We start from the raw sequence: 240,113 nt of genomic DNA, 5'->3' as shown, positions 1-240,113 counted from the left end.
TGAATCGCCGGAAGACCCGAATCCAGCGCAGAGAACGCGCCGCTGGACCGCGAATGGACCGGGTAAGTAAATCTGCCCCGATGTGTATCAGGGGTTCCTGATTATTCCTGTACATTCCAATTGTGTATTTTGTTACAAATGACAGGCCAGGGTCCCAGGACGACCGGAGGTGAGGTCCTTGGGTAAAAAAAGGCCTGACACCCTGCTTTATAGAAGTAATATGTGATGCTTTGTTGTATCAGTGCAAATATAAGGAAAATAATGACATGAGTATTTCTGTTGACTAGACAATATAAACTGTGCTTCGAAAATGTTGACCTGATAGGTTCATTAACTGTTATTGCGGAATGACATCTAGTAGATTTATTCAATAGAAAACAACTGCCCTGGCCCAAGAAGACCTATTGGGGCTGCTATACATAAATAGTGCCAAGAGAGAAAAAAAATTCCATATACCGACATAGGAGATCAAATAATAGGAAACAGAGAGGTCCATGGGTACCTGTAAACATGTAGCTGTAGTGCCTTTGCTCCAAACAGTACTTCAATGCTCTAATACTAGTAGGTAGCGTGCCTGCAGTTATCCACACAGTGCGACACGTTCTTTCACACAAGAATTGTAGAGTTTTTATCAGAGTCTGATCAGAGTTTGATCAAGGTTAAGTCATTGAAAAAGTTAAATTACAGTTTGTTCAGTTTGTCAGTTTTTTATGTGCGTTTGTTCAGTTTTCACAGTGTTTTATATGGGCATACAACGCGCCTGAAGAAGACTGATGAGTGTGGTCTATCTTTTCCGCTTTGCACTTGCATGTGCCTCGGAGTGAAATATGTTTTGCTGCATTTTTTACTTGTATTTGGCATTTTTCCTAAAAGTAGAGTATGCAGAATTTGCAATAAGCAAAATGCATGTCAAAAACCACTGAATACAATGGAGCTCATTTACTAAGGGTCAGTGGACAGCACTATCGTCAGAGTATCCGACGATTTCCGATGTGGGGCGCATTTAGAAGGGTTTTTTGTCGCACGTGATCGGATTCGTGCGCATCGGCGCCGGCTTTGACGTGACACAAATCAGGGGGCGGGCCGTCGGACGATCCAACAGATTCGGACAACGTGCGGGATTTAACATTCAAAATTGTGTCGCAAGCCATGCACTTACATGCACCGGGAACAAGAAGGTCCTCAGCGGGTCCGCAGCTTCGAATCCTCGTCGGACAATGCACCTCGGGGATCGCAACGGAAGATAGATATCGAGATCACTGTGAATAATAATTCCTCTATTCATATAGCACACACAGACTCTGTAGTGCTGCACAGAGTTTGCCAAATCAGTCCCTGTCCCCATGGGGCTCACCATCAAATCAACCTACCAGTATGTTTTTGAGAGTGGGAGGAAACTGGAATTTTTGCAGAGTCTTTGCACTAGAACCCAGGACCCCAGCACTGCAAGGCTGTAGTGCTAACCACTGCTAACCATCGTGCTGCCCAATAAATGACAGATAAAAAAACTTCAAATTTATACAGGTATAAATTAAATATAGAGATATGTAAAAGATGTAGAAAAAATATATATTGGATGCATAAAATCAATCAATATATACAACAAAATGGATTAGTTGGAGATGGAGTATAGTTTGTTTATGAAAACGCAAAAAATTCCAACCACCCTTCCTGTCCCTGCAGCTGAAAAACACCCCCATAGAATGATGCTACCACCACCATGTGTCACTGTAGGGATTGTATTTGGCAGGTGATGAGCAGCGCCTGGTTTTCTCCACACATACCACTTAGCATTAACACCAAAAAGTTCAATCTTCGTCTCATCAGACCAGAGAATTTTATTCTCATAGTCTGCGAGTCATTCATTTGTGTTTTGCGCACTTTCATATGTCTTGAACTGAGGCGAGGATCCATTGGCACACTCTGCCATAAACCCCCGACTGGTGGAGGGCTGCAGTTGACTTTGTGGAACTTTCTCACATCTCCCTACTTCATCTTTGGAGCTAAGCCACAGTGATCTTGTAGTTCTTCTTTACCTCTCTCATCAAGGCTCTTCTCCCACGATTGCTTTGGCCAGACGGTCAGGCCGAAGAAGAGTTGTGGTCAGCCCAAACTTTTTCCATTCAAGGATTATGGTGCACACTGTGTTTTTAGGAACCTTGAGTGCTGCAGAAATATGTAACCTTGGCCAGATCTGCGCCTTGCCGCAATTCTGTCTCTGAGCTCCTTGTGCAGTTCCTGAGACCTCATGATTCTCATGTGCTCTGACATGCACTTTGAGCTGTGAGGTCTTATATAGACAGGTGTGTGCCTTCAATCATACACCTACAGGTGTGTCCAATCAGTTTAAACACATCTGGACTCCAAAGAAAGAGTTGAACAACTCACGGAGGATCAGAAGGAAATAGACAGCATGTGATTTAATTATGAATGTCACAGCAAAGGGTCTGAATACTTATGACCATGTGAAATTTCAGTTTGTCATGTTTAATAAATTTGCAAAAATATCTACATTTTTGTTTCTATTAATGAGCAAAAAAAGAATTTCTTTGATTTCACCAATTGGCTAGAATGCAACAAAGAGTGAAGAATTTAAAGGAGTCTGAATGCTTTCTGTACAAACTGTTTATTCACATAGGACTACACAATGACTATGACACCTTAGTACAGTGGTGGCGAACCTATGACACTGGTGCCAGAGGTGGCACTCAGAGCCCTTTCTGTGGGCACCCAGGCCATCACCAGAGAGGACTCCACGTATCTTCCAGACATCCCAGGACTTGCTGTGCACAGCGCTATTTTAAAGTGACAGTGCTACCTGTGCCTACTGGAGGAGTGGGAAGGTGTGGACAGATCTGGATTATCATTGTAGCTCCTGCTCCGGCCCTGACAATTCTTCCTGTTTACGAGACCCGAAGGGACGCTACAATGATCATCCAAATTTCTTCTATTTACTGCTTTATTGGTGTCCTCAAGTTGCCGGTATCAATGAAAGCTGTGACAGAGAAGCAAGTATAAATCACAAATTAAATGTCTGTATTGACACTTTGCAATAAATAAGTCGATCTAGGTGGTAATTTGGACACTAGGTCTCTAAAAGGTTCGCCATTACTGCCTTAGTAAATTGTGTGGTGTTCTCTAATTTTGCTCTCCAGTGTATGTGTGTACTGCTCACTGTTCTCTCCTCCATTCACCGCTGTGTAGAAGTATGTACTGCCCCTTCTACACAATACACCGCTGTGTAGATGTATATTGCCCGGTGCCCGCACTCCTGTGTAGATGTATATTGCCCGGTGCCCGCACTCCTGTGTAGATGTATATTGCCCGGTGCCCGCACTCCTGTGTAGATGTATATTGTCTGGTGCCCGCACTCCTGTGTAGATGTATGATGCCTGGTGGCCGCACTCCTGTGTAGATGTATATTGCCTGATGCCCGCACTCCTGTGTAGATGTATATTGCCTGGTGCCCGCACTCCTGTGTAGATGTATATTGCCTGGTGCCCGCACTCCTGTGTAGATGTATATTGCCTGGTGCCCGCACTCCAGTGTAGATGTATACTGCCCGGTGCCCGCACTCCTGTGTAGATGTATATATTCTGGTGCCCGCACTCCAGTGTAGATGTATACTGCCCGGTGCCCGCACTCCTGTGTAGATGTATATATTCTGGTGCCCGCACTCCTGTGTAGATGTATATTGCCCGGTGCCCGCACTCCTGTGTAGATGTATATATTCTGGTGCCCGCACTCCAGTGTAGATGTATACTGCCCGGTGCCCGCAATCCAGTGTAGATGTATATTGTCTGGTGCCCGCACTCCTGTGTAGATGTATATTGCCTGGTGCCCGCAATCCAGTGTAGATGTATATTGCCTGGTGCCCGCACTCCTGTGTAGATGTATACTGTCTGATGCCCGCACTCCAGTGTAGATGTATATTGCCCGGTGCCCGCACTCCTGTGTAGATGTATATTGCCTGGTGCCCGCACTCCTGTGTAGATGTATACTGTCTGATGCCCGCACTCCTGTGTAGATGTATATTGCCTGGTGCTCGCACTCCTGTGTAGATGTATATTGCCCGATGCCCGCACTCCAGTGTAGATGTATATTGCCTGGTGCCCGCAATCCTATGTAGATGTATATATTCTGGTGCCCGCACTCCTGTGTAGATGTATATTGCCCGATGCCCGCACTCCAGTGTAGATGTATATTGCCTGGTGCCCGCAATCCTATGTAGATGTATATATTCTGGTGCCCGCACTCCTGTGTAGATGTATATTGCCCGGTGCCCGCACTCCAGTGTAGATGTATATTGTCTGGTGCCCGCACTCCTGTGTAGATGTATATATTCTGGTGCCCGCACTCCAGTGTAGATGTATATTGTCTGGTGCCCGCACTCCTGTGTAGATGTATGATGCCTGGTGGCCGCACTCCTGTGTAGATGTATATTGTCTGGTGCCCGCACTCCTGTGTAGATGTATGATGCCTGGTGGCCGCACTCCTGTGTAGATGTATATTGCCTGATGCCCGCACTCCTGTGTAGATGTATATTGCCTGGTGCCCGCACTCCTGTGTAGATGTATATTGTCTGGTGCCCGCACTCCTGTGTAAATGTATATATTCTGGTGCCCGCACTCCTGTGTAGATGTATATTGCCTGATGCCCGCACTCCTGTGTAGATGTATATATTCTGGTGCCCGCACTCCTGTGTAGATGTATATTGCCCGGTGTCCGCACTCCTGTGTAGATGTATATTGTCTGGTGCCCGCACTCCTGTGTAGATGTATATTGCCCGGTGCCCGCACTCCTGTGTAGATGTATGCGCTGCTCCTCGTCTCCCCGCCAGTGAGTGAGCTGTGGGCAGAGCTGTGGGCAGAGCTGAGGTCGGGGCGGGCCCGGGGTGGAGGCGGTGTCTCAGGAGAGGGGGAGGCGGGGGCCGCTGTTATTGTTGCCGCGCTGAGAGTCGCTGCCGCTGGCTGCCTGGTGTTGGCGGAGGCCGGGAGACAAGAAGAACCGGTCCTTGGACAGTGCTGGTGGCTGGGGCGGGAAGAGAAGGGTCACCGGGGCGGAGAACCCGAGGAGACACTACCGGCGGGGGGAGGGGAGCTCTCCATCAACTTCCTGCCTTGCAAGGATTTGCTTTCCCGGACCTCGCGCTGCCGCCCGCCGTGCAGAGCCCCGGGGAGGTGCAGGAGCCCGCAGCGGCCGCAGGTAACACCCGGCGGGGGGCGGGAGGGCTCCAGGTGTAGCGCCGGCGGCCGCCTCCGTGCAGTGGCGCTAAGTTTGTCCTCTGCAGACACTTGTCTACACGTTACACTGCGTTATGTGAACTCACAAGTGTGACCCGAGTGTATGCAGCCTGGCTGCACAGTCATGGGGCGAGCAGTCACCCGGGGCTTCTAACATCCACATTGACTCATTGGATTTAATGAAGGACTTGATAACCTCAGGGGAGTCTAAGAACCGGCTGTAGTGTGCCATGCTGGGAGTTGTAGTTCCATAACTGCTGGAGTCCTGTCTGCCCTGGGACAAATCAGAAATATCTGAATTCTTCATCTTTATAGCAACGATAATTGTGTCTGATGACATGTGACCCTTAAATCTGCAGATTTGGTTTCTGTACATTTGCGTTTGCGTTCCTGATTTTTGGCTTATTTATTTTTTAACATGAAACCACACCAGATGATGTATGGGAATTGCATTCTTGTTCTTTGTATAGGGCACGATGGGTGTTGGAATATGGTATCATTGGGATGTCCATTGACTTTACTCATCATTCACTTCCCAAATGTTCTTTGGAGGCCTCAAGGCTAATTCTTCTGACTATAGAAACTGGAGACTTGTGACCTCCATCCATTAGTGGGAAGATGTGTGTGTTTTTTTTTTTTTTTTTTTTTTTGGGTTTTGCTCCTGAGTTTGCATCCTTTATGTAACACGTACAGACTGTTTACAGCGCATTGTGCCTGGTGACATGTTTGTACATGATATGACATAGAAGCAGATGCTGTTGTGCATAAATATGGTTCAGCTGTCACCACTAGATTATTCTATGGGGTGATGGATAAACCTGATGATTATGGAAGATGGATGTTTTTTTTTGTAGGGAGATGATCAGGTGTTGTCACTAGTTGCGGTGAACTATGTGCGTAGTAGGAGACTGACATCTGTCCGCTGGTGAGTTGTCACCGCTGTCACTTTACTGTTGTGTTGTGAAGTTGCCTTTGTCCTGCGGAATCACTGCCAACCTGTTTTGGGTGGATCCCAAGCCTTGCAGGCGGCTGGGGTGCTAGTAAATGTTGTTAGTAAGCAGGACGTGGTATATAAACGCACAGCTTGTGGTGTTACATTGTATCAGGCTAACAATCCTGGCAGCTCCATGTGTGATTCATAGAAATACACAGCACTGGAGGGCTCTATTGTTTGCTGCATCCTCCTTCTGTGGGTGTTAGGTATTTGGGGGTTCTTGGGTCCCGAGATTAATAATAAGCAGTGGAGGAAACCTCATGGTGTACAGACAGGGTTCATTTATCTGACGCTATGAAATGCTACAAGGGTCGTATTGGAAATGTCAAGTGTAGACAGAAAGGAATTATTTTTCATCTGAGAATATCAGGGCCATTGCCTTCTTTTAGTTTCTCTGATCGTAATACTTGAGAGAGTCTGAAGGAGATCAGTCATTTGTTCTTCATTGTGAAAAGGAACACTATGTCTGTTTTGCCCTCTTGGAAAGACTTGGAAAATCCGGACTCATGGTTACACAGAGAATAGGGATCAACTGCATGAAAGTGATTGTGAACTGTCCATAAATACAAGATTGAAGCATCTTATCAGTGATACATGACATGGACCACCCCACATCTAATAGTTACCGTTATTTCCATGTTATTGTTTTGCATCAATAAAATGGCATTAACAGTCCAATGGATCCGTTAAAGAAAATCCACTGTGACTATGATAATCTTGTTATATTTGTTATCCCCCTTCCTTCTAAAATCAACCTTTAAAATTATGCTAATGAACCAGAAGGTCATGTTACCAGAGCCCCTCTGTGCTGCAACTTCACAGGCTGTTACACTGTGCAGGAGCACCTCTGCTCTTCCAATGTGTGCTGATATTTCCTGTGCTGCAGTGAGATTACATCAGGTAGAGGAAGGGGGGAACAGAGGAGTAGGGGGAGACGGAATGCTACGGAATGTAGGGGCTCTGGTAATTCTCCCCGGAGCCCTTCTGGATCATTAGCACAATTTTTAGAAGGAAGGAAGCCATGGTTAACAAAGAAGGGTGCCTGGATCTATAAGCAAGTCCCCCTGTTTTATCATACCTGATTTTTGAGGGTTATTGTTTTTCTGTTGCTTAGAAATTAATAGAGGTTTAAGCAGATCAATTAGATTTCTGTTATTATAGTTATAGTGACAGAAGATCAAAACAGAAGTCCAAATACTAGTGTGAAGTGGCTGATCATCTCATGCTCTTAAAGCCAACCCCGACTGAGATCAGATACTAGGGAGAGTCTAGAAATGTGTTTATTGATGATCTGCCACTGGAGCATGATGATGTGTATAATCCATTGTTACTCTATGCAGGGCGGGGAAAAGGCGGACACGGATCATCAAGTTGATTTTGGTGCAAAAACTGATGCATCAGTTACCCATTTTTTTTGTAGTGGTTTTAGTTGCTCTTATACCTCAACACATGATGTTTATGACTTTACTTTGGATTTATTATTCCAGGTTAAGACATTGCATGGATGTAAACGCGTCCTCCGATGACATATGGTAAAATGACCGCATGCAGTTATAGTACTGTTACTCCTATGTCATTGCCCTGGATTTGGATTGTGTTTACTCCGCAGACTGGATCAATTATAACGTTACATATGGCCGTGGCTGACATTTATTAGGGAATTGGATTGCGTATCGACGCGGCTTTCTATTTTAGATGTTCAGATCTCTGATCCATTATAAATACACAATTCTTGACATGTTGCCTGTTGGACCATATTGAATGCAACTTTTCAGGTGTATTTTGTGGACAATAGAGCTTGTTACTTGGGGCTCTTTCACAGTGGCAGTGATTTTCATGGATCCTTTGTTTTCTATGGGTGTTTTTCACTTTTCTGTTGTTTTTTTTTTTGTCCAGCAAATTAATTTGGAAACCTGTCCTGTATTTTTTTCCGTTTCACGGATGTAGATCACTGACAGCGCCTGGTCACCCACATTGTTCCTGTCTGTTTACAAGGGGACAGCACCTCAGCTCTGGCAACTTCCACCCGCCTGGCATGCCCACCCATCCCCTGTCCCAGCGCTTATACAGCCCCCAGCGCACCTATAGATTTTTATTGAATTCCCACAAGAATTTAATGCAATTACTTTGAGGTCTGCTAAGCGAATGTTATATCCAGACAGTCCCCGAGTTACATACAAGAGGGGTTCAGTAGTTTTTTTTTTTTTTCTTAAAATTGTATGTAAGTTGGTACTGTATATTTTATAATTGTAACCCCAGACAGATTGTCTCTGTGACAATTGATTTTTTTAAATGTTGGGTTGTCATTAGAACCAGAATTAACAATAAAGCTTATTTGCAGACACCTTTTATAATTCCTACAGTTTATTATAGCCTAGGGCTAAGTACAGTAAATTACCAACATCCAGAGGACCATTTGTAACTAGGGGTCAGGTGTTCTTAAGTAGGGGACCGCCTGTATAGGCAGATGCCCTGTTTTCAGTCCTCTGTGCATTTACTCTGGGGTGAAATAGAATTGACAAGTAAGAAATATCCTAAACATTGTTAAAAGCCAAATATGCCCGTTATTGGGCTTCATAGGAGAAGTGCCAGCTGATAACTTCCTCCGGGCAGTTGTACAATATCTGTGGGTGTCCCTGCTTCTAGTTTATTCTCTCCCACAGGGGTAGTGGTCAGGGATGCACTTGGTGTTTATACTGGCTATTTATTGGCTTTGTTTCTCAGACCTTTTATTCATTCGCTTTAGCAATCTTGCTACATTGAGTAACCCGTGTGGCTGCTAAAAGTGAGCTCTTCGGAAATTCTTCCCAGACGTCGTAGATTTGATAATTTCTTGTGTGTTGGGGTCGGCTGTAGCACACATTCTCATAAGTCCTGTCTCTTACACATATGAGAATTGAGCCAGGAAAGATAACCAAATGGTTAATGAAATGGGGTAAGTGGCTTTGGTGACATGGAGACATTTTGCTTGTTTGTTAGTTAGGACTTGTGCCGGTGGTATTCATCCAAGTCCATAATGGATTGAATGCTGATATGTTAAATTAAGGGGCATAAATTCAAGTCATGGGATCTGTGAGAAATATAAAATGGGGTCTACTAGTGTGTTGATGGCTTTTAGAAAATACACAAAAAACATTGACTGATATTAAAGGGGTTTTCCCACAAACGGAGATTAATGTAGCAGAACGGTCATGCGCGGCAGTCTGCTCCATTACTCTGAGGGAGCAACGTGGGGTCCAACGGAGGTATGTGGGATCCCAACGGACCCCTTGTTTTCATGATCTGTGGCGGTCTCATCACTGAGACCCCCATTGTTCAGCAACTTAGGCCCTATCCTGTGATTAGGACCTAACTTGTGTTGGTGGGAAAACCCTTTTAAGAAGAGATGAAAACATAATACATTTCAACTAAAAATGTTACAATAAATGATTCAAAACTGATGGAGAATGCTCACTTTTTCCAGCTGAATACAGACTTGGTTTACTGTTATCTGTCGGAATGCAGCCGTATTCCCCTTACAGGTCGCTGACCTTTTCCTTTTTGTTTGAATTGTGAATTTTAGTGAAGTTGGACTCTGGGATGTTTATCCTGTGTTGGGGTTATGCACAAGGTCATTGAAAAATGTGCTACACATCCGTGATTAGACTCCATCATATCCTTGTGCCTCCAAACTAAATATATTCTTATCAACCTGGAAAACCAAACCTTCTATGAGAAAAGTTTGTTTTATTTTGTTTTATAGGGACCTTCCTTAGATATTGTTTTTCTTGAAGATCCATTAAGAAAAGATCCATTAAGAAATGTTTAGGCCAGCAGAACACATGGCGTTTTGAACCCGTTTTTGGGCCGTTTTTAAGCAGTCCGTTAAAGAAACACATGCGTTTTGAAAACGCAAACTTTTTTTTTTTTTAAAGTCTCATCAGTTTTTTCCGCTTTTGTCCGTTTTTAACCAATTGTCATAATTGGGGAAAAAACTGATGCGTTTTCAAAACGTGTGCATTTTTTAACGGGCTGCTAAAAAAACGGCCAAAAACAGGCTCAAAACGCCACGTGTGCCGCACCGGCCTAAGTCAAGTCACAGGTTTCTTTTGTCTGAAGTGGTTTTAAACGCATCTTACCCTGAATACCTGAATGTACCCGAACTATTCTATGTGACGACTACAGTATCTCTCATAGTTTCAGCTGCATTCAGCTACTGCTGTGTGTAAATGTGGCCTTTGGCTCTGTCTGTTCCCAGGCTGCTCCTCCGTTTTGTGATCAGTTTGAGTTGTATGTCTGCAAAATCGATCAGTGTGTCGTCCAGTTTTGCAGATTCATTAGCAATAATAATAATTCCTTTATTTATATAGCCCACACAGATTACGCAGCGCTGCACAGAGTCCCTGTCCCCAATGGGGCTCACAATCTAATCCACCTACCAGTATGTTTTGGAGTGTGGGAGGAACCCGGTGGAAACCCACACAAACACGGAGAGAACATACAAACTTTTTGCAGATGTTGACCCTGGGACAGCAAAGCTGGCAAATGATGCCACTCGCTTGTCCAAACCCCACGTGATTGTGTTAAGTAGCTTATCATCCGCAGATACGACCACACATGGATATTACTTGTGCGGAATCTGTAGTTTATATGGGAAGACCCAAGCTTAGGGCCTTATCCAAGTTCTCTTCTGCCTTCACATGTATCCGTGGAAAACCTTTTCATGTATGTGGAGCCAAAGAAATTAATGTTGGAAAAATACAAAAACAGAGTAAAGCTCGGTTTAAAGCTCGGTTCATGCTCTATGCTGTGCCTTCTAAAGCAGATCGTGTAGTAAGTGCTATTAATGTGGCAGAGTTTCAATTGCCCACTTTACCCTCCATGGCCGTGCTAATAACACGTCTATAAGGCCTTTCTCATCCCATAATAACTTTGTTGATACTATAAAATGCAGCAGAGACTAAAATGGAGGGGAACAAAAATGTCATATTCTCCCTGAAACGTAAATCTATTGTCATCCGTGCCAGTTTTGAGATCTGTGCCCCGGCACGTTCCTTTACATATTACAGATACTTTATTACCGAGCCAGGAACCACTAATAGTTGTGCTGTACGAGGCATTGGACTAATATAAGAAATGGCTGCATTGTGTATTGTTCTCGTGACCCTTGCGGGCCTGTGCGGAGTGTGACGCTCACAATGTAGTTAGTTATCTCTCTTAGGTTTCTCGGCGTGTGGATTCCAGTCATAAATCTAATATGTGCTGCGGTATTAGCGTTATAGATGTGCTGCTGCGCAGGGTTAGCAGGACTTTTGTAAGGAAATGAAGTCGCTTACCTGTCTCTTGGTGACCCGGTGAGTCTGCAGGGACAATCTCTGTGTAATGGAATTGTGTGGCTGAGCAGGAGGGAGGATGCCGCACGGCCTGTAATGAGCTGTCAGGCAGTCTCTTCTGGCATCGGCCTATGAATAATACATCACTGATTTCTGGTGGCTCCTGGGCGCTGCTGTGTACATTTTACTGCTCACATACTCTTTAAACGTTTGTTTACTTGGAGTCCGTCCGCAAAATAATGTTCCACCTTGTTATCTGGAAAGGTCTTGTCAGAAACAACCTCCATAATGATGGCATGCATAAGGGTCGGACCTTTACAGGACCCAGCAGCAGATTTACAATCCACCTGTTGCATCTGGTCAAGCAATATTTTGTTAACTATAAGGCTCCATTCACATTTTTGGGGGTTGGTCATTTATAGGAAACTTTATAGGACCCTAATAACATGGCCCCAGGGGCGTAACTTGAGGGGGTGCAGTGGTTGCGGTTGCACCAGGGCCTAAGAGGGCCCTTATGGTGTCACTTTCCCATAAGACAAGACCATTACTATAAACCATACATTATAGTTGGGTCGCCCGGCACAGACTTTGTACTGGAACCCATCAGTTTCTAGTTACGACACTGCATGGCCCATATTATACTTCACCTGAGTAGAATTTCCTGTACACCTCCAGTGCGGGTCATAAGACCACTGGGCAATAAAACATCATAGGAAATGTGACCCTCCTAACAGTAAGCGGAAAAATGTATCTGGGTGGATATAATATGGGCGACCCGGTTAGGGTCTTCTACTTACCCTGTTAGTTTACTGTGGCCTACCCGTTTAAAACTACTTCTTTAGATCATCTGTATATAGTATCGGCACCCTACCATTCTGACATAAGCCGATGAAGTGCATTAAAACTTTATCATTGACGCCTACAGTTTATAAGTTGCTGGCAACATACAGTTTTCTTCCATCAGACCTGCTATTCTATATGCTGGTCACCTAATATATGCATATTTGTGGGAAGAGTGGGCCCCTTTAACTATGGCCTCCAATTGCTTCCCATTCTAGCCCACAGAGGTAGAGTAAATGGCCGTGACGCAATCCCCACTGAGCTAAGAAGACTGGTTGTGTCCAAGCAACCCACAACAATGCCCGGCTCTCTTGTCACTTGGGTTTTATTTCAGAACTTTGCAGTGGTCCTGGAGAGTCCAGACACTTGAGCATTGTAGCTTGTGTACCAGTAGATGTGAATAGATGTGATTTATTGTATAGGTATAATTGTGTGATATTACTAATAAAAAGACAAAAACGACAACAGAGAGGACGGCGCCTCGTGTGTGATACCGTAGGGTAATGCGTTAGTGTCCAGGTAAGTTTTCGAAGGTGCTCACCTGGTAACCACTTTTAGATAAGCAGCAAGAAAGTCAGAGGGTGAATGCCTTTGTACCTCGTGGATAGCTTCTGGACTGGCCACGTCAGCAGCTCACAACCACTCTAAACATTGGTAACCGAAGGAACCGTTAGCCGAGAAATATGAAAAACGGTAAAAGTGGGGCTTTAACAGGTGCGTTAAAAGATAAAAAGATCTAAAGTCCAGTGGTAACGCGTTTCGGTATTAACCCTTCATCAGACCATAGCTAAAGATAGATGATAATAATAATAATAGAAAGTACATTTGCGTAAATATAATAGAAATAAAATTAAATGAAAGTGTAGACTATAAAAATGTATAAATATACACAGTTGCATAGTAATAACCAAGAGTACAAGGAAATACAAACAAAATATGTATAAGGAGAGATGTGGGAAAACTGATCCAAGTTATATGAGGGATACTGGCAGATGATCAATAAGTACAAACTGATAAAATCTGATCCTTGATTATTCGTACATGGGCAAATAAGAATATAAATGTGTTAAACACAAATGATCAGTAGATGTCATTATTGGGATGTTTCAAGCTAAAATATAAATATGAAAGGTCTATGAAGTTCTGTTATAGTTTTTGATTGGTGGTTAGAAGCTTGTACAGACGTATGGCATGGAATATACTCCTGGAAATTGGTAGAATACCAGTCGGCACTATAACGGGTATAAAGGCATCTCAGGATGAAAAGTCATAGTTTTGTATTAATAACTTAATATCTTGCTATCTTTCCATGTCTGTCTTTGGGCTCTGGCACGCTGCTGCACACCTAGAAGCGACCATTAAATAATCTTTATTCTCAACTTGTTTTTGAGAGACAATGTAAACAGTCTCTCCGCAAAGCCTGATTAACTGTGTCCACATGGCCTTAGAGGGGATTAGCCAACCCTGCTGCTCTGCAAGCCAGATAAATGGCCTGGTATCCGAGCTGCCAGCACTCCTGCACTTCTCACATCTTCCTTTTCAGATGTATGTCTGTGATCTGCCTGGCTTTACCCACAGAGATTCCTGGCATGGTGAGAGTTAAAGCCTCGGTAGATGGAGATCACCGTAAACTTCCATGGCCCTAAAAAGTTGATTGTACTGTTGACTATTCTGGACATCCAAAAAAAGACTTTCTTAGTGGCTTGTCCCAAGATTCTATGATTTCTGCTATCCAGAGGGGTCCTATTAACTCAAATGAATTGACCCATGTTGCTCCATACACAAACAACCTCTGGCTACTGTATGGCAGGGGAGCATGCTTGACTGGATCCCCCTCCCTTACCGGTGGAATGGGACTCCATTCTCCATCCTAGCAGTTTGGATAGGCATATGATTCATCTCCATTAGCTCCAGAGGGGAATATCAATTGGTGCGAGAGTCTCTCAGTCCTCTCTGGTAAGTTATGTGTAAATTGACTCTGGAGTAGCCAGATTTGATGTAGACAGCTAGCTCATTTCTTTCACTGCCTCTGATCTTATTAATAGATTATGTGTAAGAAGTTGATTGCAATGGACATAAGCACTTTATGACCATCTCTTCTGCATAACACAACAAGCAGATTAAGGCCTCATGCACAAAACGGTGTGCAGACCCGGACCAGAACCTGGGCATAGCACATGGCGGGTGGAGAAGAGACCCTGTCCTTAAATAAGGTAAGACTCAGCCCTCCCCTCCCCTCTCCATAGAAAGCTGAGTGGACTCCTAACTTGGTCACGGCGCGGTGAGACACTGTGTGCTCTGTGGCTGCGAGTTGCGTGGCCAGATGACAGGCCACCATACGCCCGTGTGCATGGGGACATGGTCATTTGTAGCTCGTACGTGGGTTACTGTGCTCTGTGATTTGAACCTCGTATTCTGAAAGTTTTGGAAACAACATCGGAATAATGCTGGGCACTGTGGTGTAGTGATCACTCCCTTTTTAAGAGTTACTCTGTCCTATAATCCTTCCTTGATGTGGGGAATTTTGAGTTTCTTGCTAATGGACTACAGTGTATGCAAAGCTGGACATAAGTGTGTGCATTTTACAGAGAAGTAGTCTCCTCTCATGACACGTCACATAAGTTGAACTGCATATACCCATGGGTAGCAATGGCGTAACTCGGAGAGACAGGGCCCCCTAGCAGGCTACTGCATGGGGACCCCATTCCCACTTAAAAAATATACATATTAGTATACTCGCACATGCCAGTTACAATCACATATAAATACACTCACATGCACACACAGCATATACATACAGTGCCATATGCAACATACTCACATACAGTGTATACAGATACTGTATATATACATCACAATATACGTTATATACATATTATGCTGGACAATGTGCAGTACGATATAGAAATAAAGGTGCACATCCTCCATTATTGTGTCAGGTCGGATGACGGGGGGCCCCCTAACACTGCTGGCCCCATAGCGGCTGCTAGAGTTGTAGTTACGCCCCTGGCGGCTAGTTGGATGCTGGTATCTGGCCTGACCCGATTACTGACAAGAGGCTCTTAGTTTCTTAGCTTCCTTTACCTAAGGCCTCATGGACATTGATTTTGGACATGCGCTAGCTGTAGTCTCATTCACACAGCCATCCCCGTTTTTATTTTCTATGGCCTTTTTTGCATAGCTGTGTTTTCCACGGCCCTGTGTATGATCCAGCTGTGGGGGTCCTATTCCTGCTGAGTATTTGTCTTTCCCTGTCCTTTTCTATGGTCACCAGCAAGACCTGCTGTTTGCAGATAATGCACATGTTCAATCAATATTGCTTCATATGATATTTGGGCTGAGCATGCTGTTACTATTGACACCGGTAACTAAAAATACAAGCTGTGACTTGCCATATAATTCACAGGCGATCCACGGAGGACCAGGAAGTGTGGAAATGGAAAATGGTGGAGGAAGCAATATGTTTTATATATTCTTTTAATTGGCATCAACATTTTAAAGAGTTTTTGAATTTTTATTGACCAGATGACTTTACACCTCCCAATGATATGGCCTAAAATATAGTACGGGGGAACACGTGTATTTCTCTGTATCTGCACCTTTTGACGGTTGTCTTCACATTAAACTGCATCTATTTTTTTTCTGCATATACCCAAGTAATATTGATGGTTGCTGGCGGTAAGGGGTCCTTGACCTGCAGTGTGAACTCTTCAAATGTTTTTTTTTTTACAATACATTTTTTTTCTATCCAATAATTATTTCAATCTAATTATAGTGTATGTACAGAAGGAGGTGTAGTTTGTATTATGGGAATTTATGTGCTGTAAAAGAGTTTGTTATGGAGCCTTGGTCCATTGTGTTTTTTTTTTTTTGTTTGTGGTGGTGGGGGGGGATACATAGGCTCAACCTCCAAAGGGTCAGATTTATCACTTTTTTTGGTGTGTATGTTGGTTTGTATTTGGGCACATTTTGGATTTTGCATGTTTATTTGTGTATTTTTTTTTATATATACAAGGTAGTCCCCGGGTTACGTACAAGATGGGTTCCATAGGTTTGTTCTGAAGTTGAATTTGTATGCAAGTCGAAACTGTATATTTTATAATTGTAGATCCAGACAAAAAGATTTTTTGCCCCAGTGACAATTGGTTTTTCAAAATGTTTTGCTGTAATGAGACCAAGGATTATCAATAAAGCTTCATCCAGAGAGTTTCGCCAAAGGTCACAGTGGGCAGAGGGGTCAGTCTTTAACTAGGGGTCGTCTGTAAGTCCGGTGTACTTAAGTAAAATTAGCCACTTATGCCTAGTCTAAGTTTAATTCATGTAGGTGTTGATTTGGTGTAACATTGTGTTATATATTTATTAGATGTGATTTCGCATTTTTACGCAAAGCCATTCCAGCTGCTGGCATAGAAATAAATGTTACATTTTTTTTTAATTGCGATGATGTTCAGAAAAAAAAAACACACAATCCAGCTAAGACAATACCATAAGCATGACCTTAACGTTTAACAAAGAAAAGATAACGATAGTGAAATGGCTGAGGACGGACTAAGAAAAAAAAGACAACTTGAAACCATAGAACATTCCATCATGATACATCATGAAGAGTCTTATTGCATGTCTTAGGTCCCTGATAGAGTTGAGTTTGGGATTTGCTGGACAGAAGCGGAAACCTAGGAATGCCTCTGAATCTGGGATGGTGACATGTATGGCACTGAAATATACATTGTGCAGCTGAGTAGACGAGACTTGGTAAGGCAAGCGTATAGAAAAGAGCAATAGTTTATCATGTACATAATTAAAAATGACTGATGGGTGTAAGCAACAATCCGCAACTGAACTGTTATGTATATTAGAGAAGTGACGGGATATACCGGTAGTCTGTTGCTAAAGTGGATGTGATGAGCTGATGACATTGTGTTAAAATGAATCCAAGAGATTTTATATTCTCACAATCCAAACATACGTTGATCATATCTATCCTATACTATAGAAAAGAGTCAGTCATAACCCTAGAAGATAGTTGGTGGAGGTGAATAACGGCACATTTTTTGGCACGTTGACCCCTTGTCTTACTGCAAATAACTGTACATATGTGTATGACTGTTATACATTATTATACAATATATTATTCACCTGAGGTCTCTTACTAAACACGACTATTGTCTAAGTTTAGACTATTGTCTTTTATGGCAGTAGTAGATGTGTTGCTATTGTGCCTGGATATTATGTGAAGAAGCTCATTTGCTTTTATAGAAGTCAACAGACTAATTTCCATGTAAAAGCTGTGCAAAGTTGCTAATAAAAAATGTAATGTCGCTTACGTTATTTCACACGTTGCAAAGTGTCTTGTCCTTAATAGTCCTTCTGTGTGTTTTTTTTTTTTTTTTTTTTCCCTGATAAAATAATCTTTCCACTTCCTTACTAATTTATACTGAAATGCTCCTGATAATGTGCCTTGAATCATTTACGGAGCGAGAGTTCTGCGGCCTGTAAAATATGCAGCGTCGGACCAATTAAATTAAAGGCAACCTGTTTTATTTGTGCATTGAAATGGATGTCTTGCACTTCCAGCCCGGAATATGCTAACCAGGCTTTTGTTATCCTCGAGACCAATTTGGTGCTCCCTCTACCATCGTTTATAGCGGAGACTAAAGGAATTTTCCAGTTTTGTATCATTAAAGTTTTATTGAAATGAGCATATTACATGCTCAGTTTTTTAGTAAAAGCCCTTCTACAGGGCTTCTCCCTAAACAGAATTGGTTGCATAAAGCAATTTCATGCAACAAGTGCATGAAAATAATCTGACAGCACTGGGATGCCACATCCGTTTTTCCTGCACCAGTCGGTGCAGACGGTGTGACGGGAGTCATTAACTATGCTTTGGAGCCGGAGTCTGTGGTGCTCTGTTAACACCCCCAAAGCTCTTCAGGTTGGTTTGCATTTTATTTTCTTTTTTGTCTGCAGCTAAACGAACATAAACATTGATAAAATAGGCATTCCTGGATTAGTAAATTTCTGACCTATCAAGAGGTAGTCGTAATTTTAATTTGGTGGGCGGTGATTTTGTGATTTTTTTTTTTTTTTTTTTTTAAGTGACATGTTACTTATTTTATTGCACAATTTTTTTTTTCTCCCTGTTGATCCCATGCACAATGTTAAGATATGAAAAAAGAAAATCTGCAGCGCGATATCAGAAGGAAAACTGATGAATAAAAGAAACAACAAACAAAACAAATGTAAGCTTAAAGCGACATAGTAGTAGACATAGTAGTTTGTGCAAGTTTAATTCACATTACCTCTGCCAGCAGCATGTTGTGAGTCTCCGTGTGTGCCTGTGTCAGTCTCCTCTCCGGCACCCTTTCTGTCATATGCACTGAGCAGGCAGGGGAGGGAGGGGGATGGTGTGGAGGAGAGGAGTAATGTATGAGGAGACACAGGCACATACAGGCTGTAGCTGCCCATCCCCTGGGACTCGCCACATGCTGCTGACAGGGAGCCAGGTAATGTGAATTAAACTTGGTTTTGAAATGATTCAGAATGGTGGAAAAAGGTATTTTTAAAATCGGCATAGCATAGACTATTGGAACCTGTCACCGGCTAAAAATGACATTTGTGAAAAATCTCCTCACTGCTGTCTTCACACATTGCCCATAAACAATCATGATGATAGTACAGCAATGTTGTCTGAAAGCTTTGCATTGGTTCCCTGCTGCAAACTAGGATGCTTGGAGTCCCGTTCCCAGCACAGTGTTTGGTCTGTGAAATCCGGCTACTACCAAGTCCAGGATTCATGGCAGTTGCACATCTTATGTTTTTTAAGCCTGTTGCCCATGAGCGAGTTTGTACCTGGATGAACTGTTTACGTTCTGTAGGTATATCGCTACGGTATTATAATACACCTGTTTAACCCCTTAACGCTCTGCGCCGTAGCTCTACGGCGCAGAGGTATAAGGGATGTATGAAGAGGGCTCACGGGCTGAGTCCTCTTCATACAAAGGTGGGGGTTTTTGCATAATGCACAAAACCCCCACCGCTAATAACCGCGGTCGGTGCTTGCACCGATCGCGGCTATTAACCCCTTCAACGCCGCCGGCAAAGTCGCCGGCGGCGTTTAAAAGACGGCGGCGCGCGGGCGCCGCCATCTTTTTTCCGATCGCCACGCCCCCGAACGTCATCGGGGTGCGGCGACCGGTTGCCATGGTAGCCTCGTGTCTTCTTTTGACACGAGGCTATCTGGCAGCTGCAGATTCGTTACAATGAGCCAGTGGCTCATTGTAATGAATGTGCTGCAAAAATGCCATATATTGCAATACAGAAGTATTGCAGTATATGGTAGGAGCGATCTGACTATCTAGGGTTAATGTACCCTAGAGGGTCTAAAAGATAGTGAAAAAAAAAAATAAAAAAAAAAGTTTAAAAAATAAAAAAAATTAATAAAATATTAAAAGTTCAAATCACCCCCCTTTCCCTAGAACGGATATAAAACATAATAAACAGTAAAAATCACAAACATATTAGGTATCTCCGCGTCCCAAAATGTCCGATCTATCAAAATATTAAAACGGTTACAGGCGGCGGTGACCTCCGAGGCGGGAAATGGCGCCCAAATGTCCGAAATGCGACTTTTACACCTTTTTACATAACATAAAAAATGAAATAAAAAATGATCAAAATGTCGCACAGACCTCAAAATGGTAGCAATGAAAACGTCGCCTCATTTCGCAAAAAATGACCCTTCACACATCTCTGTCCGCCAAAGTATGAAAAAGTTATTAGCGTCAGAAGATGGCAAAATTTTTTTTTCTTTTTTGTACACATTCGTTTAATTTTTGAAAATGTATTAAAACACAATAAAACCTATATAAATTTGGTATCACCGCGATCGCACCGAACCAAAGAATAAAGTAGGCGTATTATTTGGAGCGAAGAGTGAAAGTCGTAAAAACTGAGCCCACAAGAACGTGACGCACGTGCGTTTTTTTTTCAATTTTTCCACATTTGGAATTTTTTTTCAGCTTCGCAGTACACGGCATGTTAAAATAAATAACATTACGGGAAAGTAAAATTTGTTACGCACAAAATAAGCCCTCACACAGGTCTGTACACGGAAAAATGAAAAAGTTATGGATTTTTGAAGTTGGAGAGCGAGAAAAGAGCCGGAAAACCCTCCGTCCTTAAGGGGTTAAAGGGATACATTTTCTGTGCCCATCATGCATTGACGACAATTTGTATTGTGTGGGTGTTGAAGAGGAGCCCATAAAGTAAATCTAGTCGCTTCACATTTACTACTATGAACTTGTGCTACTTCTGACAAAATATTAGTTTTTATAGATTGTTGTATTCGGAAGAGGCATGGCACGTATCTGCCACATTGTTGCACCTTGTTCTATCACATTTCTCCTCTGTGCACGTACAATCACACAACTTCATCATATTATTTATCTGTCTCTCTACTTTACATCTCTCTATTCAATACAATGGATTGCATCAGATAAATAAACCTTGAGGCAAGGGAGAAATTACCCAGCATCACTGGAGGCTGCTCCTTCCCCCACCATGCAGTGGATTGATTCCTTCTATTGCTGAGATCCTGTATTTGGATAATTTGCTGGACTCAATGAAAAACCACAGCAATTACTACTTGCTTTGTTAACCTTTGTAGGCATGAAGTGCTAAAGGAAAGCAGTACCGGTACTTTGTACACGCGGTCCGGGCAGGAGAAGCCGAGCTGATTGTACATAGTGTCTTATATGAAAGCAGCATGTTATAGAGCAGGGGGTGATGAGTAGACTGTACATAGTGTACTATATGCAGTAGTGATGGGTCGTTCACAAAGAGCCTGCTCATTTGCGTAAACAATGGGAGTCGGTTCACTGCAGGGAGCCGATAGCTCACTTGACCATGTCCCCTTTTAACCCAATAAAATCTAGTTAGGAGTAGAGAGGGTGACTGGCTGGACTGAGTCTCCCTATTATGCATTTAATAGGGAGCCGTTCAGGAGGTAAAGAGAGTCGGCTCTTCTTAGTAAGTGTAGCCTAATGATCCAGCTCATTAAGAAGAGCCGGACTTCCTATCACTAGTATGCAAATAGAAGGTTAATAGAGGAGGAGCTGAGCAATTTTATCATAGTGTCCTATATGTAAGTAGCCTGTTATAGAGCAGAAGGAGCCTAGTAGATTGCAGTAGTGTCCTGTCTGCATGCAGCATGTTATATAGTGCGGAAGATTCTGAGCCTATTGTATACAGGTGTGCTCAGCATCTCCTGCTCTATAGCATGCTGTCTACATGTAGGTTGCTACCTGAAGGATGCATCTTTTGGATAGAGGCCGGTGGTTAGTTAGATTATGGACATGTACATAATTGAAGTGAGATCTGGACGCTGTTAAGTTGCTCGATAAGATATTGATAACTTATTATTAGGTCAATTTCTGCTGACAAGTTCCTGTTAATGTATTTTTCTTTCTTATGGTTGACATGCTTGTGGTGTTCTTCTTCATTGAGGATTCTTTTTAATTAGCGATAACCAGACTGTTTCTTTTTAAGAACTAATGTATTTGTTGTTACGTTGCTGGTCCTGCGGTTTCGTATGTGGTTACAGTTAAGTGGAACAATTGGGTTTATGGGCAGGTCATTGCAGTGCGATGCATAGTGGTTTGCTTATCCTCTAGGGACCTTCATAACAGAAAGAAAGAACTGTCCCAAACAGAATTTAAAGCGAACCTGTCACCAGGAATGTCATTTTTAGCTGGTGACGGGTTCCAATATCCTGTGCTATGCTGATTATAATTATGCCTTTGTCAGCATTCTGAATTATTTCAGTACCGGTAGTTTATAATTTATTTTGCATTACATGGCTCCCTGCCAGCAGTGTGTGCTGGGTCCCATGGGAGGGGCAGCTTCAGCCTGTGTGTGCTTGTGTTAGTCTCCTCTCCACCACACTCTTGCAGCTCCCTCTCCTTTTCCTGTCATGTGCATTGAGCAGGCGAGGAAGCGAGCAAGCATCAATAAGGAGACGCAGGCTGCTGTTGCCCCCCAGGACTCGCCAGAGACTGCTGGCAGTTAATGTGAAATAAACAATTATAAAGTATTGAAATGATCCGGAATGCTGACAGATATTTTAAGATCATCCCAGCATAAACTATTGAAACCTGTCATCAGCTAAAAATGACATTTCTGCAGACAGGTTTGCTTTAAGTTAATGCACTTAGTTGTAGGTCGTATATATTTAGTAATATAATATTTGTTTTCTATTTTGTATTCTGATATTTAACAGAATTCCATCAATATTTGATATTGAACTTAAAGGGGGTTTTCCCCACAAAGAAAAGTTTGCCCTCGGTCTATCCAGCGGATAGAGCCTAATCTTAGTTTGTGGGAAAACCCCTTTAAAGGAACAGGCAGATGAGAAAAGGCGTAAAGTGTTGATTAGTGCAGAGCTTGGGGCACTCAATTCAAACATGATGAGACGGCTAGAGTGGCATGGTACATGTTTTCCTATTTGGTGAGTTAAGTAGGGATTTTGGCCATCAGATCTCCCTACTGATCAGACCTTTTGTGAATAAGTGATGAGTTTCAATGTTGGTACAACCCCAAAATCTCTCCTTTGGAAACTGTCTGGATGGATATATAATGTCCTCATGCTGGGATCGTTGTTCCCCATGGGAACATTTCATTGCATTTTTTTTTTTTTTCCTAAATGGAAACTGTTCCTTGAAGGGATATTTGGTTGCATTTTTGTGCTCCACCACCCCCTCCCTTGTCTGCGAGATTCCTGCAGTGATATATACACTGTGCTGTAGTGTTCCATTTGGAACAAAGGAAAGGCATGTGCTTCAGGGGAGCTCATTTCATCTTTTGTTCCACCTATGCACATTTGGATTCAAAGCCTATCGCTCTCCTGCTTTTTTCCATGGCTCACTCGCTCTCTGTGGCTTGGAAAAAAAAAACAGGCAGGCAAAAACAGAGGTCACCTTTTTTGTTTTTCTGGTCATGTGTCCAAAATAGGGGACGTTCGGGTGGCGTATTTTGTCTGATTTAGGAGAGACCGTGTATTTTTGCTCTTCTTTTGCATTAACCCTCCTTTCGTCTTTGCCTTACATATAGTATGCTGTGTTTGCAAAGTGCTTTTTCTTTCAGCTAGCGAAGTGCATAATGCACATTATCTATATTGCTCTGCTATATTGGCTCATTACAGTGATAGAGCAGATCCCAGGCTGTTGCATCATGCCGTTCAGAATATTTCCACGCAGAATCCATTCCCCATAATGTCCGCAGTGCTGTTAGAGTCACATTTGACATCTCAAGAGCTTAGAAAAAGCATGGCATTATCCTGAAATGCATCTCCCTGGGACGAGTACTTAATCTCCTGGTAATGGCATTGATTTCATTGGTTTGTCTGCATAATGCTGGTTGCTTTTTGCTATTTTGTGTTCATATACTTTGTGTGGCTATGGGTAATCACGGATGAAATTATAATCTACTTCTCCTCTGGTGTAGAGTTTTGTATCCATCAAGTGAAGGTTAATAGGTGTTTGGAATACCAGAAAATTCTGCGATTTTGCTCCATTCCCTGTGATATTCACGAAGACGTGTCGTAACATATCTTGACTGGACTGAGTTGTTTTGCTGAAAGAACGATTAAAATTATGGTAATGAGGCTCTGGAGCTACTGTGGCTGCCCTGGTGCTCTCCTCACCCGAATTATGCACTGCTGCAGCCTTGTCTCACCCAGCTTAAGCCAAGAATAAGTCATAAATGTGTTGTCCCTGACAGGCAGAAGAAATCAATTGCTGCAACATCCTCAAGCTGCTATGTATGAGTCATCCAGCTCAGGTTGATTAGTCCTGTCTGGACAGTTGTGCCAGCTCCTTTATACACGGCACCCAGCTTTCCCAAGGTCCTGAATTTTATTGTTTTTTTTTTAGCTAAACCACTTAGTGCAGGGATTGAACAAGATATTTTTCAGTATCAGTGTAGTTAAACCATTCTCAAGATATGGTTGGTTCATAATGCATCAAATCAAATTGTAGATTTCCTTTAAGTGATTACAGCCCATTACATGACGGTGACAGTATGGCTTATACAAAGTTCTACTTTGAAAGAAGTCGCTGATCAACTGAGTGCCGTGGCCCCTGCATACAATTAATCCACAAAGTTGAATGGAGTTGAATCTCCTCATATTTAATATTATAATGGCCTGTCCTTAATAGTGATGAATATTGCAATTACAGTGAATCCCTCTAAGGTGCGCATAAACTTGAGTTGAATCCTGATCAAGCTAAAAATTTTGGTTCGATTGGCCAACAATGTTTACAGTGGAGACTCTAATTTCCCTTAGGCTAGATGTCATGGAAGCATAAAGTATTTTTTTCAAGGGGACTGAGCGGATGCTAATTATTATTAAACTTTAATTTGTTCTTTGGTAATACACATAGTTTATCAGTTTTTAGAAAAAGTCCAACCTATAAGAATTAAACAAATGTGTCCCCCCCCCATAACCTGTGATATTTGTTTCCAAGAATGGCATCCAAGTGTAGAGAATGCCCCCTGTCTATGGTGATGGTAGAACCTCCTCTCCTCTAGGTGTGGAGGATGCCCTCTGTCTATGGTGATGGTAGAACCTCCTCTCCTCTGGGTGTGGAGGATGCCCTCTGTCTATGGTGATGGTAAAACCACCTCTCCTCTAGGTGTGGAGGATGCCCCCTGTCTATGGCGATGGTAGAACCTCCTCTCTTCTAGGTGTAGAGGATGCCCCCTTTCTATGGTGATGGAAGAACTGCCTCTCCTCTAGGTGTAGAGGATGCCCCCTGTCTATGGTGATGGAAGAACTGCCTCTCCTCTGGGTGTAGAGGATGCCCCCTGTCTATAGTGATGGTAGAACCATTTCTCCTCTAGGTGTAGAGGATGCCCCCTGTCTATGGTGATGGTAGAACTTCCTCTCCTCTAGGTGTAGAGGATGCCCCTGTCTATGGTGATGGTAGAACCTCCTCTCCTCTAGGTGTAGAGGATGCCCCGTGTCTATGGTGATGGTAGAATCACCTCTCCTCTAGGTGTAGGGGATGCCCCCTGTCTATGGTGATGGTAGAACTTCCTCTCCTCTAGGTGTAGAGGATGCCCCTGTCTATGGTGATGGTAGAACCTCCTCTCCTCTAGGTGTAGAGGATGCCCCGTGTCTATGGTGATGGTAGAATCACCTCTCCTCTAGGTGTAGGGGATGCCCCCTGTCTATGGTGATGGTAGAACCTCCTCTCCTCTAGGTGTAGAGGATGCCCCATGTCTATGGTGATGGTAGAGCCTCCTCTCCTCTAGGTGTAGAGGATGCCCCATGTCTATGGTGATGGTAGAACCTCCTCTCCTCTAGGTGTAGGGGATGCCCCCTGTCTATGGTGATGGTAGAACCTCCTCTCCTCTAGGTGTAGGGGATGCCCCCTGTCTATGGTGATGGTAGAACCTCCTCTCCTCTAGGTGTAGAGGATGCCCCATGTCTATGGTGATGGTAGAACCTCCTCTCCTCTAGGTGTAGAGGATGCCCCCTGTCTATGGTAATGGTAGAACCGCCTCTCCTCTAGGTGGATGCCCTCTGACTGTTGAAGTCACTGAAGCTGCATTGAAGTTTTTTGTATTTGCGTTTCAATAAAGGAAACTGTTGATGTCACCTAAATCTTGGCCCATTTATTGAGCCAGCGGTGAAACCTAAAGATCTTGAGATGGTCTTTAGGGCACTTTTGTGTCTCTTGAAATCAGAATGCTATAAACTGCTAAAAAAAAAAATAAATGTCCTAATGGATATCTGCTCTACATTTTTGCAATCCTGTTCTTTCTCCCATATAAATCCATATATGTGTAATCTTTCTAAGTGCATGTACAGAATTTTATAGTATAGTATCTTTATATATAGTATTTTGAGCTCAGAATAATACATACAGATTTTTGCCCCACCTTGTGTCGACGCCACGGCTGCTTAAATCGGACCAGTTTCATAAACTGTGAAATCCCATTGAAGCTTCAGCCCTAAATGTTGATTGCATTCCTTTCCCACTTCCCCCTCCCCTCCTCTCCTCTCCCTGTCTGCTGGAGCTACAAAGTGAGTTTTTCAATGGATTGTTGACTGCATTCCCCATGTGTTGAAAATGTGCAAGACATTGAGGATTATTAACCGTTTTTCCTCCTTCCTTGCCGTTACTTTCTTGGTTGACAAAGTATTGTCTGTTTTTTTTAATATATGTGTTAATTTTTTTTTTTTTTTTTGGATTCAAAAAGTTAGGACAAATATCTCCTAAAAAATATTTACTCTAAAGAAATTTTTAAAAATGGAGCAATACTGTATGTGACTATCCTGGGTTTTATTTGCGTGGGATTCTCCATGAAAAGCTTGTCAGACACCAGTCCTGAGTACAGCTAATTAGTGGGTCTGGAGACCCCTTCATCTGTTCTCCTTGTGCAACTAGTAATGCAAATGAGAACGCACAAAAGAAATCAACAAGAGGAAAAATAACCTCTGAATTTAATTGCTAGCGTGATCATTAATTGGATCCATCTAGATCCTCTACAGCGAGATAAAAGAACAATGTACAAACAAGGAATGGGGGCTGCGTGCCTCCCATACGTGATGAACCGTTCAGCTGGCTACGGATGGTCACAAGTGACTTGGTGTGCTTGGGTCCTTCATAATTAAAGTTTTTTTTTAGCATATTCTGTTGTAAGTCCATGTAAACTGTTGTACACTCTGGATTTGATTGTTATTCCCAATTCCAGCCAGACCTGTAGTGGGCAAAAGTTGGATAATATTGCCATCATAAGCTCAGCCAGAGAAGACAACTGCATCAAAGTAGTAGATTCGTAGATACGACTCCGCTCCTGTCACCCCTTTACTTTTTTCAAGACCGCTTTTCATGACGGCTGAGGGGTCACTCAGACAAATAAAAGGCCTGTAGGACTATAATACAAAAGAAACAATCTCCCGACACTGATCACCCCCAACAATCCCCATGTCCGGGTACATAAGATCTATATTTCAGACTATCACTTGGAAGGTCTCACCATTGCAACCAGTTTTTGGCTTGGCAGCATTCGCTATTTGTTAAGGAGTGCCAAAGAATCTCTGAAGGAGACTGAGGTCCCTTAAAGAATGATGATTCCCTAATTGGTCTTTTCAGTGTTGAACAGTTTGCTCCCGAAACATGTGGAATATCCGTCCGCAAACGAGGGAACCCCAGTTTGTAGAGCCCCATTATGTGCCCTTAGTAATTTAAAAAATGCTAATTTTATAGCAAGTCTTGTTTCTACCTGTGGATGTGACATACTCGCACATGGCACCGTTGAAAGCATGGCCATGTGTATAAGCCCATTGAAATACACGATAGCTGTTGAAACAGCAGCTAACAGGCGGCCCAAAGTTGATATACATAAGCGACTATTACTTGTTTTTGGTTTTTTTAATCGTTCAACCCATTTTAATTTCGGCAGAAGACCATGAATGCCATTACTCGAATATTCATCATTGATTCCCTATTTGTAGACATACTCCTCTAAGGCCAGTGTCTTATCGGAGCAGGACTTGGTCATTGTAAAGACACACATGTACAGAGTTAAAACGTCCATCCCCAAGGCACTATCATTTTGGATTCTATATGCTCGCTGCTCGCATTACTGTTAATGCATATGGGCAAAGTGGAGATTGCTGACATTGATTCATTGCTTTCTATTAAAACAGTCAAACACATTTGTCAAGGTTGACGGGTAATGGGAAGCATAGACAATGAAGAAGGCCAAGCTTTGGATAGAGAGAGACACCACAGACTTGGACAGTTCTTTTATAGTGCCCAGGCGCTCGTTTCTTTTGAGCCTTTTGCTTTTATGTTGTATCTAAAAAGAGATGTGTCTAGACTGTAGGTTCCCACAATGTATATTTGTGTATAGAACAGAAGATCACTAGGCTGGATTGGTGATCGGTAAAGTAAGTACAGGCAGTCCCCGGGTTACGTACAAGATAGGGACCGGAGTTTTGTTCTTAAGTTGAATTTGTATGTAAGTCGTAACTGTATATTTTATAATTTTAGATACAGACCAAAAAAATTTTTGGCCCAGTGACAATTTTTTTTCTGTAATGGGACCAAGGATTATCAATAAAGCTTCATTACAGACACCTTACAGCTGATTATTGCAGCCTGGGACTTTAGTAACATCCAGAGAGCTTCAACAGAGGTCAGAGGGGTCTGTCTGTAAGTATGGGTTGTCTGTAAGTCAGGTGTCCTTAAGTAGGGGACCGCCTGTACTGGCATAAGACGGTTGTAGGTAGCACAAAAATTCTATACCTTCCACAATTCATTCCAAAATATTCCAGTCATTTTAGTTTTGCCTAAAATCATAGAATGGTGTAAATGAAATGCTCACTTTGCTAATTCCCCTCCCCCAATGGTGTGGTATAATGAGTATTCCTTATAGGAACCCCTTTGCACTGTGTGATTATTAATGCATAAATGTCTGATGCCTATAGAAAATGATAGCGGGAGACTGCAACATCTTTATGGTCCAACAAACCTCGACTGAAGCATTTGGTGGTCCAGCTGTTCCTCAAACCTCTGTAGGTGCCATATAATGGGCATGTAAAAGCCGTAATATATAAATGTGCCCTTATAGAAGAATCTGCAAGTCTTGTAGTTAGATATGTATGTAGGGGTTCATGGAGGTTCACTGCTATAAGCATGGACAGTTTTCCACAAAGTCACTTCATTGGGGAACAATGTATTAATTCTGGAGCCTGGGACTAGTTAATCCGAGCCATGATACACTATAAACAGGTTTTTTTAGTTTCCTGCCTGTAATGTGGTATGAAACTGAAACTTGTTAGATCCAAATATGCTGATAAATAAAAACCACAATGTAATGTATGTGCAACATAAATAATAGGTTCTGCAAAAAACGCCAGCCCTGTATTTATTGGCCATGTCATAGAGAGAGATGGAGAGGCATTCAATAAGTTACTGCGATGAACTGTTCATTACTAAAGTGAAAAGAATAGCACAAGCCTGGATACATAATGCAGGTGCAGATTTGGATGAATTTCGTGTGCAGAAATAAAAAATATGCTGCAGTTTTGAGACTTTGGGTTTTTGGAAGTTACTAGTTTTCCCCCACCAAAAATGCTTATATCTTGCCGCATGCATTATAAACTATTACCTCTACTGTAATTTGGGGAGGAGCTGTGCCATCTTGAGCTTTATGGGCTTTGCAATTGATCTAAGCTACAATCTATGGCCAAACACATTATACATAAACATAGGCTGATGCCACAGATTTTGGTTCTACTGCTGAACCTCCAATGTCTTTTGGATTTGTTGTTCTGGAAAATGATTGAGCACTTGGTTTCCAACATGCCCAATCCTTAGTTCTAATTACCAGCATTATTTTATGACTGACCGGATCCTTGGTGCCATATAATTGGGCAGAAATCCTCTCCACAGATGTTGAATTGCGTTCGTAAACCTAATGTGTGACCGCACCTAAAGACTTCAGTCTCCCACCATTGTATTTTGGTGAAGCTGAATGTTATATTTAGGTGATTTGCAGAGTTAATTATTTTATGCGAACTTTGCGCATGGCGTAGGCATCAGCTTCCATGGGAATGTATACGTAGGGAAGTCCTCCTGCCAAGTTCTTGGGTTTGATGGTTCAGGGTTTTTAGAGTTTGAGCACAAATTGATTTTCACACCAGGTAATGCTAACTATTGGAGATGAGGTGAAGGTTCGGCGTCCTCCATTAGCCGGACATGCCACTTGATGGGATGCCAATTGGGGCAGACTTGCACCCCAAGCAACAAGGCATGGCTATGAAAGCCTTTAAAATGTAACTTTTATTGTCCTTGCTTTTACTAGAAGTGGCTTACAGTGTTTGTTTGGGCTTTGCAAAAACTATATAACCATCTTGGGGGAGGGGAGGGGCGCGAGTGCTATAGAAAACCAAAAATGAAAAAAATGTATCCTTACCGCCTTAATAAATCCCAATGTTCTGCAGTGCTGCCCATCAAGTCAGTGACCCCGTTGACGGAGACGGGCGCTGCCGTCCAACTACTTTTGCTCTCTGACACAGCATTAGATTTGATGTTGTACCGGGCGTGTGGCAATGGGTGTATGGGCTAGGCTGCCCCTGTGAATAAACAGTGGCATGGCACCGACGGGAGATTGGCAGCGGACAATGGGAGCAATGCTGCTAATATCGCCCCCCCCCCGGATGGTTATATGTTTTTTCCAAAACCTGGATAACCCCTTTAAGATATTTATTATGTGTCTCAGGATAGATAATTTGTGTTGGATCGGTGGACCTCCACCAGCAGTTCATGGCAGCTGGCGCTAGCACCGACACTGACCAGGGGCCATGCACTATGAAAAGGCAGCTGTCCTAGTATGACACTTCTTGCCCTCGCTATGTCTGGCACGGATAGTCTGATCGCTTCTATCGGGAAATGCCGAGCCTTCTGTTCTTAGCTTTACACAAAGTGTGAGACGTGGATAGATAAAATCCTTGAGTAAAGGTAATGAGACTATACATCACAGTTCAATGTTTAGTTGACTGTATAGCTAAAGCATATCCTTTGTCATCCCCTATTGTTTTATAAAAGAAACCTGTGTGTCAGAATGTTTGCATGTTTGTATAACAATGTGTATCCTTGTACACCTGACACTTACCAGTTACAACACAGAATACTCTCTAATAATCATTAACTACATTGTGTAAAGTGAGTGTTACAGCCTAGCGCCTTCCTTTTCTTCTGTCTCATGTCCTGCCAATCTGCTGCACAGTTTTTGGAGACGTTTGATGTTGCTCCCTGCAGAATGCAGACTCTGGCCAGTTGGCCGGATCATACGTTACATTTTTTTTTTCTTGGACTTCTGTAGTTTGCCATTACTTTGTAAAATGTGTGAGACGTACGGAGATCTTCTGAGGGACATCCAAGAGCCAAGTAACTACCAGCCTTGCAGGTTTTATTTTCTGCAGTTGTCTATGCTGTCAATGAAAAAATGTTCATCTTTATTTAGGGCATTTTACTTATAAGTTATGTGTGTATTCCTGGCTGGACATATTGCACTTCTTGGCTCCCACAATCTGTTTTGGTTACTGATATGTCATTTTTGGATTCTATATTAATGCCTTTTGAGGATTTCTTAGTATATGTTTGAAAAAGGAAATGCTATATATACTCGAGTATAAGCCTAGTTTTTCAGCACAAAAAAATCAGCTGAAACCCCAAACTCGGCTTATACTGGAGTAAAAAAAATATCAAAACTCACCTTTCCGGTTTCCCCCGCTGCTGGCTATATACTGGGGGATATGGGCTGGCAGGTTATGTACTGGGGGATATGGGCTGGCAGGTTATGTACTGGGGGATATGGGCTGGCAGGTTATGTACTGGGGGATATGGGCTGGCAGGTTATGTACTGGGGGATATGGGCTGGCAGGTTATGTACTGGGGGATATGGGCTGGCAGGTTATGTACTGGGGGATATGGGCTGGCAGGCTATGTACTGGGGGATATGGGCTGGCAGGCTATGTACTGGGGGATATGGGCTGGCAGGCTATGTACTGGGGGATATGGGCTGGCAGGCTATATACTGGGGGCAGGTGCTGGCTTTATACTATAGGGCAGGGTCCTGCAGGCTATATACTGGGGAGTCTGTGAGGCCGGGTCAATAGGTTTTCCCAGGTTTTTGTGGTAAAATTAGGTATATATACGGTAGTTCCTGCCCGTCACCAGAAATCCATTGTATGTTCATCCCGGTGTGTATTCACAGATAAATGTGTTTATGTATTTTCAGCTTCCGGGAACTTGTTGGACGTATGCTGTGATCTATACGTCTAAAAAATTTACAAAAAAAGATGCATTTTGTTTAATGATTTTATGTCTGATCTGTCGCATACGTTGCCATCTGTTACACTTCTCTTCTTCAAACTAAAAACATACTTTTTTTTTTCATATATGGGCATAAAAACCGCTCTGAGGGATTGATGCATAGGCTGTAACACTTTATGCATACGTCGTCCATAGACGTGATGTTAAAAGTGTGTGTGTTTCAAAAGGACATGGCACAGGATAACAAACACATACTGTTTTGTGCATCAGTAGTGTCCATGGACATGGATGGATATGCTGCTATTCAGGGAACAATGCCCATCAGCAGTATGCAAAAAAACAAGATTTAAACCCAGCCCTAGATGTGTAATCTGCATGAATAGTGGAGCAGAATATAGGCTGGGTCCTATCACCAGACACCATGTCTGGACTGAGCAGATTGTACATAGTGTCCTATCTGCAGGCAGCATGTTACAGAGCTGGAGGAGCTGAGCAAATAGGTCACTATGTACAATCTGCAGGTAGCATTTTATACAGCAGGAGGAGCTGAGTAGATTGCATATTGTCCTATCTACAGGCAGCATGTTACAGAGCAGGGGCAGCAGGTAGGACACTATGTACAATCTGCTCCCCCTGCTCTGTAACATGCTGCCTGCAGATAGGACAATATGCAGGCAGCATGTTATAGAGCAGGCGGACCATAATATCTACTGTTATAAGGCTAAATAAAATTGGAGATGGATATGTATGCCCAGCCTCTACTGCTTAAAATAACATTTTTATGTTCCTGTAAATGATCTCCTTTATGCCTTTGAAGGGTTAAAAGATGAATATGCTATGACAATACACAGGGGACTTACTTTTAATAACATTTTGCTACCTCCCTCTAGTTGGCTTTATTTCAGAATGCCCTGAAGTGCACAAGTTCCTACATGAAGAGAATGTATTAGAGACCTGATGGAAGAGGAATGTCTTCATTAATTAGCAGATGTGCCCGCTCCTCTTTGCCCTTTTTTAGATCAGTTTGCAGACAAGCTAAAGCTGTGTACAAATGCTAGGACTAAAAGGGCAGGCCAAGCGAGTTCAGATATTGGGTGAGCGGTATAATCCCTGTCAGGCCTTGCTATGTAAACACTGTCTCCTGAAATGTTTGCGCTTCTGCAGCTATTCACTGCGAAAAATGGGAATGTTCTGTGCCTGGGTATTCTCACATTTGCCGAAAATGTGTGGCGAGTTGAAAATATAGTTTATATTAGATAATTAAGAGAATATTACCATTGTTTATTTTCTGCATGATGGAGTTTTCCTTTTTGGTTTTAGTGTTTTTGTTTTTTTCCCTTCTAATGTCTAAAAATGATGCAAAGTGGATTTCTTCTATAAGCGTTCCTGTGCCGGAGCATGACTGTGTTCCACATGGAAATCACACTGTCTGTTTGTATGTGGACTAAGGAACCATTCATCCCTCTAATGTGCGTGAGTCTTTAACACGTGGAGTTATGATTCACACACACACAAATGTGACTCTCTTGTGCGCTTACTGTAGATTGATAAAACATTAAAATGAGCCTGTGATGGAAGCAAAGTAGACGGGGCCTCTGTTTTGGAAAGTTTTTTTTTTTTTGTGTCTTCATTCATATTTTATTGAGTTTCGAGAACTGTGGTTGTGAAGCCTGATGTAATGTAGTCTGCTTAGAATAGTTTAAAGCGACGTTTTGGCTAGCCTGAAGAAGGTGTCTCCTCCGAAACATTGCGGCTCGCACCTGTACGTTCAGTGAAGCCCTAAGAACTGTTGGACGCTTTACTTGAAACACAATACTACAAACTATGGACGATGAATGAAATATGTTCGGTTATGTATTATAGTAAGTTGGCATGCAAAACCTCTTCTGATGTAGTTGTGATGAAGACTACGAGAGCCGCCTTTTGTGCATACCCTAATTGTGTTTTGCATTCCGAAAAGCATCCCATTTTATGTTTGACATTTAAAGAATTTGGGGTGTTGAGCTGAACCTGGACTTCTGGCTGAAGGTTGTGTTCGAGGACCCAAACCTGAAATGTTTGGAACCGAGCCAAAAGGCTGTTTCTCTCCAGGGACAGACCTCAAGGATTACATTTTGTTTCCCTGCACTGTGGCTGTAAAACTGGCTGCAGAGGGAGATGACTGTGGGTGATCCTTGAAGAAACACCATAATCTATTTCTCAGGGCAGCAGATGATCATGAGATGTTAATAGTTTGTACCGGCATCTACATACAAGATAGGTTCTTTAGGTTTGTTCTTAATTTGAATTTGTATGGAAGTCGGAACAGGTATGTTTTATAGTATTTAGTGTCTGAGAGATAGAAAAAGAGAGATGAGACAGATCAGAGATGAGATCCATATAAAGACCTTATCTTACCTGTAGCTTATAGTATAAACTCTGCACGCATCTTGGCGGCAGGAAGTGTCTGTGGCTGAGCTGGTCTTGTAGTGGTGGGGCAGGGACCGGATGCAGTGTTCACTGTAGTGTGCAGATAGGAGAAGCTATTCATAAGAATCTGCCCTGCCCGACCAAAGTCGGAAGATTTATGTTCGGAATCGGGGACAACCAAAATACACCAGGACTGGTAGAGACTGGTTGAAACTATATCTGTGAAATGCTGTATATTTGTTTATAACAGTGAATTAGATAACGTGTTCTTTTGTTATGCTGAGTATATTTAAGAATCTATCCTTTGTGGCAATAGCCCTTTGTCAGGGACTGCCTGTATTTAGCTTATTTACTCCTTTATTTACTTCCTTTTGGGAAGACCTTGATTTGGCATTTTCTATCTTCATTTCCTGTTTTTGATTTTTGTGCTGCTGGAACACCATGTCCCCCAGTCTTATCTGTGTAATTCAGAAGAAGATGAGTGTGTTCATCTTGTGGCAGGCTGTGACCTTTTCTATTAACGTCCTACTTTTTGGCCCTTTTATTTTTTTTTACATTATGTCATAAAAGTAGAAACTCCATACAGTCTAAGGTTATAACCAAATCCCTCCTAAGTCTCTTGACTTGTCATGATGAATGTGTCCTTATGCAAAACCAATGTACTCCTCAAAAGTTTGGGATTTTTCACACGACCTGGCAGATTAGTAACACACTTCCATCTTTTTCTTGTCCTTCAGGCAAATTGAGTTAATTTTTTTTAACTGTTTATTGGCATATAGCAGCATATGAACCTCTCTCTGAAAATCAAGTACACCTAGACTACCAAAGTAAAACCCGGTAGATGTGTCTGGGGTGACCGTACCATGAGGGGTTGTCTCATTACCGTAACTTTTTTGTCTTCACCGCAGGATAGGTAGTAAGTTACATATTACTGGGGGACTGAAAGCCTTCCTGTGAAGGTATTGCGCTTCCAGCGGAGGGCGTCACGTGTAGGTGTAGTCTAGGGACTCGTAAGTTTTCTATGTTAAACAGTTAGTTAATGAGCAGCGATGTGCGTTCTCTCCTTGTTCCTACAGTGGCGTTGCTGGGTATTTTGATGATAAAGATGGCGCAGAGTAATTAATAAATATCTGGCCTGTTTCCCCTTGCAGAAGGTTGCCATGGCAATTCCAGCAAATGAATTACGGGCCTTTTGATTTTCTCCATTTTAATTGCTCAGAAGTGACTCCACACGGGTGACAGTCATCAGCCGCCTTTAATTTTAGCTTAGCTCAATCAGAAAGGAACAGAAACACATTTCAACTGTTTAAATGCAGCTCGACTGACTTCTCCGCAGTAGGACAAGATTTTACAGAATTACAAAAAACATGTTGCATATTTTCTTATCCGAGTTTGGTTTAGTGTATTTGTATTGTGTGTGCGGGGGGGGGGGGTGTCCGGATATTATATATTATCAGAGGGCAAAACTGTTCTAGTTGCTTACGGAAACCACTCAGAGCTCTGCTTTCATTTTATATGCTGCTGTGGAAAAGTTAAAGCTGAGCTCTGATTGGTTGCCATGTGCAACTAGAACCATTTTGTTCTCGCACTTCTAATAAATCTGCCCTTATATCTATCTGTTATATATACCGTGTATTTGCCAACCTGAGTATAAGCCGAGGAAACTGGGAAAACCTATTGATTCAAGTATGAACCTACGGTTGGAAATACATTGGTCACAGCCTCAGCCGGTATAAAGCTGACCAGCCCATATCCCCTAGTATAGAGCCTGCCAGTCCCTGCAGTATATAGCCAGCCCATCCCTTGCCCCGAGTATGACAAGCCTTTAATAAAAAAAATAAAATAAATAATAATAATAACACTGTACTCGCCACTCGCCTCCCCACGACGCCCCCCGCAGGTCCTGTTCGGCTCCTTTTTGGGTCATTCGGGTCCCCTTGCACTGCCGCCGCACGCAATGACGTCTGCTGCTTGCCAATGTCATTGTTTGTGAGCCGCCTGCATTGCAAGGGGACCCAAAGACCTGTGTGTGAGGGGGACGACAGGGGGTTGGATGCGCGTCAGAAAGGTGAGTATAGTGTTAATTTTTTTTATATATAGATATAGATATAGATATAGATATAGATATAGATATAGATATAGATATATATATATATATATATATAGATATATATATATATATATATATCTCAATTATAAGCTGACTTTGGTTTTTTTCAGCACAATTTTTGTGCAGAAAATTCGGCTTGTTTGTGTATATTTATTCTGAAGTTATTAGGATACTGCTACAAATGATGTAGATGTTCAGGATTTTCCTTGGAAAAGCCCTACCCTCACACATGGACATGCCAGTCTCAGATTAGTGAGGGTCAGGCAGTCATTTCTTCGAATGGGCAGTGCCAATATTACATTTACCAAGTAGTGCGATTACTGCAGCCTTGTCCATTCAAGTGAATGAAGCTGCAGTATACTTAGATATGTGGAAAACCCATGGGGGGGTTGTTATCATACGCTAGTGCTTGTGCGGTGGAGTATAGTAAAGGACACAATGGTACTGATATGTATGTATGTATGATATTCTCCCCTTACACAGGGCAGCATTATAGGTCACCAGGTCACATTTAAATGTGATGCAATTTGCTGTAAATGCATCAAAATGAGTTTTTCTACATAATTTATTTGGCTGCTTATGACATACCAGATGCATTCGCACGTAAAAAAAAATAAAGAATATGCCGTAGATGTTTTATATGTAGGGTTATTTTGTGCTTTCTCCAAGGTTGCGATGTCTTTGGTAGACTGAACCGAATAGAACCTGGTTAAAAAAAAAAGATAAAGCTGCAACGTTCCAGAGCTCAATGGTGTCTGTCCTTGTGCGAGTCGCGCTGTGGTGCTTTGATGGTCTCCATGTGACTCGGCTTCCTGATGTGTACTTTTCCTTGACTTGCTGTGGTTTTGTCATAATTTATGGTTTCATGACCACAAGGGCAGGTAAGTGTTGATGACATGGCTATTGCTTCCTGTCACTATTCTCTAGCTACTCATTTCAGCTCCTCTACAGACACCAAGCCTCAAGCTGGCAGCCACAGCACTCTTTTGTGTGTGTGTTTTTTTTTTTTTTTTTTTTTTTTTCTGACTTCCTCAAGAAAGCAGAATGAAAAAAAAAAGCACAAAAAAAAAAATAGCCTGAAAGTCTACAAAACGCTTGAGGCGTTGTGTTTAAAGTCTTCGTGTTCAGGCAGCTTCTCTTGTTGTTGGGACAAATGCTGGAGCACACAGAAGGTTTCTGACTTGCTTTACTGGATGAGAACGCCTAAGGCAATGGTTCTTTCACCCTAATGCTGATATTTTGAGCTACGGAGATCTTTCAGTGTGACCCGCACTCATTTAACCTCTCTCTTAACGAATGATGAAAAAAAATTACCCGTCATGCCCAGGAGGCGAATAAAATAAATATCTGTTTGTTTCATTATGGTGAGATCTGTTTGGTGATTTTTATGTTTTCATCTAGGGGGCACTGTGATAAAGTAGATGTAGCAGAGGACGTGCTTCTCCCAGCGTTAATAGAAATTCCAGATAGCACTTTCATTCCCATTTGCCTTAGAGGACCTGTTACCCATAAATTCGGCACTAGGAGCTGCTTACTAAAGTAAGCAGCTCCTAGTGCTAAAGCAAACGCAGCGGTGTTACAATGATAGCGTTAATCGGAAACCTCCAATAATATAATCTAACACCGCCGCGGAGTACAATGGAAATGCCGGACAGCTTGGTATCATGAGGATGTGGAATTGTGGGCGGTCACTGCTGCATGACGCGCGGCAGTCACCGCTGAGCTATGGAAAGCGGTCCGGCGTATTCATGAGGGGGCAGTCCAAGGCGCTGCCTCTTCCCCGGACCACCCTGCCCTCTCCATAGCTCGGCGGTGACTGCCGCGCGTCACTGTATTCCGGTATCGGTGGGTTTTAGGCTGATCATTCAGAAACTCTCTGCAGCATGTGAAATATTCTGCAAAATCTGTTACTTGTCCCCATTTAATAAAGTATGTTTGGGTACATCTTCCTCTTTACCTTAGCCATACCTCTGTTGCAGTTAGGTCATACGGAGCATAGGGTAGGCATGGACTTTACCATTTTTATCGCATATGGGGGACCACCAGGGCCTCATACTGTATTTGAGTACTGACATTTTGACACTTCTTTGTTGACCCCAGTGCCATCACTCACCTCCGACCTATTGCCTTCAGGAACACATCTTCTGGAACTCCAGGAAACCTATATAATCCTCAGTTGACGTTGGCATTAGGGGTTTGCTTCACTTTTTGTTTTGTGCAGGGTAATGTCTTCAACCTGGTTTTGGCTTATTGGCAACCGCTTTAGTATCGTTGTTGTGGCTGTTGTTGTGGTTTTTTTTTTTCTTTTTCTTCAGTTCATATATGCACAGCTCCTGGAACTTTGTTGGCCAAGAAGTATCTGAAGTCTCCCACATTAAGGGAGGGTACACTGACATCTTGTGGAATTGTGTGTGTGTGTGGGAGGGGGGAATAAAGATGAACTAGTGGTGCCTGCGCATTACTGCAAGTTGTAATAATCACATGGAAAGGATTCTGTTCTGAGAATATGGACATGGCCTTCATAAGACTTCATACAAGAGCATCACAATGTGTAATTCCAATGTCTACTATTTCATACATTTTTGTGAGACTTCTACTTGCCATGCGTTGGACAAGAGTCTATTTAGTAAAGCTTAATTGAGAACTTCTTCCGGTCTTGGTCAACGGCTGGACTTTTCCTACAGACTAGCCTTGAACTACTTCATGCATCGATCATGTTCAGTAGGTGCCATGACACGTCTTTAAAAAATGTTTTCTATATCTAAATAAAGCCTCCGGTTGTAAGTAGGCAGATACCTGGGTTGGCTGCTCTACCGTGTAGGAACTATACCGTAAGAAGCCCTTCCTTAATGTTCACAGTTTGGCTCCAGTAGGTCCATCCTGAAGAAAGATGTTCTCAGAGCAGCCAGCGAGCAGCCGACATAATGTGTACCCGCTGTCTGTGCACCACCAGCTGGCATCTGTGTGGTTTTTTTGTATCCTCTTTCCTTTCCCCCTTTTGGCTGTGAAGCCTTGTTGCCTAGATCCAAGCTGACAGATCCTCAAGCTGCAACCTGATATAGCTTCTCTGCCTGGTCCACCTCCCTCTGCTTTTTTTTCTCCTTTTTTTTTCTCCTTTTTTTTCTCTCCGCTTTCTTCCTTCACAAATTTTGCCATGTAACAGAACTGGGCTTGTTTGGAAGCATTGGAGGAGCAGTGAATGGAACCATTGTTGTGAAAACAGTGCCCCGATTCAAAGAACTTTAGCTCCCTAGCTGCTTCTGCCATGTTTTCCCCGCCCTGCCTCTTATCTGGGCCCTGCAGGTGCAGGAATAAGTTTTTCGCCATCTTAACAGCTTATGTTCTGGAGAGGACTATTGAAAAATGTATTTTGCTGTGATCGTGCAGCACTGAGAAATATTTGTGTTCTTACTTTAATTGGGTAGCGTGTTGTATTGGTCCATGCATCCCGGTGTAGATACACTAAGGCTGCGTTCACACGAACGTATGGCCGCCGTATATACGGCCGATATACGTCCCCCATACACTCCTATGGGCGCACGGCACCCTACGGGAGCGGTACGGTGCCGCACACGTGCGGCACCGTACCGTTCCGTCCCCGGGAGAAAGATAGGACCTGTCCTATCTTTCCCCGTAATACGGCGCCGTGCGCCATAGGTTGCTATGGAGAGGGGCGGGCGTGAGCTGCGCTCACCTCCTCCTCCTCTCCCCGTACACTGCCGTTGCCCGCTTCGGTACGGTACGGGCGGGCAACGGCAGTGTGAATATAGCCTAAGGCTGCGTTCACACGAACGTGTCAAAATGGCCGTACACATACTTGACTATTATTGTACAGGAAACATATATAGCCGTTTAAGGGTGTATTCATATGCACGTATTCACACGTCAGACATGCTGGAGAGGTGAGATGAGCTCTGCTCTCCTATCTTCATAGAAAATAAAGCCGCACGACTGTTCTTATGACTGAAGATAGAGCATGCTCTATCTCTTTTGCGGACACAGCACGGTACAGTGAGCACATGTTGTGCTCACAGTACCGAGCCCTGACGCCATAGCCATCTAATGGGGGACATGTATCTGGCCAGCTGGATATATGTCCCCTCGTGTCATTCCACCCTAATACTGTATATTATATGTTGGTCTTCTGCTTTTAATACATTGAGGCCTTTCAAATAGCACAACACTTCTTAAAGGGGTTGGCCACTTGAGAAAACCTTAACAGACGGTAATGACTGCAAGGCCTCCAGAATCCAGCAGGGCATGGGACTTCACGAGAAGTCCTAAATCTTGCTTCCCGGGGATTATGTGACCTTTGGCTTCTAGCAGTTAACGACAAACTTTAACAGGCTAAGGATAATAATAGGTGACTTTATTATAGTCTTATAGCACACTTTAGCAAGTGTAAGCATAGATGGCCAACTCTATAGATGGTGGGTAATGTGAAGAGGATGAGAGTGATTCTCCAGTGACCAACATGTTACCCTCCTATCCTCCGGATAGGAGCTTAAATTGCTGATCAGTGGATCTCAATGATGCAACTTTCCCCTTCCATGCTTTCTTCATCTCTGGGTTTGACGGGGGTACAACGGACCCCAGTTCTCGTGATCAGTGGGGGTTCCCACCGATCAGCACGTTGGCTCCTATCCTGTGGATAGGGGGTTAACTTGTTTGTTCCTGGAGAAACACCTTTAAAGGGGTTATCCGGGTTTAAAAAAATGTTTATGGCCGGGCTGGGGTGGGCTATTTAAACATAATAAACATGTACTTACCTCCTCCGGTGCTGCCGATGTCCCGCGCCGCAGCCCGTCTTCTCAGTGCGCCGGTTTCAGTACAAAGGCGCACAGGGAGCTTCCAGCCGGCCAGATGCTCCCATGCGCACCATCTCCCAGCGCTTACAACGCTGAGAGATAGGGACGGATGGGAGGAGCCGTCCACAACGCGGACCGGAAGCTCCCTGTGCGCGGCTTCAGTGCTCCTGTTTGTTTACAGGGGCACGGATTGAAGTGACCGCGGCAGCAACGGAGGAGGTAAGTACATGTTTATTATGTTTAAATAGCCCTCCCCAGCCCGGACATAAAATTTTTTTTAAACCCGGATAACCCCTTTAACTGAGCACTCAGACTATCCTGCTTCATACGCTTGTAAAATTTACTGTAGCAAACCTAAAATGGCATTAGCAACGGGCTTTTATATGGTCTATCTATGGGGGTGTCAAGCGTATATTTTACCCCAGAGGGTTCACAAAACTGTATTCCACCATAGAAAATAAAATAAGGTCACTTCTTCCATCTCTTTATGGTTTCTTTTAAATTTCTCAGATTTGCTTTGCACTATAGTTAAATGGCCACTGAAACTTGACAACTATATCGAATCCCTGTTTCCTCCGTCTAAACAGAATGTGATCCTTGCTTTTCCAATTTAATGCAACAGTTGTCAAATTGATATATCAGCTTGTGCAAATCTTCCTCCTGTCTGCGAGTCTTTAGGGATCTGGTCGTCCAGTTGTGCCCTAGCAACATGCATTCCATTACATCCCCTTCCAGCGCCTGTGTCCTCCTCGTGACACATTGCAGTAAGACCACGATTGATCTGTAGTTGTGTAAGAAGACTGCCAAGTCCTGGGGCTATTAAATTTGGTTTGTTGGGGGTGATTTTTCATTGCAATATTGCTGCTTAATTTGGGCAGAAGTACGGTAGAACAAAACATGATCCGGTTAAATTCTGTATCTAAAGACCTTACATCTTCTTTTTTTTTTTTTTTTTTTTTTTTCTCCCCACATTTTTGAGCAAATTGTCTGATCATCACAGAGGCTCCGCAGGATAGAGGTGGCAAAACTAATATAAAAAAATATTCCTGATAAATCTGTCTGTGTTTTCTATCCAGTTGTTCCTTCTATAATCTGATAGTGTGAAGCCAGGAAGGATAAATGTGTGATTTATGTGTTACATGGTGGTTTGTATTAGGCAAACAAAGTACACAGTGTATTTCTGTATAGTCCTAAGTTCTTGTAAAGCTTGTCTTGACTTGCACATTGTTACAAGACTTGCATCTCGTCCAGGTTCTTGTTTACTTATTCTGGTAGCATTTTTTTTTTTTTTCATTTAAACTTTCGAAATATCTACTTGTGATATTTGTCTATTTAACATACTTTAACACTTTGCATCGAAATGGCAGCACCTTTTGTAGGATTTTACACCCCAACATTTACTTCATTTTTTTTTTAAATTATTATTTATTTATTTTTTTAAAAGTGAGTGTCCAAAACGAATAGATAAGCTCTTTTAGCTGGAGACCTGACTATCTGCAATCCTCTGACTACAGTATTTGGCTATTTGTATTGTGGCCATTACATAAAAATCTTCTATAAAAATGTATACAAGTCTTCTTGACCACCCCAATATTGTCAGGCTTCAGTAAGCTCCCTCTTTATGGAAAAGTGAGTGTAAGCAAGGGTCTGGTGGTCCCAAATACAAGATTGATAGTGTGGTCTGACTATCCTATTGTTAAATTTCATCACATGCAATCCTTATACCACAAGCAGAGTTTTGCGGCGCCCCTCCCTTCTCTTTTGCGGCGCCCCTCCCTTCTCTTTTGCGGCGCCCCTCCCTTCTCTTTTGCGGCGCCCCTCCCTTCTCTTTTGCGGCGCCCCTCCCTTCTCTTTTGCGGCGCCCCTCCCTTCTCTTTTGCGGCGCCCCTCCCTTCTCTTTTGCGGCGCCCCTCCCTTCTCTTTTGCGGCGCCCCTCCCTTCTCTTTTGCGGCGCCCCTCCCTTCTCTTTTGCGGCGCCCCTCCCTTCTCTTTTGCGGCGCCCCTCCCTTCTCTTTTGCGGCGCCCCTCCCTTCTCTTTTGCGCCGCCCCTCCCTTCTCTTTTGCGCCGCCCCTCCCTTCTCTTTTGCGCCGCCCCCCCCTTCTCTTTTGCGCCGCCCCCCCCTTCTCTTTTGCGCCGCCCCCCCCTTCTCTTTTGCGCCGCCCCCCCTTCTCTTCTGCGGCGCCCCTCCCCCCATAACTGGGAATAGCCTTAGTGGCCATATATTTGTGCATTCACAGATACAGTAGAGGTTGCAGCAGTCGTCTGAGAATTTTCTGGCGTTTCTAATGAATGTAACCTATAAATTGGTTAGGCAGCATCCATATATATATATGTAGAGAGAGGCAGAATGCAAACCATTTTATTATTATTTTTTTTTTTATTTTTATTTTTTTAAGCAAAATCGGAATATATTTCTAGTAGAAGGTGTAAGCCGAGCATTTTCCTGATGTTCTTTTGCTGGCGGGCCGAGCTCTTTGCAAGAAGCTTTTAAATCCTTAGATTGTAAACAGGCGATGGGAGCTCAGCGGGTCGCACAAAGCACCTTGCTAATTTCATTTGAAGTGTAGGCAGCACGACTGCTTTTACCCAGAAAACATCACTAACAAAAGCGGCTATTTAAGCATTAATGCTTCGTTACAGCTTCAATATGATAATGTCTAGATTTACGTGAGACTTAGAGGGGACGTTTGCCGGTAAGTGCCTGCGCCCAGTATAGGCCTGTCTTATAGGATTATGTCTACCATCCTCTACTTGTCTTCTATGAGTTCTGCCTACCTTAGGACTGGCTTCCCATGTCAAGAACTTCTTATTCTGACATATGGATATTTGAAATGCAGGAGTAGTGCACAAAGTCACTTTCCAGACCAAAAGCTAAATCCTACACCACCAACCTGTACCTCTTGGTAAATTTACCCTCTACAGAGTTACCAAATTTCTTGTTCTAGAGCAGTGAGGGCGAACCTATGGTACGGATGCCAGAGGTGGCTCTATGATCACTCTGTGGGCACCACATCCTTCGCTACCGGGGGCTACAGGAGCAGGGAGGTACAAAAAAGGCAGCATTATTATTATTGGAGCTTCTTCTCTGGGCCCCGCAGTTCATCCTGTTCAGGGGACCCTGGAATGGAAGCTACAATGACAATCTGTATTTCTCTTCTTTCAACTGTATTGGTGTCCTCAGGACACAGATACAAACTGTGACGAAACAGGTAGCAACATGTCACTGCTTAAATTGCCATGTTGGCACCTTGCGTTTAAATAAGTGGGTTTGGTTGTAATTTGGGCACTCGGTCTCTAAAAGGTTCGCCATCACTGTCCTAGAGGATCTGCATACACAGAAATATTGCAATGCTTAATTTCTTCCAGTGGGGGTGCTACTGAGGGTTAAACACACTTTTTTTTTTTTTTTTTTTTTTTTTTTTTTTTTTTTTACTTGGCCATCGCGTTTGATTACCACCAATTCTGCACATGTTGTGGATTACATGCCAAGTTTCTATGCAGTTTTTGTCAGATCCCGTCACAATTTTTTTTTTCCCATGGAAGTCTATGAGCTTGTGAAAATCTGCATCCCATCGACATCCACATCATGAAGCAGATTTTTACTGAAATTGTTTCAGATCTGGTTGAGAAGAGGAAAAAAATGCATGTAATTCCAAGAAGCACTACACATAGTACATTTTCTGCATGACAATCCACAATGTGTGCACACGTCCTCGAAGCGCTTGTTCAGGGCACAAAAAATACATATACTTGCCTATTTTACATTCTCCTCTGGTGCTGCCCATAATTGCAGACCTTGTATACAAACTGGTGCCATCCTGGGCTCTGCTGCTGCCTGATACCATGCTGTAGTGGGCGCACAGCAGGGATCGGAATGGCAGTGAAAGCAGTGGTCAGGTTGGCACCGCTGGCCTCTGTGTGCAAATAGAGATCTTGGTGTTGCTGGTAGAGGCGTCGGAGAATGCGAACATCAAAGTAGGTGAGTATATAAGGAGAGAGGTTTATTTAAAATATATTATATAATTATTTATTTTGTTTTTTTTAAACTCTGTACAAAAGCCTCAGGGCTTGGCTACAGGTCAACAAAATTTTTTTTTTTTTTTTTTAGATCAAAATGGTTTGTCCATAGTGTGTACTATTCCATTTAAAGATGAACATCATTCCTCCTTATATGACGGGCTACACATGAACGTGTGCAGGCAGTGTGTACTTGCCATATGGTGGCACAATCCCACGGGCTGTGCACAGTGCAGGGACGTTCCCTTAGCTGTGCCGCAACTGTGATAGTTTATACTGTTCCAGCACGGGCGTGCGACCGTCCTCCACCGGATCATGCCACCACACTGCACGTATACACAGGCTGCACGTGTTCGTGTGAAACGGCTATATATCAGTTTAAGGTTTCTAGTTTTGAAGAATCTTTTCCAATACTCTGTATTGTGCTGTCTCTGGTTACTGAACTGTGTTGCCAGTCCCTGTCAGACACTATCAGCAGCACTTATTGGACTGGTCCCAAAATTGTCACTTTGATATCTGCATTATACGGTTACTCTATTAGTATCGCTAGCATTTTTGAGCCCATATATTCAGTGTAGAGACTAAGACGGAAGACGTATGGCTGTGGTCAGTCCATGAATTACAGAACATGCACTGGCCGATTTTTATAGACCAAACACCGTGCGGAAAGCATCTGTCCGTGCATTATAGTGGTGGTGATTACAGGCCGGTGCTGCTGTTTTGCATGGATTCTTTGGATCATAGATCGCTGATTCCTGGAGAACCATCCTCGGCATAGTGTCGTTTATAAAATCCGCTGGCAATATGGGTCGTTATTGATTGATGACGACAACCCCTTTTATCATGCATGGAAATAACACGGCCAATTCCTGCAAGTGCATTAGCTTATTTATAAACCTCATCATGCAGCAACTTGTTGGATTTCTCATTTGGAGCACACTCTGGGTTTGGTACCACCATCCACACTTGAAAACTGGTTTATGCAAAACAGGAAAAAAAAAAATAATTCCACTGTTTGCTTAGTAGCCGTAAGAGCCAAAATAACTAGGCTCTTTGGCCATTTCACTTCTGGTGAGAGAACATCATGGAAAATAAGTGCATCTTCAATGTTGGCCCACTATGGGATTAACTTGTAAATGTTAGAAACATTTTATGGCTAATAAGGTTGCATGATGAGACCTTCGGAGGTGCCACAAACTGGTTTTTGCATAGTAAACGGTTGTAAAGCAGAGCCGATCCCTTAGATTTGCCAGTCATGATGGCATTGTGCCCGGACATTTACCATGATGGTTTTGTGCAGCTATAAATCTGTTTTAACAGTTCGCGTCTGAAATGCATTAGCTCAGCTTGAGACGACTTTTGTGGCTGATATTTTTCAGGTGCGCTGCCTGTACTCTGCGTGGGCGACGCACGTTTTAATTGTAACCTGCCAAGACGAGCTTCTGAAAGCGTTTTAATTATAAAAAGTGACTCCTACTTTTCGACGCCGGGATTTTTTTTTTCCAGCACTGTAAACATAGATTAGCAAAAACAATTGATCCAGGTTTTTTTGCAAAGACTCTGAACTGTTTACAAAAGGGGAAATAAACACTTTCCGTCATATATTTTGTTTGCCTCTTAGATTTGCATACTGCCCCCACATGCTTGGAATAAAGGGTTTTTTTTTCCGCTTTCATTTTCTGCTGTTAGTTGCCAAACAAGTGATTGCTACTTTTTAAGTGGATTTGACAACACAGATTTTCCCACCAAAGACCTATCCAGAATTTAGACATTGCCCAGTGATCCCCTAAAGTGCTTATTAGGCATGAAAAGCTGGTGTGCATGGTCTACCTGTACTCCATTCACTTGTATGGGGCTGTTGGACCCCCTGTGATCGGACACCTTTCCACTACCCTGTGTACACAGAAAGTGTCCATCAACCTTCTAGGACTTTAAGTTTGTATTCATATACTGTCATAATGTCCTGGAAGGGGAATTGGTCTTGGATGTTTAGGCACACAAGACCCTCAAACTTCCACCATTCTATTGACCGTTGATGAGGCAGAAGACATTTCTGAACCAGGGGGCTTCACTTTAAATTTCAAGAGTGTGGTGCAGAACTACACTAAAGTGCCTAATATCCTAAAGTAAAGTGGCTAAACTTTTTTAATAGTATCTTGAAATACATGGACACACAGTCATGTTACTCAGACACTATAAGGATTTTACCAAATTGTCATATTTGATTTCCCCCTTTTTAAAACAGACCGATCCAAAATTTGTCAAAAATACTTTGTCAAAAATCTTCAACAGCCGTGTAGTGGGAGGAGACAAACCTCTTCCTGCATCTTCCTTGCAGCTGATTCTAATTTAGTCTGCCCTCACTACCTAGGATACCTTGTGCTCTCATTCAGTAATTTAACTGCAAATCCACTGAGATTCCTGTTCTGTGTGGGCACTAAAATCTTCTTGCTGTGCAGAAAATGTCTGGAGAGCAGAAGGTAGGGGAAGGGTTGCAGAATGAGGTGCAAATAGACAAAGTCCTACAGAATTAGACTGGGATAGAGGGACATGGGAGATCTTTTACCTCACTATTCTGTTTAGGAGACTTCTGCTTCCATAGCCCTGAACACACTCATCCCCGTTACACTTCTCTGAGCTACACATGACCTCCCCCTTGTGTGTGCAGGGAGTAGCTGCCTCTCCCTTCTATCAGTCATATCTCTAAACACCCCAGTACTGACCTCACTTTCCCCCCAAGCAGTTTGGGAATTTCACTCAGACAATACTGCTGAGCACATATTTCCCTAGGCTGCTGGAAGTCAGAACATATTGGCTGCAGAATAGAACTTGTTTTTCTATTCAATACTTTCCATTGTGAGCAGCTTTCAGACAGATGTTGAGTACTTTCTTTGCTATGATTCGGCTGCCACATGTTTTTTTCTTTTCTTGTTTATTTCTGGAAATATTTTGAGTATGTTTTCAAGATGAAGAGTACCCTTATAAATACAGGTGCCCTGTGTATGTTGTAGGGATATTTATTGCTTTTGGTAATCCGGGTCATTATATCTAGAGAGATGGTTACACATTTGCTCTTCTTTTGGGTGTTTGTGGACTCCTTTTTTTGGCTGGTCTCGCAAGGGTCTGAATTAAGATGATCTACGGAAATGTGAGGTGGCACTTACATGGACTCGATTTATAAGGCTGTGAAGGCTGAATGATCATTTATGATTCCTTCAATTGGTTACCTACTTCTTTCTAATGTGTTTTCCACCTTTAAAGTTTGGTAAAGAGTCCCCATTGTGTGACACTCAAGACTATGGAACATGTTGGAGGAACATTAATAGGGGCGTAAAGTATACAGTACAATGCATATTGTTTGTGTATAAAGTTTAATTTTATATATAAGACTAGTTGGGATAAATGCTAATTTTCCACCATTTGACAAGGTTTTACTTGTATGACCGTTATAGACCAGAAAGCCAAGATTATTTTTAAGCAATATAAATGCATTAATATTTCAAGGTTACTCCAAGCTTTGTAGCCAGTTAGGAGTGACCTGCTGACCAATAATTCAGTAAAGATCCATGAAAATGCATGCCAGGAGTTAATAGAAGTGTTCTCGTTTTCCAGTAAAACCGCCTTTTGACAATGTTTTTGTTTTTTCCCAATTCCAGGACACAGCCTGACGGCGAAGATTAAACGTTTGGATTAGATTCTGGGAGGGGAGTCTTTCTTCCGAAGCAGCTCCGTGCCAGCACAAGAGGAAGGAGAGATGTGAGAAAGCGATTGGGATGTAATCTTGTGGTGGAAATCTGTTAAGTGGTCCGGATCGGAGTGCGGAGAAGCAATGGGAATTGGAGGCCATGGTAACCTGACATAAATGGCAGGCTGGAGGCGATCTCACCTCTTTGCATCGTATTTTAACTGCCTTCTACTGTGCTGTCACTGCTGCTCCCCTGAGGAACACCGCATCTTGTCGTTGTGCAGTCATAGGCCAATCATCAAGCAGTTTAGGTGAATGCTGCAGGCGGGTGGGGTTCTTTGCCTCACCATGATTCATCCATGGAGACTGGTTCGGCACATGAGACAGCTGGAACTCCACCGATTGATCTTACTATTGATTGCTTTCAGCTTGGCTTCCATGTGTTTCTTGGCTTACTATGTGACCAATAGCCCCAAAATCAAGGAGCCACCCCCTCCTCCTTTTAGTGACTGCAGCAGTCAGCAAAGGATTGTGGTTCAACCCCAAGCTAGCTGGCGGATAGCCAAATCTGTGGATACTTCCCGCACTGAGCCAGTCGTGCTGGTGTTCGTAGAGAGCATATACTCTCAGCTTGGACAAGAGATTGTGGCCATTTTAGAATCTGGCCGATTTAGGTACAGGACAGAAATCGCCCCTGGGAAGGGTGATATGCCAACTCTGACAGACAAAGACCGGGGTCGTTATGCTCTGATAATTTATGAGAACATCTTGAAATATGTTAATCTCGATGCTTGGAACAGGGAACTGCTGGACAAATACTGTGTGGAATATGGGGTAGGGATCATTGGTTTCTTCAAAGCCAATGAAAACAGCTTATTAAGTGCTCAACTAAAAGGTTTCCCACTCTTTCTACATTCCAATCTGGGATTGAGAGACTACCATATTAATCCTAATGCTCCGCTGCTTTATGTGACCCGAGCTAATGAAGTGGAGCAGGGTCCACTTCCTGGAGATGACTGGACAGTATTTCAGTCTAACCACAGCACCTATGAACCAGTACTGTTGGCTAGCACCAAGTCTTCTGAATCCATTCCCCATCTTGCGACGCACAAAGCACTTCATGCCACTGTGGTGCAGGACCTGGGTCTTCATGATGGTATCCAAAGGGTACTGTTTGGAAATAATCTTAACTTTTGGCTGCACAAACTCATTTTTGTTGACGCAATTGCCTACTTGACTGGCAAAAGGCTCTGCTTAACACTTGACCGATACATTCTGGTTGACATTGACGATATATTTGTGGGCAAAGAAGGAACGCGGATGAAAGTTTCAGATGTTGAGGTAAGTCTTTGATTACGGAATTCTTATATTGATTTAAATAATTAAGCTTTGGGGTTCTTTATAACGGTGAAGTATGTTCTCTCAAAATATCCACTTTCAAAAAGCATAAACTATTAACCAAGAACAGGATCCGGGCATGTAAGAAGGGCCAATGGCTTCTCACAGAACCAAACTCTCCCCCTTCCACAACCATTTCCGCACTACTAGTACACTATTATTTCCCAGGTTACTCCTTCTTATTGGAGGTTTGGTGACGAGCAAAAGGGACTAATAGTAACTAGGTTTTGGATATGTTACTTTGTACCATTGATGTCCCACATGTAAAAAATTACAAAGACCCAGTGTCTAGAGGCACAGGTTAGAAACCTATTTGTGTTTTTCTGTAGTATTTGTTGATCATTGCAACATAAGCTTTATTATTGCATTTCGTTTGATGAGATCTCTGGACATCTTGTTCTAAGCAGCTTTTTTGAAGTGTATGAAATTGAATTTGTGACTTTAATAGGAACCATAACTGTGCCTAAGTATTTAGTGTTCATCTGCTTCCGCACCAGAATCCTGATGTACTCTGAATAAATTCTGAGGTTTACCAGCTAATAAGGTCATACAGATGTGACCCACACACACCTTTAGAACAGTAGGGAATACCATTATAACCTGTTGGGCCACCATAAGAGCTCAGCTGTGATTGGACGAGGCTGGCTGGCTGTGAGCTTAGCACTGGTGCACTATTTTTGCATAAATGTTTTTTTTTTAAAAAGTCTTCATCCCATTTAGAAATTTTGCTTGATGAACAAAAATATAAAAAATAATGAAAATGGCGGCAGGATGTGAGAGATTGCACATGACATACAACACCGCTACTTCTATATCTGTATGTGGTCAGCGAAAAATGCTAATCTCCTGGGTGCATAACAGAAATGGACCCATCTTCATCCGAGACATCATGTGACCACAATCCTATTATTATAATCTGTTTATTTGGCATTATCCTGTTAGTGTTATAGGTGTTCTGTTTGGTAGGTGGTGGGTGGAAGCTTTGTTCAATTTAAAGGGGGGGGGGGGTTTAATGGTTGCTTTTATTTTGCTATTAAAAGTGCTAGATTTTTTTTTTTTTTCTTTTGCCATCACTAGTGAGTTGTAATAATACATCAAACATTAAAGTTGGTTCACATTTTAAGATTGGGGTCAGTGATGCGCCAGTAATCCAACCATCTCACATACTGGCTAATTTTGATAATCTAGCACTGGGGTCGTAGGGTTATTGTGAAAATCATAAGGTCAGAGACCGGTCACTGACATGATATAACAAATGACAAGCCAGATGTCATAAAAAGGCTTATAGATACTGTACTACGGAGCCTCGGTGCTCACAATCTGCTGCATGGCTCTTCCACTATTGCAGCCTTTGGAGATGAGTTGTAAGGAGAGCAGCTCACTAATACATTGTAAGGAATTTTTTTTCTGTCCAATTTCAAGAACCTGTTGGAAAGGTACAGTAAAGTCCCGCTGCAGTCTGTTATGTATCGAGCTGAAATTCCAAAAGTAAGATGGGCTACTGGTATATTTGTCAGCCTAAAGAGTGTGTTTTCCTATAAAACATGGAAGGAACTGCACCACAATCTGCACAGTGTGGACAAAGGCTGTTAGGTGATACCACCAATAATCCTAAGGCACAGGTAAGACTCTGTTCACACTACCGTTCCAATTTGCGTTTCTAGATTCAACAGAAAAAAAAAAGAGAAACTGAAATTGAACGGAACTGTTTAAAATCCCATTGAGGTCAATGCAATTTTTAATGTCATCCGTTGTCTGTTACAGTCATCCAGTTTTCTTCCTTTCTTTGGACAGGAAAAAATGACGGAGTTTGAGCTGACTATAACGAATGACATTAAGTTCTCTTTTACATTGAAGTTAATGGGGGCAGATAGTAAGTGTTAGTTTTTAGATTTTTTTTTTTTTTTTTAGTCTGTATTGATGCGTGTATATATGTATGTATAATATTTATATTTATATATTTATATTTTAATATATATTTATAATATATATGAGAGAGATAAATAGATGATGGCTAGAATATATATATAAATGTGAGGTATAGAGAGAAAGATGGATGACATCCCCTTTCCTATCTTACTTTCTCGATCTGATAGGTAGAAATGAGATGTCAATAGATCACAGCCTTATGAGGGATAGAGAGACCGATATATATCTTTAGTTGTTTTACCGATAATTTACCATCCATTATCTTTTTGTAACGGAGGTAAACAGAAATCCTGATGGTAGTGTGAACTTAGCCTAACTCTAAATTCAAGATACTTTTGTAAGTTTCCTCGCTATGGGCCAATAATTTGAGGTTCTGTTTCTTCCGTGTTTGGGAAGTGTACTTTGACTGTGTGTTTATTTCTGGAGCAGCTGAGCAATAAAGACCCATGTTAAATGGGGAAACGTTGCATTTCGATTGTTTTTTTGAAACCCCATTCAAACACAACTCGGAGAGACTTATCCCATTTGCAGATGTCTTGTCTTGTCTTGCAACTTTCCTGTAACAATTCAGAAGTATTTATGCCACCTGTGTACAACATTTAAAGTGGATTTTCCACAGTGCTTGCCAAAGAAAGGAAAGATTCTATAACCAATATAAATCTGTGACCCTAAATAGGCAGAAACACAAAATTGTGAAAGAGTTAATGCATAAAGGATGAGGGGTACAGCCAGCACAAGGCTAAATGGATTTGGTTTCAGACCCTACTGGATTTGCACATAAGAAGGATTTTAATTTTCCTCAGGCGTGAAGCTGCGGCTCCCTGAGACGACTGCTCCTTTCATGTCTTTTCAAGGACATTTTTGGTTTTCCTCCCAATACCCCTCTTTATGGTCTCACAGAGCCGGCAGGAAGCAGGGGATCTATCCACAGGAGGGATCCGTATCTGTGTTCTATGTACAAGCTTAGAGGCGAGGTGCAGCTTCTGCTTTTCTCTGCACTGTCTGGCTGGAGGATTGAAGGCTGAGGGTGGAGGAGTTGGGTTTGTCAGCGGGGTGTCTGTATGACAGCTTGTCAGGCGGCTTGATGTGTCCATGCTTCCCTGTGTGCACTGCGTCTCTGGCTCGCCTGCTGAGATTTGCTTTCGGCTTTGCACCTTCTTGTTATCTGCTTGGGTTTACTCCTGGCAAGAAAAGGAAGATCCCAGGGAGATTTTCTCCTCCAAACCACTTAAAATGCACGGTTGGCACTTGGGTAGGAAAATAATGATGTTCAGTTCGGACAACTCTGTTTTATTTCTGTTATTTCAGGTGTCCATATAATGACTGATATCCCATCCATTTCTTTATGTAATATTTTTTATTAGTAGATCGCTCACAATTACCAGAACCGTTTAAAATAGTTTTTGTTGGCGATTCTGAAGAATTTGTCATCATAACCTTTATCAGTGGGACCTGCTATGTGTATTGTGTTTTGGGGCTAAACGAAGATCGGGCATTTTGGATTTGATTGTCCATTTTGTATTCTAAGGAAGGGAAGCTGCTACCATATGTGCCAAGCTAATCCCCTCTACAGATTGAGAACCCGGATCCCTCGTACCCTCAAATGACACATGGCCTGCTTCCTTTTTGCTTCTGTATGGAACTTTGTAGATGATCCTTCCAATGACCAAGTTATCCCCTAACCACAGGATAGCGAGTAACTTGTTTTGGCTGCAGTCCGTTAGTGCAGTACCACTAACGGACATAAACAATTAAAGAAGTTTTAAAGGGAACCTGCAACCATGCAGGTTCAGAGACCTACGTCCACAGCGGCAATAGTAAGCCCTATACAAAACAGTTTTGCTAGGCAGTTAGGCACGTATGCAACCCGCTATGGAGTTTTCGTACCGCCAGGCACCCCCTTGTGTAAAGCGGGGCATACACAGATATATGATATGTCTGGAAGAAGATGCTGACTTGTACAGGCACGAAAAGAGGAGCCTTGGGCGGGAGCAGTCTTGGGTCGGCAGACGGGTGGCAAGAGTGGGGGGGGCACGAACCTCAATGGACACGCCCAGCTGACACTCCACACACCAGAAGAGGACACAAGGTAAACTTTGATATAAGTTTATCTAATAGCTAAAAAAAAAAATAGTTTTAAAGGAAACCTACCACTTGAAGTGGCAGGTTTCCGATGGCAATACCGAGCACCAGCTCAGGGTGAGCTGGTGCCGGAGCTTATTTTAGTTAGTGTTTTAAACCGCGGTATCGCGGTTTAAAACACTTTTTAAACTTTATAGCCGGCGCATGGAGGTACGCGCTCGGTGCTTACCATGCGCGCGGCTCTCATTCACTTCCTATGTAGCCGCGCGCACGGTAAGCGCCGAGCGCGTACCTGCCTGCGCCGGCTATAACGTTTAAATAGCTAAAACAAGCTCCGGCACCAGCTCACCCTGAGCTGGTGCTCGGTATTGCCATCGGAAACCTGCCACTACAAGTGGTAGGTTTCCTTTAAATAGGGCATACTATTGCCTCTGTGGACATAGGTTTTTGAAAAAGGGGGGGTCCTGGTGACAGGTCCCTTTTAAAGTGTAACTTCATCTACATTGTGCTGATTTTAATTTTAAGTTAAATTCACGTTGCCTGGATAACTGTCAGCATGTGTCCCAGGGGAAGGGAAGCTGCAGCCTGTGTGTGCTGCTGTCAGTCTCCTCTCTCTCTCTCCCTCCCCCTCTCCATTTCCTGTCATGTGCATTGAGCAGGCAGGGGAGGGAGGGGGATGGTGGAGGAGAGGAGGAATGTATGAGGAGACACAGGCACATACAGGCTGCAGCTGCCCCTCACCAGGACTCTCCACACGCTATGAACCAGGTAATATAAATTAAAGTTATATACATTATTGAAATGATTCACAATGATGACAAAGGTATTTTTAAAGTCGGCATAGCATAGGCTATGGAAACCTGTCACCAGCTAAAAATGACATTACTGGTGACCGGTTCACTTTTTAAAGGTGGTTTAAATTCCGTAGTCTCAGAATAGGTTCTGATGCCATCAAGATCCCTGTCCTCATCCCATCATTAGTAACCTACCACATTCAGTAATAGGGATCCTGAAAGCATAGGGACTGCAGCAGCATAGAATCGGCATCACACATTTGGGAAAAATCCAGCATTTAGGTTTCTCCTAATCGCAATCACAGTTTAACTTTAAAACTAGATAATGTGAAGGAGCCACTCCTATGTATAAACTTGAAAAAGCCCACTATATTCATCCATGACAAAGCCAACGAAACCTTGTGCCCCCTGGGCACCGCTTGTAGCCGGCAGCAGGTTTCTGTGAAGTGGGCGCTCTGTAACCTCATTTTTCATGCTTTCGCCCATCTATGCCTTGTCTCCTCGCTCATCTCTAGTGTTAGATTACTCAGCCTTATGCTCTTGTTTTGGGCCTTATCTTCTGACAGATGTGCTGTCATGGTAACGCAAGGCAATCTTTAAATCTCCATTGGTGCACAAACGGCTAAACCTCCTTATAGCCTCCCGTCCACCCACTCCTCATTCTGTCTGTCATCTTCAGCCTTTAAACTGGTGGCAAGAAACGCAAGCCTCTCCTCACTAGGTGCAGGGATTGCTGCAAATCTGGGAGCTCAGCCTCCGGCCGTATTCTATGTGTAGCTTTCCATGTTATTTACTATAGCTACATTTTCTAAAATAAAGGAAGAGCAGGAACATAGGGGCTAATAGAGTAGTAGGTTGTGCGAAAAAACATCTATATTGTGAGTAAAGGTAGAAAAAAACCTCACCAGATCGAGTTGTTCTATTAAGAGGCACAACTCTAATCATGGGCCTTTCTGTGAACCGAGATGCTGCCTGCCTGGGGGTCTTCAGATCTCAGTAGCCACACTGGGTTGAATTGTGATAGGAGGACCGTGGATTGGCGCACACACACACACACACACACGTGGTAAGGTCTGGATCTCATCAACAGTGTGGTGATTCGTACGTTATTTTATTGGTTTGGAACGTCTCAAAGGCACAACGCCTTTCGGGGTCACCAAGTACCTTTTTATCACGTGAACAAGTCTGATGCTGGGGGCCGTAGTTTTAGGATGCTATAAGCTACATGAAACATAGACTCCACACCACAGTGCAAGTACGGACCTAAAAAATGGTAACCCAAGCTTGTATATAGCTCACCGGAGGGTATTATTGATCGGGTTTGCCCATTATATGCACTCCAGCCTTTATCAACAGGGCAAGTGTCTGCTTACTGAGGCAATGAACCAGGGCTTTAAGCTTATCCATATGGAGCATCCATGGCTATAAGACTCCACACACCTACACGGCGGCCTTAATTGGCCTTAATTTTGGTGACTTTCGGGGAACTTCCAGAATGTCTATCTACCACAATACCATAAATGGGAATAGATAATGGCTGAGCATATGAACCATTTTTTTTTTTTCGGTGACCGTTTTGTATTTGGAACTCTGATCATCGGATACTAATCCTTAAAGGGGTATTCTCGTCTGGGCATTCACATTCAGTTTCATTAATCTGCCATTTATAAACATTTCTTCAATTATATGTTATTAAAAAAATGGACCTGTGTGAAGATAATTTCTCATAAATGTAGTCATATGGTCTCTTAGAAGCAAGACTATGTCCTAGGATACGACCACCTCTGCTGGAGTGATGGCACAAAGAAACTAAAGGTTTTGGTACATGAAATGTCCGGGAGTTACAGCAGGTCCCGCAGCCGCCCTGTGGTAATGATCCCTGAATCCAGGTGGTCAGGCAGGGCTCAGTAGCGCATGTCTGGCCACCGCTGCCAAAAAGTGAGGTGGTTGTATCCAAGGAAGCTATCTGGTTTCTAAGATAAGAAATTATCTGCACAGGGAAACATTTTTTTTAAATAACTTCCAATTGAAGAAATGTTTACACATGGCAAATGAATTACATTAAATATAAATGCCCAGATGGGAAAACCCCTTTAATCCACAGGAAAGTATGCTTAGCTGGAAGAAGAAAATGCCTTCTTTTTTTTTATATAGCCTTTGTTTTTTTGTTTTTTTTTGTGAATGTTGATTTACTTCTTGTAGTGCTCCGTATATTTTTTTATGATACATTTACTTGTATACACTGTAGTCGGTTCAACTTGCATTGTATTTAAAGTTACTTTTTAAATGTTTGCAAACTTTGTCCACTGTATTATCTTTGGCATATCTCTTCCTCCTGCCTATGAGGGGTGGATTAAGACCGCCAAGGGCCCTGGGCTGTATGAATGTTATAGCCCCTACAAGTCACTTTATAGAAACGCTACTAAAATCAAGCTTTTGTAGAATTGAGGATGTTTCCCTTCTGCCTGCTTTCAAGCTGCGGTTTCGGAACCCTTTGGAGGACCTTCAAAAGTCCTGAAATGGCTCTTGTGTTCATGTGTATTGAGAAAAGGAACAGATGTATAATGATTTTACAGGTGAAGGTCCTTCTCAGTATAAAATTTGGAGAGTGGTGTGGGTGGCCATGGGCCCATCTATAAGGGGCTACTCCCCCACCAGCCTACAGTATACTCCACTACTGGCTTCCTATAAAGGGTCTCTAGTAATGTTGTTTCCTGCCTTCTGCTTTTAAGAGCTGGCATGTAGAAACCTTTTTGTCAGCTCTTAAAAGCAGAAGTATCACTGGTCTCTTAGGGCGGAAAATATCTCTTCAGCACAATTGGAGGGGCATGAAGAAGAATAAGAAATGGGGATAAGCCTAAACTGCCCACAGAGGTATTTGGCAAATGCTGGTGTAAGGCTATGGCCAATATACGTCCCCCATACATCGCAATGGGCGCATGGCGCCCAACGGGAGCGGTATGGTGCAGCACCGTAACGCTTTTTTTTTCCCCCCGTAGAAAGATGGGACATGTCCTATTTTTCTCCGAAATACGGTGCCGTGTGCCATATATTCCTATGGAGAGGAGCGTGGATGAGCGGGGCTACCCCCCCGGCACGGCCATGTGCGCGCAGTTCTACGGTACAGCGGGCAACAGCACTGTGCATGTAGCCTAAGGCTGTACTTCTAGACGCTGGAGAGTAGGCCATGGACTAGAAGTAAAGCTGTAACACAAATCATAGATGTCCATAATGAAAGGATCAAACTGTGTGCAGATGAAACTGATACTAGATAAAACAATTACGTAGCAGGAATATAGATGAGTTGGTATTATACAGAGATTATACACAATGTCCCGGAGTTCTATTTTAAAGTCCATCTGTCAATTTTAATAAAATCATTTACAAGATTGCAGTAAAGATGCTGCAGGGGGTATTGCTTCTGCTCCCTAGTAGTGATACATTTCCTTTTCAACTTGATACATACATGGTTCAATAAAAACTGGCTTGAACGATGGACATTTTTATCTGCACGTGTGAATCATTGCAGCGCTTTACCCTACTTGTCACATTCGTCTCCTGTACGCTTCCAGACATGATTTTGTTTATTGATATTAGGCTTGTGCCTACATGTCCAGGCCTTATGAATCACTCTAGGTTTAATCATGGAGACAATTTGTGCTGATTTATCTACATGGAGGATCGTTGGCATTATAAGTAGTGGGCGCTGAATGCAAAAAAATCTCCAGCTCAGGATTCTCTAACAAAAACAAATGTTAAATGGGTCTTTGGATTTTGTTGATTGTGATTAGGAGAGTGGGCTACATGCAGTCTGGGCACTAGCAGTTGTTGGGTATCATATGTGATGCACTACTGTGTGTCTTCTTGGATATTTTTTGTGCTCCTCAGAACTTAATATTGGGTAGAAGTTGGTTATCCCAATGATAATTGTTGCCATCTTTCCCTAAGACAAATTAAGATTTGTTTCTATTCTCTTTCCAGTTCCATAGAAGTGAATGGAGTACTGTATGCCCTTTTCTCTCGAGATCACTGGTGGTCTCGGTAGTTACCGTATTTTTCGGATTATAAGGCGCAATTAATCCTTTGATTTTCTCAGAAATGAAAGGTGCGCCTTATATATGAACCACACTTACAGACAACAGCTGCCTTGTACTGTGCACAGGTCTGCCACCTGCTGGTCATTCATCCTTATAATCAGGTGCACCTCATACTCCGGTGCGCCTTGTATATGAACCTAGACGTTTTAGCAGGCATTTATTGATGGTGCACCTTATACTCCGGTGCACCTTTTATAGTCCGAAAAATACTGTAGAACGCCCCATCACTTAGATGCTTATCCGATGGAAGTAATTGCCAAAGTTACTTTCATCGAGTTATGTGTCACATTTTTCAGGATTGCCTCTTGGATTGGGTATCCCATCAACATCAATCTTGGAGAAAGTAACTGGACAGCAGAAATTTTACCAATAAGCCACTTCAGTGTATGGTATAAAAGGAAATCTGCAATCGAAATACAGCATGATACTCCAGGTGCACTTAATCATAGATCCAGGCACTGCTAATTTTATTATACTAGCCATCCATGGGCTACTTCCTTCTAATATCAACTTTAAAATTATGCTAATGAGGCCGATAGGTTCTGAGGGTGAGCAGAGCCCCCTCGTGCTGGACCTTCACCAGCTTACACTGCCTCGCCCTCGCCCTACTTGACGTAATCTTGCTATAGCAGAGGACACGGCACACAGTGCAAAGGGGAAATGCTTCTTGCACAGTGTGACAGCCGGTGAAGCTACCACCCTGAGGGGCCCTGGCAACGCCCCTTGGTGCCTTACAGACTTCTCTATATGATTGTAAAGGTTTATTATAGAGTTGTAGAGATTATAGAGTTGTTGATGATGATGGATTTTGATGGGATATCACTTTTTCAGATCCTGTTTCTTTTGTTACATATTGTGGCAATATCCAAAAAAATCTAATTTAAAGTGAGATGTGTAGAGTTAAGCACTTTAAGGAAATTTACCAACAAGATCAAGGACTGTAAACCAAGCGCACTACCATGCTAGCTTACTCTGGCAGGATCTGCTAGTCTTTTATTTTCTTATACTCTTGTTTTTACATAAAAAGGCTTTAACAATTATGCAAATAAGCCTGTGGGGCTCCAGACTCCTTAGTGGCTGATGGGGACTCATTTGCATAATTTTTAAAGCCTTTTTTTGTAAGAACAAGGGCATAAGAAACTAAAAGAAGAGCAGATCCTGCCAGAGGGAACACACCAGCATTTTAAGTGTGCTTGGTTTACAGTCCTTAATCCTGGTGTTGAATGTCCACAGAACATCTCCTCTGCTGTGAGTGAAGACATTCACCTGACTTCTTGAGAGCTGGTTGGTGATCAGTTACAGCGACATGGATATTCAGAAACCAAAGGTGCATGATTTCATTTCTAAACTCTGACTTTATCCAAACCAATTTACATTTCTCTTCAAAGTCGATTTTCCAGATGACGCTGGGAAAGAACGTGATCTGGAAGGTGTTAACCTATTTGATTACATGGAAGCGATATTATTAGGTGATTGTCTGCTGACGGGTTCCCTTTAAGTAAAGTTTGTAAGGATTGCGTGACTATAGTAGTCATTTTAGTCATCGATGGCCAAGGTGGTGCCGGCCGCCTTTCAGCATTAGTCACTCTCTGTTCGGCAGAGAGTTGATGGAAGTGAAAGCTTAAATGAGTTAGTTATTAGGGCAGTTTTTACCCTTTTGATCTGTAACTGCAGTACGTGAGTGACTGTTATTTTATTTTTTTTTATACATTTTCCTGGGGAAAGTAGCCTGTATGCAGTGGGCGGAGTGGACACAGCGAGCGCTATCCTTTCCTTGTTCAGTTATTTTCCATGCCAGTCTATCTGAAAAACACTTGAATTGCCCTGCTGCTTTGTCTCCACATGCCACATTTTACTCTCTACTGGAAAGTTTTTTTTTTTCGCAGCCCGTTTTATACACTCGAGCTTCTGGATCAATGATGCCCATTGAGAAATCTTTGATTTTTTTCACCTCTTTTGCTTCTGAAAATAATAAAAAGCAGTGTGTTGGCTTTCTTCGTGCTTGTGGCAAATTCAAAGGTGCCTCTTGTCTTTACGCACTTCAGCTTCTCTTTGCTTAAATATACTTAGCAGAATCGAGCTTTATGGTGTAAAATCAGCCATTATAGCCTCTATAATGCTGTAATGTACTGTGCTGGAACATAAAAGTATGTTCCTTTTTAATAAACTGTAGAGCACGGTTTCTTTTTTATTACTAAGCACTAAGAAACGCATAACAATGTTGCCCATATTTTGTTAGAAACTTGGAGAAAAGGGGCAGGATTGATGGAACATAAAAGAACTGAGCATGAAGAATACCTACAAAAGTATATCATTTTTTTTTTTTTTTTTCTGTTTTTTATTTTCAACTATTGTTCTAGAGCAGCAATGGCGAAGCTTTGAGAGACTTGGTGCCCACACTACAACCAAAACCCATTTATTTGTTGCTGAGGACCAACACAGCAATTTAAGCAATACAGGCGGTCCCCTACTTAAGGACACCCAACTTACAGACAGCCCATAGTTACAGACAGACCCCTCTGACCTCTGGTGAAGCTCTCTGGATGTTACTATAGCCCCAGGCTGCAATGATCAGCTGTCAGGTGACTGTATTGAAGCTTTATTGTTAATCCTTGGTCCAATTACAGCAAAAAATGTTTAAACTCCAATTGTCAGTGGGGTAAAAATTTTTTTTTTTGTCTGGATCTACAATTATAAAATATACGGTTTTGACTTGCATACAAATTCAACTTAAGAGCAAACCTCCAGACCCTATCTTGTACGTAACCCGGGGACTGCCTTTAACTTATTTCTCCCTGCTCCTCCATAACTTTCTATCGTATCAGCTTCCTGAGGACACCATTGTGGTTGAAACAGAGAGGGCACGTTCTCATCTTTGCAGCTTCTATTCAGGGTCCCTCTTTATAGGAAGAATTGTGGGGCTAACAGGAAGATCTCCAAAGATAATCCGTCCCTGTCCACACCTTCCTGCAGTCCCAAGCAACCAAGGATGTGTCACTATAAATTGGCATTGAGAGTAAAATCTCTCAAGTTGCCTGGTACTGCAAGATGATTATCCGAGTCCTGGCTGGGGCTCTGAATGCCACCTATGGCACCCATTATCCTAGGGCAGTGATGGCGAACCTATGGCACGAGTGCCAGAAGTGGCACTTAGAGCCCTCTCAGTGGGCACCCAGGCTATTGCCCCAAGTAGCCCAAAACGTGAAGCATCTTGGTCTACCGGAGACTGCAGGAAGAGAAGGTGAGGACATGGTCCGATTATCACAGGAGCCATTGAAGCTCCTGCTCTTGGCCCCACAATTCTTCATGTTCAGGGAAGCCCCAATGGCTGTAAAAGATATTGGTGTCCTCAGGACCCTTGAAAGCTGTGGTATAGCACGGAGCAAGAAGATTTTAATAATTTAATGCTAGAATTGCTGTGCTGCCACTTTGCAATAAATAAGTGGGTCTGGTTTGCATTTTGGGCACTCGGTCTCTAAAAGGTTCGCCATCACTGTCCTAGGGGATCAGCCGTGTGCCTATTCCTTATCTGACTTTTGTCTAGGAATAAGGCCAATCCTATTGTTTCTTTGTTTTATGTTTATTGTTTCTTGTGGTATGCATAATTTGCAATTAAGTCCCAGAAATATTTATAAATGTTTAGTTTGAACTTGCAAAAATATTTTATAAATGAATCGTGCAGATGATAAACTTTGTAGTATACTTTATTATAGAAATGTAATGACTTAACTCTTCAGATTGCAGGCAGTCCCTGAATAATCTAAATTATCAAGGGAAACGTTCTCTAGGAATGGAAAGCGTTCATAATTGGACTCCTTTTCATTCTGAAGCGAATGGAGCTCTGAAAGCTTTGACATAAACTGCCCACTGCTGGAGAAAGAAGCAGAAAAATTCTATTCTAAAAGACTATTCTATTCCAAAATAACATAAAATACCGCAAAGGGTTATTTACTGATTTTAAAAGCAAATCCCACAACATCTATTTATTACATATGTTATAAGACATTTTTTTGTAATTGCCTGAGAAAGTTACTACATTTTTTTAAGTAGCTCTATGATGGCTAAAATAAGGACTAGGGAAGAAGGGTCATCTGAAAGACTTGTGTTGAGGGTCTATAAATTTAACATAAATTGGTGTGCTGATTTCTCACTCCCCCCTCCTGTGTGTGACACACTAAGGCAGGCGATGCTTGTGATATCATAGCGGCTGATGCTGTAGGTATTGGCACGGGGATGTTTCTTTTGGCTGAGGACATGAAGGGAAGGAGAATTTATGTTTCTCTCTGGCTAGAGAATAGCAAACAGCATTGCTATGGTGACTTGTAACTAAAAAAAAGGTTTAGCTACCTCATAAGACATGACCTTCGCCTAAGCGTTTCCTGAAAGATGTGTCTGATGTATGAAATCCTCTAATTGGGTTTGAAGCAATATTAAAAGTCTGACTCATTCCAGAGGCATGTACTTGTATATGTTGGGTAACCTTTTCATAGGGCGTCCCCACTACTCCTACTCCTGTTTTATTTAATATGCACATATTTTGCCTTTTTTTTTTCTTTTTCTTTTTTCTTTTTTTTCCTTTGCCACACTGTGAAAATGGTGATTTTCATGTTTTGTGTTTAAAGGGGTTTGCCCTTGAGAGTGATGTTTACACAATAAAAATCATTTTTTTTATCATGTTAATTTTAACCCCTACGGGACACAGCATCTTTTGGCCTAAAGGACGCGGCCCCATTTTTCAAATCTGGCCTGTGTCTCTATAAGTGGTTATAGCTTTGGAACGCTGTGAGATATCCAGGGGATTTTGAGATTGTTTTCTCGTGACACATTGTACTTCAAATTAGTTTAAAAATTTGGATGAAATCTTTTGCGTTTAGTTATGAAAAAAAACAAAATTTGGCAAAAATTTTGAAAAATTCTTTATTTTCAACGTTCTAAATTCTCTACTTTTGATTCAGAAAGTCATAGCACCCAAATAAATTCATAACTTACATTTCCCAAATGTCTGCTTTATGTTGGCATGGTTTTTTCAGATTCCACATATTTTACTAGAATGTTATGAAGCTCAGAATTTGGGTGCCATTTTTCACATTTTTTGTAAAATCGCCAAAACCTGTATTTAGATGGACCTGCTCAACTTCTAATTGACACTGAGAGGCCTAAATAATAGCGAGACTCGTAAATTACCCCATTGTGGAAACTACACCCCTCAACGTATGAAAAACCACTTTTAAGAAGTTTGTTAACCCTTTAAGTGTTTTATAGGGGTTAAAACAAAATGGAGGTGGAGTCTGCAAATTGTAATATTTTTTCACAATACACTCATTTTGGGTGGAAAATTAAACATTTGTAATGGATAAAATGAAAAAAGGCTCCACAAAGTTTGATACGCAATTTCTCCCGAGTACACCGATACCCTACATGTGGTGGTAACCTGCTGTATGGGCGCACGGCCGGGCATAGAAGGGAAGGAGGCGCCATTCAAATCAGATTTGCTATGTCACATTGTACAGGCTATAATTTTTTTCTTTTTTTTATTGTGCACCTATAGGGGCTTATTTCTTTTGCCACATGAGATGCACTTTTCTAATACATAATTTTGGGGCATCTATAGCTTATTGGTGAGATTTAATTAACTCTTTGTTGGTGGAGGAAATGAAAATCATCAATTTTTAGGAAAATTTTTATGTGTTTTTTTTTTTGGCCGTTAACCATACCATGAAAATAGTATATTATTTTTATTCTTTGGGTCGCCACGTTTATGAAAATACTTCATTTATATATATTTTTTTATTTTTTCCCATTTTTACTGAATAAAAAGTAATTTGGCAAAATTGTTGTTAATTTTAGCATCACCGTCTTTCATATGCATAACTTTTTTATTTTTCACCTCAAAAATCTGTGTAAGGGCTTATTTTTTGCAAGAATGATAGCTCTTTTTAGTGGTCTTATTTTAGATTGCGTAACTTTTTAAAATCACTTTTTTAGAGCATTTTTAAAGGGCATTAATAAAAAATCATCTTTATCAGAGAGAGTTTTTTTAGGTTGTTTTTTACGGGGTTCACTTTGCGGATCTAATAACGATTCTGTTTTATTATACAGATTGTTACGGACGCAGGGATACCAAATATGTGGGGGTTTTGTGTATTTTATTCAATTGTACTGAATAAAAACTAATTTGGAGAAAATCTTATTCATTTTAGCATCACCATCTTTTTATATGCATAACTTTTTTATTTTTTGGCAGATAAATCTTGTTAGGGGCTTATTTTTTGCGAGAACAGTTGTTCTTTTTAGTGGGCTTATTTTGGAGTGCATAACATTTTTTAAATCACTTTTTAGAGCATTTTTTATAGGGTATTAATTAAAAATTATCTTTTTTCGGAATGTTTTTTGCGTTTTTTTCCTCCGGCGTTTACCGTGCGGGTCCAGTAACAATTCTGTTTTATTATACAGATTGTTACGGACGCGGCAATACCAAATATGCGGGGTTTTTTTGTGTTTTTATGTTTTTTATACTTTATTAAGTGTTTTTATGGGAAAGTGACATTTTAGGGGCTTATATTTTTATGTATTAATTTTTTATTTATTATAATGTGTAGTGTTAACTGTTTTTGCATATTTTTACTTATACATACTTGAACTTAAACCAGTGATGCTCTGATCACTGGTTTAAGTTCAATACACTGCTCTACAATACTATTTTATTGTAGAGCAGTGTAAACTGTCTGAGCAAGCTTGCGCATGCTCAGACAGTTTACAGCCAGACCCGGAAGGGGTCTGGCTGCCATGGAGACCGGGCAGCTCCGGGGCACATGCCAGTCCTCGGAGCTGCCCGGCAGAGGATCGGATCCCCCGGTAAGCGGCACGGGGGATCCGATCCACAGCGCTTACACCCTTACACGCCGCGGTCATGTTTGACCGCGGCGTGTAAGGGGTTAACACCCGCGATCGGAGCCGGCTCCGATCGCGGGTGTTAGCGCAGGCTGTCAGCTGTACTAGACAGCTGACAGCCGCTGCTTCTGGTACCGGCTCCGTTCGTGAGCCGGTGCCAGAAGCAGGACGTTATAGAACGTCCCCGTGCGCTAAGCATCTAGCCCCGGGGACGTACTATAACGTCCTGGTGCGCCTAGGGGTTAAAACTGTACTGTTTTATTGCTGTTTAATCTCCTATAACTCAGTGATGGTCAGGCTAAAATTCCAGTGTGTGGGCGGGGACTATCTAATCAGACAATACATGATTCATCTGTGCTATGAGATGCTGTGTGCTGACAATGTGCTTAGATTATCAGGGTACAGGGTTTATCTACACTTTTATTTATCTTCTGAACATTTTACTAGTATCTGACAGATAAAAGATGAGACGGGTCATAGATGAGATCCATGAGATGGATATAACACAGAATGGCACTCTAACTCGCCTATAAAACACACTGACAGCTATGTTTTAACATTGTCAGCTATGCTTTCTTACTCTGCTATAAAGACCCTATCTGTCTGTAGCTTGTAGAATAAGGCTTGCCGGGAATTGCCTGCGTCTGAACTGCTATTGTAATCTTGGGGGGGAACTGCAGGAGGCAGAGAGCACTGCAGTGTGCATACAAGAGAAGCTATTCATGAGTAGAATCTGTCCTGCACGACAATAGAAGATAAAAGATTTACGGTTGGATCCTGGGACAACCAAAATTGTAAACACCAGGACTGATAGAGACAGGTTGGAATTGTATCTGTGAAATGCTGTATTTTTGTTAACAGTGAATTAGAGAATGTGTTATTTTGTTATATTGAGTATATTTAAGAATCTTATATGAAATATACCAGTTCTGACTTGCATACAAATTCAACTTAAGAACAAACCTAAAGAAGCTATCTTGTTGTTTGAGGGCGTGTCCAGCAGAGTCGGACGCCGGATGACACGCCCAAACAGTTTTAAATTCGGGAAGAATAACTGAAGAAATTGGGCACAACACTGTTGGATACGTTCACATGGCTACAGTATCTCCCCAGATTCCACGTGGATTATAAATTGGGACACTAATGGGAATAAAAAGACCATACGGCCTTATGTTCAATTAATTGGGTGAATTTTGGAAAATTGTGTAAAGATCCTTGACAAAGTCCTTTTGTGTGAATCCCAGCCGATCCACAATTGACCATTCAAGTTGTTTTATTAAAAATGTGGCTAATCATGATTGTCTTGACTGGAGCAAAGGGGATCTCACATTTTCCTCTTTTGCTGCCTATATTTCCTTCCACTATAGATGCACGAACCACAAGCCTGATGTAACCTAAAAGATGAGATTATTATCTTTTAATATCATCAGACCAAATTCATGTTTCTATTGAACTGTATACGGGGTCGTCTTAGGTCAGTGATGGCGAACCTATGGCCCTGGTGCCAGAGGTGGCACTCAGAGCCCTTTCTGTGGGCACTCAGGCCATCAACCTAGGACAGAGTTCACCAAACAGGACCAAATCCATTAAATCTTCCTCCAGTCCTAGGCAACTTATGAGATGCTGCCCTCAGCACTATTTTACAGCGACACTTCATTGTTTGGAACTGCTTCAAAAGTGAGAAGGTGTTAAAAGAAGTGCAATATCTATGGAGGTCATCCTCCTGGACCCACCATTCTTCCTAAAAAGAGAGACCCTGGAGAGAAGCTACAATGATAGTCTGAATTTGCCCACCTTCTTTCAACTGTATTGGTGGCCTCAGGTGGCCGATACAATTAAAGAAGTGGAAGAACAGATAGCAATAAGTTACTGCTTAAAATGGCACATTGGCACATCAGGGTAAATAAGTGGATTTTGGTTGTAGTTTGGGCACTCGGTCTCTAAAAGGTTCGCCATCACTGTCCTAAGTGATCCTCTGCTGCAGCCTCTAGACCTGCATATGATTTTGGTGTAGAATATTTACAGGTAAAGCGGTGTGTGATTTTGCATAAAAGAGGAAATTCTAGAAAGGCCGTTTCATACCATTTCGGAGAAGGTGGTAGTTTAGTGGGTGATCTTGCCCATTCAATGCCACACAACCTCTGTCCACTGTGTAAGACAGTGGGGACTTGGAAATCCTGAGGGCTATAGCCGAATTACTTGATGCAAGGGAACCCACAACAATTGTGTGCATCACAATGACCTGAATAAGCATTTCCCTGATAAACTCTGAGTTTTTGCTTCTCGGCAACAAATATTTTCAATTATAACCAGATGTAAAACCTGCATGTTCATTTTCATTACAAAAACTACTGTAGCCTTGTCACAAGTGGCCGTGTAAGATCTAATTTCTTGTGCTTCCCGTTCCTGGAGAACTGCATTATCATTTTATTAACCTTGTTCTGTCAGAAAAGCATTTAAACCGCTGCAGTTTTATGGGCTCATTTGCACTTTGTTAGATTCAATTTAACTTGGTAAAGTTTGTTGCGTACACCTCCATCTGTTGTCTGGCGTTCTCTGAAAATCAAATGGTGTTTTCTTGTAGCTTTTGTTTTGTGCTATTGTTCATTCCATTATTCCACTAGGAGCTTGTTTTATAGATGTATCTATAGCTTTGTGAGAAATTATTTGGTATAGCCTAAAGGTTGAAATATTTTTTTTTTTTCCAAGTCTTTTATGCATAACTATACATCTTTCTGCCCGGCTACATGCTGCTGGCAGCTCGTCATGTAAAGTTCTGTTAAAGGAAACCTGTCATCAGGTTTGCCATTTCAACCCAATGAAAGTTTCCAGTAGCATTTTTAACAATGACACCCAGCTTTTATTCTAGCCATTGTTGGTTTCTTTAAAAGTATCCCTGACTCCATGCCAGAAAAGCCCTTCAAGTTATGTGGCCAATGTGCGAATCCTCTGAACAATCAAGTGCTTCAGTGAGCCCCTTTCCCCCCTCCCTTCTGCCTACATCAATTGACCGCTACAATCAAATCTCACGCTTACGCAGTCAGCTTCTGCTATCTGTGTAGAAAAGAGTAGTTGCACTGTCTTGATTCTCACGGTGCACTCCACTAGGAGCCAATGGTATATACACAAACACTGTATTGAGTTGAGTTGCGTACCCGCTCACTGCATACGTCGACTGATGGAATCGTCGCATGTGGACTGAGAATGAAGTCCATGTGTCTCCTGGTCACTGTGCAAGTCAAATTAGCAGCAGCTGACCGTGCAAGTTTTGCTTGTAGTAGTCTGTTGGCGTAGGCAGAAGGGAGGGGTTAGGAAGGAGAGCTGTGAGGTGCATCCTAAGGGACTCAATGGGGCACCGTTCACTGCGGTGGATTCAGGTCTTCCTGCGATTCACTAAGGCAGTTCCTCCGACGTCCACCAGGTGTTGCTGCTGCGCTGAAGTCTGTCGAGGCCCGCCGGAGTTCACGATCCTATACTTGAAGGTAAGTGCGTGTCCCACAACACCCTTTTTTGCATTTTTTTTTTTAATGCGGCGGTTTCTCCGAATCCGTCGGGTTTTCGTTCGGCCACGCCCCCCCCCATTTCCGCCGCGTGCATGCCGGCGCCGATGCGCCACAATCCGATCGCATGCGCCAAAAACCCGGGGCAATACAGGGAAAAATCGCCGCAAATCGGAAATGACATGTCGGGGAAACGCAAATCGGGCCCTTAGTAAATGAGCCCCCATTGAGTTGGAGGATTCGCATTGATGTCCACACTACTCTGTGGCTTTGGTGGCAGAATCCAGACGTGGATTTAATCTACTTTATTATTAGTAAAAGTTGGGTGTCATTGTTAGAAATGCTATTCGTTAGGTTGAAATGTCAATACATTTCAGTAGACCTCTATTTATGGCAATTTTGGTTATCCATCCCAGAGAAGTTTTGCTATGAAATGCATGCAGATTAGAGAACAATGCAGAATATCTCATCTGTGTCACAAAGAACTACCTATGATTCTAGCCCTCCTTCCCTTAGTCTACCGGTCTCAGGTTAAAACTTTTGAATAGTCTTCCAATTGTGAAACCAATTTTGTTGGTCTTGATTTAAGTGCAATAAATCCCATCTGGCCGATGTCCTGGCTTCTCTCGTTTATGCTGACTTGTATTTCTCTTCATTTCAGGCTTTGCTGAGCACTCAGAGCAAGCTCAGAACTCTAGTACCGAATTTCACCTTCAATTTGGGTTTCTCTGGGAAGTTCTACCACACAGGTATAGTGATTTTCTTATTATAGCTTTTATTAAAGTGGTTTTTATTGAAATGGGTTAAAAAAAAAAACGCTTCTATTCATCTTACCATTTTACCAACTCTCCCAGAGCCCCCACAGTGTCTCCCCACTGAAGCCAGTGGATGGCACAGAGGAGTTTCTTTAGATTTGGGAGGGATGGTAGAGCAGAGACCTGTCGAGGATGGCATAAGATTTGGAATGGTAATGGCAGGGATATCCTTAAGGAGCATAATTCTGCTCTTTTATTTTTCTTTGCTTTGTGCTTTGTAGAAAATAAGGATTTGCCCTTCTGAAGACTCCTTTAAATTTCTCACCTTTTTATAATTTTACTGGATTATTTTATAACCGAGTGAAGTCATAAAGCCAGTTTTATAGAATCCGGGCTTTGGTCAGGGTGAATCTGTGGGAACATTTTTATAAACTTGAGCACTTTTAAGTGGAGCACAGAGGCAGAGATCCAAAGCTCTGCCTCTGCCTAAATTTGTTAAGAAGATGTCAATGTACGGTAAATGGACTGGTACTTATCTTTTGCCTGGTGGATGTAAGAGAACTTCGTCCAAAGTTGACCATATAAAAAAAAAAACTAATACAAACATGACAATGAGTCTAGTTTTGGCATGTTAAGAATTTTTTTTTTTTTTTTGCTCAAAGAATAAATAAGATTTTGCTATGATCTTTCAGATCTCTGCCAGAGATCATCTAAATGCTGGAAATGTATAACTTACGACATCTGTATAGACCATTCCAAAGTGTGTTCTTGAATTAAAACTAAATTGACCCTTTGGAAGGATAGATCTTTATATTGTTTGATCTTGTGTCCTCCATGTTTTTGCTTACAATACCCCTATGAGACTCTTTAACCAAGGGTTGCCTCTATTAGTCAAAAGGGAGGAGTTAATGTTGAGATCCTACAAAATGTTTTTCAGCTTGTCTAAGGTTTATTACAGAATTTGTTAACCCAAAATTGTAGCATATTTTTTTACACTCTTCTATGCTATGGTGAGATACAGTAACAGCTACAACAACACCCGAAGAATGTAACATTATTGAATAATTTTATCATTTTTTTTTTTTTTTGGCAACCCAATTCCAAGTGCTGCTCTAGAGCCCGTGGTTGTAAGTTATGTCTCTGCTGGTATCCATTATCGCAGTGGTCCTCAACCACTCACTTCCGACGCTCTTTTTCTGCTGCGGCTCCAGGTTCTTCTTCCCCCATGGCTTCCCGGCAGATGGCAAGTGGCACTTCTATGTGCACTGTGAGTGTATGACGTGATCGGCAGCGTCATAGTTTGTGCAATAGAATTGCCTCTTGCTGTCTACCGGGAAGCTGTGGGGGAGAATAAAGTATATTATATTTAAGGGGGCATACAGTACTATGGGGGCTGGGCAGGAGACCACACTAGGCTCATACTTGAGTCAATAAGTTTCCTGGTTTCTTTTGTGGTAAAAATTAGGTGCCTGGTCTTATACTCTGGTCAGTCAACTTATAGGAAAAGGAGCACTATTAGGAGGGTGCTACAGAAAAGGGGAGAAGCCTACAAAACACCATAGAGGGGCCTACAGTAACGGGAAGGGGTTACATAAGAGAACACTATAAAGGGGGGGCTACAGAAAAAGGGGCATTTTGGATCGCAGCTGCAGGGAATGATACATTATATAGGTTGGGGTTGGATATGGGTTATCTGCTGGGCATGCCATTTTTTTTTTTTTGGGTTCTGCCGGTCCCCGAATAGAAAAGGGTTGGGGACCACCGCTTTATAGGGTTACTTTCACACAGAATTTCATGCTTTTTCCACAAAAAATTTAATGAAAATGACACCAAAACTTGTCCTCATGTGAATCCACTACTCTGGGAATGACACATCACTGGCATTTATCCAAGGGTCGGCCTCAGATTACAGCGGTGGAAAATATTCTGCTATGTGAACAAACCCTTCAGGCTGCGAAATGTAGCATTACCGTTTAGTGATTCCACTCTCCTGTCTCTCCAGGCACCGATGAGGAAGACGAGGGGGACGACATGCTTCTCATGCACAGGAAGGAATTCTGGTGGTTCCCTCACATGTGGAGCCACATGCAGCCTCACTTGTTCCATAACGTCACCGTCCTCGCAGAGCAGATGAAACTCAACAAGCAGTTTGCCCTGGTAATGACCCGATGGCTCTTCCTGCTTTATAACCTAATGAAAGCTTTTACGACGTGCAGGTTTTAGAGCAGATCTGTATTATGTGAAGCAGAACATAGCGATACTGCATGGTCAGGAACTGCTGTGCCGAATCCTGGATCAGATAAGGGATAGCAAAGACGAACATCCAAGGAAAGCTATATTTAAACCCTTTTTTATGTATTCCTATCTCACTATATCTCCAGACTCTGCACCGGAGAAGTCGAGCAGCGTCACGACCAGCAATGGCTTTCATCTTTCCGGCTTTGGCTTTCGAACTTTGCTTATGCAGAGAAGGCTAGACTGTGATCTTGGGCTTCCTTGAAAATGTTCACATTCTCTCTGATGTGACAACCCTTAAAGCAGAAAAAACTCTTGTGCTTAAGTTTTTAAAGCTCTGGTCGGATTGATCTTACATGCGAGCCGTGTCTGTCTCTGCGTTACAGAAGCTTGTGGTTGTATAGGCACATTCCAGTGGCGGAGCTGAGTAAATCATGTAGTTTACGAACATGCGATGGGTAAGGCCACATGTTGTGGCCGCTATCATGTGGTTAAGAATCTGATGGCTGTTGAAGCTGACGTTGGTTTCTAGTAGATTGTCAAAAATGGGTTTAGTTTGGGCACTTGGTCTCTAAAAAGTTAGCATGACCACTGAGAAAAACAAAAACATTGTATCTACCATATTTCTTTAACTCCATCTGTAAATTGGGAGGGCTTGCATGGGCAAATTGTTTCTGGTCACACTGTTTGTAGCTACTATTTGGGGCAACCGCATTTTGGATATTCTCACTTTTATGCCTTGTTTGTAGCTTTCACCCTAGTCTTTCCACCAGTGTGCGTTGTAATTCCTGTATGTGTTGTATATTCTGTGTGATTTAGCAAGCCATGCTAATATCAGAGTCTTAATGAAAATGCACAAATGACTATTCTCGCACACAAGCCGCCTCTCCTACCCCCCTACGCGATAACAAGTTACTACGCAGTCTTGAGGGGGCTTTCCACTTCCAGAAGCAATCTGATTTAAATGAGGATTATGGAGTTCATCCATCAAACACTTTAGGAAAATTAAAAGTATATTCATTAGTCTAGTCATGCTAATTCTTCGGGTTGCTATGGGAAACCATGTATCCCATCTGGCACGTTTCCTCAGGTTCTCGGAAATTCATTCCAAATGCGGTTAAAACGAAGGCAAGATCAACAGATTAAGAAACTGCATGCAGGCGAAGCATGTAATGAAATACATCTCTCCTTGTCGGCGGCAATATAGATCAGACGATGACCTCAAACACTTATTTTAACAATGGCGTATCATGCGTGGGTTATGTAAACTCGTTGGTGACCCCCAGAAAAATCAAAGCATCCCTTTTAGATAGTTATTGATTTAAGGAGTTTGTGGGCTGAAAGATCCCCTCAACGGCCAGGACAGTGGTGAAGATTATGAAATAAGAAATTCTCGTCCTTTCCTTTATGTTACCGTTATTGGTCAAGTGACCTGCTAATGACCTGCTAACTGCTGAGGAGTTTTTTAATTTTTTTTTTTTTTTTTTTACCTCAGCCACTTTCTTATAATAAGCAGTTGTTAGCTAGAGAGCAGACATGCAAACACATGCATACTCTTATACACAGTTGCATTGCCTATATGTACAATAGAAGCGCTCGACAACGCTATAAGCGGTCCGGCGTATTCATGAGGTAACGGGATTAGGGACGGTGACTGGCGCTTGAAGCCTGGCAGTCACTGCTGGCCTATGCTGTGAGAGGGGCAGTCTGGGGGACAAGCAGCGCCTTGGACTGCCCCCCACCCCCTCGTGAATACGCCGGACCGCTTACAGCGTGGTCAGGCATTTATATTGTACAGCGTTTCTTCTAGCATTATTGGAGGTTTCTGATAACGCTAGCAGTGTAACACTGCTGTGTCTGTTGTAGCACTTACTAAAGTAAGCAGCACCTAGTGCCGTTTTTACACATGACCGTTCCTCTTTAATTCCATACAGTCCTCCCCTATGGAATATAAGCACTGCACTTCCACTGCACAGCCAATTTCAAGTAGGAATAGGAGGTTTTTTTATAAGTTGACAAGTAGGGCATATTTGTTATGTGCCATGGGGACTTCATCAGAAATGACTGCTTTTTATGAGACACATTAATGTCCTCATTTATAGAGGCTGCAAAGAGTCCTTTTAATAAAACTCAAGTAACTCGTAGAAAAATCGCTGCCAACCAACTGTAGAAGAACATTAAGGTGACTCCTGTAAGAATTACAGTTTAATAAAAGTAATAACCAATGGAGATCATGGAGATAGTAAAATGATCACATTAGTTGAGAATCCATCAAAACACATTCGCTTCAGTATTATTAGTAGCCTTACCATTGCCATATGAGGCTGGGATAACACCTCTGCTATGGAAGAGAATAATGGAAAGTTAAAGAGGACCTGTCACCGAGGAATTCGGCACTAGGAGCTGCTTACTAAAGTAAGGCAAACTATGTGTGTAAATTGACTAATTATGATGTATATTACACATATACACACATTACATTGAAGATATATTAACTTAAGGCAGTGACGGCAAACCTTTTAGACACAGAGTGCCCAAACTACAACCAAAACCTTTTTTTTTTTTTCGCAAAGTGCCGATGTGACAATTTAAGCAGTAACTTATTGCTCCCTACTCTGTCACAGGTTTAAATTGTATAGGCACCTGAGGATACCAATACGATAGAAAGAAGGAGAACAAGTTTGGATTATCATTGTAGCTTCCTTCTAGGGTCCTGGGCTGTCTGGGACTGCAAGAGGCCTTGAGTCCTGTTTGGCAAACTCTACCCTGGGGTGATGGAAAGGGTGCCCATAGAGAGGGCTCTGAGTGCCACCTCTGGCACCCGTGCCATAGGTTCGCCACCACTGACTTAAGGGGTTAGGCCATCTTGTAAGGAAAAACGCCTTGAAACGGTCTCGCTCCCCCTCCCTATAATCCTCACAAGACCACCAGGCTCCCTCCCCTACCACCCTCTCCTGCCCATCCGACCCATCTGTCCCCTCTCCTACTCTTCTGGAAATGTTTATAAAGACTCATTCAAAATGGAAAAAGACTTAAAGGGGTTCTCAGGAGGTGGAAAAACATGGCTGCAGTCTTCCAAAAAAAGCACCACACCTGACCATGGTTACTGCCAGTACTGCAGCTCAGCTGTATAGAAATGAATGGAGCTTAGTTGCAATACCACACACTACCCATGGTCAGGTGAGGTGCTGTTTTTGGAAGAAAGCAGCCATGTTTTTCCACCTCCAGAGAACCCCTTTAATAAAGGGGTTATCGCAGGTTACCATGTTATTTCCTGGGGTTTGGAGCCGTTCCTCTTGAGAATGGGAGCTCCAATGGAGGGAGAAGTTGAAAGGAGCACTGCTCGATTTACTGTCCGTATTGTGTTTTGATGGAGGGTCCTTGAACATGTACTTGCCTGTGAGCTAAGGCTACTTTAATGCCAATTGGTTGCCCAATGGGTGATGTAGGTCATGCAAGACCTGCAGAATTGGTGATAAAACAAAGGAACATAGTTGTGTGGGCAATTAATTCTGACGATTGAGAAGGTAGGTTTTGTGCCACTGGCTTTAGTAGGTATTCCCTGCCTACTGATGTAGAACGTTAATAAAGACAGACCTGGCCCAGGTGAACCGTGACCACACGCATGTGAAATGTCATGTCTTACTGATATTAGTCACTGCGGGGCTGACAGGAGTACAGTTGCAGAAAGAAATCTATTTTTCTTGTGAATACAAACCTCTTTATGATAATATAGGTCTGTCTCGGAGCAGCGATGAGGCAGCCCTGGCAGCTTTTGTTTATTAGTTTGCACATTGGCTGCACTTGTATTTGTAAAACGCTGTTGACCTTGAATGACTTCTTCCGTGTAGTTGTTCCTTTCTTTGTCTCATTATAATGGTGAGCGTTACCTTAAAAATCTGTTAAGTAGGTTCTGGTCGTGTCTGACTACAATGCTGAGAGGAGGAGCGGATGCTGTAAGGTCATGCATCCTTTACCTAGACAAGAAACACGATGGAGACTCTGCCTTTACTATCTTTTATATGATGTGATTTGCTTCTAATATTGGACTGTGAAACAATGACCCTTGCTCGCCTTTTGTTTCTGTCTCCATAGATTGATCTGGTTTACTTCCTCTGAGAATATAATTTTGCTGTTTCTTGATCTGTTTTAGAAGTTCCTTCCATGCTACTATTAATGAAGGCATTTGGAATTGTAACCATAGAATTCTTGTAACTAGGTTTAGAAATCGATAGGAGTTTGTGGCATCCAATCAACCCCCATCCCCCCAAACCCCACCCCAATGTAATACTCCACCAACTTTGTAAGTGTTCTCAAAAGGAATCGGGGAATAACCGAAAACTCTCTTAAAAGGAACCTGTATCTATAACCCATACTAACTAAACATATCTTTGAAAACTACTATTATACTGCAATACAACTATCCCAATATTGTTCTTCGCCATGCCTGAAAAGTTTCATAGTTCGTTTGTAAAGTTGAGTCCAATCATCGTTTTTTCTCTGAACTTTGTCTGGCATATTGATTTCTTTCCTGCTCTGCTGCACCCTCAGTTTCCCTTGCTAAAGAGAATTCATGAGGGAGGGGTGAGATGATTTCTCTTTGGCCAATCACATACTAAAAGTGTCTCTCTCGTCCCCTTCTCCCTCAGGAATTCTCTTCAGCGAGTCACACAGCCAGAACGTTGAGAAGAGCCCAGTTGCCTCAGCTGAAGAGAAAAGGAGACCACTTGTCAATCAGAAAGCGGGAGGCGTGGATAAGCTATAAGAACCTTAATATGTATAGATGGTCAACTTTACTGTGTAACTTTTCTGGCATGTGGAAGAGCAATATCGGGATAGTTATACTGCTATATAATAGCAGTTTTCAAAGATATGTTTAGTTAGTGTGGGTTAGTTTAACTGACATTCAAGTATAATATCTACCGTATTTACTCTTGTCTAAGCTGAGATCTTCAACACAAAAAATATGTTGAAAAACCTCACCTCGGCTTATACATGAGTCAATTTAAATAAAAAATAAACTTAATATTCACCCTCCGGCTCCAGGATCCTTGGCGTGTCTCCCGGAACCTTGGCACGGATCCTTTTCTCTAGCTAGCAGAGGGGCGTCCATGCGATCTCCCGGGGGGCAAACACTATGAGGTGGCGGTGTCGCCGATGATGGCGTCATCATCATAATGTGCGCCCGCCAGGAGATCGCATGGACGCCACTCTGCCGGTTAGAGAAAAGGAGCCAACGGGATCTGCAACAAGGTTCGGAAACCGCACTGAGTATTGCCAGAGGTTGAGTAGTTTTTTATGTGCTTGGCATACGGGGGGGTTGGCTGGCTGTCTACTACACCCTCGGCTTATACTCGAGTCAATAGGTTTTCCCAGTTTTTGGTGGTAAAATTAGGGGTCTCGGCTTGTACTCCGGTCGGCTTATACTCAAGTAACTTTAGTATTGTTTTTCAGGCTTTTTTTTTTTGTTTTTACATGCTTCTACATTTTTAGGAACATGGTATCCCCATAGATCTGGGATATGCAGTGGCACCTCATCATTCCGGAGTTTACCCTATACATAGTCAACTTTATGATGCTTGGAAATCTGTATGGAACATCCAAGTCACCAGCACAGAAGAATACCCTCACTTGAGGCCCGCTCGCTATAGGAGGGGATTCGTCCACAACAACATCATGGTGAGAAGCTGGAAATTAAGGTTTTATAAGAACAACTTAAATAAAATGATTAATCCAAACTAAACTGTGATGCAGTTACCAGATCCTTGCTCTTGCGGTGTCTAGTTACGTATATTATATTTGTTTCTTTACTTTGTTTTTTACAATAAATGTGACTAATAATCCTCTGCGATGTATTTTGCCACCAGGTCTTACCCCGACAGACGTGTGGACTTTTCACTCACACCATCTTCTACAATGAGTATCCTGGCGGCTCAAAAGAGCTTGACAAGTCCATCCGTGGTGGTGAACTATTCCTGACTGTCCTACTGAACCCGGTGAGAACCAGCTTACATGGTGGCAGCCTGACTTACAGAAGTGTTGTACTATGCCGCTGGAAATAGAGTTTATGAGGATGTCACTGAAATGTGTGATAACACGGAGCTATAAAGCTCACTTCATTGTCTGATGGCTGTAAATCTCCCCAAATAATCAGTCTTGTTGTTGGGTTTTGTCACCGATACTTAAGCCCTAGATAGATATATGGTTACTTGTGTGCAGAGTTTACTGGCAGCTCTGGCCTTACCCAGATTTCTTCATAAATCTCTCCACAATCTCAACAGTTTTCATGAGCTTCAAAGTTATCCGTTTTATTGCACTTCTCAACATGTAAGAATTGCCTTAGTGCATTTTAGAGGCCTTCATCTTTTGTTTTTAGTGTTTGGTTATGCCTTGTTTTCCTTGGTAGCCCTTTGCCCTGTAGATGTTGTGTCCTATCGTAAAGTGAGGCTCATGTAAGTCTTTCGCTCTCGCTCGTTTTTCAGTTTCAGGAGAGAGGGTTTTTTTTTTTCTTTTTTTCCTTCAGTCAAAGCTGCAAACAAGTTTTCGGGTGGTTGTCTTCTCTGGTGCAATGTGCTGCAGGGGTTTTGTGAAATATGACCTGTCCGGATCATGGACTTGGACAGTCCAGTGTGATGCTCCATTCATGAACCTGACAGCTAACCACCCTCTAAAACCTAAGCTGCCATCACTAGTCCTAGAATTTGCCCAAATACAATATAACACTCTCTAAATAGACATATACATACAGTGCAGAAATAATGTGTTGAGTTCTGTTTTTATCCAATTTTGCCAGGCTGTTTATGTGACATTAGAATCTGGTGCCTGAGGGAGCAGAAATTTAAAAAAATCTATCCGTTAGGGATCCCCAAAGACTGACTAATGAAACATTCCAAAATCTACCTTGCCCCCTGTCTGTGATGGGAAGAAAATAACACCTTCTCTAATTCACTGTTAACAAAAATGCAGCAACTCGCAGTCCAACCTGTTTCTATCAGTCCTGCTGTACACAAATTCAGTTTCCCCCTAGATCCAACCCTGTAACTTCTGACTTTAGGGTCGGGCGCCATCTTGGATTGTGTGGCAGTGTGTTAGTGTGTGGCAGAGGAAAGTGTATATACACCTGTATCCTGATAATATAACCCCACAGAACTAGATGGATAATACAGTAATTTGTCTGTTTAGAGAGTCCCCGCCTACACCCTTTGCACTGAGCAGCCTAGGGAGTGAAGCTAAAACAGCAAGAACACTGAGTAAAATTGTAAAGGGGTTAAAATGATCTTCATTGTGTTAACATCTCTAGGGGTTTGAAATGTGAGAATTTTCTTTAGTGGGAAAACCCCTTGAATGTTGTTTTACGACCTTGTGTTTTATGACACCTCTTATACCTCAAAATCTTTTATTGATGATCTATTGCCCTGCAGTTTTTCTTCCATCTTTTCTCTATAACTGTAAGAATAATTTGGAAATTATTTTATTGTCCCCTGTTGCTGAGGGGCCATTTATGTGTCTTTGATACAGTAAGAGCAGATACCTGGATGGTGTTATTAGGGAAATGTATTAATTCTTCCTCCTATTTCTTTGTGAATATCATGATGGTTCTTGATGTGACCTCCATTATACGGGACATCACCTTTTGCTGACCTCTATAATATGTGTAGGTAAAAATGCTCCTCCCCTCTCTGCGTTCCGAGGGGTGAAGGGACTCCTTGCATCATATACTACTATGATACTCGGATTCCCGTTCTTGGTGCTGTGGTTGGTTCTTGAAACCAGACACTACACAGGCCAACTACAGCCATGTTTTTTTTGCCCTGATAGCCCTAACTTGTATCTGATGACCTTCATACGTATTAAGTGATAACTGTTACATTTTCTTTCCTAAAGTTTCCATGGAGATAATAAATATGAATTCTAGATCCACATCTGATTAATAGTCATTAATAGGTAATTTGCTTTAGATTTTAACCCCTTAACGCTCTGCGCCGTAGCTCTACGGCGCAGAGGTATAAGGGATGTGTGAAGAGGGCTCACGGGCTGAGTCCTCTTCATACAGAGGTGGGGGTTGTTGCATATTGCAGCAAACCCCCACCGCTAATAACTGCGGTTGGTGCTTGCACCGATCGCGGCTATTAACCCTTTCAACGCCACAGCAAAGTCGCCGGCGGCGTTTAAAAGACGGCGGCGTGCGGGGGCGCGGCGATCGGTTGCCATGGTAGCCTCGGGTCTTCGTTTGACCCGAGACTATCTGGTATCTGCAGATTCGTTACAATGAGCCAGTGGCTCATTGTAATGAATGTGCTGCAAAAATACCATATATTGCAATACAGAAGTATTGCAGTATATGGTAGGAGCGATCTGACTATCTAGGGTTAATGTACCCTAGACAATCTAAAAAATAGTGAAAAAAAAAATTAAAAAAAAGTTTAAAAAATAAAAAAAAATTAATAAAATATTAAAAGTTCAAATAACCCCCCTTTCCCTAGAACGGATATAAAACATAATAAACAGTAAAAATCACAAACATATTGGGTATCGCCATGTCCCAAAATTCCCGATCTATCAAAATATAAAAACTGTTACGGGCGACGGTGACCTCCGAGGCGGGAAATGGCGCCCAAATGTTCGAAATGCGACTTTTACACCTCTTTACATAACATAAAAAATGAAATTAAAAATGATCAAAATGTCGCACAGACCTCGAAATGGTAGCAATGAAAACGTCGCCTCATTTCGCAAAAAATTTCCCCTCACACATCTCCGTGCGCCAAAGTATGAAAAAGTTATTAGCGTCAGAAGATGGCAAAAAAATGTTTTTCTTTTTTGTACACATTTGTTTAATTTTTGAAAATGTATTAAAACACAATAAAACCTATATAAATTTGGTATCACCGCGATCGCACCGAACCAAAGAATAAAGTAGGCATGTTATTTGGAGCGAAGAGTGAAAGTCGTAAAAACTAAGCCCACAAGAACGTGCGTTTTTTTTTTCAATTTTTCCACATTTGGAATTTTTTTTCAGCTTCGCAGTACACAGCATGTTAAAATAAATAACATTACAGGAAAGTAAAATTTGTTACGCACAAAATAAGCCCTCACACAGGTCTGTACACGTAAAAATGAAAAAGTTATGGATTTTTGAAGTTGGAGAGCGAGAAATGAGCCGAAAAACCCTGCGTCCTTAAGGGGTTAACAAGTATTGTCTGCTTTGTAATGCTTAGAGCTTCACAATCTAAAAATATACTTTGTATCTGCCCCACCTGACAACGATATGGCGCCCCCAATGGGAAGATGGAATAGGTGCAAATAATGCAGCTGTTACTATAGTCTTCTCCGGATTTCTACTTCCTGATTTCCATTAGTTCCTATATAGAGACGTGGTGTGTTTTCCAATATGGCATGAAGATGCAGCTGGAATAAAAGGACCACAATTATAAGCTACGGACTACAGACTGTGACCCTCCATCCCAACCTGATTACTTTTATTGTATGTAAATTAGACACTGCTGACTTGTTTATACACGTTCATACTGTGTATCCTCCCAGCAGTCACCTGTCTATACGAGTAGAGGAAATATCGTCTCCTGTGGATTCTTATTAGAACGCTCCAGTCAGGCAGAACCTGCTCACCATATACCAGGCACTGCCTCTGGTTGGTTTAAATTAGTTAAGGTTTTCCTATTCTGGCTTTAATGCTAAGGCTGATACTACCTGAACTTTACACAGTATTTAGATTCTTCCCTGTTATGAATGTGTATATTATTTCACCCTCAAGTATAGATATACATGTGCCTATCGCTGACAATCCCCAAAAACCATATGTCTATACTATGTTGTCATAGGAGATCTTGTTTATCTAGTGTGTAGTATCATAGGACAATCCCCTCCACACACACACTACACACACCCCCTACACACACACACACACACACCCACACACCCACACACCACTCCATCCACTTTAAATGAAAAGCTGCCAGTGTCTATCAGACACCAAGTGTGTCTGTATCCTCGGGCACTCTGGCCACATGTGCACATCTGTATTACCAGGAATCCTGACTAGGTGTACATGTATCCGCAAGTGAGGAGCCGGCAAGTACAGGGAAAGGATGTAAATGTCTAGACGCATCTTCGTTTTTTGGAGAAGAGAAACTGCCTGTACAAGCGTCTACAACACTTTTACCAGCGTTTAGTGCGACGTCTACATGTATGTATGGTCTGGATTCTTCCTGAGATGAGACTTAATTTTCTGATAACTAAATTTAAACCAGTGAGACATTAATGAATTTATAAGCTCATTTCCCTGTGATGTGTGGCCACTCCACAGCTTGTCACATGTATATATCTTGCATATTCTGTGGTCACTGCAGATCGTTTTGTTGCTGTAACCCCTCTCATGTGAGTTCATGACGCAGATTATCGTGTGAATGGTTGTCCTGATGAAGCTTTTTCTCAATCACAACCCCACGTATATATGGCTGTAATCTGTCAACAAACCACTAGATTCTTGTCTGTGAGCTGACTTTTACAGGGGAGAACATAAGTGTTAGCAGCTTGTGACCCTATGTAAGTCTGGGGAAAAAAAATGTTACTGGGGGACCAGGGATAAACCTATCAACAAAGCCAGTATGGAGCCTTCCCGAGTCTTCTTAAAGCCGTTTTCTCTCTGTTTCTGGGGTGAAAACTTTTTAGCATATAAATAAAGTTTATTACAGAAATTAGTTGTAATTACCCCCCCCCCCCCAAAAAAAAAAAAATAAATCGTAAAATTATATCATCAATATCATTACACTAAAGGTTTTCATTACTTTGGCATGTTTTGTGCCGTCCATTACAGACAATAAAGAGGTAACACTGCAGGGCATGGACATAGTGCAGAATAATTCATATACCCTAGAATGTAGCCCAAAGAAATATAGGATCCGGTCTGCACTTCAATTGCAGCTACCGACGTGAGTGAAGACCCCATAGAGCGATTTGAGGAGTATTTTCTGCTACAGGCGAGGAGAACTGCAGGGGAATGGGAAACTGAAGCCTGTAATCAAATCGAGAAGAGGAAAGTAATGGTTGTTTGTGTGCACAATGTCCCTTCACACCTTCGTTGTACTGTTTCCACTATTACTGGAGAAAACCTTTCACGGCGTATACAGCCGCAAGGAAACGTATTGTTAAGTAAACATATGATGTACACTATATACACATTCAATGGCACTAATGGAAACCCCTGTCAGATCCAGCTCTCAGCAGCAGCGTTCTGTACTATTAACCAATGATGGGAGATCATGATACGAATAGTACTCTTATAGTGTGTATATATGTATGGAGACATTCTGGGATTTTGCTTATTAGGGAAAATTTAAATGTGTTAACTACAAACCATGCAAAGGGTTATGAGGTTACCGCAACCTCGGCAAATAGTGTCACTAGGTACGGCAAAATAAAACGTGTATTACAAGAAAAAGGAATTGCATTTTGGTTGCCTGGTTTTATCCAAACACAATCTGACAAAAATTGGTGACCTCGTATGCCTAATCATACTATATCAGCACAGGCGCCTCATATCGCCCATCAAGTAGGATGATGTAGAGATGATGATGTCAGCTTGATTTTAAGCCACATGACACGGGTGTCTTGTAATTCACATGTGAGACTGTATAAATATTAGGAGAAATTTTGATGATACTACAGGTCAGTAGTCCCAAGCACACCAAAAAAATTGTGTCATTAAAAAAAATTGGAAGGGGAATACAAGACCTTATTTGGTTATAATCTGCTATTACTAGAAGAAAAATCTAAAGTCTTTAAAGGAAATCTACCATTTGATTCTTTGCGTTATGAACCAAACATACCTTGAGAAAGCTGTAGCTACACCGATGCAGTAACATATCTTGTTTAATCCCTGAACTGAGTGATTTTCCTAAAATAAACTATTATAATATTATGATAATGTAGCTCAGGTGCTCCTGTGGCTGGCTTGGCACTTCTCTTCTTATCCTTTATTGTGCACTGTTTCAGAAAACGCCATATTCACTGTTAGGTCCCTGACAGACAGAAATAATCAATTGCTGCACCATCCCCCAGCTGCTTTGTATGGAGTCATCCAACTTAGGTTGATTAGTCCTGTCTGGACAATTCAGGAAGCTCTGTGTAATGGGCTTCGGTCTAGAGCCAGCTTTCTAAAGGTCCTGAATTTTATAATTATTTTTTGAGCAGATCCACTCAAGGGTTCAGGGATTAACCAAGATATGTTTCTGCATCAGTGTAGCTTCAGTATTCTCAAGGTATGTTTGCTTCAATAATGCATAAAAGCAAATGGGAGATTTTGCACTTCATTGTGACCAAACAAAAACTTGAACAGATTGACCCGGGACTATAATCCATCACTATGTTTAATCCACTGCTGCGTTATCTGTAGAGACAATATAAGAAGGAATTGTGAGATGCAATATGGCTGCCGCAAAACTTACATTTTATCGCTGAAACTAAACATTTGTGTTTGCTTTGGGAAGAACTGCAGAGTAATTTGGGTGCTGGAATGGGTTGCAGTGTTTCCCATCACAGGCGATGCAGAGCTCCTTTGGGAGGTGACTTGGTGACGGATGCACAAGTAGAACAAAACGCAGCCGTCCTCTCTCTCCACTGAAATATTCAGCAGCGCACCATGGCGGGGCCATAAAATATTCACTACTTCTCGCTCTGTAATGTCATGTTAATGTCAAAAAAAGGAATGCTCTACATCAAGTGGATGTGAATTGTAACCAGAAAATTGGTCCAAGGTCTCAAATCCCTCGGCACCTTCTGCACCTCGCCCTATATACTGTCTTTTTTATCTTTCTGCAAGATGCATTAATATTAGATGAGTGTTTATACAGCCAAGTGCTCTACTTAGGAGAGTTAACCTAGATGGCATTCCCTGTGTGTGTCTGTTACAGATCAGCATCTTCATGACACATCTCTCGAACTATGGCAACGACCGCCTGGGGCTTTACACATTTGAAAGCCTAGTGAAGTTTGTGCAGTGCTGGACCAACCTGAGACTACAGACTCTACCACCCATCCAGCTTGCAAGGAAATATTTTGAGATCTTCCCCCAAGAGAAGAATCCTCTATGGCAGGTAAATGCATCCAGTGGTTATAGAAGACTCAAGACTTGTCATGATAATTACATAGCAATTTGTATCCGCTTCCTTCCAAAGGTCACGTCTATTGCGCACCTTTCAGAGGAAATCCGAAACATGTTCTCTCTTCTATGTGTAAAACCGTGATTTAGAAGTTTATACTGTGCCAGGTGCATTTTGCCGCGCCAAACTCGCTTTTGTTACTACCATCGAGACCTGTGCTATAATATAATAAAGGAAGATCAGTTAAATGTTCATTGATGGACCGTCAATGGTTTCCATTATTGTCGGTTTACTCTAATTTCCTCAATTTTCATCCTTATGGAAGTGGTGCAAACTGACACAAACAGAAGCTACTAAAAGTCCATTGAAATTAAAGCATAACTGTTATAGCTGCAATAGCTAAAAACTAACATTTGACCAATATGCATTAATTACGTTATTTCAGCAGTTTCTCTATCATCCTGTCTCAGCCCTCTCCTGTCATCCTGGTATTCTGGTTGCTAAGAACAATCCTTAGAGTGACAGAGGAGGTAACAGGAGATGCAGTCTATGAATTAAAGGGTCACAGAAGGGTGAGCAAGGGTGGCTATGCACTGCTCTCTGCTCAGTAATTCTAAGAAGCAGCTCCATCTTGTCTGCTCTGTCTACACTCTGCTCTTATGCTCCCCTACACAGCACACCTTCTCCTGTAGCTTCTCAATCACTGCATACCATCATCTTCTCTCTAGGCTTTGACCAGGTTATAGTTAGGTTATTGAATGGGAAAGGAGCAGCACAGCAGTCTGATCCATAGAATGAAGGGCTCTGTCTTCTCCGTTCTCTGTACTACTCAGCCCCCACTGTCCTAGTACAAGGGGAGAGTGGTGTCATCTGCTGAAAAGCCTGGCTGACACCTCCATAATAGCAGGTAGTGTGTATATTAGATTATCGGTCTATCTGTGTAGCAGCAGTGTAAATTCTGTGTGCTAGAGCTGCCAGTGGTATAGAGGAGATCTTAACCTTATGGAAAGTGAGGGAAGCAGCTCTGGCCTCGGCGATATCACAAGCAGGAAGTTGCTGCCCACTTCAGGAGAAGCTATAAGATAATATTATAAATGGGGCTGATGGACATACCAGGCTCTATTTCAGGCTAGGAAGATGCCAGCTGTATAATATAGGCATTATTGGAATTGGCAAAGGCTCTCTCCAGCTGTGCTCAAAGTATTTTTGACCAGGTAACTTCAGAATTGCGATTTAACACTACAAATGGATATATTTTTCTGTTGTCGCAAAACTTGACCTTAAATATCCAGTGCACTTTTTCTCTTTTCCTAGAACCCATGTGATGACAAGAGGCATAAAGATATTTGGTCAAAGGAGAAAACCTGTGACAGGTTGCCCAAGTTTCTTGTCGTTGGCCCACAAAAGACGGGTAAGCGTTTGGCGACTTGCATGTAGTAAATCCGTTGTTTAATGGTTAATTGTGTTATTGTAATTGTCCTTGTTCCATCACAGGTACAACTGCCCTGTACTCCTTCCTCAACATGCACCCCGCTGTCACCAGCAACTTCCAGAGCCCGGTCACCTTTGAGGAAATACAGTTTTTCAATGGTGTGAATTATCACAAAGGCATCGACTGGTAATTGCATACAATCCAATGTACAGAAATGTCGTCTTTGAAAACTATGAACCAGTCATCTCTGTTTTCCCAATTTCTAGGTATATGGATTTCTTCCCTATTCCCTCCAATGCCAGCACAGACTTCATGTTTGAGAAAAGCGCAAACTACTTTGATGCAGAAATGGTACCAAAACGTGCTGCAGCCCTCCTGCCCAGAGCCAAGGTTATCGCCATCTTGATTAATCCTGCCGATCGGGCGTATTCTTGGTATCAGGTAAGTTAGTCAATGAAACCGTTCACTAATATTTGTGGAATTAATAACTTTATTTATTCCTTGTGCATTAGTTTAATAGAATTACTCTCTCTGGTACAATTTTATGCATTAGTAGTAACGCTATGGGCCCAATGAATACACAATACTCCTGTGTAGCAGGTCGTTTATCCATAGATCCATCAGATCTATAGAATTTTCCCTTAAAAAAAAAAGTTGTTGAAAACATTTTAAGTTATTCTCTATCCACAGGATTGCAGTTAGAAAGCTGAATGGTGAGGGTCTGACTGCTGGGACACCCACAATCCCAAGAACCCCCAGCAATACGGAAAACGGTAGTTTCCTAACTCTCACTGATTGATATAGTGTCCAAGCGCAGTGCTCCACCCATTAGTGAGAACAGGAGCCCCATTCTCTGCATCGCTGGGGGTCCCAGCAATTGGACCCGCACACAATCACGTTGTTCTGGAAGTGGATAGGGGATAACTTGAAATGTAAGGCCCCTTCATCTGACTGGAGGGTAACAGTGGTAAATATGCAGGCGCCATAACTACGATTATAGGGGCACTGAGCTTGTGAGAGTGTGCGTCATTATTAGCCTCATTGACCAGTGTTTTGTGGATGTAGAGAAAGCTCATTATACTAAATCTACAACAAGCAGAACCAAGGATTGTCTGCAGGGGCTTCAGCTAATCTCCCTTATTGATTTAACTATTCCCGGTCATCTTCTGTAGACGCGCACAAAGTTAATTGCTTTTCCTGGCCCTCCACGAGTGCAGTGTGACTGGCGGCTACTGCAGCACCAGGGAAGTCCTTGCTCTCGATATGCTTCTTATCTGTGGACAGCTGTGACACTTATGAAGCCCATTCAAGTCCTGCTCTAACTTCTAATAACCGGCCCGCTCTTCACCCCAAGAATAATTAAAACGTAGCAGTTACAAATACTCGTACAGACGCGTGCCATCAGTGCCCGCTCCTCGAGAGAGTAAACGTGAGGACGGTATAACTTCCCCTGATCATCTCATGAAACCATTTTACTTATTAATGAACAATTGTGTATGTGTCCATGTGACGGCTGTACGATGTAGAAAACGTTGTGCTTTTCTTGGTCAGCACCAGCGGGCGCACAGTGATCCAGTGGCAAAGAACTACACCTTCACTCAAGTGATAACAGCCAGTATACACGCTCCACAAGAACTAAGGAACCTCCAGAGCCGCTGCCTGGTACCGGGTTGGTACGCTACTCACCTGGAGAGATGGCTGACCTACTACCCAGCAAGTCAGGTCAGTGTAGTAAGAAAGTTGGGCTCCCTGCACCATTTTCTTCTATTGTTAACCAAACATACATGACAGTGGGTGCCTTCAATGAATATTTTTTTCCGATGGGTAGGCTGCTGTCGCCTGGGACTTTAGTTTTAGTGGCTTATCCTTTGGTCACCCCTGGCACCTCCACCAATGATTGCAGTATAGCAGGCACCAAGCCATGAGTGGTCCACAGTACAGTTGCAGCTTTCCTGGCCTGGTCCAGTTTATGGAGTTGTGTTAGTGCTGGTGCACCCCCACACACAGCTCCGGGTATGACAACTACTAATCTGATTTTGATGACCTATTCGAAGTCTAATCCTACATTACTAAAGACTGGAGAGACAGTAGATGATCTTTCCTGTGTTGTGGCTGCACAGCACACATTTAGTCATACCTGCCAGCTACACAACACTGAGGCTAGACGTGTTCAATAACCATCGATGTGATGGAGGCTGCAGACATCGAATCCTAGAAGACTGTTCCATTGTAGGCATGTCTCGGTTTCTGTGACCTCATTACAGTGGGTTAATAAGCAATGTAGACCTATTTCTCAGTGAGCTCTAGTGATGCCCAAGGCTTACCCTGTCCTGTCCTACCACCGCTCTGCATTGGTTGTGAAGCGCTCTGTTGTTAATTTCATTTTTCCCTCTCCCCCAGCTTCATATAGTGGATGGCCAGGAATTGCGGAGTAACCCGTCTGCGGCCATGGATGGTGTCCAGAAATTCTTGGGAGTGACGCCACATTTCAATTACACTCAAGCCCTCAAGTAAGTAGAGACCAGGTGATACATCCATGGATTTGCTCTTGTATGTCAGGGCCATGCGTATTAGTGTAATATTGTGTGATTCCTGTGGATGTGTCAGTATAGTGTTTCCAGCATCACTGGTTTCAGGTGAAGTGTCGACGCTGGGCTTCTTACATAAGCACATTAGTCCGATCACTCTCCATAATGCACCTCTTTCATCCACTCTCTACGCTTCTCCGCTCCACAAGGAAGCTTTTGTTCTTTCTGAAAGTACTTTCCAGAGGAGAATGTGTGTCCTGTGCAGAAAATATGACCCATACATGTGTGACCTACAACACGCTGATCCCATATTCATCCTCGTTAGAAGATTTATAATGATTTGTTCTATAACTCACACGACCCTGCGTATACCTACCATTTCATATGAAATCCTAGTATTGCACTAACCCAGGGGTCAGGAACCTTTTTGGCTGAGAGCCATGAACACCACATGTTTTAAAATGTTATTCCGTAAGAGCCCTACAATATGCACACGCCTCCCAGTACGTAGGTAGCCCCAGCACACGCCTCCCAGTACGTAGGTAGCCCCAGCACACGCCTCCCAGTACGTAGGTAGCCCCAGCACACGCCTCCCAGTACGTAGGTAGCCCCAGCACACGCCTCCCAGTACGTAGGTAGCCCCAGCACACGCCTCCCAGTACGTAGGTAGCCCCAGCACACGCCTCCCAGTACGTAGGTAGCCCCAGCACACGCCTCCCAGTACGTAGGTAGCCCCAGCACACGCCTCCCAGTACGTAGGTAGCCCCAGCACACGCCTCCCAGTACGTAGGTAGCCCCAGCACACGCCTCCCAGTACGTAGGTAGCCCCAGCACACGCCTCCCAGTACGTAGGTAGCCCCAGCACACGCCTCCCAGTACGTAGGTAGCCCCAGCACACGCCTCCCAGTACGTAGGTAGCCCCAGCACACGCCTCCCAGTACGTAGGTAGCCCCAGCACACGCCTCCCAGTACGTAGGTAGCCCCAGCACACGCCTCCCAGTACGTAGGTAGCCCCAGCACACGCCTCCCAGTACGTAGGTAGCCCCAGCACACGCCTCCCAGTACGTAGGTAGCCCCAGCACACGCCTCCCAGTACGTAGGTAGCCCCAGCACGCGCCTCCCAGTACGTAGGTAGCCCCAGCACGCGCCTCCCAGTACGTAGGTAGCCCCAGCACGCGCCTCCCAGTACGTAGGTAGCCCCAGCACGCGCCTCCCAGTACGTAGGTAGCCCCAGCACGCGCCTCCCAGTACGTAGGTAGCCCCAGCACGCGCCTCCCAGTACGTAGGTAGCCCCAGCACGCGCCTCCCAGTACGTAGGTAGCCCCAGCACGCGCCTCCCAGTACGTAGGTAGCCCCAGCACGCGCCTCCCAGTACGTAGGTAGCCCCAGCACGCGCCCCCCAGTACGTAGGTAGCCCCAGCACGCGCCCCCCAGTACGTAGGTAGCCCCAGCACGCGCCCCCCAGTACGTAGGTAGCCCCAGCACGCGCCCCCCGCCCCCCCAGTACATGGGTAGCCCCTGCACGCGCCCCCCCCCCCCCCCCAGTACATGGGTAGCCCCAGCACACGCGCCCCCCCCCCCCCCAGTACATGGGTAGCCCCAGCACACGCGCCCCCCTTTGACCCAGGCTTAGACAATGGCGGTGATGGCACCTGGGTCGCACAAAGGATGTAGACAGCGGTAACATCGCTGCCTGTGTCCAGTCATCAGTGTAAGACACACAGCAGCCATCACTATTTATTAAAGATCTGTCTGAGAGCCAAATGCAGACAACAAAAGAGCCACATCTGGCTCCCGAGCCATAGGTTCCCTACCCCTGCACTAACCAATAGATTATTTTTTATTATCACTTAGGTTTGATGAAGCAAAGGGATTTTGGTGTCAGGTGATAGACAATGGGAAAACCAAATGCCTTGGAAAGAGCAAAGGTCGCAGATACCCAGATATGGAGCCATCGGTGAGTTATATTCCAGGTCATTCACCATCAAAAGGTCTACAAACAGTACAAATGTGTCTGCTAATAGGATAGTGTGTTACCTTTATTGTATTGGTGAAATGTCACGGGTAGGTCCATATGAAAGTAAGTTCTTTGGTGCAGTTTGGTGTGAGGCTGGAGCACACATTTGTACCTACTTGAGGTTACCAACCCTTCTGATCCACAGCGGCGTATGGAGCTTGGGCTATGCAGGTGTACACAGCTCTCCATTTACTTGGTATCTTTGGGGGCCCTGTTCTCATGATTCTTGAAGTTTTTAGTTTTCCCAGATCCACTCCAGGACTTTGGATTCCTGTTTCAGTTTGAATAATAATGTTTGCAGGACAACTACATTTCAGGGATTGTCCAGGAGTCATTATTTTTTTTATATAAGGCTGGGGGGGGGGGGGAGTCTTAAAAAGGTTAGTTCTTTATCTCTTAACTGTTCTGGTGAAGCCACAATGTTGGCCATCACTGCCAGTCTCCAGCAGTGCCATCTCGATCACAGCCACACGTCTTCTACTGCTACAGCGTTAGTTTCCGGCTGTAGGAAGCCCAAGGCTGTGGATGAGACTGCTCCGCCAGCCAACGCTGCGACTGAATAAGAGAGAGGAGAAGAGTAAGTGTATGTTCTTTTTTTTTAAGCCTTATAGAAAAAAAATGGAACTCCTGGTCAACCCCTTTTAATATTCACATTAGTAAACTGTTGAAAGTATGACATCTGCTTATATTGTATAGTGTCCAAAATACGCATGCAGCCTTATGTATCTGCACCCAATGATCAGAGTTCTGGTGGACCTGCATGTTCAGTTGCCATCCCCATAACCACATCTTGACCTGATGATCCGGTTCACTTCAGAGCAGGTGATAGAAATCCTGCAGTGCAGTATAACCGTGATGACTTCTTATGCAGCAAAATGAATAAGGAGCCTATGGCCTGCTTATATAGGATCCTCATGCGGCCTTTAAGACTCTGTATGCCTGAGATATATCCCCGGCCTCTCGTGTAGCCAAAGCAGTACCTGACCCTGCACTGATGAGCAATAAGGCTTCTGAAAAGGGACTGTGTGCATGTGGATAGAAGAGTTTAAAGGGGTTGATCGGCATGTGGTAGTGATAATACATTTTAGAAGAGTCTCTCTATGCGTTGGTGGAGTAAATATTCCAGACATGTCTCTGGGAAAGCTGTAAATCTTTATACATTTCCTTCTCTTTTTAGTCCCGGAGTTACCTCGCGGACCTTTATCGGGAAAACAATATTGAACTATCCAAATTGCTGAACAGACTGGGGCAACCTCTACCAACCTGGCTCCGAGAGGAACTTCAGAATTCCAACAGAAGCTGAGTGTGTGCTCCGCTAGGGGCCACCAGCAACGACCATTTCCATGTGATCATCAGCACTACAGCTGTTCAGCGTTCCCTGTGGGAGTTCTCATCGGTGGGGAATGTGGACCTCTTGTACTGCAATGATCTGACCAGGTCTAAGCCTCCTGGACCTGAACAATCAGTCCCGCAGCTCATGCATGGAAGTGTTAACCATGTATAACAAACCCTGGGGCATCGATGGATCTGCAAAGGTTCTGGATTACGTGATTTGACCCCCCCTCCGATGATGACCATCCCTTGGAAGTAGGATGACTTGCACTCATAGCAGGTCCTCTTGTTTCTTCAAGCTGTGGAAAAGAGCATTCAAGTCCATTTTATCTCTTGTGTGAACAAGGCCGAGAGCCATGATGGATTTCTACAGATCATTACCTTATGGAAGGGCCACAACTCCTACTTGTCTTGCTGCTCTTTCCAGAGGAAGTCTACAATCGGGTCTCCTGGTACACAATGGTTTCCCCTTCTTGCTTACAGGCTATGAACATGATTAGTTTTTTGGCACGCCGTGTTACAACATGGACTCAAACGTTTCCATTTTCTCTTGAACAGGAAGCTCAGGAGATGACTCGGTCCTTCTCCCCCTATAGAGGAGCAGAACGGTAATTTCCTGTAAATCGGATTACGGTGTTTTATTTTTCTGTATAAATATTTTTTCTCTGGGCTGTGCATTTCTGAGAACAGCTGATCCGTATTTGTCAGGGGAGGGAGGGGGATGCTACAGATTTCAGTATTAACTCCATACATCACGTGTAAATAGATGCACATGGCTTCCAGTTATGTGCGACACCAAGACATATTGGGATATGATTGAGAAGACTACCACTCCCAGCATGCCCTTCCTCATTGGACTTCATTTGGCTGCTAGGAATGCCATCCAGCCATTGTAGCTGGTGAACGCTGGAGGGCAATGTGACTTACCCCCTGACCTTTAACCCTGTTCATTTTTTTAGGTTACATTGACCACGTCTGATCCTGCTTGAAGGTTTTGCACAATAAACATTCCATGTAATGTTAAACAATTCCTTGAATGAGAGCGGCAATCCGCTGCAGACCGTGCTCTCTTCACTTTTTACTTCCCCGTATTTTTTTTTTTTCTTCTCACATGAGTTTTTAATCGTCCGTCATTCCACAGCGATTCCCTGTGTCCTACGGTTCAGCTGTACACAATATTGTGTTGTCTTACCAGAATGTGAGGGGAGGGAGAGCAGATGGATAAGGGGCATTCCTACACAAGCTTCTTACGTTAATCTGTAGGTATTGTGTATTTTGTAAAATGGTCCATTTACTCTTGTATGTTGAGCTGTAAATAGTATACGATATAGTATTTTATGCCATGTACCTTTTTTTTTTCCCCCCAGTGGGTTAGAGAAACCGTACGACCAAAATGTCTAAAAACGAAGGGGGAAAAAAAAAGCTACATGTGGTATATTGTCACCAAGCTCCCTGTCCCCCTACTGCACTGGACCCTCATGTATTGTGTCATTCACATTGAATGATGATAATGGAGAAATTTTTGGCTCTCGTAGCTGAACACATTGAAATAAAAGCTAGAAGTAGCATTCGTGGATTCACTATATGTCGGCTTTGTCATCATTTCTCTACTTTTATTGTATATCAGACTTCTGGTAGTTTGCGTCGCACACTTACTGTCGGGTGTTTGGGTGCTCTGCACGGCTCAGGAGTTAAACAGTAAAGTTAAGAATCCTATAAAACCCCCACATGGAAAAACAATAAATCCATGACGTGTACTTACCCCTTTAAGGTTGTTGCTTTCTGGGGCTCTACAAGTGCTTTACCACTCTTGAGGAGAGGCTGAGCGCTGTCCCAGTGACAATGCGGGAGGGTCATCAAGCTATTTGTGCCATTTATTTCATTTAGAGGTTTTTGGCACAAAGTACAACTTGTTAGTTTATGGATATATTCACATCTCAGGTGGATTCCTGGTGTACAGGCATCAACAATGCCAAAGATTTAAAGAGAACCTGACACCAGGTTTTACCCCACTAAACTGTCTGGCAAATATGACTCCTCTTACCCCTATCTTTTGGTTCTAGTACCTTGTTCTAAATCATTAAAGATATGTGATCTAAAGAGGAGATCCTTAAGGCTTATGGCTTTGTGATCAGGTACAGGCAGCTAAAGACAGAGTTGGCAATGCAAGCTGCAGATAACGATTCCTGCAGAAGAGGAGATTGTTCTCTTTAATATGGCACAAAAAGCTGCTATGTCCTATAGGACAGGAGTCAATGAATTCTGAAGTGACACTCTCCCTGCAACCACTAAACTTGACTCATCTCATTTTCACATGAGATGAGTCGAGTCATTTGCCTGACTTTGGAGGAGACTTTTTTTTTTTTTTTCTTTTACAGGTAAACAAGTGAGATTTCACATAAGAGGGAATTGTAGAGCGGACTAGTCATTTAGGTGATAGGTTCCCTTTAAGTATTTTGTGTTGTAAGGATACATCCTGAATCGGCCTGAGGTGATCCTACAGTGGTTTTCTCGTGAAGGTCTCTTGGTTAACAACTTACCTTGTGTGTGTGTGTTTCGCTAGGATATTAGGTAATTTACCAATATACATCTATTAATAGTACTGCCCCACTATCTTGATATGTAAAGTGAAGCCTCCTGTCTTTTACCTCATCAGCCAGACATTACTGTCCATAAAATGGCTGCAGATGGAGGGTCATGTGATCTGACTGGCAATTATTCCCGGACAGATAGAGATCCCTGAAGCCATTTTATGGACAGGAATGTCTGGCTGATGATGAGTATAGCGGAGAAGGATTAATAGATGGATATTGGTCAGTTACCCAATATCCTGCCTCCCACACGTTTGTGTAATGTGTGTGGGAGGATATTGGGTAATTTACTAATATACATCTCTTAGTATTTCAGCACCTCTTTACTCCTCATCAGCCAGATATTCCTGTCCATAAAATGGCTTCAGGGATCTCGATCTGTTCATGAACATTCACCAGTTAGAGATCACGTGACCCTCCATCTGCTGCCATTTTAGGAGGCTTCATGTTACAGAAAAGCAGAGCAGAGCTATTAATGGCTGTATATTGGTAAATTACCTAATATCTTGCAACCCCACACACACACACACACACATTACAAAAAATATGGGGTAAAGCAGCCAACCCGTTTAAGCTCAATGTTATCAAACTGATCCAATCTCAATTTTTTTAGACTCTTCTTTCTAAAAGGAGAACAAGCCAGTGGGCACCAAGTGAGGATAAACTGCGGGCTGTAGAAGACACAGTAATGGGGGCATAATCCAATCTGCAATGTGTTTGGGACTTTTTGTGCCAAAAGAAAGTTAAAACTTTTCATGAATGCTGTGTTTTTCAGGGTAAACTAATAAGACCTTGTGCACATTATTGTATTTCGGTGGCTGTAAGCTTGTGTTCGCCATTGACTTCTATTACGCACTGAGGCCACTGTGTCACTACCCCAGGACTGAGCCTGGGGGTCACAACTCAAACCTATTCCTAATACCCCTCACATCTCCACCCGGGCTGGAAAGGCCCATTGTCTATATGAGGCCTGAAACCAGATTTATCACCCAGCCAATAAATCTGGTACAGCTGAAGACTAACATTCAATTTTTATTTTTCTAAATCTACCCCGATGTGTGTAGTAGTAGGATTTGCATGACTGGATAGAATAAGGTATTAAACTGTAATAAAATGTAGTTGCTTCTCAGCACTGACTGATCCTTACAGTCACAAAACTTTACCAGGGTTTGTAAAAGACCCTAATAGGTCATCCATATAGGACTTGCACTGGTAAAGCTTCTGGGGCACATGAGATTGGGATCGCCGTCAGCGGGTCATGTGTCCTTTCGTCCTGCTGGCTTTACAGCAGGAATTAAAGGGGTTGTCCAAAAACGCTACCAGTAAATAGTATGCTGTGGGTTGAGCTGAACACGTAACTGTATTTACTGGTAATAGTTTATATAAAGCAGGGGTGTTAAAGGGGCCACTGTCACAGTGTCAGGCTTGTCCTCTATGGTATCTGAGTATTTCCTGTCATGAGAAGTCAAAACCCCTGATAGACAATCAAAAATGAAATCTACCATCAAAATCCATCATGATAAACCAGGAGAACTCCCGCATAGATCCAGGCACCGTGACTGTGGTAATCTTCATATATTTGTTATCCATGGCCTCTCTCCTTCAATGAACCTTTAAAGTTATGCTAATGAGTCTGGGGGGCATTTCCAGAGCCCCTCGGCGATGTCTTTTCATTTGTTGTTACAATGAGCAGAACATGTTTAACGGTCACCTGATCCAGCAGGGGGGAAGGAACCGTCTTCTGCTCATGCAAACAAGTGAAAAAGACATCACGGAGGGGCTCTGGACACACCCCCAGGATCTTTAGCATAATTTTAAATGTTGATTTTAGAAGGAAGGAGGCCATGGACAAGAAGATTACTGCAGTCAAGGTGCCTGGTTTATCATGTTGACCAATTTTCTACACAGTCATAAAATGAAATGTTTTAGAAACTGAGCACAGAAACTCCACAGTAAATACATTAGTGGTTAGTTTTGGGCACAGGGGAAAAAAAATAAATACATAAGGCAAAGTTGATGTAAAGAATATTTTCCTTTTAATTAGGAAACAAAAATAAGACAACAACGCATGAAACTACCAGGAAAAAGAGAATGAAAATATTAATATTCTGCTGTCAGGTGAGGCAGAACACACAGACTGAAATGTCCTTGTTGGCAAATAACATTCCCCTTTTGTGCCCCCATTAAAACACATACTGAGCCCTTCCACATAGCCAGGAACAGGGTCTTACATTTCCTTTCGAGGCTCCTGAGCTGTGACTATTGGCTGGGAAAAAGGTAAATACTATAGAAGGAGGAGGAAGAAAAAGCCAAAATAAATATTTAGCATATCCAAACAACAGAATGAAGACAAACATACACTATGCAAAAAGAAAACGTCCTATGTAACAACGATAAGCAGACCTGAACAAAGTCCCAACCAATAACGTCAAAGCCAGGTGAAAGGGGGCGGGGTCACGTCATACCAGGAAACGTTAAACGTGATCTGTAATGTGTTAACTAAAATAGTGTATATATTTTTATATATATATATATATTAAAAAAAAATTCCAACCTTGTACAAATAGTTCTGGTGTTCAGACCAATGTGTTTCACTGCTGCTCCTAGATCCACAACATATCATATAGAGCTGGTTCACAAATGTCACGGTACCATCTAGTCCTATTGCTTGGCTAGAAGAAGGGGGGGGCCACAAGTCCTGCAGGTGGAAGCCATGGTGTGTGCGCTACTCACTTGTAAGGTGAAAGAAATGTCTTTTTTCTTACTGAGGGTCAAGGTGAGTATGTGGCCATTTCCAGGGACACCCTCTGCCACAGCTCCTTGGTCTGCTTCCCTCTCTTCAGGTTCTGGAGAATGTCATTGAACTGCATGGCTCCTAGGGGGGTGAGGCAGAACGCACTCCTGGCGCTGCGGATGGCGTTTACAAAGTCGTCGTAGTCCGCCGGGGTAAGATGTATCAACCGATGGTGGATGTACTGCAGAAGAACAGAAGGTACAAGGTCAGCAGCCGGACAACTATATAGCTGCAAGGTATAAGCATTTACCGTGGCCAAACTACTGGAAGGGAAGGCCGAGGTTTTGATCAACATTTTTATATCATAACAAAACATAATGCACCTTTTGGAAACTTTTTAGCAGTGTGTTTTTTTTTTGTCTAGTACCTTCTCCAAATATCTTCCATATCTGATACCCAACACATCCTCCAATTGTTATCAATGGAGCTTGAAATCATGGAGACTGCTGGTGGATTGTAGCTGCCGGTTACAGGTGTAGACGTTGGGGCTTTTAGTATTTGGGGAGGGGGGGAGATTTTTTTTTTTTTGTAAGTTCTGCAGAACTATAGTTAAGTGTATTGGTGATCATAAATTCTTCGTCCCCCTTTGACTTCAGTGGAAGTCTAGGATGATATACCATATACCTTTCTGAAGATACATACACCAAATACCTTTCTGAAGATACCCATCACATTGTCATAATTTCACTCTGCAGTTTGTAGCTGCATTTTGACTTTAGTATTGGACAAAAATAATACTTTAAATTCATAAATGAATTTTGGGGGGTTAAAATGTGACCCAAACAGAGAATAATATGCACCACATCTCTCCTAAATGTAAAAGCTCAACCTGTGTAGATTGCATCCATATAATCGCTACAGGTATATGCTCGTAGGATCTACAGGAATCTGTAAAACTGTAAGGGCCCAACTTAAACGTTTAGTACACCTTCATGTATCAGCTGAGGCATTGAGGCAGTTTCTCAGAATAAACTTGCTCCGCATGCAAATGTCCTAACAATAACATCCAAGCCAAAGCCTACACACAACAATAACGTATACGCTAAAGCTACAGACAAACAAAATCTTTGTGCTTTTATGTATAATAGTGAATTGTATTTAACAAAAATTAGCACTGAACACACAGGCGCCTTCATGCAACTTTGAGGCAAACTGGTCACAAAAATCTTATGGAAATTGGTGATAGATACGTTTCAGTGGCAAATTTCAGAGGGAGATAAATGCATCAATACTACTGATAAAGTTACTCTTTTATATCATATCAAAACTGAAACGAGCTCTAGTCCCCACTGATCTTGTCCATAGGTATCAGATAATAGTTTGGGAATGCTGGGGCATGTGGTCCGCTTCCCCTTGCTATCAGCTACTGGTGCAAGGAGTATACTTATAGTCTGAACACTGATGGCTCCACATACTGTCAAGAAGATGTGACATCAGTCATACCATAAGATCTACAGAACATAAAACCACAGTATGAATAGGAGTTGAACTCTACGAAGCTCCTATCCGTTCTATACAATGATAATTATAGAAATACAGGTCTCCCTAGCTGTCGTTTTAAAGACCAGGAAAAAAAAAATAGGTATATATATATATATATATATACCTAAAATATATAGTTTCGACTTGCATACAAATTCAACTTTAGAACAAACCTGCAGCCCCCATCTTGTATGTAACCCAAGGACTGCCTGTATATACCATCTACCACCAATCTAATACACAACATAAGGAGAAGTTACCTGCATGTAGGACTGCTGACAGCGCTGTACCAGCTGGTGAAATGCAGGGGTACGCAGATGGTTATGGATGTGCGCAGGGTTAAGCCGCTGAAGTGCCTCCATAATAATCTCCTGTAGTACAAAGGGGCTCAGCACACCCTTGGCTGCTCCAACGCAGAACTGATGCACATAATTGACACCTTTTAGAAAGGAACAATAATAAATCAGAACTTTATATACAGGTGCCCAACTCATCGTATTGTGAAAGACAACGGCATTGTCAATGTCTTTTCCCGCCGGTCACTGCGGGCCAGATACCTGCCACATGCCTCCTCTGAGAAGGTCACAGCGCTGGATGCATAAACATCTCATTAATGGAGATGGGAAGAAAAGCTTCAGCAATCAAAGGCAATTGATATTCGCAGTGCACAGTATAGTGGCTACTGATCCATTATCAGAACCGATGCTTACCTAACTTGGCAGCTAAACTCAGGAGCCATTTCACGTCCTCGGTGTAAGGAGGGCTTCTGGAGAAGTTGTAGGGGTGGTCATTGTGGGCTCTGCGACCCAACATCTCTAATGCCAGCATTCCTGGGGGGAAATAGATCCCGTTATTCTCTGAAACTGCAGTTTTTCTTAATAAGTTATAAGACACACTTTAGCAAGAAAAGAAATCTTTCCAAAATGGTGCCTATGTCTAGTAGTCTGAAGGTCAGGAGAATCCAGCACCACCAGACCCTCCGAGCTGCTGTCCTAGAGATCAGGTGCAGCGCTAACAAAGCATTTCACCCGGTCTCAGGGAGAGCACAACCTCAGCGCTGCTCCCTCCCTCCCTCTTTTAGAGTCCTGACAGTAAGGTAAAAGGACCTTTCCTGACATCATCAGGTCATGTGACTGTCTAAAGTCACATGACCAGGCAAGTCACATGTTATGAGCTGCCTGTTCTCTGCAGAAGAGACATTTATATACCCGAAACATGAATTTCTTCACTCATAAACACATTTAAACACTCTGGGACACAAATAAGAGTATATATAGACGTACATCCTATATACAGACCATACACCATATACAGACAGCATATATTCATCACATATATGTTATACAAGTACAATGTGCAGAATAATATGTATTTAAAGAGGACCTGTCACCCCAGTTATATAGCCCGACCAAAATGTTCCCCCTAATCCTGTCCCCAGCCCCTTTATAGTTATTCAATTCTTATTAAAATTTGTGTGTGCAAACTTAGTTTTAATCGATCCAACTTCTCGATTAAAACTAAGTTTGCACACACAAATAAAAATTAAATAAATATAAAAGTGGCTGGGGACAGGATTAGGGGGAACATATTTGTTTGGGGTATTTTTCAGGGGTGAAAGGTCCTCTTTAATGGTGCACATCCTCCAATCTTTACAGTCAGGTTGGGTGACGGGGCTCCCTGACACTTTGGGCCCCATAGCGGCTGTTACCACTGTAGTTACGCCCCTGGAGGGCAATGTTTCAGAGGGGATAAAGAGCAGATGTGGGCGAATGGCGTTACTAACTATAGTGGGGTGAGAGCTGAAGTTATGTAGGGGGTTTAGTAATTGGAAGCGGTTGAGAGCCAGAGCCGCGCGTAGTAGAGCCGCGCGTAGTAGAGCCGCGCGTAGTAGAGCCGCGCGTAGTAGAGCCGCGCGTAGTAGAGCCGCGCGTAGTAGAGCCGCGCGTAGTAGAGCCGCGCGTAGTAGAGCCGCGCGTAGTAGAGCCGCGCGTAGTAGAGCCGCGCGTAGTAGAGCCGCGCGTAGTAGAGCCGTGTGTTTGTGCTCAGGTGTAACAGGGCCGTGTGTAGGAGATATTGCCAAGATCTTTGTATGACAACCAAGCAAATTTTAATTTCTCTTTTTTTATTATGTCAAAATCTGTTGTGTGTCTTATAGTTTGGATCGCACATTGCTGGTGGAATTACTATATTTTCAGTGATGGTGGTGATAACAGAGAGCAGTTTCTCCACATCACAGGCCTTATTGCTGTGGTGTATGACTGCACTTATAGGAATGTTATTAATGTCACTCTCTATCGCTGCCATTTATACTACAACAAGTGACTGCTATTCAGCTACATTGTCCAGGAGGAGCACACACTATCTAACAAGTAATGCTCTTTCCATTGACTGGTACTTGCAATTGTTGCTTGGCATCCATTGACTTGAGGCAGCTCGCTAGCAAACAGAAGAACACTGGATAATAGACATTACACACTCTATAGCAGTAACACGTCAGCGGTTACACATTGCACTTAAACTGAATTTGTAAAATGAGATGACTTTCCAGTTATAAGTTAAAGGAGATTTACCACCAGGATGAAGGATTGTAAACCAAGCACACTGACATTCTGGTCTGTGCCCCCTCTGACAGGATCTGTTCTTCATTATGCTTCTTATGCATTTGTTTTTTACAAAAAAAGGCTTAAAATATGCAAATGAGCCTAAGGGGCACCAGTTTTTATGAAAACCTATGGAGCCCCTCAGGATTATTTGAACAATTTCTAAAGCCTTGTTTTTGTAAAAACAAGGGTAAAGTAAATTGAAAGAAGAACAGATCCTACCAGAGGGGGCGCACACCCGTATGTTAGTGTGCTTGGTTTACTATCCTTTATCCTGGTGGTAGATTTCCTTTTATGATGACAATTTTTAAGAAAAAAAAAATGGAACAAATAGGGAAACCCTGCATTGACAAGGGGGACACACATGATATTAAATTCCTGCTTATGTTGGCTCAGTGTTACACTTTCATGCTTTCCTGTCGATTACTCCATACATTTCCAGGAAGAAGAATGGGGGAAAAAAAGCACCACACATGTAAAACATGACACAAGGACTCCATGCCTGCCAGACGAACAATTACTAACGCTGTTGGAGCTGCTGTTCAGCTGGCAGACGGGGACTCCTTGCATCATATGTCCATTACTCTGTGCGCAGTCCAGGGAATCTGACCAGCACAGGGGTCCGTTCCCATGATCCGAGCATGTCCTGCAGGGGGCTCAACATAGAGATATAAAATCATCCTAGAAGTGAAACATATTTACACTTACCAACACGATAAGCAGAGTGGAGGTAGTGCAAGCCCTGTGGACTGACTGGTTGACTGTGCTGCTCATCCTCCACAGGGAAGCTCCCTGTAACCAGCTGTGTAGGTTGAGTGGTAAGTGTTGTCAGGCTAGTGCCGGGGATTGCTGGAAATGCAGTTCCTGTGTGAACACTCCCTACTGGAATCAGGAAAGTGACAGATTATCAATTAACTATTTTCCTATTCTCTCAGGCCAGGTTATGCACATGTGCACTAGAGAACAGTCACAGCTGGGCCTTCCTTATATGATAGTGGAGTCCAGGAATCTGATCCAATTCCAAAAGTTATACATTTGTCTGCCTAGCAAACATTAAACTACAACTAAGTCTTCTGAATGACAAGATTAATTACATTGTAAATTACAAGATAAATATTTACATATTGGATAAAGTTATGTCCTGATAACGCAAATGATGCTTGGCCTGAATATCCTCGGTACACATCTACATCTCAAGTCAATGTGAATTGTGGTTACAGTAATCTCTCCATTACTGCCTCCACAGTGCGGGACACTAGCAGCACCTACTGGTAGAAGTATGGCACTACAATGCTATCACCCGCCAGGGTTTTTCTTACTTACTTGCTACATTGGATGTCAGCGACAGTCCTGCTTCTGTATGATAAGGATGGACAGCGATCTGTGTCACTGAAGGGACAGGAGCCCCTGGAAAGGACACAGCTGTAGCTGCTATAGAAGGAGTTGTCACTGTGTACGGATACTGGGCTCCGATAAACGCTGGATGAACGCCCTGCAAGAGGAAAATGACAGTCATTAGCCTGGGCAGAGTGTTACGTATGCCTGAGTACAATACACGTGCCATGCTCACTAACTAAAATTATACTCAATCACTGATCTGCGTAATCTGCCACATATGCAGCGGGTTTGTTGGAACCTACTTAAGGTTGTATTCACACGTGGCATTAAGTAATATAACGCTACCGCATTGGAGGGGCCTCAGCCTGATCACATATGTGTATTTAGTGAAACCCATGCGAACAGTAACCAGCACCCAGTGTTTAGCATTTAAACAATACAAGGTGCTGGTGACCGATCACATGTGTTTCACTGGAATCTCATATGGGATCAGACTGAGGCCCGCCCCTCGTAGTGTTGCATTAGTATACGTAAAACCCGCGCCATGTGTGACTGCACCCTAAGAGTTACAGCTGTAAGGATATTAATCCGACTATTAGTAACTCCCCTCTGTTATTTACCTGTGTGTACAATGCTCCTGGAACTGGGAAGACTGCAGGCTGCGGGATCTGCTGGCGAGGGATTCCAATGTACTGAGGATTACACACAGTGGGTATGTGTGTCTGTAGTGTGGTGTAAGGGTGTAGTCCTTGGCTGTGGGCATGGGCCATGGCAGTATGCTGCTGGTAGATTGTAGACCCCACGGATATCACTGGGACCACAGTTGCAGCAGTCACTGCAGCTGCCACGGTCACGGTGGAGGTATCCGGTATGATCCTGTTGTCTGTAAGTCCATGCACCGCCTCGGGCACTGAGCGGGCACCTCTGGTACTGCAGCCAGTAGCTCCTTCCCTCTGTGCCGGAGTGCCACCAACCATTTGCTCATACAACCAATACCACTGGTGAGCCACTTCAAACAAGACTTCTGGGTAAACGCCTCCTCCTTTGGCGGCATCTTCCACTGCCATGCAAGCCTTCTCTAGCATTAGGTTATCCTAGGAAAGTAAACAAGGTTCACAGCTGTCATCTAACGGTATATAGATAAAAGATTGCTATTATTCTTGGGGTCATCTCCCGGCTGTACCTACCTGCTCTTTGCACTGTACCAGAGCTCTCTGGATCTCGTTGGGGTTCAGGGCATGTGCATGGGGGAGGCAGCTCAGAGCAAGTTCTGCGGCAGCTCGAACCATATTGGAATCTCTAGCCCTGGATGCCCGATCTGCCAAGGAGGCAACCTCCGGTGGGGTGAGGTGGCCATCCCAGCACTCCACGAGGATGTTTAGCGCTGCACTTCCAATCTCCATCGCCTGCCCTGGAATTCATAATTTGGTTGACACAATAAATTTCTGATTCTTACGAATATGTGATACTAAAGTACAGAATCCAGTAAGAGCTCTACAATGGGTCACGGTCAGTCTGATCTCTCAATCAGTTTCACACCAACCGAGCAGTAGATGTATAACCTTCACGATACAATTCTGCCAATGAGAACAGTGAAACTGGCCGGCTGTAGCCACCAACACAGACAAGTCAGTCGCTTCTATCACTTTCAGCACAAACATTTTTAGAAGAAATTAAAAAAATTACATTTCATTTACATAAATGTCAGGTTCTAGTATCCAATAAGGCCTTCCTGAAGAACCGCTACTTGCTCCACACATAAAACATGGTGCTCATATGAAAAATATCACCCTTTGGTCAATAGATATTCTGACCCACTTTTGTCCAATGCTTTTCGTCGTTCCAGTCGAACAGCTCCTCGGGGGTCTCAACGTTGGAGAAGTAGGACCAATCAGTGTCCTCACAATAAGATACTGGCTATACAGAGTAACTTCATATGAAGGTTAAAACATATAGATGCAATCTACCATCCAGGTTCACATACCGCTACCTTATTTAAGCCTTACCCATTAGGCCAAAACCAAAAGAAAATATATACAGTAAAGTGCAAACTCCAAGCGTTATAGTAAGCACACAACAAAGTAGTGTTCAATGCGTGTATATTTGGCTAGGGTATGCGGCAGGGGAATAGCACCATCCTCAGATATCGGGTGGATAGGGACAGCCCAATGTTTTAACACACATATATTATGTGTTACATATAATACACTTATATAAAATAGAGATAATGAAAAGAACACCGCTCGACTGGAGCAGCGAAACACGAAGGGCAAAAGTGGGCCAGAATATCTATTGACCAAAGGGTCATATTTTTCATATGAGCTCCATGTTTTATGTGTGGAGTAAGTCACGGTTCTTCAGGAAGTCCTAATTGGATACTAGAACCGTAGATCTATGTAATTTCGTAGTTTCTATACAAAGTTAAAAAAAAAGAAAAATGAAAGGGTATTTTTTAGGTGTTTCTATGATTTCAGTGATTAATGACTACAAGTTGGAAACATCATTATTTTGCCTTTCTGACAGGCATAGAGTCAAGCGATGTGATTTAACTAAACAATAAGTAAAATCAGTCAATAGTAAATGTGTGCATAAACCAGGGTTACATTGGCAATGTTCCTGGTATAAAATCTGCTTCATTAACATGGTAGTAATAGACAAACTGGTATATTTGCTGCTGGCAAACAGATGATGTGCATAGAAGCTGCAGAGAGAAGGGACATTAGCATTTATGAGCTCTGGTATGATGGAGGAATAACATGCTCCTTATATTCTGTCCGCTAACAGCTATGCTGTATAATGCTTCCTTCTCTATACCACAATCCTTCCATCCGCCATGAATATACACTAACGAAAGACTTTGTACATCACCGTTTGGATATTGCTGCACCTGATTCTTAGCGCTCACCAGTTATCCAGGAGACGTGTGAAGAGTAGGTTCTGGACAGCCAATTTGGAGACACAAAGTTGTGTAGACCCAGGGCATAGAGACCGATCTCAAAGGCACAGAGGTGCAGGTTGCGATGGGGCCCTTGGTGTCCACCGCTGGAGGATGGATGTGTAAAAATGGAAGTGCTGCTGTTCCCACCAGCTTTTATGAGGACAGTCTTGGCCAGCTCAAAATAGAAGTGGGCGGCTGCTTCAGAGGGTTGGTTAGGGACATGCGGAGCGTGGCTCTCCAAACGACGCCCTTTGTATCTGGACCAGAGAAACAATCATGTTACTTCCAACATGAAGAAATACTGCTGCGTGTACTATTAAATAAACCAGATGCATGGGCTTACCTTCCAACTTCTACCGTCTTGGCCCTGGCTCCACCACTTGCCCTTCTGCTCCCACTAGAAGATGATGATCCAAGCGAGTCACTAGATGAGCTGCTGATACTGTCACTGTCCTGGCCCCGGCCCCAGGGAGTAGCACCCCAACCTCCACGCAGTGGTCTGCGGCTCAGCGTTGGGGAGCTGTCAGATGTCGTTTCTGGTGCACTGCTGTCAATGCTGGCCATTCCTTTTGTTAAAAACGGATATAAATTGTATAATAAAAAATATTGATACATTAAAGAAAACAATCTTTTGTTACTAAAACTAAAGGGGTTTCTTAACGAAAATGAAAGCATAAGAATAGGAAAGAATAAACCTAATACGCCAGACAGACAGGGAGCCCCCAGTGCTGGAATATTACGATTTTAGAGCCAATGAAATGACACCTAAGATCTAAGGGGACATTACTTTCTCTTGATCATCGTCGAGATGTTACTACACCTTGAATAGAGTCAATCTCTAGTAGATTCTTTGGATTGGATAGGATTTGGAAAGATATACTCCTGTCTAGATAAGGTCTCACTTGTGACAATATATATTAGGGAAAATATAGGAGCAAAGAACTGCCTGTAGAGCTCAGAGTCAGGATACGGCGGAGAATCAGAGATGATAACACTACAACTACGAGTAAAGTAGCCTCCATAATTCTTGAATGGAAGAAGTTTACAACAACCGGATCTTGGTGCCAGAGGTGATTAAGAATGCAATGGACCAGGAGGATTAGACAGCTTATTGCCTTCAATTATATGAATCAATGATACAACAAATACAATGCCACAGATACCGTATTACTGCCATAAAAATTACCTGTGTGCTTTTTTTTCTGACGCACTGGTGAACCCCAGCACCTGCCATTATATCCTCCGCGGTTTCCCAATGCAAGGCGGCTTGGAACTTTTCCTTCTTGCTTGTACACTTGTGCTTCCGCCGGTTCATTGCTAGATTTCTGGGAACCATCTGTAACATGGTACACAATGAAGCTAGTACAGACCATAGATCCAACCCAGATAATTCAGTAGTGACATGAGGTAATGTAGATCAGTGACCCCACAGCGCTGACACAATGACACAACTGGGGAGGCATTCTTTCAGCTACAGATACACTACTCAAAAAGGGTTATTTGGATTATGGGTGAAAGGCATTATATGGCCACATACAAATGAATGTGCGTCCTGTCTGTTATTACTGTGTGAGCGCTGTTCCCCTGCCGATGACAGTACAAAATCAGCCTGGGCCCCAAACTTTAGCAGGAATAGGACCTGCGCCATAATTTGTCACCCAGGCAGTCTGTTCATGCATGGGACTGTGGAACCATTTGAGATACATGGGGACGTGTGTAAGCCGCAAAGAATGTACACAGTTTTAACATATTTTGGTACATTCAGGTTTATTCAACTCAGTGCTTATTAAAAACAAGCTTTAATGGAAAAAAAAATGTTTAAAATGTTTTAGTTATTTGTGTACTAAACAAAAGAAAAAACATATCATTAATATAACTATCACAAACTAGCAGAACAGAACTGCAAAATTTGACCTGGAGATTCGGGTAACAATGAACCTCGGTAATGAAGGGGTTAAAACTAATATTTAACACCTTACTTTACAATTTTCCTCAGTCTTATTCCTATGAGATGCTGTGCTCACAATGTGGTTACATTATCAGGACACAGGGTCTAGCTACACTTTTATTTAGCTTCTGAATATTCTACTAGTATTTGACACGTAGGAAAAGAGAAACGAGACAGATCAGGGATATGAGATGGATATAACACACCATGACACACTGTCACCTCTGCTACATCTCAGCTATAACACACACACACACACACAGAGTGCCCTCCTCCTTTGGATAAAGACATTGGGGGTCATTTACTAAGGGCCTGATTCGCGTTTTCCCGACGTGTTACCCGAATATTTCCGATTTGCACCGATTTTCCCTGTATTGCCCCGGGTTTTTGGCGCATCAGCGCCGGCATGCACGCGGTGGAAATCGGGGGGCTTGGCCGAACGATAACCCGATGGATTCTGAAAAACCGCAGCATTTAAAAAAATTTTAAAAAAGTGTCACGGTACACGGGCTTACCTTCACCAGGTATAGGATGGTGCATTCCGGCGGACCTCGGGGAACTTCAGCGCAGCAGCGACATCTGGTGGACGTCGGAGGACCTGTCTTAGTGAATCGCCGGAAGACCCGAATCCACCGCACAGAACGCACCGCTGGATCGCAAATGGACCGGGTAAGTAAATCTGCCCCACTATCTTTTCTGTAGCTTGTAGAGTAAACTCTGGAGGTTGCTTGCCGGCAGAAGGTGACCGTGTCTGGACTGGTCTTGCAATGGAGGGGGAGGCAGAGAGTACTGCATCGTGCAGACAGAAGAAGCTATTCATGATAAGAAGCTGCCCTGCCCAGCTATAGTCAGAAAATTTATGGTTGGATCCCAGGGCAACCAAAATTGTATACACCAGGACTGAAATTATGTATGTTTTTTAAACTAAATTGAATTAAAGAATGTGTTATTTTATTATCCTGAGTATATTTAAGAATCTTGTCTTCGTGTGAATCTCCCTTTAATGTGAAATTATTTTGCCCTAGAACAGGTCAAAACGGTAGAAAATTAAGTGTTATTGGGCAAGTCTAAGATTTTGCAGCATACACATGTTCATAGATGAGAGAACTCTAACACAATCACATTGAGCATGACAATATGCAAGGATAAACAATAAGTAAGGTTACCTTGTGTGTTCTTCTCAGAGAAGTTCTCAGAAATCCCTCCATGGACTGTGGTGGTAACACCGGGCTGCTGGTGAGTGGCTGGGCTACCTGATATTAGAATGGCTGTCGTAGACTGTGACGCATGTTTAGAGGGAGACTTTTGACTGGCTGTTGTTGGCTTACTGGAAGAGTAGAAGGAACTCAAAGTTTGAGGTTTGTGGGTTTGACTTTCACGATCCAACAGCTTGTCCAGAATCTGGATTTAGATATAGAAAGAGAGAATTAAGCATCTGAGCAACAAAAGCGACTAGAATTACAAGCTACAAAGAGCTTTACTTATGTTGTATGTTGGCTGCATTGGAACCATACTCATAATCATAATCTTAACAAAAGTCCAAGGAGTCCTTTTGTATATTTCAACAGGTACCCCCTATTTATGAAACCTTGTAGGGATATTGTCCGGTATAGACGACAATACATTAGAGGACAGTAGTCCCTTGAGAGGGCAGTGTCTCATATAGCCTATAGCCTCACTATGTTGCCTTGAAGGAAATCTACCACCAGGATGAAGGATTGTAAACCAAGAACACTGACATACTGGTGTGCCTCACATCTAGCATGAACCACTCTTCTTTTGGCTTCTTAAGCACGGTATTAAAAAAAAAAAAATTTAAATTATATCCTTTGGATCCTGGAGCCCCTCATTTGCATGTATTTAAAAACTTTTTTTCCTTAAAGGACATCTAGCACCAGAAGCCTGTATGCAAATAAACACCTATGGAGCTTGGAGCCCCTCAGGCTCATTTGCAAACAGTCCTTCATCCTGTTGGTAGATGCCCTTTAATAACAAGAGCAAAGGAAGCTTAGAGAAGAGTAGATCCTGCCAGAGGGGGCACACACCAGTATGTCAGTGTGCTTGGTTTACAATCCTTAATCCTGTTGGTAGATTTCCTTTAAGTCCATAAGGTCACACACAGATTGTTGTATGCTTAGGCACAACCCACCTCAAGCATTCGGAGACTATTTCCAGTTGACAGTGTACAATCTCATAAATAAGCTATAGTGAAGCTTTCCATTTACACTTCTGCTTTACCAAGCTGAACAAAAGGCACCGAGATTGTGATGTATTGGATACATGTTGTTGTCTGAATACCTTTTTCAGCTTGGATTGATCATCCTTGTAGGTAATCATTAGAGCTAGTGCCAGATCTCCTTTCTCTCTTCTTGTTCCCTCGCAAAGCAAAGGATGCTCTGCTTCACTGACTGTCGTCTTCATGCCTGTGCAAATGAGTCAGAAAAAAAGCAATTAAAGGCAATTTGTTTCAGACTTTACACTGATATTCAAGAGATGGAGAATAAATGGGACAAAGTGATCTTTAGAGCAGCTGATATCCCATGATATGCAGCATCGCATCATGACACAACATAACAAGAAAAACTTTACTGTGATGGGTCTCGGCAACAAGAGTGAGGCAAAGAAAAGACTGTCCTTTGACAGGACCACTTCCCCAGTATTGCCGGTTTCTACTATAAGGATCAAGTTTCAGAGACATATCCCCTCCACTGTCAAAATGGGGGGCAGAGTGTATTATTGAGCAAAAAAAAAATATTTTTTTTTATTTTATCAATTGGCTGAAATGAAACAAAGTGAAAAATTAAAAGGGGTCTGAATATTTTCTGTACCCACCGTATCATCCCATGTAGTATCATGTATGTGCAGATAAGTTAAAAACATTTTAATTGAAGCGTCGTCTTCCTAGTTCAGCAAACACTGCAAAAGAGTTTACTATTGCCAACCAATAATTATTATTAAAGCGTGTCCAATGAACGCTGCAGTCATTAGCTGGAGCCAATCATTTCAGCTCCACAGACATAACAATTATAGTTAATGATTGTCGTTATACCGCGGCTCATTAACAATAACGGTTACATCTGTGGCCGTCTATCATTACGCCGCTGGGTTTATATGCAGAGACAAATCTATTATGTACATGTGTAAGGTGCTTTAAATACATATTTGTTTTATAGTGGCGACACAAACCTGCTGCCGCGCTGCATAACGCACAATAGAGAGGCACAATGCCGGAGAAGGAACGGCTCAATTAAACGACAAAACAAACAATTAGAGAGAAATCTGTGAGGCCGCTTCATACGTAAATGACTTACCTAACGCAGCAACAGCTGCCTCAAAACCCAGCTCTTCATCCCCAGGCATCTCGTTGTTACGGTTGCGACTTGGAGGACGAGAACCTGTTGGGGATACCACTGCAAGACAAATAGTCAGAGTCATGCGGATGTAATCTCATACATTTTATTCTAAATATTGCATTTAAAATGGATTTTGACCCCTTTTTTTGGACACTTCTATGTAATAATATAAATATTGCTAACAATTAAACCTTTCAGGACCTCGCCCTTTTTTGTTTTTTTAATTTTCATTTTTCACTCCACATGATCAAAAATCCATAACAGTGAAAAACCGTTATTTTTTGATAGATCAGGCTTTTCCGGACACCTAATGTGTTTATGATTTTCACTGTTTATTTATATGTATATCAGTTCTAGGGCGGCGATCAGCGGGAAAACACCCGCGATCGGTGCTGGCAATATGCAGCAAAGACTTACCGGCTACGGAGAGGGCTCAGCGCGTGAGCCATCTTCATGCAGCCGCGGCCGACCCGTGACGTGCTATTACGTCACGGGTCGTGAACGGGTTAACCAGAATTATACATTACACCCATCAGTGTGCACACTGGGCATGTACTATACCAGTGTGGAAATACTGTAAAATTCCCTCCACTGAACAAAGGGTGCTGACCAAGAAGCTTGAGTTGTGACTTAATTTTCTTTAGTTCAATCAAAATGCAACATAAGGCTGGGTTCACACCACATTTTATGCATACGCTAAATGTATATGTCGAGAAAGCAAGCTATGTCTTTTCATCCTGCAGCCTTCCGGCTGAGCGACGTGTGTTTCAGTGGGGATAATGTACTGCTATGGGGAGCGGATGCAGCAAATTGCATCCCTCTTCCAGGCTTGATGAGCGTCACTTGGCAGGATGGGTGACACCACTGAGGGAACAGCCGTTCATGTACACTTACACACAGCCTAAGTCGCATTTCAAGACCCTACGTGGCTCTTTCTCAGTTTTCAGCAAAAACAAAGGAAGAGCCCGTCAAAGGTTTGAAATGTGCCTTATATATCATGTAACGGGTTTCCAAATATATCGGTTGAGCAGCAGGCTTCAATTACAATGATTTTCAGCCCAGTAAAGAAAATTATTCTCCAGTGTATCCATGGATTCAAGAATACAGAAGTTAGACTTGTGTCAGGAAATCCTAAACCATCTTCTAACCTTTGTTATAAAAAGAAGGGGCACCAACACCCCCTCTATAGGCAGATCATCTAAACAAAGATTTGAACAAACCACCTTACCAGTGGCCTGAATGAATTTGTTGAAGGTGAAGGATAAGCAAATGCTCATTTGTTGGTTGATCACATGTTTTCCAAGGGAATAATTTATTTGTTGCATACATTGTATATGGTATAAAGTGCAATGGCTGCATGTAAATAACAGTGAATGAGCACAGATTTGTCTGATCATTGATAATGGCTCATTGTGTGCAAAAATAATCCTGCCCTATAAATCTAGAAGCATCTAATCCACTTAAGCATAAATCAGTTATGTAGTCGGCAATGCCCTCTTGTGGACACAGTGGGTTAAATCTAACACTATGAATGGTCTCTTGCTTTAAAACATCTGAATCTAAGGATTGTACATCATCAACACAACCATGAACACAAGTTGATGGTAGTTGTCAAGTCGGGTTACTGCAAGTTTAGGCCTTATGCCACTGAATGAGAGTGGAGATGCAGTATTCAGGCACAAACACTTCACTGTAAATAGAGCCAGATATCTATATCCAGGAAAGCCTGTAAACAATGCTGATCATATGGTAGTCAATCTAGATAAAAAGACATACCTGGGGTACAAAGGACGTCAAAAATAAAACTGGCCAACATAAGAGGAAGCACAGGCCGATAGTCGCACAGTGTGCCATCTCGCAGGTCTTTAGCGCGTCCACGAATAGTGTTCATTTCGTTGGCGTCTAAAGGAATCTTCTTGAGAAGAGAGACGATCTCAGATTCTTGGTATGCCAACTTTACCTACAATGAAATACAGAAGTGTGGAATTGTAAAACAGGGGTAGCAAAATAATGAGCAACTAATGTGGATCACTAGTTAATTGTAACTGCATTTTGTTCAATTTTATATTGGGCTATGCAAGACCAATCCTGAGAAATTTCAGTTTTCATTTTAATTTCCCACACATTCATGTCCCCCATTATTGTGACAGGATGTGACAATATAATCTAGGGGTTTAGCAACTATTTACTTTATCCCATATCCACATGACAATAGGGGATAACAAGCTGATAAGTGGGGGATCTACTGCTAGCACCCCCACCATGTCCCATTCTGGAGGTCCCCATATGGAGAATCAGGATCAAATTCTTACAAATGGGCAAGTTGAGCATGCACCCTGCTACTCCATTCGATTGTTTTGAAGTATTGGAAATTGCAGAACACAACACTCAGCTATCTCTGGCACCATCATAGACAGTGAATAGGAGTTTCAGAGAAAGCCAAGTGCTGTGCTCAGCAATTTCCAACAGTGGAATACTCGTCCTGCCCCCAGCCCATTAGTGATAACGGGACCTCCACTCTGCAGAAGTTATAAACCCATTTCCTCCTTTCTATTCCTTACTCCGCTGAACACATTGATTACCTCTAATGCTTTGGTGGAAGCCGGGGGTCTCTGAAGCTCCAGGGCAAACATTCCAATACAGAAGGCCAGGTTGTGGTACTCCTGCCGCTCGCTGAGCACGGTTAAGAGGAAAGCTGCTTTGGACAAGGTGTTTGTTGCAATCCAAGTCTGTTTGCTTGTTGACACTTTGTTCTTTTTACCCTGTATCATAAAGAAACATAATTATCTTCTTTTACTTTGTAACCACCAAAGATTACAGCTTAGGCATAACTTTTGTATTATAATTATATGATGGTTTCATCAACCCCTTTATTGCATTATAAATTTTGCACCGATTGACTTCTTAGTGAGCAGCCTACTTTACATCTTAACCTTTTCCCCACCAAGGAAACAGCTCATACATCCTCACAGATTGGCACCTATGGCCAAGGGCGTGTGAAATATCTCCACCATTGTAGGAGCCATAACTTAGGAACCCTGGCACCAGAGGTCACGCTAACATTTTCCAGAATGGTAATAATTCTCCTCCCAATTTTGAGGAGGAGTATAAAGTTTTTTATTAATGCAAATAACTCCAAGGCATAAATAGTGTTAAAGGAAAGCATAAAACACATGGTAGATTTCCTTTAATAGATAGATTTATACAATGATTACAGACATTGTTTTCTGTGCTTAAATAGCCCATTGGGACAATTATACTAACCTTACATCATGCATTAGACTGCGTTCACATGAACAGCGGGTGCCGTTACCAATCGCATGCATTTCTATGGAAACACATATGGGTTTAGGCCGAAACACCTCCAACGGGGATTTGCCATGCTCTATGCTACTCCCAGTATCCAAACAAGGAAACACATGGCCGACTGAATGTAGCCCATGGCTGTGGCTTTTATCGGTTTATTGGTTCCATCACCTTCTACACATGACTGTTTGATCTTTTTATTTAGCTTTTTTGGAATTGAGAAAAATTGCAAATCTTGAACTGTTTTTTTAGAACGTTTTTTTACACCATTTACCACTTATTTTTTTTTATTATAAAAAGTATATGTAAACTAGATTTTTTTTTTTAATTTTGGGATTAATTTTTTTGCTACATTTCTCAGTCCCATTATGGGGCTTTCACATGTCAGTTGTTGCTTGTATAATAAACTGCAATACGTCTGCATTGCAGTGTATCATTTACTGGACTTATATGATTGCGGAGCCTATATAGACTTACACGGCAGACCCTGATGCCATAAATACTATCGGACCCTCACGATATGTGAGATAGATGGATGACAAAGGGAATCCTCTCCCTCACTAAGCATTTCGATACTTTGGTTGTGTGAGGGGCGTTTTACATTTTTAGTGGTTGCATTTGGGTTTTATGTGATTTTCTGATCGCTTTTTATGAGGATTTTTTGGGTGGTTCTCTTTTACAATATTTAATGCAGTGGTTAAGAATTTTTATTGAACTATTTTTTAGTTAAAAATTATGTAAACTTTGGTTCTTTTGTTTGTGTGGGCCTTTGAAACTTTTAGTATTATATCTAAGATTTTAAAACGGTCTTTTACATTTTATTTAAAGACAATTTACACCTATTACCGGTAGAATGCGCTGCAATACTCTGTACTCTGTATATTCCCACCTGTCAGTCACTTCTGTTTTTTGCTGTTCCTCCGTTATTGCTCTTAGAAATGTATACATAAATTGACAATTGGCTGTTACCAATTGAGAAAGAGTTCAAGAAAAGAAGATGTCATACTGATAAGAAGAACTTCATTCTGTGTATTTGTTGGAGGTCTTAGCAGTCAAACTCAAACACTTGAGGAAGTAAGGGCATGTCCTAGGTCCAATCCTTGCCTTTGTTTATTAGATACTGATCTGTTAATGATTCTCACCTTAGTTGGGGGCTGCTCAACCTTGAGGTCAGGTGGATTAGCCAACAGATCCTGTGCTAGTTCCACGGTAAGACGACAAGCTTCACTGCTGTACCCATGAGCGTACAGAGCCTCAGCACATGCAAACAATACCTGGAATAACAAACAGACGTTACATACGAGTTGCGCAATCTTAAAGCGGTGCGCCTCTTGCCGCTGATATTTAGGAAATCTTAAATCAAGTAAAATGTCAGGGAAGGACATAACTGTAGGTAGTAAATATTAAAAATAATTGCTGAGGAGTATATATGAATACCAGGTTCAACATGTTATTACCTCCATTCGGTTTTCCTGGTCCAGCGGCTTTATTCCTGCAAATATATCCTGTTCTTCTTCTGTTCCTTCCTCCGCTTTCTCTTCTTCATTTTTAGCTGCCTCTTGTGGGTTTAAGTAATAAGCTTGATAGTCATCTTCTTCCTCACCCTTTTCACGGCTCCGACCTTCCTCTGCTACTTTGTTGCCCCCATCACCCCCACCCACTGCTCCGTCCACAGCCACCACCTCCTTCTTCAGGATTTTTCCCTCCTCATTATCAGCAACAACTGAATCCCCTTCTCCACTAACTGCAGGAGGTTCCACAACTGTATCAGTCTCAGGTTTAGGCATAGCCGTACCAACGATGACAGAGGAGTCTAGGCCTTCTGAGAAGTAAACGCCTCCCTCATCCTCAAAGTTGTCCCGGTATCTTCTACTCAGTGGCGATTCGATAAAGCTGAAGGTATTACTGGCTTCAGCTCCGAGAGCCATACTACTATCATCAAGACTCATTTCTGCCATGTCTGGCTCTAGAGAGCTGTCCTCACTACTCATGCGACGCTTGCCGCTGTGCTTGTTGGTCAGACATTTGCTTGCTGGTATCTTTGTTTTATTGACTGTAGATTTATATATGGCCTTCTCTCCTCCCTCTGTAGAAAGTCTCCGCAGAACTCTTTGAGGCACTTCAGATGCCACTTTCCTTTTGCCTACAAGCTCTTTAGGACGTACGGACATTTCTTGTGAAGAAGGACGTGATCTATCACCTAAGAGCAGACAGCCCTCGTGTCCTTGTGCGCGACCACCTTCACACACAGCCTCTGAACACTGCAGCCGGCAGGTTCTTTGCTGAAAAGCTTTGACCCAACAGAAAGAGTTTTTCTTGTCAGTGCTGCAATAAGTGATTCCTGAAATGGGGTACGCCTCTTCCCAATTGAAATAGCACGCCTCGACTGCTGGTTTAAAGCCTTGGAAAAGTTTATCCAAAGACTTTTTATGCTGGCCCCTCTTGACGTTCTCAATGACTTTTAGCTGCCACTGGCGTAGCTGAGCGCACAGGTCTCGTCGTCTGTTAGACAAGACATAAAAATAAAAGCAAGGAATGAATTCATCATGTACGCACAGTGTGAGAAAGTGAAGACTGATCATGTCTCAGAGCAGAACTGTTCCAGTTGCCCATGCCAACCAATCAGAGCTCAGCTTTCATTTTCCCACAGCTGTTAATAAAATGGAAGTTAAGTTCTGATTGGTTTTCATGGGCAACTAGAACAGTTTTACCTTAGACAAATCTCCCCCATAGTATGTATATATGTGCTATTTACCTTTGTGGGCTGATAGTTGGATCTAGAACCGCCAATCTCCATAGTACCACCATCTCATCGCACATACTAGCGCAGGCATGAGCAGCGACTTCTGACTGTCCATTACTACGACCTGTATGTCCACTGGCACTGCTATGAGATGCTGACGTCCGCACGTTGTACCACCAACCTGTTATCTGTAGACACGAACCAGAGTAAATTAAAAATGCTATACAGCAAGCTTTCTTACAAGGCTGAATTGATCATGAATACCACTTGAACAGGATTCAGTAGCACTTTTAGCCAAACAAAGCTGCAAACAGTGTTCAGCCCCGTGTACCCATACCTTTGTCTGTGTTTTGTTAGTAGCAGCAGGACTGTGAAAACTGTATTTATTTTCCAGGATTGTGTTTCTAGGTACCACAGAACCGGAGATATCCACAATTACAGTTATGATTAAAAAAAAATTATTTTTATATACACCTCTCCATTCCTGGCTTAACACTAGATATCTCAGGTTCTGTGAAACCTACATACACAAACCATATATCAAGTGTCACGATTCAGAAAATTCTGAAAGCAGAATAGAGAAGGCGCTGCAGGGAGACCGGTGACAGTTTACAGAAGTACATGCACCCTCTACATATGTAGCTGAACCTGAGGAAGGGGGGAGGAAATCTACCATAAAAATGTTGTTATCTGATGTTTGGAGGAATACATATACTCAGCTGGACTATGCTATTAATCTAAATATATAAATAAATATAAATTTGCAGTCCCTTGGTTGGCTGGTGAGGCATATGCATGTATTACTGGAAACATCAATTCTAGAATTACATTTATTTATTCTTGTGTAGTTAATAATATGAATTATTAATAAAACTGAATATTTTAAAGAACTATAAACACAGATTTTTCTTGGATTTGGTTTACTAAAAATAATGTAGCGCCATATTAGTTGAGATTTTCATGGAGACCCGTGGATACACATGGTTGATCCATGATTCACACACCTGCAATTATTATGATGATATATGTTAATAGGAGTCCGTGCTGAACTAGAATGATGCTTCTGTTCTGTGGGGAAGCTAGGATTCCTTGCATCATATTATAACAAAACTGAGATGCAAAGAGTCCATTTTCTGGAACTGTGGATGATCAGTGAATACCGCCCATTGGAGGTTCAGGATTCATAGACCAACGCTCGACCGTTTTAGCCCTCAGTGTAAAGTAAAAAATGGAAGCCATAAGAAAATTGTGTATATCAACATGACCCGAGTGCTAGAGCAAAACAGCAACTTGACTGTGGTCCTAGAAACAGCAGGCATGAGCAGGACTAGTGCCAGGCAATTTAAATCTCTACAGAAAAAGACATTTTATTTTATTCTAGATTTTTTTTACATATGCCCTAACACCTCTAGGTTTCTTCCCTTATATTTATGCTGCTAACTTCTATATGCTGTGTCTTCTTATCTTTATATGGCTCTACTGCTGCATTATGGGAGCTAGCTTCAAGATGGTCTCGGGGAGGGGGGGTCTCCTGTATTATGGGGGCTACTCCGGGGGGTGACCTGCATTATAATTCTGCATTGAGATCTCCGGTATTATACGTCAGGAGGGGTCTCCTGAATAATTATTATCTGGTGTGTGTGCACTGTATTTTTTTAAATCTGCTCTAGGGTATGTATTAGTTCTGTATTTATCTGTTTTTTGGGGTGGTATTTTGTGCTGTACTTTGGTTTTTGTTGCATCTACGGTTCTGGTTACTAATGCAGCCCCTTGAATTTGAGCAGTCTGACAATGAGACCCTTGAACAGTTGAGATTATGCCCACCTCACCTCTAAACAATACAACCAGCTTCCAGGAACCAGAGGGATAAGAGTTAGTTTCATGTCGGGGACAAAACCAACATCTGTATCCCAATTCAGCTGGAGGGTATGGGATGAGGGACATTATTTCTATCCCTGTTATGGCGTTGACAACAATTTCGAAATTGTAAAAAAAAAAAAAAAATCGGAAATGTGCTCCTACGAACGGGCAAATCAATCAAACGATGAATATCCCAGGCCAAGGTAAGTCTATGTTCTGTTGTTCAGAAAATTGCTAGCACACCTGCACAGGCCTTAAGTCGTGAAGTGACATTAACTCTGAAATCACTTTTCCTAAGGTGTCATAACATATACCTGCTCATAGGTCAGACACTGTTCAGTGAGGATTTCCAGTAGGGGGGCTGCATTTGTATCCCGTCTCTTGAACATCTCACGAACAATGGACAAAAGATTCCATATACCTTCTGGTTCCCTTCCTCTTAGAGGACGCAGGAGACAGGCCCATTCTGCTGCGGCAGGAGGCTCAGTAGATGACAGATACATAGAATTTACATCACTGTTTAGATAGACAAGAGAAGTAAAAATAAACAAACTTGGGCTCCTAGATGCATTTATCATTCAGTTATCTTTTTTTCTTTTGTGACTTCTGGTATCTCTGTGTACCCTTTGTAGATGCCATCAATATCGATGGGTTGTGTGTTAAATATTGGAGTTTTTTTCCTGGCCAAAATTACTGATAACATAACCAGCCCCATAAATCACACTCTTAAGCAACTAATAACCATAGAATAAAACAGAGGGACCTGTAATTCTTGTGGAGGTCAGATCAAGGTATTGCAGATCAGCTCCCATTCATATAAAAAGAAGCTGAGCAGCAGTGGCTCAGTTCAGTCACTGCACAGATATCAAAACCGTCTGTTTCCTGCTTTATTGTTCTGATTATGTCAATATTTTTGGCCCTGAAAACCCCTATAACTGGTAAACCAAACACAAACATATATATGTTTCATACTAGCATTGGCAATTTAACTACACAATACAAACTTACCTGAATACAACAGGTGAGGGGCCACAAAACTTATGAAGCGTCTTCTTAATGTTATCACTCAGTGTGGATTCATCCAGGTACCAAGTGCTCTGGTCAGATGCAGAGGGTCCTGCTGTGGGATCTGTATAAAAAAACCTTCAATAAGCTTACCAATATAAAGATAAGACAGTCCAAATCAGAGCATCAAAGGGGCATTGTCATCTTATTCCCAGTCCCGAGATCCCCCACCCATCTTGAGAATGGAGACCCCCTTTCCTCTGCCAGTCCTCTATTAAAGTCTACAGGAGCAACAAAATAATTTTCTGTGCTCCCATAGACATGAATGGAGAACCAAGCACGGAAAACTCTCTGTTTGTGCCCAAGTGTGAATACAAGAAAGAATACAATTTCTGGTTGTTTTAAGACTTTATATTCTATATGAATTACAAGTTAACAAGACGTGTCATCAGCAGCCAGTACCTGGGGCTCCGCACACGGTGTTAATGGCAGTCGACTGTGAAGATAGTAACTCATCCAGTAGACGCTGGGCGGTGGGCAGTATCTGGGTAAAGAAGGTTAACGTCAACTCAGAGCAAGTAAAAACCATCTGCCACATGTGACACTTAGTGATATATAGACCAAACACAAATCACCCACCTGTTGTGGTAACTCACTGATGAGATACTGGGCAAACTTCTGCAGCTGATCCCGCTGGAGCCTAGATAAGGATTCAGAAACGGGAGCGCGCAAACAGACTGCTGATGCCTATGGGGGAAAATACATTTCTTTATAAACAGGACATGGCACCCAAATAACAATCCTATCATAAGAAAACAAAGCAGTGTGCATTTTATGGTAAAAAGTTAAATAGATTTTTTTTTTCGCCATAAAATGCCAATAGCTTCACACCACCATCAGAGCTTCTGTGCATTTTTCATTATAAAAGGATTGTGTTTTTTTTTTCTTTTTACCAAATTTTCTACAGATAATGAAAGATCCACAGAATATTTGTAAAAAGGATTGGGCAGGACAGTATATATACACCATACTTTAATAATAATTCTTTATTTATATAGCGCCTACAGATTATGCAGCGCTGCACAAAGCATGTCAAACTGGTCCCTGTCCCCAATGGGGCTCACAATCTAATGAACCTAACAGTATGTTTTTGGAGTGTGGGAGGAAACCGGAGTACCCGGAGGAATCCCACGCAACTTTTCACACTTAAGTAAAAATCTTGGTAAAAAGTGCCTGTGTCTTATAGTCTGAATGTCCAGAGGATCCAGCACTGCCAGACCCTCCTGACTGCTGTAATGGAGATCGAATAAAGTGTCCAAAAAAGAAAATTCACCCAATCTCCAGAGATCATTGATTTCTGAGCTCTCCCTCTTCATCCCAACAAGGACCTTTTGTGATTTCAGAAGCATGTGACTGATCACATGCTTCCTGCATCACTACAAGGTGTTTAACCCCTCTCATGTTGCCAGCGGATGGGGCCAGAGAAGCTGCTGGGTAAGATGAAGAGATATATATGTGTGTGTGTGTGTGTGTGTGTATAGCAGCGCTGAGTTTGTTTGTTTGTATATATATATATATATATATATATATATATATATATATATATATATATATATATATACACACACACACACACACAAGCTGTAACTATAAGCTATTAAGTATAAGCTTTATGGGGAAGACACTATCATGCCAAAGACTTTTGACTTGTGTTTGCTCCTCCTGACTGCTTGGCAGAACCATCTGTATCTGTACTTTTTGGAGCTAAAAAGGCTTCTTTGGGATTAATCAAAGAACATCAGGAGGAACCTTAGATGCTGCACAGGTAACTCCCAGATGTGATTACAGAAGCTCTGCCTGGCAGATTTACTAGAATAAAACTGATGAGATGTCATTCTCAGCAATGCAACGTGGTTACAAAATGAAGCTGGGCGTTTATTGTGATGGACGGTTTTCTCAGTTTTTCACTTGATCATACTGATATTATTATCCCAATGGCACAAATATAACATGAAATGGACATGGAGCGGAGGGGCAGACATATTCATCCAAGTCACTAACATTGTGTATCCTAAAGAGACAGAGGGCCACGACATGCGAGCACCACTTTGCTCCTGCTCCGCAGGTACAGCTGCACGATGTGATCCGGCATCGGTCAAACATCACGGCCACATTGTAGGCACCTTTCGGGGACAGCATTTGGGGGGGTACCACAGTGGCACTCAGATGGAAACCTGAAGAGATAAAAATGAGACTTGCTGAATAAATCAATACACACGACGATCCAAACAGGTTTGTCTATGGATACACCAGTTATTCTACCTTTTTTACGTATTTGTAGGCGATCCACTAAAATAAACAGATAAAAGGGAACTGATCATCTGGATTGGGGATTTAAACCTTTTTTTCCACAGCAGTGGTCAGTCTTAGGATCACTTGGGTACCTTTCTAGATTCTGGGAGATTAAAGGGGTGTTCCTATTTCACCAAATATATATTGTTGTTTTTATGATGAAAAGTAACACAATTTTCCAATATACTTTCTGGATAAATTCCGCATGGTTTTCTAGATCTCTGCTTGCTGTCCTGTTATAGCTTCTGTGTTTACTTTCTGTGGATAGAAATCAGTCCCTGGTCATGTGATGTCACACAAGTGCACTGCTCGTTATTTCACAGACAGTAATGAGAGTTGTGTGACATCACATCACACGGACAGATTTCTATCCACTGGAAGTAAACATAGAAGCTTCTAAACCTGGACAGCAAGCAGAGATCTAGAAAACCATGAGGAATTGATACAGAAAGTATATTGGAAAATTGTTTCAACATACAAACAACAATATTTATTTGAATGTTCGCAGGTTTTTCTTAACAAAACTTATGCCAGGCTCTAAGTCTAAGCCTCCTGATGTATCCCCCACAGCAGGGTGTGTGTGGCTTCCATCGTATGATAAGTTCCCCCCATGTACTAATTAGGTAACATTTTAAGCTAATTGGACACAATGATTATTTAGGGCACAGTCAAGTTTTTAAATATTTTAAGAATAATTACACACAAATATACAGTATTCCCTTTAAGGTCCACAATTAGACTAAGGCTAATGGAAAATTATCATTAAATGGCCTCTATGTACTGAAACAGCATATGACCCATCAGGCATGGAGGTATCACAGCATACATCACAAAGGAGACTGGGAAGCCCCAATTCTGGGCTGTGACATATACCTCCATTATGGCAAAGTGCTGCTCATTTCCAGGTAAGTAATGTACAATAAGACATTGCCCCTGAACAGTACTGAAATGAAAACTGCAAATAATCATATTTCTATATAACCGTAACAAAACAAAATAAGACACAACATGTAGTCACAAATTCTAGTTTAATGTGCAAACTCTAGTTTCTAGACCAATTTGTGCAAACTGCAATGTGTGATTACACCATGACTAGGACACCTTCCTACTTCCTACCTATCTGTAGAGGGTCCTTCACGGCTCTCACACGAAACAGCTGTTCTCCCCTTTGGAATTCATCAGCACTACCATTGGCTAAGCAGGAGTACAACCTGGTGAGGGAGAAGATTGGAAGTTTTACAGATTTTATGGATTTAGAAAATGTAAAAAAAACAAATGGTAAAATAAGTAAACTAAATTTAATTTACCTCTAAAAAGAAAAAGAAAATAACAATGACCAACTGCACACAGTATTAAGCGCACCCTGCTTCAAGTTTCTGGCCCAAAAAAAAATAAAAAACAAAAAGAACAAAAGCCAACCCATAAAATTTTTGCAATTTCAAAACTTCTTGTGTCACCCCCTCATCCTCATAGACTGTAAGCTCTTGTGTCACCCCCTCATCCTCATAGACTGTAAGCTCTTGTGTCACCCCCTCATAGACTGTAAGCTCTTGTGTCACCCCCTCATCCTCATAGACTGTAAGCTCTTGTGTCACCCCCTCATAGACTGTAAGCTCTTGTGTCACCCCCTCATCCTCATAGACTGTAAGCTCTTGTGTCCCCCCTCTCCCTCATAGACTGTAAGCCCTTGTGTTACCCCCTCATCCTCATAGAATGTAAGCTCTTGTGTCACCCCCTCATCCTCATAGACTGCAAGCTCTTGTGTCCCCCCTCTCCCTCATAGACTGTAAGCTCTTGTGTCACCCCCTCCTCCTCATAGACTGTAAGCTCTTGTGTCACCCCCTCATCCTCATAGACTGTAAGCTCTTGTGTCCCCCCTCTCCTTCATAGACTGTAAGCTCTTGTGTCCCCCCTCTCCCTCATAGACTGTAAGCCCTTGTGTTACCCCCTAATCCTCATAGAATGTAAGCTCTTGTGTTACCCCCTCATCCTCATAGACTGCAAGCTCTTGTGTCCCCCCTCTCCCTCATAGACTGTAAGCTCTTGTGTCACCCCCTCCTCCTCATAGACTGTAAGCTCTTGTGTCACCCCCTCATCCTCATAGACTGTAAGCTCTTGAGTCCCCCCTCTCCCTCATAGACTGTAAGCTCTTGTGTCACCCCCTCATCCTCATAGACTGTAAGCTCCTGTGTCACCCCCTCATCCTCATAGAATGTAAGCTCTTGTGTCCCCCCTCATCCTCATAGAATGTAAGCTCCTGTGTTACCCCCTCATCCTCATAGAATGCCCTATCCCTTTTTTCTGTATACAAAGCTGTATGAGGGCTTGTTTTCTGTGTAACAAATTCTACTTCCTAGTGACTGTATTTAATATTTCGCACGTGTACTGGGAAGCTGGAAAGAAATTCAAATGTGACGAAATTGTATAAAAAGGGCAGTTGTGCCATTTTCTTGTGGGCTCTGTTTTCACAGCTTTCACTGTGCGCTACAAATGACACCTTTCATGTATTCTTTGGGTTGGTAAGACCACAGGGATACCAAATTTATACAGGTTTTATCATCTTTAATAGAGTTTTTTTGTTAATAGAGCTACAAAAATCACAAAATTATGGATCTTTCTAGAAGTGACACACCCCCCGAGTTATGCCCTGTTTTTTCAAGGAATTTTGACACACAGAGTCTAAAGGTTGGCAGTCACTATAGTATGAGAACTGGCGTGAACACAATAGTGATGGAGGATTGTGTGCACAAAGAGACAACTCTTTTCAGTGAATGATGGGAGCTGAGCCAGGCAGCACAACAGGGAATGTGACTTTTATTAGGGTCTCTACTCTTCCTTCACCCAACCTTTCCCTCTCCTTATTTCTAATAAAATAACCCCGCAGTAGCCTGCTCCAGGCAGCGAGCCAACGGCCGCCACTGAATAGAGACTCCCTATACGAGTCAGGGAGCCAGAAGAGCCGTCTCTTTTCAGTGAGCAGAACCTAATGATCCAGCTCACTAAAAAGAGCCGGACTGCCCATCACTACTGCACAAGGATGTTGGAAACCTATACCATACATGCAGTGAGAAACACAAAGCAATTGTAACCCACCTTATATCCTCCTCATTCTCCGGGAAGCTCCAGAATGCGATTCTCAGTTGTAGCTGCTCTGGAACTGGGGGGTAAACCTTCTCGACCACTTCGAATGGAATGTGAAATGCGACCTGCTTCGCGGACAGTTCCACAAGTGGACTCACAAATCCATCTATAATAAAATGAAATATGACCAGTTACAAAATTTAGGATATCAGATGACTGTGGAAATGTCACGGCATCAAGTGGAATCATTAAGTACATTACATTAATTTCAAAAAGAAAAAATTTAGGCTCGGTTCACACGTCATTCTTAGTATGCGCTCAGCGACGCATCCGCTGAAAAAGACAGGATGGAAAGATGTAGTCAGCTATGGCCTTCCATCCAGCTCCCTCCTGCTGAGCAACATAATACACTCACCGGAAGCAATAGAAGAGTGGATGGAGCATCCACAAGCCTCTGCTGAGCGGATACCTTGCTCAGCCGGAGGGAGGACCCCCCATGATGTCACTGTACATATAAGGCTGCTGCCATTGTGCATTCAGGGAGGAATCACCGGGCCACATATAAGCATACAATGGGATACATGTGTTAATAAGAATATAATAATTCCTTTATTTATGTAGCACCAACTTTTTCCGCAGCGCTGCAATCAGTCCCTGTCCCCATGGGGCTCACAATCTAATCAACCTTCCAGTATGTTTTTGGAGTGTGGGAGGAAACCGGAAGACCTGGAGGAAACCCACGCAAACATGGAGAGAACATACAAACTCTTTGCAGATGTTGACCTGGATGAGACTTGAACCCAGAACCCCTGCTCTGCAAGACTGTAGTGCTAACCACAGAGCCACCATGCTGCCCGTTGCTTACATGAGGACACATTGAGAATCCATTAGACATGTCCTCACAGCGTATGGAAAAAAAACAACATAAGCCCATAATACTATTAATATTTTGTCATAGAATGTGAAACATCATAACACGATACACAAAAGTCATCCCTATACAATAACTCTTCACAGCCATACAACTAGGCATGTCAGGGAGTGATGAATGTAACCTCAGAACAATGGGGTTTGTTGTTTCTGGCAGACCCTATTACTTGTATTTTTAGAATGGGTGTGGACTATTTGTTTGACTTACTCTCTGGTTTTACTTTAGTTATGTGCCGAAACTAAATAATTTATCGTTCCCACAATTAGGACAGAATAAATGGTTCACGTTTACCTACCTACATATGTGCATCGGTCTAAAAACAGATACATGCCATAAATGTCCAAAACCAGAATTCAGAGCTGTATGAGGCCTCATTTAAAGTAAAAGGTTTTATTATGTTTTAGTAGATTTAAAAAAAAAACAAAAAAAAAGTTACCATTTCACCGAATTGTGACACCATTAACGTTTCATACTTTGGTTGTACTGACGTGTAAGAAGTCATTTTTTGCAGGAAGAGCGGATGTTTTCATTACCATAATTTCGGGTCTTTACAACCCATTGATTCTTACTAAATTTGTTGTACAAAATGGCGACACGGTGGTAATTCAGACTTTTGGGTATTACCGTATATACTCGAGTATAAGCCGACCCGAGTATAAGCCGAGACCCCTAATTTCAACACAAAAAAACTGGGAAAACCTATTGACTCGAGTATAAGCCGAGGGTGGGAAATGCATTGGTTACAGCCTCCCAGTATATAGTCTGCCAGCCCCTGTAGTGTATAGCCTGCCAGCCCCCTGTAGCATACAGCCTGCCCAGCCCCTGTAGCATACAGCCTGCCCAACCCTTGTAGTAGGAAAAAAAATAACGTCCCCCATAGGTCCTCTTCTGTCTCAGACTGTCTCAGACAGAAGAGGACCTATGGGTGAAGTCAGAAAGGTGAGTTTTGTCTTTATGTTTTTAGTTGACTCGAGTATAAGCCGAGTTAGGGTTTTTGAGCACAAATTTTGTGCTGAAAAACTAGGCTTATACTCGAGTATATAAGGTATTTTACATTAGGTGGTTTACTGCCGGGCTTAGATTTTTATTTTTTTTACTGTTGTTTCAAGTCTCCTGGTTTGGCCTTGACCACAGCACTTAACAGGTTAACTGCCGCAATCGTGTCATCATCAATTAGGGCAATTAAAGGTGGGCGTCAGCACCCGCTACCGCACCAAAACTTACTATTACCTACTGCTCTTTCTACTGTACTGAGCAATATATCTGAAAGCCGAAGATGAGTCTACAGGCGGTCCCCTACTTAAGAACACCCGACTTACAGATGATCCCTAGTTACAAACGGACCTCTGGTAATTGGTAACTTACAGTACTTTAGTCCTAGGCTACAATAATTAGCTGTAACAGTTAGAAAATGTGTCTGCAATGAAGCTTTAGTGTTAGTCCTATTATTAATTCATTATTATTGGGCCTTATGACGACCCAACATTTTTAAAATCCAATTGTCACAGAGACCAGAAAAAAATGTGGCTGGGGTTACAATGATAAAGTATACAGTTCTGACTTACATACAAATTCAACTTAAGAACCTATACGTAACCCGGGGACTGCCTGTACTTCCTGCCTGTACTTCAGACAAATAAGGGGATCAATGATTAACTCTTTCCATACCTAGAGAATAGACTATACAGTGATGGTAAAGAGTTAAGTTATTAGACACTGCAATATGCAGCAAACAGCCAGCTCAGCTAGTGAGCCCTGTCCATGCTCCCGCAGCCGACGTGCGATGTACTAATACGTCACTCGTCTGTAAGGGGTTAATATATAAAGCAGAGTGTGCATCCGTCTCATTTACAATCAGGAAGTTTGGCCTATATGCCTCTGTGACTTGGGAAACAGCATAGACAATGTTTTGAGTAGAAATTTCCTACTCCAATCATTTACCACAAAATATGGCTGGAGAGAGATGTTGGCTGTGTGTGACTAGCTGAAGAGAATTCCTTAGGGATGGGGAATGAGACGTGAGAGAGATGTTGGCTGTGTGTGACTAGCTGAAGAGAATTCCTTAGGGATGGGGAACGAGACGTGAGAGAGATGTTGGCTGTGTGTGACTAGCTGAAGAGAATTCCTTAGGGATGGGGAATGAGACGTGAGAGAGATGTTGGCTGTGTGTGACTAGCTGAAGAGAATTCCTTAGGGATGGGGAACGAGACGTGAGAGAGATGTTGGCTGTGTGTGACTAGCTGAAGAGAATTCCTTAGGGATGGGGAACGAGACGTGAGAGAGATGTTGGCTGTGTGTGACTAGCTGAAGAGAATTCCTTAGGGATGGGGAATGAGACGTGAGAGAGAGGTTGGCTGTGTGTGACTAGCTGAAGAGAATTCCTTAGGGATGGGGAATGAGACGTGAGAGAGATGTTGGCTGTGTGTGACTAGCTGAAGAGAATTCCTTAGGGATGGGGAATGAGACGTGAGAGAGATGTTGGCTGTGTGTGACTAGCTGAAGAGAATTCCTTAGGGATGGGGAATGAGACGTGAGAGAGATGTTGGCTGTGTGTGACTAGCTGAAGAGAATTCCTTAGGGATGGGGAATGAGACGTGAGAGAGATGTTGGCTATGTGTGACTAGCTGAAGAGAATTCCTTAGGGATGGGGAATGAGACGTGAGAGAGATGTTGGCTGTGTGTGACTAGCTGAAGAGAATTCCTGAGAGAGAGGGGAATGAGGGACACATTGGTTGTGTGTGACTGAAGTTAACGCCTGAGGGACGGGGGAACGAAGGGGTTAAGAGAGACGTTGGCTGTGTGTGGCTGGCTGAAGAGAAATCAGCTCCCTCATCTTTCCCCCCCTTCCTCATCTCATGCTGTTGGTGTGGCTGTGGAAGAGACTTCCCATAGGGTGATTTGCATACATGGTGAGATAACTCTGGGAACAGAATGTGAAAGTTTATAGCTATGAGGAAGAACAATTTGGGGATGATTGCATTACTTTCTAATAGCAGTTTTTCCAAATATGTTTATGTAGGGGGGGGCATTATGTTACTGATAGTATGCACTGAAAGGGAACCTAATGCTGTGGGTTTTTATATACTGACAATTAAAAACAATAATGCACCATTGTAATTTGTTATAGCTAAGAGCAGTTATCTACTTCCCTGGACAATGCTGGCTGCTACACATAGTATTATATGAATATACATATTACTCTAGTCTACTGGTAATATAAGAGTAACCACAGCATAAATGTGCCTTCTAAAAACAACATTATAATAAGTGTATTTATAGAAAAGAAAACATCCTCTCTAGAATCATTCCTAAACCACAAAGGCAAAATAACAGCTTGGCTCTAGCAGAGAGGTAAAACACTTTGGAGCCTTTGTCTCGGGTTGTGTTGGAACATTACAAGTGATATCATCAATGAAATGTTGGTTAGTATAAATGCTAATCATTAAATGTATCTACCAACAGGATGAAGGATTGTAAACCAAGTGCACTTACGTGCTGGCGTGTGTCCCATCTGGCAGGATCCGCTCTTCTATTAGCATCTTAGGCCTTTGTTTTCATGAAAAACAGTTTAATGATGCAAATGAGCCTCAGTGGCACCAGGCTACTCCAGAGCCCTTCAGGTTCATTTGCATAATTTTAAAAACTTTTAAAAAAGGGCTTAAGAAACGAATAGAAGAGTAGATACTTCTCAATGGGACACACACCAGTATGTAAGTGTGCTTGGTTTACAATCCTTCATCCAGATGGTAGATGTCCTTTAAAGGGAACCTATCAGCACATGTGCACATATATACAGCCAGTGACAGGTTCTTATAGAGCCTTATTCACTGACTGACACCCCTCTATTAGCTAAAAATTGTTTTGCTTACATCCACATAAATCACCTTTTATCTTATATTACCTGGCATCAGAGGGGGCCGACCCCTCCCATCTAGTACTCCCAATATCTTATGCCTCTTTACAGGTCACAGTTCATATAATGTGACCAGAAGGACATCATCTTAGGTCCTTTAGCTTAATAATAGCAAACTGTACCCCATGCATGTATCTGACCACATGAAGTCACAGCAGCCCCCATGGACTTCTCTCCATCCTCCATGGAGGCTGCTGTGATCTCATGTAATCACATACATGGTGTAAAGTTTGCTATTCATAGAAGTCTGAAGGACCTGCGAGGATGTCACTGGTCACATGTCATGAATGTAACACAAGGTGCCGGGTAAAAAGATTGACACAATATTTCCCATCTGTACATAAAGCTTGTTATGTCAGTAGTTGAATATTAGCAGACGGTCCCCAAGTACAAGGAGGCAAAGAAGGGGATTGAAGAGACACAGAGCTGTCAGTCACAATAATGGGGCGTGGCTCACTGGTATCTCTGACTCCTCTAGCAGGAAAGGGAGAAAAAGTAATTTGCATATCAGAAAAATGTCTGTAATTAAGGTACAGAGTCCTACTAGCAGCTAATTTTAGGTGATATCGGGAGGACTTGTAACCCTTTATTAGCAGGTATGGTTAGTCGTGGGGGGGGGGGGGCAAAATCTGGTGACAGGTCCTCTTTAAATCAATGAAGGATGTGAATAAAATTAACAAGTGGCTTGGATACCAAGACCTCCGTTTACCAGTCCTGGTTTTGGCTGCACCCAGCTAGACATGAATATTGCTGTAAAAATGGCCGCCTGTCAAATGGAAATATCATTTACAAAAAGTGAGCTGCTCTTTCCCAGAGCTGGAGGATGCGGGAGTCAGAGCGGATGCCTGAGAGTGTGACACTGGGAGAGGGTTACTGCAGTCACAGGTTTGGAGTGGAGTGCTTGATTAAAAACATCAGTCATGAGTCAACTAAACAACGTATTCATGGAAGAACCTCTTATTTATTCCTTACTGAAGACTATGTAATTTATGCCTCATTATGTACATCAAGGCTGTAACATCTCACGAGGCAAAGCTTAAGAATAAAAGTGCATGTTCTAATAATAATACAGAAAAAACAAAAAGCATGAGACCTTGGCTTTAGGGAAAATTTGCCATATGGCCCGTATGTCAGGGAGATTACTTGGCATTGTAGGGATGCAGCAGGATCGGCATGAATGAGCCAACCAGGAATATTCTCTAAGACGCTCTGCGGAGGAGAACAGATATACAGATGGGCAGTGAGCATCTTCTGAGGAATGTGTGTCTTCATCATTTCCTTATCGCACTTGGACAGGCGTCTTACTGCTGGGCCGAGCCGCTTTCACAGTAATAACATACATGATGAGATCATGGAAATACAACGAATGCTAAAACAAGTCAGCACAAGGTGCTATCAGTATGTAACAAAACTGATCAATCAACAATTACCTTGAGAATATCATATAGAACCCCCAAAACACAGAATTTTATCGAGAATTTTTACATTTACAAAAACAAGCAGAACACTAGAGCAAATATTATCGAATAATCATACGGAAACATAGGAGCATTCATTAGCACCAGAAAAGTAAAGGTGCACAATATAAACGTGATCTCACTCACAACACAACCTACAAACTAAGAAGGGACACTTCATGATCCGGTTAAAGGGCTTGTCCAGGATAAGAAAAAGCTTTTTCTTCCTGAAACAGGGCCACACCTGTCCATAGGTTTTGTGAGGTCTCGGAGCCAACTTTTTTTTAATAGAGGTGATCATTAATACCATAACCAGCACTGAAGTGTGAACACATGTTTGTAAAAAAGCAGCCATGTTTTTGGAATTTTATCAAGCCCTAGGGGACCCCACGGTAAAGCAGATGACCCCACATCCACAGTCTTTATGTGAACTGACCTCACCCATGTGTAAACTACTATGAACTACTATGTGGTGTCGGCAGGTTGGGAGACTCACTTCAACCAGTCTGTGGATTATGGGATGTCAATTGTGATATCGGAGGAGGCCACAGATTGGCTGAAGGGTCCCTTGACCCCCAGGTACTATAGCTGGGCACAGGAGTGAGAGATCAAAAGTGACACCCCTGTCCTAACCTGCAAGTAGTTTTCCAGAAATTCAGTAAAACACCTTTGAGTAAGATTAGTTGTGTCTCACAAAGGCTGTACACAAATTGGATGGGAACCACATAAAGCTATAATTTGAAAGGGTTTCTTCCAAAAAGAGCTCCTCTACTGACCGCGGTTTGCGCCAGTGTATAGAAGTGAATGGAGCTTAGTTACCATGCAGAGTCAGGTGTGGCGCTGATTTTAGGAGAAAGAGGACACGTTTTTTGTAACCCTCCGGACAACCCCTTTAAGTATAGAACAAGCAAGTTTACTTTTGCTGAAGATTTTGCTGTGGTGTCTTATACCAACGCCAGGAGATAACCCGGCAGGATGGAAAAACATCTCCTTCCTGTTTAATTGCTTCCAGGTTTTGGCTTGAAAAAACTGCAACAAAATCTACATAACAAAACTACAAAAACTCCATGTATGTCTGTAGCCTAATACTGTTTTGGTAGATATTTAGATATAAAGAGTATTAAGTGGTCTGCTGGAGACTTCTTACCAGTCCATATATCTAAAAGTGTGTGTATGATATATGTACATGCATGTGTGTGTGTATGATATATGTACATGCATGTGTGTGTGTATGATATATGTACATGCATGTGTGTGTGTATGATATATGTACATGCATGTGTGTGTGTATGATATATGTACATGCATGTGTGTGTGTATGATATATGTACATGCATGTGTGTGTGTATGATATATGTACATGCATGTGTGTGTGTATGATATATGTACATGCATGTGTGTGTGTATGATATATGTACATGCATGTGTGTGTGTATGATATATGTACATGCATGTGTGTGTGTATGATATATGTACATGCATGTGTGTGTGTATGATATATGTACATGCATGTGTGTGTGTATGATATATGTACATGCATGTGTGTGTGTATGATATATGTACATGCATGTGTGTGTATGATATATGTACATGCATGTGTGTGTATGATATATGTACATGCATGGCAGGTTATTTTTCCTTTAGTACTTTTTGCTTTAGAAATGCATAATCTAATTTTTAGGTAGTAAATGACCAAGAAACCTAAGGAACTCCAGTGTTCCAAAACTGCATCCTATTTCTCAAAAAGTCAAAGGAACATTTTAAGAACCTCATCATAATTCTGTCAATTATATGTAAATAAAAAATTATCATTTTCACAGAGCAGCACATCGGTACAATGTACAGACACCTATTCCTTACAATGAGAGGTAACATCAGCCACGTTCTCCCTGGAGCACCCGCCAGTCTCCCGGAGCAGTCTCAGGAAAACTCCTGCTGGGGCGTGATGTCCCCAATGCCTAAGAGCAATTATAAGGAAACAAAATATTGTGATGGAGAGGAAAGCAGCCGGCAGTGGTCAGAGACTGCAGGGAGCCTGTCATAATCTAGACATGACCTTGCTAAGGATTTCGCCAACGTCATGCTGCTGCGAGCTGTTAAGTTCAGTACATTGGAAGGCACTGCTGCTCCAACAACAAGATTTAGGAAAGAACATGTACAATTTGTTTGGAACTGTAATCTTACTAGTTACTCCCTACACTGTCCATTTTAACACTCAATTTTCAACTCACCGTAAGAAAGAAATACCGTATATACTCAAATATAAGCCGACCCAAGTATAAGCCGAGGCCCCTAATTTTACCCCAGAAACCTGGTAAAACCTTTTTTTTTTTTTTTTTTTTTTTTACTTGAGTATAAGCAGAGTTTGGGTTTTCAGCACATTTTTTTGTGCTGAAAAACTAGGCTTATACTCGAGTATATATGGTAGTCTTTTTACAGCATTATAGGCCTGTAATAGCTCTAATGCAAAACCTCATCATATAGATGGCGTATGGAACATTTAGAATAAAATTCTACATCAGAAATTCAACAAGGGGTTGTCTGGGGTTTATGTTTTGTCTGGTTTTCTACTATGGGCTCCGGGTGGTCTACCAATAATAAAGTAATAGTTACCTTGGGCTATGCCCCCGGTCCTAAGCACAAGGGCTGTGGAGTTGGTGAATTATTTTGGTGGAGCCATGATGAAATGGACCCACTCTTACTCCACAAATAATAATTTCTAAAAAATTTATGAAATTTCCCTTAAATGTCTTTTGTATTCAGCCAGGGGTGGACAACATTTTTTATTGCACCAAGGGCCATATTGTCAGTAACAAGCACCCTTGGTGCACCAACACCCACAGGACGGAGGAGACTTGAGGACTTCACAGCTGCTATCACCACTACCCAGCCTGATGCACCAATCAACACTTCCATTGGTTATAGAAGCGCTCATTGGACTGACTTTTAGCAGGGAGCTGATAATCATGACTTGACAAGCAACATGTGGCCCATCAGCCACGGATTGTGGCTTTAAGCTGAGATGAATGTGTGTTGCACTTTATGTACATGCTCAGTACTGAAACTCCTCTTGTACAGATCAGAGGAAGAAGGCACTAGTAATGAATGCCTGCAATCATGTTAGAAGTGCTGGAGTGACCAGGGACACAGGACTGTGGAGTCGGTGACCATTTTGGTGGAGTTGGAGTCAGAATTGAAGCTCACGCTAGACCCAAATACAGGCTGTAGCGGGTGTGTGCTGGCAATGCAACATCACCGCTGAGCCTCTGCATACCAACAGAAGACGGCGGTGATGGTCGGCACTGCCCAAGGAAACTATCACTTTTTTTATATTAAGACTTGGCACCGGATTCCCCTTTAAGTAACCTTGAAAGAGTCTTAACTCCTTTAGTAGATTCCCCTCTGGCAGAGAGGTTGTCAGTCTTACTGTTCCTAAACAATGGTATAGTATGACTCCATGAATACATATAACCAAAGGATGAAGGAAATTAAAGGCAATATATAAATTTAAGCTTAAAGGGGTTGGCAGGGGTCAGACCTCCCCCGACCAATTATCTATCACCTTACCAAAAGTTGAGGACATTTTTCCAGACCTCGCAGGTTTGTAGGCTACCATTGTGGAACTATTACAAACCAACTATGACCTGGGGATAACCTTAAAGCCGTTCTCTGTTCTATAATATTATGTTCTATAATACCATTTCAGGACCCCACTCATAAAGGATTGGGGTCTTTATAGCACATCTCCATCAACTAGAACTAGCCAAGTGCCTATACACTGTTATAACTACACATGGTTTAAATTTAGACTCAGTGCAACATATTCATTTTACTGGCAAAGATACTCCAGAGTCATAGCACCGAAAGAAAAAAAATTGTGGAGGAAGGGAGCGATATTTTGGAGCCTTTTCATCAGATTTCCTGCCAAGTAACAAATCCAGATTGTTTATTTCCAAGGCGTACCAATTGCAGTGTATTGTCTTGCCAAAAAAGAAAAAAAAGGAATTAAATTCAATGCAGCGCAGGGAAAAGCTCCCTATAAAGGAAGGGAATTCCTAAGGGGAGAGGTCACCTGGGGTTAGGCCTCCTCACCAGACCATGACTCACCAGGGGAAGAAACAACATGTCTAGCTGAACCATTTTTTGCAATTGCTAAATCTGCATTTTCTTCATAACCTGTTTAACCCCATAGTGACCCGGCTCTTTTATGCCTCAATGACCAAGTCCTATTGTATCCAAACTGCAACGTGTTGCTTTATCTGGTTATGACTTTAGCTTAATCTCCCCCTGGTGGGCTTGAGACAGTTTTTTGTAACATCTTGTACTGCAGGTCACTGGTAAACTCATCTCAATGTGTTTTACATTTATTTATGGAAAAGGGGAAATTTGGCACAATTCAGAATGTTCTGTTTTTACACATAGTCTTACTACAACACTATCTCTGCTTTGTGTTGGCATAATTGGTTTAATGTTTTTTTTGTTTTACTATGGCGCTAGAAAAATTACAAATTGAACAATTTTTTAATAAATTTGTTAACCCTTTAAAGCAGGGGTGCAAAACCTGAGGTCCACCAATAATCAGTGACGGAAGTAGCCACCACTCCTGGGTCCTCCCCTGCCCTGCCTTGTGTCCCGATGCTGGTAATAAGTGCCAACGCCAGTGACAATAGAAGGCATGGGAGTAGCAAGTATCTGTCAGCTGTTCCATACTCATCGTACAAGACCCAGCACTAAATGACCTCTAGAATGGGGTGAGCGACCTTCTAGGACAGTGGTGGCGAACCTATGGCACGGGTGCCAGAGGAGGCACTCAGAGCCCTTTCTGTGGGCACACAGGCCTCAAAGAATCTTCCTGCAGTTCCATGCAACTTAAAAGATGTGGCTTTCAGTCATATATTAAAGGAATACTTACTTTGCTACTTTGGACTGTAAGAAGAGGGAGAATTAGACAGGGCCGAATTATCTTTGAAGGACCTTCTCCTGGCCCCACAATTCTCTGTGTACTGGAAAGAAGCTAAATTGATCTTGTTTTCTACTGTGTTGGTGTCCTCAGGAGGCCAATATGATTGAAAGTTGTTGAAGAACAGGTAGCAATAAGTTACTGCTTTAATTTTTGGTTGGCACCCCACGATAAATAAGGGGGGTTTGGGTTGCAGTTACTGTTCTAGGAGGTGATTTCTCGGATCCTTTTCATTGTTAATGCTAAACTGGGATGTACGATTATGCAGTCTCGTGTGGCTTGTCCATACGAACCTCTTCCTGCCGCAGGTACTTGCAATTTTTGGATATTTCATTGGCGCCCTTTTCAAGATAGAAAATTTTCTGTCAATATAGTGATATGAGGACTAATTTTTTGCAGGAGGAGGTACATTTTTTGTGTGGAGAAAAGATGCTACACTTTCACAGAGGTAACAGTGGGTGCAGTAATGACCATCCAGTATTAATGTAAAAGACTACTATAGTTTTCACTCGGAGCGGAGGACAGCGGATGGGATGTAGAGAAACTCAAGAAAAGAGCCGAGACAGCGGCAGTGTGATGATGTGCCCCCAATGCACTTGCAAATACTACAATCCTGTAATATGAATCCATCACTACCAAAATAAACAAAGGAAGGATTGAATAACTCTCCAGGGCACATAACTAACGCTGTCTACAGTTTTACATGGTCAAAACTGCTGACAGATTCCCTTAAATATGAGGCTGTACACACTGCGCTCGGCTCTCCAGGGAAAGCTATTTACAGGCACATGTGCACAGTTTTCAGCTGAGCTCCTCTGTTCCTATCTACAGCAATCAGTGGGAGTCTCCGGAGGGCAAGATTTATGAAACCATACATACCAGAAATCTAAGCAATCTGCTCCAAAAACTAGAGCGGTGTCACATTTATTATTCATTTTATGCATTATTTGCACACAAAAAAGGATAACACAGATACCAGACCAGACGATTATAATATACACCACCAAAATAAATAATACAGACCCCAGACAACAAAAAGCAGTCCCCTTGGAATTTTTCACTCTGTTTCATTGCAGCCAATTGGTAAGATCAAAAAAGTTCTTTCTTTGCTAATTAATGTACACTGTGCACCACATCTTAGAAAAAAATGTAGATATCTCTTAAACAAGAAAAAGTAAGTATTCAGACTCTTTGCTGTGACACTCATATCTAACACACATGCTGTCCATTTTCTTTTGATCCACCTTAAGATGGTTCTACGCCTTCATTAGAGTGCAGCTGTGTTTAATTAAACTGATTGGACTTAACTAGGAAAAACACACACATCTATACAATACCTCAGAGCTCACAGTACATGGCAGAGCTCATGAGGTCCAAGGAACTGCCCAAGGAGCTCAGAGACAAAATTGGGGAAAGGCACAAATCTGGTTAAGGTTTCTGCAGCATTTAAGGTTCCTAAGAGGAAATAATGAAACCGCGCTGTCAGCTGAGCCACGCCTGGCTCAAAACATGGCGGCACCCATGTCCATGATGCTATCTGTATCGTCTCACGTTAAGTAACACACGTCACTTTCGGTATTTCTAAAGGTAGAGTGGCGCATGCGCATTAGTAACCGACATTGTACGTTCTTAAAAGGCTAAGTGGTAAAGTACAGGCCCCTATCTTGTATGGTGAAGCATGACACCATGATCAAGAGAATAAAAACTAAATGTGCAATTGGTGAAAATGGGCATATAAAGTGCTAATATTATCTGCAAGCATGGAAATATGAAATAGATAACAATATAAAAACACAGTTTATGCCTTAGCGAGTAACACAAGACAAACACGAATATTCCTATACAATACAAATAGTCATAAGGTGCAAACAAAGTACAATTAATGCAATACACAAGGGGGTGTGATAAATTAAGTAAAGTGCTACCGTTAAATAAAGTGCAACAACGTACAATAGCCACAATATGTAAATTCATGCATCCCATAAGCATACACACACGAATGGGTCCATGCTCAACCAAACCAGCATGCATACTCCACTCATACTAGATATTTAATAACACCAACAGACAATCAAAGAAGAAAGAATGTATGAACATGCACACGGGTAAATATTACAGTATACTATTTGTCAGCACTATATATGTGCATGTAAATACAAATACATATGAAAGACCCAAATTCATATATATACACGGATGGCAGGGACGGTAGCAGAGAGTCAGAATGGACAAGTCAGTAATCGGTGTAATCTAGGAACTCCTCCAATGGGGGCAGAGAATCAGAACAACATGTGTATATTCATGGATTGTACATGCATAACATGTGGTATACCTGGGGAATTCCTCGGGTACTGTGTTGGGTGCCTGCTGTGCTCCTTCCTATGCCAATCTCTTTTTGGGTTGGTGGGAGGAGACCAGCGTGTACCCATCGGGGGCCTTCCGGCAGCAGGTCGTTGGGTGGTTTCGCTACATCGACGACGTGCTGATGTTCTGGAGGGGTACACTAGAGACCTGCCCAAATTTTATTGAGGAATTGAATACCAATGAATATCAGATAAAACTAACACCTGTCTTTTCCCGTATAGAGGTCAACTTCTTGGATCTGCAAATCTCTATTCACCAGAAGAACTTGGAGACATCTCTATATAGAAAGGAGACTGCGACCAACAGCCTCCTTCACTACTCCAGTTTTCATCCATGTCACGTGAAAGACGGAATCCCTGTTGGACAGTTCTTACGGGTTAAAAGAAACTGCAGTACACAGAAAGAGTTTCACCAAGGATCTGACACAAAGGTTTCGAGATCGGGCTTACCCGAAGAAAGTCATCGCCCAAGCATATATCCGTGCGAGTAACACCACAAGAAGGGATACATTCATTCCCAAACAAAAACTTTCCGATAGTAAACCATGTCTGATAACAACCTACAACAATCAGTGGTCGGATATCTATGGGCTACTACATAATAATTGGGTCATACTAATTTAAGAAGTGACCCTAAATTGAAAATCCTCCTAAACCAAAGATGATCACCCGTCGTGCGAAGAACTTACGAGACTCCCTTACCAAAAGCCATTTTCAGCGATCAGTCCGCACACTGGGGCATGGACACAAACTGCTTGGTACATATCCATGCGGAGATTATACGGTATGTCCATTAATTTTAAGAGGGGATAACTTCCAAAATCCAGGGAACTGTAAGAATGTCCCACTCCGTTCATACATCAATTGCCGTACACAAAATGTCATTTACGGCCTCATTTGTTCATGCCCAATATTATACGTGGGCCAAACCACACAGGAATTACGAAAACACCTTCAAAAACATTTCTCCACAACCCATAATGCGGATCGGGACTTTGTGAATGGAAAACAAATTGTCAACCGCGGCAAAACACTTTCGAAATGTCCGCCGCTGCAATCCCTCGGGTTTAAGGATTGTAGGACTCGAAAAGGCACAGTCGAATATGTGTGGTGGTGACCTCACACCGGCATTACTAAGGTTAGAGGCCAAATGGATCTTCAACCTGGCATCACAGGCTTTTCTGGTTTTTATAAGAAGTCAACTATTCATAGCATTTTTCGCACATTTTGGGTCACCCTAAGCTTTGTTTTTTTCTGAGACCCCCTATGATTGTCACATGCATATGTCTTTTTCTCCTTCTGTCCTCTTTCCTATTCAGTCACCTCACTGTTAGCTCAATGCACCACTTCTGGCCTGTTTGTCTTATATCCTCCCATTTGTCTTCCCCCTTTTGTTTGTTCTTTCATTTCCTTCAGATAATAGCACTTTATATGCCCATTTGCACCAATTGCACATTTAGTTTTTATTCTCTTGATCATGGTGTCATGCTTCACCATAGGGCCCTGTACTTTACCGCTTACCCTTTTAAGAATGTACGATGTAGGTTACTAATGCGCATGCGCCACTCTACGACTCTACGCGGCGCCATGTTTTGAGACCGGCGTGTCTCAGCTGACGGCGCGGTTTCATTAACCATATTTATGCACAGGCACATCCCCGATTGGGCACCCCTGTTGGCACCATGGTTCGCGGCAATACATGTGGGGCATATTGAGCCCTGTCCTTCCACTTTGTCCAGCAGCAATTCCTGCTATAGAGCCTGGACCATCTCACAAATAATTTTCCTCCCTTTTGTATATTGTAGGCTGTGGTTTGAACAGGGCTCTAAAGGAGCCTCGGTCCTTCCTGCATTGTTTTTCTCGGTTTTTCTGTTTGTCTCGGTCCTTCCTGCATTGTTTTTCTACAGGGTCACAGCGTCACTGTTTTGCCTTTTTTAATTGTTTTTATACTGTCTTGTCTGATCAGTTGTTGTATAGATATGTATTTTGTCAATAAAGATTTTTCTTTTGCCATCTTACACATGGTTTTGCGTTACGCTTTGTATGTAGATGTGTTTCATGGGTGTGGCACCTTATATTTATCATTTTTGGTCCTCCCCCCTTCTGTTGCCAAAGAATAAAGTAGACATGTCATTTGGGCCGCACAGTGAAAGCCGTAAAATCCGAACCCACAAGAAAACGGCGCAAATGCGTTTTTTCACCATTTTCACTGCATTTGGAATTTTTTTCCACTTCCCAGTACGCGACATGGAATATTACATACCGTCACTATGAAGTGCAATTTGTTACGCAGAAAACAAGCCATCACACAGCTCTTTAAGTGGAAAAATAAAAAAGTTATAGATTTTCGAAGGTGGGGAGTGAAAAATGGAAGTGAAAAACTATAAAGGGCCCGGTCCTTAACGGGTTAAAGAAGATACATTTCATACCCGATCTGAGAAGGGTAGTAGATTAAAGGGGTAAAATATGGTTTTCTTAAAATAATGAAAAGACAATGCTACTTGCACAGTGGCAATCACCCAAATTTTCCAACATGGCACATGACAGACACAAAGATCGACCAATGGGCAGCACATTTACAAGCCATGGAAAATTACTGCAAACTGTATCATCTCTTGATGAAATATACTATAGAAAGCAGTAAGAGCCACTATATGTGGCTGCTGGTTGCCACATAAAATCCTTTAGTAGGAGCAGAATCATACCTTTGTAGCTATAATCAATCAGCCTATAGGTATATTAGGAAAGGGCCTGGTCTACCAGATTTGTTTCGCATATGTAAGAAAAAGCGCAGAAAGTATCTGAAACAGTGAAAGGGAGTCTACCAGACATTTTGACCATGCAAAGCTTCAGAGTGTTAGGCAGCAGCCATGGATAGATGTGCTACCATACCTTTATGTGGGTTAGTAGAAGCAGGACTGTGAAATAATGCATCTACATTCCAGAGTACAGAGTAGTACAGAGGAATAGAGAACAGATGAATCATTTTGTATTAGACCTCCCAACACGCTGTGACATCTATAACATCTTCGGGTGTATTGGGCTACAAGGTTTTGGTATTTTTCTTTTACATTTTGACTAAGTTTTAGGATGACAAAAGTGGTTAATGGAGACAGGACCTGCACTCATGCCAAGGACAAGGTGTTCATAGTAAACATACTCCGCTCTTTCCAAGGCAAACAGAAAAGGGCTCTGCACATAGGAACAGCTGTAAGGACTTGAAGCCCTTAGATTCTTGGCAGAAACTAGAAGGCAGAGAACCACTTTTTAGGAACGGTCTGATTGGTTGTCCTAGTGTGATATACCTATACCTTTGGGCAGTCAAATGGAGTAACACTTGCCCTCTGTAGCTTCTCCTACGGTGCACCCTCCAAATAGACTGAAAAATGACAAATCAGGAGTACAACGTTCTTACAACAAGTGCACATAAATTACTGAAAATCCATATTTAACTTGTCTAAACCAGAAACTTTTTGACAATGGAAAGTTACAGAACATTCTTGCAAGAAGAAAAGCCAAATAAAACAACTATTGGGGTATGTCCATGTGTGATGTTTACTCTGGAGATTTAACCCCTTGCAACAGCAAAACTTTTCAATTCACCCTTCTTGTAATAGAGATAGTATGATAAGTGGCTCTATGGTTAACAATGAGAATCAAAATCTTTTTAAACATTAGTTGCAATTCACAAAAAAATAATCAGTAACCAGCAAAGGAAATTCACCATTATCAGAACTATTCTTACATTATTTGATAGTAAATGATTCCATAACATGAAGCCTGAAGAACCTGACAGAAGAGGAGGCAATCTGGAGGCACTTAGAGCTGGTGGACGAAGAAATGTCAGCGTCTCCCATACCAACCAATCAGAGCAGTTTATACAAAAAAAAGCTGGAATTGGATTGGTTGCTACAAGTGTATTTTAAACAGCTAATATAACGTTACATAATGTATCAATCAGGACTCACCTTTCATTTTGACCGTAGGCGAATTGGGCCCTGCAGACTGTTTGCGCCATCCTCTCCAATTCTGGCAGAGACTTTCTGCCTCTGATATAAAAGAACATAAGGAGTCCTCCTCGAACCGATCCGAATCCTCAAAAGAAAATCTCTCACCGTCCTCCCACTCTGCAAACATGAGTTCCATTACATCTAATGATCTGAGCTGGAAGGGACTTGAGAAAGTTGTCACTACCTCCGCTGCGCTGAAAATATATCTAAATCCTCTGTTTGATAGATGTATCAGAATCCTAGGTAATTCTCTTGTAAAAATTTAAGTGTCTGCTTGATACATCACCTCTGCCTGGAAGGTTTATATTACTCTTGTGCTTTTACTTGAACCTTCCTCCGCTACACTGTGCTCGATCCGCTGTGCAGATTTGTAACAAAATATATATCTCTCACCCGGTGACAACACTACTTAGCCGACATGACGTCTCCCAAACAAAAACGCAAAAATGGATGGTAAAAAGTCTCCCATGGTCTGCTCCATGTTACACTAAAGGAAACTTCCTGGCGCTACTTCCTAAACAATAATATTTACATTGCGAGAGGGAACGGACAAGAGAACGTCTACGAAACTCCAAACAAAGAGGAAATTGTTTCCTTTTCCCCTAAAAAAATGATTCGTTTACATCTTGGGAAGCAGAAGAAAATGTAGTTGCTGATGTGGAGAAGTTGTCAGGAGTTATTGCTTCTTGCAGGCGGATGGAAGTTGTGGGGAAGACGTCTTCCTTCGGAGAGGATGGATCCTCAGGTGTTCAGGGAAGAAGTGAGCTGTCACAGAGGATGTGCAGGCTGCTGTGCTCTCTGGGGAGCCTGGCTCTGTCCTCTCTTTGTTCTCCTCTGCTCTCTTTGTCTCCTATGACTGCTGCTCGTCTCTGCTGGAAATATACAGGGGATGGAGTAGAGGCAGCCGGGGCTGCAGAGGACGGTGTCAGGGCCCCCTGAGTGAATGTATCAGCTCATCTGACTGAACAAAAGCCCCCCTGCTGCTCAGCCCTACACTGCTGACACTGCCCCCGTGTGGCCGGGAGAGAGGTGGTGCGGGGCCCGGGCGCCTCCCCTCCCTGCTCTAGGTGCACCTTATCGTACAGTGCTCCTCGGGAGAGGCTTCCTCCATGCACTGAGCAGCCCTCCCCCCGTCAGCCTGCCTGTCTGCCTGCCAGCCTCGGCTTCCTCTCCCCGGCACTACCTGGGGACAGCTCGATCAGCTGATCCCGGTTTCCGCCCTGCTGCTTCCGGCTTCCTTCACCATCGAGAGCCGATGTGAGGCAGAACAGTGTGGATAGCAAGTGACAGTCTGGAACCCGGCTGTATTCTATGACGTTGGAGGACCCGCAGGCTTTCCCTTGTCCCCCAGGCATAGCACATACCTAAGGGACATGTTTGTGAGACTGTACAAAGCAACCAATCACAGCGCGCCTATCATAATTCTAAGAGCAGAAAAAAAATAAAACCCGCGCTGTGATTGGTTGCTATTTCTTCCTCACAGTTTTATGAATCTACTTTTACTACCTACATTTGATATAAGGTTATTGAAAAGACATACCAACTAACTTTCATAGCAGATAAAGAGGGACTAAATATGCTGGCTATGCGCATGGCGATTTTTTTTTTAAATCTAAGCCATGCTTTTTGCTCCACTGTCACACCATATAACCCCCCCCCCCAGCAGCCCCCTCTTATTTTGCCTCCCCAACAACTCCTACTTTATTTTGCCTCCCTAGCAGTCCCCCTTTTATTTTGCCCCCCCCCTCCTATTTTGCCCCCCAAGAAGCTCCCCCTCTTATTTTGCCCCACCAAGAAGCTCCCCCTCTTATTTTGCCCCCCCAAGAAGCTCCCCCTCTTATTTTGCCCCCCCAAGAAGCTCCCCCTTATTTTGCCCCCCCCCCCAAAAAAAACCCTCTCATTTTGCCCCCCAGAAGCTTACGCTCAAGCAGCTCCCCCTTTTATTTTGCACCCACAGTAAAATAATACATATAAGGCTACATTCACACTGCCGTTGCCTGCCCGTACCGTACCGTAGCGGGCAATGGCAGTGCACGGGGAGAGGAGGAGGAGGTGAGCGCAGCTCACCCCCGCCCCTCTCCATAAAGATACATGGCGCACGGCGCCGTATTACGGGAAAAGATAGGACAGGTCCTATCTTTTTCCCGGTTACGGAGCGGTATGGTGCCGCACGTGTGCTGCACCGTACCACTCCCGTAGGGCGCCGTCTTTGGAGGGCGTATATCGGCCTTATATACGTCGGCCGTATATACGTCCTCCATACGGTAGTGTGAATGTAGCCTATCATATACTTCCATTTCCCCTATTCCTCTGCAGCAGCTCCTCTCTTATCTCCTTCTGCAATACGTAGCAGTGAAGCTGGCAGACAGGGATTCCAAATGCAGTGAAATTGGTAAAAAAACGCATTTGTACCGTTTTCTTGTTTTTTATACTTTGGTGTACAGAGCTGTGGGTGGTGTAGTTTTTTGCGGATTTTGATGACGTATACAATGTTATCAATTTTAGAACTGTACGACCTTGTGATCACTTTTTATAGAATTTTTAATTTTTTTTAAAATGACAAAAAAGTGCACCGATCGGCACCGATCACGGGTGTTACCGGTAAGCCTTTGCTGTAATATGCAGCAAAGACTTACCGGCTATGGAGAGGGCTCAGCGCGTGAGCCCTCTCCATGTACCTGCGGAGGACTCGTGACGTGCTATTACGTCACGGGTCGTGAACGGGTTAAAATATAAGCTAATATGTAATTGTTAATAGTTGTTATTAAAAATGTTGCTCCCTTTAGCAGTATGTTATGGACATACAGTATCACAGAGAATTAAAATGCTACTGGCCCTTTAATCAGTCCATTGATTTTGTCCCAGTGAAAGAAACACAGGACAGAAGATGGCTGCCGGTCACATGACCACATCACATGTCCTGCACCTGCTTGTAGTCGGTTGGTTGCAGTGCATGCAGTATGGCCAGGGTTGTGGTGACAACCTCAGTGAGGCAATATGCTGTGATGGCTATGGCAGGACAGTCTATTACATTACTGGGAGCAGAGCATAAGTGGGAGGAGGAGTTACTGAGAACTAAAGGATCATGAGAGTTGTAGTATTCTGTGGGGGCCTTCTTGGAGATAACTCCACCTACTTTAGAAATCCCGTAAAATTTTGTGAATCATATAAACAAACTATTTGAGCTCAGTTTTGTGATTAATGACATCAAGTTTTGTTGTATTCATTTATTTATAGCATTTTAGCTTTTTGTATCAGATGTTTATATTCCCAAAATACCCCTTTAATGTCCAGGCACATTGTCCCTTTCCTTTCACTTGTTCTCTGTACCATGAATAAGGACGTTATCATCTGAAACAGGTAGGTGGGAGGTAGTCATTTTATCTTATTTCTTCTTTTTTGGTTGCTCTGCTTTTAATATACAGGTGGTCCCCTACTTAAGAACACCCGACTTACAGACGACCCATAATTACAAACGCACCTCTGCTAATTTGTAATTTACTGTACTTTAGCCCTAGATTACAATAAACAGCTACAACAGTTATAAAAGGTGTCTGCGATTAAGCTTTATCGTTAATCCTGGTTCTTATGACAATCCAACATTTTTAAAATCCAATTGTCCCAGAGACCAAAAACAATTTGTCTGGACTTACAATTATATAATATACAATTCCGACTTACACACAAATTCAACTTAAGAACAAACCTACAGAACCTACCGTATATTCCGGCGTATAAGACGACCTGGTGTATAAGACGACCCCCCTACTTTCCTGTTTAAAATATACAGTTTAAGATATATTCGCCGTATAAGACTACCCCTTTTCCAACGCATACAAAACACCGGTAAAAAATTGCTAGCACCGATCGCGGGTGTTACCGGTAAGCCTTTGCTGCAGTATGCAGCAAAGACTTACCGGCTATGGAGAGGGCTCAGCCCGTGAGCCCTCTCCATGCAGCGCGACCCGACCGCCACTGTGAATACACGGCGGGCGGTCGGGATTACCGGCGTATAAGACGACCCCAGGGAAGACAGAAGATTTTTCTGTCTTCAAAAGTTGTCTTATACGCCGGAATATACGGTATTTTGTACGTAAGCCGGGGACTGCCTGTAATGTAATAAACTATGGATTATTTCCCCTTTTTCCTCTATTATTGTTTTTTATGTATTTACTAATAAAAAAGGAAATGGAATTGAGAGAATGTTAGAGTGGTAAGTGGAGAAAATCCATTTGTGAAACATAAAAGGGTTAATACAGGCAGCTGAAGCACTTGAATAATGAGCTCCACAAGCCATGATCTCAGTAGAATAGTAAGTTTAACACCATGACAGTCACGGTGGCATGGGCGTATGTACCACATGGGCCCATACAGTTGCTATTTACTCCATGAAAGGGGTCCAGGTCATGTTGGCCCCTTCGCTATGCATTGTGTCAACCTGTGGCGGGTGCTCACTATCCACAAGCACCACGTTACCAAACAATGAAGGGGTTCAACCTCCATGAAGTTCATGCCATCCTCTTTTACAAGAACAGATGTGAAGGAAGGGGGGGGGGGGCAAGTGCAGGGACCTCCTGCCCCAGCATGGGGGTATGGTAATACAAACTAGCTCATGGAGGGGCCCTACTTTATCTCTGTACGGGCGTTATGCACACCCCTACGTAGATGCACATCATTCAGGAACCATGGAAGAGCACAACAATATTTTAAATGTCAGTAGTAATTCCTTGAGTTTAGTTAAAAGTATTATTTTTTTCATATCTTAGCAGTGAATCTAAATGAATTCATTAAAAAGACAGCAAATCCTGATGTGAATTATTATTCCTGTGTCACCTAGGGTCTCCAGCAAGCTGTAGTGGAATCTCCATGAAAGCCTTCTATTCATGATTACATACTGAGTCATTTGCATACATATAGAATGTTTAATAATGGTCAATTGTAAATATATGTATAAAAGCGACTTTGTGCCCATTAATGAGTTTTTTTTTCTAATGAGTAACTCACGCCATTGACTTAACATTAACAAAACAGCATGCTAATGGGCGAGCTTATGCTGAAGGATGCAAATTTTTTCTAATTCACTAACGCTCTCATATGTTTATTAAAAGTTCCAAATTGCTTGTCTTCAGTTTTCTTCTAACCTTTTCATATTAAATAACATAAATAATTCTTCCCGCAAAATAAGCATTACTGAACTTCTGTAGGTGAAGCAAAAAGGAAGCATATATTTCTACTCATACACTTGAAGGTGTGATTAAAAAGTATATAAAAAAATAACACATCTATTGAATTAAAAATAAAAAAGATGTCCTGCTTACTAGTAGGAGTTAAGTTTTAGAAGATACATGTTACTGTTTGTATAATGAATAGTTATAACATTCTTCAATAAACTTTTCGGGGGTATTTATCACTCATGCTCAGACCCCTCGCCCCCCACCTGCTCACTGCCCTGCCCGCTGCCCCATCACGCAATACACTAGCATTTGCGATTATTACAGGGGTTCTACGCCTCTTTAGTGGAGTACAAATCTTGATGATTACCCCCACTTTGTATGAATTCCTCATGGTTTTCTAGATCTCTGCTTGCTGTCATTCATTGTTTACTTCTCGTGGATACATAATTCGTACAAGTCATGCACTGAAATGAAACATTAAAACTACCTATTTGATGACAGCAAGCAGAAATCTATAAACCTTGTGCAGCTGATGCAGAAAATATATTGAAAATTTGTCTACCTTTTCATTATACAAAAAATTTAATGTATTTGCTAAAACTGGACAATCCCTTTAAACCTCATATTACCTTATCTTTAGCATCACTCTCTCATATTTCCCCTTCAAATTGAATCTGGCTTTGGCTTTAAAACTGTACAAAAAAACTGCCACAAAAATTAAAGTTTTTTTTTATACAAAAAAATACTTAAAGGCGTTGTACTATCTATGCAAGTTATCCCTTATCCACTGGAGAGCTGATTTGTGAGGGTCTGAATGCTGGGTCCCCCCAGCGATCATGTGAACAGGATTTCAAGCAGTCTCATTCTCACTAATGGATGGAATGGCAGGAGGAAAACTCTTCCTTCTGCTCCATTCAATAAAATGGGATCATCAGAAAATTGCAGAGATGTGCTCAGCTATCTCCAGCATTCATGCAGACAGTGAATGAGAGGGGCAAAGATAGTCGAGCCCTCTGAATTTCCATAGTATAAATGGAGTAGCAAGATGCCTGCTTCTCCTGTCTCTCAGCCCATTAGTGAGAGGGGACCCACTACCTCAGATTATCGTGATCAGTTGAGGTCCCAGCAGTTGGACCCTTACCAATCAGTTAGATATAACCTATACAATAGGGCAGATTTACTTACCCGGTCCATTCTCGATCCAGCGGCACATTCTCTGTGGAGGATTCTGGTCTTCCGCCGCTTCACTAAGGTAGTTCCCCCGATGTCTACCAGGTGTCGCTGCTGTGCTGGATTCCGTCGGAGCGCACTGAAGTTCACCAAGCCAGGCCGGGTGCAGGTAAGTGCGTGTCAAGCGACACATTTTTTTTTTTTAATACGACCGTTTCTCTGAATCCGACGGGTTTTCCAACGGCCACGCCCCCCCATTTCCGTCGCGTGCATGCCGGCGCCGATGCGCCACAATCCGATCGTGTGCGCCAAAATCCCAGAGCAAATCAGGGGAAAATGGTGCAAATCGGTAAAATTCGGGTAAAACTATGTAAAACCGCAATTACGGGCTTAGTAAATGACCCCCAATGTCTTTAATTGCAAACAGAAATATGTATATATTGTTGCATACGAAGCACTGTTCACCTCTTTGTTAGAACACATAGATTAAAATAAGTTTTAGTTCTCAAATATTTAGTGTAGGACTGAACTGTAGTGCCAGGCAAAGCCTGTGAAACCTGTGAAACATTTAAAGACATGAGACACTAATTCAGTGGTTCTCAACCTTTCTAATGCTGTGACCCCGCAATACAGTTCCTCATCTTGCGGTGACCCCAAACCATGTACAAGAATATTGTATTTGTGCCAAAAATGCAATAAAATCGTGGCTCCGATGGCTTTAGGCGACCCCTGTTTTTGGGTCATTCGACCCCCGCCGGGGTCGCGACCCACAGGTTGAGAACCACTGCACTAATTGAACATAAACCTCTGGAACCCACATATTTCTAGAATAGACAGTTAGTTCAGTAATAAAACTTTGTGTCAGAAAATGTTTTGGACATGATGGACTCTGCATCTGCACCCACAATAACTTATCCTGTCAACAATCAAAGGCGGTCACAGCATGGAGAAACTTTTTGTTGATTTTGCAGATATCATCAGTGATAATTCTTCTAGTACAGCAAATAACTAGAGCTTTTGCCATCGAGTATCTAAACTAATAAAATCTCATCTAAAATCTAATTTGTTTCCAAACAGTCAAAAGTATGAGCAAATATTTATTGGAAACTATTATCTTGTGAGCATTGTTGTCTAAGACTTGATAATTCACTGTTTAGTGGATACATACAGCTCTTGATGGGGTATAAAAGTGCTACATGCGACACTTATGAAATATAACCCTGTCACATGTTTGTGCCTTCTTGACTCCTCTACATAAGGTCAGGATGAAATCATACACAGCTGTAAAAACCTACTTGAAGGCTGGTATATTTTATGCCTACATTACATTTTCTCAATATGTCCATTCTTACAGACAAATGTCCTCAGGGAACCTTCAACCCTGGATTCACAGATTTATCCTATATAGTAAGTGATGAGCTGACAATTGTTAATTATAGGATTAATCAATAGGGATTTACATCTGTAAAGTTCATGAGTCCACCTATAACTACATCAGCCTGTTTTTGAGTATAATGAACACTGGACCTTTCAATTACATCTGCATATTAAATCAGCCTTTACATTAGACTTAATGTTTTGGTGCTTTACAATGTACAAAGAGACTTTGTTTTAAGCATGAACTTATCTACCTCAAAGAAAGGCATTGATGAGTTCCCAATCGGACACACAGTCGGCAACTGTGTACAAGAAACAATGAAAAATATGTTGGAGCTTTTCCTCCAGTGATCATTTGGCTGCTCATACTCACCCTAGCATAAAATCATACAGCTGCACATAGGAAGTATATGATAGTCCGCTATCTTTTGAAAGCCATATAGTGACCTTGACCTCAGGGTGCATCTCTTGTTTTTATTGAAGTTGCACCAATCGTTCGGGAAAAGCTCCATTGGCCCAGAAAACCTAAGCACCTTAAGTTTGCACCTCAAATCTGAAACTTGAGGGGCATTTATCAGTGTTTTTATGCCAGTTTCTAGCACAGAAAAACTGAAATAAGTGCCATTTCTTGCGCACTGCAAGAAACTGTGATTATTTTTCTAACCACTCGACCTCCACGCCATGTTGGTATAGAGGGGAGCCTCTGCCAGGAAAGTGGGCTGCTTTGGGGCATCCCTGCCCTGTTCCTGCGTACCTTCTAAAAACCTGGGGACAATAATTTTTTATGCAAAACTATGCCCCGCAGTGCAGTTGCCAGACGAATACAGCGAGAGGCCTATGCCTCTGGGGTATATGCGGGGACGGGGGGGTTTGGCTTTTATCATACACCGGCGCATGAGCACCAGTTTATTATAGTCCAGCACTAGCCATGCCAGACAGTTTAAAACATAGGTTATAGCTTTGTTTATTGAAAAAGCATTAAAAATTGACAAACATCGGTTCAGGAGTAAACACCAGTGTGCACAAAATGCTGAAATTTAGTAAACCTATGCGATTCAAGCACTATCTTGCTCCCTTACTCATGGTGCTCCGTGATCCAGGAGAAATCCATGATATATGCTGAAGACGCCAGAGGGTGAGCTGAATTTTTTCTAGAAATATTATAAATTCCTCCCTTGGGGTTAAATACGGAAGAAAACCAGGATGCAGCAGCTTCATTCCCTTACACTGTTATTATTGGCACACTACATGGTACACTAGACTTTTAAAGTTAGTTTTACATTTTATAAAGTGTCATATTGGCTAGATTTGCCATTACTATATGTTGGTTTTCACGGATGCTACTGCAACCCATGTTTCGGCTTATGCCATCATCCACGGTGGTACAGAGGATTCACTACCACTGATCCTGACAGTAAGATCCGGCCATGGATCCAGCCGAGGTTACACTACCTGTTCGGGCTGATTTTACCACCATCGTGGCTCAGAAGACCCAGCAAGTTGCCGTGCAAGGTCAGCAACTCGGACAGGTCTCCGCTATGCTACAGCGGTACCCTCTGCTACTGTGGCCGTATTGGCTTCTGCAGAACCCAGACTCTGTCTATCCATGCCATCCAAATATGATGGTGATCCCAAGTTGTGCAGGGGGTTCATCACGCAGTGCTCTCTGCACATCAAGCTTATTCCCACGCAGTTCATCAGAGAGAGGTCGAAGGTGGCTTTCGTAATCAGCCTTCAATCTGGGAAAGCTCTGGGACAGAAGAGATTCGATCACGGCCGACATCACCACGTTCCTGGCAGAATTCTGATCCGTCTTCGAGGAACCAGCCCTGGCGTCATCTGCTGAGACTGCCCTGCTGAATTTACGCCAAGGGGGACTCTTCTGTTTGTGAATACACGGTTTCATTCCGTACCTTAGCCTCCGAGCTGGACTGAAATGGAGCATGCCTTACTTGCTACCTGGACCGATCAAAGATGCCTTGTCTGCACGGGACCTGCTATCTTCCCTGAGTGAGCTTATCTCCTTAGCTACTCACATAGACATCCAGTTCTCTGAGCGCCTTGAGGAGCAACGTCTTGATCAAGCGGATGTCAGGACACAACGCCTTCCTCGCCTGGCCCCGCTTTTTTCAAAATCCACCTCTATCTTCCTCCATGTCTGCCTCTGAGGTGGATAGAGCATGGCTGAATCGACAAGAGTGGACAAGACGAGGTCTGGAGATTCTCTGCCTCTGTTGCGCCAGTGCAGAACACTTCCTGCAGTCTTGCCCTGCCCGTCCTCTGCGTCCAGGGAGGTGCACTCACCTAGGGTTCTTGGGAGAAGCGTCCCTAGGTAAGAACAAAGCATCTCTATGCCTGCATATTCCTCTTTTGGTCAGTTTTGGAACCAGTGGTCTGGTTCAAGTCTCGGCATTCATGGATTCCGACTATGCAGGGAATTTCATGGATGCTGCTCTGGTCTCCTGGCACAGTTTCCCTGTGGTTCGTCTAGAGAACCCGCTGCTTATCTCATCCATCAGAGGGGTACAAATTCCAAACAAGGAAGCAGCACTCCGTGGAAAAAAATCAGTGTTTTATTTCGCCAGTGGGCAGATGCAATGTTTCAGCTGTCTCAATTCAGCCATTTTCAAGCATTTTCAGCATTTTCAGCCCCCATCCCCAACCATTGGACTTGGTGACACTCCATTTACTATATCTCTAGGAGCATTCCTTACATGCGCTGCTGTACAGATGAAAGCTAAGTACATTTACATCTTTATAGACTACTAACTTAACACATGCACATACAGCACTTTACAGCCAGCATACACCATATACACCAATAGGTTTACCAGGGGATAGGCAGCTCAAGCACGGACTGCATACACCACTAGCAGTCCATGCTCAGTCACATGCACATATATTTTGTGCTTTTTAAGTGTTTTTAAATGTCTGTTAAGTGTGAGTTTAATCTGGATTGAATAAACATTTATATTTTTTCATATAGCAACATTTTTCTTGTATATTTTTAGCCATGCAGATACAATTCCCCTCTTTTTTCTTGTCACTATAATTGTTCAGTTTTGGGAATTGTGGCTTATATAGTCCACAGGTACATAACTGGGCAGATATTTTGTGATCCAGTCCAGTATCGCACTGAACCACTATGTCTGCAAATTTGTGCCTTGCAAAAAGAAAGACTGTTATGTATTTCCCCATTCCACATCCTCCATTCTATTGGGACCTCCGTGGTTACAGCAACACGCACCTGTCCTCGACTGGCAGACTGGGGAGGTTCTTTGCTGGGGTCCTGAATGCCAGTCTCGTTGTCTCATGGCTCTCCATCCGGTCTCTGCTATGCCTTCCTCCCCGTCCCTTAAAGGGGTGTTCCCATTTCAGCAAATATATGTTAATGTTTGTATAATGAAAATTTAAACACTTTTCCAATATACTTTCTATATCAATTCCGCAAGGTTTTCTGGATCTGCTTGCTGTCCTTCTATAGGAAGCTTCTAAGTTTACTTCCAGTGGATGGAAATCTGACCATGATCACACAGTGCACAGCTCTGATTACTCTCTGATACTAACGAGCTGTGCACCTGTGTGATCATGGATAGATTTCTGCCCACTGGAAGTAAACATAGAAGTTTTCTATAGATAGACAGCAAACAAATATCCAGAAAACCATGAAGAATTGATACAGAAAGTATATTGGAAAATGACATAAATCTCCGTTATACAAACAATAACATTGATTTGTTGAAGTGGGAATACCCTTTTAAGTCTCTGGAGGGTCTTCCTGCTGCTTATCTGGACTATGCTGACGTCTTCTCTGAAAAGCAAGCGGAGAGTCTACCACCACATCCTCCATACGATTGTCCTAGTGGTTCCGTTTTATTCTTTGTGGCCTAGAAAGACGGATCTCTCCGCTTGTTCCAGCCTGCTTACATTCAACTCTCCCACACATCCCAACGCTCATACTTTTCGATCAACTGGTAATCTGGTTGCAAAAACTCTATGGGGCTCATTTACTAAGGGTGCGCGGACCGCACAAACGTCGGATATTCCGACGAATACCATTTCGCACCGCATTTAAAAGGGGATTGTAGTGCACGCGATCGGATTTTGATGCACCGGCGGCGGCTTTCATGCGACACAAATAGGGGGCCGGGCCGTTGGACGATCCTACAGATTCGGACTGAGCGCGGGAGTTAACATTTAAATTGTGTCGCAAGACAATGCACTCGCATACACCGGGAAGAAGAAGGTGCACTCTGGCGGGCCTTAGCGGGGAAGTGGCAGATGCCCGATGCGCACAATCTTGGTGAATCGCGCCGGACATCATCTTCGTCAGACAGTCCGGATCGGGGATCCCAACAGGACCGGATAAGTAAATGTGCCCCTATATATCAGCCTACTCTTTCTCCACAGGGATCCCAGCCCCTCTTCCTGGCACCTTGGAAAACACGAATCCCCCCCAGAGTCCCATTTTCTGCAAAACTACAGTACAATACATTTTGTGTAAAAAGAACAAATGTAATCTTCTCTGTGCCACATTCAAAGACAGTAGAGACGGCGACTCCAACACTTCCCCCCACTTCAACTAGATCATTGTTATGCTATATCTTTGCCTCTAATAGGAACAAGCATATTGTATATGTATTTTAAAATGCCTATAGACTTTGTGTGTAAAGCAGGTTGAGCTTTTGACGGAGGCATGAGCAAAAAGACAATGTAAGAGATGTAAGACGGCCTTAGCATCTAGAATGTTGCTGATCAAAACTTTGTTTTTAAAAAAAACATTCAAGAAAGAACAAAGGTGGGTTATGTTCTTATCCTAATTATTGCCTAAACTGAAATTGTTAATGGTCATCAATTGGACACACGATATATCTAAGTGATTTCATTCTAAATTTTTTAGAGAATATATTATTTGTAACTTCAATTATCTGATGGCCAGATCACCCACAGCGAGCCATGCTCCAAGAAGAGATTAAGCAGTGTTTTATTATTGTTCTAATCTAATGCAATCCATCCCCCAACTTTTTGTTTAGTTCTAGTGCATTCATTTATGTAAATGCCCACTGCATACAAATTTTCTATTGTTCCTGTGACAACTTTAAAAGGAATTCATTATTCAGATTACAAAAGATCCAGTCCTTGGACTTGTGAGAAAGAGAAGAATAGCTTTTCTCTTTTAATGACTTTACATTATAATGAACACTGACATAGCGCATTGGGGTATACGTGAGGAAAAATTAATAGTTTAATTTCCTTTAATTCTACCATATACTTTTTAGTGGTAGAATATGTGGTTTCAAATGTGGGTTTTGGTTCTGAGACTCCTGACCATGTACATGGACCCTAATGACTGCCAGTGCATTGCAACAGTTAGTGGTATGTGGAGGTGATAAAATCATATAATGGGGCACATTTACTTACACGGTCCTGCGCGATCCCCGCTGTGCGTTGCCGCGATTCACAAAGAACGTGCGCCCGATTTCCTGCATCTGTCGCTTCCCCGCTCGGGTTCGCCGGAGTTCACCTTCTTCTTCTTCCTGGTGCATGTAAGTGCATTGTCTTGCGACACAATTTTAATCTTAAATTCTGCACTCAGTCAGTCGGATCCGACGGCCTGCCCCCCCGATTCCTGTCGCATGATAGCTGGTGGCGATGCGCCAAAATCCGATCGCGTGCGAAACAATCCCCTGCTAAATATCTGTCACAGCGGCGCTTATCCCGAAAAATTTCGAAATTCCAACAAAAGTGCTATCCGCGGACCCTTAGTAAATAAGCCCCAATGGATGCAGTTAATATACTAACCAACTCAGCCTTTTCCTTTTCTCTTTTTGTATATTAATGAGGTGTACCGTTTTTTTGCCTTCTATACAGTATATTCTCAGTACACTGATGTCTACACTATACTGTCATCTATGTCTTCTGGTTTTATGCTGTTTTTAAAGATATTGCTTGACTTCAATAAAGTTTACATTTTCAAATATAGTTCTATATTTTTCTGTGTGACGGTGTCCGTAAGTTTTTTTATTGTTGTAAAAATAGTCCGATATTAAACATCAAATTAAATAATATTTTTATATACACATAGTAATTTTGTTACAGTGCCAAAAACACAACATGGAGACATTTCACAGCTTTGTTTTGTTTATACATTAAAGGTCTATACATGGAATTAAGGCATGTCGAAGAGCACATATTGTTCCAAGATGAAACTCATGCTAAAAAGTTTGCAGTTTCCAACATTATTCAATAAAATTCACAATAAATGAGGTTTCTTTTAAGTCTCATTTCATCTTTGTAACTCTCTTGATCCAAGGGATAAACCTGTTGACCCTGGTATACACTCCAGGATAGTCTTTTCGCCCGCATCCATAACCCCAAGAAGTTATTCCTACTATTATCCATTGTCCACTGGGATTTTGACACATGAGAGGACCCCCACTGTCCCCCTGACAGCTATCTACTCTATTGTCTTCAGATAAATTTCCAGCACAGATCATCCTATTAGTAAATTTCCCTTTGTATCGAAATATACATTTCTCTTTGGGAAGAATTGGAATTGCGCCCTCCAGAAGAGTCTTCGAATAGGAGGTTCCTAAAAGATGAAATTGAAATAATTAGTAAGAGATATTTTACATAAAAATCTTTTATTTTGTGTATTCTATTGAAAAAAAAAAAAACATTATTGTGTTTTCCAACCTTAACTTTATAGTGATGACCTATTCTCATGATAGATCATCAGTGTAATTGTTGGGGGCCAACACCCAGATTCTGCAAATGAGGATTGCTGCCTCCAGAATACAATATTTAGAGCTGGAGGCAGAAGGCTCCATCCACTGTACAGGTTCTGGCACGCTTAGATATCACTGCTTCCTGTTTTCAGATCCCCATTTACCATATTTTCCGGGCTATAAGGCACACCGGACTATAAGGCGCATTAGTAATAAACGCCTTATATATGGAATAGTTCCATATGTAAGGCGCATCGGACTATAAGGCGCAGGGTCCGGGGCGTGGCGGAGGTCCGGGGGCGTGGCAGGCAATTGGAGCAGAGACAGACCCGGCAAGAGGTGAGCGGTCTCCGGGGAAGGGGGTCCGTTCAGGTGGAGCAGGGCAGTGGACCCTACTTACATAGGTCCCTGCTACCAGAGACAGCAGATCTCCAGCGGGAACTGCAGTTCCCGCTGGAGATCTGCTGTCTGCGGTCTCCGGTAGCGGGGACCTATGTAAGTAGGGTCCGCTGCCCTCCTCCATATATAGGGCGCACCGGACTATAAGGAGCACTTTGGATTTCTAAGGAAATCCTAGGTTTTTATGTGCGCCTCATAGTCCGGAAAATACGGTACTTCTAATAGGGACTTTGCAATGCTGAATCTCCATCTTCATGATTAATAGGGTATGTATGTCATACCCTGTGAACATACATGTATTACCTTTCCTGTGTATAAGTGAAATATATTTGTCTTGGGAAAACCTCTATATGGCACAGACATATATGAATAACAAACATTATTAGTAAAGTGCTTAATTCTGTAAACAGCAAATCTGATTGTGGCAATTTATGAAATAATTTAGATATGTTATGAGACCACCTTCCCATTGGAAAAACCTGCCCGTGATTGAATATGGCAGCTTTTAAACTATTTTTCACACAACTATTAAACTTTCAACAAAATTTCATAAATGATTAGTGCAGATGATGAAAGTACATTTTGTAATATACATAACTTTCTGTCCTGTATCCAATGACAGCTGATAGATAAAGAAACATGATAAAGTGTCTAATGACTTAAACTCTTTACTGTCACTGGATAGTCTAATCTCCTTAGAGAGCTGAATCATTAAAGGAAATACGCTCTATGCATGGAAATAGTTAATCATTAGCCTCCTTATGTTAAGTAGAGACATCTCAGACACCTTTCAGATACACTGCTCCCTACAGGAGAAACAGCAGAAAAAAAGACACAGTGAAGCTGCTTTACCTAATAACTGTTAGGCACCAGAGGTAGTGAATGCACTGAACCATCGTGGACGATGACGTAAGGTGACACCTGGGACTTGAGTCTAAGTGATACCCGGTTTTCACCAGAGCCTGCCGCAAAGCAGGTTGCTCTTGTTGCAGTGTAGTATCACCAGGTCATTCCACTGGTGCGACCTCCAAGGTGAAGTACAGAATTGTAAGGCAAATTCGTGTTCGGGGACAGAAAGGAGTTCGAGTCAGACAGCACAGGATCGGGGACGTAGCGGTAGGTCAGGACAGGCAGCACAGGATTGGAGTCAGGAACAGAATCGAGAACACAGGGGGAAATCAGGATAATCGCAAAGGGCATGGAACCCAGCTTTCTGGGCACAGAAGCACAAAGATCCGTCAGGGAACACATGAAGGGGCTTGAAATTTAACAGAATTGGCAGCCGGCCAGTGCCAATGCTGGAGCTAGCGCTGGATGTTGGATAAGCGAGAGTCGTGATAGGGGACCGGGGGCACAAAGAGGAGCACGAGTGTGCCTGCGACCCGGGTTGTGGGTCGCAGGCACACCGGTGACAATAACATATATTACAAAGTTTACTATTAGCACATTAACTATTCTGAAAAAAAAAATAGTACAAGTGTTAAAAATACCTGTATCTCCCCATCCAGAAATAAAGCATGGCTTCTTGTATACAGATGAACCCTTCCTTTCTGGAAGACATATTGGCAGGACGTGGTAACTAAATGACATACAATGACCTTCCTTTCCTTGTAATCTGACCAATGCAATGTCATTGTCATTGCTGCCAGTGTGGTATTTCTTGTGTATAACAATCTTTTGCAAAGGCAGCTCACGCTCAAAATCATCTTCTACACCAGTGTGGTAATCACCGACCCTCAGTGAGTATTTGTGAGCTTTGTCGCCAAACCTGGTAATCATGTAAAAAAAGGCACATTATTAAAGGGGTATTAAAGTCTGATACCAGATAATGCTATAAATAAATGAATACAACAAAATTTAATGTCATTTATCACAAAATTGAGTTTAATTAGTTTGTTTTTTTGATTTTATGGGTTTTTCTGAAGTAGGGGGGGTGATCTCTAAGATGGTCACCACAGGATACTACAACTCCCATGGCCTCTCAGTTCTCAGTAACGGCTCCTCCATCTAGTGTTCTGCTCCCAGTGATGATCTAACAGGCTGTTTGTTACCATAGTAATGATGTGTGTGTAACTGTCATGACTTCACATTACCTCAGTACCATTGAGATGGCATTACATAGTGTTCCTATGTGATGCCATCTCAATGGTACTGAGGTAATGTGAGAGGGGCCATGGGAGTTGTCCCTTCAGTTCTAGGAAATGACATCCATATTGCCCATTCCCCCTGCACATCCAGTCCTGTCCTGCCTCACACCCCTTCACTTTTAACCTGCATAGATATCTGATGCTTCTCTGCTCTTTGATAATGGCTCAGCCCCGTTTTCCTCTTATGCTCAGCATATACTCCAGGAAAGCTGAGGATATCCATAGACATATACTGAAAGATGGAGGCATCCTTTTTGCCTCCGTCTGACCAGTATATGTCATATACTGTTGGAAGTATATCCTGTTTCTTCTTGCTGAGCGATGTATACGCTCATGGGAGGACATTGGTGTAATTGTGCGATGAATACAGAGCACTACATCCCTCCCCAGCCTCCTATGAGCATATACATCACTGATCATGAGGGAGGACCCCAAACACAGTATAACCCTTACAGTAACTATATGAAGGGGGCTGTTGAGGATTAGAAGAATATTCTAAATAAAAGTGTAAGTCCATGGATCCTGTCCATGAGTTACATCTGGTACTGCAGCTCAGATTACATAACCCATAAGGGGTTGCACTACCCATGCAGGCTGTGAATAAGGCTACATCAGGGCCGCATCTGCCATGAGGCGAGATGAAAATCTCACCTCAGGCGGCAGATGCCCGATTCCTGATGAGAGCGGCAGCTTAGGTGACTGTAATGTGGGTGATTCAGGCGACCATTGCTGCACGAATCACCCACCATGACATTAATCGCGTCTGTTTCTTTAAGAACAAAGATGCGATTAATATACAGAGTGGCGCAGGCCTGTCCGACTGCGCCGCTCTGTTGTTCTGGAGCACCCAGGCATCGTCCCTGCACAGATTATCGGTGGGAGAAGAGAAGATGAGGACGGCAGCGTCCTGCGTGGGAGCGTGACTGGCGGTGAGTAGTAAATTTATTATTTTTATTTCTGGGGATTAATATCAAAAATAGGCAGGCTGGGGGATGAGCTGGATATAATATAATTAGGATGGGCAGTATAAAATATTTATTTATGGATGGATATACTGCACTATACTATAAGATGCATATAATATGGGGTGGGGGATGAGCTGGATATAATATAATTAGGGTGAGCAGTATATAATATTTATTTATGGATGGACATACTGCACTATACTATAACTGGGGAGCTGCATATAATATGGGCTGGGGGATGAGCTGGATATAATATAATTAGGATGGGCGGTATATAATGTGCATTTATGGATGGATATACTGCACTATACTATAACTGGGGAGCTGCATATAATATGTATATGTGGGTGAATATAGGAAGTCTAACTGGAGGCTTTATATAATATGTATATGTGAGTGGATATAGGCAGTCTATAACCGGTGGACTGTATATAATTTAATTACAGGGGCTCTACATAATATACTGTGTATTAATGTATTTAGAATTTAACTGGGGCCATAAAAGATAATCACAGGAGGCTGTATATAATATAATATCTATGTATATGCATGTTTGTGTAGTATATTGGGGTCTTTATATAATATACAGACAGTCCCCGGGTTACATACAAGATAGGGTCTGTAAGTTTGTTCTTAAGTTGAGTTTGTATGTAAGTCGGAACTGTATATTTTATCATTATAATCCCAGCCAGAACTGTTTTGGTCTCTGTGACAATTGGATTATAAAAATGTTGGGTTGTCATAAGAATCAATATTAACACTAAAGCTTCATTACAGACACCTGTGATAACTGTTACAGCTGTTTATTGTAGCTTACGACTAAAGTAAAATAAATTACTAATATCCAGAGGTCCGTTTGTAACTAGGGGTCGTATGTAAGACGAGTCTTCTTAAGTAGGGGACCGCCTGTATATGGGTGGATGTATTATTGAACTGGGGGAGAGGAGCTGTATAAAGAGTTTGGATACGAGAATGAAAAAGGCTTTATATGGTGTATTATATATAATTAAGGCCTAGACCAACTGATACATTTCCCCCATTACTTTTTTGCAGAATTACAATTAAGATAAGAAACTAATCTCTCTCCAAGATTGCATATCATGAAATCACCCCTAAACATCTGAGATTTCATCTTTCTAATACTTTTCTTCACATTATATAGTCGTAATACTTCTTTTTCTAAAATTTCATGACAGTCAGTGTTTGAGAACTACACATTGCCTCCTGTACATGCCCATGCCTATATTGTCTGTATACTATACACTGGCACATCTCTCTAACCTTTTGAAGCAGTGAGCAGCTGTTAGAGCCCAGCAGCTGCTTATTAGAGTTGCTCCACATAATAGACGTGTTTCTTTGTGGAATCCTTTTAACCTTAGTGAGGCCTGCCATGGCCAGCCACCCCTGCAGGAAGAAATTGTAAAAAAAAAAAATGTTTTACATTATTTTATATAACACAAGATATAAAAAGATAGTAAAAACAATAATATTTTATTTCCTAACAGGTAACAGAAAATAAGAAAAACTATTTTTACACTATTGAGACATTTCTGTATTGATGCAGGCAGCAGAGTGATTAACCGGTTAAGGGTGAAGACACACATGGCGTTTTTGGGCCGTTTTTGGGCCGTTTTTACTAAGTGCGTTTTCAGAAAAACGCCATGTGTGTCTTCACCCTAAGGACCGGGCCCTTTCCCGTTTTTTCATTTCCATTTTTCACTCCCCACCTTCAAAAATCTATAACTTTTTATTTTTACACGTAAAAAGCTATGTGACGGCTCGTTTTTTGCATAACAAATTGCACTTCATAGTGACCGCATTGAATATTCCATGCCATGTACTGGGAAGTGGGAAAAAAAATCCCAAATGCAGTGAAAATGGTGAAAAAACGCATTTGTGTCGTATTCTTGTGGGCTTGGATATTACGGCTTTCACTTCACGCCACAAATGATGCATCTAATTTATTCTTTGGGTCAGTACGATTACAGGGATACCAAATTTGTATAGGTTTTATAATGTTTTCATACATTTACAAAAATTAAAACCTCATGAACAAAATTTTTTTTTTATTTTGCCGTCTTCTTGTGCTTATAACTTTTCCATACTTTATTGTATGGAGTTGAGGATGGTGTCATCTTTTGCAACTTTTGATTATGTTTTCAATGATATTATTTTTAGGACTGTATGACCTTTTGATAACTTTTTATGGAATTTAAAATTTTTTTTTAAATGGCAAAAAAGTGCCAGTTTTGACTTTGGACGCGATTTTCCGTTACGGGGTTAAACGCAGTGAAAAACCGTTATTATATTTTGATAGATCAGGCATTTTCGGACGCGGCGATACCTAATGTGTTTATGATTTTTACTGTTTATTTATATCAGTTCTAGGGAAAGGGGGGTGATTTGAATTTTTGGTTTTTTTATTATAATTTTTTTTTTTAGCTTTTTTTTAATTTTTATTTTTACTATTTTTCAGACTCCCTAGGGTACTTTAACCCTAGGTTGTCTGAGCGATCCTACCATATACTGCCATACTACAGTATGGCAGTATATGTGGATTTTACTCCTCATACATTACAATGTGCTGATAGCACATTGTAATGAATGGGTTAACCCGAAGTAGCTTCGGGTCTTCGTGAGACCCGAAGCTACCATGGCAACGGATCGCCGATGCCCGATGACGTCACGGGGAGCGGCGATCCTCGGAAAGATGGCGGCGCAGCTTTGCCGGCGGCGATCAGCAAGAAAACACCCGCAATCGGTGCCGGCACCGATCGCGGGTGTTACCGGTAAGCCTTTGCTGCAATATGCAGCAGAGACTTACCGGCTATGGAGAGGGCTCGGCCCGCGAGCCCTCTCCATGCATCGGAACGCGACCGCCGCCGTGAATACACGGCGGGCGGTCGCGAACCGGTTAATACCACTTCCTTTTGAACTAGCTTCCAGGCAGACACGGAGAATAACTTTCATAATGAAGAAGTGCTATTTGCTGCAGGAACCAGTGTAGTACCCACTGCTACCTAATGCTTTCATACTGAGGGTACAGCCTTGCTCTGGCTCTTAATGCAGAAAGTATGGGTTTGCCCGAAAATTTCTGATTTGCGCCGAATTGCCCCGCGATTTTGGAGCACGCGATCGGCTTGTGGCGCAGCAGAGCCAGCTTTCACGCAACATACATTGGGGGGGGGGGGGGGCGTTGCTGTTGTAAAACCCGACGGATTCAGAAAAACCGCGGAATTAAAAAAAAATTTTGTGTCGCAAGAAAAGCACTCACATACACCGGACGAAGAAGGTGAACTCCTGCGGACCTTGGCGCAGCAGCGATACCTGGTGTATATCGGGCGCACGATGAACTCGCCACTCCTTAATCCTCCAGGTCCTGATGCTAATAGTATATGTTGCATCAAGACCCAGAGCAGAGCGACACATGAATCAGAGAAAAACACAATGGCCCACATCAGACTGACTGCACATGTATTTATGAAGCATTCGCAACAGTTTTGTGGAGTTTAGATATAACCCAGTATTATCGATATTACTCTCATTAGGTGTTTTACAAAGTGGCAGACAAATATAAATCACATGACCGGACCTTCATCAGACGCTGCAGTAATATAAAATACATAGAAAGATGTAAGTGTTCGAATGATATTAAAAAAAGACAGTGTTCTGTCTGACCTTGTGCTGGAAAGAACGTGCAAACTGCTTGCACATGTATTTATAAAGTGTCTGTACCAGTTCTATGTTGCAGCTGCACTGTGTCCGATAATACAGAAAAATGTGCACCTAAAGGTGTGTGTTACTGCTTAGTCTGAGTTTGCGCCCCATTTATTACTGAAGTGCGCCAAAATTCTGCAGCTTGAACAAAGTGCAGGAAAGTGCAAAGGAAATGGTGCACACTTCCAGAGCCGTGCACTCTGCACACTCCACAGTAAAGACTGCACTAGTTTTGATAAATGGTGTTAATTCTAATAATAATTCTTTATTTATATAGCGCACACAGATTATGTAGCGCCTCACAGATCTTGCCAAATTGGTCCCTGTCCCCATAGGGCTCACAATCTAAACAACCTAACAGTATATTTTGGAGTGTGGGAGGAAACCGGAGGACCTGGAGGAAACCCATGCATACACTGAGAGAATATACAAACTATTTGCAGATGTTGACCTGGGTGGGATTTGAACCCGGGACCCCAGCGGGGCAAGGCTAAGCGGTCAGTGTGAAGAAAACCAGGCTCTGCTCATCACATGCCAAATACAATCCCAACAGTGACACATGGTGGTGGCAACATCATGCTATGGGGTAGGGACAGGATGGCTGGTTGCAACTGAAGAAAAGAGGATGCGGCCAAGTACAGAGATATCCTGGATGAAAACCTCTTCCAGAGTGCTCTGGACCTCAGACTTCCAACAAGACAAAGACCCTAAACACACAGCTAAAATAACTAAGAAGTGGCTTCAGAACAAAGCCAGAGCCCTGACCCAATTGAGCATTTCTGGAGAGACTTGAAAATGGCGTCCACCAACATTCATCACACAAGCTGAGGGAACTGGAGAGGATCTGCAAGGAAGAGGCAGAGGATCCCAAAATTCAAGTGTGAAAAACTTGTTGCATCATTCCCAAGAAGACTTATGGCTGTCCTAGCTCCAAAACCGCTTCTACTCAATACTGAGCAAATAGGCTGAATACTTATGCGCGTGTGATATTTCAGTTTAATAAATTACTGTATATGCTCAAGTACAATCCAAGCTTTTCAGCACATTTTCAGCACTAAACTCAGCTTATACTGGAGTCTATAAAAAAAAAATAAAATCAATACTCACCTTTCCCATGCCCCCGCAGGTCCTCCTCCTCATTGCAGCCGGCGGCTGATGTCATAGTGTGTGAACGTCAAGTTCGCAAGGACCTGCCGCCGGCCACTGACAGCAATGTTTGCTTATATGTGCTGGGCATACTATGGTAGGGGGCTGACTATATACTGGGAACAGAAGGCTGGCTATGTAATGGGAGCATGTGCTGGCTATATACAGGGGGCATGTTCTGGCTGGCTTTATACAGGGGGCATGTTCCGGCTGGCTTTATACAGGGGGCATGTGCTGGCTGACTATATACTGGGAACAGAAGGCTGGCTATATATTGGGGGAAGGTGCTGGCTTGCTATATACTGGGCCAGGGGGCTGGCTATATACTGGGGCAAGGGCTGGCTACATACTGGAGGGCATGACCTGGCTGGCTGTATACTGGGGGCATGTACTGGCTGGCTATATACTGGGGGCATTGGCTGGTATTTCCCACCCTAGGCTTTTACTCAAGTCAATAGGTTTTTTGTGTTAAAATTAAGATCCTTGGCTTGTACTCAAGTATATACGGTAGCAAAAATTTCTACATTTGTTTTTATGTCTTTTAAGATTGGGTGCAGATTATCGAGCAAAAAAAATTGCATTGTCCGACGATCATGCACTCTTCCGCGATTCCCTAAGATCGTGCTCCTGATATCCTGCATGTGTCGCTTCCCAGCTCAGCTCTGACCGAGTTCACCTTCTTCTTCCTGGTGCAAATGCTTACAAGTGCATTGTTATGTGACACAATTTGAAAGTTAAATCCCGCACTCAGTCCGAATCAGTCGGATCGTCCAATGGCACACCCCCGATTTGTGTTGCATGAAAGCCAGCGCAGCTACGACAGAAACCGATTGTGTGCAACACAATGCCAGCACAGACACCTACCTGTTAAATACCTGTCCAAGCCGTGCAAAACCCCGAAAAAAGGGGCAAAATTTGACGAAAGTGAGCAGCGCAACCCTTAGTAAATAAGCCCCATTGAGTAGGGATCCATGTTAATTATGGATGTATAGATTGCACAGAGAGTTTTTCTAGTATAAAGTACATAGTACATACAGTACCTATGTATAGCCCATTTACCTGTACTAGCTTTGTTTGGCCAATTTATGCAAACTATAAACTTACCTGACCTTCATATTGGATCTTCATGTATCATAATATCATAGTTTATAAAGTTGAAAAAAGACACTTGTCCCTCAAGTTCAACCAAGGGAAGGGAAGGTATTGCATGAGGAAGGGATTCAGGGGAAACGATTCTATATAACATAACCATCAATGTTATTTAGGTGTAAAAAGGCATCTAGACCCTTCTTGAAGCTCTCTGCTGTCCCTGCTGTGAAAAGCGCCTGAGGCAGACTATTCCACAGATTGAGATTTTAATGGATTAAACCAGCCAAACACATGGTAAACATACAAAAACGCACTCATTTTCAACGTGTTGAAAAACGGTCCAGCACCCTAAGTTTGGTCCTATTATTGACTCTAGTCCTTTACCTTACTGTTTCTTTATCACAAATTTTCGGTTTTCTGCCTCAGGAAGTAGAAGACAAGCAAAATATTTTTTTTGTTTGCTTTGAGCTCTCCATTATTTTTGTCTGCACTGTGGTATCTCCATTATCATTGTCTAAACTGGGCGGGGGGGCGGCATCTCCACTATTATCTGCGCCGGGGGTTGGCTATACAGTATTTTGCTTCTATTTAATATGTAAGACAGGTCCTTCATTGACCAATAAGCTTGCTTATTCCAATGTAATTATTCAGAATGCAGATTCAGAAGGGTTGAGTGTGCATGTGTATGGAGAGTTGGAAGGATTAGCTCTAAAGTGTACGTGTCCTTCGATTAAATTCTACATATTATAAGAACATTTCCTGCCTAGTGTTTTCTTTTCGTTAAACTGCAGATAAATGAGACATTACAACCATCATTCCCCCTAAGGCTGAAAATGTGTAAATGTCGTCACTGAAATACAAAATGTACTCTAATGTTATAATCAATTAAAATATTTTATGGTGCAATTTGCATCTCCAATTTGAAAATCTCATAAAAAGTAACCAATTAAATCTCCACCCATAACATCTTGTGCAATCTTTGTCTTGCCCATGTTTGGTGAGAAATGCGAAACCATTAATGCGATGAACTCAAGTGCTGTAAGTATTAAGTAAACATGTACAGATGTCTCAGAAAACTGTTTTTGGCAAGTATCATGGATTTCCTGAAGGGTGAAAGACGCTAATATTTTCCATCTCTTGGATAAAAATAAAAACACCAACTTTACACAGAGGTTGCATTTCATACCTCATGGATTTCGTTCCACCGACAATTCTCTTCTTTCTCCGAGACACGTGACTAATGCCACACTTGGCCGATGCACCATCTAGTCAAAAAGTTAAAAAGTTCATGAGTATATTAAAACATGTGTTGTGTTGTATCCATGTTACCTAGTAAGCAATATATTATTTTATGCCACCATTCATGAAAAATATCTTTTATCTCTCATTGCTCCGGTCAAGGAGCTCCGCCAAACCAGCCCTGCGCTTCCCTGGGAAGTCCAAAGTGTAGGATGACGTCACCGGAGTGTGGGCTGGGTAAGGATTGTGAGTGTCCGAAAGGAGGTAGGGGAGCTTTACTGTATGGCAGAGCCCCCTGTTTCCTTGACTGGATCTTCAGACATCAATGAGATGGAATGAAAATAGTTTTCCATGAATGGTGGCAGCATTAATATACATAAGGGGATCATTGCTACACTAATAGGTTCGGTTAGGTTTATGGAAGAGATATGTGGGGATCGGTTCCCTTTAATTAAGTAAAATAGCGTCTCTCCTCTCCCTTCTTTCTCTGAAATCCTGTACACTGCATAGATATCAGGAAAGAAGGATATTTAACTTCTTCAAGGGTTGTCCGCTTTCAGCAAGTAATTGATATTGTTTGTGTAAGGAAAAGTTATCCAATTTTCCAATATACTTTCTGTATTAATTTCCAGATTTCTGCTTGCTGTCCTGCTATAGAAAGCTTCTTTGTTTCCTCCCAGTGGATAAAGATCTGTTCATGGTCACACAGGCACACAGCTCGTTAGTATCACAGAGAGTAATCAGAGCCGTCTGTTATAACAAACTGTGCGCCTACATGTCCATCACATGACCATGGACAGATTTCTATCCACTGGAAGTAAACATAGAAGCTTCTTGTAGAATGACAGCAAGCAGAGATCTAGAAACCTGTGAGAAATTGATACAGAAAGTATATCGGAGAATTGTATAACTTTTCTTTACACAAACCATATCAATTATTTGCTGAAAGTGGACAACCCCTTAAAGTCATTAGACACTTTATCAGATTCCTTTATCTCTCAGCTGTCAGTGGATACAGGACAGAAAGCGGAGTTACACAAACTGCATAAATAAAGAAAGGCAGAGATAAAGAAAGAAAGTCACAGGAACAAATTTCTGTTATTGTTTTAATGCAATTTTTGAAAAAGTTTAGCAACTCTTTAAGAGGGGACAGTCATGTAGGTACTTTAATGGGGATTGTTTGCTTTGCCAACCATATTTGGTTATAATATGTAGCAGCTCTAATGCTTATTTTCCCCAGTGATTCTGCCATGACAAAACAAGGATAACCCAATTACCTCAAAGATTTTATGCATATTATGATTTCCTTCTAAATTCTTCAAGAAACGCGTGCTAGCTGGTTTCACCGCAATAATGTGACACATCAGTTGGAGTTTGTGTGCTTACAAAGGCTGACTTCATCGCTCACTCCCCAAGGAATATAGATGTTGCTTCAATGGTTGCTTTGGTTACACATTCATTCAAAAGGGTTTCTATATCCACGCTTTTATTTTGTTCCTACTTCTTCTCAGTTAGAGAATGTTGGGGGTCAATGCAAAGGGTCATCTCTACATGCGCAATTTAATGTTTTGACAGGCTGTATTTTAAAGTGTTCGTGATCACTGGAAAATATCTCTAAAGCATTCTTAATAAAGACAAAAGGGGAGGACAATTATCTGAAGTTAGGGGGCACACTCTTTTTGTAATATTTAAAGCTGAAATTTATTTTATATGTATTACTGGTATTAGCAGAGATTAGTTAAAATAGTTGTCGATTTTAATTAAGAAACTAACATTAAAAAATATGAAATTTATAGTAGATTTTCTAAAAAAATAATTTTTCGTGACAACATTTTGCAAATCACGACTTATAATTTAAAGGGGATTTCCAACTATTTCTTATAACTGCCTTTATCTTTGGTACTGTAGATCACAGAACCAAAAAAGATCAGATTCTTATCTTTATTATGACACCAAATGGAAATGAAGAAGGGGGCATCTGAATTGACACTCCCCACTCCTGTGGAGTCTCGGTGATGGGACAGCCACAAATCAAGAGATGTACCTGTGGATAGGGCCTAACCTTTTTCATGGGAAAACCCCTGTAAAGGGAACCTGTCACCACATTTTTGCAAGTACAGCAAGTTCCCATGAAATCATATTAACTAACTGACCCCCTTCTTTTAGTTTAAAATGGTTTCCCTTACATCCCCATAAAATCAACTTTATGTTATGGATACCTGGCATAAGAGGGGATGTGTCCTGCTTGTCAGGTCCCTCCCTTCTACTCCTCCCTATGCCTTACGTCTCCTCACTATTCAGAACTTCATGTCATGTGACCCGGCTGATGTCATCTATGGTCCTTTACCCTTTACATTTCCAAAATCTATCCCCTGTATGTATCTGATTACATGAAATCACAGCATGCCTCCATGGACTTCTACTCCTCCCAAACCGCCATGGAGGACCCAGGGCAGTGCAGCACCCGAAGCAGAAGAGGAGCCAAGGGTTGTGCAGCCCTGATTAAGATCACTACTACATAATTAGTTTTAGGTTATTTATATAAAACTTGCTGCATAAGTGAAAAGACATTCACAGTGTACCTGTGAGAGCACTGATTTTCTTCTCCACATAGTCACATATGACGCCAGCGTCTTCACTGTGCCAGCAGTTGTGTATGCCACTGTCCTGCTTCTTGCATTCTGCTAACGTGCTCTCTGTTCCATTGCAATCTACATTGTCCATGTGAATTGGTCCTTGTCCTTCTCCAAAATATGCCATTGATCTTGCCTTTGCAGGGCCCCTAAATAATAGGAATGGCACTTCAGTCACATTATAATTAACCAGGTGACAACCATTAAGGAAGCAAATACAATATAAACATTAATTGATCAGGTCATATTTAGCAGGAAACATGACGTGAACAGTTCGATATGTTAATTTCAGGTTGCATTTTGCTGGAATTAGCCAAAGATTATAAAATAGAAGGAGAAAGCAGAAGCATAAATCACTTGAGTAACAATACAATGACATATTCACCTGTGTCCTAGCTGGCGACAAACAACGACGGCATCATTGTCAGTCCAGCCATCATCGCACACACTGCCCCATTCTCCATTCAGGAATACCTCCACTCTGCCTTCTTTTGTGCTTTCTCCATCCATCAGCCGAACAGGGGGCCCTGAAAATGTCACCGCAGTAAAATAACTTTAGGGATGAAGCACATGGCTGTATTTGTATTATACAAATCTGCAATGATTTGCGGGCTATGGCTGTAATATCTCTGTACTCTGATCGTCAACTGCTGCTTTTGCTGTGAGGTTGGGAAGTAAGAGTTCTCCTTACGGAAACTGCCAATAATGGCCGCATTGTAGGCGTGTGGAGTCTTATAGCCATTGATGTTCCACTAGAGGAATTCTGGGAAAATATGCAAAGTTTTCCAGGATGAGATAAGGAAAACCACGCCTCTTTTAGCTACCTTATAAGGCAGCTCCCTTGACATCAAGCATGACCTATAAGAGGCCTTATGACATGATGTGGGATTAAAACCAAACCAGTCTATCTATTCTAGAAGGAGCAGACTCCCAACCGTAGACAGCGCTGTTTCGATCTGGTCTCTTCAGTACAGCGTAGGGAACTGGTTTGGCTGAGTGAGAGTGTGTGACTAGGGCCGGGAAGTAAGAGTTCTCCTTATGGAAACTGCCAATTAAAGGGAACCTACCACCACGAATCTACCTATTAGAGCTAATCCTCACGTCCCCGCTAACTTTATGTAGACTTTATTCCCCTAATATGCAAATTTCGTTATGCGGCTACTGGGGCGTGGAGTAGCCGGCACGAGGCTACACAGCGCAGAACGCCGGCCGACGGCTGAGCAGTCCCAGCTCCGAGGCCGGAGCTACTGCGCATGCGCAGTAGCCAGCTTGTCGGACGAGGGCGCGCAGCTACGAGGAGCTGTGCGCCGCAAGCAACCGGGTAGGAGGAGTAATGTGGCTACTGGGGCGTGGAGTAGCCGCGCTGTGTAGCCTCGTGCCGGCTACTCCACGCCCCAGTAGCCGCATAACGAAATTTACATATTAGGGGAATAAAGTGTACCTAAAGTTAGCGGGGACGTGAGGATTAGCTCTAAAAAGAGCTAATCCTCACGTCCCTTACATCTACCTACCACCCGATCTACCTTTATAGGTAGATTCGTGGTGGTAGGTTCCCTTTAAGGCCGCCATGTAGGCGTGTGGAGACTTATAGCCATGGACGCTCCACTAGGGGGATTCTGGAAGCAGACCTGTTGAAAATGTAGGTGTACCATCAAAAAATATATCTATAGGTACAAGCAGTCCCGGGTTACGTACAAGATAGGTTCTGTAGGTTTGTATGTAAGTCGGAATTGAATATTTTATCATTGTAATCCCAGCCCAATTTTTTTTAGTCTCTGTGACAATTGGATTTTAAAAAAATGGTTTTTATAAGAACCAAGATTATAAATAAAACTTAATTGACGACACCTTTGATCAGCACTGTTACAGCTAATCATTGTAGTCTAAGGCTAAAGTACAGTAAATTACCAACATACAGAGGTCCGTTTGTAACTAGCGGTCGTCTGTAAATCAGGTGTTCTTAAGTATGGGACCGCCTGTATATTGTGCGCTTTATATACATATGTGTATTATGTGTTCTATATATTGTATTGTGTATACACCTGTTTATATGTGTAAGATATACATTGTTTAAAGGACCACTACCACCCGATTATCGGGTCCTATAATGGATGCTCGTTATATATATATTTTATATTAAGTTATAAGAACAGAACTGTTGTCGCTAGAGGCTTTGCATGAGTAGTATCCATGTAATTAGTATAAGAGCGCTCCAAAGGACTCCTTCTCTGAGCATCTGTACAGCTCCTTCCCTCTGTGATGACGTAATTGCGCTGACTGCATCCAGAGCAGAAGTCCACAGCAGGAGGAGGACATCATGGTAAGGGGATTTCATTGTTTTATAGAGAGGTGACTATATGTATGCAGATTCCTTATAAGAGCAAGGAGGTATTCCTTTGTATATGCAAATTCACAAATACACAAACTGAATATATGTAAACTAGGAGGCACTATATACTGTATATATGTATAAATCTTAATTTGGGAATCAAAACGCTATGTTTCTGATGCCTTTCATGTTGCGATAATGAATGGGGTTCAATCTTTGTATTGTAAAGTTTGTTTTCTGCACAATGATCCGCAGCGATTTTATTTGCTGTGGATCAAAATCGTCTTCTGCTGTAGATCTTTTCCGCATTGTGTGAATGGGATTGTAATAAATGAAATACATTGCACTTCCACTGTATTAAACTGCGGATTCGCCACACAAAAATGCCGTGCCAGAAATCTGCTTGTAATATAATGTAATGTATCCTAAGAGTTTTGGTGCCACAAAACACCCTTCGAGTGGAGAGCCTCTTTGAGCCCCAACTACAATTTGCCCCCGGTGAAGCACGGTATTACCGGGAGGTGTTTCAATGATGTCGTTGCTGTCATTTGAACAATGGAGGCCAACATCTTCAGAATGAGAGCAGTCGTGCTGGCCCCAGCTGCTATGTGAGCAGTCCACTAGAGAGCGCTCTGTGCCCGTACAAGCCACATCATCCAGAAAAATCAGCCCATCTCCAGGTCCAAACTCTGCTTTTGATGCTAAGCTGGATGGGCCACTAAGAAGCACAATATGAATAGTTAGTAATTCAATCATATTTAGAGAATTATCATTTAGCTCAGCAAATCTAACTACTTCATTTATAGGCTGATACCAGTTATTCATTTAGGCACAACACAAGGATCATGTAACTTTAAGCAACCCAAATACCATATACGGTATACAACTGGGATGTCAGAAATCATTAAATTGCTTCCAATACTCTATTTTCACATACAATCACCATATAAAGTAATGTATAAAATCATGCTTTCATGGGGATCTGATATAGTAATACTACTCCTCCTGCTCCACCACTGTGGGCTATAATGGTGGCAGTGATGTACTACTACTAATGAGCAATTCAATTATAGGTATAATTGAATTGCTCATTAGTTTTTCCATAGGTTTTCCATATACATGGATAGGTACCCATGTATATGGAAAACCATAGATTTATGCCGCATACATATTGCAGCAAAAAATTGCACCCATTTTTAGGCTTGAATATCATAAGATATAATAAGCTATAACCCTAAATCTCTCTGTAATTAGGTCAGTGAGTGGATTAAAATGCAAATGATTTTATACCAAACAGTTTGCCCTAAATGAATATGTATAAATATGTAGGTGCAACCAAATTAATCCTGTTCACGTTAAATAAAATTCTAAAAAAAAGCTGCTAACTGTAAATGCACCTTAGGCCAGGACCACACAGGAGGATGCAGTTGACCTACTAAAATTTATAATAGTAGCACTGTGGAGAGGATTGCGGTGCAGCTTTAGTGAGCACAGTGGCAACTAAACCCTAACCTTAAAGGAAATCTACCATCAAAATCCATCATGATAAGCCTGGGCAGTTATTCATAGATCCAGGCACCATGACTGTGGTTATCTTCCAAGGCCTCCTGCCTTCTAAAACCAACTTTAATATTATGCTAATGAGTCTGCATAGTGTAACAGACTGAAGCTGGAGCACGGGGGTAATGTCCCCCAGAGCCCTTATGTCTAATTAGCATAATTTTTAAAGAAGCTTGTCACAGTGACAGTGTCTGGATCTTTGAGTCCCTGGTTTATCATGATGGATTTTGATGGTAGATTACCATTAAGCCCAAAGAGGGCAAAAGGCTACTTTGCTACATATCCATGCAAATTACATCCATATGCAGTGGTTTAAAACCACAGCACAAAGGGACTTGTACGGTGATATTACATGTGCTGCCTTGAAATTGTAACCTACGGCTTCCAACCTTATCAATTCAAAGCTTGTTTTCATCAGGAGATCCATCACAATGGGGCCCATTTACTCCGCGGACCACAATTTGCGGCGCATTTAGGAGGTTTTTTTGGCGCATGCGATCAGATTTTGTCGCCGGCTTTCATGCGACACAAATCGGGGAGCGGGCCATCGCGAGATTTAACATTTAAATTTGTGTCGCAAGCCATGCACTTACATGCACCGGGAGGAAGATGGTGAACTCCGGCGGACCCGATCGAGGAAGCAACACATGCAGGGAATCATGCGCACAATCTCCTTGAATCGTGGCAGATGTGCATTCCGGCAGACATTCCGGATCGGGGATTGCGCAGCACCAGGTAAGTAAATGTGCCCCAATGTCTGCAGGAGTGCTGCAGTAAAGGCCACCTGATTTCAGATGGTATGTGCCACTGCTGCTTGCAGTGGATAAGGACAAAAAAGAAAGACCGAAATGACAAATAGAAAGTACTGAAATTATTTTCTTGGCAGGGCTGTATTATATAGGCGCAGGACAGGACCCTGTTATGAAACTTTTGGGCTTCAACTCTATAATACCTCTGGGTATACAAGAGTAAATCTCTCCATGTCAAATTACTAAATATTCTGCATCAAAAAATCTGCAGTAAGTTAGAAGATATTAGGGGAATCCTGCAGATTTATGGCTCCAAAAACAAAGAGATCTTTAAATATAAAGAATCATTATGACCTCCCCAAAAATTAGCTATTGTTTTTTTTATTAAACTAATTTCTTTATTACCTGAAGCCTAACTGTCTGCAAACCACCTGGGCATTAAGTTCAGTCCAACCATCATCACATACGGTTCCCCAGTCTCCATTGTAATATACTTCCAGTCGTCCTTCACCAGCTTTTTGACCATCAGATAATCTCACAGCTCCATCTGTAGGAGGAAAGTAAATTATTTCACATAAATATATTTCATATTTGTAATGCTGTTCATATCAAATCAGAACTAACCTACCTATAAAAGGATTGCAGGAAACTCCAGCATCTTCTATATGGTCACAGTTGTGATGCCCCCAGTCATTCTTCTGACAAAAATCTAATGACGACTCATTGCCCAAACACTCGACTTCATCAAGCAATATGGGACCATTGCCTACTCCATAGTGAGCCCACACCCAGGCTTTTGGCTTTCCACTGTAATAAATCATGAAATGTTTTTGCTTTGTTTTTTGTTTTTTTAATAAATAATGCTTGGACAAGTTGGCTTTTAAAGGAGTCATCATGTGAACACCACACTCCACAACAGGGTGCTAAAACTTATGCTGCTTTTTGAAAGTAAAGATGTAAAAAAGCAGTAAATTAAGCATTGGACTTCTCTATAAAATGTCACTATGTGCAATCTGCTCAGGTCCTCCTGCTCTATAGAGCACTCTGCAGATAGAACAATGTGTAAAATATTCTCTGCTTCTTTTGTTCTATAATGCTGGAACACAATACACTATGTACAATCTTCTCAGCTCCTTTTGCTCTACGCCACACTGTGTGCAGTGTGCTGCCTGCAGGGATTGTGTCACACGCAATGGTTTTTTTTGGCTTCCATGTGGCAAAAATCGTGGGAAGTGTCGTCGGACGATCCGGACTGCGGGATTTAACTTTCAAATTGTGTCGCAAGCTAATGCACTTACATGCACCATGAAGAAGAAGGTGAACTCCGGGGGATCTGAGCGGGGAAGCGACACATGCAGGATATTGAGCGCGCGATACAGTGCATTATCATTCACTTTCGGTGGACTCCAGTGGACGGGTTGGTAAATGAGCCCCTATGTATAGCCTATAGGCCTATGTACATTTAAAATCTACTCAGTTCCCCTCCTTTCTAACATGCTGCCTGCAGATAGGACAATGGGGTACATTTACTTACCTGTCCCTGCGCAATCCCCGAGGTGCGATCCCCTGCGACCGATATCCTGCATGTGTCGCTTCCCCGAACAGGTCCCCCAGAGTTCACCATCTTCATCCGGGTTGCATGTAGGTGCATTATATGCAACACAATTTTAAAGTTAAATCCCGCAGTTTGTCCAAATCCGTGGGATCGTCCGATGGCCAACCCTGATTTCGATCGCGATTGCCACACAATCCGATCGCATGCAACAAAAACCCCTGTTAAATGCGGCGCAAAACAGAAATCGTCGGGAAACCACACGGAAATGCGGTCTGCGGACCCTTAGTAAATGTGCCCCCATATGTCAATAATATGTGCTCTAAAACACAGTGGCACACAGTTATTAAAGTGCGTGCACCAGTTTTCTGTCTGACTTTGCACTAGAAAGAACGTGCAAACTGCTTGCACATGTATTTATAAAGTGTCTGCGCCAGTTTGTGCTCAACAAGACAGAACAAATTTGCACCAAAAGGGATGTGTTTGCGATTAGTCGGACCGTGCACCACATTTCTGCTGCATGAACAAAGTGCCCAAAACAAAATGGCGCACACTTCCCGAGCAGTGCAGGGGGCGCCAGATTCATGAAGAACGGGCGCCACAATTCATGAATATGGCGCCCCCTGCATAATACACAGGCAAAATACACATAATGCAGTTTGCACTGTTACTGATAAATATGAGCATGTACTGTCCTGTGGGTAAGGCAAAATGTACATTCTGTTTAGTGCCTCTTGCATTTTTAAATTCAAAGATTACATTTAAAAGATTCATGATTCAAAGATGAAAATTAAAGCTTGAGTTCCTCACCAAGGTTCCCTGTCCACAAAGTTTGGACATTTTTTGTATATACCTCATGTACTGTATCTTTTTTATATTGTAAAGTTGAATCTTGCAGTAAAAATCAGCAGAAAGGACTGGCATGCTGCAGATCTAAAGTCTGTACTGGATGCTTACTTACATGTGGATAGTTTTCCTTGCTAACATCTCATCCTATTTGTCATAGAAGTATTTAGCAGCAGATTTTCCATCTAAAACAAATCCATTTGGAAAATCTGCAGCATTTCCACTGTGGACATAGCCTTGGAATAACACAACATGTGTTAACACTTAATAGGGTAGATAGTACTTACTTAAATCCTAATTGTCTGCATATAACTTCAGCATCTTTGTCATCCCAGTGATCATCACAAATTGTTCCCCACTGATTTTTAAAAAACACTTCAACGCGCCCCTCAAATCGGTCCTTTCCTCCCACCAGGCGGAGAGGGGGCTTTAAACCTGCTCTTCAGAGAATAAAAATAAGATCTTATTAGTAGTGGTGCTTAATAACCATAAAACTAGATTTCAGGAGTCAATGTTTCAAGAATAAATTGTCTACAGTAGGAAGTCCTTTGTAAAGATATTTAAATATTAAAAATTTACCTTCAGGAGGGGAGCAGGTAATGGCAGCGATCTCTCTGCTGCTACAACTTTTGCCCTGGGTATAGCTGCAGTGTAGTAAAGCTTTCTCGTCCCCTCGACAATTGGCAGATTCCAGATGCATTGGAGTTGTCCAAGGAGAATAATGATTGATCTTTTTGGCTGTTCCAATTTCACTGTTAAAATCATTAGCAGATAACATGGCTACACATTAAATAAGCATATAGAGTGTTGGCTGTAAGGTACAATAAACATTGTACTTGACAAAGACTTTAAGTATGTTAAAGACGGTAAAAATGGTAAAGCACTATTCTGTAAAAATTATCTCTCCCAATATCTCCCTTTTTTTCTCTTTGCTTGCATCAAAAATTCATTAATCATTCATTAAAGGGGTGTTCCCACAAAACAAGTTAGGCACAGGATAGGGCCTAACTTTCTGATCAGTGGGGGTCTCAGTGACCCACACATATCACGAGAATGGGGGCAGTCCAATGAACCCCCGTCTGACTCCTCGTCGCTCCCCAAGATAAGCAGAGCAGTCGGTTATGAATGGCCGGGCTGGCCCATTCGTCTCTATGGAGTATGGCGTTCGGTAATCTCCATCATTTCCATAAACATGAACGGGGCAGCATATCCATGCGCGACCAGCTGCTCCATTCATCTCGGGGAGCGACCCCATTCTCATGATTAGTGGGGGTCTCATCACTGAGAGCCCACCTATCAGCAAGTTAGGCCCTTTCCACAGGATATGGATTGTCACTTCAGAAGCCCCCATCTTCATTTCTATAGTGCCTTTGGTGTCATAATAAACATATAGATCTCATCTTTCAGATTTATCAGGCTCGTGGTTCTGTGATCTACAGCACCAGAGATAACGGCAGTTAAAGACATAGTTGTAAATGTGAGCAGCAGATAAAGATTTAGTTACAAAAGCCATTTCTGGAAGATGAGATTCTGACCTTTAATATGACCCCACAAGAATGGTATCTTTTCATACTGGTTTGGCTTTAATCCCACGTCATAGGCTTTCTGAAAGTCATGTTTGATGGTAAGGGGGCTACATTACAAGGTAGTGTGGTTTTCCTCAGGCATCTGAGTGACACTATCCTTGCAGCTCATAAACTTGACATCTCAAAATCTGACTCTTCTCTGATCATTTTTCATATGACTTTGGAAGAGATTTAGTATATGAAAATGGTCAAGATGTCACATAAACAATAGAGTTCTAGAACTTACATTTCATACCCTACCTGAAAGGGCAAGTAGTTTAATGGGGTAAAATCTGGTGGAAGGTTCCCTTTAAACTAGGCCAGACCCTCTAGTTTAAATGCCTTGTTGCTTCTTACTACCTTCAGTCCAGCCCCACTCCTAGACAGTTGGGATTAGGAGTACAATTGCTACTGTTGTCTAGATTGTTTGCTTAGTTTCTGGCACAGTGAAATTAGATGTGTGTAGTTGGAAGAGTGAACATTGCATATAGTTTACTTACCCGGTCCTGTTGCGATCCCTGAGGTGCGTTGTCCGATGAGGATGAAGTCCAGCACGATTCACTGTGATCGTGCACCCAATATCCTGCATGTGTCGCTTCCCAGCTGAGGTCCGCCGGAGTTCACCATCTTTTTCCCGCTGCATTTCAGTGCATTGTCTTGCGATACAATTTGAATTTTAAATCCCGTGCTTAGTCCGAATCACTTGGGTTGTCCGACGGCCTGCCCCCCCGATTTGTGTCGCATGAAAGTCGGCACAATTGCGCCAAAATCCGATTGCGTGTGCCCAAAACCCATATCTAATCCGACGCTAATTGGAAATAGTCGGGAAACCCGACTGAAATGCGGTGTGCAGACCCTCAGCAAATGTGGCCCTCACAATTGGATACATATTTGGGTAGGGCTGTGAGACAGGGATGTAATCTGCTGAACTATAATTGTGAATCTGTAGAAAATTTTACCCTTGGGATCTTTTGGCCTTTTGTAAAGTCAAAGGAAAATATGATTTGTCCAAGCATATTCATTGGTTGCTAATGTGTACTATTCATGTATATATGGCCATAGACATGAGACAACTGGATGGTAAGTTATGGCTAGTCCCCCCTGCATCCACCATAAATATGTCTGTTTGGGTCAGCTAAAAGGGACTTGTTATTTGGGGGGTAAGAGCTTTATAAACAGCTGCTGAACAACCAGGAATCTTGGAAAAACAACAGGATTACACATGTATTCTCAACTTGCCCCTGTGCTGCTACCAACAGTAATGACCTTATAGTATATGCACAGCAAGCTAAGGGTTCTTCAATACATGACCCAAAGAAAATCACACACTCGAGAACAAATAATGGTTACTTTCAAGATAAATAACATGTCCATGGTTTCTTCAAAGTACAGACCCAAAAACTAACCTGATTCCAAGCTGTCTGCAAGCCACACTGGCATCCCAGTCCGTCCAATTGTCACCGCATATCGTTCCCCAAATCCCTTTTAAATAGATCTGTACTCCTCCACCGTGGAAAAAATGGTCACCAATCAGATGCATAGCACCTATTAGAAGGATGTTAATTTCTCAATGTAATATCATTAACAAATCAGCTGAGAATTTAAGTAACAAAATGAATGTACAGCACAGCACAGGTGTTTTAGGTTTGTACTTAAGTTGAATTTGTAAGTAAGTTGGGACTGTATATTTATAAATATAATTGTACAATTGGATTTTTAAAAATTTTAGCTGTATTGGCAACAAGGATTATCAATAAAAATTAATTTCAGACATCTTAAAGCAGATCATTGCAGCCTGGAACTAAAGTAAAGCATCCAGAGAGCTTCACCAGAGGTCACAGTGGTCCGTCCTTAACTAGGGGTCGTCTGTAAGTCGGGTGTCCTTAAGTCGGGGACAGCCTTTATATATGTAGTAACCAAAAGCCATAGACATACCATGGCTGCAGTCACAGTGAGCCCAGGTTATCATTCCTGACTGCTGACGGTAGAAGCACCATGGTGTATTTCCTCCATCTGGATTCCTGCAGTAGTTGTGAGACCCAAGTCCTCGTCCTGGATATTGCTTCATGTAGTCAGGAAATTCAGTCCAGTTTAGACAATCCGCGCCAGATTCAGTTATGGATATTGAACCGTTGTAATATCCCAGGGATCCGACCCCATCAGAGCAGAGGTTGTAACCTGCATGGAACAAAATTGTGTTAACGTTAAAAAAAAAAGAGCCATTTTTCCTGTAAGGGTTTAATCTATAGCATCCTCAATTCCCACAGCCTAGCTTATCACATGCATATATGTCCAAATGGGAAACGTGGCTAAATAGGCAAGTTCTCCCTGGAACAGTGGCAGATCATCTGGTCCAAAGCAAAAAAAGCCTCTGTTAACTCCCTCTACAAAGAAAATCAGATTAAACTGCTCATGGGGGTCTAACGTACCTCTGTCGGACCCCTCGTCTCTCCCTGGGATGTCCAGTGCTGCCCCATTTATCTTTATGGAGCTGACGGAGACTGCAGAGTGCGGTGCTCTGCTCATCTCAGGGAGGGACGAAGGGTCCGGTGGAGGTACATTGGACCCCATCGTACCTCCTGTTTTCATAATACGCAAGGTAGGCCCTATCTTGTGGATAGGGCTGAACTTGTTTAAGATAAAAGTCCCGGTATCCCAAATTGAACTTCATGTACATAGAAAATCCCATAATTGTAGCAGCTCTGATTCTGTTCCTGGTAGCAGGGTGATGTGCAGGGCCCCTTGTACATTGCTAATCATACTAGTGCTACTCATGCAAATTTATGTCTTCACTTGGCCAGTAAAAATTTACATCTGTAATTCATTGCTGTGGAATTGCTTCGGAAATGTATAATAAAAATAATATATCATCAACAATACATAATATATAATATAATATATAATCAGCAACCCTGTATATCACAGTGGAGGAAAAAAGTCTGTGTACTTATACTATGCTGTGGGTACATTAGTAGGTTTTAGCTTTAGGATTATTACATCACACATACTGTAACAGCTAATTCCTTCCTATACAGACTTGGCACATTTACGATCCCTAGGAGTATAAGCTATATTTGTTACTCACGAAGGGGATACCGTTGAAGGCTGTATTTTTAACACTGTGTTGATGGATGAAATGTGTGAACAAAAATGTTGACACAAAAATGACAAATCATTGAGGGTGAATTTAAACATAGCAGATATGCAGTCAAATCCAAAGTATATCACAGAACAAGACAGGTGAATGTGATCTCTTCTGAGATTAAAATATTGATGTAATATCTTAAGGATCAGTTATCAATGTTATCAACTGTTGCAATGCTAATTGCTGCTCTTATTCACGCTTGATTAGACTACTGTAACTCCCTACTAATCGGTCTTCCACTCACTAAACTCTCTTCTCTACAATCTATTCTTAATGTAGCAGCCAGGCTTGTATTTCAGACCAAACGCTACACGGATGCCTCCAGTTTTAGCCAGTCTCTACACTGGTTGCCCGTCTCTTTCTGAATACAGTTTAAAATAATCACCGTCATCCACAAAGCTCTGCATAATGCTGCACCTCCTTATCTCTCCTCTCTTATCTCTGTCTATAGCCCCAACCCATGCTCATGGTATTAGATTAATCTCTACCTTAATTCGAACCTCTTACTCACATCTCCAGGACTTCTCCCGAGATGCACCAATTCTCTGGAATGCTCTTCCCTGGACTATTAGACTAATACCCACCGTCCAAAGTTTCAAACATGCTCTTAATACCCATTTCTTTAGGCAGGACTATCGCACTCGCTAACTGCATAAAATTTTGACTCTCTCTTTACTAATCCATCATATGAACTCCTCTCATCTGTTATCCAGAAAACACCAGATAGATACCAAACTCCAGGCTTTTCTGCAGTCTCATTTACTTTGGTGTTTGTATATAAAATGGCGGCTGATGGCTTATTGAAGCAGCACCAATTTTATTTATTAAATTCTTTTATTCTTATATATTATTCTTTATAAAGAATGGCTGGACAAGCATTTATACCTTGCGTGCCCCCCCCCCCCCCATCATCCTCATAGACTGTAAGCTCTTGCTAACAGGGCCCTCACTCATATTGTTCTGTTTTCAGTCTGTAAAGTAGCATTTCATCTATATATATTTCACCTATGGTTTGTAAGACGCTACAGAATATGATTGGGCTATGTAGATAAAGATTATTATTATTATTTGCAAATTTTTCATAACATTTGGTTTGGTTTTGAAGCTATTAGGTTTGATACAATGTTGCTTTAATTATTCTGGAAATCGGCATATAAACCTCTCTAGTTCCCTACAACAGAGGTTTTTTTTTATAAAAAAGGTCCAATCCCCTTTTGTTAACTTAAATTTTTTTTTACATTTTTAGTTTTCACTGAAACGATATTCACGGAAGCCTAACCAAAACCATCAAAAGTCCATTTAAATCAACGGACATTTAAACAGATCCGTCAGAATTCCCTCATTATCATGAGAGAACAAGATTTGTATAAACAGATACAAAGGGGCTAATTTACTAAGGGTCCGAACGCCACACTTTCGTCGGGTTTCCCGAATATTTCCGATTTGCAACAAATTCCCTCGGGATTTTGGCGCACACAATCGGATTGTGTCTCATCGGTGCCAACTTTCACGCAACAGAAATCGGGGGGCGTGGCCAACGGACAACCCGACGGATTTGGAAAAAACGTGTAATTTAAAAAAAGAATTTGTGTCGCAAGATCAGCACTTACATGCACCGGGACGAAGGTGAACTCCGGCGGACCTCGGCGCAGCATCGACACCTGCTGGATATCGGGCGCACGGACCTTAGTGAATCCCGGCAGACACGAATCAGCGTCGGACAACGCACCGCAAGATTGGGACTGGACCGGGTAAGTAAATGTGCCCCAAAGTATTATGAGTCAATTTGGTCTACAATTAGTTTAGCTCATCTCTAACCCTAATGAGTATGCTCTGAATCTAAAACATTTTTTATGTTGTGGATTATTTCAAAGAAATTAATTAATAGTCATGTTGTGGTTAAAAAGCAGCTAATGGAAATGAATACAGTTAAGATGATGATGTAAAATTTTCTTTTAGATTTGCTGCAGAATTTATCCGTAGCCAATGTGTCTACTGTTACACTAAAGAAGTAATACAATACCAAAGTCAACAAAAGTCAAATTATAAAAAAAAAAAGGCCACATGGACAAACGCAGTTGTGAAATCAGACTGTTTGCAGTGACTCCGGGCAGAGTCATGTCCTTACCTGTAGGCAGCAGGTGCTTCTGGGTTAGGAGAGAGTTCACAATATCCTAGGAATTTGCAAAATAGAAATATTTCAGTGAGATAAAGATTTCTATACATGGCAAATCGGAATTTAATCTACATATGAACGTGTACAGCAAAACGAATAAAACAAATAATAGTCACATGCAACTGAAAAGCAAGACATTTCTGTGCGCTACGCTAAAAAAGAAATAACTTCCCTTGTGTTTCATTAGAAAATTCTAAAAAGTTAAGTTTACAAGAAAAACATGACCTATTCTTATAGAAATAGACTTTTTTATGCAAGCCAATGCAAGTAAAATTACAATGACCCATTTACATCAGATTACAGTGGATTTATCTCAGGAGTAATCCTATGCCGTAGGCAAGTTACTTGAAAGGTGTCTGAACAATATGGATGGGATAGAGACCAGCCTAGAGGTTACAACATGGGGTCACGTTTGGTGGACATACAATGATATATTATTGAGTTGCACAGATATTCCAAAAATGTTTGCATGGCTCTGGGGAATTCAGCTTTTATGGAAGTCGATAGTTCACATTTATCAAGTGACTTCATTAGTAAATGTCTACGTCCAAACTAGGCCACATTAACCCTTGTGCTCATAGAAAACTAAGAACTACAGCACAGTTTGTAGGTTAAAGTCCATGAGAGTGCATATCTTAGGCCAGCTAAGGTAAGAAAGCATCAATAAAAGATATAGGGGCTCATTTACTAAGGGTCCGCGGACCGCAATTCCATCGGGTTCCCCGAATATTTCCGTCTTGCGCCGAATTTCCCCGTATTTTTGGCGCACGCTATTGGAATGTGGCGCATCGGCGCTGGCTTGCATGCGACGCGAATCGGGGGCGGGCGTGCCGTCGGACAACCCGACGGATTCGGACAAACTGCGGAATTTTAAAACGAAATTGTGTCGCAAGCACTCACATGCACCAGGAAGAAGAAGGTGTACTCAGGTGGATCTCAGTGGGGAAGCGACACATGCAGGAAATTGGACGCACAACCTTAGTGAATCGCGGCAGACCCGAATCCTCGTTGGACAACGCACCGCGGGATCGCGACAGGACCGGGTAAGTAAATCTGCCCAAGTAAGTTTTAAAGACTATCATTTATGGAGGCCATACACATTGGATATGCATGGGTTAAACCTGGTGGTTTCTGCTAAAGGTAAATGTGCATGAAGCTAAGGAGGAAATAGTTGGATGTCAACTGCCTGATCCATTTTTTCATTAAAGGGAACCTGTCAACTACCAGTATGTTGTCAAGCAGCTGAACACCTTCTAGATGATGTTTCTTTCATGGTCCAGTGTGGAGGGATCATCCAGAAAATCAACTTTGGAGTGAGTTGTAAATTGGTTGTAAAGTCATGAAGATGGAGACTTAAAGGGCATCTACCACCAGGATGAAGGACTGTATGCAAATGAGCCCGAGGGGCTCCAGGTTTCATAGGTGGTAATAAAGCTTGGAGCCCCAGAGTCTTTCATCCTGGTGGTAGATGTCCTTTAAACAATGAATTTAAGCTCTCCCAGCCTCAGAACCCCCACTTTATTGTAGGTCCTGCACCCGGAGACACCACTAACCAGATCTCCGGAAGTCTAGTAAAAGATGCCAATCACAGGGGAGAAGGCGTTTAGAGGCAGAGAGAGATTGAATTAGTTATAAACTCTCCGTCCCTTGACTTTATGCAACTAATTTACATTTCACTTCAAAGTAAAATTTGAAGGGCCGTAACTTTAGGGCGATCGCACCTGGACCCAAGAGGTTTAGGGGGCCCTTTTGGTGTCACTTTCCCATATGAGAAGACTATTACTATAAACCATTCATTATAGTCAGGGGACCTGGCACAGACTTTCCACTGGGGCTCATTAGCTTCGAGTTACGCCACTGATTTTTTTGGATGATGGAACCACACTGGGCCATGAAAGAAACATGATCTGGAAGTTGTAAGGCTTCTAGACAACATACTGGTAGTGGTTTATTAGGTCAATTTCTGATGACAGATTCCCTTTAAATAAGATGCTAATAGATTCAGGCGACAGTCTATAGATCGGGAAATGATACAAGGTCAGACTGTCCCACCAGAACACTAGATGATCCTGCAGTAATGGGTAGGGCTGTGATATATTAAAGTATATTAAATGAATTGCATTCCAGATAATGGCTGCATCAGCTTATCTTGTTAAAAGCTAATGTATGTTATCTCAATGTCACTTTTAGGTAAAGAGGAGGATGACTGCAAAGATCATCTCTTTCTCTGGAGAACCCAGTACTTGTGTGTATAACATTGTTTTAAATGGGAATACAGATCTGTCAGTTACTTTTTCTAGGGGCATGTGATAAGTGAGAGCTGATTGATTGATTACATGGTAATGTAAAGTTTTAAAATATTTAAAACTTATATATATATATATATATATATATGTATTATATTTAATACCAGTAATCCAATTTACAAAATTACGGAAAAATACACTATTTTATAGATAACAAATAGCAATAACTCACAAAATATGATGCTGTTAACAAACAGTTATGAATTAGAAATATTAAATATGAGAATATCATCTTTACAGTTATAAAAAGCTTTGTGATCTACAGAACCGCATATACAGACAGTTACAATAAGAAGAGAACATAAAAAAACCACAGAGGTTAGAACCTCCGGAAATATATGATGCACAGGTGGAATTTGGTGAAAGTAGACAAAAAGTATCCCTACAGGATCACTGGCACCAAAAAATGGGGATCCACATCAGAATATAGATTAGTCGATTCAGTTATATTCTGATGTGGATACCCAATTTTTTTTGTGCCAGGGACCCTATAGTGCCACTTTTTTTTGTTGACCAGTTAAAAAAAGGTTCCAGGTACTATAGAACCGAAGATAATGGTGTCTAAAGTCTGATGCAGTCTGAAAGTCAAAATATGACTCTTCTCTGCTCATTTTTTTGAAGGTAAACAGGTGAGATTTCACATAAAAGGGAATTCTAGAAAGGACATTTTATACCCTACCTCAGGGGACAATTAGTTTAAATCTAAAATTTGGTGACAGGTTCCCTTTAAAGACAATAATATAGGTGAGTATGACACATTCACTAGAGCCCAGGGCCTTGGATCAAGGATTTTTTTTTTCAATTTAGTGTCTTATTTTGTACAATTGTACAATTCAAAATGTAATAATTTTACAATGCTGAAACATAACATCAGGGTCAGAGGGTGTAACAAGGACTATTTAAATATTTCTCCTTCTGACCTACTGGAATGCTCCTGGCTAAAAGTATTACTGGAAGTTCTCTCTAAATAGCATCCAACATATATATAACACTTGTATTATTTATATATATTAACAGAGATGTGTAAGCGCAGTCAGATTCCATGGTAACTATGGATTCTGAATATGTAATTGTATACGTCGGACACATAGAAGAAGAGTGCTTCTACCTTAAAGGAAATCTACCATCAAAATTCATAATGATAAACCAGTGTTCCTTACTTATAGATCTAGGCACTGTGACTGTGGTGACCTACTTCATTCTAAAATCAACTTTAAAATAATTCTAATGAGCCTGAAGGGCTCTGGGGGTTTTCTTAGAGCCCCATCATGCTCTCCCTCCATGCTATCTTTTCACAGGCTGCTAAATTGTACAAGAGCACCCCCCCTCCCACTGTGTATAAGATTACATCGGGCAAAGGGAGGGTTTCTAGTAAAGCCCCCAGGGCACTTCTGGCTCATTAGCATAATTTCAAAAGTTGATGTCAGAAGAAAGGAGGCTATAGATAACAAATATAAGAAGATTTCCACAATCACGGTGCCTGGATCTATGAGTAAGTGTTCAGGGTTTATCATGATGGATGTTGATGGTAGATTTCCTTTAAGGATGACTTTTCAGAATATATCATTGATTTGACTAAACAGAAATTCTCTCATATAATGTGAATGACACTGCGCCTAATAGAATACAGTAAAAAGCTAAAATTTGATCATGATATATGTGTTGGGAAGCTATTTGCTGTTTTGTAACACTTTAAACCAGTAGTGGATATTAGAGGTGAGCGAATTTGACGAAACTAGTGATTTTCATGCTATTATCCCCTTACTTACACCATGACAGTTAGGCTTCCGTTATTAACTTTTTAGTGAAATTTAAAAACTTAGAAAAATCGGTAAAAAAATTTACTCAAGCAGTTAGGACCTTTTTGGAGGGGTTATATCCCAATTTTCTGGACAATTAAAGCAACCTTGGTTTGGACCTAAATGGAATCTTGATAAAAATTGATAAAAATTTGATAAACATTTGGGCGAAGTGAATCTTTAATGATTTGCTCCTTCCACACTGTGTTGTGTTAGTTTATACACATACAGGCATCAGGTAGACCACATTTGAAGCCCTGCTATGATTATGGGAAACGTGCGCATGCAGTCACTTATTACGACAAAGGGGATCGCCACCTCTGTCTAAAAAGCTATACAATAAAATATATCAGTGGCAGACAGTGACAGCACACATCACCATACACACCCGGCCTATGCTGCATCCTACTATCCATAACATGCAGACTATTCTAGGCAAATGGTAATGTACAGAGGTGTAACCTGAGTCTCCTGGGCCCTACTATGCAATCTGTAGTAGACACCCCCAAATATCATGTGACATTAATAAAACCAGATATTTCTTATGTGAAAGGCAAGCATTTGGGTTTCCTCAGGTTTCAGTTTCCTAGGATCAAGTCCTATCCAGATCAACATCTGCAAAGAGTTTATATGTTCTCTCCGTGTTTGTGTGGGTTTCCTCTGGTTTCCTCCCACACTCCAAAACGTACTTACAGGATGATTAGATTATGAGCCCCATTGGGGACAGGGACTGATTTGGGAAGCTCTGTGCAGTGCTGCGTAATCCGTGTGCACTATATAAATAATAATTATTATCTCTGCTCAAGTACGGAAGAGGACATCAAGGGGCTTCAGCATTATTAGATGCATCTCTCCTACTATAGACTATTGTAGTGCCACCAAATATCAAGTCAGAAAACCACCAGCTCGAGACTTTTACTAATGTCCCCCAAGTCTGACAGCCAAAGATGAGTTTATTGGCAGAAAAACTAGCTGACAATCTCAATCTGAAAAATGTTTCCCTTTAATCCCTAGAAAGCCATAAAAACACTAAGCGATCTGAACTTCCTATAATTCATGCAGCTTACACCCAATTTTTGCCTTTAGAGCTTATAGAGATGTGACACTAGCCCTCAATTGACTCTTCTTCATTACCACACAAAGTTAATGCTACAGTTTAAGGAGGATAATTGCCTTTACTATTCCCTCATTATGGAATTTGTAAACAATTTAGACATAAAGACACATAGGGGGTCATTTACAAAGGGCCCGATTCACGTTTTCCCGACGTGTTACCCGAATATTTCCAATTAGCGCCGATTTTCCCTGTATTGGCGCACGTGATCGGATTGTGGCGCATCGGCGCCGGCATGCATGCGATGGAAATCGGGGGGCCTTGGCCGAGCGAAAACCTGACGGATTCGGAAAAACTGCCGCATTTAAAACAAAAAAAGTGTCGCTTGGATCGCGCTTACCTTCACTTGGTCCGGCCCGGTGAATTCCAGTGCGTTTAGTTGCTTTTCAGCGCAGCAGCGCCACCTGGTGGACGGCGGAGGAACTACCTTAGTGAATCCCGGCCGGACCCGAATCCACCGCAGAGAACGCGCCGCTGGATCGCGAACGGACCAGGTAAGTAAATCTGCCCCATAGAAAGTAAGTCAGTAGGTTGCAAATGTGAATGTAAGGGTTGCAGATAATTGTTTAAAGGACTATGCCGCAGATTTGCAGCCTATTATAAAAGCTTTGTTGTAGGTTACCTCTGCTGGGAGGGCAACGTTGTACGATGCATCTATATTCATGTCCCTACTTCTTATCCCCAAAAATGAAGTAGGCACTTCCTCCACTGCCCCTAAAGTTCAAAGATAAATCATGACAATAGCATCTATTACTTCTAGTAGTCACAATGTTCTATGATGTCACATCAGCAATTTTTTAAATGATGGTGGCCTCGGGGGCAGTTCTTTGAAATTGCTAACTGGGGGTTCATTGCTGAGAAAACTGAGATATTTTGACTGTGAAATGCTGTTAAAGGACTAACCATTAACTATTGTTTCTTTCCCAATACAACATTGACAGATATGTGAGTCCCTTTGTACTATTAGGACATTGCACATGAACAATGGATTAAGAAGCAACCTCAAAAGATCTCACGCAACTGGATCTTGACCAAGACAATTGAGCTTCTTTTTTTGTTCAATAAATTATTGAATCTATGGTTATTTACTATGTTTATGTCACAGCCTATTTGTTCCTATGTGACAATTTAGATGTTAATGTGCTTTGTTATCAGTAAAGTTCATATAATAATTTAGCTAAATATAATTTTTTTTTGCCATGGAACTTAAACTCAATGTTAGGACACTTTTTTTTTATTGTGACTCAACATTTATCTCAAGATCAGGGTCATTTTAGTCTAAATCGTAATGTAAAGTCAATAAACAGAATGTACCCATCTGCTATCAAGGAGTTTGTATCCTACGTGAAGTATGCAAAAGTTATGTCTATAAACACTGTGTATAGTAACCTTGAGCTGGAGGAAGAGCAGAATAGAAGTTACGACAGGCAAGGTATGGACGTACATGATTTCATTGCTGTGCATGCTATAAATACAAAACTCCATAAAAACCTGAGACCAATAGAGGACATCCTTTCTGAAACTGAACTGGGTGTATATTTGCAGTCTGCTCTGTGTATGTAGTCCCCAGGAAAAATAAGAATATGCGGGTGAATAGTAAAAAATTAGTTTTTATGTGCAAAAATGGGTTTACACATTTTATATGAAGAAACTAAGGACTTTAAATTTTGCTGATAGATTCTACCCAATGTGGCACATTTACTTACCCGGTCCAGTCTAGATCCCCCGACGCTGATTCGGGTCTGCCCGGATTCACTAAGGTCGTGCGTCCGATATCAAGCAGGTGTCGCTGCTGTGCCGAGGTCTGCCGGAGTTCACCTTCTTCTTCCTGGTGCATGTAAGTGCGTGATCTTTCGACACAAATCGTTTTTTAAATTCCGCATTTTTTCCGAATCCATTGTGTTGTCTGATGGCCACGCCACCGATTTCTGTCGCGTGAAAGCCGGCGCCGATGCGCCACAATCCGATCGCGTGCGCCAAAATCGGGAAACCCGACGAAAGTGCGGCGTTCGGACCCTTAGTAAATGAGCCCCAATGAGTTATTTTCTCTTTTAAAGATAGTGGCTGAACCATGTGATCAAATAAAACCACTATCACGGTCCAGGTAATGAACATTCTCCCCTCCCTGTGTTCTCCTTTGCTGGCTGCCATCTACAGAAGTGACTAAAGAAAAGACAATAGTGAATGACATCACCAGCTGCACCCCATGTTGCAAACATTGGCATAGTGTGGGCGTGTACATAGGGTCGGCTGCAGGTTTCAGTAGGCCACTGGGTGACAGAACCTTAATGGGCCCCTTTGCAGTAAACTCACATGCCAACATTAAAAATTCAGAAACTAACAGTCTCCTCCTCCCTAAAATATTTCTTAGTTTATCATCCCTGACAGCCCCCTCATGGTTATTTTATATTATCCACACCCCCTATTGATTCATCAGATACAGCCTCCCTCACCCCCATGGATTCCTTATGTACAGCCTTCTGTGGGCCACCCCAACAGGTCTGGGCCCCGGCACTTGCCCAGGTATGCCTAGTGTTGGCGCCAGGCCGTGTATGTCCCAGACAACTTTGTCCTTACAATCACTTGAATATAACCTGCCAATTTATGAGGAAACTATTCAGGGTTCTGCAACTTTCAAAATTTTCTCTCTCTAGTTTATACAGTTGAAAAAAAGACACTTGTCCATCAAGTTCAACCAAGGAAGGGATTACACGAGGATGGGATTTAGGGGAAACAATTCTATATAACATAACCATCAATGTTATTTAGGTGTAAAAAGGCATCTAGACCCTTCTTGAAGCTCTCTGCTGTCCCTGCTGTGACCAGCGCCTGAGGCAGGCTATTCCACAGAATTTTCTGTCGGAGAATGCAACATTTTTATGTGTATCCAAATTTTAGAGTATGATCACATGGAGGATTTTGGAGCACTTTGTGGTAAATTTTTGTGGTAAAACCACTTCTGTGGCAGCACACAGATAAGCCCCCAACGCTGTAAGGCCAATCGATGTGCAAAACCGCAGAATAAAACATGGCAGAAACCTGAATCTAAGGTCTACAGCACACGGCCATTGCTTTCGATGTGTGCACCTTTATTTGGTCCTATTACTGTCTGGGTTTCTAACAATCTTTTCTCCTTTAAGTGACAAGAAACTTACACGCCAGTGACAGTAAATGGGCAGTTAATAACTGTTTGCAGCTTGTTAAAAGCAGGCAGGGTAAATCTTGACTTTCCGCTGCAGATCCATAGTTTTTGAAGTTCATTCAAAACCTGATTCAAAAATCAGTGTCCACAAGGCCTTAGCTTCATCCTAGGATTTCCCAGTTGGATGTAGGGTATGTAAACCAAATCGTCAACTTGTTTTAGGGGTTGTGGCCTGTATCAATTCAGTCTGACAATAAATGTTTAAGCAGGTCTTAAGCTCTATCAGTCTGCCTATATTTTTAAGATCTAAGAATGTTTGGAAGCAAAGGTATTCGGTGCTGGTACTTGTTGCCACAAAAGGAATGAAAGATTTCTATCACTATTGCATTCTATATGCTATCTATGATCTACTTAAAGACGTGGATATTTCTTCAAGAATTTAGACATAGATACCCTTTAAATAATAACAATTTAGCAGAGTGCTTCACTAGCTACTGTAATGTATTGGAAAGGCAGGACAGGGGAAATTATAGATATGGTTTGCCGACGTTAGGGGCGGCAAGCTGGGCATTTGCCCAGGGTCCCCTGTCCTAAAGGGGTCCCTTGCATTAGGACTTTTGTGGGCAGAGGATGTTTTGCACCTTTAATACCCTTTGGTTGAATGCCCAGGTGAAGATGCTTATCATCTATTTCCTGTCTATACATCTATAATCTGTCAAGTTATCGATCTCATAAAATTTGTCTATTTCCTATCTATATATCTGTCTGTCTAACCATTTATCATCTATATATCTTCTATCTACTTCTAGCTATTATCAATCGATCTTCTATCTATCTTCTATTATCTATCTAGCTATCTATTTATAATCTATTTTATATTTATGCACCTATAAATCTATCTATCTTCTATCATCAATTTACCTATCATCTGTCTATCTCCTATAAAATATTACAGATTGTCTTACCATACTACTGTTTGTATGTTATTATTGAGCAGGTCTAAAAGGAGCAATGTTACTGAATGTGACTGTTCATAAAATAGTTTTATTCTGGGCCCCCACTTTTAGTTTTGCCCTTGGACCCACTTTGTCTAAAACCGGCCCTGGGTCTCCCCACCCCTCTTAATAGTATGCGCTATATGACACCTTGTAAAGGCTTATTGGAAAGACTGTAAAGTAGCCCTCATCCATTTCTCAATGAATCCGACCATTCGAGTTTTTGCTGTTACTGCAGTGCTGCTGCTTTGTCTGTGATTCAGGAATATGGAAGAACATATTGCAGCAGAATCCTGATTTACACCTCACACTGTGCCACAGTCAGTGGAGGCTGATCACTTGCTCTATCATATGTCATAGGTAACAAGTATATGAATACAGAGCAGCATATTTTCTATCGTATGCAGAACAAAGTCTAAGAAACTGATAGTAAGAAAGCTTGTGACTTATTAAGAGGAAGATTAGATTATCATAAATCCATACCTTCTGATCTCCAAATGCAAGACGGACGAAGATGATGATGGCCAGCACTCCATGTAAGTCCACAGGTTTCATGGTGACTCAACAGTGGGATGCAGCTGCTTTCTCTTCTCGCTCTTCTCTTGTGCAGGGTCAGTTGTCTGCTCTTCATTGAAGAACTGGGAGAAAGGCTGCAGCCCAGTTTTGCTGCTGTTGCAGTAGTGGATACTGTACTATTGCTGCATTGTGTTAGTGCTGGGAGTTGTATTCATCACACAGATAGGTAGCAGACAAGTGCAGGCTAGCAGTGCTAGTGTGTGAATGTACCAGCTCACATCTCCCTCCACCCACTCCTACTGTAGGTCTCAGTCAATCACCTCCTTTTTTCTTCTGTCCCACCCTTATTCTGCACTCCAGTCCCTCTACCGCACCCTCTTTTAACAAAATACATGACTCTGTATAGATAAATATACATTGTATTACAGCTTGTACTATTATACACATACACATAAAGTGCTGCTGATCCCATACATACATGATACATACTTTACATTGTACTTCATCGGCCCATCACACCCACCCAGGCAGATGCTCCCAATGTGACAATGTTAATTATTTCTGGAGTGGGACGTTCTAAATTCCATTGTGACGGGTTATTCCAAGCCAATGATGTAAAGTTAAAGGGAAACGTGTTTAGCTTCCAATAAATGTTAGCACTAAAATATTTCCCCTAAAAATGGCACAGCAGTATCCTCTTGATTACTTATCACATGAAGCCGGTAAAATGAACCATATGCATTGGGCTAATCCAATATATAAAATAGTTTATACATCTCAATATTGAAGTGATGTATATTTCATACTCTAAGTACATTGTATCTGCAGCCAAGAAGTGTGAGACATTGTTTTCTTAGTAGGTGGCTGAAAGTTGTAAATGACTTATCCTAACAGAGAGCAAAGGTCTCTCCAGTACACACAGGGGAAAAATACACTGAATAGTAAGAATATGCTGATAACTAGTAGATAGTAACTGGATGTCACAGTACTTACTTGAATGGGTTGTACAACATAGAAACAAGGTTGGCTCTTTGACCCTTTCGCTTTTGTGCATGGGATGTGTCTGGTATTGCAGCTCACAATATATATGAATATTTTTGTTATGTTAGATTATCAAAGTAAAGTATATTTTTTGCTTAAAATGTAGCCTCTTAACAATTCTATTTTGTCATGACATTTCAGGATCTGTGTACCATGATGGCTCATTTACATAGTTGGTAAAGTTGAAAATAGACACAAATCCATCAAATGTCACAGATGCACCCGCGATCCTTGTCACCCGTGCCTCTCAGTGTGGCGCGCTGCCCCCCGGCCCGGATTTAATTCTCCATGAGCCTGCTTCCCGTTTAACTAGACCGAGCACGTCCCTGCTTCTATGGCACGAGCGCAGGCTCTCCTGGACTTAAAGGGCCAGCGTCCTCCTGATTGGCGCTGGCTAATCCGGCTCAGCCCTTATAATCCGGCACCTCTCTTCCTTCCTCCGGATCTTCAGCATTGTTTCTTGCTAGTGAAGGGAGGGAGATTTCTAAGAGAAACAGTTGTAATGGTTTGGGAATTGCCAGGCATTACAATTATTTCGCCCTTTCTGTCACATCCACTGCAAACAGGCATGGAGAACATGAAGAGGGGGCACTGGCAGGGTGCGGAGTAGGCTGGCATAGGGCGCTCCTGCCCTGTGTCTATGCACTTGCTGAAGCCAGCCAATATTTTATGAGTCAAAGTTCACAGGCTGTGGTGCAGTTAAACGCCAGGCAAGGCCTGTCATAGAATTATAAGCCAGCGCTCTCTAAATGTATAAGCACTTGCATATGATAAATCTCTCCCTACATAAGTTCAGGATGGGAGCCTGGCAGGTCACACTGGACCATCCCACGACTGCTCTTCACCCTCCAAAACCGAAACTATTTTCATCGCCACCACTCATCATACAATGCTGACAAGACACCTTGCCTTAGATTATGAAGGTTCTAATTTAATTGAAGTTTTAACATTTAATTATTGCTTACCAACAAAGGGGTTACTATACAAAAAGGGTAACATGAAATCAACAGATGTATACATACAATGCAAAAAATAAACAGTTTGACAAAATAAAATAAAAGGGATAAAAACAGAACTTCTTACATTATGTCACGTTATAATTCTTGTGCTTGGGTAAGCAGAAATGTACAGACTATCCTAAAAGAATGACCAATTTCTACATGGGAACTTCCACCTAAGAAGGGAGAATTCCCAGCAGCCCCCTTGCTTGTGATGACATGTGGAAGGCTTGGTGTATTTTAATATGCTTTTACAACCAAGTGTTTTACAATACTCTTATACAGACTAAGGCCTCATTCACATGGACATTGTGGGACGTATACACGGCGACATATATACGTCTGATATACGCCCCCCATAGGCCGGCAATGCATGTGCGGGGTCGTATGGTGCAGCAGTGTACCGTTCCATAGCCGTGAAAAGTTTTCCTATCTAAATGTTCTACCTTTTCTCGGAATACAGTGCCTCTTGTTATTCTATGGAGAGCGGCGGGGGTGAGCAGCGCTCCTCCTCTCCCCAGCGCCGACGTGTGAATGTAGCCTAAACATGATGATAACAGCAGGAATGATTTGAGGATTATTCAGTTGCTCCCCGTTCCTGAATAGCCATACCATTGCTTTTGATACAGTAACAGCAGAGACCTAGATGGAGTTGTCAGGGGGAAACATGTGGCCGAAGTATGAATTATGCCCCGTTTTTCTTTGATGTGTACAGTATTTTTCGGACTATAAGGTGCACCTGAGTATAAGGCGCACCATCAATAAATACCTGCTAAAACGTCTAGGTTCATATATAAGGCGCACCAGATTATAAGGCGCTCTGGATTATAAGGATGAATGACCAGCAGGTGGCAGACCTGTGCACAGTACAAGGCAGCTGTTGTCTGTAAGTACGGTTCATATATAAGGTGCACTGGACTATAAGGCACACCTTTGATTTCTTAGAAAATCAAAGGAATTTTTGTGCGTCTTATAGTCCAAAAAATACGGCATGTCAAGATGGGGGTTTTTTATTCCGACCTTAGCTATATAAGACATAACCTTTTGCTGATTCCTGTTGGTTTATAGCACATGGTTTACCGTTTAGGGAAAAGTAGAGAAAGGGTGGGTGTGGATATTTCTCAGAATTCTGATGTTTCCCTATCTTTATCACCACATCCCGATATTATTCCAAAATTTAAAACATGTATAAGTGAACTGGCATAAAGTTTACAAAGCTATCGTTTTTATAACAGTTTCAACGTATTTTCACCATAATGAAAACAATGCTTGCCACTGGCAGATTAGTCCTGTTGACCTAGAACCTCAAAATTCTTCTGCAAATTCCATGGATGATTTTTGTGGTTGAGATTTAAGAAATCTCATCCACATGCTGTGATTAAACCCTGCAGCACAAAGTGACTTGTGTCAATAGTTACTGCGGCTTTCCCATGTGTTTTTTTTATCTTTGCAATGCATATGACCTCAGCTATCTTTGGCACTAACATGGAAAGTGTCAGAACAGGTTTGGATTTCGGGGGGTCCCATTTTTTTTGATTGGTGGGGGTTTAAGCAGTTGGACCCTCACTACAAAGTTTGTATCCTCTATATTGTGTATATGGTATAACTTAAATATTTGGTACAACCCCTTTTAGGTGTTGCCAACAATCTTTCCTGGACAATGGGATGGTGTTTTTTTAATGAGTACTTCTTTGTAACAAATTAATGGATTATTGCTAGGGTGCCATTATTTAATAATCATTGCAAATTATTAAAATCCAATGAAACAAAACAATGGGATTTTTTGAAAGAAAGTGGGGCTCATTTACTAAGGGTCCAAATTGCACATTTTCGTCGGGTTTCCCGAATATTTCCGATTTGGGCCGAATTGCCCCAGGATTTTGGCACACGCGATCGGATTGTGGTGCACCGGCGCCGGCTTTCACGCATCAGATGACCCCACAGATTCGGAAAAACTGCGGAATTTTTTTTAAAAATGGTGTCGCAAGAATAGCACTCACATACATCGGGACGAAGAAGGTGAACTCCGGCGGACTTCAGCGCAGCAGCGACACCTAGTGGATATCGGGCGCACAACCTTAGTGAATCCCAGCAGAACCCGAATCAGCGCCGGAGAACGCGCCGTGGGATCGCGAATGGACCGGGTAAGTAAATGAGCCCCAGTGTGTTTGTATTTTATGCCAGAATAGTATATAAAAGTGTAAAGGACAACTGAACATAATGTTACTGTCAAATAATGAGTATATAAACAATGATATATGTGTCCTAGAAATATTTATTCCTAGAATCTTTACATCTAAAAATCTTTTTTTCAGAAATCAGACGGTACTGACGTTTCATTAGGTTTTATAATGTCAGATTTAATGCAATATTTTCCTTATAAAGAGAAGACTATGAGCATATTTAAGTTATGTGTCATAAGAATGTGGCTTGCGGTATTTTATCATTAAAAATAGAACATGAAAATTTACAACAGCCATCTGTCTATATTTCTTCTATACAAGCCGAGGACAGTGGGCTTTAGTTCATATGCACAGACTTTCAGATTCCCTCTCTGAAGGACATGGATGAGAATGACTCACACTCATGAAAAATGGTTGACATCTAACCTTTGCTGTTCATGCCGGATAGACAATGTGGGTCATTTTCCAACATTTTCATTGTGTCGCTACTTCAGTACTCTGCAATGGGCTAGTGCAGTGTGAACTTTGGGTTCCCTATTTCATCATGTCACGCGTCCAAAATGCTGACAATGAATCACGGATGACAGAGTTTCTCTTAAATAATAAAATTTTTTACAAGAAATAGGATATGTAGGATATCTAAAGGATACATCTAGCTCTGAATGTTACTTTGCTCCAGGCCAATTTCAGTCTTTGAGGCAAGTGACAACTACCATTCTTTGCTTTATAGGCTCAATTGCAGTAACTTTTTTGCGTTTCTCCCGGCATCTGTAGCCAAAGCTGAGCCTGCATCATATTTAGTGGTAATGGTTGTGTGGAACAAAGTGGTTGAGTCTTGATTGTTAGGAAGCGCTTCTGCGGATGCCAAATTCTTGTGACTGTGCCACCGAAGGAGTTATTGAAGCGAAACTGTCTCCAGCACAACCCCCACAAATACACAGGTCACACAGCACTTTTTAGATGTCTTTATACATGTACAATTGATTCCTTTAGCCATGGGATTAGAGTGACTATTCTTCTAGACTTTTATTGCTGATGCTAATAGTAATACAGTAAAGCTACCCCACCTCCTAAATGCTGCTGACAATTCTGACTCAGCGCCTCCTCGGGAATAAGCTAGGGGGAATGAGGGAGTTGAGAGAGACATTGGTTATGTGTGATTCGCTGAAGATACTTCCTGATGGAGTGGGAAAATGTGGGAGCTGATTTCTCACGCACAAACAACAAACTCCCTCATTCCCCTCTCCCTCAGAAATTCTCTTCAGCGTGTCACATACAGCCAACATCTCCACTGTCTCATTCTCCCATCCTTCAATCCTGAGCAGGCAGGGTTATCAATACCAATGTCATGCTGGAGCTCTTTGGTAACAGAAGGCATCAATAAAATTATTTTTTAAGAACAAAAATGGTTCTGGTCCCATGGATAGAGGCATCCATGAAACATGTATAAAGACATCTAAAAGGTACTGTGTGTGGTTTTTGGGGTTGGGTTGTCCCTTAAGGTTCCTTTTAACCAACCATCTAGCCAGTTCTAGAAATGGCGACATTACCCATCTTGCTGTGCGGGACTTAGAGATAAAGGAATCTACAATAGCATGCGTTGATAAGGTGCCCACAGGAGTGATTAGGAACACCATAAGTGTGAACAGATTTGAGTCTTTCTTGCCCTGGACTCTCACAATCTAGACACAGGTGATTGATCATGCGGTTCTCTCTCTTCTGACAAGTGTTTGGCCCTTCCAAGCTGCATAGGCTCTTCGGGGGATGCCTTCTGGGGATTCACAGGTGCCTGAAATTTGGGATCTGGCTTGAAATTAAGACGATTGCACCTGAAGACTGACACAAGAGCTTCCTCATTCCACCTTAATTCAGAGACCAAAATCCACAACCGAATAACATACTGAGCCACAGTTTTCGGGTCTTGACGAAGGCGTAGCAAGAACGCAGATGCTAAAGACACCCGACAGGGCTCATCATAGATCTTATAGAAGGTCTCCTGAAATAATTGTACAGGAGTTGAACATTGGGGCAGATTCACTTACCCGGTCCATTCGCGATCCAGCAGCGCGTTCTCTATGGTGGATTCGGGTCCGTCCGGGATTCATTAAGGCAGTTCCTCCGACGTCCACCAGGTGGCGCTGAAGAACATCGGAACGCACTCAAGTTCACCGCCTATTCCTAGTGAAGGTAAGTGCAAGCTCCGCATTTTTTAAATGCGTCGGTTTTTCTGAATCCGTCGGGTTTTTGTTCGGCCATGCCCCCCGATTTCCGTCGCGTGCTTGCCAGCACCGATGCACCACAATCCGATCGCGTGCGCCAAAATCCCGGGGCAATTCAGGGTAAATCGTTGCAAAGCGGAAATATTCGGGTAACTCGACGGGAAACCGCGAATCGGGCCCTTAGTAAATGACCCCCATTGTGTTCCCATAGAGGTGAGGCTCACGACAGAGTCGGTCTCGTCAGTAGAGAGAAAATAAAGGCCACTTCAGTTTTGTCACAAACAAAGTTTCCTGGAAGTAGCTCAAAATGGATGGAGCACTGATTCAGGAATCTGTAACACTTCTTGGGATCCCTGTTGTACTTTGCAGAGAGTGGGACCCAAAGTTGATGAGGGGTTGGTGCCATATTTATGGGAGGCGCCAGTCCTTGCACCACTTGGGGCATTTAAAGGGAGTCCAGACATTTGAAAAAAGACTGGAGGCACTGGAGCAGCTGTTGGTTTAACGCCTGCTTATCCACCCATTCCACTACTTGCCGCAGGAGGTGACCAGCAGTTGGCGCAACGGCGGACTCCATAGTTTGCTGGCAAGAGTATACTGTCCTGGCAGTTACTAACCTTGCTGGTGGATGACACATCGCTAGTTTCTTTAAGTGCTTCTAAGCACTGGCGTGCAGAGCCTACAAATCACCAGAGCCGGTCGCATGGCAGGATGGATTTTGAAATTGCAGGACGCTTGGCATGTAGGGAAGCGGCAGATTGTGAAAAGCTTTGACAGGTATTGTCTTGTACGAGGCCTAGGACAGGGTTTAGCAGATGGCCAAGCGGAGTTTGGAGTCAGAGACTGGATCAGAAACAGGGGGTGGAGTTGCAGTCGCCAACACAAGGTCTGGGATATATAACTGCACTTCACAACAGAGGACTGGAGCACATGGAGGAGACCTAATACTGTGTACTAAGGTTCAGGAAACAGATTTATAGCCCATCCCACAGAGAGGTGTGACCACGAGAGGAAGTTCCAGGATATGACTGCAATGATGAGAACCAGCCAGCAGAGGGAGCTCAGCAGAGGGAGTCAGAATCAGTGCAGAATCGTAACAGCAACCAGCTGCCAAGAAAATTTTATTGGTGGAACCTAGGCCTCCAAGTGTGATACTGATAGAGGGTGATTCATATGTATATATGTAAATGGACATCCAGTTGCATTAGTAGCTCTTTCTCTGACACTTACTCGTAGATCCAAGCACCATGACTGTGCTTCTCTTCTTATATTTGTTATCCATAGCCTCCTTTCTTCTAAAATCAACTTTTTAAATTATGCTAATGAGTCTAATTGGGTTGTTACCCCTCCAAGCTGTACTTCACAGGCTTTTACTCTGTCTCGCCCTCTCCCACAGCACTTCCCCCTCCCTCTGCCTGATTGAATCTCAATGAAGGACAGAATGTTTTAGCGCACAATGGGAGGGGGAAGTGCTCCTGCACAGTGTAACAGAATAATAAACCAGCTTTACGTGCTAACTTGTTGGACAATCCCTTTAAAGGGGATCACTGTGGGGGGAATTTAAAGAGAACATGTCACGAGGAATGTAATTTTGACCTGGTGACAGGTTCCAATAGCCTATGATATGTTGATTTTAACCCCTTCCCAACTTGCGTTGTACTAGTATGACGCAAGCCGGGTCCCGGTGCATGGAGAGGGCTCGCGGGCCCTCTCCATAGCCGGTGAGTCTTTCCTTGTGGGTGTTTTCCCCAATGCTGCTGGTGGCTTCAAAAAGATGGCGGCCATGGATCGTCACTCCACATGACGTCATAGGGGAGCGGCGATCCATCGCCATGACAGCCTCAGGCCATCTGAAGATCCGATGCTGTCTCGTTCTAACCCATTCATTACAATGTAATATCAGCACATTGTACTCAATGAGGAGTAAAATCCCCATATACTGCCATGCTGTAGTATGGCAGTATATGATAGGATCGATCAGACAACCTAGGGTTAAAATACCCTAGGGACTCTGAAAAATAGTAAAAGTAAAAATAAAAAAAAGTTCAAAAAAAATTATTATAAGAAAAACTAAAAATTCAAATCACCCCCCTTTCCCTAGAACTGATATAAATATAAATAAACAGTAAAAATGATAAACACATTAGGTATTGCTGCGTCCGAAAATGCCCGATCTATCAAAATATAATAACGGTTTTTCACTGTGTTTTACCCCGTAAAATAGCGCCCAAAGTCGAAAATGGTACTTTTTTGCCATTCTGAAAAATATAAAAAAATCTATCAAAAGGTCGCACAATCCTAAAAATTATAGCAATAAAAACGCCATCAAAAGTCACAAAAAATGACACTACCCACAGCTTCGTACACCAAAGTATGAAAAAGTTTTTGGCGCCAGAAGATGGCAAAATTAAAAAAAGCATTTTTGCACAGGAGGTTTTAATTTTTGTAAATGTATGAATACATTATAAAGAACCAAAGAATAAATCTGACATGTCATTTGGGGCGCACAGTGAAAGTTGTAATATCCAAGCCCACAAGAAAACTTTCCAAATGCGTTTTTCACCATTTTCACTGTATTTGGAATTTTTTTCCCCGCTTCCCAGTACATGGCATGGAATATTACCGTATATACTCGAGTATAAGCCGACCCGAGTATAAGCCAAGCCAACCCTAATTTTACCACCAAAAACTGGGAAAACCTATTGACTCGAGTATAAGCCGAGGGTGGGAAATGCATTGGTCACAGACCCAGCCAAGTATATAGCCAGCAAGCCCCCTATACTATACAGCCTGCCCCCAGTAGTATACAGCCTGCCCCAAGTAGTATACAGCCTGACCCAGCCTGCCCCCAGTAGTATACAGCCTGCCCCCAGTAGTATACAGCCACCCCAGCCAGTAGTATACAGCCACCCCAGCCTGCCCCAGTAGTATACAGCCACCCCAGCCTGCCCCCAGTAGTATACAGCCACCCCAGCCTGCCCCCAGTAGTATACAGCATGCCCCCAGTAGTATACAGCCACCCCAGCCTGCCCCCCAGTAATATATAGCATGCCCCCAGCAGTATTCAGTCAGCCCAGAATTAAAAAAAAAATAAACTATTTACTCACCCTCCAGTGGTCCCGATGCGCAGCGCTGCTCCCCCGATGTCATTGCGGCTCCTCTTCTGGCTTCCCGGCTCCTCTTCTTACTTCCGCGCCGCCTTCTGTCGGCTTATACACGAGTATATACGGTAAATACTATCACTATGAAATGCAATAAGCCATCACAGGGCTCTTTATGTGGAAAAATAAAAAAAGTTATAGATTTTTGAAGGTGGTGAGTGAAAAAAGGAAGTGAAAAAACTAAAAAGGGTTGTTAAGGGGTTAAAAATGTCTTTGTCAGCCTTCTTAATACTGCCACTACTTTCTAAAACTTTATTTCACATTATCTAGTTTCCGGTCGGTTATCTTTTACTGCCGATTTACTCCATTTTCATATTAATTTCTGGGAAAGTTGAAGGGCAGCCAATATTTTGGTTTCAAAATGTTCAATGTCACTCTCTCAGACTCCCGGAAGATAAAACTTGCTGTTTAATATGAATTATTAGCAAACACTGATGGGGCTGCACTGACACGGCTGTCTAGTTTTCCCAGAAGAACATTAACAATTACAAAATAGCATTATAAATATTCTAGGTTTATGGCTTCATTATTATGACAGGAGAAGGAGTCTGGGAATAGAGTATACAGTAGGCAGCCCCCAATATTCCAGAGACAGACAAGGCATGATACAGAGAAATGTGTGTTACAGCTTCTGATGGACAAAAGGTAGGTGTGTAATGAGTCATTTTTCTGGAAAGAAAGGTTTCTGCTTTGGCCTTTGTACTTAGTGATTTTGAGAGCTCTTTTAAATGAGTAGGCCAAAAAAATGTTTAGCAGGGTAAGAACAGTCCCCTAACGGACTGAATGGAGGAAGCAGGGGGATGGCAAGACAGTGTAACAGGCTGTAAAGCCACATCACAGATGGGCTAGAGTAACCCCTCAGGCTCATTAACATAATTGTAAAAGTTAATTTTACAAGGAAGGAGGCCATGGATACAGGGGTGTAACTAGGAGAGACAGAGCCCTATAGCAGACTTCTAACTGGGGCCTCACTTCCCCCTTACAAAATACATATTTACATACACATTTATACACTTACCATATATACACATTTATATTTCTATACACACAGCATATAAATGTCATATACACACATACACCATAAACATACATACAGTATATACAAACCATACATACAGCATATATATACATAAATACAGTACCATATACAGCCATGCAGCACAGATAGACATCACATATACACACATATAGAGCATATAAACATCACATATACACACATATAGCAAATACACACATATATACAATACCATACCATATACACACACTTACAGCATATACAAACCCAATGCATACCCAATACACAAGATGCCAGGGGCCCCTGACACTGTGGGCCCCTCAGCAGCTGCTATGGCTGCTATCACTGTAGTAACGCTCCTGCATGGATATCAATTGTCCCTGCAACTATGATTAAGTGTTGCTAGTTTATCATGCTTAGTTTTGATAGTGGATTTCCTTTAAGGACATCCGTATACAGTTATGGTCACAGGTTAGTGCTTCACGTGACCAACTGCTTCTAGAGACGAAAAGACAACATTTACCAGGGTAAGTACAACAAGGGGTGACAAAAGGTTGCATTAACACCTATACAAGCGTCAATGACGCTTGTACAGTTTTATGCCTGAGACATCTAAAAACGCACAGACATTGACCTGTACCTGGAGGACAACGAGGATGGCAGCAGACAGCGCTTCACATCTCCTCAAACACAGCTGCTGGTGAGATGAGACAGAGGAGCAGTGGATTTACTATGGAGGCTGCAGATGATCTGCTCTTTATGCCCATGCAATGCAGAGACACAGCTCCTCCCAGGCAGGAAGCACACCGATTCATGTACAACCGTATAGTCTCAAATACTCGGCTGGGATGTCCCTGACCAGTGCATATACACAATCCCCTGAACTGAGGAGAGATCAGCTAGAGACTGAGGGCATGTACTAGACATATCTGTAAGAAGCTGCTGGTCAGGCAGAGCTATGTGTGGAAATACATACAGCTGTATACATCTACAAGGCTGGGGCTATCCTACATACAGGTGTGACCACATGAGATCAGTCAGGGGAGTGGGGCATGGTGGCCAATTGCTGAACACTACAGTGAGTAGTCTTCAGAAGGGTTATGGATGGGATACACACAGGCGGCTTCTAATGTACAGGCAGTCCCCAGGTTACATACAAGATAGGGTCCATAAGTTTGTACTTAAGTTGAATTTGTATGTAAGTCGAAACTGTATATTTTATAATTGTAGATCCAGACAAAAAAATTTTTTCCCCAGTCACATTCGGAGTTTTAAAATTTTTTACTGTAATGGGACCAAGGATTATCAATAAAGCTTCATTACAGACACCTTACAGCTGATCATTGCAGCCTGGGGCTATAGTAACATCCAGAGAGCTTCACCAGAGGTCACAGTAGGCAGAGGGGTCCCAACTATGGGCCGTCTGTAAGTTGGGTGTCCCTAAGTAGGGGACTGCCTGTATATACAGTGCAGCAGGAACCTGACATCAAGTGCATTGTGACAAATGGGAGAGTGTTTTGCCTCTACAATGATTATAAAAATTACCAGAAAATGTACATGATAAACACAGATTTTGTCAGAATGAACATGTGTTTTGGCACAAAGCATTTGCATCAAATTAACCCCTTCAGGACTCTTTTGGCCTTTAGGACACAGTCCCATTTTTCATATCTGGCCTGTGTCACTATAAGTGGTTATAGTTTTGGAACACTATGAGATATCCAGGGGATTTTGAGACTGTTTTTTTGTGACACATTGTACTTCAAATTAGTTTAAAAATTTGGATGAAATCTTTTGTGTTTAGTTATGAAAAAAAAATTTGGCCAAAATTTTGTAAAAATCTTTATTTTCAAAGTTCTAAATTCTCTACTTTTGATGCAGATAGTCATAGCACCCAAATAAATTCATAACTTACATTTCCCAAATGTCTGCCTCATGTTGGCATGTTTTTTTTAAGATTCCACATATTTTACTAGAATGTTATGAGGCTCAGAATGTAGGTGCCATTTTTCAATTTTTTGGGAAAATCACCAAACCCGTATTTAGGGATGGACCTGCTAAACTTTTAATTGACTGTGAGAGGCCTAAATAATAGCGAGACTCATAAATTACCCCATTATGGAAACTACACCCCTCAACGTATGAAAAAGCACTTTTAAGGCGTTTGTTAACCCTTTAGGTGTTTAATATGGGTTAAAACGAAATAGAGTGCTGTCTACTAATTGTAATATTTTTTGACAATACATTAATTTTGGGTGGAAAATTAAACATTTGCAATGGATTAAATGAAAAAAGGCTCCACAGAGTGTGATACCCAATTTCTCCCGAGTACACCGATACCCTATAGGTGATGGTGACTGCTGTATAGGCGCACGGCCGGGAATAGAATGGAGGGAGGCGCCATCCGCAGCAAATTTGCATTGTCACATTGTACAGGCTATAATTTCTTTTGGTTTTTATGTGGACCTATGGGGGCTTATTTTTTTGGTACATAATTTTGGAGCTAATTGGTATTAACTCTTTGTTGGTGGAAGAAATGAAAATTCAGATTTAGAACCTACCGGTAAATCAGTTTCCACTAGTCCACCATGACGGCCACCTGGAGGATGCCCTTTGACCTCTGTGGGAACAGGAAGGAGAGAGGTTAAAAGTCGCCTCCCAGCATCCTCCCACCAGTGTCTACCAAATAACCACACCTGGAATGGATGCAACTGTATTTATTTAGTATGTTAAGTCACACACAAGAATACAACAGAAAACAATGAATATTTGGGAGGGAATAAATAGGCCGTCTCTTGCCCAGAGATTTGATGTTATCTTCTCCCATTGTGAGGCATAAATTGTAAGTCTTCCCTCAACCCTGGCGTCACTGTTTCTTACTTTTCGAAGGGTCACTATTTGAGGAAAACAAGAAGCCACAACCTCTGCCTCCCTTGGGATAGCTCCAGAGGCCTTGTTTGCCCTTTGCTCTGAAGCTCTCCATTTGGTCCTTGGAGCCACGAAAAAATCTCTTCTTGGTGTCAGGTCGGTTTTCCGGAAATCCCATCTTCTTGTCGGCAGCTTTCTCAAGAAGGGCATCGAGGTCCGGGCCGAAGACGAACTCACCGGAAAAGGGGACTCCACACAATTTTGTTTTGGAACGGATGTCTCCTCCCCATTGCTTTAGCCAAAGCACTCTCCTGGATGTGTTGGATAGGGACCATTCTTTAGCTGAAAATCTGATGGATTCTGCTGAGGCATCAGCTAGAAAGGCGGCCGCCGGTCTAAGGAGAGGAATATTTTCTAGGATTATTTCTTTAGGAGTATGATCCTTAACATGATTTTCCAGCTCCTTCAGCCAAAAGAGTAGTGTCCTGGCTACAGAGGTAGCCGTAAGGATAGTCTTAAGGTTCAGCATAGATGTATCCCATGCTTTCTTGAGTAGAGCTTCAGATTTCCGATCCATAGGATCTCGAAGCTGGCCTGCATCTTCAAACGGTAAATCCATCTTTTTAGACACCTTAGAGACTTGTACGTCAACCTTAGGACATGCGTCCCAAACCTCCGAATCATTTGGTTCGAACAATAGTCGTTTCCCGAAATTTTTGGAGACCGTTATCTTCTTTTCAGGTTCCTGCCATTCTGCCGTAATCAGATCTTTCAGGGCGTCATTGACGGGAAAGACCCTTTGCTTTTTGCTTCTCAGGCCTCCGAAAAGGTCCTCTTCAACTGATCTAGGAGGGATTATGTCTTCAATATTTAGCGTATCCATTACTGCCTTGAGCAGTCTTTCCATTTCCTCAATTGGAAACAAGTACCTGGCTTCTGAGTCCTGTAAATCAGAATGTGCTATTTCTGAGTCTTTATAGGAACAAGACGGAGATTCTGAGACATCTGAATCTGACGCAGGAGTGGCTAAATCTAGATCCACATGGGCTTTTTTAGGGGAGGGACCCTGAGAGGTTTTAGCAAGGGATATGAACTTCTCTTCAATAAATTCTTTAATCTCATCCATAAAAGAGGTTTTTTCGTCTCTCAATAGTTTATCTATGCAAGATTTACATATCCGCTTTTTATGCGTATCGGGTAACTTGCTAATGCACATATTACATCTTCTGTAACTCTGAATATCAGATGATTTAGATTTTGCCACTTTTCCCCCTTTCTCCTGCTTCTCCTCCTTGCTTTTCCCTTTTCCATCGGATTCCTCCTGGAAGGGAAGGTGGAGAAATTTGTTGCAGGAGACCGTAATAAACACATATATATCCTGTGGAGGACTCCTCCAGCGCACTTACAGGTACCAGCGGGTGGAGAGAGCCTGCATCTGCCTCTTCAAATATGGCTGTGAAGGCAGGGAAACAAAACACACGGCTGTACGAGTGTTCAGAACAAACTTTGAACTCAGATCAATGTGTACCCGCAATATTCTGAGCTTAAATACCTTCTAGGGGAGCCCACCCCCCTGTTGAAGGCTGCAGCCGCCGTTCATGCTCCGAGACCCGGCATTGGAGCGTCATTTCCGGTTCGCGTCGGAAGTCGTCATCTGCCTCCGCGCGAACACCGGGGAATGATTTAAGGCGATGATTTAAGGCGCACGGAGCGCCACCACTCTCCCTTAGGCACCGGATGCCATCGGGACGAGCAGTGTTTTCAGGCCGGATGGGGATGTCCAGGGCCGCCCGTGGACCCCACCTGCGTGGCTTAGTTGAGGACCCTGCGACAGTGAGTGTTGTCGTCCCCCTTCACACCTGGATGATGCAAGGGAGAGACCTTTCTCTCCATCCTGACCCTGTGGGAACAGGAAGAACACTGGTGGGAGGATGCTGGGAGAGGACTTTTAACCTCTCTCCTTCCTGTTCCCACAGTGGTCAAAGGGCATCCTCCAGGTGGCCGTCATGGGGGACGTGGTAGAAATGATCAATTTTTAGGGTTTTTTTGCCCGTTTACCATACCATAAAAATAGTACCGTATATACTTGAGTACAAGCCGACCCGAGTATAAGCCGAGACCCCTAATTTTACCATCAAAAACTGGTAAAACCTATTGACTTGAGTATAAGCGGAAGGTGGGAAATGCATTGGTCACAGACCCCCCAGTATGTAGCCAGCCAGCCCCCTATAGTATACAGCCTGCCCCCAGTAGTATACAGCCAGTCCCCAGTAGTATAGAGCACAGCCCAGCCTGCCCCCAGTAGTATACAGCCTGCCCAGCATTAAAAAAAAAAAAAAAAAAAAACTTATATACTCACCCTCCGGTGGCCACGACGTGCACCGCTGCTCCTCTTCTGGCTTCCGTGCCCGTCTTCTTTCTTCTGGGAGAAAAACATGGCGGCGCCCACCACGAAGTTAGAGAAGACAGAAGACGGGCGCGGAAGACAGAAGAGGACCCGCGCGGACATCGGGGGAGCAGCGCTGCACGTCGGGGCCACCGGAGGGTGAGTATACAAGTTTTTTATTTTTTAAATATTTTTTAAGTACATATATGTGTGTATTGACTTGCGTATAAGCCGAGGGAACGTTTTTTCAGCACATTTTTTTGTGCTGAAAAACTCAGCTTATACACGAGTATATACAGTATATTTTTATTCTATGGGTCGCCATGATTAGGAAAATACCTCATCTACATAGATTTTTTTTCCCCCCATTTTTACTGAATAAAAAGTAGTTCGGCGAGAATGTTAATTTTAGCATCATCGACTTTCATATGCATAGTTTTTTTTATTTTTCAGCTCACAAATCTGGTTAAGGGCTTATTTTTTGCGAGAAGGATTGTTCTATTAATCACTTTTTAGAACATTTTTTAAAGGGTATTAATTAAAAATTATCTTTATTTGGAGCGTTTTTTTTTTTTTTTTTTTACGGGGTTCACTGTGCGGGTTTAATAACTATTCTGTTTTATTATGCAGATTGTTACGGACACAGCGATACAAAAACCTGCAACATATTTTGTATTTTATTCAATTTTACTGAATAAAAACTAATTTGGAGAAAATCTTGTTCATTTTATCATCACCATCTTTTCATATACATAACCTTTTTATTTTTCGGTGTACAAATCTGGTTAGGGGCTTATTTTTTGCGAGAAGATATTCTTTTTAGTGGGCTTATTTTAGAGTGCGGAACATTTTTTTAAAAGGTATTAATTAAAAGATCTTTTTTCTGAAATTCTTTTATGCGTTTTTTGGCCTCCGGCGTTTACCAGGTCCGGGTCCAGTAATGATTCTGTTTTATTATAGATTGTTACGGACGCGGCAATACCAAATTTGGTGTTTTTTATACTTTATTAAGTGTTTTTATGGGAAAGTGCTCGGTGCTGCCCAGAAGTGGGGTTAACTCTTGCGATCGGAGTCGGCTCCGATCGTCGGTGTTAGCCGACAGCCACTGCTTCGGATGTCGGCTCGGTTCGTGAGCCGGTGCCAGAAGTGGGACGTTATAGAACGTCCCCATGCGGGAAGTATCTTCCCGCAGGTACGTACTATAATGTCTTGGTGCGCGTAGGGGTTAAAAAGTTTGTCCAACTGCTGAATGTGAACTCCGTGCTGTGCCAGGTAAACATTTGTTTCTCATTAACTATAGTTAGTGCAATCAGTGGAAACCGGTTCAGTGTCATTTGTTTACCATCAGTCCCTCCATCACAATCTGATTCTACAGAACTTTCCCCATCTCTCCTTGTGCTGCTCTCCTCCCCCACCTTTCAACAGCACCATGTCCTCTGTGCAGATATTTAACCCTTAGTGCTCACACAGCACAGGCTATAGACTTCATGTACAATTGATTTCTGCCACTTACTACATGTTCCCTGCTTCTTTATGTGATGGAAGCTGCTAGGCTGTCACCATATACATCCTGTATGTGCACTGTGCATGTCCCCTGCTCCTCCATGTGATGGAAGCTGCTAGGCTGTCACCATATACATCCTGTATGTGCACTGTGCATGTTCCTCACTCCTCCATGTGATGGAAGATGCCAGGCTGTCACCATATACTTCCTGTATGTGCACTGTACATGTCCCCTGCTCCTCCAGGTGATGGAAGCTGCCAGGCTGTCACTATATACATCCTGCATGTGCACTGTACATGTCCCCTGCTCCTCCATGTGATGGAACCTGCCCGGCTGTCACCATATACATCCTGTATGTGCACTGTGCATGGTCCCTGCTACTCCATGTGATGGAACCTGCCCGGCTGTCACCATATACATCCTGTATGTGCACCAGGCAGTGTTCAATGGATTTACTTGTGGTAAACTAAATGGATTTGAAGCCAAATTACTTTGAGAGAGAACACAAGGCATCATCGGATCTGTGGGAAAGCTACCTGGCCTCAGCTTGAGGGCATAGACAGACAGACATTAATCTCCGCCCACTTCACCTCTGTTGAGAAAGATTTTTGTCAAACACTTTCCGAACAGAAAATGCCACAACTTTGGAAAGAAAAGGACGAGCAGCACGAAGTAGGCATCGTTCTGTTTTGTTTTTAAAGGGAGAATCACATATAAATCATTCATTTTTACAGTTACGCTTTAAGTGTCCCCATGAACTGCACCACAAAAGTGATGTGAATCCAGCCATAAATTAGTTTCTCTAATACAGCGACACCAGTACAAAATATTGAGAACAGACAACTCAAATAAAAATGGAAAAGCCTTTACTGCTTAATAAAAGCATCACATTTACCCCCTAATGTTGTGTGTTAAGAAATGCTCCCCTTCCCCATATCAAGTCTTCTTAGAACATTTTTAGATTATCAACATAGAACAGCTTTTTTTTTTTTTTTTAAATAAATAGTCTTTTTATGTGCAGAAATCTATTTCTTTGTTCTTATAAGAAACACATGAATCTTGGTGCCGCCGACAGTCTCTGGTGGGGAAGATGAGCTGCCAGCGATTGTTACTTAGGCCATTGTCCTTGGTGTGAGCCGCACAGGTCTAACATGGGTGACGCGCAGTCTCAGTCACAGTACATAAAGTTCATCTCTAGATTTCATGTTTAATATTAGGATATTTTCTAAGCAGTTTGTTGACTTGCTGTGGGGGCATCCAGCCTTCAGGTTTTTCCTCTTTGGCACCCAATTTTCGAGCTTTCTACAATAAAATTAAAACAAAACCTCTGTCAGTTAAGTTAACACTTAACCATTAAATATATATAGATTCAGAGAGTTTACAGAAAACAGGCAGTAGTGAGAATATACACTGATAGATCATTATCTGCTAAATGTCCCAATAAACAAGAATATTTCAGCAAAACCCGACTCTCATAGGAAGAACAGGAGTTGTGCAATTTAACCAACTAATCCTTTATGCCCTCAAAGGTGGGAAGTCATCCTCCTCAAGTCCTGATGTTCCTTACTGTCCATAACCAATTTAGCTCATTAAATGCAATTATTTACATTTTTGAAATAAAAGGATATTCTCTATCCGGAGATAGAGAGCAATTCAGTGTGCAGGCAAGAGAAGCTATTCATTAGGAGAATCCAATCAGAAGATTCATGGTCGGATCCAGGGACAACCAAATCTGATAGACAGTTTGGACTTAATATCGATGAAATGCTGTATTTTTTTTGTTAATAACAGTGAATTACAGAATATGTTATTTTGTTTTCCTAAGTATAGTTGAGAATCTTCTCTTTGTGGGAATACCAATTTAAAGAGGACCTGTCACCCCCGAAAAGTACCCCCACCAAATATGTTCCCCATAATCCTGTCCCCAGCCTCTTTACATTTATTTAATTTTTATTACAATTTGTGTGTGCAAACATAGTAGGTCAGATCGTCGTACAGGTCCCCTAGAAGTCGGCCGTATTCATGAGGGGGACGGCTGACACACCCCCTCCAATTGTTGCACAATCGCTGTCATCTTTATTGACATCACATAGAGCCGGCAGCGATTGCGCAATACATGCGCTGCTGCCAGCGATTCTTACAGGTCCCTGACTGACAGGGCGTGAAGGGGGTGAGTCGGCCGGCCCCCTCATGAATACGGCACGACTGCTAGGAGACTTTTACGACGATCCGGCCTCTTATTTGGCAAGAGGTCGGATCGATTAAAACTATGTTTGCACACACAAATTGTAATAAAAATTAAATAAAAATAAAGGGGCTGGGACAGGATTAGGGGGAACATATTTGGTGGGGGTATTTTTTCGGGGGTGACAGGTCCTCTTTAACTCCAATTCTCCTCTGTGATAGCAACAGTGTAGAACCACAGCATGCACCCATTTCTGCCGAAACACCTACCTCCTCAGAGTGGTTGTGACAAGGCATCTCAGCCAGGAATAGAGGAGATGGAGATAACCTTTTAACTGCAGCCATGGACAGCCCCACTTGGCACACTACTAGGCTGGAGCCCTGTGGGTAATTTATTGGCCCTAAACTCTATGACAGCATCCTGCACGTCTTGTACTTCAAAAATAATATATAAAGACAAAATGAATTATCTACCTGTTCTCGTGCAACACATTCATAGAAATCCTTGACTGGGTTTGAACAGGCCGTGTCACTGAAGGCGTTTTCCTTCCAGCACGCCATTAGCACAGACATTTCCGTTATACAGGTGGCCTCTGGAAAAGAAAAAACACAAATACAATAGTAAGGAAATTATATACCAGAAGTTTCAAGAGTATAGACTGAACACGCCATAGGTGTAAATGTCAGATCACCACTGCTAGAGCTCAGTTATCACTGTGAAGGTGAATGTAATATCTGTAGAGGTTGTGTACACCAGGCACCATGCAGCAAAGCGGATGACAATTTGCCATAAGTCATTTAAACGCTGCGAAATGTGTTGTTGCATAATTGCTGCAGATTTCAATCCTCAATATTGCATATGGTGAAATTCCTAGTGAAAACAGCAAAAAGTAACGAGCAGCAGATTTTCACTCAATATTTGAATTTGCTTTTTTAACGTTGCAAATTTACGGCAGATCTGCCGTTTCACCGCTGCTTTTGGTGTATATGTAATGACACATATGACAGATCCTTGCAAAAAATTTAGATCTGTGTCACCTGACTATACCTGCCAGTCAGAGCAGAGGTGGAATCCACTTGCAGTCAGCGCCCTCTAGTGGCAGGTTTCACATCAGTTTATGTAGAATATTTCAGACCATAAGAAATGAAAACGAAAAGTCGACCTTTTATCGTTATTTGCCGTATAATCAATAAAAAGATTTGAAAAAGAAAAGGTCGTCGGCATACAATTTTATACACAAGTTTAAAAATCTAAAAGTGAAACATTTAACCCCTTATGGACCAGGTCAAGTTCAAAGTATCAATAGGTTTACAGGGGAGGTGTCATTAGGATGACACTGAAATATGTAAAACAGTCCACAAGAAAATGGTGCAGATGCATTTTTTTTTTTTGCAATTTCATTGCATTTGGAATTTTTTCCAGCTTTCTTGTATATGGCATAGAATATGAAATAATGTCACTAGGAAGGACAATTTGTTATGCAAGAAACATCCCCTTATACAGCTTTTATCGCATTTTTTTAAATTGGGAAATAAAAAAATAGAAACACAAAAAATGAGAATGGTCTGGTCCTTAAAGGTGTTTTCCCACAAAGCCAAGTTAGGCCGCATCCACAGGATAGGGCCTAACTTGTTGATCAGTGCCAAGACCCCTGCAGATCGCGTAAACGAGGAGTCCAACCAACCCCTCCCCGCTTCTCAGACTAATGGAGCAGTCGGCCGCACATGACCGTTCTGCTCCATTAATCTCTATGGAGCTGACGGCGATCACCAAGCGCTCAGCAATTTCATCACCGTGTCCGAAAATGCCCAATCAAAATATAACAAACGTTATTCCTGACTGCGCATGCTTGGTGACATCACTGGCTCTCAGGAACTGCTGAACCCAGGAGAGGGAGCGGAATAGAATCACAGGTGAGGAAGGCTGAGCGCCCTGTGTTACGTGCACAGGAGTGGCTGGTGCTAATTTGCATCAGTGCCTGCAGGGTTCCCTTAGCTAAATGTAAGTGTCGCTGTCATCAGAAATTGTCTTAATAAACCCGTATGCTGTCCAGCAGCTGAGCAGCTTCTTGAGGAGAGCTTGACTTCAGTGTTAAACTCTCCGTCTCCCTGACTTTATACATCCAACTTACATCTCACCTCAAAGTTGATTTTCCAGATGATGCCACAGCACTGAGGGTTATGTACAGGATAGGGTCCATAGGTTTGTTCTTAAGCTGAATTTGTATGCAAGTCGAAACTGAATATTTTATAATTGCAGTTTTAAATATTTTTGCTGTAATGGGACCAAGGATTATCAATAAAGCTTCATCACAGACACCTTACAGCTGAACAATTGCAATCTATGACTATAGTAAAGCATTTAGAGAGCTTCACCAGAGGTCATAGGGGTCCGTCTGTAAGTCGGGTGTCCTTAAGTAGGGGACCACCTCTACTGGTTGTGGTTTATTAAGCCAATTTCTGATGACATGTTCCCTTTAAATTGAACTGTTCTAAGTGGTAAATTTCATTTAAGGGGTTAAAACTTTCAGGTGTTTTTTCTTTGTGCTAGTTGGAGGATGGAGTTTATTCCATATCACACACAGGACTTTATTCATCAGGTGGTCCGGTCCTAACGCTGCCAGGATGTGCCCATGCGACGCGGTGACCTCAATAACGTTTGCCAAGGTTTTTTTTAATTGTGCAAAACTTAGAGAAATTAGAGAGCAACTACAGAACTGCAGCGTTTCAGTTATCGCATCAGCCAAGATAATAAACTTCTGAGATTTAAGCCATAAAGTCCTTTTCAACTTATAAAAAAGTCACTTATTTTTCCCTCCCAAAAAAAGTTACATGAACCCCAAAACTGTTGAATAAAACCCTTCAAGTTGTCCCGTAAGAACAGCCTGGACTAGCGCTGGTCACATAAAGCAGTACAAGGATCTGCACAGGATCCTGGGAAAGCTGAATGGCATCCTGCTGAAGTGTGCTGAGGTCACTCAGCTTTCCCAGGTTATGAAAGTATAGAACAGAGATGTCATGTACAGGCTGCGACATGTGATCGGAGCCTCCGCTGCTTCTCCACCTACCTCCAACCTTATACCTCCGGTTAGCCACGGCGTCTGCCAGCGCCAATGGCCGCTTGGGTTGCAGGACGGGCTTCCCATAGCGCCGGCTCACCAGCTTGGCCACCTTCTCGTTCAGAAGATTACCCTGAGACGCCATGACAGTCAAGGGCACCGCAAAGGACCACGGGAGAGGAAAAGGTAGAAGCCCTGCGTTCTGTCTCCGCCCCCCCCCGCCTTCTCGTGACGTCACGCGCGCGCCCCCCAGCAGCTCCGGGTCGCGCGCAGCAGATTTTGTTCGCACCGTGAAATTCTACATAAAATCCGCGCTAAATCCTGTTTTCATTCAATACTTTTTTTTTTTTAATGTGCGGATTTGCACATTAAAATCTGGGCTGTAATATAAGAATTTGTTTTCCCCCCACAGCCTGTGAAACTTTTGCAGTTGATTTTCACTTACATTGTCTATGGATCACTAATGGTTCTTCCTCCTCACTCATATACAATATATACAGTCTCTTCTCACAGTTATGACAGATTAGGCTGTGTTCACACCAACGTGTGTATTTCTGTGCTGTATGAATCTGTATATACGTGACGATTGACCACGTATGGCGGCGAATCTATAAAATACAAGGGGCTGGCAAATGACGGATGGCTATTGGCTGGCGGACCGAATGCTCCTCCTACTTAGGTTACATTCACACGAACGTATGGGGGACGTATATGTGTCCCCCATACACGGCAATGGGTGCACGGCGCCGCAGGACATTTCCTATCATTCCCTGGAATGCGGCGCATGTGCCATACATCGCTGTGGGGTGGGGGTGAGCGCCATCGTGTGAATGTAGCCTAATTCTGGGTACTGCACGTTTATAAGACAGCATACAGTGCATACCCGTATGGTGCTCATATTTTACATATTCCCATAGACTTCTATGGAAATATCTAGAACAAAAAAAAAGGAAAAAAGCAGTAATAGAGCAACACTGTTCATGCCTTAAATAATACTGCTCACCGGATGTATTTATGCTGAGAGCATAACTACTGATCCAAATGTAGGTGGTGTAAAGTTGTCTTAGTAAAGTGTTACAGGTCAGCTCCTCTCCTCGGACCCTTTGTGCGCGGTCACACGGTGCGTTTTGGTTTCGTTTTGAAACGCATTAAAACGGCTTAGATAAGGTGATTTGCATTACATTACTTTACTATTAACATTTGCATTTACAAAACGCAGTGTAAATGCAATGTTAATGCATGTGTTAACAAAGCATTAACAAACTCTAAATGCATTGTTAACACATGCGTTTATATCACGTTTACACTGCGTTTTGTAAATGAAAATGTTAATAGTAATCCAATTAGGCAAAGCACCTCATCTCAGCCGCTGTAATGCGTTTCAAAACGCACCGTGTGACCGCACCCATATCCAGGTCAGTTGGAGATCTGTTTGAGCGCTCCTTGTGTTGTTTGAAGGACATCTATAACCAGGATGAAGTTCTAAATACAAATGAGACTGAGTGGCTCCAGGCTCCATTGGTGTTAATGAAGCCTGGAGCCCCTCAGGCTCATTTGCATACAGCCTTTCATCCTTGTGGTAGATGTCCTTTAAGATCCTTTGTGGAGTATAAACATCAATGTTCCGCTTCTTAAAGGAAACATACCACTACGGATCTACTTATTAAGGTAGATCCGGTGGTAGGTGCATCTAACAAATGTAAGGATAGCCCTTTTAGGGCTAGTCCTTTACTCCCCTCTATCTTTTCTAATCTTTAATCAGGGTAATATGCAAATTTTCTAAAGAGGCTACTGGGGGGTGGAGTAGCAGGAGCTGAGGCTACACCGTGCGGCTACTCCACGCCCCATTAGCCTCTTTGATCCTCCTACCCAGACATCTTCAGCGTGCAGCTACAAGGAGCTGTGTACACTCGTCCATGAAACCGGAGTTCTGCGCATGCGCAGTAGCTCCGGCTTTGGAGCCGAGATCGCGCAGCCGCTGGGCTGTGTTCATGTCCAAGGAGCTGCACATTGAAGATGTCTGGGTAGGAGGATCAAAGAGGCTCAGCCTCAGCTCCAGCTACTCCACGCCCCAGTAGCCTCTTAAGCAAATTTGCATATTACCCTGATTAAAGATTAGAAAAGATAGACAGGAGTAAATGATTAGCCCTAAAAAGGGCTACCCTTACATACATTAGAGGCACCTACCACTGGATCCACCTTAATAGGTAGATCCCTAGTGATAGGTTTTCTTTAACTCCTTAACGCTCTGCGCCGTAGCTCTACGGCGCAGAGGTATAAGGGATGTATGAAGAGGGCTCACGGGCTGAGTCCTCTTCATACAGAGGTGGGGGTTTTTGCATTTTGCACAAAACCCCCACCGCTAATAACCGCGGTCGGTGCTAGCACCGATCGCGGCTATTAACCCCCTAAACGCCGCCGGCGCCGCGCCGCGGGCGCCGCCATCTTTTTTTCGATCGCCACGCCCCCGAACGTCATCGGGGGGCGGCGATCGGTTACCATGGTAGCCTCGGGTCTTCTTTTGACACGAGGCTACATGGTTTATGCAGGTTCGTTACAATGAGCCAGTGGCTCATTGTAATGTATAACCTGCAAAAATGCCATATATTGCAATACTGTAGTATTGCAGTATATGGTAGGAGCGATCTGACCATCTAGGGTTAATGTACCCTAGATGGTCTAAAAGATAGTGAAAAAAAAAAGAAAAAAAAAAGTTTAAAAAATAAAAAAAATTAATAAAATATTAAAAGTTCAAATCACCCCCCTTTCCCTAGAACGGATATAAAACATAACAAACAGTAAAAATCACAGACATATTAGGTATCGCCGCGTCCCAAAATGCCCGATCTATCAAAATATAAAAACGGTTACGGCCGGCGGTGACCTCCGAGGCGGGAAATGGCGCCCAAATGTCTGAAATGCGACTTTTACACCTTTTTACATAACATAAAAAATGAAATAAAAAATGATCAAAATGTCGCACAGACCTCAAAATGATAGCAATGAAAACGTCGCCTCATTTCGCAAAAAATGACCCCTCACACATCTCCGTGCGCCAAAGTATGAAAAAGTTATTAGCGTCAGAAGATGGCAAAAAATTTTTTTTCTTTTTTGTACACATTCGTTTAATTTTTGAAAATGTATTAAAACACAATAAAACCTATATAAATTTGGTATCACCGCGATCGCACCGAACCAAAGAATAAAGTAGGCGTGTTATTTGGAGCGAAGAGTGAAAGTCGTAAAAACTGAGCCCACAAGAACGGGACGCACGTGCGGTTTTTTTTCAATTTTTCCACATTTGGAATTTTTTTTCAGCTTCGCAGTACACGGCATGTTAAAATAAATAACATTACGGGAAAGTAAAATTTGTTACGCACAAAATAAGCCCTCACACAGGTCTGTACACGGAAAAATGAAAAAGTTATGGATTTTTGAAGTTGGAGAGCGAGAAATGAGGCGAAAAACCCTCCGTCCTTAAGGGGTTAATAAAAAAAAATTTTTATTGATAAAATCAAGTACAATTGTTAAAAACAATGGCCAAATAGTTATTTTGTATGTAAGATGGAACAGGCCCTATTGAGTTCAGTTGGTAGCAGTGCAAAAATTGATCAAGCACTCGGAGAGGGAAAATGAAGTTGCTTCACTCTTATTTAACCGCTTAAACACCAGGCCCTTTTTCATTTTTGGGTCTTTATTTTTCTCTCCCCACCTTCTAAAATCTATAACTTTATTATTTTTTCATGTGAAAAGCTGTGTGACGGTTTGTTTTCTGCGTAACAAATTGCATTTCATAGTGATGGTATTTAATATTCTATGCCGTGTACTGGGAAGCGGGAAAAAAATTCTGAATGCAGTGAAAATGATGAAAAAACACTTTCTTGTGGGCATAGATTTTACGTCTTTCACTGTGCGCTCTAAATGGCAGGTCTACTTCATTCATTGGGTCAATACGATCACGTGGATACCAAATTTGTATAGGTTTTATAATGTTTTCATAAATTTACAAAAATTAAAACCTCCTGTACAAAAAAAAAATTCATAATTTTGCCGACTAGTTGCGCTAATAACATTTTCATACTTTAGTGTACTGAGCTGTGGGTGGTGTTATTTTTTGCAACTTTTGATGACGTTTTATTTTTAGGACTGTATGACCTTTTGATCACTTTTTATTGAATGTTTTATATTTTTCAAAAGGGCAAAAAAATGCCCTTTGGGCACTACCGTATTTTTCGGACTATAAGGCGCACAAGAAATCCTTTGATTTACTCAGAAATCAAAGGTGCACCTTATAGACCAGTGCGCCTTATATATGAACCGTACTTACAGACAACAACTGCCTTGAACTGCGCACAGGTTTCCACCTGCTGGTCATTCATCCTTATAATCAGGTGCGCCTTATAATCCGGTGCGCCTTATATATGAACTTAGGCATTTTAGCAGGCATTTATTGATGGTGCGCCTCATAGTCCGAAAAATACTGTATTTTCCGTTACGGGGTTAAACACAGTGAAAAAACGTTATATTTTGATCGGGCATTTTCGGACGCGGCGATACCTAATGTGTTTATGATTTTTACTGTTTATTTATATTTATATGACTTCTAGGGAAAGGGGGGTGATTTGAATTTTTAGTTTTTTTTAATATCATTTTTTTAAATCTTTTTTTAATTTTTTACTATTTTTCAGACTCTCTAGGGTACTTTAACCCTTGGTTGTCTGATTGACTCTACCACTACTACTGTATGGCAGTATATGGGGATTTTGCACACCATCTATTATAACGTGCAAATCGCACATTGTAATAGATAGCCTAAAACATGTGTGATAGCCTAAATCATCTTTGTGTGATCCGAGGCTGTCATGGCAACGGATTGTCGCTCCCCGATGACGTCACAGGGAGCGACGATTGGAGCCAAGATGGCGGCTAGCGGGTTTTAGTGACAGGTGTTTGCTTCATTGCGGAGCAAGCACCTGGCGAGTATGAAGAGGGCTCAGCCGGTGAACCCTCTTCATACTCCCCCATACGCAATAAAACATACAGGTACGTCTTATTGCGCTATGGGGTTAATTATTTATAACAGGAACATACAGAGGTAGTAATGTGACTGTGCCCATTGACTTCTATTGGGCACATTCAAAGTGCTGTGAAAGCACCCTAAAGCACTGCATCCCCACATCGGGAACCTGCCGAATGCCTGCACTGCAAAAGATAGAGCATATCCTATTCCTGCTCATCATTTGGCGGGACAGACACTTCCTATGGAGAATGGCAAGGTGACCTTGGCTCATCCACTACTGTCAGTGCCACAAGCCATTGCTTGTGGCCCTCAAAATGCATGTGTGCATGAAGCCTAAAATTGTAAGCCATGGTGACACAGTTCCTTAGCTAACAATTGACCATTACATTGATCCATAATCCAGGCCCCATAGACTGCTGTGGGCTTATACTTTACTTACTTATATTAAAATGTTTTCTCTTGAAAGCGTCACATGCAACCAGACTGTATTTTTGATCATTCACTTTATGTATTTTTGATCTTGTTATGAGGGAAATGGTTATAGTTCATCAACGGACATTTGTCATTGACTGTAAATATCATTAGCTAATGGAGAAGCCTCCAGACGGCGTCTCATTGATATACTGACATCATCCTCCTCTAGCGTCAGGAGCAGAGAGCTGGCAGGGAACTATAATAAAACACTGAGTGCTTTGTGTCACCAGTTATGGATCAGGAATTAGAGAACTTCTGACAGATATCAGGGGGTTTATAAATCAGCCAAATATAGTACCTATAAATTACCCTAGGACAGGGATTAGAGATGAGTGAATCCGAACTACAGGCTATATGTCCGGGTCACGCAGAATACACCCAAACCCAGAACTTAAAGTTCGGATCCGCTCATCTCTAATAGGGATATAACATAAGACCTGACCACAGTATGTTCTTTTCTGTTTTTACAGCCTTTTCATGAACATATACATGTTTATTTCTTCTAAGCCTTTAAGTAAACCTACCATTTGATCTGATGCATTATGAAGCAAACATACCTTGAGAATGCTGTAGCTACACTGATGCAGGATCATATCTTGGTTAATCCCTGAGCTGAGTGGGTTTGCTGAAAAAACAATTATAATATTCAGGACCTTGGTCAGGCAGGGTCCCTAGACAAAAAAGGAGGTTAGTCAAGGCATGACTAATCAACCTGAGCTGGATGACTCATATACAGCAGCTGGGTAATGGTGCAGCAATTATTCTGCCTTCAGGCACAACCCAGAGATTACATCATCCTCTCCTGCAGAGAATAACTAATGTGCTAGGAGAAGGGCCAAAGCAGCCATAGAAGCGACAGAGCTTCATTATCATAACGTTATATCTGTTTTATCAGCAAAACCACTCAGCACAAGGATTAACCAAGATATGATCCTGCATCCGTGTAGCTACAGCATTCTCAAGGTATGTTTGCTTCATAATGCATCAAATTAAATGGTAGATTTCCTTTAAATTATGTTATTCATGGCCTCAAATGTTAGATTTCCTTTAAATTATGTTATTCATGGCCTCAAATGTTATAAAGAAGAAACATTTATACTCCACTATGGCCTCATGCACACAAATGTATATTGTGGATGTGTTTTTCTATGGGCTGATACTCACGACTGTAGTTTCCATGGTCTATGCATGCAGTAGAGGATTATAATAAAGGCGGTTTGGGCGGTAGCCCGGGGCCCAAGCCTTACGAGAGTCCATGGCCACCCACCAAATTTTATACTGAGAAGAACCTTCACCCATGAAATCCTTGTACATCTGTTCCTGCTCTAAATACCCATGTATAGTATACAACAGCCATTTCAGGAACTTTCACAGTCCTCCAAAGGTCCTGAAACCAAAGATTGAAAGCAGACAGAAAGGGCGCATCCTCCATTCCCTATGAAACTTGATTCTAGTACCATATGTAGGAAGTGAATATCAGAATTGTATGGTTTATAATATTCATACAGCCCAGGGCCCATGGCAGTCTAAATCCACCCCTGCATGTATGAGCCCGTATGTCCGAGCTGCAAGCTCAGAGAAGGTCCTATTCCTGCTTGTGTTTGCCAATGACACTTGGGCTTGTTGTTTTTGACCTGTGAAAAGCACAGATAGCCCAAGACTGAACTTTGTAATGACCGCCGCTGGTATTACTCACATTTTTTTCCATTAACTTTGATGCAAAATGTCAGTTTTTCACTCACCAAACCCTGATCGCTCCCTGATCAGACACTGACGTGATCTGCAAGGCGAGTGTGGAAGGGGCCTTAGGGCAGTGATGGTGAACCTTTTAGCGACCGAGTGCCCAAACTGCAACCCCAAACCCCCCTCTATCGTGAGGTGCCCACCAAAAATTAACCCCTTCCCGACGCGCGCCGTACTAGTACGGCGCGCGCCGGGTCCCGGTGCATGGAGAGGGCTCGCGGGCCGAGCCCTCTCCATAGCCGGTAAGTCTTTGCTGCATATTGCAGCAAAGGCTTACCGGTAACACCCGCGATCGGTGCTAGCACCGATCGCGGGTGCTTTCACCGCGATCGCCTCCGGCAATGCTGCCGGAGGCTTCAAAAAGATGGCGCCGCATGGGCGCCGCCATCTTGGCGCGGATCTCCGCTCCCCGATGACGTCACGGGGAGCGGTGATCCGTTGCCATGACAGCATCGGGCCTCACGAAGGCCCGAAGCTGTCTCGTTTTAACCTATTCATTACAATGTGCTATCAGCACATTGTAATGAATGAGAAGTAAAATCCCCATATACTGCCATATTGCAGTATGGCAGTATATGGTGGGATCGATCAGACAACCTAGGGTTAAAGTACCCTAGGGAGTCTGAAAAATAGTTAAAGTAAAAGTAAAAAAAAGTTAAAAAAAAAAAAATTATATTAAAAAAACCTAAAAATTCAAATCACCCCCCTTTCCCTAGAACTGATATTAATATTAATAAACAGTAAAAATCATAAACACATTAGGTATCGCCGCGTCCGAAAATGTCCGATCTATCAAAATATTATAACGGTTTTTCACTGCGTTTAACCCCGTAACGGAAAATAGCGTCCAAAGTCAAAAATGAAAACGCCATCAAAAGTCGCAAAAAATGACACCACCCACAGCTTCGTACACCAAAGTATAAAAAAGTTATTAGCGCCAGAAGATGGCAAAATCAAAAAAAAAATTTTGTACAGGAGGTTTTAATTTTTTTAAATGTATGAAAACATTATAAAACCTGTACAAATGTGGTATCCCTGTGATCGTAGCAACCCAAAGAATAAAGTAGACATGTAATTTGGGACGCAGAGTGAAAGCTGTGAAATCCAAGCCCACAAGAAAACGTCGCAAATGTGTTTCTTCACCATTTTCACTGCATTTGGAATTTTTTTCCCGCTTCCCAGTACGCGCAATGGAATATTAAATACCGTCACTACGAAGTGCAATTTGTTACGCAGAAAATAAGCCATAACAGAGCTCTTTATGTGGAAAAATAAAAAAGTTATAGATTTTTGAAGGTGGGGTGTGAAAAATGGAAGTGAAAAAACTAAAAAAGGCCAAGTCGTTAAGGGGTTAAAGCAGTAACTTATTGCTCCCTGTTTCTTTAAAATATCACTTAAAGTAGTATCTTTTAAGTTGCTTGGAACTGCAGGAAAATTCTTTGAGTCCTGTCTGGTGTCCTGAGGTGATGGCCCGGGTGCCCACAGAAAGAGCTTGGAGTGCTGCCTCTGGCACCGGTGCCATAGGTTCACCACCACTGCCTTAGGGGATCCACTCCTGTATAGTTTTCCTGGGCTGGCACCTGACAGCCTCTCTGGCTATCATAAAGTATGGTAGTTTACACACTCACAACTTTTCCCTTCCCTCATCTCTTTCTTTCCCTAACAAAGTAACTAGATCTTACAGGTGGTGCACATGGTGAGTGTATATTATAGTGTGTGAACACAACCCTTTGTTCACATAAGAAGTTAGTAAGTTCCCCCATGGTTTATCATGCTGTGACGGTAGATTTCCTTTAAAGGGAACCTACCACCACAAATCTACCTAAATCAAATCTACCCTTTTAAGGGCTATCCTCACGTCCCATTGATCCACCTACCACCCGATCTACCTTTATAGGTAGATTTGTGGTGGTAGGTGCCCTTTAAACGACATTAGTTTACTGATGGTAAATGTGTCCTACTAAGCAGTTCCTGAGGAACTATACTTCTCAGGTGTTCTTTTATTATAGGCCCATTCAATGCAATATAGAGTTACAAATATTATGCTAATCAGTCTGGGGGGGTCTGGCTATGTCACCAGAGCGCCTTGTCCACAGCCGCTCCATGCATTGTGCACAGACAGGACTTGTATTGTAATGGGGGAGTAAATAAATGATAACACAAGGCGCTCTGAGGCTCTCTGATGACATAGCTGGAGCACCCCAGACTGAGGAGCATAGTTCCTCAGGAACTGCTTAGTAGGACACTCCTTTAAGTGAGAAGACAGTCAGGCTCAGGCATACAGGCTGTTGTGATCTATGATATTGGTAGCATAAAGAGAATATAAGTATTACACAATATAAGCCAGATGTGGGCGATATCAGTTTGTCTTCTGTCCTCGCTTAAAAAATACCCTTAAAGAGGTCCTGTCACCCATAATTTCGGCACTAGGAGCTGCTTACTAGAGTAAGCAGCTCCTAGTGCTGAAACAAACGCCGCAGTGTTAGAAGGATAGCTTTACCGGAAACCTGGTTAGGGGCGGTGTCTGCCGCATGACCCTATGGATACATCGGACCTCTTTGCGAGCGGTCCGACGATTACATTGTACTCCGCCGCTGTGTACCCCTAACCACGCCCAACCCGCCCCCTCATGAATACATTTACATTGTACTCCGCCGCAGTGTAAGATAGCGTTATCGGAGGTTTATGGTAATTCTATCCTTCTAATACTGCGGCGTTTGTTTAAGCACTAGGAGCTGCTTACTTTAGTAAACAGCTCCTCGTGCCGAAATTATGGGTGACAGGTCCTCTTTAAAGAGGTTTTACAGGACTATGATATTTAGGGCCTATCCATAGAATGGGACATCTTTAACACAATGGTGGGTGGGAACTTTAGCATAAACACAAATGCTTGACTTTGCATTGTTTTTGGTAGCATCGATTGCATGTTAACCTTAAAAAAGGTCTGTAGCTCTGAGACCGAGCTGTATATTGCTGACCCATCACATTCATTCATTTCCATACAGCTAAGATTCAAAACCAGCCCAAACCATAGCCCGGTGTGGATCTGTGTTTGGAATAAAGCAGCCATATTTTTCAACTGCTGGAAAACCCATTTAAGAACAAAATAATTTTGAAAATCATCACACACATATACTAATGTTCATTTTTAATTTATAAAAATGCTTTGGCACCAGGAAAAAAATGACCACGGGGGGCATATTCATCCTTCTAAAGAAGAACTAAAATGGGTCATGGTGATAAAAGTCCTTAAAGAAATGTTTTATTTTTGGTGTTCAGCGGTTCATGTTTCTCTTTATATACATTTCATGCATGAAATCCCAAAATTTATCCTGACTTGTTTCATTTCGTATTATCATGGCAGAAAGTGCTTCTCCTTGATCAAAACTTTGCCAATAATCTTGCATCCACATCTGCTTCCAGCTACAAAGCACAAAAAGAAAAGATGGATTTTAATATAAACGTATAAAGCTATAAAACATGAACAATAAGCAATGATGGATTTTCATGAGAAAACAAAGACTTGGATAATTAAGTTTCCAACTTATTGGCCAAAATTTCACGTCTTCTCAGTTAGACTGTATATAGAGCTGAGTGTATTGATTCCAAACCAAGAATGGGTTAAAAAAAAACACAGAACAGGTGTACATTTTTCCACTATACGTTATCTGTCTGCAGTGTCCACACCTGGTTTATTCCTAAGAACACCAATGTGCCAAAATCACAGGTCATTAACACGTGAATAAAACCTCAGTGTGAAATGTGTCGCCGGCCCTATTGTGCAGCAGTTAAGAAGGGATGTGGTTACATTTGGCAGACCTCTGAAATGATAAATGATTTCCTGTACAAATACCCTTGAAAGTCTGCTCTGATATTAAGAATTTCTATTGATGTTAAACAATAAAAAATTTCCCTTACATCCCTTCCTCACTCAATACCACCCCTGGTTGAATTTGATGGAAAATGTTTCTTTTCCAGAGAACACTCCTCACCCCTTCACTCTCCATAGGAAGCTGAACAGCTATGCTGGGCAGGAATAGGACCTGGCCATCTTTTGTGGCGCGGTCACATGGCTCAGACACGATGCAGTGAGACATGGTGTGATCATTGCACCGTGCCCATACATAATGCACCTCTACGTGTGCATGGAACGTAACCATTTAACAAAACTACACGACTGTAGAATACAATGGGGCAGATTTATCAAGTGTCTGAAAGTCAGAATATATCCAGTTGCCTATGGCAACCAATCACAGCTCAGCTTTCATTTTTCCAGTGCTCATGAATATTTTAAAGGGGAGCTGTGATTGGTTGCCATGGGCAACTGGAAATATTCTGACTTTCAGACACTTGATAAATCTGCCCCAATGTACTCCTCTTTGTTACATGAATATGAACCAGTACTAAGGAATTATATGTAACGGTGATGTCTAAAGAAAAAAACATCCTTAATAGGATATATTTGCCTCATACAGGATATATTTACATCATAAAGTTTGATATTTTTCTTTAATATTGTACATGACCACCTTCCCATTAGAAAACTTGTCCTTGATGTGCAGTTTAGATTCTCCATAATCCAGACCAGCATTTTCCATGAAGGGAATTAAAAATAGTTTCCTAGTGGACTGGTCACAGAGGACAACAATCCCCTTTATTCTGCTGTATAGAATAATTTATGGTTACTCTTCTGCAATTTGCATTGGTTTCAGTATACATAATATATTTGTATTGTGTGGGGGTGTTCATTAGGAGCAGCTGAACATACACCAAGAATTCCTCCAACATTTATTACTTAAAGGAAACCTACCACATAAAAGTGGTAGTTTTTCACACAAATACATGGCACCAGCTCAGGGTGAGCTGGTGCCGGATCATATTATCATTAGTATAATAAAGCCAGTATGAAAGATTTTAATGTTAGTATAACTTATATCTCGGCGCATCGCACCAGGGCATGGCGCACCATGCGCGCGCCCGTGCGTGCGCCTGATTCTGAAGTGCCGGAGAGCCGGTCACGTCACCGAGCTCTCCGCCACACTTGTGCCTGCGCAATTTAGCACGGCCCGTTTCCCCGTGCAAAGTTGCGCAGTGCCGGAGAGCTTGGTGGCATCACCAGCTCTCCGGCACCTCAGAATCCAGTGCACGCACGGGCACATGCACGGGGACACGCATGGTGCGCCATGTCCTAGTGCGATGCGCCGAGATATAAGTTATACTAACATTAAAATCTTTCATACTGGCTTTATAATACTAATGAAAATATGCTCCGGCACCAGCTCACCCTGAGCTGGTGCCATGTATTTGTGTGAAAAACTACCACTTTTAAGTGGTAGGTTTCCTTTAATACACATACAATGGTATAAGTTGCACATAAGCCCTCGTGTCTTGCAGCAGGCAGGTAAATATAATCATAAAGATGCATGGAACATATTTGGAGATTTCATCACTTCTACAACAGTGGGATATTTTATTCTACCCCTCTACAATATTCCTACCCCTAGTGAATATGATGGCACATAGGACAGCTGTGTTTTTTGTTCCATGACGTGGTGCTCAATTTTGTATATCTGCTAATATTTGCACAAGCTTATAAGCGTACACATACAGTCGGGCGTTCTCAGGGGATGTGTCCAAAATGGAGCAATTCCATATTGACACGTGTAGAGGAAGATCCTGTAGTATTATATCACACTAATATTTAGCAAGTTAATTTACAATAATGACCTATGGGGAACCAAGTCTTCTAGAGCTGGGGGCCACTGCTAAACCAAAGGAGTTTGTTATTCTTTCTTTGTTCTTGCCAATGAGTTGCATCAGTTGTTTGTTTTAGATGATACAAATACATAGTAGACTTTAGTAGAGGTTAGTAATGGAAAGGAGCCATGATGGAAGCAAAGGAAATGTCTTTTTATATCTGTGGGGAACTCAAACTCTTAAAGGACATCTACCTGCAGATTACTAAAGGAAATAAAAGAGATGAGGCAGCACTCCTGGAAAAGGCTGGGTGTTTATTCACCCAATGTGGAAGGTGCGACGCTTCAGCCCCCCAATGGAGCTATTTTCAAGCATTTCCTTTGGCAATCGTTTGCTTACCTTGGGTCCGGTCAGCGTCGGCTTGCACCCACACTGGGACCCTAGTCCCCTCCTTCACTGTACTGCTCTACCTTCACAGTTGTACCTGCAGTTTACTGGTGGTGGAGTGTCCTAAATAGGCTGCTTGTTATGTCTAGGGGATGGTGGGAAAGTGTTTTACGTGTATTTCTGCTTTTTTAATACCAAAATAATAACTTTGTAAAAGTGGTGGAGGCGCTCAGGCAGACGGTGCCTGAGTGCCTCTCGGCTTCCCTGGACTTTAATACATTCACTTTAATGTCACTACCATAACTCCCATGGTGCTTCTTGAAGATAGTTAAAGTAATTGATTAGAGTTTTACCTGTCATCTTCAGGGAGCTCGTCTGCACTTCCTATACCAGGTACAGGCATTGGACATCCCATGTGATTGTACTCTGCAATGTGAGGCACTGGAGCTGGACTTTTCCCCTGGGTCTTCTTATGTTTCCTCTCAGCTCTGACTCTGGCGTTCTCCTGGTCACATACAAAGCATTCAAAGCCATTGAGGTAGTTGGGTGCGCTCATATCATTCACTCCCCATTCTCGTTTCTCCATACTGTTCAGCAGTAGATGGTTTGTTATCCCACCAGGTTTCTTGTACTCTAAGTATTTGAGGTAAGCTTCATCATCCTTGTCTAAAGAAATGATGAACTCGGACAGGTCTTTTGGTGTTGCAAAGTCATCAATTAATATGATGGAGTGGTTGTTGGGCATCCAGTCCTTAACTTTAGGGGATCCTCTGTAGATTGGAATACCTCCTATGTGCATAGGCCGCCATAGTTTTTCTGTCATATAGTCAGTACATATTGCATTTTCCATTGCCAAGTGGAACTTGTATCTTGCAGTAAATGCCATGAACTCTTGATCTTCTGTGGTGGCTGTTGACGTGTCTTCCAGTCTCTTGCTCGGGAATTGCCGATTCTTTAAACACTGTCCATATGAGTCAATCTAACACAGTAGAAAAAAACACTGTTGAGTTTTAATAAGTACATAACTCTTATTCCCAAGGAGCACAGCAGAGCAGGTGGATAACTACTTCTTGCGGGCAGCATGGTACTCTTTCCCACAATAGGGCCTAACTTGCTGATCGGTGGGGGTCTCAGTGGTGAGAACCCCACAGATCACGAAAACTAGGGGTCCGGTGGCGTCCCACATACCTCAGTAGGGCCCCTAGTTGCTCCATGAGAGTAATGTAGCAGATGGCCACGCATGACCGTTCTGCTCCATTAATCTCGGCAATTTCCGTCAGCTCCATGATGAGTAGAGCAGAACGGTCATGCATGGCCATCTTCTACATTACTCTCATGGAGCAACTAGGGGTCCTACTGAGGTAAGTGGGACCCCTCGTTTTCGTGACCTGTGGGAGTCTCATCACTGAGACCCCCACCGATCAGCAAGTTAGGCCCTACCCTAGGGCCTGACTTGAATTTGTAGGAAAACCCCTTGAAGGTCTTTTTTTTTTTTTTTTTGTATATGTACCCCATTGATCCATAAAGTGGTGTGGAGAAGCTTATGGGGGATATTGTTTCCCATAATCATTTTCTTTTAGGGACATTTTATTAGGGACAATTGCATTTCTATATTGAATACAGACTGTTTTTCCATTGTGATATTACAGTGCTCAGAGTTCCTGGAAAGCCTGGAAATCAGGCTTGGGTGATTTCCAACAATGGTTTGGGTGATCACCATTGTTTTGGTCAGTGTGGTTGGTCCATGAAACAAGATACAGCACAGTCATGGCATTTACAGACCAGTCACGGAAGTGTTAATCTACCCAATCACTGATGGAAACTACTGACTGAAATGCTATTGTTTGAAAGTTGTATTTAAGGAATTGACTTAAATTCTTCATCTAGACGATCAGCTGTTCTGGGAGGACTGGGAGCCGAAGCAATTGGTGTCCCTCTTGCAGGCGGAAGCAGCAACCACATCTATTAAATGGAGGCAATGGTTGTAATTATAGATTCCGCCCTCAACGGGACACTGAGCCAACAGTCATCCACTCCTTTTAGTTTTCACATAGTTTTTAAGTGTTTGGACCTAGGAGGTTACACCCATTTAGTATGCCTATGACATGGATTTTCTGTTGCAAAAAAATTACAAACACTTTCTGCATAAGGCCTGCATCACATGGCAGTATTCTGTTCAGTATTTTTCATCGACATTTGTAATCCAAAATCTGGAGTGGAACATTAACAGCAAAAGTATTGTAGGTTGGTTGATTAGATTGTGAGCCCCATGGGGACAGGGACCGATTTGGGAAGCTCTGTGCAGCGCTGCGTAATCTGTAGGCGCCAAATAAATAAAGAATCAATAAGGAAAAATACAGGCAGTCCCCGAGTTACGTACAAGATAGGGTCCATAGGTTTGTTCTTAAGTTGAATTTGTATGTATGTCGAAACTGTATATTTAATAATTGTAGTTCTCGAAAAAAATAATTTTTTTTGCCCCAGTGACAATTTGAGTTACATATTTTTTTGCTGTAATGGGAGCAAGGATTATCAATAAAGCTTCATTACAGACTCCTTACAGCTGATAATTGCAGTCTGGGACTATAGTAAAGCATCCAGAGAGCTTCACCAGGGGGCAGAGGGGTCCGTCTGAAACTATGGGTCGTCTGTAAGTTGGGTGTCCTTAAGTAGGGGACCGCCTGTATTACCTTTTCAGTGCATTTGACTCAACAACTGACAAAAATTCTGCTGTGTGACCAAAATTGACTTTAAATTCAAAATATTTCAGATTTAACAGGAACCTGCCAGGGCCCATACGGTCCTGTATGTGGTTTAGGGTCCCAAATGGACCTGACAGGTCTTTTTTAAACTCTTGTAATGAAATGTGCAGCAAATGTAGGTCCCACGTTGACATATGTTTATTGGATCAATTCATGTAAGAAGACTAGATATCCAATATCTATAATAAAGAAGAACCCCCTATTCAGCTAAATTCAGCTTAATAATATATCAAATCAGCAATAATTTCTCGGTGCTTACCTGAATGTACTTCATTAACTCTTTTACATAACGGTCTCTGTCCGATGGGACATCGCAGTGGGACTGCATGTATAATATGGGGGCATACCCTTTTTCACGCCACTTGTTTTTTTCTCCTACCGACACAGCGGGGTTCTGCAAGTACCCAATGGTGGGCAGCCACTGCAGGGTGAGGGGGTAATCAGACTCTCGCCTGAAGGTGGCAGTGTAGTTAAAAAGACGAATTCCTGGCATATGTGAGAGAACATAGTTGTTCATCGGAGATTCCTCATGAAAGAGCGCCCACGTCTGGTGAGGTAATCTAGGCAGCGGAGCTTCGTATGCTCTAAAGTCTGTGCCATAGAAAATGATCGATTTTGTCCTTTTGTGAAGTTTCACTCTCTTATCTTTGGTCACCATGCAGGAACTTAGAGGACAGTCTATACGCTCCGTGTCCCCAGGAAAGTGAGGGAACAGATTCTCACTCCACCACAGAAGAATGGGCAATTCTTTATTGCTTCTGGTATCCCTGTTACCTGGACCACGATAAGAGTCTACCATCACTGCACCTAATCCAGCGGTGGAGAACGCACTAGATGGCTCAAAAACAGACTGTTCCCATCGTCCGGGCATTGCGACTATGTTTTGCTCTATAATTCTATCCTCAGGAAATGGGTCGTCGTACGCAGGATGTCCATGCATCAGGTCTGAGGATGTGTCTTCTATTATTGAATCCATCCACGTTCTTTCTCCTTCAACAATGTCCAGATATTCGGGACTGTCCCATTGTTCAGGGTCAGTAACAGCAGCGGTACAAGTCAGTAAAATACTTCCGATAATAAAGTGCCAAATTCCAGAATGTGTCCTCATAGTCCTGGGGCTATATTGCTGCACCAGGCAGTGAGTGCAAGAGACAGCGGGACATCCCATGCTACTTAAAATCCTAAGGTCAGGCACGTTCATGCATGAAACCAGGGTCCCCAGAAGACTTGGCACTGATGAGATAGAATATATATTGTATAAATGGTCCTACCAGCAGTCCACGTGCACAAGGCTCCCATGTCCTCACCGGCAGCTTTCCTTTTTGCAGCAGGGTTGCATCAGTCTGTGCTTTGTGTATTGCAGGAGGAAACATACGGACACCGAGCACCAGCAGGAAGTTACATGTTACTGGAACTGCTGCCTCTTGTCTATGTGGCTGAATAGAGTTGCTGCTTGAAACAATGACATCACGGTCACATGACATGTATAGGGGGGAAGGGGAATGTGCTCCATGCAGAGTATTACAAGTACTAGCCAGAATTTAAGATCCAAAAGTATAATAATAATTCTTTTATTTATATAGCGCACACAGATTACGCAGCGCTACACAGATTGCCAAATCATTAAAAAAAAGTAAAAGCAAAAACATAGCCATTATTTAACCCTCTTGCTGCCAGTCCATTCTTTTTTGTAGTTTCATGCTATATCCAGTTTACATCATAAGGGACCATATTTTCCAATAGTGATGCAAACTGCAGAGTGCGCCGGATTATTAACTACTGGTGCACGGTCTTCAATAATCTGAATTCTCAGATCATGCTCAAACTGAGTGTAGCAGGCATGTGCCACAATTATTTAGAGTTGGTGTAATAAATGTGGCGCACAATCTGACTCCGCACCGGAACACCACTTTATGTGCAGAATTTTTATAGCACGGCGGAAATAGTGCAACCGTGACACAAAACTGGCGCTAACACTTTATAAATACATGTGCAAGAAGATTGCACATTCTAGTGTAAAGACAGACAGAAAACTGGTGCAGCCAATATAATAGATCGGTGCCAAGGAGTTTAGTGTATTTGTTTATGTTTATAGGGAAATGATACATGAACTAATTACCAAATTATAATATTTCAAAATGTTTCAAAATATTCTGCATGTTTCGAAGAATCAGAAATATCATGTTTACACTTTTTTTTTTAAATTGAAGAATGAAGTGGTGCTGAGGAAGAGGAAAAATAGAAGAAAAAAAATTACAAATACAGCAACTGTGATTCTTGTTTAAGCGCAAGATCTTCAAGAACTATGGGAACCCACATTAAATAAGACAGGTATGAAAACAAGATGCACATACATCTTTAATAAATTTTTGAGACCACACACCTCTGTGTCACTGGTGTTCAGTATAATAATGATAAAGCTTTATTTATATAGCGCCATCACATTCCGCAGCGCTGTACAAATTCATCTCCTATGTTCAGAAAAGCCATTCCATTCCTGTACTTGGGCATTGTAGGCACCAACCATCCAAGATTTTATTAAATTTCAGAGCAGAGCCTATTTCTATATACTATAAGAGCATGCCCCATATGTTTTTACTGTGTCCCATTCGGGGGTCTCCTGTCCAGCCACCTCATTGCTAGAGTCTTATCTGTCAGAAATATAATTTCATGCATGGAAATGTCACCACCAGCAGACGTACAGCAGGGGTCAGTGTTACCAGGAGCTCAATTATTATTGAGGTATCACCCACAACTGAACAGGCGCAGTTTTGGGGGGGGTCATACATAATTAGGTCATATAAACATAAATTGGACTCCTTTGCTTGATCCTAATCCTGGATTATTGTAGAAAGAATGAGACATACACAGTGTTCTAGAATGTATGATATGGGCTCACAGCAGAGACGATAGCCCCTTTGGTCCCTGCGTACACAAAACCCCAATTGCCATCTTTTGTATACATTTAGCAAGAAATTAAGGGAGAGGGTAAAAAAAAATACTGATTATAATTAGTTTTTCCTAAGCTCACTGCTTATCCTTTTGTTGTACAATGATACATTTTCTACGTCTTATAGACACTGATACGATTTTTATAGGAGCTGCCCACATATGTTTTTCTTTTGTCATCGGATTGCACTCGCTCTGAACTCTGACAATATAGAGAGAACATTTCCTTACCGAAATTTCCACTTGAGTCTGGAGGTAGCACACACAAGTTGTGCTGCTGAACGGATGATAAGGAAAAACTGACCACAAGAGTAGCCATCCTAGAGTTGGACCTGCTAAATTTTTTTTGGATTGGATCGAATTGCAGATACATTGATACATTCAGTCAACAAAAACTATGAGGTTGTGGTCACATGTACCTCTAGCGCTGCATTCCCAAACTCAACGCTAGCGCATGGGGATGGGCCTCAACCAGATCACATATGCGCTTCCATTGATGCACATACGATTGGGCCCGAGGCCCGTCCCCATGCGCTAGCGTTTTCAAGATGAGAAGCGAGCCAGGCACAGGAGTGACAGAGCCTCATTATCCTGAATGTTATAATAGTTTTTTGTTTTGCTTTGTTTTTTTCAGCAAAACCCCTCAGCTCTGGCATTAAACAAGATATGTTTCTTCATCACTGATCAAACTCGTACAATGTTCACTGAACAAAACCGTACGATTTAAATACTCAGTTCATGTGCAACTCGCCTTAGACACAAGCGGCCAGGTCTTATGACATCTGGAGCTTGTAGGCAGAAGATGGAGCATGCAGAAGCACCAGGAGGTAAGTAGGGGGACTGTATATAATTTAAAGGGGTTATCCGGGTATAAAAAAAATTACATCGCCGGTCGGAAGCTTTCTGTGCGCCGGCTTCTGTGCCCCTGTAAACAAACAAGGCACGGATCAAACGGACCGCGGAGCGGGACATCAGCGGCGCCGGAGGAGGTAAGTACACTTTTATTATTTTTAAATAGCCTGCCATAGCCAGGCCATGAGTAACTTTTTATAACCGGATAACCCTTTTAATTAAAGGGGATATACATAAATGCATGACCCTGGAATTTTGGTAGTTTGCCTCTTCTCATCATACACAATGCATATTGTGATCTCTAGGTCCTCCTAAACAGATTAAAGTAATTATTTTAGTGTAAAATTTTAAGATCTGAAAGTTATTTTTTTATTTTTATCATTGCATTTGCTCAGGAAGAGCTCTCCTTATGGAGACTTAGGTATGGAGACTTGTAGTCATTGACGCTCCACTAAAGAATTCTGGGACACATGCAAATACATTTTCCAGGATGGGACAAGGAAAACATTGCCTCTTTTTGCCATCTTGAAAGGCAGCTCCATTACCAGAAAGTATGACACGGGATTAAAGTCAATCCTGCATATCAATCCCAGAAGAATCAGATTCCAAAAGTAGACAGCGCTGTTTTGAAGGCGCAGCATCACTTTAGTACTCCTTATAGAGACTTTGCCAATTAAGGTCCCCGTGTAGGGGTGTGGAGGCCAAAAGGCATTAGCCAAATATGTTTCCCAGTATGCTTGGTTTTAAGGGGGCTGCCTTTCAAAGTAGCAAAAAAAAAAAAAAAAAAAGGCATAGTTTTCCTTGTCCCATCCAGGAAAACATATTTGCATAATTTTCTTAAAACAAAACCGGTAACCTATAGAATTGTGTCAAAATATATTACGCAAAACTTAGTAAAATAGCCAGCCACGTTAGAGAATACCTTTCTTTTATGCAGCTATATTTGTTGCATATGAAACAATGTTCCTCAAACTTTCGTACCAGGGAATCTACATTCTCTTTTGAGTGAAGGTCAAGAGCAATGTTTAACCACAAGTCTTATCTGACAGATGAGATTCCCATCTTTAATATGACACCAAAAGCATGTTTCTAGGTACCATGGAACCAAAGACAGGAGCTGAAACAACAATGCCCCTGCAGCCTCTAAACTTGACTCGTCTCCGGCAAATATGACTCTTCTTTGCATGACTTTGAAGGAGATTTTTTTTTTTTTTTTTTTTAGAAAGGACATTTCATACCCTACCTGTAAAATCTGTGGAAAAACAAGAATCATTACATTTTGGCACTGTATTCTGCTACTCTTTGGCAGGCTTGGAGATGAATAAAGCAGCATATAAAAATGTTTAAATGCCATTCCATAGTCATCAGGAAACATTGCAACCTCTGTGATCAAATACAGTTATGGCTGGGTTCACATTGTGTTTTTAGCCATATATTGTAAGGACACGTACATGCCCTTACAACCTGTGGCAGAGAAGTAATCCACTGTATACTTCTCTCTTCCCTCTTGAATACAGGGGGGAAGGAGTGTACATCAGCAACAGCTAGCAATTGGCTGCTGTTGATGGACAGGGTGTATCCCCAGTGATGTCACTGTCCTTATGTGGGCAGTGACATCACCGGGGTTCCCC

At 42.3% G+C, this 240,113-nt stretch overlaps 5 protein-coding genes across 6 annotated transcripts; 1 reads left to right on the top strand and 4 right to left on the bottom strand.

Annotated features, from left to right (window-relative positions):
• The first annotated feature begins 4,926 nt into the window (after window positions 1-4,926).
• NDST2 (N-deacetylase and N-sulfotransferase 2) lies at window positions 4,927-94,962 on the top strand. 2 transcript variants are annotated; one of them, XM_072130158.1, is made up of 14 exons: window positions 4,927-5,205; window positions 49,241-50,610; window positions 70,622-70,709; window positions 72,718-72,872; window positions 78,444-78,629; window positions 78,818-78,946; window positions 85,880-86,062; window positions 87,383-87,479; window positions 87,563-87,686; window positions 87,767-87,941; window positions 89,052-89,222; window positions 89,901-90,010; window positions 91,883-91,985; window positions 93,223-94,962. In XM_072130158.1, exons 2-14 carry the CDS (start codon window positions 49,585-49,587, stop codon window positions 93,346-93,348), a joined length of 2,673 nt encoding a protein of 890 aa, XP_071986259.1. In that variant the 5' UTR covers window positions 4,927-5,205; window positions 49,241-49,584; the 3' UTR covers window positions 93,349-94,962. The 2 variants fall into 2 exon arrangements, with proteins under 2 accessions (XP_071986259.1, XP_071986260.1); XM_072130159.1 differs by lacking the exon at window positions 4,927-5,205 and adding an exon at window positions 14,495-14,602.
• Window positions 94,963-97,981: 3,019 nt separating this feature from the next.
• Window positions 97,982-145,747, bottom strand: ZSWIM8 (zinc finger SWIM-type containing 8). Its single transcript, XM_072130503.1, has 26 exons — window positions 144,361-145,747; window positions 126,781-126,934; window positions 124,804-124,898; window positions 123,397-123,569; window positions 121,975-122,082; window positions 121,798-121,879; window positions 121,339-121,459; window positions 120,645-120,846; window positions 118,483-118,658; window positions 117,185-118,229; window positions 116,870-117,001; window positions 115,004-115,183; window positions 114,198-114,381; window positions 112,380-112,478; window positions 111,367-111,491; window positions 110,235-110,469; window positions 108,307-108,456; window positions 107,464-107,686; window positions 107,088-107,377; window positions 105,370-105,593; window positions 104,803-105,276; window positions 104,168-104,336; window positions 103,553-103,726; window positions 100,955-101,074; window positions 100,505-100,683; window positions 97,982-98,943 (listed from the first exon to the last, which is right to left on the bottom strand). The coding sequence occupies exons 1-26, from the start codon at window positions 144,536-144,538 to the stop codon at window positions 98,740-98,742; spliced, it is 5,496 nt and encodes a 1,831-aa protein (XP_071986604.1). The 5' UTR covers window positions 144,539-145,747; the 3' UTR covers window positions 97,982-98,739.
• Window positions 145,748-158,176: 12,429 nt separating this feature from the next.
• LOC140105824 (neurotrypsin-like) lies at window positions 158,177-196,287 on the bottom strand. Its single transcript, XM_072129923.1, has 15 exons — window positions 195,948-196,287; window positions 186,061-186,106; window positions 182,723-182,965; window positions 182,194-182,332; window positions 179,802-179,974; window positions 179,510-179,657; window positions 177,453-177,631; window positions 177,230-177,371; window positions 175,031-175,233; window positions 172,572-172,713; window positions 172,136-172,335; window positions 169,501-169,579; window positions 163,644-163,766; window positions 160,741-161,018; window positions 158,177-158,715 (listed from the first exon to the last, which is right to left on the bottom strand). The coding sequence occupies exons 1-15, from the start codon at window positions 196,017-196,019 to the stop codon at window positions 158,405-158,407; spliced, it is 2,478 nt and encodes an 825-aa protein (XP_071986024.1). The 5' UTR covers window positions 196,020-196,287; the 3' UTR covers window positions 158,177-158,404.
• A 17,917-nt stretch (window positions 196,288-214,204) lies between these two features.
• CHCHD1 (coiled-coil-helix-coiled-coil-helix domain containing 1) lies at window positions 214,205-218,799 on the bottom strand. Its single transcript, XM_072130027.1, has 3 exons — window positions 218,608-218,799; window positions 216,014-216,132; window positions 214,205-214,657 (listed from the first exon to the last, which is right to left on the bottom strand). The coding sequence occupies exons 1-3, from the start codon at window positions 218,741-218,743 to the stop codon at window positions 214,550-214,552; spliced, it is 363 nt and encodes a 120-aa protein (XP_071986128.1). The 5' UTR covers window positions 218,744-218,799; the 3' UTR covers window positions 214,205-214,549.
• A 10,172-nt stretch (window positions 218,800-228,971) lies between these two features.
• On the bottom strand, window positions 228,972-236,158 carry FUT11 (fucosyltransferase 11). The gene is made up of 3 exons (XM_072130010.1): window positions 234,941-236,158; window positions 232,273-232,898; window positions 228,972-229,258 (listed from the first exon to the last, which is right to left on the bottom strand). Exons 1-3 carry the CDS (start codon window positions 235,880-235,882, stop codon window positions 229,111-229,113), a joined length of 1,716 nt encoding a protein of 571 aa, XP_071986111.1. The 5' UTR covers window positions 235,883-236,158; the 3' UTR covers window positions 228,972-229,110.
• Between the last annotated feature and the right edge of the window lie 3,955 nt (window positions 236,159-240,113).

This window comes from Engystomops pustulosus, chromosome 11 (assembly GCF_040894005.1).
Source record: "Engystomops pustulosus chromosome 11, aEngPut4.maternal, whole genome shotgun sequence".
Taxonomy (NCBI): Eukaryota; Metazoa; Chordata; class Amphibia; order Anura; family Leptodactylidae; genus Engystomops; species Engystomops pustulosus.
Note: the sequence above shows the minus strand (reverse complement) of the source record. Positions and strands in the feature narration are given on the sequence as shown.

Coding starts and splice junctions, on each gene's coding strand:
- LOC140105824 (XM_072129923.1), bottom strand. CDS start 196,019: ATGAAACCTGTGGACTTACATGGAGTGCTGGCCATCATCATCTTCGTC. Junction 177,372..177,452: donor TTCCTGCAATCCTTTTATAG/GTAGGTTAGTTC, acceptor TTCCTCCTACAG/ATGGAGCTGTGAGATTATCT. Junction 172,714..175,030: donor CATCATTGAAACACCTCCCG/GTAATACCGTGC, acceptor TGACATTTTCAG/GGCCCCCTGTTCGGCTGATG.
- FUT11 (XM_072130010.1), bottom strand. CDS start 235,882: ATGAACGTGCCTGACCTTAGGATTTTAAGTAGCATGGGATGTCCCGCT. Junction 232,899..234,940: donor AGTTAATGAAGTACATTCAG/GTAAGCACCGAG, acceptor CTACTGTGTTAG/ATTGACTCATATGGACAGTG. Junction 229,259..232,272: donor GAGCTCCCTGAAGATGACAG/GTAAAACTCTAA, acceptor TGTGCTTTGTAG/CTGGAAGCAGATGTGGATGC.
- NDST2 (XM_072130158.1), top strand. CDS start 49,585: ATGCTGCAGGCGGGTGGGGTTCTTTGCCTCACCATGATTCATCCATGG. Junction 78,947..85,879: donor TGACTGTCCTACTGAACCCG/GTGAGAACCAGC, acceptor TGTCTGTTACAG/ATCAGCATCTTCATGACACA. Junction 87,480..87,562: donor CGTTGGCCCACAAAAGACGG/GTAAGCGTTTGG, acceptor GTTCCATCACAG/GTACAACTGCCCTGTACTCC.
- CHCHD1 (XM_072130027.1), bottom strand. CDS start 218,743: ATGGCGTCTCAGGGTAATCTTCTGAACGAGAAGGTGGCCAAGCTGGTG. Junction 216,133..218,607: donor CCGGAGGTATAAGGTTGGAG/GTAGGTGGAGAA, acceptor TTTCTTTTCCAG/AGGCCACCTGTATAACGGAA. Junction 214,658..216,013: donor AATGTGTTGCACGAGAACAG/GTAGATAATTCA, acceptor ATTTTATTGTAG/AAAGCTCGAAAATTGGGTGC.
- ZSWIM8 (XM_072130503.1), bottom strand. CDS start 144,538: ATGGAACTCATGTTTGCAGAGTGGGAGGACGGTGAGAGATTTTCTTTT. Junction 126,935..144,360: donor GCCTACGGTCAAAATGAAAG/GTGAGTCCTGAT, acceptor ATTTTATTATAG/ATGGATTTGTGAGTCCACTT. Junction 107,378..107,463: donor AAGACGGTAGAAGTTGGAAG/GTAAGCCCATGC, acceptor TCTCTGGTCCAG/ATACAAAGGGCGTCGTTTGG.